We start from the raw sequence: 288,358 nt of genomic DNA, 5'->3' as shown, positions 1-288,358 counted from the left end.
TTTTTTTTGTTTTTTTTTTTTTTTTTTTTTTTAGTGAAGTCCCATTTGAAAGTCTTATTTTACTCTTACTAAATGCCAAATATTTTGGTGTCCCTCCCTTCCTATGAAGATATGTTGGACTAGAGAAAAGAGAAAAGTTGAGAGGGAGTAGTATCTTTATTCCTTTTTTGCCACAATTTTTCAAAATCTCATCTCATCCAAATCCCAGCATTTAATATAAAAATTATACTTTCTTCTTCTTCTCCTCTTCCTGTACTATCCAATAATATCAATAAGAATTTTCTGTTTGCAAGATTATATGATGATCAATTTTTTTTTATTAAAGCTTTTTATTTATAAAGCATATGCATGGGTAATTTTCCCGACATTGACCCTTGCAAAACCTTTTGTTCCAATTCTTCCCTACTTTTCCTCCCTCTCCCCTACTTGGCAGATAGTCCAATACATGTTAAATATGTTGAAATGCATGTTAAATCCAATATATGTATACATATTTATACAGTTATCTTGCTGCACAAGAAAAATCAGCTCAAAAAGGAAGAAAAAGAAAAACTGAGAAAAAAACAAGCAAAATGAAAGCAAGGGGAGGAGGTAAAGAGGGGAGGAGGTAAAGAGAAGAGAGGGAAAATTTTGGAACACAAGGTTTTGTTGGATGTTGAAAATTATCTATGCAAATATTTTGAAAATAAAAAGCTTTAATTTAAAAAAAAAGAATTTTCTGTTTTCCAGTCTCTGGTGGACAGTAGAATATGATGACATTCTTTGTTGTAGTCCTCAGAAGATGCCCAGATCACTATTCTCCTTTCATTCCAGAACCTGTGGTCTTCCTCTCCATCTAAATTCCCTTCACTTAGAATACCCTCTTCTCCAAATTCCTCAACCTCCATAGTTCCTATGACCTCTCTCCATTCCTAAAAATACTTTCCTCTCATCTTTCACTCAACTCAATCTTCCCTGCTTCATATACATAATCTGCATAAAGAATACTTCTCCTGATTTCCCCAGATATGAGAATTTTTTATGATGACTTTGCTAATAATGATCATATCTCACAACCCTGGTAGAATAATACATATTAGTCTAAGTAAAAATAAAAATCTATCTTGTTCTTTTATACACTTAAAGATAATTCAACTGTTCCATTTTCAGCAGAACATACTTAGATTTTAATCCCATTATGACAACAGATTTATGACAATTTATCCACACTTTCTTCTGGTTCTTCCTACTTGATTCTTTTTTTTTTTTAATTTAAAAAAAATTTCCTACTTGATTCTTAAATCTTTCTTTTTAAACACTTGTTCAAGGTTATGAATGGAATTTGTGGCCATATAATAGAGCTCAGCTTACCAGTACATTCTTTAATCTAATTCATGACTTTGGTATTATTAGTCCTCTTCTCTAATTAGCTAAACTGACCAGCTATTGATGTGTAGATAGAATGAATTGGTAGCAGGTGTTCCAAAAACTATTTCCTCATCAGAGAATTAGAATAGCTTTAATACTATCCAGTTCTTTCAGTTTCTCTATCTTCAGGTGACTGTTGTGATGGTTAAGAAAGATGTTCATAGCAATTAGACTTCTATAGCCAAAAGGCACTGCAGTGATTAAGAAAATGGCATCTTGAATTAAGGTCAGGTTAGGAAGGACTTTGAATATTAAGCTCATGATTTTATGTTTCATCATGGAATTGATAAAGAATCACTAGAATTTACAGGGCAGGGAGAAGGGGATGACATGGTCATATTTGCACATTAGGAAAATCAATTTTTCAGCTGAGTGGAAAATAGATTGGAATGGGAAGAAACTTATGGCTGGCAGAGCAACCAGCAGACTATCACAACTGTATAGACATGACATGATGAGGACGTGTGCTAGGGTGGTGGTAACTTCACAGGAAATGAAAGGGTATATTTGAGAGATATTGCAAAAATCAACAGATATAGAAAATTGGAAAAAAGTGAGGAGTTTAGGGTAATAGTCTGGGTGACTATGAGTATGGAGATGTTCTCAAAAAAGTGGGTAAGTTTGGAAGGGGAGGGTGCTTTGGGAAAAAGGAAATGAGTTTAATTTTGGATATGTTGAATTACTGCTGTTTGTCCTTCATTCTCAAAGAGGACCATGATATCAGAGAAGTGATGACATGACATGCAAGTGAATTGGATTTAAGTGAGGGAGGGCTGGGCAAGACCACCCGCTTCACTTTTCCCTCCAGAGCCATCTGGGTCTAGTGGCCAGATATAGATCAGGATGATCAGAGATGGCCCTGGATGCAGTGGGAGACCTTGGCCTTTTTAAGCTGAGGTCTTTAGCGGGTTGCAGTTTGTGTTGAATTAAGAAAGCTACTGGAAGACAGCAGAGATACCAAGACTAGTTAAGTAGAAACTTATATAATAAAAATGGTTAAGCAAAATTTACTTATGGAGCATAGTAGCTATATGCCAGTTAAACCATCTTGGCAGATGGACTAAACAAGGTTGAGGATAACTGACAGGTCTCAAACCTATTGGTGAGGTTGGGGGATATCTACCCCAAGCATGTGAAAACTTTTCCCCGTGGAATGGGCAGATGAAAACAAACTGTTCTAAGAGGCCCAAAGGCAGCTAAAGCAGGCTCTGTGGAACACATAGAGTTTAATTAGAGGATCCCAAGATCACCATCCACTGCATTACAGCCATTCACCAGTCATCTTGATTTTTTCTTGCCACTGTTGAAGTGTGAGAAATGCGGGTTGAGAGATCCCCTGGTGGGGTGTCCCAGGTTTTTTGCGAAAGAATCCACAATTCTGAATGCAGGTGAGGTTTATGGCAAAAAAAAAAAAAAAAAAAAAAAAAAAAGGTTTATTACACTGAGAATTAACTTTCCAGAGGGCTAGTTCCAAAGGAATTAGCAAAGGTGGGTTTTTAGCAAAGATGGATTTACACTGAGAAGAAATAACTTCTCAGTTGGCCAAATCCTTTTAGGAATTTTAGCAAAGGTTTGGGGTTCAGACTTTGGGTTTTGGGGTTTTTGTGGCCTGAAGCTAGGGAGCAATCTCCAGATGAATTTGAGGGACTAATTTTCAATTCAATAAAGAGTGGTGAGTATGCCCCAGACCAAGATCTCCAGTTGAATTGTAGGTGGAGATCCTATGGGAGTTTCCCCTATGAACAGATTTTAGGGTTTCTGTAACCCAGGTCTGCCCCCCCTCCAAAGATCAAGGGGGACACAGTTTACATCACCACTAGATTTTGATGACTCTGGAAGAGAGCCAGGCTGATGACTTTGTACAACTTTGCCTCACTTAAAGTCTAAGTCAAGACATTACTCTGATGATGTTGTTGGTCCTCTTCAAAAATGGACAAACAGCATTTCATTATATTCACTTACCAGTTTGTTCCACCAGTTAATGGGTACTCACTTTATTTCTTATGTTTTATTACCAGAAAAAGGATAATTATGAATATTTTAACATCGAATGGGATGGTTCTCTCTCTCTGATTTCTTTGGGGCATGTGCCCAGCAATGGAATTACTAGTATGGATGGTTTCATTTTTCCTGCATTATGACAACTTTTTTCCAGAATAATTGAACCACTATAGTTCCCTCAAAAGCATGTTAATAGATTTTTCTGAAAGGAAATTTTAATAGAAAAAAAGTAGAGACTATGAGGTCACTTAAGGCAATGGGGTCATTAGAGTGATTGTAAAAAGAGAAGGAAAAAAAGCTTCAATGAATTAGCCTCATGGATATACTTACTGTTAAAAGTTCAGGATATGAATGATATTGCAGAAAAGGAGACAGAGATGGAATGATCAAACAAACTGAATAATATCCAAAAGAGACAATGCCACAAAAATCTAGAGTAGAAAGCATCTGAGCAGAGAAGGCAGTCAATGGAGTCAAATGAAAGAGAATGGTTAATAAGATAAGGATTTAGAAAAAGCCATTGGATCTGGAAATTCAGAGATCACTAGTAATTTTTGAAGTGAGAAGTTTTAGTTGAATATTTAAATGGGAAGCCAGATTGTAAAAAGCAGTGAAAGAAAAGGGAATGAAAATGAGTCAAAGAAAAGAAATTTGAATTACTCTACAGTGGGATTCTGATCTCTAATATTCTCCGTGTGTATAGCCCTTATTTGATCCATTTACTTATTTACTCTTCTCACTGTTATGTTTGCATTGTGAGGTCCAAGTTTATGGGGGAAGGGGGAAGCACTGTTGATATTTTATTTTTATGTTATTTCATTAAATGCCTTTACTTTAAACTAAATGAATAATCTGCCTCACTAGTAAAAGTCAAAACAATAATAGGGACTCATGGGCTATGGTTCAGAGGGAATTCAGGCCTAAAAAGATATCTAGAATTTCAGATAGTTTTCCAGGGATTCACGAATGATGGTGTGGCTTACATATACTACATTATCAAGGATACACCCAGGCATCTTTCCAGATCAATAGCCTAGGATTCTGTGATTTTTTTTTTTTTATCTCAGAGTATTAGTGGTTGGACAAATTCAGGGAATTATCATCAACAATTTCTGTAATTCATTTGCAGATATTCAATACAATTTTCATTTGAGTCAGAAAGCAACTGCAAATATATACATATATACAGATACAAGATTCTCAGTTACATTTAGTGGAATTCTATCTTTAATGTCTTGTCAGGTTTCAGAAATCTGGTTACAATAGTCATCTGGCAAAAATATTAAAAGAGTTATGGTTTTGGCGGGGTAAACACTGAATTTTTCATCCTCCAGTCTCTCTCTCTCTCTCTCTCTCTCTCTCTCTCTCTCTCTATATATATATATATATATATATATATATATAGATAGATAGATATATAGATAGATAGATATAGATATAGTTATGTTTAAACAATGGTTCTTGTAATAAGTAGGGTGAGATATCCTAGAAAATGATTTGGAGGAAAATGGTATTATGTTGATCTTCTCCAGGCTATTAAAAAGGTTTTTATTATTAATATTTTTATTATTATTATTGAATTCTGTAAATGGCTTCATTCTGACTTCAAGTGTGAGGAATAACCAATTTGGCCATTTAACTCTGCAAATTTCAGGACCATTGTAGCTATTTCTTTGAAAAAGTTTTCCTTCCTTGTAATGACCACGTATTTAAAATCAGCTGGAGTCAGGAATTCAGGTTAAGGGAAAAATCTTCAATCTTTATTGAAGTGAAGAGATGAATAAGGATTGCGATAGCAATATGTGCAAGAAGGATTGCGATAGCAATATGGGCAGCTGCAACAGGAAGCCAGCTAACAGAGGGGGATCTGAGCTGAAAAGCCATCGCAATGGCAATGCGAGCAGTCTCCCCTTCCCCTTCCTTTTCCATTCCCCTGCCTCCACCCACCAAAATCGTCATTTCCTATACAATACATCAGGACTTGCACAAAGAAGGGGGTGGGGGGGAGGGAGGGCATACTTTCTCCAAGCTTATATATTAATAGAGTATGGTCCAATTACTATTTAGCCTCATGTGCTTGGAACCTCAGTGCATCAACTCAAGCCTCAGCCCATTACACTTCCTCATACTTTTGCTATTTGGAGCCTAAAGATTATAACTGTAAAAATGAACCATTTATACTAATTAACTGCCTCATTTGGATTTTGGTCCAAATTGATGAGTTTAGTATTATTTCAACTACTCCTTTACTAACTCCAACTTTCTGAAGCCCTCTCATCAAGTCAATGAGCTATTTGCAGTCTTCTCAGACATGTTGTTAGCCATCTAAAATTTCTAATGATCTGTCCTTTTTATGGCACTATATTCTCCTTGTTTACTTCCCAGCTTTTCTCCATCTCCTTTGCTGGACCATCTTTCTCCTCCAACTTGTCAGATGTCTGTTTCCTGAGGTTCTGTCCTCAGACTAAATTTACATTTTTACCTCCCCCAATTTTTCCCATGCTTCAGTTCAGCATCTCCTTTTGTATCCTGGCCATTCAATCTGGATATTCCAATAAGTCTTTAGATTCATCACATTCTAAACTAAATTTTTCTTTACTCTCAAGATCTATTTCTGTTTTCTGATGGCACCATCATCCTTCCAAAGAGACTTGAAACCTTGGCATTATCTTTGATTTCTTCCATTCTTTCCCTCCCCACCTTTTTCCCTCAGTTAGGTACTGCCCTTTTCTTATATGAATGTTTATGAATGAAAAAGCATTTATTGTCTCCCCAGTGTTTTTCTTTCTCTTAGGCTCCATCAAAACTTAGATAAGTAGAACCAACAAATCAACACCCTAAAGAAGTTCTCACTAGCAAGCTGGAAAAACTAGAAAGTTCATTAAGAAGTTTTGGGATTGTAAATGGAGATGATTTTTGAAACATCAATCATTCTCTGGCAATTTCCTTGTACAAGTTGGAAAAAGTCACATGTACTGTTCTTTCCCTAAAGAGGGAGAAACCATACCTGTCTTCAATAGGTTGGTTACTAGGGTGAAATAACATATATTCTGGAGAGAGCCTGACTATTGTTATCCTTCCAAAGTGGTAGCACCAAGCAATGGCAGTCAAGTAAACAAGTTTTAATTAAATACCCGCCAGACCCTGTTCTAATCAATAGGGATACAAAGAAAAGCAAAAATAGTCCCTACTTTCTTCTTCTTCTTCTTCTTCTTCTTCTTCTTCTTCTTCTTCTTCTTCTTCTTCTTCTTCTTCTTCTTCTTCTTCTTCTTCTTCTTCTTCTTCTTCTTCTTCTTCTTCTTCTTCTTCTTCTCCTTCTTCTTCTCCTTCCTTCTCCTTCTCCTTCTCCTTCTCCTTCCTTCTCCTTCTCCTTCTCCTCCTCCTTCTCCTCTCCTTCTCCTCCTCTCCTCCTTCTTCTTCTCCTCCTCCTCCTCCTCTTCCTCCTTTTTTCCTCCTTCTCTCCTCCTCCTCCTCTCTTCCTCCTCCTTCTCCTTCTCCTTCTCCTCTTCTCCTCCTCCTCCTTCCTCCTCCTCCTCCTTCTCCTCCTCCTTTTCCTCCTCCTCTTCTTCTCCTCTCCTCCTTCTCTCCTTCTCCTCTCCTTCTTCTCCTCCTCTCTTCCTCCTCCTCCTCTTCCTCCTCCTTCCTTCTCCTCTCCTTCTCCTCTCCTCCTTCTTCTTCTCCTTCTCCTTCTTCCTCCTCCTTTCTCCTCTTCCTCCTCCTCCTCTTCCTCCTCCTCTCTTCCTCCTCTCCTCCTTCTTCTTCTTCTCTTCTCCTTCTCCTCTCCTTCTCCTTCTCCTCCTTCTCCTCCTCTTCCTCCTCTTCCTCTTTCTCCTCCTCCTCCTCCTCCTCCTCTCCTCCTCCTCTCTTCCTCCTCCTCCTTCTCCTCCTCCTTTCCTCCTTCTCCTCCTTCTCTTCCTCTTCCTCCTCCTGCTCTTTCTCCTCCTCCTCCTCCTCCTCCTTCTTCTCCTTCTCCTTCTCCTTTTCCTCCTTCTCCTCCTTCTCCTCCTCTCCTCCTCCTTTCTCCTTCTCCTCCTTCTCTCCTTCTCCTTTTCCTCCTCCTCCTCCTTCTCTCCTTCTCCTCTTCTCCTCCTCCTCCTCCTTCTCCTCCTCCTTCTCCTCCTCCTCCTCCTCTTCTCCTCCTTCTCCTCCTTCTCCTTCTCTTTCTTTCCTCCTTTTCCTTCTCTTTCTCTCTTCCTCCTCCTCCTCCTCCTTCTTCTTCTTGTTCTTCTTCTTTTTCTTTTCTTCTTCGCTGAGGCAATTGGGGTTAAGTGACTTGCTCAGGGTCACATAGCTAGATGGTCCCCACTTTCAAATAGCTCACAGTCTAATGGGAGAAATATCAAAAAACAACTACATACAAAAATTATATAAAGCACAAGTTAGAAATAATCTCAGAAGGAAAGTATTAACATTAAGGCAGATCTAGAAACGCTTCCAGCAAAAGGTGGGATTTTATGAGAGATGAGACTTGAAATAAGTCAAATATAATTTACTCTCTCCCTAAACGTAACAATTGTTGGCTAACCTTTCTACTTTGGGGATTGTGATTTTATTATTATAAATTATAAGTTAGGAAATAGAAAGAAGAAAGAAGAGAATTCCATGCATGAGGACAATCAGTGAAAATGTATGAGTCAGGAGATGGAGTGTTGTGGGAGGAAAATAACAAACAGGTTCATGTCACTGCTTTGTATAATATGGTGAAGGAGAAAAATATCTAAAAAGCCTGGAAAGATAAGGAAGATATTAGATTGGAAAATAACTTTAAAGGCCCCAAAGTATAATTGTCAGGGGAACCACAAGACAATACTTATAAGCTAACCTGGACAAAACTCTGGATAAGATTTGAATCTTAGTCTCTGATTCCTTATTATTGCTGGGCATCCTTCATTCTTGAACAAGTTACTTAACCTTTAAGCCTAAGTTTCTTCTCAGGAAAAATTAAGTGGAACTAGATGATCTCTGAGGTTTTTTCCACTGATAATATTCTCTGAAGTCCCTTAAAGCAATCTCTCTAAAGAAAATAAAATTTTTGAATAGAAATATCTAAAATACACTGGCCAGGAAAAAGCAAAAAACAAAAAACCAAGCTTGACTGGATTTTTAAACATTTAATAGTACTCAGAGCATCTTTTGAAACAGCAGAATGTACCAAGAGGGGAATTGATTTCTTTTCCCCACCCTTTCCCTGCCCATCTCCCTAACAAAGTAAAGGAAACTAGTTCTTCTGGTACTATCCTATGACAGTAAAAAGTTGAATGAATAAGCTTCATAGGCTATGATAATCTTTAAGGATTTTGAAAATTGACAGAGTCTGGTTCATCAACATTAGGAAGTCATGTGGTTCTCATCATTCCATCACAATGACAGTTAGTTCAAGGAAATGGTATTGTGTGCTCTCCTCCCTTATTATAGAACAGGTTTTTGTACACAAGGCTATGACAGTCACTCTTAGAAAATCAGGGTCAGATTCAAGGAAGTCTTTTTTTTTTTTTTAACTTATTAAGAGATAATAAATAGAAAACCCAATTTCAAGTTATCTCTCTGTCATATGCTGGTTATGTGATGCTGATCAAGTTAGTTTTCCAGACAGATTTTAGACTATTCCAACACAGAGAAGGTACCAATCTTCTTTGGTAAAGAAAAGTAATCTGCATTATTAATGATAAGTCCTGTTTGTTCACTTGACTCTACCTGGGTTTCTGAATGGAAAAAAAAAAAAGCTTAGGAATTGGTAGGCTGTGCTTCTAATGAGTAGATTAAAACCTCTCATAGGTCATGGCCTTAGGTGATGGGCTTGATTTTCTGTTTTTTGTAAGCAGAGTTAGGGCAAAAGTGATATGATTTTTGGCTCTGGTCATATTACCTGAAGTTCAGACTTTTAACAACCCACTTGGACAATCCTCAAGGGTGGAAAGGTTAGCCAACAATTGTTACATTTAGAAAGAGAGTAAATTAGAACGTTTTGAGGATATTTTGTTGTTATGAACAAAATCTGTCTGTCTTTCATGTTCAAATACTTCTGATGGAGTCAATTATTTCTGGAACTTATAAGGAAATATGCTCTAAGTTCTAGCTTGGCATTCTAGTTTGGCTCTGTTACATGTTGACTTTGTGGTCTCAGAACCGGAAGGCATAAAGTTGCAGTGGTAAAAGGAATTTTCTTACCAGGATATCACCATGCTAATAAAAACTGTCTTAGCTGAACCTATTACTGAACATCCTGAAAAGGTAGTAGGGACAGAAGAAATGACGATAGAGAAAAGAGGCAGCCCAATAGAAGAGTATGATTGTGGATTTTGAAGTCGGAGAATCTGCATTAGATCTCAACTCCATTATACACTGACAGCATAACCTCAGGTAAATTGCTTAATTTTCTGGGGCTCAGTTTCCTCTTAGATAAAATGAGGGGGGTTGGATTAGATAGATGGATAAACCATTTATTAAGCCAGCTATGGGCCAGACATTGTAATAAATTCTGGGGAGAGAAATGTAAGCAATCTAGATAATCTCTGCTCTCAAGGAGTTTACATTCTAGTAAGAAAAGACAAGCATTCAGAGGATTTGGAAGGAGAGCACTAATGGGGGCACGGATGACAAATGAGGAAATGATTAAGTATGGACAATAAGTAGAGATGGCAGTGAACCGAACACGATTGGGACTTCTAAAAGGGAGAGGTCTGGGCTAGATTTGAGCAAACTAGTGGGAAGGCACAAGGGAAAGGTGCCTGAAGAGGGCAAAGCTGTTGGGGAAGTTGGGAGAATGAGTTGAGCTAGGAGTCAAGGACCAGAGCACTGTGATTCCGTGAAAGGTGTGTGTTTTGGGGAGGGGGAGTGAGACAAGACATTTTACAGGTGGATAGGGAATACTCTGTGAACTCTATTTACCTCCTGACTTCAGAGTTGGCAGAGAGAAAGAAACCTAAGGGAATGTGGCCAGCTGGAAAGACTCTGCAGAGTTGTGCTCTTGAGGAAGGTTCTTGAGTGCTTTCCAGATAGGATTATTAGGACATTTTCCATGGGAAACTCCTACTTGTTACAGCATATATGAAAGGAAGAACAGGCTTGAGTTAGTGGACCTTAGATATAAGTGTAAATGATTTTCTGAACCTGAATTTAAGCCTCTGGAGTCTCTTAACACATATCTAGAAGCTGCAACAGCCATGAAACATGATTACCACATATTAGAAAGGATCACAGATCAAAGTCTAGAAGAAACTTTGGTGGCTATCAAGTCCAAACTTTTCATTTTACAGAGAAGGAAACTGAGGCATAAAGAGATTGAGTGACAACAGTGTCATGTAGCTAGTAACTCTATGAGGTAGGATTTGAAACCAGATCTCCTGACTTCAAGTCCTAGTCACTACAGGAGACTTCTTGAAGCAATAAAACAAACAAAAAACCAAAAAATTATAATCTCTGCCATGAGTTGTTGTTGGTTAGTTGGTTGTTGTTATTTTTTTGCAATTGGAGTTAAATGGCTTGACCAGAGTCACATAGCTAGTAAATATCTAAGGTCTGATTTGAACTCAGATCTTCCTAATTCTAGGCCTATTCACTGAGCCACCTCACTGCCCTTTGCGTGATATATAGTATTTTTTAAAAATGTATATAAACTGATTGACTATTCTGAATATTGGTTTTATATATTTGATTATTTTTAGACATTGGTGTTTTTTAAAAATATAAACTCAAATCAATAATAAAAATATATACTTTAATGAGTAAGCACAGAGTAACGAATAGAGATTTTGTTTTAAAACAGAAGAACTAAATCTGAATATTGTCTCTGACATATACTGGCTGTGTATCCATTTAACTTCTCAGCAAACTGGGGGACTCTTTCATTTTTATAATAGCTTTTTATTTTTCAAAATACATGCAAAGAAAGTTTTCAACATTTACTCCTACAAAACCTTATGTTTCAAATATTTCTCTCTCCCTCCCTCCTCCCCTAAACAGCAAACAATCTGATATAGATTTAAACATGTGTAATTTTTTGAAACATATATATACATATGTACATAATTTATATCTATATCTATCTACCTAAAAGTTTGTGAGTTTTTTTTTTTTTTTTGCTTTGTTTTGTTTTTATTTGGTGAGGCAATTGGGACTAAGTGACTTGCCCAGGGTCAGCTAGTAAATATTAAGCATCTGAGGTCAAATTTGAATTTAAGTCCTCCTGATTTCAGGACTAGTGCTCTATCCACTAAGCCATCTAGCTACCCTCCCCCCTCCTCCTGGAAGCTCTTAATGACTTTAAATTGCTTATCAGGTGCTAGTCTACCTTGGCAAAGTCCATAAAATTGAGTAGAATCTATGGGGAATTCTCCAAACCAGTAAAATCCCAAGTTCTGCCCTATCCATGTTCCTGTTCTATTGATGCTCCCCCAAATCCCTACTGTACAGTTTTCTCAAAAAGAAATAAACTAATGTGGCTTGTTTGGTTTACATTCTACTTTCATCTGATATTGCAAAGCATCTGGTGGACCCAATAGGATTCCTAGATTATTTTAAGAATGCTTGACACAAGAGAGATGCAGATTGCCTTATCATAAAATACCTATTCTGTCTAGCATTCAGATATGGATAGTCAAGGAAAAAAATTCTGAATTTTACTAGATCCCAACCAGTAAGTTCTCACTTTATTGCTTTTTTTTTTTTTTTTTTTTTTTTAATCAGCACGTAGTACATATCTTATTCAGGTTATTTTTTATAACTACAAGAAAAAAATTGGTGAGGTGATGCTTATGGGGAGAAAAGTCATCAAAGGCTCAGGGGATGTCTCCAGTTTCTCAGGAACCTCCTGACCATTCCCCCCTTAGATGAAAACATTGGGTGATACTTCCACAAGTAACAGGAAGGACTCTGTCACAGCTTCGATGAAATCTTGAGCAGGTCTTTCCTCAACTTAAACACTCACCCACAGGCCCTAATCTTTTGGAAATGCAACAAAACCAGATTTGGTTTCGGATTTCCCTAGCAATGCACATTCTGCTCCTCCCCTTTTAAAATCATTGTTTCATAAAGTGGAGAAGAAAAGGGAATAAGAACTGAGAGGTATTTCTCATTTAAGCCTGATTTACTGAGAAACTCAAGTCAACATCATACAGATACTGAGCAGCCGGTTCAGCCAGTGCCTCAACATGAGGGAAGTCAGAGGAAGGAAAAAATATTGGCTAAGACTAAGCTATGCATTCATTTATAGAGGAGAGTCTGTCTTTCAGCTCTCCCAAGGTAGAGTGATATGATAGAAAGGAGACCTAGTATGAAGACCAAAGACATGACTCAGTTTTGTAAAAATAAAACCAGAAACAGCCTCTGCACTCATAAAACTTGTTACTATTGCTTGTCCTTTGTTCTTGAAGAGGACCATGACATCAGGAAAGTGATTCCATGACTTGCAAATTAATTGGATTTAAGTAAGGCAGGGTTGTGCAAAGTCACCAGTCTCACTTTCTCCTCCAGAGACATCTGGGTCTAGTGGCAAGATACAGATCAGGATGACTAGAGATGGCCCCAGTGAATCATAGATAGGATAATTAAGGAAAAGGTACTAGCACCTAGAAAGACTGGGAAAAAGCTGTTACTGGAGTTGACAGCTCCAGTCACTCAAAGGACTCTGAAAATTCTCAAAGGAATCTGAAAATTCTGAGTTAGAAGTTAGATTTACCCATCTCATTGTTTTTGATCAAACTATATTAATCAAAGTGTGCAAACTATATCTTTCTCTAAGAATAAATCACCAATGTGAAGCTTAGAGATTTCCTTATAGGTTATCTCTTGAGGTTGTTATTGGTCAGGTCTCCATGAATTAACACTGCCCTTAAGGGACCCCAGAATACTTGAATCTTGAGTGTGAAGAATGGAGGAGCCAATCTTAGTCATTTCCTTGGAATAGGCTCATAATTGGGGGTCCCTGTTTTTTTGTTTTGTTTTGTTTTTTACATTTTTAGTTATGAGTGTTCCTAAGTTGTTTACCACATAATTTGATTGATGGTTTATTACATTAACTACTGATGAAGTTATTTATTATATTTTTCCATTGGTGTTCTACCTTATCAGAGGGTCCACATGCTTATCAGTTATTTGAGAACACACACTTTGTTTACTACATGTCACAAAAGTGCTTAACTTATTATTGAAAAACAATTTATAGAAAAATGACTTACTCATAATAGGTCAGTCACAAAATGGATGCTTAAAACAAAATGGAATCCACTATTATAATTTGCTAAACTTATTCCTCTTATTTTAATAAGGTTCTTGAAACCTATTCTCACTGCAAGGAGATAGAACATTCATTCCAGGTGTAAGGGACATCCTGTGTAGTCACTTAGGTGGGAAATGGAATGCTGAATACCAGGAATAGTAAGTAGATCTGAGAGTCATTTTCCTGGAGTTGATCATTGAAATCATGGAGACTGAGGAGGTCATCAATGAGCAGGGAAATTCTTGTCAGACTTGTGCCTTAAAGCTATCACATTGATAACTGGGCTGAGTAGAAAGGAAAGAAGAAAGCCTTGGGATGGGGAGAGAGATATTAAGAGTAGATACGGATTTCCAGTCAGAAAGAACTGTATTCAGATCATACTTCAGACATAATAAACTATCTGGCTGTGGACAAGGCATTTCAGTTCTAAAAAATGGCAATTTCTATAGTCTGTAAACTGTCGATCATAATAATACCTTCTTCCCAAGGTTGTAATGATCAAATAAAATAATTTATTTAAAGGGCTTTGCAAATTTTATATCACATATAAATTATAGTATGTAAATATAATATATAAATTATATTATATAAATGTTATTGTTCAATTATTTTTCAGCTGTGTCTGACTCTTCATGATCCCAATTGTATTTTCTTGGTAGAGATACTGGAGTAATTTGCCATTTCCTTCTCCAGCTCATTTTACAGATGAGGAAACTAAGGCAATTAGGGTTAAGTGATTTGCCCAGGATCACACAGTTAATATATGTCCGAGATTAGATTTAAACTTTGAAAGAAGAGTCTAGTAGTCTATCTATTAGGTCCCCTCCCTGTCTATTGTATAAATGTGTGTTATCATTATTTTTATAGTTCAGGCAAGAGATGAGGAATACCTGAATGATGGAGGTTATATGAGGGGTGAGAACAGATTGAATGTTAAGGGAGAGATAGAGACATATGGGGAAGGTGTGAAAATGGAACCAATAAGACTTGACAATTAATTGGTTATGGATGGGTAAGGGAGAGAGAAGGCTACTAATATGGGTAATTGGACAACACAAATTAGCTAAGTTACAAAGAGGATTTAGGATGGGAAATCCTGTTTTAGGTATGTGGATTTTGAGATTCTAGCAGGACAAGACATTTAGTCTCCATGGGCTTTACTTTTCTCAAATGTGAAATGATTGAACTTGGACAAGGTTACTAAGCCTGGGATAGTTTTGTGGAGGGATGGCTGTGTTCTGTGTTGTATATGAGACGGGAAATGTGAGTCCTGAGAGAATACTGAGCATGATGCTACTATCTACCATAAGAGATTTAGTTCAGGTTGCTGCACTACCATGGAAAAAAGAGTTTCCAAAGAGTCAATCAGGAAAAGACTTCTGTGAATGTGGATTGAAAACCTTAAAGATAAGGATATATAGAGAAGCTGAGCCAATCATGTTCTGTGACTGCCAAGGTCTGCAAATCTAGAATCTGTTGAGAGTAGATTTCTTGAGTGAGAAGGGTTTGAACTAAAATCTTATCTTGCTTCCAGCGTGAATACCTTGTTTACTTTTGTGTATTAAAAAAATTCTAATCTATAGAATGTTTTTTACTTTTATTTTCTGTTTAGATAGATGGATTTACTCTCTATTTGCTATTTGTGATGGTCTTTTGTATCTGTTTGGTGGGAATAGGCTAAATTGGTTAAGATTAAAATAAAATCTATCTTTCCTGCTTAAGAGTCAGCAGGAAAGTGTTTTACCTTATGAACATAGATTTACACCAAGACTAGAGATATCTGATGCATGGTAAATAGACAAAATTCTCATGTTTTTGAGAGACTGAAGAAATCTCCCAGACTCTGTCCTTCTACTCGCCAGATTTTTGGCAGAATAGGCAAGGTACATTTCCACTCCCCAGAAAGAAAAAAAAAGACAACTTTTTTTGGTGATGGGTAGGCCAAATCAAATCCCAGCTCCTGTAAATCCATATTTAGACCCACATATCTATCTTATCCCAAAAGTCTTAGTTTAAGTTTTTAATGAGCATAAAACTACACTAAGACTTTTGGGACACTTGTGACCCCATCCAGAATCTTGTGGAGTAGACATTTTCCATACAGTTCTGACCTGGGCATTTATCTACCCCTTCTCATTCTGTGAAATTTCTATTTGTGTTTTTTTTGTAAGTTTTTTTTTCTTTCCCATAGTGGATCTAATATATAAATGGTTTTCTTCCTATTCTTTTACTCTATCTAGGCTACCCATGGGTTAGCTTGATTGATAATGTCATGAGGTTTAGCTAAGTAGCACAGTGGATACAATGCCAGGCCCAGAGTCAGAAAGACTTGAGTTCAAATATGGCCTCAGACACAAACTATATGGCCCTGATTAAGTTACTTAATTTCCTCATCTCTAAAATGAGCTAGATTAGAGCATCAACCCTGAAGTCAGGAAGAGCTGAGTTCAAATTTGACCTCAGACACTTAATACTTCCTTGTGTGTATGATCTTGGACAAGTCACTTAACCTCAATTGCCTCAGCAAAAATAAATAAATAAATAAATGATAATAATAAAATGAGCTGGAGAAGGAAATGGCAAACCATTTCAGTATCTTTGCCAAGAAAACCCCAAATGGGGTCAGCCATAATTGAAACTACTCAATAACAAAGCTCCATAAAGGCAAAGATCATTTAATTTTCATTTTTGCCCAGATCCAATATGTAGAATATATAGTTAATTGAGGGTCACCTAGATTAGTAAGAGGGCAGGTCTGGGGTTCAAACTAGCCCTAGAATTCCAGCTTTAATATTTTACCAGTTCTGCCTTGATCCAAGTCTGGCTAAGATTTCACTTTAGATTTTTTAACTACCAAAATTCTTGTCCCATTAACAACTTTGAGCAATGCTGTAAAGATGAATTAAAAGAACCTCTTACATTTTAAAATTTTGGTTAAAAAATTCATTCTAAAAGTATGGGGTCTTATTTCAGTGACAAAATGGTTTAGCACAGTGGGCTTTGAAGGCCCACTAGTTGATAGAATGTAGACATTATTTAACAAAGGATAGAACCATTTATTTTCCTTTGTCACTCCTTTAAGCTTTTCAGGCAAGGACCTTGGATTTATAAAGTGTAAGTCTGCAGTAGAAAACTCAATGATCCTTACCATAAATACATTTGCAGGTTCTGTGTCCAAGAGAAAACTTATGAATAATTCCATGGAATAATACTTTTATTGACAAGCTAACCTTTCAGTCAAAAGTCTTGAAGAAAAGAAAGCTTCCCTTCTCCAGAGAAAATGTTTCCTCCTTAAAATTCACTGGGCTAAAAAATAACAGTAAGATTCTGGGCAAGTCATTTAATCCTAATTGCCTTCCACTTCACCAAAAAACAAAGAAAGAAAGGAAAGAAAAAAAGAAAGAAAGAAAGGAAAGAAGAAAGGAAGAAAGCAAGAAAGGAGGGAGGGAAGGAAGGAAGGAAGGAAGGAAGGAAGGAAGGAAGGAAGGAAGGAAGGAAGGAAGGAAGGAAGGAAGGAAGGAAGGAAAGAAGAGGAAAAATGCTGGATCCAATATTTATTATTCATATGATAAGAAAATAATACAAGTCTTTTTCCACACAAAGGAAATATATGGTTGCGGAAGTCTGTTCTTTGGTTATTTAATTGGTTAGATTATATATCTTTTCCTATTTTCTCAGAAATTCTTCTAGCTACACTCTTAGAAAATACATTTAGTCTGTTATTATGAAAGAAGCTGTTAATAGAATGCCTTCTGCATCATATTTGATGATAAATGGTAATTAGAGGAGTGTAAGTATTCATGTTTCTCTTTCCTTCTGAAAATCTTTAATAATATCATCATCAAACTTTTATTAAAAACTTACTGGGTAGAAAATGGTGAGGAGATGATACTGAAGGTATAAAATTAAGTAAGAGAAACTCTTGTCTTTATGGAGTTAATAATCTAATAGAGAGATATAACATATACATAAAAAAGTACTATATAAGATAATACACAGACAAATGAATTAAACATGTATCATATTTATGTCTAATTCTAAAGCCCGCTAAATATTCTCATCATAACAACCCCATGAGGTTGGTGATAACAAGTATTATCATTGCAGTTTTCCAGATGAGAAAACTATGGATCTGAGAAATTAAATGACTTGATATTGATCACATAGCTAATGAGTGTGGAAGGGGTATTTGAGTTTAGGTATCAAGTGCTTTCCTCTATCTTCTAAGGAAGGCTACTTCTCAAAAAAAAAGAATCTTTCTTGCTCTTCTTACATTATCTCAGAAAAGTATGCAAATGAAGTTGAAGTGGAAAAGAATCACAGAATCTTAGAACAGGAAAAGAACTTCACAGACTACCTAGTCCAACACATATCTGAACAAGTATTCCCTTCTAAACACCCTCTAAAAGTGAGACTGCATTCCAATTAACAAAGTGCTCCCCACTCTTTAGGATCCAACACAAATATGACTTTTTAAATGAAGACTTTCTTTACTCACAACCATCTTTCTCTTTTTTGGTCCCTTACCGTAATTATTGTAAGGACCATGAATTTAAGCAGTTAATAGTAGTCCACCATGTACTATTCTATAATGATTTTGTGTGTTTAAATCCTGCTTACCTGCTTCAAGGTTCTGAACTTCTCTATGAAAGGTTTTATCTATGACATCCTGACAAGCATTTATTAAGCACCTATTATGTGTCTGGCACTGTGCTAAGTACTAGAGATACTCTCTACATATATTCCTGGAGAAGGAGATGACAAAGCATTCTACCATTCTAATATTATAATATTATATATATATATATATATTATATTATATATATATTATATATATATAATATGAACTGTATGGAAAATGTCTACTCAATAATATAAATAATATAATAAATTCTTTGTCAAGAAAACACCAAAAGAGGTCATGAAAAGCCAGATGTGATTAAAAAAAAACTTCTCTGAATTCTAATTTTTTTTTCCAAAAGACATTTTGTCAATTTTCAGTATCAAAACACTTGTATTTTTTTTTATAAATTTTATTTTAATTTAATAATAACTTCGCATTGACAGAATCCATGCCAGGATAATTTCTACACATTATCCCTTGCAATCACTTATGTTTCGTTTTTTCCCCTCCTTCCCTCCTCCCCCCCCCCCCCCCCAGGATGGCAAGCAGTCCTATATATGCTAAACATGTTGCAGTATATCCTAGATACAATACATATTTGCAGAACCGAACAGTTCTCCGCTGCACAGGGAGAATTGGATTCAGAAGGTAAAAATAACTCGGGAAGAAAATCAAAAATGCAAATAGTTCACATTCATTTCCCAGTATTCCTTCTTTGGGTGTAGCTGCTTCTGTCCATCATTTCTCCAATGAAACTCAGTTAAGTCTCTTTGTCAGAGAAATCCACTTCCATCAGAATACATCCTCATACAATATCGTTGTTGAAGTGTATAATGATCTCCTGGTTCTGCTCATCTCACTTAGCATCAGTCCATGTAGGTCTCTCCAAGCCTCTCTGTATTCATCCTGCTGGTCATTCCTTACAGAGCAATAATATTCCATAACATTCATATACCACAATTTACCCAGCCATTCTCCAATTGATGGGCATCCATTCATTTTCCAAAAACACTTGTATTATTGGTTCTTCTTTCTCCAGAATGGCTCCTAAAGAAATCATACCAAAGAATGAAACACACACACACACACACACACACACACACACACACACACACACACATGCACACACACATGTCTTCATATCCATATTAGCTTTAGAGGAAAACACAAAATATACAGAGAGAGAAAAGATAAAAAGGCTAGTATCACTGGATTGTAGAATAAAGGGATATAAGAAGTAAGAAGACTGGGAAAATAGGAAGGAGCCAGATTGCAAAAGACTTTCAAAGCCAAACAGATTTTTGAATATTTGATACTAGGATAATAGGGTACCTTTGGAGTCTGTTTCATCGAGCAAACAGTGGCTATAACTTTTATTTTTCCTTGTAAGTTTGAATAGCTATAAAATATTTGTAAAAAGTTTAGGATTATACAAAGTTTATAAATGAACTTGCAAATTTACATAGAAAATAAACATCAAGTAGCTTGCAAAAGTCCAAACCACAGCACTATGCAAGTTGTAGGCTTGGATTGGCTTTAAGATTATGGGGGAGGACAGGGTTGATTTTGTTTCTTAAGCCATCTTTCCTGTTTCCAGTATGTAACAACAGATGGAGTTTGTTTTTTTTTTTTTTTTTTTTTTGAGTAGGAAGGGAATGATATAGTTGAACCCATGAATGGATTTTGTATTTGTCTTAGTGCTGGTATTAGGTTCATAGTAGGTACTTACCCAATGACTCTGTATTGATTTGAATTCCATTACATTGTAAAGCATTTTTTTTTTTTTTTTGGAAAAAAAAAAAGTAGCAAAGTAGGAAGAGAAGGGAAATGATTCATTACTCCCTCCTTAGAATTCACAGAAGCACAACTAAGGAATTTTTTTTATCCAGGTCAAAACCATTTGGGTTGGAGGAAGCAGAACATGATGCAGAAAACAGTCCAACAAATTCAGGTCTTCCAAAGAAGAAATAAGAGAGGCTAGTAATCATCTTTGAGAGATTTTTGGGGAGAAGAAAGGAGGGGAATCTAAGGAGACCCTAGGTTGGTCCTATCACCAGCTCAGATAGAGAATGGAACACATCATCCTCTCTTCTCTTCTTCTTCCCTCATGCTCTTGCTGTTATTCTTCGCTCGTTTTGGTTCATAATGCCTTGGAAGTCACAAACAGATATAATGCTAAAGGAATTGTAAGACTACTCCTTCATATGTAATTCCTATCACTGATAACTCCATATGTATATTTTGAGCAAGTTGAAATCTTGTCAGGGTCTTCCCTGTAAAGGGTGGGAACTTTGGAGAAATAGACTTAAGACTCAGTATGATTGATTTAATTCTACAACAAGGTGCTAACTCAGTGGAATTGATAAGACAAGGGTTATCTAGTTTAGCATGTGCAGTCTTTAGTTTAGTATGACTGATTTAATCTTACAACAAATAATGGTTCCTAGTGATATAATGATCAGTTTATACTCAGTATTCTGTAATGATATAATTGTAATAGAGTATATAAACTGGGGACAAACTCATCCAGAGACAGACTTCAAGATAGAGACCCTCATGGTGGCTCTCCTGCTTCCTGCACAGGAACCAAGGCCCATTTTGGAGGGCCTCCAGAAAGCACGCTGGGCCCCAGGTGAAGGAGACAGACTGTGAAGGAGATAATAAAGACTTTGGACTTTATTCCTGACTATTCTTATGGTGATTATTCTGCTGAAACCAAGACTGGTCCGAGACCTCCAGAAAGCTAACCAGAACCTTATACTTCCCATTTCTGGTCTTCTTTGTATGTGGTTGGCAATAACCTTCCTTCTTATTAATTTGCTTTCTAGTATTAAGTTCTATGGGACAACATGCCAAACTCTCCCATCTTTTGAATGGAGAAAGGAATAAAAAACATTTGTGAGAAGACCTAGTGAAATGTTCAGTAAATGTTCAAAGTAAACCTTAATATCAAATGATACCATCATTTAATAGAGATGAAATAAAGTGAAAAAGTATTTTGCTGCTCAAATTCCTTCAGCTCCTCATTTTTAGCATTTTCTCCTATTTTGATACATACATACACAAACACATATGTATGTATGTATGTATGTATATATATATATATATTTTTTTTTTTTCCTTCCTCTCATTTGAGAGTGAATATTGAGTCAAAGTGATTTTTTGATTAGGATTCAATCCCAAGATTGCCCCAGTATGTGCAATACTGCCCTCTACTGAACAATTTACCTATTCAAAAGTTTATGATAATTACAAAAATAATAACTAATATTTTTTTAGTGCCTCCAGGTTTATAAAAGACTTTCTTCACAGTTACCTCATGAGGCAGGTAATGAGCATATTATTTTCATTTGCTAGAGGAGGAGACTGATGCTCTAAAGAGATGAAGTACTTGCCCAAGTGTCACATGGTAAATTTTTGGGCTTAATCGTCTCACTCTAAATTCAATGCTCTTTTCTTCTGTCATTTATTCAGCTCCTATTATGACAGAAATGAGATGCATACAAAGAGGTCCCTGCTTTCAAGGAGCAACCAAAATAGTTTGAATGTTTGGATTAACAAATGTGAATCAATCAGAAAACATAGTAAGATAAAAATCACAAGCTAATTATTATAGCTCAGAATTATAATTCAATTTATTTGATAAGCATTTATTACATATCTGAATTTATTAAACATATTGTATTCAGTACTATGAATACAAAGATTAAAAAACACAACAGTCCCTGCTTTTATTGAAGGTAAACAATATGTTCAAATATCTAGGTTAATTCAAACTATCTTTGTTTTTGGGTTGTTTGTCAATCGTGTCTAACACTTTATGACTTTATTTTGGATTTTCTTGGCAAAGATACTAGAAATGTTTGCTGACTCATTTTGTAGATCATGAAATGGAAACATACAGAATTAATTGACTTGCTAGTAACTGAATAAGGTTAGGAAGATTACTCTTCTTAACTTCAGGCCCTGCGGTCTGTCAACTGTGCTGTCCACAACATATATACCAAGTAAATATCAAGGAATTTTAGGGAGGATGGACACTCACAAGTGGGTGAATTGAGAAAAGACTACTTGAAAGATATAGCACTTGAGCTAGGATTTCAAAAGGTTTAAGTGAGAAGAAAAAATAATGAGATATTGAGAATCATATTTGTCATAGCAAGATGGAAAACGGAATATGATGTACAGGGAAGAATAAATAAGCTAATGTTGAGGGAATGGAGACTGCTTGACTAGTACCAAGCCTAGGAGAAGTTGGATCCAGATTGTGAAGGGCTTTAAATGGTAAACAGAAAAGTCTATATTTTATTCTTGGGTCTTTTGAGCTAGGATCTTATATGGCCAATCCAGGTAGTAGATATATGAAAAGAAGAGACTACTGGGGAAAGGGATAATTAGGGGAGGTTTCACGAAATGAGCTGAATTAAAATTAATCACAGAATTTTATGGTACTTTATTGATCATACGGACAGGAGGTGGCACAGTGGATAGAATGCTGGGTCTGGAGTCAGGAAGCCATGAGTTCAAATCTGGCTCCAGACATTTACTAGCTGTGGGACTCTGGGCAAATCACTTAATCCTGTTTGCCTCAATTTCCTCATGTGAGCCCGAGAAGGAAATAACAAAACACTCTAATATCTTTGCCAAGAAAACTCCAAGTGGGATCACAAAGACAGGACTAAAAAATGACTCGATTATAACAACTTCATATAATTTAACCTCCTTTTAAAGAGATTTAAAGTCACAAAATTAATGTTTAGAAAGCTTGATGATTTCCAAAAAAATCATACTAGTAAGTAAGAGAACTGGGAATTGAATCCAAGTCCTCTAACTACAAAACCATGTACCCTGTTTATGATGGTAAAAGAATTATGAGAGGATTTGTAGTATAGCTGAAAGAGTGCTTGAATTGAAAGAGAGTTCTGGTATCTAATCTTACCTTTGACATTTCCTAAATGTGTGAACACAGACAAATTATTTAATTTCCTATAAAATGGAGACAATACTACCTAAGACCTCAGAGGATTGTTTATAGTATCAAATGAGATAAATCATGTATGATACATTTTACAAACCTTGGAGTGATATAGAAGTATCAGTCATTTTAAATTTTGTTTTTTCACTAAATTCTAACTGCTTTGTATTGTTTTGGTGAATGCTGTCAAGAGATAACATGGGGATTCTTAAAAAAAAAAAAAAAAAAAAAAAAAAGATTCTTCTCCAAAGCACTCTAAAGTAATAAGGAAAGGACAGATTTCTTGTCAATGTGGAGAAATTTCTGTTTTATATTTGAGATTAGATGGAGCACCCTAATCTTTGCAACTCTCTCTTTTTTTTTTTTTTTAATATTCTAAAACAAAACAAGGGACAGCTAGGTGATATGGTGGATAGCATGCTGGGTCTAGAGTTAGGAAACCTTATCTTCCTGAGTTCAAATCTGGCCTCAGACACATACTATCAATGTGATCCTGAGCAAGTCATTTATCCTTCATTTACCTCAATTTCCTCATCTGTAAATGATGAATTGGAAAAGGAAATGGCAAAATACTCCATTATCTTTGCCAAGAAAACTCCAAAGGAGTCACAAAGAGTTAGACATGACTGAACAAATAAAATAAAAAATAGACAAGAGGGTCTCCAAGTGAGACCTGTCAAATAAGACGAAGTTGACTGCTTGGAAGCAAAGTTTGATTTACTTCATACAAGGTGATTGCTTCTTTCCAATCTGAAGCTTTTATAATAAGTAAAAGTCCATGGAAATAAATTCTGGCTCTTTATATTCTCAGGAAAAGTCTAAATGCTTTCCAGGTGCTCTTTAAAACTCTCTCCCACTTCAAAACTAAATGACACAACGAATATGGAAATATGTTTAGAAGAATTCCACATGTTTAATCTATATTGAATTGTTTGCTGTCTTGGGGAGAGGGTGGGGAGAGGCAGAGAAAAATTTGGAACACAAGATTTTGTAAGGATGAATGTTGAAACTATCTTTGCATGTATTTAAGAAAATGAAATACTATTAAAAATTTAAAAAAATTAAAAAGTAAACACACACACACACACACACACACACACACACACACACACACAGGTACCCAAAAATCTACATGACATTTAGCTAGGAATGACCTCATAAGTTACTGAGGCTTTCTTGAAAATGCTGCAGTAACAGAAACTGCAGTAAGAGAACCAGTGTTTTCATTGTTTTCTTTGTTTTTTTAGGTAGGAAAGAATTTGCTCTAGCTCACAAGAGCTTTCCAATCATGAATACTGGGTACTGGAATAGAACAGGGAGCAACCATAATACTTTTTGTTATAGATATCAATGGACCCTGAAGGTACAGGTGAAGAAAAAGAGGTGAAGAAAAAAAATGAGAATGAGATCCTGGAGAAAGATCTGAAATTGCTACAGAGATTCAAGTGATAATAGAAAGACAGTTGTAGAGGCAGCCAGGTGATACAGTGGATAAAGCACCAGTCCTGGAGTCAGGAGGACCTGAATTTAAATATTACTTCAGATACTAGACTGGTACTATTTGTGTGACCTTAGGCAAGTCACTTAACCCTGATTGCCTCACCAAAAGAAAAAAAAAAAGAAATATTGTAGAAATTAATGACTAAGGGGATAATCACATCATGCTTAGGAATCTTTTGGATTTTATGGGTAGACTTTTCCAGTCCCAGGATACAGAAATATCCTCTTCTTCCATGAGTTTGATAACGCAGTGCAGCAAACATATCTATGCTATTTCTCCCCAATGAGAAAAATAAAAAAGGAAATGGAGTTTTATTATGTATCTCTAAACACTGAGAGATATAATTTCATAAGATATTTGGTTATCTTTATCTTATAATGCTCATAATGGTCATAAGCATAAGGAGGATTGTGAAGATAATTTCATCTTGTCCACTGACATCTCAGCAAAGATATAGAGAAAATTCTATGAAGAATTTCGCAGGATCCTCTAAAACCAATTAAATATATATTTTGATCTTTGATGACTTCAATGTGATGGTAGGCAAAGAATGGGATCATAAAGAATGTGTAAGAAAACATAATTAAGGATTAAAATATCAAAGTCCAAAAGCTGACTGAAAAGCCTAGTGATTTTGATATCAGGAATATTTTAAATCTAATTTCTTTCAATGAATAAAAATCTATTTTCTCTCCCTCCCAACTTTATTCCCTCCCAAATAAAAAGCACAAAACAAAATAAAATATTTGTCATAAATGTGCATATTCAAGTAAAACAAATTCCCATATTAGCCACATGCAAAAATTATGTCTCAGTCTTCATCCTAAGTGCATCAAGATACTGGTAACATGCTTTATAACTAGCCCTTATAACTGTGATTGGTTATTGCATTGATCATGTTAACAAGGTTTTTAAGTTTGATTGTCCTTATAATGTTGTTTCTATTGTATAAATTGTTCTTCCATATTAAGAATACATTCTTTTTTTTAATAAGACAAAATAATATATCTTTAATGAAATAGAAGACTCCTAAGCTTTCCTGTTTTCCCCTCAATAGTATTTTATTTTTCCAGTTACATATTTTTAAGATTTATTTTGTTAAGATTTTAAGTCCCAAATTTTTTCTTCCTCCTTCCCTTATCTCCTCACTTCTCAAGACAACAATCAATCTTATATAGGTTATATGTGTACAATAATTTTAAACATTTTTCAATATTAGTCATGTTGTGAAAGAACAATTAAAGAAAAGAAAAAAAAACACAAGAAAAAACAAACAAACAAAATGAAAATGATGCTTTGGGCTGCATTTAGTCTCCACAGCTTTCTCTCTGCATGAGTGCGGCACTTTCCATCTCAAGTCTATTGAAATTGTCTTAGATCATTGTATTGCTGGGAAGAGCTAAGCCTATCATAGTTAATTGTCACATTTCTTGCTATTACTGGGTACAGTGTTCTCCTGGTTCTGCTCACTTCACTCAGCATTAGTTCATATGTTTTTCCAAGTTTTTCTGAAATCAGCCTGTTCAAAGAAATACATTCTTTAAGATCAAGAAGATGCTGTAGAAAACATGTAGAAAACTGAACAATGCCAGGAAAAGTGAAATAAATTAGATCTTGACAGAAAAAATGATAGATGGAATTAACTATCTATATATAATTAGACCACTAAGAAATAAAGACAAAAATCAATATCAAATTAGAAAAAAAGAAAATGATGAGAAGGTATTCCAGTGAAATGAAAACAATTTAAATGAATGAGAGACAGAGAGAGAGAGAGAGAGAGAGAGAGAGAGAGAGGAAAAGAGAGAGAGAAAGAGAGAAGAAAAGAGAGAGAAAGAGAGACAGATAGACAGACAGGGAGACAGGGAGGAAGAGAGAGAGGTGGGGAGGGAGAGAGAAAAACAGAGAGAGAGAGAGAAAAAAAAACAGAAACAGAGAGATAGAGGGAGGAAGGAGAGACAGAGACAGAAACAGATAGACAGACAGAGAGACACACAGAGAGAAAGACAGAGGTGGGGGGTAAAAGCAAAGAATTAGTCATGATAATCACCATTTCCTTCAAAAGGTGAACTGATTCAAGTAGTCACCATTAGAAGGTCAAAAGAATCCAGGAACCATTATAACCCACAAATACTTGCCAAATGAACTGACAAGGCAACCAAGGGTGAAATCCAATTTAGAATACCAGCTCATTTTTAAAGAACAAGAGAGTAAGGTAGAAGATTATGAGTAATATATTTTCATAAAATAATGAAAAGCAGCAGAAGAGAAAAAAAGCCTTGGCAAGGAGTTCAAAGAAGCCACATCATACTAAGAACTTTTATAGATGAACTTCAGGGGCAAAATGAACAGGAAACAGTACAAATTTGTTAGTGCTTCCTTTGTCATCAATAGGAATGCTTGAATTTCCAGCAATCAAATCACTCAGCTCCTATTTTTCTATGCATGAGCTATTTCTTTAGCATAGTGAAATAGTGTAGAGGATAGAACAACACTGAGTCTGGAGTTAGGAAGAGTTGTGTTCAAATTTGGCTGTCCTGGGCAAGCCACTTGTTCCTATTTGCCATAGTTTCCTTGACTCTAAAATGAGGTGGAGAAGAAAATGGCAAATCATTTTAGTTGATCTGCCATGGAAATCCCAAATGGAGTGCTGATGAAGAGTCAGACCCCATTGAAATGACTGAACAAAATTCTGGAATATAGAATGCTGAACTTGGACTCACAGGACTCGAGTTCAAATTCTTTCTCTTTGCAAATCACTTAACTTCTATTTTACAAATTAAGAAATTAAGACTAAGAGAGGTAATGTGGCCTGTGGTCAGACAGTTAGTTAACCTTAGATGCATTATTATATGGGAACATAATGTTATTTTAAAAAAATCATAGAGATCTACGTTTGTTGTATTTTTGATATATTATTGGTCATAACTGATTTTGATGTCATGTCCCTAGTTAAAAACAAAAGCTCCAATTATAATATTGTTCTGATTGAAAAATCTGATTTGGCATATGGGAATTTGATGGTGTTAATGAGTGCAGCATGACAAGGATTGCCTATAAATGAAAATTTTGCCAGATTAAAAAGGTGCCTTTATTTTCAAATCTCACTTATTATCTATGACTCCTGGAAAAGATGAAATAGTCCATCCATAGCTTTGCTTTATTTTTCCAATTTAGAGGCCAAAAATAAGCAACACACACACATAAAATATGAAATCCATAGCAAGATGATAAATTCTGAATGATGTATAGCAAATGGCAGTGGTCAGATGCCTTATACATCTAATTAGGTATAAAGTGAGAGGAAGCTATTTGCATAATCCTCTGGAGCTCATATGCTCTCAACATGGGGGCAGCAGACCGAGGCAAAGGGTACATCCAATATGAAGGGCCCTAAGGGTGGTGAGTCAACTGTACTCATAACAGGCTTCCCTGCTCAGATGGGGAGCTTTTGTTCTGAGTGGGACTGTTGGATTAGTAGCATCATTCAATATTCTCAAGAGATGTCTGCAGGAGATGTTCCTTTGACTTTCATAGCAAGGAGGAAAGATAAGCTTTGATTCATTATTTACAAATGTATAAAATTTGGCCAGAAAAAATTTACATGTGTGGCTGTTCAAAATAGCATCCTCTCACATCTTTTTTTCCCTCTGCAATGTCTTCAGAAATAACACAAACACCTAACAACAAACCTTTTGTTTGTTGTTGTTTTAAAGACTATTTTACCTTGACAAAGAAGATAACTGTAGTCATTCAGGAGGGTTCCATTCTTCTAGGAATCCAAGTCTGGTGTACATTTATTAAGTACTCAGCCCACACTAGACAAATGGCAGAAAATAAAATTAGCTTATCCCTGTCCGTGAAAATCACAAATTAAAACTGCTTAATAAAAAAAATCTCAAATACTTCTTAATATCAGGCTACTGTCTTAAGTACCTCAATCCATATTTCATATCCAGATTTTCTGAAATTGATATTTAATTGAGCAGCAACAATAGTGTTATTTTCCCCTACGGTGACTGCAGTTGCTATTTCCCATGCTTTGTGGTAAAAGGATAGTCAGAGTCTATGATTTATTTTTCCAATTTATTTTGCCCCTTTTATTCCTTCCTTAAAAAGAAAATTCACAAGAGTCTTTTCCCTTAGCTTGTCTCTGCCTCCAGATAACATATTTGTAGAGGGGAAAAGGAGCATAAATATCGAAGAAGAAACCCACAGGCTCACAAATTACTCTAGTAAAGAATTCTTTTTCTCACTACAGGTAGCAAGCTCTTAAATATATTCCCAGGAAACAGGCTTTCAGGACCCATGATTATCTCAGGGGAAGGCATTTTTCTTTTCCCTACTATCATTCACTATTAATGAGGCAGACTCTACTTAGGATCTGTTACCTACTAGTGATAAGTTAAACATGTCAATCCAACTTACTAATAGGAAGTATTATCTCAGTTCTTTCATGAAAATCTTGAAAAGTAAGATTTTCTTTTTTCCTCCTTCCTTCCTTCCTTTTTTCCTTCCTTCCTTCCTTCCTTCCTTCCTTCCTTCCTTCCTTCCTTCCTTCCTTCCTTCCTTCCTTCCTTCCTTCCTTCCTTCCCCTCTCTCTTTCTCTTTTTTCTTTCTTGATTAGGTCTGTGATTTGACTAGTGTAGGGACCTTCTAGTTCAAGAAATTTCAGAAATGCCTTCTTTTCAGTTTATAATCCCAGGGAGTTGTCTAGGAAACTAGGGAAAGGGAAAGGGACAAAGGAAGGAAAGGGAATAAGCATTTTATAGCAGCTATTGGGCAGCAAGGTGGTACAGTAGATAGAGCTACAGGCTAAAGTCAAGAAGACCTGAATTCAAATCTAGCCTCTGACTTTTACTAGCTATGTGACCCTGGGCAAGTCACTTAAACCTATCTGCTTCAGTTTCCTCATCTGTCAAATGAACTGGAGAAAGCAAGGACAAACCACTCCAACATTTTTGTTAAGAAAATCCCAGATGGGATCACAAAAAGTTGGATATTAATGAAATGACTAAACAACAAGAAGTTCTTTAGATACTGGACTGGGTTGGGGTGAAAGAAACAGATGAGGAGAGAGTCTATACTAGGTATTGTTAGAAGAATGCTGAGGAGTAAAATTAAGTAGACATTTTTTCTTCTATTTTTTAAGGATTAAAAAAAAAATCATATGCTATTACACCCGAGGCCCAGGCCTAGGTCAAAGCCCTGAACCACTGGTCTTACAGAATACAAATTTCTAGTATACAGATACACTTTTGTTTTTGTCTTTGTTTTTCCAGAACCTAGGATAGGGCCTATACATTGTTAAATATTTAATAAACATTTATTAAATTAAATTAGTCACCATGTTTGGCCACTCCTGCATGGTAAATACTTTTAGTTATAGATGGCTTGTGCCATTCTCGGGATTGAAAGCTGAGTGGGAAATTTCTCTGCATGACTGCTCAATATTGTCAGGATTTGCACCAATATATCTTTGTCTAGTGTATTGCAGAAACCAAGACATTTTTCTTTGTTTCTTTCCACAGGAAGAAAAGAATTAGAAAGCACAGAACAAAGCTTACCCTTAGAAATAGCTGAAAATCAGTCACTCAATAAGTATTTATCAAGTCCTACATGCCAGGCTCTGTGATAGGTGTCCAAGACCCTGAAGAACATAATAGTGAGGAGGAAATATCTTCCAGGCATGGGGGACAGCTAGTACACAGTCACAAAATTTGGAGATGGAGTACTATTTATGAAATATAGCAAGAGAATCATTTTGGCTAGACCATGGCATGAATTAGAGTGATATGCAGATAGGGGTCAGGTTAAGAAGTAATTTATTTCAGCAAAATTGTTAAGATGCTCAACTGTGAATGACTTAGCTATTCTTAGTAATATACAATGATCCAAGATTATTCCAAAGGACTTATGAAAAATATTATCCACTCAGAAAAACAACTGATGGAATCTGGATACAGATTGAAGCATACTATTTTTCACTTTTTTCCACATTTTTTTTTTCTGTGTGCTTTTTTGGTCTATGTTTCATAACATTTAATATGGAAATACTTTTTATATGATTGATATAGATTATATCAAATTGCTTACTGTCTTGGGAAGGAATGAAGAAAGAAAAAGAAGACAATTTGGAACACAATTTTTTTTCTTTTTTAAATAATAAGCTTTTTATTTTTAAAACATTTACAAAAATGTATAAAAATTCAGTTTTCAGCATTCACTTTTGCAAAACTCTTTCTTCCAAATTTTTCTCCCTCCCTTTCCCCTGTCCCCTTTCATAAATAGCAAGTAATCCAATATATGGTAAACATGTATAATTGTTCTATATATACTTCCATATTTATTGTGCTGCAGAAGAAAAATTAGATCAAAAAGGATTAAAAAAAGAAAGAAAACAAAAAGCAAGCAAACAACAAAAAAAGATGAAAATACTATGTTGAGATCCATATTCAGTCCCCAGAGTCCTCTTTCTGTATGCAGACTCCATTACAAGTATATTGGGATTGGTCTGAATCACCTCATTGTTGAAAAGATCAAGTTCATCACAGTTGATCATCACATAATCTGGTTACTATGTACAATGTTCTCTTAAGTAGAATCAAAAACTTAGTATCAGTTCAAATAAGTCTCTCTAGATCTTTCTGAAATCATCCTACCACCTCCATCAGAACTGATCATTGCATAATCTTCTTATTGCTGTGGAACATAAAATTTTAAAAAAAAAAAAGAATTAGTTTTACATGTAATTAGGAAAAAATAAATTATTATTATTATTATTTACAAAGTAGGCTATCTGACTTTAGTGACCCATTTCCTTTTTGTACTCTCTGCTCACTTGTAGTATTCTCTATTCCCTACTCCAGGTACCCTCACACCCTCCCTTGCCTTTCCCCACTGAAAATATTTCAAATCTTCCAGGGCCATTATTAGAAACATCTCTGTAGAAGTGGTATTTGATTGCTTAACCTATTCCTCTTGAGTTGCTCTTAAGTTATTTCCTCTCCTTATTTGGCAATGATTCTTCAAAAAAAATGAATTCTTTAACTGTTTTGTAGTTTTTCTATCCTGAGGGCACTAGAGTTTCTTTAGGTATTTTCAAGGAGAAAGCAGAAATATTCACTCATAAATCACTGAATTTTTTTTTTTTTCTTTTCCTTCTATGGAGGCTAGCTTTTCATGGCATGCTGGGATTATCCTGAAAAGAGTGGATCAAATATTGCAGTGGAACTGATTAGAGATAAACCAATATCTCAAAGTTTTCTTAGGTGTTGTGTTATTGATAGGAAATGGGTTCTTAATGACTTTCAAGCAGTTAAACACCTCTCTACTAGTCTGATTGCCTCTTCATGTAGATCAGGGGTATTTTGTGATAGATTGGAAAACAGATTGAAATAGTACCTCATCTCCCCCCTTTTAAGTTTTAAATAAAGCAGCTGGTTTTTTGGTTTGTTTTTGTTTTTGTCTTTTAAAAGTATTCATCAGAGCCACAGTGCCTAGAACCGGAAATGATTTCTGCTTCTTGCTCATACCTTATCTATATAACAAAAGAAGTAAGAAGACAAATGTGTACTGGAGCAGAGAGAGAGAGCATCTATCACATAAAGGAAGCCCAGAGTCATTGGGGACAATATATATATATATTTAATTTCAGAAAAAGGTAGTCCCTGTTTTGACTAAAGTCTGCCAGAAGTAGTTTGCAGACTTGACCTTTCAAACATTCACTCCTTTGATGTAGCCACATAAGGAAAAGAGACTTCCACACTAACCCAGAGATCAAGTGTAGGCCCCAAGGCCTTTGAAGAAATTTTCCTAACACATAAAACTTACAGGAGCTAAGGACCATTGCTTTCTATAGTCCCCAGACTCTGACCGCACCTCCTCTGCCTCCCACATACAAATATTCTTTTTTTTTTCCTGGTACAGGAAATGGGCACCAATCAAATTCTGCCCAAGGAAAATCACAGGATTTTTCTTAATAAAAAAAAAAATAAGCTTTCAAATGTCTGCATTATAAAGTGGGCTATGGCAAAACATGACTAACTTTGTATGATGTTTATGAAGAGAGCACTTTATAAATCATAAAAGACCATCTAAATGTGAGTTATCATTACTGTTCTTATTAGATACCTAATAATACTCTATCCACTCCATAAAACTACCCTATTAAGCATGTACTTCTTGAATTGAAATGTGTTCCTCAGTTTTCCATGATCTTATGTTCCATCTCTGTTCTCTTAAAAGAACCATTCCTTGATTCTGCCAGTAACTGTCAGATTTGAATTCAGGAAGATAAGTCTTTCTGATTCCAGACCTGGCATTCTACCCCCTCTGCCACCCAGCTGTCTAGATCCTTAGGTTGACATGTTTTCAAAACATACAAAAATTCTGTGGTGAACGTGATACACAGGGTAGCCAGATCTAGACACCCTCAAAAGAGTTCCATCAATGGTCAAAAGAAATGAAAGAGTAGACACTAGCCCTGTGTCTGGTATATCTAAGGGAGACAAACATTCCCTTAGCTATTAACTGAAATTATTCATCTATCACGTTAACCAATTATTACTAACAATGTAGAAAAACATTCCAATTATTTGCCAGACAATTGAATTCCCTGTGGTTTCTTTGCTTCAGCTCTTGGGAAAACCAATTTACTCATTTTTAGTGTCAACATCATGAATGCCCTGGGTGATTTGTATGGGAGAATTATCTGCCACCTTGAATACCTGTCTTTCCAAAGGCACAGGGGATGTCAAAAGGACAAATGAGATAATATATGTGAAAGTATCTTGAGCTCTCTGGAGGAGAGGTACCATCTGAATACATGAGATTATTGTGATACTATGATTAATCATGATATCTGCAATGACAGAATAACATGAAAGTTGGCAAGCTGTCTGAAAAGGGAAATTCTTGATCAGGAAAATAGCTCAGAAAAGGATTTGGAATCAGAACTAAGTGCTTTCTGGATGACTTTGGGCAAGCTGCTCACATATCTAGGCAGTAATTTCTCACTCAGTACATGAAGGATAGTGGTGGAGGGAAAGAGGTTAAAGGTGGGAATGGTATCCAAAGCCTTTCTTTTCTTGTAATTTTCAGTGATCCTATGGTACTGCTCTTACCAAACTGCCATACCTACAGTTTCTGTCTTCCCCCCTAGAGTATTTTCTTTGGAAACAATTTAGTGCTTTGCCCAAGTATATCACATTGCACAACAGATATGTTCATGGAAAAAAGAATGAAAAAAAAATCTATTTCTGTAAAGCAAATCATAGTTTCAATGCATGGAGGACTTTACTAAAGGAGTTCCCCCTTGGGAAAATGAAGAGCCTCTAGTACTTTGTCTCCTAGGGAATATTTCTATTTTTTCTGAATTCAAATTTTCCTTTGTTCCTCTGTCAATTTTCCTAAACAGAAGTCACTATGCTGTTGTTTGACTTTTTTTTCATTTGCAAATGGGAAGAATTCCTAGTAATTTCCTATTCCGTCTCCTACATGCTAGATTCAGTTACTAGCTAGTTCTCTCTACAAGAGTAAGGATCATTTTTTTCCTTTTTATTATTGCCTTTCCTCCTCCTCCCCTCCTCACTCCAGCTAGCACTATCTTCTGCATGTAGACTTCAAAAATATATCTGTTGAATCAAGGAAACTATCCCTGTGGACTCTTAAGTATCACCTGCCTCCAAAATCCCTAATATCTTGTAAATCTTCACCATGAGGATACCCAGTATGAAAAATAGTAGTTTGGGACATGTATGTAGATATGTATAAGTTTTATTTATATCATCTTATACATAAATATCAATGTTTATAATATATACATATTTATGTATAATATATAAATATTTCATAAATATAAATGTTTATGTATAATGTAAAGATATATACCCAAACTAGTATCTTTTATATTTGGGTACCTTCATGGTCTATATATCTATACATATACATGTGTATGTATAGGTACACATGTATGTGTATATATACATGCAAACACATATATATATATAGTATTCTGATGTAACTTATTTCCTTTATAATGTATATTTTATTCACTTAAAAACATGATTCTGACGTCACACAAAAATGCTAGATTAACAAAAGTACCTCTTTCATTATGTCCCTCCCCTTTTAAAAAACTTTTTACATTGTTTCATAAAAGCTCTACTAGTGTGGGGGAATTTTCTCTGCTAGTACGGTGAAGGAAATGCTTAGTTTATCTATATTTCAGAGTGGAAATAGAACAGAGATTCAGCCCTCAGTTTCTACAAAGTAAAGTTTCACTGCTGGCACAGTGGATACAGTGTCAGAGCTGGAGTCAGGAAGATGTGAATTCAAATGCAGCCTTAGAAACTTAGTAGCTACGTGACACTGAACAAGTCACTTAATCCTGTTTGCCTCGGTTTTGTCATCTGTAAAATTAGCTGAAGAAAAAAATGTCAAATCATTCTAATATCTTTGCAAAGAAAATCCCCAAAGAGGGTCACAAAGACTTAGACATAAGTGAAATGATGAACAACAAGAAAGTTTAGTTGGATGTGTTGATATGCAATCAATAGAGAGACAGTGTATGTATTGGACAAAATAGTATTGAGCTTGGAATCAAGAAAATTTGGTTTTGAATTCTGCATTGGACATTTAATAGGTATGTGACCGTGAATAAATTATTTAAATTTTGTAGGTTTATCTGTAAAACAGGGCGGGATCAGACTAGTCTAAATGGCCTCTAAAATCTTATCTATCTTTGAATTCATGCTTCTAAGATCAATATTAATCAGCTATTAAAACAGATTGCCTTGATACTATCTAAAAAGATTTAAGTTTAGCTTTTGGAAGTTAATAAAAACAACCAATAGGCATTTATTAAATTCTATATGCCAGATACTGTGATGAGCCCTAAAGATACAAAGAAAGGCAAAATTAGTTCTTACTCTCAAGGAGTTTACATTCTTCCCCCTCTCCCCTCTTTTGTTTTCATTTTTTATTTGAAAAAAAAAAGAGTAAGAAAAAAAGGAAAACAGAAAAGAAATACAAAATAAAAGAGAACATTCTTGGGTGCCCATCAGAACATCAGGGAGGATTCAAAATATATAACAACAAATTACTAAATCATAAAAGCGTATATAGTAGTAGAAGAAATTATATTCATGAATGACCATTTTTCTTTACTTCCTTGTAAATATATATAGATACATACACACACTCAAATTCACACCCATTTCACATACACACACACTTTCCTAAGAGAGTTTGCATTCTAATGAGGGAGAACATATGTAACTAACAGGCATATACAAGGAGTGTAGAATAGATTACCAAAAGAAGGGGCTCAAAGCAGATAAATTAATGTTAGCTCATATATCTAACAAATTAAAATCCTCAGACAAATTATTATAATCACTCAAATATAGACTCATGCTATTGCTCAGTTGTTTTCGTTGCATCTAACTCTTTATGACCCCATTTAGGCTTTTCTTGGCAAAGATACTAAAATGGTTAGCCATTTCCTTCTCCAGCTCATTTTACAGATGAGGAAATTATAATTGGTTTAGTTTATAGTTGGTTGTAAAATACAATACATATATAATCTTATTTAATCATTACAGTGATTTTCTAATGTAGCTTACCTGCTGATCAATAATGAAATCAGGCTTATAAGCGGCCACTGCACTACTAGCTTTGACAAAATGAGGATACCTTATTTTTGGGTAGGGTAGATAATTAAGACTGAATCAAGGGATTTGAGAGCAGGTGCCAATGTAGAGATAATTTGGTTAACTATAGTATTGAAATGTGGAAGGGAGAAAAGAGAAGTCAGAGTAAAAAAAGATCTGAGATAGTATTAAGAGATTGTTCATTTGTTTTTCAGTCATGTTGTAATGCTGGAGAAACTGAGGCAAGATAGAGATTAGAGAGTTTTTAATAGTTTATTTGAAAGGGACAGATTTACTGGGACCAAATGGATCAATGGTTTGGTCCCAGGGCTGAATGGGACTATTATCTCCAAGAATCCAGCAAACAATGTGAATTCTCAATGACATATATATGTATGTATGTAGCTCAGCTACAGGGGTAGATCGAGGCAGAGGCAGAGGCAGAGTGCTGAGAGCTGAACGAGGCTATCATTAATCCGGTTCTGACAGAGTTGGGGAAGGCATTCTGATAAGTGGGGAAGGGCTGGGGTCATGATGTCTAAGAATGAAGGTCTTTTTCCTTATCTGGATCATCATGATTAGGAGGGAGGGGTGGTGTGGCAGAACAATTAGGAAGTGAAGCAGAACAATTCAGGAAAACCAAGACAGAACAATTTAGGGAAACTGAGTCAGGACAATGCAAGAGAACTGTGGCACCACAATATCTGACTAATGACCTATTTGATGTTTTCTTGGCAAAGATATTGGAGAGGTTTGCCTTTGAGGGATTGAAAATAAGATTTAGGAGAAATAAGATATAAGAAGAGATGGAATCATAGAAGATCACAGAGGAGTGTGTGAGTTATTGATTAAGAAAGATAGAATATTTACAGATTACAATAAGATTCAGAGCATAACCTCACCAGTGAGTGGCTGAATCAGAGTGAAGGCTGGAGAAAGGAGGTTTGGGAATTTGAAAAAAGCACGAATCAAGGTGTTAAGTCCCTTGGTATAAGGGCAGGTGCTGGAGAGGGAAAAAAAGTAAATAAACCAAATACTAAACTGCAAGAGAAAGGAGAGGGAATGTTCTGAAGATTGGTGCATTAAACAACCATTAAAAGGTTCCTCCGAGGACTGATTTAAAGTTAGGAAGATCTGAGTTCAAATACTGTCTCAGTATTTATGGACAAATCACTTCACTTCTATTTCAGTCAGTTTTCTCAATTGTAAAGGGAGGAGAATAATAGTATTTACCTCCCAGGATTGTGTAAAGTACAATAAAACAACTGTTGTAAGGTAAAATGAAATGTTTGTAATTTATTTGTTCATTTGAAATATTTATAAAGCACTTTGCAAACTATAATGTGCCATATATATGTTAACTATTATTCTTGCTATTGCTGCTGCTTGCTGTGTTTTGTGAATAGTGGGGAATGGTGCACCTGATTCCCTTTTCTACTATCACCCATTGCTTCTGCCAGAAGTTTATCCACTTTTCCGATAAAGATTTCTGCTAGTAAACCCCGGGGAAATCTACCAATTAATTAATTAATACCAATTTATTAATTATCAGGCAACATATTAGGTAACAAAGATTCAAAGACATGCTTGTTGATTGGTAAATTCTACAAAACCCTGAATTCCCTCAGCTTTTTCTGGCAGATTTTTATAGTCCTAATCCCAGCAGTTCTTTCTTGACATTGTTTATCTGAATTCAAAGACTGAATGAAATTGTAGCTCTAACCTTTCACCTTTGGAGACTAGAGGTCATATTCTGCTTTTGTTTTCCTTAGCAACTACTTTGTCACCATGTCTGCCATTTGTCCAGGTTTTCTTTTCTATCCAGCTCTTGAACATTTAAGGGAACTTGGAAATTCCTGAAAAAAAGACTGCCTAAAATTTCCCTTATAATGTCAGCTTTCTCTTCTTTTCCCCTTATTGTTCAGATTGTGCAATTGGACAAGGCTATCTTTACATAAGCATATGTTATAGCAAAAATGTCTTAAGAATAGCTTTTAAGGAAACTTTAAAAAGCTAATTCTGTCTAAGACCCTCATTTTGCAGAGGATAAAACTGGGAATTGAAGAGAAAGAGAAAAAAAAAAAGAACCTGCTTTAAAAGTGCATAGGGATTTAGTACAAGATTTAGGGTTAGAACCCAGAACTCTTACATCCCAGTCCAAAGCCAAGGTGCTACTGAGTATGTCTTTATGCAGTCACCTCTTATTTTCAACATTCATCTGAATTATAATTGTATGTACATCTAGACACATATTTAAAGATTTGTTTTCTCTTCTCCCTTTTTATTGACACTTCTTGTCTCTATTCTTTCATTCTTTCATTTTATTTGCCAAAATGAAAATTGGATGAGATTGAATATTTCCATGGATGATATTTCAGGCTCCTCATCTTACTGAGGAAAGGATATATCAGGCTTTATCTGCATTTAGTTGCTGCAGGTTTTTTTTTTTTTTTTTTTTATTTCAGCTTCAAATCTCTCCTGTGTGTCTGTTCCTTTAATGAGATGGCTGTAAGCAATAGAGGTTATTAGTACTCAAAGCTCAGGAAATGTATTTCATTTCCTTTTGTGACGGATTTGCATTATCACAACAAGCAAGACTCCTAAGAGTCTTATTTTTATTCATTGTCACTAGCAGGACTGAGCAGTGAAATCCTAAACAAATAAAAATCTAATGCATTATGCAATCTTTAGTCCTGGTTTTGAAGAAGGAATTGTTTTTCAGATTTTAAAAAGTGCCCTCTCTTTTTATTGTTGTTTCTTTAACAAATACACTAGGGAGATCAAAACCCTAGCTTCCAGATCATCTACATCTTGAGCACATTTATCTGAGAATAATGAAATAGTCAGACTTTCCCCTTGTCTCCACTTTTCTACCTTCCCCTCTCCCATTTTCAAATAAGAGAAAGCAAAGAGATCTTATATGGACTTGAATGGTAAAGTGATATAAACCATAGATAATAAAGTTAAACCTCAAAGATAATGACATATAGGATTTATTTTAAAATATTGTTACTTATGGGTTTAAAAATGGGAGAAAGTGACTTTTCAAAGTAATAATAATAGTAATAAAATAGATCAATCTTACTACATCTTTACAATAGCAATTCTTGACATATTATTGGATGAATTCTAAGAATTGTTGATATATATATGTGCATATGTATATGTATATATATGTATGTATATGTATATATATATGTGTGTGTGTATGTATATGTATATATATGTGTGTATATGTATATGTATATATATATACTCAGAATAATTACCTTTCAGAAATATGTTCTTTTTGTTTTCTGAAAATAGTTCCCAATTGTTTATTTTATTTTAACTTGCAGTTATAAAGACAAGTATCTGTTCTTTTTCCTGATTGTTCAGACCTATGCAATATGACCTAGACATATATCAATGCAAAAATTTCTTAAGGATAGTCTCAAAGCTAAAAACTTCCTAAGGTTAAAGGATTTTAGCGTGCATGGCAGAAATACCTTGATTTAAAGCTAGGTTTAAAGATGGTGTAAAACAAATGTTCCTTAATAGCACACTATCTTAAATGGAGTAGAAAAACTTACTATTCATTGCATGGCTGTACCTGCTTTCTTCTTTCCATTTTTGAAAGCTTGTTGAAACTCCTCAAATATAGGTAAGTACCAGAAGTCTCATCATTATAGAAACTGCTTCAGCTTTGGTGCTCAAAACCTCCTTGATATAAATCAATACCACTCACTGGACCTAGGACTTCCATACGTCTTGAACTTCAAGCCAAGATATGTGTTAAGAGCAATAAATTGGTTATACACTCAGGAAAGGAGATAGGTAGGAAGCAACAAAGGCAGCTAGGACCCAAGTGCAAGTTGAGTCCATGTTTCATGTAAGAATAGTGGTAGAGTGAGAAGAAAAAGTGTAATACTTCCCTCTTCCCCTCCTGGGCAATTTAGTGCTAGAGAACATTAGAGAGAATTGGCACATGGGAGAATGAAGGCAAGAGAATAAGTTCAAAACCATTATATCTCTTCTTTTTCACTGATGCTACCTCCTGCCACAGTCACAGAGTTGGGAGAGGACCAAGGACTTAGTATTTGCCAAAACTCTTCACTGAGTCATTATATGACTGCTTTGGAATTCTCACATTTTGGGGAGTGAAGAAGACATTTATATGTCTATTCTTGCTATAGTTATAAAGACTTAATTGTAAGAGCTAATGGATGTCAATTGCCTAAATGTAACTGGGGCATTCATTAGGGTTGAATGTAACAGCAGCAACTTACAATGGGTGGAGGAATACATTGGAATGAGTGATTCTGCTGATAGCAGTAGAGAAAACATCCAAAACCCCTTGGAGTACCCCTAGAGCCTGAGGGGGAGACATAGCAAGCTTACTCTGGAAAAATGTGTCTAGAATTTTGCTTTACTAATATAATATATTATGTATCCTGATTGTATTAGTTTAAGAGGAAAAAAAAAAAAACTATACCATTCATTTATCACATATTTCCATTTTCCCAGGTTGCTTTCAGGGAACTCCAGCATTTTAAAGAGAGAGATAGCAGAATATATTGATGAGTTCTTATTCTCTTAAGCAAAAGAGATAATTTATGCAAAACAAAATCACAGATTCACGTTTCAGTGTTCGTTTCTGTCCCATTGATGTTATTTTTCTTTCTTCTTATTGCTGAATTAGGATATAAAACTTTTATTTTCAACAGTAAGTAAACATTGTATTTTTATGGTGAAACTTTGCCAATCCATCATTTTTATTTTTTCCACCCAGCAATAAATTTCCTGTCATACTCCCCTTTTTCATTTGTGTTTTCTTTGGTCTTGTCACATCCATCACCTCTGCAGTCATGATGTATGTATCTTGCACACTGATTCACTAGACTCCAGCTAATAAACAATAGATTGCTTTGTTTGGCACAGGTACAACATTTGTGAATTACTTAGTGAAGCCTAAAATGCTATCCAACTCTCTGCACACAGACCACTTTAAAAGCCAGTGTTTATTGTGCTCAGTTTATAAATGGGAAACTGAGGTACAAAGGTACCCATTGACTTCCTGAGCAAGAAGCAAATGTAAAATAGATTCAGAAATTGATACATGATATATAGATTTCTTCAATTCCCTTATTCCTTTATAAAGCCACCATCTTTTCCAGGATATATAACAATCAGTGTTATGTTAGGAAAATTAGGAAGAAAAACAGTAAGTACAACAACCAAGAAAAGTTCATTGACAATGACTAGTTCATGGAAATATACTTAGTTGATTGGGGTAAGGTATGGCTGATTTAGAAAGTTTCCTATTAAAAAGTCCTCCTTCCTTCATCTAAGGTTACCCATTTTTTACATAATCTAAAATCATGATATCAGGTTAGTCAATGTGCACTATCAAATATGTGACTTCATTAGTTCATAATTAATTATAACAATTTAAATGGGGAACTAGAAAACTCCTTATTCCCCACTCCCTTGTTTTAACCATTGCCATACCACTATTTAATCTTTAAAGTTCAAGCCAAGATTTTGTAATCCTTTATTCATCATTGTCATTGTCATGGACTCAATTCCTGGTTATTTTCCGCTTTTCTTCATAACTTGACACCTGATTCACAGTCTTCCTTTCTATTTCTTACTTCTCCCTTATTCTTAGAGACTTTAACATCCACATTTGTAGCAAACCTGATGGATAAAACTCACATTCTTGATCTCTTCAACTATAGACTTCCTCATTCTACATTTAATTCAACCATCACCTGGTGTGGTCATTCCATCATTTGAAATCACTCAAACTTTCACCTCCTGAATTCTATGACTTTCTCCTTTGTCCATAATTTATTGTATTTTAACTCAATCAATAAACATATAGTAAACCCTTATTATATGCCAGGCACTAAATTAAACATTAAGTAAACAAAGAAAAAGCAATGATAACTATAATAACAAATTCCCTCTTGCTCAATTATATTTGTATTACTTGTTATTTCCATCTTTTGGGCCATAGAGCTAATCTGAAGGCTTAATGCAGATCAAAATTTCTGCATGAATTGTAACTCTACACCTATTAACCTTTTAATGTCCTTATCCATTATTTTCTTCTTTCTTCTGGTCTCAGAAGAAGAAGGTACTCTTTTTCTTGCCAAATATAATCCTTCTACCTATGTTGTTGTTCTCATTTCCTCCTGTCATCCATGACTTCATCTCATTCACATTCTCTCTTGATTTCTCTTGTACTGGTTTCTTCTCCTTAGTCAACTAACTTGTTCAAATCTTTCCTCTTATAAAATACCTTCCCTAACCCTCAAGCTATTGTCATCTTTCTTTCCTTTTCTTCACAAATAAATTGCTAGAAAGACTTGTCTATGCTATCTTATCTATATGCTTCTGAACTTCTTGTTTTTTTTCTTTTTTCTATGTCTTATTTTTCCCAATTACACATTAGAACAATTAAAATTTTTAAAAAATATTTTTTAGTTTTGAATTCCAAATTCTATTCCTCCTTCCTGAGATAATAATTAATTCAATATAGTTTATAAATATGCAATCATGTAAAACATTTCCATGTTAGTCATTTTGTATGACAAAAAAAAAGTGAAAGAAAAAATAATAACATGTTTCAGTCTGTGTTCAGACAATATCAGTTCTGTGTGAATCCTTTGAGATTGTTTTAGTTCATTGTATTGCTGAGAATACCTTAGTCAACATTTCTGACTGTTACAATGTTCTCCTCGTTCTGCTCACTTCATTCAGCATCACTTCATGTAAGTCTTCCCAGATTTTTTGGAAATCTTCTTGCTTGTCATTTCTTATAACACAACTATATTCCATCACAATCATATACTACACCTTATTTAGCCATTACCCAATAGATGGGTATCCTGGAAATTTTCCATTTTTAGCCACTATAAAAAAGAGATGCTATAAATATTTTTGTACAAATAGGTCATTCCTATCACTTTCTTTCATGACTTTGGAATATAGATCTAGTAGTGGTATTGCTAGATCAAAGAGTATACACAGTTTTACAACCCGTTGAGCATAATTTCAAATTGTTCTCAGAATGATTGAATCAGTTTATAAGTCTACCAACAATGCATTAGTATCCTAGTTTTCCCACATCCCCTCATTTTCTTTTTTTGTCATATTAGTCAATCTTATAGGTATAAGGTAATATCCCAGAATCATTTTAATTTTTATTTCTCTAATCAATAGTGATGTAGAGCGCTACTTCATATAGCTATAGAGAGCTTTTATTTATTTATCTGAAAACTTCATATCTTTTGACTATTTATCAAATGGGGAATGAAGTGTATTTTTATAAATCTGATTCAGTTCTCTATTTATCAGAGATACTTGCTACAAAAATTTCCCAGAGTTTTCTGCTTTTCTTTTCATTGTGGTGGTATTAATGGCAAAATTTTTCAATTTTATATTATCAAAATTATATATTTTACATTTTGTAATGCTCTTTACATTTTCCTTGGTCTTAAATTATTTCCTTATTCATAGATCTGAGAAATGATCTGTTTCATGCTCTTCTAATTGTTTAATGTATTATCCTTTATATGTAAATCATGTATCCATTCTGACCTTATCTTCATATATGATGTAAGACTTTGGTCTGTATCTAGTTTCTGCCATACTGTTTTTTAGTTTTCTCAGCAATTTTTGTCAAATAATGATTTTTTTTTTTTTGTTCCAAAAGACTGGATCTTTAGGTTTATATGGTCAGTTACTATAATGTAATGTGTACCTAATCTATTCCACTGAGTCACCAATCTATTTCTTAGCCAGTACCAGATTTTAATTGTTTTGTTCCTGAATCCCTTATAATTTGACTTCTATTTACACCACTCTTCTGAGACTGTTCTTATTAATATCTCTAATAAGATAGCTAGTTTATACAGTGATTAGAGGGTTAATGAAGACCTGAATTCAAATCTAGTTTCAGGTACTTACTAGCTGTTTGTAAGACACTTAAATAGCTCTGTGCCTCAGTTTTCTCATTTGTAAATTGGGCAATAATAGTCTCTACCTCTCAAGATTGTTGTGAAGATAAAATGAGCTAAAATTTGTAAGATACTTTGAAAATCTTCACTATATAAATGCTAGCTATGATTATTAGTGATCTTATTGCTAAATATCTTGATTTGTCTTCATTTTCCTTAAGACTTCTGTAGCACCTGGCACCATGGACCATCTGCTCTTAGGTATCTTCTCGTCCCTTGGTTCTTGTGACACTTTTTAAAAATAATTTTTAATAATTCCTCTTTTAGCTATCTGACTACTCTACTTTTTCTCAAGTTGAATTCTCAAGTTCATATCATCCCTCAAATACAAGTGTTTCCAACTACAGATGTTCCTCATTCCTTTTTTTAAATCTTTTTATACTTTCTCCCTTGGTGATTTCATCTACTCCCATGGCTTCAATCATCACATCTGTGTATGTGATTACTAAATCAGTATCTTTATTATCAACCTTTTCTTAGAGCTATAGACATTATGTGCCAGACAATGGACTGAGCAATGAACATACAAAGAAAAATTAAAAACAGTTTTGCACTCAAGGAGCTTACATTCTAAGGGAGAAGAAAACATCTAAATTTGAGAATATGCTCCTAATTGTCTGCTGGCTGTTTCTATTCTTGAGGGCATACTAGCATGTCCTATTCAAACTTTTCAAAACTATACTAATCATATTGATCTCTAAAACCTTTTCTTCCTAACATTGCTATGCCACAGTTCTCTTTTATTCTGACTCAGTTTTCCTAAGTATCCTGACTCAGTTTCCCTAAATTGTCCTGCCTCAGTTTCCCTAATTGTTCTGTCTCAGTTTATAATTGTTCTGCTCAATCCTGCAAAACCACCCCTCCCTCTTAATCAGAATATTCGATAAGGATAAAAGATTTTATGTTTTAGAATATCAGGATGCCTCTCCCCATCCCAAGCTATCAGAATATCAGATACCATCTTATCAAGATGCCTCTCCCTGTCTCTGGGGTGCCTCCCCCCATTATGTTATCCCCATCTCCAGTGGCTCCCCCCACCCTGTCAGAGTCCTGTTCCTGCTCTCAGCACTCTTACTCTGCCCCTGCCTCAGTCTACCCCCTGAGTCTGAGCCACATGTATATATGTCATTGAGAACTCACATTGTTTGATGGATTCTTGGAGACCATAGTCTCATTCAGCCCTGGGACCAAACCATGGATCCATTTGGTCCCAGTAAATATCTCCCTGTCAAATAAATTATTAAATACTCTCTAATTTCTATCTTGCCTCAGTTTCTCCGGCATTACAACATCTCTATTTTTATTGAATGCATTATTACAAGAGACCAGTCATTAGGCTCCTAAGCAGCATCGAATCATAGAATCACAGAGCAAGAAGGAACCGTGGACGCCATTTTCATTATAATCTAAGTTCTCAGAGTAAAATTCAAAGAAGCAAAACCTACTAATTCTTGAAGCAACTGATTACACTTTTGGACATTTCTAATTGTTAGAAAGTTGTTACTTTGTTTTGTTTTTCTTTCATAGAATTAAGCTGAATTCTACCTCTTTGGAACTTATAGTTATTGATTCTAGGATCTGGGGAACAAACAAAGCAAATCTAAGTTCTTTACCACAGAAAGTGCTTATGAATAAATGAAGGTGCAAACGAATGAAGAAAGCAAATTTGTGACCCTTAAATCTTTTCTTCAGGCTAAACACCTTCGCTTTACTCAGGAGATGGTATGGTTGACATGCATGGCATAAACACCAGTTCTTTAAAACTACCTAACTGAAAAATTAAATAGTTCATACTTCTCTTAAATAAAAGATCCCAAAAGTCTTAGTATAGTTTAAAACTTTAATAGCTGAAAACTGCATAATACTTTTTTGGGGGAATATTCTATATATATGGGAGACAATTTTCACTTTATGTAAATTGTCATTCTGCAAATTCAATTTAGCATAAAGAATTCTGAAAAAAAAACCCACCATTATAAAAACAAACAATAATGTATGTTAACTGTATTATACAGCACTGCTCTCACTTGCTCTCCCTGCTCCTACCCCTTGAACATGCTCCAACCTCTCTCTCACAAAATAAAAACCTAAAAAAATACAACAAAGCAAACAAACAAAAAACCTCCAAGTGAAAACAGAAGAATGGATGTAGAGCTGCTGGTTAGGAGCTTGGCTTGAGATCTTTGGTGACAGAAAGGAGACTTTTGCCTGCACTTCAAGATCACCCACTCTTGTGTCTGTCTTCTGTTTATCCAGTTCTTACACCGGAGTCTGTCCCTGGTCTCCCCGACACCTATTGTCTACCCTCTCCACTGTGTCCATGTTTATGTAAAAATTACTTTACATAGAGGTCTGTGAAAGGGTTTATTTAAATAAAGTGAGAATTTCTGTAGTTCACATTTCTCCATAAAGATAAAATGAGAGATAGTCAGAATTTTGCTAAAGTAGTTAAGTTTTCCACTTTCTTTTTTTGAAATCAGACATTTGTCATTCACCAGGCTGTTTGACCTCTCCCCCAATTCTGGGATATCACCAAGAATAACTCAGCAATCATACCTATCAATTTTTTCAGTACCTAGCATGTAATTGGTCTAGACTGATGACCCCATCTATTTGAGAGTAGTGAGGCAATCTTCTCACACATCATCAATTTCAATCTTTTCCAGCATTTTTTTGTTCTATCTTTCCCAGTCTAAAGTTATTTCTCCTTAGTGGAGAAAATTGGAGTTGAGTGGTTCCAGCTTCTCACTATTAACATTATCTATCTTTCCAGCACAATAGTCCTATATGTATCCTCTTTGATTACCATTTTGCCTCCTAGCAAAACTTTAAAAAATTGAAAAAGGTGTTGTTGGCTTTACTATTTGGTTGCCACAATCAGGTTATTCTAGACTTTGCTATTTTGGTACTACTGTAACAGGACCAAACTACTCTTTTGTATTCACTTTCAGTTACCTATCCTACTTTCCATCTTCTGTACATCTTAAAAAAAGATGTGAGTTGGTTCCAAGTTCTTGCAGTCATGTTTACTGGTATATAGTAAGAATTTCATAAATGCTTGTTGACTGACTCATGGTGGACTTTATCTTGGAAATGTATTTGAGACTCAGTTCCCTCTTTTCATCATCAAATTAGTTGTAAATCCTATTAAATTTCTCACCTTGATTCCATTATCTCTTGCATCTGTCTTCTTTCTCTACTCCCATTGCATTTACCTTTCTTCAGGCCCTTGTGTTCTTTGACCTAGAGTAATATATTAACTGCCTAGGCAATTTTCCTACTTCCAGTCTATTTTCAATCCTATATTTTCATTCATTTACCATAAATTGCTAGACTAATCTTCCTAACCCACTCCCATTATCTCACTCTTCTAACTTAAAACATTTTTTAGTGGCTTCCCAATAGTTGAAGAGTCAATTTCTGATGCTAACATTCAGGGACTTCCATGATCTTAATCCAATTTATCTTGTAAGACTGATCTTAACCTATTCTCCTTGTAGCCTATGTTCTATTCAAACTCAACTCTTCTCTGTTCCCTCTAGAATAGACTCCTTTTTCTTAGTTTTTGAAATCTCTCCCTTCTTTCAAATCCCAATTTAAATATTAGCTCCTCCCCAATTATTTGCTGATACTCTTTGCTCCTCAAGTGAAAATTGTCTCTCCTGATTCATGGCCCATTCCTTTATAGATATTTAGATATCTCACCTCATTTGTATCAGTTACCCTTTCATATACTTGTACATCCAAAATACCTGTTTTTCCACCCTAATTAATATATTGCAAGTTCCTTAACTGAAAGAGTTTTGTCAAAGCTCTTTGTAATCTCAGATTTTAACCTTACTTGTATACTTAAAAAATGTTTCTTAAATGAATGACTAAATACATGGGATCCTGTGAAGTAGATGATGATGATAGTATTAACAACAACAACAATAATAAAAACATTTATATAGTGCCTCAAAGTTTGCAAAAGATTTACTTGTTTTTGAAGAGATTGTTATTTATTTCAAAAACAAGCATATCAAGTAAAAGTTACTCTTATTCCCATTTCAAAGATGAGGAAACTGATTTTAAGTGATATTTCCAAAGCCACACAGTTAGTGAGTGTCTGAGGCAGGTTACAGATAATGGATCTTCCTCATTCAAAGTCCAAACTACTATCCACAATTCTACCTGGCTGCTCCTAGATTTGCACTTTGGTTAATTGATTTGCCCATAATTACATGGTCAGTTAGAGGACAGAACTTTGATCCTAACCCAATTTCCTGACTCCAAATCTTGTGATCTTTCAACCATACCAGACTTCCATAGTGAATGTATGAGATTTATGTTTTGGCAGCTGTATGGTTCAGCTGATCCAAACTGGAAGTGAAACTATCAAAACTCATTTGTTTAATTTATTGTTTGGGACTTAAAGGTTTCAAGTACCATAATTGATAATTTTCCAAGGATAAGTTATTTTACAGAGCAGACTTTCACTTCCAGCACTGTCTTAGGGAATTAAATCTATGAATAAAGATCAAAATATATCTTTTTTGCCATCCAGAGAAAGTGACAAATACAAGATAAAGGAGAAAACTTTAGAAGCCAATGACTTTCCATAAAAAAAAAAAAGCAGTAATAATAATAGTAGAGTAAAGTAAATGTTAAGGGTAAAGACTAGCCATAATACACCTCTATCACAAAGGAACATAGATTTGAAGTGAGGAAAAACCCCATGGTTTTAATTTTTTCATTTTACAGACTGGGAACTGAGTTCAAGAAAGGATTTGACCCAGGACTTCTAACTCCAAATTGGCTCTCATTCCAAGATACCACTCTACCTAAGTTCTGTAGTCTGGAAAGATCACTGGGGAGAATTTGGAATAACAGTGTAGGCAAACAAGAGAATCAAAGCACTCTAGTTTTGTTTTTTTTGTTTTTTTTTTTGTTGTTTTTTTTTAATTTCTGGGTGAAAGGAGGAAAGCATTAACTTTCTTTTTTGGTTTATTTTCAGTTCCAAATTCTTCCCCTTTTTCTAGCCCTTCCACATTCATTGAGAAGACAAAAAATACAGTAGTCATTATACATATGAAATCATGCAAAACATTTCCACATTAATCATGTTGCAAAAAAGCAACAAAAATAAAGTTTAAAAAAATGAAGCATTAATGGCCTATCCAACTTACATGAACCTGAAAGCATGTTTAGGATTGGTCTAAAGCAGAGGCTGATAAACTATAGCTACTTGATTTTTATTTTATTTTATTTTTAATTTAATTTTATTTAATAATAACTTTATACTGACAGAATCCATGCCAGGGTAATTTTTTACAACATGATCCCTTGCACTCGCTTCTGTTTCGATTTTTCCCCTCCCTCCCTCCACCCCCTCCCCTAGATGGCAAGCAGTCCTATATATGTTAGATATGTTGCAGTATATCCTAAATACAATATATGTTTGCAGAACCAAACAGTTCTCTTGTTGCACAGGGAGAATTGGATTCAGAAGGTAAAAATAACTTGGGAAGAAAATAAAAAATGCAAATAGTTCATATTCGTTTCCCAGTATTCTTTCTTTGGGTGTAGCTGCTTCTGTCCATCATTTATCCATTGAAACTCAGTTAGGTCTCTTTGTCAAAGAGATGCATTTCCATCAGAATACATCTTCATACAATATCGTTGTCGAAGTATATAATGATCTCCTGGTTCTGCTCATTTCACTTAGCATCAGTTCATGTAGGTCTCACCAGTCCTCTCTGTATTCATCCTGCTGGTCATTTCTTACAGGACAATAATATTCCATAACATTCATATACCACAATTTACCCAGCCATTCTCCAATTGATGGGCATCCATTCATTTTCCAGTTTCTAGCCACTACAAACAGGGCTGCCACAAACATTTTGGCACATACAGGTTCCTTTCCCTTTTTTAGTATCTCTTTGGGGTATAAGCCCAGTAAGCTACTTGATTTTTAAACTTGCTTATGAGCTAAGAATTTTTTTTTTTACATTTTAAAATAGGTTTACTGTATTTTAAAAATGTAAAAAGCATTCTTAGCTTGCAGTTTTAACAAAAATGGGTAGTAGGTTGGATTTGGCTCTCTGGTCATAGTTTGCTTACTTTTAATCTAAGGGGAAATTGCATCCAGTAAGAAATAATAATTGTAGAATCTTATGACCTTTCCTTCTTTTTCCTTAATCAATGAATATTTATTAAACAATTATAATGTGCAAAGAACAATAGCAAGTACTATGGGAGATACAAAGATAAATAATAAAAGGTTACATTCATGTAGTAAATAAACATATATAAAAAATGGCTATCTATTAGACATTCAATGCTCAAATATTCAACTGTCTCAGTGATTTCATCAATGTAGATATTCTCCCCAGTGATGCAAGATCCAAGATATCTTTTCCTGCCCATTCTCTGTGTCTTTCCAAAATTTGCCACAGAAGATTCAACCCAACATCCTGGGATCCTTCCTTGTTTTTTTCCTGACATCAGGAAGATGCCCATGGAGTATTCACACTGTTTACATGTCATCCCTTCTTCTTGTCATGTGACAAGCAAATTTTCCCTTTAATATATTTTCCTAATTTCCTTCACTCCTGTTATCAAAGTTCTGTGTTATATACTTCAGCCTGATCACATACAGCATGCATGATTCCATTGTCCTCTGGTACTCATTTTTAATTTTTCAGAGACTATAGTGTTTGTGACTGAGTTATACAACACTATAGAGTATTAGTATTATAAAGATGAGCCTTTGCTCTAACTTGGAACACATACAAATATAGGCTTATATATACATACATATGTACAGCCCTATGTGCATCACTTTCTCTTTGTCTCTCATTCTGTCTCTCTCTGTCTCTCTTTCTCTCGCTTTCTTTGTCACTGTCTCTTTCTCTTTCCTCACATTGATAACAAGTTATAATCTTAGAAAGGAGATTTTAAGTCAAAATTATTTTTGTAGAGTCTATTTTTTTCTAGAAAAAAGACAATATTAGAAAAATAAACAGAATCCTGAATTTGAGACCTGATAGCCAATTAAAAAAAAAAAAAAGAGTTCTGTGCTTAGAGGCCATGCCTTATCTCAACTTTTTATCTCCTCTAACACCAAGAATGGTGCTTTACACAGGGCAAATTTAATGTCTAATGAATTGAATGGAATTTCTCTGTTTTGTTCTCTCCCCAGCCTTTGCTCAGAGACATCTAGCAAGAGGGAGGAATCAGCTACTTCCTGAGACAAACTATTTTGCTTTGAAGTGGTTCTATATTGTTAATTTCTGTTCTTGGCTGATCCTGACTCAGATCTAGTCCTTGGTAGTTTAGTCTCAATGTTGGAAAGCATGAGACACTCAGAAGTCACTCAACAGTTAACAAAAATATAATTACTTATTCATAGTAGGAGTAAGATATTCAATATAAAACAGGCTTAAGTTAAGATAAGGATGCCTATAGTTGGATTAACTTGAAAGGTCCCTAGCCTGAGCTGTTCATTGAGCTCCACCAGGCAAGGTGAAGACCTTCCTGGATCTCCTCATGGATGCTTTTTTACTCAGGTGACCAGGAAGCAATGTTTTTAGTCTCCTGAGCCAGCCAAATCTCAAGATTGATGTTAACATTGTTAAAGGAAAAATTAGACTTACTGCCATGGGGAACATTTGGGCCAATTAAGATGTCACCTTTACTTTACTTTACATCAAGGGAAATTCTCTCTAGAAAGAAATATTTGTTTAAATGTGGACATTTAAATTGACTTTGGGTAACTTCACCCTCTGTCTAATTTTGATACTGGGAATTAGATTATTTAATTTTGCAATTGACATATACATATCATAGTCAGAATCAACCAAGTAGTTATTAAGCATTTTTAAAATATACAAATAAAATACATTTATACATGTATATTTGGTGTAAATGTCCCTTTATAGATATTAAATGATTAGATGGTACTCATTTACCATATCACTGGGAGTATAAAATGAGGGGCACACAGTTGATAGGTGCTTAAACTGTTGGCCAAAGAGACTCCAGAATTTTTCAGAATCTGGAGCTGGTAAAATATAACAAGCCTATTCCTCAGGAGGGTACTTGGTACCAGAAAAGTGGGATAGTTAAAAAAAAGTACTGCTGGATAGATTTCTGCTTGATTCCATCAACTTGTTCTGGGTAGAGTTCAAGAAACAAAAATCTAGGAATCCCAAATTTAAAATTCTGATTAAATCATATTTCTCATCATATTCTCTCTCATACTTTATTCCAGTGATTTTACCGCCGTATAGATCTAAATCTTCATTAGAGTTTCTGAGGCAGAGAACCATTTGCCAGACATTTTGTATTGAATTCTGGAAATATGACCTACCTCCTTAAGCAGTGGCTCCCTGGATCTCCTTCATTGAGCTAGACTTCCATTGCTATAGTTCCCATTTCACCAGGTTCAATGTAAATTTCCTTTGCCACTTTGTTTTTTAAGCCCTTTCTCTGCTTGACCTCCTTTTTCAATGAAGTTGCTATTTTAAAGGTCACAGTCTAGGGTTTATTGCTTAAAGAACCAGGCAATTAATCATGAATTTAACTACATTCCCCTGAATTTTTAAGTCTCACAGTTTCATTCATTAATAAGTCACCTGTACGACACACTGATTTGTTCATTGCCCTCAATTTGTCTGTTGTCAAAAAATATATATGTGAAGCAAGCATTTCTCTAAGCTGAGACCAAATATCATATTCCTTTTTATTATAGCTCAGTTTATCACAGTTTATCATTTATTATAGCTTAGTTCCTCATAGAATCATAACTAAAGAACTAGAAGGGGGTTTAGAGACTAATTAATTCAACCTTTCCAATTTATAGTTGAGGAAAATGAGACCCATGGAGATTGTGACTTGTCCAATGTCAGATGGGGAATTTGTGGTAAATGTCAGATGGGGAATTTGAACCCAAGTTCTTTGATTCCCAAGTCATTAAACTTTCTCTGTCTCCCAATCCTAAAAGGAACCCTTTATTTTTGCTTATAATATTCTTTTCTTTTCTTTAAAGATCAGCTTAGGGGCTCTCTCTCCCATGAAACCTAATTAACAGGAGCTGAAAATGATTTCTTATTATTCAAATTTCTCATCATGTTTTATTTGGCTCTCTGTTGGCATTTATCACATTCTGCCTACTATCATACTTATTTGCATATATACAACTCCCACATATATATTCCTTGAAGGCAGGATCTGAATAGGGTTTGTTTGTTTTTTTGATTGCTTTTTTTTTTAATCCAAAGATTTAGTATTTGCTGGTATCATCGAATGCGAAGGCAACACATTCACTTGAGGAGCTGTGGAAATGGTTCATCTAAGAGCTATCATATCAACCATACAATTTTTGGTTGTGAGTAATTACAGCAGTCTCACTCAGCATGACATGGATATCTCCTGCTCCATTCTAGGAGCTATGTCTGCCAACACATGGACATAAAATGGTCCAGCTAGAAGGGATGTTAGAAAGCAGCAATTTCAATCTTCACACCTTCTAATGAAGAGACTGGGACCTTAGGAAGGGAAAATGACTAAATTACAACCAGGTCTAATGACAGAACTAAAACTATACCCAATGTCTTTAGATTCCTAGCCCTATTCTCTTTTCAATACATTAAAATATCTTTTCTCCCCTTATCTTCTCACTTATTTTAATTAATAACAACAATAATAAGAGCTACATATTAATATAGCAATTTAAGGCTTGGGTGTACTTTACAAATCTCATTTTATCTTCATAACAAACAAGTGAGGTAGGTGCTATTATCAACCCCATTTTACAGATAAGAAAACTGAGGCAGAAAATGGTTAAGGGACTTGCATAAGATCATTTTTATTACAAAAAATTAAAAAGTTTTTGCACAATCAAAATTATAAAGAAAACAGAAAACTGAGGGAAATTTTTATAGCAAATTATCACTGATAAAGGTCTCATTTCTCAAAAGATCAAACTTCTCTTCAAAGAGAACTGAGTCAAATCTGTCGGAATACAGGTCATCTTCCAATTGATAAATGGTGAAAGGATACAAACAGCCAGTTTTCAGACAAAGAGATCAAAGTTATGTATAGTTATATGAAAAAATGCTTTGAATCACTATTGATTAGAGAAATGCAAATTAAAACAACTCTGATATACCATTTCATAAATTATCAGATTGGCTAATATGGCAAAAAAATTAAAACAGTAAATGTTAGAAAGGATGTGGGAAAATTGAGATACTAATGCAATGTTGGTGAAGTTGTGAACTGATCTAATTATTATAGAAAACAATTAGTACCTATGTACAAAAGGACTATAAAACTATGCATATCCTTTGATCCAACAAAGGCACTGATAGGAATGTATCCCAAAGAAGTTTTTTTAAAAAGGGAAAAGGATCTTTTTGTACTAAAATATTTATATCAACTCTTTTTTGTAGCAACTAAGAATTGGAAATTGATGGGGTGCCCATCATTCCAGGAATCAAGTTGTGATACATAATTATAAAGGAATATTATTGCATTATAAGAAATGATTAGCAAGATAATTTCAGAAAAACCTGGAAGGACTGGTATGAACTGATACAAAGTAAAGTGAGAAAAACCAGAATATTGTATATAGTAACAGCAATACTATTTGATAAAGAATTGTGAATGACTTGGTTGTTCTCAGCAATACAATGATCTAAGACAATCCAAAGGACTCATGTTGGAAAAATGCCATTCAGCTCCAGAGAAAGATCTGATGCCTGAATATAATTACATAGTAATTTGCCTTTCCCTTGCTCTTCCCCTCCCCCTACTCCTCTTCCTTTTTTTCTTCTACAAAATAACTAACAGAAAAATGTTTTACAAGACTGCACATATATAACATATCAGATTGCTTACTGCCTTGGGAGGGAGGAAGAAAGGGATGGAGAAAGAAACTTTAGAACACTTTTTTTTTCTTTTTTAATGAATCTTAACTATATTGAATTGTTTGCCATTTGGGGGAGGGTGGGAGAAAAAATGGAAACACAAGGTTTTGCAAAGGTGAATGTTAAAAACTATCTTTGCATCTATTTGGAAAAAACAAAATACTATTAAAATAAATGAACATTAAAATTGTTTTTACATGTATTTGGGAAAAATAAAATAAGGGGCTTAGAATTTTTGTTTAAATGTCTTTGCCTAATGTTTCAGCTCTCACTCTTTTTTTAGGAAGAGAAACAAGAGATCCCTTCCTCCTCACCCTCAGTCCCCCAAAAGCCACAGTTTCTACAGTCCTCAGATTAGAATTTATTAAGGTTTTGTCTTGTCCTACAGGCATCAATATCAGCTGTACACCTGCTTCTTGAGTATATTATCATGGAGCTTCATATTGAAATATTTGTAAAACTCTTCTCCAAGCTCTCTTAGATGGTAAATATCAGAGATCAAAAGGGGAAAAATATGTGAATCATCATTGTTAATACAAAATACCATATTTTATCTTGTTTGTAACATCTGTGCTGTTAAAATTCATAATTTTTACTGGCTTTATGTTAAACTAATTCTGCTGTAGCTCAATTTCCTTACTTGGTAAACTGGGAAGATGAATCTTGGATATTTGGCAATGTTGTTCTAAGTTTTCATTCATGTAAAATAAGCAAAATCTCCCTAGCAGGCAACTCTTTACGTCATTTCTTTTGGGGATTTCTTAGGGCTCATAGTACTAATTCTGTTAGAAATGAGTTATCTCCAAATAAAACTCAATTAGCCATTTAAAATATTGAAAATATTTGAGAGATATTTGCTATATATAGTAGTATTTAATATAGTATATATATAAAACACAGCACTATAAATATAGTAGTACATAGTATATACTACATTTCATATGGTTTGTGAAATATAGGAAATACACGAGAGCTATTTACTATATGTGAGAACTCTTCATATTTATGGTCTGTCTCTTTCTCGTATATAGGCAAAATACAGGTGTAGGTCATATATAGAGTCAATCCCCTTTACATTTCAAATCTCTTTTCTGCCACTCAAAGAAGTCTGATTTTCTCTTCCTTTTTTCTATTTCCAGACCAATCAAAACTAGGTAGTTATAATAGAATTCTAGATTTTGGAGATTCCAAGTCAATCCTTTTATAGAGGAGAACACTGAAGCCCAAGGAGAATTATATGGATGATCAATAGCAGAGCCAGGATATGAATCCAGATCCTCTGATGTTACCTGCTAACTCCATTGGACACATACTAATTAGTAGATTTATCTCTCTCAAATCCTCCTCTCAGCATCCCTGTGAGGCAGATAAGGCAAATATTACTTCCAATTTACATCAAGATCAAGATCCTCATGTCTCAGCTCCCCTAGACACCAAGTGAGCAGCATCTTTTCTGTCTGGTTATTTGAATACAATCCCTAGAGTTCTCTTCTCTAGTACGAATACCCAGAATTTTTTCTTCTACTCATTCTGGTTTCTTCTACTGTTCTTTAAATGGTACTTTGCTTATCCCCAATCACATTCGCCTCTCTCAGCTTCAAAACCCTAAGTCTAGCTACACTATTAGGTTTCTTAATGGATGATCCACTTGTTACCAGTGTCTGTTTGTTTGTCTAGAACTATGAAGATGCTTCCTGTCCCCAGTGGTGAGAAGATTACATAGATGGTCTGCAGTATTTCTCACAGGCACTTCTGCCATATTGGTTATATGACTAAATTGCACAATGTCATCAGCCGCATCAACAATGTAGTGTTTTTTCATGCAAACAATAACAATTTTACCTTTTATTTATACCAGAGGTGGGCAAACTACTATCCACTAGCTATTTTTGTGTGGCTCTTGAGTTAGGAATGTTGTTGGTTTTTTTTGACATTTGTTGAAATATAGTTGAATATATATATAGTTGAAAACAGGGAAAGGGGATAGATTTCACCCTTAGGCCATAGTCTGATTTCTGGTTAACAAATGTGTGCTGTTCCTCCATGTTATGTTAATCTCTTCCCCTTAATACTATACCAAATCAAATGTATGTGCACATACACATCTATAAATACTGCCTCTCTAATAAAGACATATCCACGTAAATGGATATTAGCTTAACATGATTGTACTTTTTTTTATTTGTAGCCATTTTTAATAGTCAACAGATTATCCAAATCAGCGAGATTGTTGATTCAAAAAAGGAGTAGACAATAATGAAAAAGTACACTTCAGATCTCATAATCATTATAAAATGTAGGTAAGGTTTGGAGTAATAATATTTCAGTAAATTCCCTAAGTAAATCTTGAGTTTAAAAAATTTTAATAGTCTTTTATTTTTTCCAAATACATGCAGAGATAGTTTTCAACAGATTCTATTTTTCTTTAAGAAAGGCTTTCTTCAATCTGGCTGTAGTCTATAAGGAGCATTAGTTAAGTAATCCATTTTAGCTATTCTATGTCTGATTATACACAGAATTAGAACCAGTCATTTCATGTCAGAAGTATAGACCACACCAAGACATCCCAAGACAAGAAATCTAAAACAGGATTAAAATATAAAACAACTGAATTAGAAAAGTTCTTTCTTCTTTCCCTTTTCATTGCTTTCAGAATGTGCACTTCTACTTCTAATCAACAAGGAATGTTAATGTGAATGACAAAGTTAAGCACTCAGATTCTATTAGGTTCTAATAGCATCTACTTTCCTAAGTAAAAAATAAAAGACTATTAAAATTTTTTTTAACTCAAGATTTACTTAGGGAATTTACTGAAATATTATTACTCCAAACCTTACTTTCCTAACTCTCCTCTTGCTTTTTCCTCCTCTGAATAACTGTATTTCTTTCTGCTTTAATCCTTATTCCTTTGATTCTCATGATTTTTAAAAATGATATTTTGTTTTCCCTCAATTATATTCCCATGGTTTTAATTGCCATTTCTATTGATAATAGATATAGGTAATAGATAATAGAATAAGTATTCTACAATTCCCACATTTATATGTCCATCTCTAATCTCTCTTGAAATGTAATTTCATATTACCAGCTGCCTACTTGACATCTTTATCTGGATATCCCTTAGGCATTTCACAGTCAATATGTCCAAAATAAAACTCAAACTCTTGTGGGAAAGAGGACCCCAAAAGTTTGGGGTCATAGACCAATATCACAAGGTGTCAAAAAAATTTGCAGGCTTGACCCTATTTCCTAGTCAAGGGGCAAAGTTTATTGTAATTGTAACATTATTACAAGTGGACTAAATTCCAAGAGAATTCAGCAAAGAGACCGAAGAGACACTTTTATCCAGCTTTCTATCATTGACATGCTAATTCAATGGTCCATAGGTAGGACAGAGGAGTGGTTTCTAGAATTTGGGTCTCGTTGACCAGATTAATACTGACCAGATTATCAATCAGTAATGAATTGAGGAGTTGTCTATTCACTATTATCTCAGGAGTTTGATCTGTGGGATTATCCTGAAGCCAGAAGCTATTTGACTGAAGAGTGGTTTATTTGGAATCAGACAGATTATCAGAACAATAGCATTATTAGGTTGGTTAGGGGATGGGGGAACAAAGTCAGAGGATTTAGGAATTAGATTGCCAAAACAGAAGCCCCCTAAAATCACTGCTAAACTTCCTTAGAAGCTATACTCCTTCAAAACATCCCCAACATTTTCCCATTTCCACTGATGGCTCTCCATAGAACCTTCTTAAAGGCAAAAATTCTCATTTTTGTTTTTCTATATCTTTTGCTTTGCATGATACTTTGTACATAATAGGTTCTTAATATTTTTTGAATTTAATTCCTTTTCTTAAGCATTAGTCAAATACTTCCTAAATATCTGTCCTATTGTATAATTATACTAGGTACTAGAAGTTTGGATTTTGTTTTTTGTTTTTGTAGGTGGGGTATTAGGGAGGTAGGATAGGAGAGCCAGATCCAAAATTTTATTAGTTCACTCAGAAAAAAAAAAAAAAAACCTGCCTCAAAAGTAGAAAAAAGAAAAAATTAGCATAGCTCACATGTTAAGATTTTAAATCCTAACTATGTGCTAGTCACTGTGCTAAGAGGTTGTAATAAAAATGAAAGTAAAAAAGACAGTGTCTGGCTTCAAGAGCTTACATTCTTCCCAGTGCTTAGGGAGAGAGAATAGTTGGAAGATATCCTGAGAGGGGAAGAGAAAGATTTCAGAAAGTTGATATGTGGAAGGGCTACATTCTCCATATGGTAGCTGATCTGGGTCAATGTAAGACAAAACAGGTATATATAGTAATTCAATGAGATTAAAATGTAGAATGCTTGTCTAGAAGTTAATGTGGGAAAAGCTTGGAGTCAAATTATGAAGGCCTTAAATGCTGGGGGAAAAATATATATTTTAAACTAAATATGATAGGCACTCACTAAGTGCTTTTGAGCACAAGAATAATACTATAGAAAAGTGTAATTAGGATTGTTCATTAGTAGGATAATTTTGGTAGCTTTATGAAAGATGGGAAACTGGAGTGATTGTAGAAGGAAAGATCAAAGAGGCTATTACAACAATCTGGAAGAAGTGATTAGGGTTCCACCCAGAGAGAGCAGTCAAGTCAGAACACCTAAGGAGATTATATAACTGAAAAACATGGCAAAGCAGAGAGCAGAAAATAGCTTAGCAGAGGAGTCCAGCGTTGACTTCCTATACAAACAAATAAGTTATGTGAGGGATAATGAGACTGGAGAAGCAATTTCAGATGGTCCTGACACATGAGAGAATGATTGCCTTCCCCTCTGCCACCATCACCAGAAGACCTTAGGGAGTGTAAATTCATAGTAGGCAGGAAACTATAAAATAGGATAGAGGAACATAAAATTCTGGCTTTGCTTTCTATTTTTGCTTTTTCTCTTGAGACCCAGATGTCATTGGAAGGGAACAAGAAGGGCTGGGACTCTTGTTTTCTTCTGCTATGGTCTAGGATTCCAAAGGCCAGTAATTAAACCTGCTGTGGACAACCCATAGACAAAACTATAGTAAGAGAGGAATATGATGGCTGCAGCTGACAATTATTTTGACTATTTGGGCTAAGAAGAGACTAATTTCTAATGCTTGTTCTTCTGATAAAGCCCAGAATCCATTGATGTGAATCCCAGACAGACAGACACACACACACACACAAACACACACATCCCTTATTCCTGTCTTTGATGTATGGATGTGACTTCTTTGGGAATATTCTCTTTCCATCTCTGAGATCTGAGAAGGTAAATGGGATGTTCATGAAATTACACATAATATATAAATCTGTAAGTCCATGACTTATTTCCTCAACTCCCTTCCTTTAAAACCCCCCCCAAAAAACAACTATTTAATAAGCTAATTTATCATAGGATGTGAGTGCTTGAATCCTTCAGGAATTATGACCAGAGAAAGAAGAGACTGATTTTGGAGTGAGGGCTCTAGAGCAGGGATTCTTAACTTGTGGGCTAGAGACCATCATAGATAGATTTCAGGGGTACCATGAAGTTAGATGGGAAAAAAATTACATTTTATTTCAATATAATTGGCATCCTTTGTTTTAAAAGAAAACACATTACTCTAAGAAGGGATTTAGAGGTTTCACAAGGTTGTCAAAGGGGTCTATGACAAGAAAAAATTAAGAACTCTTGCTCTGGAGCTATGAATAGACTATAGATTCCAGATCTTTCCATTGTTAGTAATATTCCATTTTATCCCCTAGTATAATTCTAAAATTCCTACGCAAACACTTGAAACTGAAGACTCATCAGGTGATAACAATCTGGGTGCCAGCCATCTGAGTGATTTCTTGTGACCAGTAGCAATAATTCAACCTATTAGAAAGACTGTTTCATGTTAAGGTGAGTAAAAATGCAATAAAAGTAAACTGAGGCAAATTTTCCAGGAAACATATGTTACTTAAAAGTAACACATATAACTTAATAAAATGGGTCAAATTGCCCTCCCTCATTGGGTCAGTTACCACAATGGGACTGAAAAGACCATATTAATTGAGATTCCAAATGAAGGGAGGAGTGCCCCTCAGGTGTTAGAAAAGCCTTAAGACTAGTTGCAGCTGGAGGAAGTGACCTTCAGGTGTGATTGATAACACCTCTTTCTGGCAATTAAGGAATGCTAATTGCTTTATGAGACTCAATTGCCTTTGGTAATTTTGTCTAGAAAAACAGAACCAACACCAATCAGGATCTCCCACTGGCCCCCTTAATCTTTTCCAAATCATTTCTAAACTTTCATGAGGAAAAGCTGTCCCCTAGGACTCAGACCTAGCTAGCTCTTTGCTTATAGGTAAACAAAAGCTAGGGTCCAACTTTAAACTGGTTACAGAGCAAATATACCCCAAGGAGTTAGGAATTCTCACATTCCTGAACCGTCATGGTGTTAGTTTGGACTAGAAGATTAGTTTTAAGCTCCTTTTGAGCTACTATGAGAAATGGGGGTTGACAAAATGGGGATAGGATGTTACAGAGTAATAATAATTTTCCTCGTTTCTCATTTGACTCACTGAGAAATATAGTTCCTCAATGAATCACTAACTGATATGCCTATTATAAAATGGCATTCAATATACTCCCATCTCAAAATTGACTCATCAGGGTATCAAAAGACTTGAAGGTACTTTTAAATACTTCGTCAAGGGTTATTTTTTCCTTGCTTAATAATATTTTTTTCAATTATATGTAAAGATAGTTTTCAACATTTTTAAAATAAGATTTTGCTTCAAGTTTTTGCTCTATCCTTTCTTCTTATCTCCTCCAATAGATGACAATCTATTTTATATATGTGCAGTCATGTAAACATGTTGCCATATTAGTCATGTTGTGAAAGAAAAAACAGAACAAAAGAGGAAAGCCACAACAAACCAAAAAAATAGCAACAATAATAAGTGAAAATAGTGTGCTTCCATCTGCACTCTGATTCTATAGTTCTTTCTCTGGATGCGAAAAGCATTTTCACTCGGAGTCTTTTGGAAGGGTCTTTGATTATTGTATGGGTGAAAAAGACAATCATAGGTGTTGCTATTACTGTGCACAATGTTCTTCTAGTTCTGATCACTTTACTCAGCATCAGTTTATGTAAGTCTTTCCAGATTTTCCTGAAATCCACTTGCCTGGTCATCATTTCTTATAACACAATAGCATTCCATTACATTCATATACCACAACTTGTTTAGCCATTCCCTAATTGATGGGAATTCAATTTCTAATTCTTTGCCACAACATAAAAAAGCTGCTATAAATATTTTTGTACATGTAGGTCATTTCCCCCTTTTAGTAATCTCTTGGGGATACAGAACTAGTAGTGGTATTAATGCATCTAAAGGTATGCGGAGATTGGTTATCTTTTGGGTATAGTTCCAAATTGCTCTCCAGAATAGTCGAATCAGTTCACAACTCCACCAACAATGCATTAATGTCCAATTTCCCTCCCTTCTTGAGAATTTTTCACTTTTCTTTTTGTCATATTAGTCAATCTGAGAGGTGTGAGATGGTATCTCAGAGTTTTTTTAATTTACATCTCTCTAATCAATAGTGATTTAAAGCATTTTTTGATTTGACTATAAATAGCTGAAAACTGTTCATATTCTTTGACCATTTTTAAACTGAAGAATGACTTGTATTCTTATTAATTTGACTCAGTTCATTTGAAAAATGAAGCCTTTATCATAGACATTGGCTGTAAAAACATTTTCCATCTTTCTGCTTTCCTTCTAATCTTAGTTGCATTGGTTTTGTTTGTGCAAAACCATTTTAATTTAATGTAATCAAAATTATCCGTTTTCCATTTAATCATAATGTTCTCTATTTCTTCATAAATTCTTCCCTTCGAAAGGGACCTGTATGTGCCAAAATGTTTGTAGCAGCCCTGTTTGTAGTGCCTAGAAACTGGAAAATGAATGGATGCCCATCAATTGGAGAATGGCTGGGTAAATTGTGGAATATGAATGTTATGGAATATTATTGCTCTGTAAGGAATGACCAGCAGGATGAATACAGAGAGGCTTGGAGAGACCTATATGGACTGATGCTAAGTGAGATGAGCAGAACCAGGAGATCATTATATACTTCGACAACGATATTGTATGAGGATGTATTCTGATGGAAGTGGATTTCTCTGACAAAGAGACTTAACTGAGTTTCATTGGATAAATGATGGACAGAAACAGCTACACCCAAGGAAGGAATACTGGGAAATGAATTTGTGAACTATTTGATTTTTGATTTTCTTCCCGAGTTATTTTTACCTTCTGAATCCAATTCTCCCTGTGCAGCGGGAGAACTGTTCGGTTCTGCAAATATGTATTGTATCTAGGATATACTGCAACATATTTAACATATATAGGACTGCTTGCCATCTTGGGGGGGGGAGGAGGGAGGGAGAGGAAAAAACGAAACATAAGTGATTGCAAGGGATAATGCTATGTAAAAATTATCCTGGCATGGATTCTGTCAATACAAAGTTATTATTAAATAAAATTAAATTTAATAAATAAATAAATAAATAAATTCTTCCCTTCTCCATAGAACAGAGAGTAAAATATTCTTTCTTTCCTAATTTGCTTATGTGTTACCCTTCATGCATAAATCATGTACTTATTTGGGCCTTATCTTGGTATCTGGTGGGAGATGTTGTTCTATGTCTAAGTTTCTGCCATACTACTTTTCCAGTTTGCTGCTGCTGCTGCTTCTTCTTCTTCTTCTTCTTCTTCTTCTTCTTCTTCTTCTTCTTCTTCTTCTTCTTCTTCTTCTTCTTCTTCTTCTTCTTCTTTTTTCTTTCTTCTTTCTTCTTCTTCTTTTTTTGTGAGGGGGTCAAATAGTTAGTTCTCATCCCAGAAATTGAAATATTTGAGTTTATCAAACAGTAGATTACTATAGTCATTGACTACTATGTCTTCTGTACCTAATCTCTTTGACTGATCTATCATTCTATTTCTTAGACAGTACTAAATAATTTTGATGATTACTACTTTATAATGTAGTTTTAGATCTTATACAGCTCTGCATTTTAGATCTTGTACTTCCTCTGCATTTGTTCCCTAAATTGATATTCCCCTTGATATTCTCAATGTTTTGTCCTTCTAGATGAATTTATTATTTTTTCAAGTTTTATAAAATAATTTTGGTAGTTTGATTGTCATGTAACTGAATGAGTAAATTAATTTGAGTAGAATTGTCATTTTTATTATATTTAATTAACCTATCCATGAACAATTGATATTTTTCCATCTGTTTAGGCCTGACTTTATTTGTGTGAAAAGTGTTTTGTAATTTTGTTCATATAGTTATTGGTTTGCCTTGGTAAGTAAACTTCCACATATTTTATGTAGTCTACAGTTATTTTAAGTGAGATTTAAAAAAATCTCTTCTTGCTGAGTTTTGTTGGTAATATATAGAAATGCTGATAGTTTTTACATCCTGAATTTTTGCTAAAATTGTTAATTATTTCAAGAAGTTTTTTTAGTTGTTTTTCTAGGATTCTTTAAGTATACTATCATAGCATCTGCAAAGAATAAGTTTTGTTTCTTCAATGCCTGTTATAATTCCTTCAATTTCTTTTTTTCTTTTTATATTGCTATAGCTAACCTTTCTAGTATAATGTGAATAATAGTGGTGATAATGGCCATCTTTTTTTTCACTCCTGATCTTACTGGCAAGAATTCCAGATTATCCCCATTACATATAAAGTTTATTAATGGGTTAGATAGATTATATTTATCATTTTAAGGAAAGCTCTATTTATTTCTATGCTCTCATGTTCTTAATAGGAACAAGTGCTATATTTTGTCAAAGGCATCGATTGAGATAATTATATGACTCCTATTGGTTTTGATATTAATATGGTTAATTATGCTGGTTGTTTTCCTAATATTGAACCAATCCTGCATTCCAGATATAAATCTCACCTGTTTCTATTGTGGGATTTTGATAATAAACTGCTATCTTCTCTTTGTTAATATTTTGTTAAAATTTTTTGTGTCCATATTTATTTTTTTATTTTTATTTATTATTATTTTTTTTTTTGGAAAGTGATATTCTTTTTCTTTTCTTTTTTTTTCTTTTTTTTAATTTTTATTTAATAATTACTTTATATTGACACTCGTTTCTGTTCCGATTTTTTTTTCCCTCCCTCCCTCTACCCCCTCCCCTAGATGGCAAGCAGTCCTTTATATGTTGGATATGTTGCAGTATATCCTAGACACAATATATGTTTGCAGAACCGAACAGTTCTCTTGTTGCATAGGGAGAATTGGATTCAGAAGGTATAAATAACCCAGGAAGAAAAACAAAAATGCAGATAGTTCACATTTGTTTCCCAGTATTCTTTCTTTGGGTGTAGCTGCTTTTGTCCGTCATTTATCAATTGAAACTCAGGTCTCTTTGTCAAAGAAATCCACTTCCATCAAAATATGTCCTCATACAATATCATTGTCGAAGTGTATAATGATCTCCTGGTTCTGCTCATTTCACTTAGCATCAGTTCATGTAAGCCTCTCTGTATTCATCCTGCTGGTCATTTCTTACAGAACAATAATATTCCATAACATTCATATACCACAATTTACCCAGCCATTCTCCAATTGATGGGCATTCATTCATTTTCCAGTTTCTAGCCACTACAAACAGGGCTGCTACAAACATTTTGGCACATACAGGTCCCTTTCCCTTCTTTAGTATTTCTTTGGGATATAAGCCCAATAGAAACACTGCTGGATCAAAGGGTATGCACAATTTGATAATTTTTTGGGCATAATTCCAGATTGCTCTCCAGAATGGTTGGATTCGTTCACAACTCCACCAACAATGCATTAGTGTCCCAGTTTTCCCACATCCCCTCCAACATTCATCATTATTTTTTCCTGTCATCTTAGCCAATCTGACAGGTGTGTAGTGGTATCTCAGAGTTGTCTTAATTTGCATTTCTCTGATCAATAATGATTTGGAACACTCTTTCATGTGAGTGGTAATAGTTTCAATTTCATCCTCTGAAAATTGTCTGTTCATATCCTTTGACCATTTATCAATTGGAGAATGGCTTGATTTCTTATAAATTTGAGTCAGTTCTCTATATATTTTGGAAATGAGGCCTTTATCAGAACCTTTAACTGTGAAAATGTTTTCCCAGTTTGTTGCTTCCCTTCTAATCTTGTTTGCATTAGTTTTATTTGTACAAAGGCTTTTTAATTTGATGTAATCAAAATTTTCTATTTTGTGATCAGTAATGGTCTCTAGTTCATCTTTGGTCACAAATTTCTTTCTCCTCCACAAGTCTGAGAGATAAACTGTTCTATGTTCCTCTAATTTATTTATAATCTCGTTCTTTATGTCTAGGTCATAGACCCATTTTGATCTTATCTTGGTATATGGTGTTAAGTGTGGGTCCATGCCTATGTCCATATTTATTAAGAAGATTGGTTTGTAAATTTTCTGTTTTGGCTCTTCCTGGTTTAAATATCGCTAGCATATTTGTGCCATAAAAGGAATTTTGTAGAACTCTTCCTAGTTTTTCAAATAGTTATTGGAATTGTTCTCTAAATGTTTGGTAGAATTCACTTATAAATACAATTGGCCTAGAGATTTTTTTTAAAGAAGTTCATTGATAGCTCATTCAATTTCTTTTTCTAATATGGGGTTATTTAAGTATTTTATTTCCTCTTCTGTTAATCTGAGCAATTTATATTTTTGCAAATATTCATCCATTTTACTTGGATTGTCAGATTCATTGAAATTAAAATTAATTGAAATTAAAGCTGTATATACTGGACTTTAATTTTCTCTTCATTAGTGGTAAAATCACCTTTTTCATTTTAGATGTTGGTAATTTTGTTTTTTTTTCTTTTTTTTAATCAAATTAACTAAAGGTTTATCTATTTTTCCATGAAACTAGCTCTTAATTTTACTTATTAGTTCATAGTTTTATTACTTTCAATTTTATTGATCTCTCTTTTGATTTTCAGCATTTCTAATTTGGTATTTAGTTGGGTCTTTTTAATTTGTTCTTTTTCTAGAATTTTAAATTGAATGCCCAATTCATTGATCTGTTCTTTCTAAATTTTATTCATATAAGCATTTAAAGATAGAAAATATCCCCAAGCTATTACTTTTACTATATCCTGTTTTGTATGTTGCTTCATTATTATCATTCTCTTTGATGAAATTATTGATTGTCTCTATGATTTGTTTGACCCACTCATTCTTTAGGATTAGATTATTTAGTTTCCAATTAATTTTTAATTTTTCTTACTATGGCCCTTTATTACTTGTAACTTTTATTACATCATGATCTGAAAAGGATACGTTTGATATTTCTGCCTTTTTGCATTTGAGTTTTTAAATGCCCAAATACATGGTCGGTTTTTGTGTAGGTGACATGTACTCTAAGATGAGGTATATATTCCTTTCTATTCCCATTCAATTTTCTCCAGAGATTTATCATATCTAACTTTTCTAAAATTCTCTTTGCCTCCTTAACTTCCTTCTTCTTTATTTTGTGTTTAGGTTTATCTAGTTCTGAGAGGGGAAGAAGGAAGTCCCCAAGTTAATATCATTTTGTTTTGCTATCTGTTTCTTCCTGTAACTCACTTAAGCTCTCCTCCAAGAATTTTGATGTTATGCCACTTGGTACATATATGCTTAGTATTGATATTACTTTATTGTCTATGGCTCAGCTTCTTAAACTGTCATTTGGGATGCCATATGGGGTCTCATAACTGAATGTGAGAGTCATGAAATTATGGTCTATTTTCAGTAAATGTATATACTGATATATGTCAGTATATTTCTCAGGCAAAAAGTGATCATAAGTGAAAAATGTTTTAAAAGCCCTGGTCTCTGATAATTTTTTTTTTTTTATTAGCAAGACGAAGTTTTCTTTTATATCTTTTAAATTTTGATCTATATTTGCTTTTGCTTTATCTAAGATCAGAATTGTCACCTCTGTTTTGTTAGTTTTTTAACTTCAGTTGAAGCATAATATATTCTATTCCAGTTTTTTACCTTTACTATCTGTGTGTCCTTCTTCAAATGTTTCTTTTAAACAAGATGTTGTAGGATTCTGGCTTTTAAAACTCTACTATTTACTTCCATTTTTTTGGAGTGTTCATCCCATTCTCATTCACATTTATGATTACTAATTGTGTATTTTCCTCCATTTCTCTTTAATCTGTCCCTCTTCACCAGTGTTTTGTTTCTGACGACCATCTCCCTTGATCTACCCTCCCATTATATCCAGTTCTCTACTTTTCTTTTCCATTTCTCCTCCACTTGTCATATAGAATAAGATAGATTCTCTACCCAACTAAGTGTATATGTTATTCCATCTTTGAGCCAAATATTATGAGAATAAGGTTAAAACAATGCCTAAACGCTTCCTTTAGTCCCTGTCCTGTTACAGATCTTTTATGCCTCTTCATATGATATTATTTACTTTATTCCCTCTTTCCTCTTCTCCCAGTACAATCAATCCCTTTTTTCACAACTTAATTTTTTAATAATAACAATAAAAGTTAATTATATCTATATCTTCTAAGTATACTGGATCTTGTACTGGATCTTCTAGATATATTGGATCTTGTATTTAAAGATCAAATTTTCTGTTCAGTTCTGGTCTTTTCATCAGAAAAATTTGAAAGTTCCCTATTTCAATGAATTCCCCCTGAATAATTATGCTCAGTTTTGCTGGGTAATTGATTCTTGGTTATAATTCATGTTCTTTTGCCTTCTGGAATATCATATTCCAAGCCTTCTGATCCTTTAATATAGAAGCTTCTAATTTCTGTGCAATCCTGACTGTAGCTCCTTGATATTTGAATTGTTTCTTTCTGGCTACTTACAGTTTCTTTCACCTGATAGTTCTGGAATTTGGTTTACATTATTCCTTGGAGTTTTCATTTTAAGATTTCTTTCGGGAAGTGATTGGTAGATTCTTTGAATGACTATTTTGGGAGCTGTAGAATGTCAGACCAATTTTCCTTGCTAATCTTTTTTTTTTTTTTTTATCATAGTTTTCAGGTAGTCCCATAATTCTTAAATTAACTCTCCTAGATCTTTTTTTTCCCCAGGCCATGGTGTTTTTCCAATGAAGTATTTTACATTTTTCTTTATTTTTTCATTCTTCTTTATTTTAAAAAATAGATTAAGAAAAACAGAAAAAGAATGCAAAACAAAACAAAGAGAACATTGTCATGTGTCCAGTTAAACATCAGGGAGGGTTCAAAATATATAACAACAAATTACCATTTCAAGAAAGTATATATGTTAGTAGAAGAAATTGTATTCATGAGTGTCCATCTTTTCTTTATTTCCTTGTAAATTGTTCTTTTGTTCTCTGCTGTGCAACTTTTTTTTTTTTACTTTATTCTTTTCCCCCCCTTTCATCCCCAAGCAGGTTTTAGTTAAGAAAGGTTATAATTATGTGTGCATACATATTTATATACCTACACATACATACATCCCTCCCCACCCCCATTCCACTTGCACATGTATCTTTCCTATTCCTGCTGACTCTTTGCTTGAATTCTGCTCCTTAACTTATCTTGCTATTATTTAACCCCCTCCCCTCCCGCCCTCCATAGATCCCTTCCTTTTCTTCCCAAATGCTTTGCTTCCTGTTCACCCATCCCTCCCCTGCCCTTATTTCTTTATAGATTTTGGAGGGTGCTATACCCTTCATGGTATATATGCAATGTTGCTTATTCTACCCATTTCAGATATGAGTTGGTTTTCAGTACTATGAGCCCTCTAATGCCTCTGTGCCTTCCTCTATACCTCATTTGTATAACATAATTACTATTTTTACCTAAAACTTTGCCCCAATTTTTCTTTTGAGCTACCCTATTGATGATAACAATCTTAAACATATGGTATACATTTCCCATGTAAAAAAAAACTCCATACACAATCTGTCCATGTTAAGTTCCTTAAAATTGATCTTTAAATTTGCTATTGAATTCAGGTTTGGTTGATAGAAAGTTCTGAAAAATCTGCAAGTTTTTTGAATGCCATTTTTTTTTCATTCAATATTATGGATAATTTTGCTAGGTATGACATTTTGGGCTGTCACCCTAGTTTTTAATTGTCAGTAGATATGATTCCAGGTCTTTTATTATGGCTTGCTGATAAATCTTGTTCAATTCTAATTGTAGCTCCAGTATATATGAATTGTTTTTTTTTTTTTTTTCTTGTTTCTTGCAAAATTTTCTCTTTGATCTGGGAGTTTCAAAATTTGGCAATAATATTCTGATGTGTTTTCTATAAAGGATTTCTTTGAAGTGGTGGTTAGTGAATTTTTTCTGTTTCTACTTTCCCTTCATTTTCTATTACTCCAGGACAATTTTCTTGGATTACTTCTCTAATTAGTGTATCAAGGTTCTTTTTTTGGTCACAACTTTCAGGTACACCAATTATTCTTATATTTTGTCTTTTTGATCTCCAGATCTGTTGTTTTTTCTTATAAAATGTCTCAAATTCTGTTCTATTTTTTCATCCTTTATAATCTGTTTTGCTATTTTTTGGTAGCTCATTGCTTCACTGGCTTCCTCTTGCCCAATTCTAGTTTTCAAAGTTATTTTCATCTTTGAGATTCTGATTCTCCCTTTCTAGTCCATTAATTTTTTTTCATAATCTTGTTTTTCTTGGATGGTTTTTATTTTTACCTGAATTTCTCTCATTTGATTTTTATATTCTTTTTTGAGTTCTTCTACAAATTTTCTCTAGGCAGGGAGTCATTTCATCTTACTTTTTGGAGTAGAAACTTTTTTTTTAATTTCAGTGTCCTCTGAAGATGAATCCTGGTCTTCCCTGTTCCCATAGTAAGTTTTTATGGTTGGGTTCTTTCTTGTTTGTCAATCCATTTTTTTTTTTTTTTTAATAAGAGGTATTCGTGTAAGCACCTCTAATTGTGGGGTGGGGATGGTGCCTCTGGCTTCACTTCAGCTTTCTCCTCTGTCTTGGAACCCTAAGCCAAGAGTTCCTGGTTCTTGCATGTGCCCACAGCCAGCAGATTCCTGCCCCATTGTCTCTGCACTCACTTGGTGTGCTGGTTCCTTCTCACTTAGGCTGTCTCTGAAGCACAGCTGGGCCTAGCATTCCCAATCAGCTAAAGTTCATTTAGTCTTCCCTAACTTAGACTCCTGACTCTGCATATTGTCTAGGAGGTGAAAGTTTTTGTGTTTCTTGCTGAGGCTCCAGCCAAACCCAGCTAGCCCCAGGGCTCCCAATTGTTTTTTCTGCAGAGCTATCTTGGAGGTACTTGCACTTCACATGGGTTGATCCTTGGCCTGGGGTCTTCAGATTCTCTTGGGTTTCAGTCGTGTTGAATTTCATGACCTCATTTATGGTTTTCTTGGCAAAGATGCTGGAGTAGATTGCCATTTCCTTCTCTCTTTCACTTTACTGATGAAGAAACTGAGTCAAACAGGGTTAGGTGACTTGCCCAAGGTCACACATTTAGTAAGTGTCTGAGACTGGATTTGAATTCAGGTCTTCCTGACTCCAACATTTGGAGCTCTAACTACTGTTCAACTATCTGCCCATGTATATAGACTAAGTAATTAATCCTAAATTGAATTAAATAAGTTATCTATAGCAAAACATGTTCAGTTATTAAACCATGTATAAATGAAATTAATGTTAAATCTCCTAGACCGCTGTTTTTTAAATAGTCTCTAAACATGGAGAGAAATTTAAGGTAACTCTTGTATAATTTGCTTGCATTTCAGAATATGCTCTATATACAGGTTTATTTCAAAGACCTAATCTTACGCATGAATATGTAACAAATAGTAGGTACATGACAAACACAAGTACTCCTCAACTTAGTTTTTTAGGACATGAAAAGGACCATGACTTCAGGCTGAATAACTTTGATCTTACAGGCTTGAATCTCACTATAGTAATTAGATATGTTTCGGTATTAATCTGTTAGATGAAGTTTAATGCTGTGTTCATATTGTCTACTGATCACTTGCCACAATTATAAAAAATTTGCTAGAAAAGGATATAGTTACAGTAAGGGAAGGGGCTCCCCTGGCTTTATTGTCAAATTATCACAGACAGGCTCAGAATTATCCAGATGGGAAATCTTTCTGTGCAAGAGGAAAATATCACACTGGGAAAATCAAGTCAGGAGATTCTTACCTTAGCCTGTGCCAAAAGTTGCTCTTCCAACTTCCCTGAGACAGAAATTGCAAATGCAGTAATTAGTAAATATCACTCCCAAAGTGCTGTTGGCCTATGGGTCATTTGTTGACTGACATTTCCCAATGATCTTATCTGGAATCAAACTCAAAATAATATCAATTATAGCCTCATAAGATTTAACCTTAAACAGAAAATTTCACTAATCATAGCCTAGGGCTTTACTCAGTTATTAATATTGAATAAGTAGTGTATATTGTTCCCTTAATTAAGTCCCTTAGACTGGAGTTTATTAAGACTAGGTTAAATATATCTCATTTCAGGTATAACTCCATAATTTTAATGATCACAAATTATTCCATATATTGCTACTATAATAATACAAAAGGGATTTCATTTTCTCAGTACCCATATTTTAGAGTTTCACAAGGCAAAAATCCTATAGATTATAGATTTTTTCACTGTAACTAATATTCCTTTTCATTTCCTAGTATAATTCTGAACCTGCCTTACATGGATACTTGAAGATTCAGTAGGTAAAAGAATAATCTGGGTGTCTGCTAGCTGAGTGAGTTTTGGTGGCTAGTAAGCAATAATTCAACCTGTTAGAAAGACTTTCCCATACTGTGGGGGACAAAGGTAAATTGAGGCAAGTTTTCCAGGCAAGATAATAGGTTATTAACAATAATGAATATAAAATGGATTGAACTGCTCCTTTCTTCCCCCCTTCCCCCCGCGCCCCTCAGTGAGTCAGTGACCACAAGGGAACTTAAAAGACCATATTTATTGAGATCCCAAAGGGAGAGGGGGGGCTCAGAGAGCAGAAAAATCTTATGATTAGTTAGATGTAGCTGGAGAAAGGAGGAATCTTAAGGTGCACTTTTTTCCTGATAAACATGGAGTACAATTGCTTTATGAAACTCAGTTGCCTCTCGTAATCTTAGCTAGAAAAATAGATCTACCTCAATCAGAATCCCCATTGTAGCCTCCTTTTTGCCATTTCAGACTTTAGTATGTGAACCTCATTCTACTCCCTTGCCATTTCAGGCTTTATGCTAAGTCAGATGGAAAATTTGGAAGACTCAGGGTTTGTTTTTTTTTGGTTTTTTTTGGGAGGGGAGGTGGGGTGGGGCTGGAATAGGCAGAAAACTAAGTATTCCCTAGTAGTGATCTAATGATTGTATTAAAGTTTTGGTCATGACTACTATGGGGGTTTTAGTTATTTAACTTCTCTCTATTTAACAACCAAATCACAGAATTTAAAGCAGGAAAAGACATTAAGGATCATCTTATCAATCTCCTCATTTTACATGTGAAAATCTAGGTATTTACTTGATTGACATGATTCCTTTTCTCCACAACTCCTTCAAAATTACCATTGGTGATTAAATGATTTACAAGTGTTTCAATACTTTAAAATAGCTCCATTATTATCAGAACGATATTGGTGAAACATAAAAAGAAAGTCATGAATCCTGCCCATCTAGTAACTTTGTTCTAAAGAGAAAAAAAATGTAAAAGCACATATCTTTTAAAAAGGTATTCTAGATCTGGAAGTACCTTGAAGTTAGTGGAGTCCAATTCCCCAGAGAGATCTAGAAATGCTGAATCCCAGTTGTAAAGTTGACTAGCTATTTGATTTGGGGCAACTACTCAGCCTCAGTTTCCTCATCTGTAATATGAGAATAATAGTAACACTTATCTCCTACGTTTGTGAGATAACATATGAAAGCTGCTTTCAAAACCTCAGTAATGAGATATAAATATTAGCTGTTGTTATGATGGTCATTAAGTCAATTTGACAAAGTTCTGTAACTCCTTAGAAACAAAGCCAAGGAACCAAGAGTGAAAGACTCCTTCCTGTCTACCACACTGCATGCCCTCTGTATCCCACCATCCTGGCTGCTCAAAGAGTATTTTTTAAAAATCAAGTAGTTTTTTCTTTCTTGCAGAATTTATCACTCTTCTTAGCACAGTTTCTGCACCCTTGGATTAGCATAATTCTGTTATCTCACTGAACATGCGGCTGTTTAATAAGTGCCTAAAATAATAGCTTTCAGAGAGTAAGTGTTCAAAAATATTTGTTTGACTGATTATATGTAAAATAGTTCCTGTCTGCAGCCAAATGGGATAGACAGGATAAACTTATCATTGAGGAAAAGAATAATTCATCACAAATCGCATTGACAGTTTTGTAAAGATCATGGGAGTCACATCTTGCCTTCCTTGTCTGCTGACTGCACAATTAGCAAATTTTATGAGCTATATGAATCAAAACAAAGAGAGGTCAGGGAAAGAGATAATAGTCCTGGAAAAAATCACAGATGGGATGTTCTGAAGGTCACATTAATACAGTTCTTGTTTCAGGCTAAACTGTTGACTTTATGTGACCCTGGATGAGTCATTTAACCCTGTTGCCTCAGTTTCCTCATCTCTAAAATGAACTGAAGAAGGAAATGGCAAACCATTTCAGTGTCTTTGCCAAGAAAACTCTAAATGGAGTCACAGAAAATCAGCACAACTAAAAATGACTGATCAATAACAACATCGACTTTTTTTCCCTCAATTTCCTTCTTTTGTCAATGATTTACTATTTTTTTCAATCACTTAGGTATACAACTCTGTAGTTACCACTGATTTTTCCTCCTTTTCCTTCAATTAGCCAGAACTACTTTGAAATGCTGGTTATTTTTGCATGTGAGAAGTGATATGATCTAGTGGATAGCAAAGGGGAGTCTGATGATAAAAAGTTATATGTTCAAAATCTTGTTTTTTACTCTTGTGGGTTGTCAAATTATAAATATGATTAAGTCATTTAACCTTATTCAGCCTCAGTTTCTTCATCTTGTCAGTCTCAAATAAGGCATTTGATAAATCTTAAAAGCACCATATAAATGTCTGTTATGCTTCTGCTACTATTGCATCATTATTACCAGTTCCACCACCACCACTACTACTACTCCTAGCAATAATATTCACATGATTTGCCACTTCCCTAGTCCACCCACCACTATCTTACTCCATACCCCAAACTACCCTGCACATCAATGATACGTTACTTTTCCAAAGCACTGTTCTAACCCAGCCATTCTCCCACACAAGGATCTTTGTAAGGACACCAAAGCATTTGATGCTGGCAGGAATGCATAATAGACAGAAATATAAAATAAAAAAATAGTATGAAGTTGGAAGTCTACTCCACATGGTTCTTTGTGTCTTCCCCAAAAAGTTAATTTGTAAAGCAACAAAGGACATTTTGAGAGTTCAAGAGAAATGTCATCCCAACTCTGTAGAGTTCCTTTATAGCTTTTCTAAATGAAGTGTCTGATCTTTTTCAGTGAATAGACTATCAACAGGACTATGATGGATTGAAAGGAATAATCCAACTCCTCTCCAGCTAGACGACTGGGATTAGAGAGTTTAAGTTCAGCAAGGAAAAAAGTCATTAAAATGGCAGAAAATATTAACTTTTGAGGGATTTTGTGAGATTTTTACAAAAATATATTTTATGTGTTCTTGCCTTGAAAAAAAAAGGGGGTTGCAAAAACAATGAATATAGTAGTTTTATGTTTACAGATTAGGTAATATTTTGCTCCCCTAAAGTCTCCTTTCCATTCTGCTGCTGCTAGTTGAGTGCAGTTGAGCAATACTCTGAGATGTGGCTAAAAAGTTAAGCCCTCCCCTTTCAGAAGGGAGACTGATTGGCAGGTGAATTCCAGCAGATGGTAGCAGAGACCCAAAGAGCCTACAAAACAGAACATACTAAGAGAGAGCAGAAAACAATTAGCAGAGAAGTCTCACAAGGAAGGAGACTAGGAGAAAGGAGAGAAAATGCAAAGAAAACACCTGATCTGACCATCACTAGTACTTAGCTATAATGGTATCACAAATCCTTTGAGGAATATGGATGCCCTGGCAACAGGACTTCAGCACTTGGGTATCCCCCAATGCAAGTTCCAATGTATTTTAGTGATATGGTAACCTGTAGGAAAGTATACCTTGTGTATCTAAATAAAAGTTTCTTGTCACTGAGCTTGCTGTGCTGTTTAATTACATTTTTGCTTTGATGTAATGTGTTCTCTGGTTGGCTTGTAAAAGAATGACATTAATGGGCCCATGTTTGTGTGAGTGTGTGTGTGTGTGTATTGTGATGGATACCAATCCATAATCACAACATTCTTTGACTTTGTGGTACCATTCACAAGGGACCACTGGTGCTGTATACTATCCCTATTATTAGAAATATTTAAATAATACTTGAAAATTCACTAAGCACTTTACAAATATCTCATTTGATCCTCACATGACCCTATTAAGTAGGTGCTATTTTATCCCCTTTTTGTGATTGAAGAAACAGTCCAGGAGAGGTTAAGTGACTTACCCAGCCCTGTTTATTCTCCTAAAGCCATAGGAAAGCCACATTAAACTGTATGATCTGTCCATTTGTCCATCTCTCTCATAATGCCTGTAATCCAGGAAATGTTGCTTTTACTGGGAAAAACTGCCAGGGTCCTAGAAGTTTTATGTGTGAATGTAATGCCGGAGAAACTGAGGCAGAAGAGAGATTAGAGAGTTTTTAATATTTTATTAATGGGAGAGTAAGATTGACTGGACAGGACTCTTGTCTCAAATTATCCAGTCAGACAGAGATAAAGATATACTGGGACCAAGGAATCCATGTTGGTCCCAGGACTGGAGGAGACTGTCATCCCAAAGAATCCAGCATCCAGCATCCAGCTGCCAGCTGCCAGCCTCCAGCAATGAATGGAAGAACCCCAACTTCTTAAATACCTTTTCTCTAAACAAAGGAAGGGGTAAGAAGCGAGGGAAAACCTCTATCAGGATGGGAGAGGCCATAAATCCTAAAAACCCAGAAACAGGATGTCTGAATACAAAGAAGTAAAGATATCAATGAGATATCTTGGAATATTTTAGAGGGATATTGTAAATCCTTGAGGACAGAAAAGAGTCAGGAGGTCTATTCTCTTGTTTCTCTTGCTAATTTATAACCTGAGAGCAAATAATCCTCAGTTTTACTGGGTCAGAAGGGGGTTTACAACTAAAGAGATTGAGACAGAACAGTTAAGGAAACTGAGACAAGGGAAACTCGTACAGGGAAACTGAGTCAGGACAGTTAAAGAGAACTGTGGCATAACATGAATACAACTAAGCAAGTATCTGAAACAGTATTTGAACTCAGATCTTCTAATGTCTCAAGCATTCTATCCACTGTACCATCTAACTTGCTAACTCGCTTTAGTAAGATACAGCAGAACACTTTTGTTAAAATTCGAATCTGGCGAATCAAAGTCCTTTGCAATTTGGATCTACCTTCTCTTTTCTTCCTTGCTTCTAACTACTTCCCATAGTTGGAATTCTTTTATCTAGGACCATATTTTCATTGTTCCCCTCAATACTTCATGAATAATCAAACTTCCAGGATGTTACTTGTGTTGTCCCACTATCTGGGAGTAACCTTTCCTCTTCTTTATCTATTCAAATCTTATCTATTATGCAAGATCTAGCTGAAGGCCCATTTCTTTCATGCTAAAGTTCCATTTCTTCCAAGATACCTTTCCTGATTTTGCCAGACTATAATCACATGTACTTGTGGATTTAAAAAATATATATTTAACATGTGATTATTTTTTCATTCTTAAGAAGTTTATAAGATCTTTGAAGGCTTTTTTTGTGTTCACTTTATACATTTTTTAGTTATTCAATATTAAAAAATCATATTTATATCTCACTTCAAATTTTAAATTACTTAAAAATTTACAAATTTTATATTTTTGTGTAAAAAAAATTTTACATATTGTAAAATTCTTTCCCCATTACAATAATTGAGAGATAAATTTGCAAAGGATTTTATCTGATTGGAACTAACAATTCTGGAAAGTAATGAGACAAGAATAGAAATCCCCACTTGTCAGATGAGGAAACTGAGACTTGCCTAAAGATAGTGATGAACATCTCTAAAATTCAATACAGGTTTTCTGACTCCAAGTCCAATCATCTTTCCAGTTTACCATCCTTGATCTCAATATATATAATAATGTCTCCTTTATCTGAGAATTTTAACTTCTAGGTAGGAGGTTTCTAAATCATTTTTCTCATAGCACCTCACAGCTAATAAAGATTTAATAGCTATATGAAGAGGGAAAGGAAACTAGGAATATCTTTGTATACCTGACCTACTCATCATTTGATCCACACTCAGCCCTGCTTATCCTCCTTAAGGTATAGTTAAAGGCACATCAAACTGTATGATCTGTCCAACTATATCTCTCATAATGTCTGAAACCCAGAAAATGTTGCTCTTACTGGGAAAGGTGTCCAGTATCCCAGAAGGTTTTATGTATGAATATAAAATGGTTCTGCCATGAAGGAAGGAGTCATTCATGGGAATGACTTCTGAGGGGTAGGAGATTTAAAAGAAAGCAGGCTATTACACATAGGATTGATGGAGACAGGGAGAAGTAGGCCAGAAGCTATGGTAATTTGTGGAGATGGAAGGGGAGGGCTTGGAGGGCTACTGCCATGACATCTCTGACACTGTGAGTCAGAGAAGGATTCTAATGAGCCCAGAGCCAAAGGACATTAGTGCATCTCTAGCCCACCCCAGAGCCCATCACAATGCTTCTTTAAGCAGATGGCACTGAAAGTTAAATGTTTTTATTTGTTTATTTTTTGTTTTTTAACCACTGGCTAAGTTTAGAAGTAACTGTGTCCTCCTTCTGATATGCAGGGGGATTCTGAAAATGAAGGTTAGATTATATTATAATCTATATGGAGCCTACAAGGAGTTATACCCATTTCCAAATAGGAAAATTAAGAATGGTTTGGTTGCTTGATTATTTTTCATTTTTATTAATTTCCTATTAGATATTTGATCTTGTTCAGTCTGTACAAGAAAGTATGGTTTTCTTTTCATATTTTATGTAATTATTGTTGATTACAATGATATATTTCAAAATATATCACATATGAGGTAAGAAATGATTTCCAGAGCTGGACTGAACTTATACTATATATGGGAGACCTTAAAAATAAGGTGGCATTTCCTGTCTTCCAGAATTTCATGCCCAGCTAATTGCTTTTGCTCCATTCCTTTACTCCAGCCCTTCCTCACTCTCTCCCACCTTGCATATCCCATACCCGATCATTTTCAGGAACTATGATGGCCAGGCTTTTGTATAACATTCTTCCATAGTTAAATGATGGGCAGGCTTCTATATAACATTTCTCCATAGTTAAATGGGGGTAGGGAATGCAAAGTGGAGAGAGCAATGGATGTGCAGAGAACCTGGAATCAAATTATCCTTATCACTTACCCCCCAGCCCCATTACCTGCATGTCACTGGGCAAATGACTAAACCTCTCTGTGTCTCAAGTGTCCCCATCTACAAACTAGGGGGGTGTAATCAATGGCTTCTGATGTCCTTTCAATGATACTGTAATAATATTGATAAGAAAATAAAACTCTAAGAGATTAAGTAATATCTGTTGTCTTACAATAAACAAGAGTTGGGGTGGAGATTGAATCCAGGATTCAATCCTGGGGGGAGATTGAATCCCTCCCAATTTCAAATCTACCACTTGCTCTACTCCACATTCCCCCTGTTTAAATCACTAAATGAAAAGGTCAGAAAATAGGACTGAGTGTGCTGCTGAAGCTTCTTTTGCTAAAAACTGGTGAATCAATTGGTAAATTTTCTGTGTGAGCATTTATAACTCTGAATTCTGCAAATACAACCAATCAGGGCTTGTTGAACTGTTTTGTTGATTATCTAAACTTAATAAAGTAATAATAATGCAGATCAACTTTTAAATTTAGAGGAGGGATTTCAGAAACACCAGAGAGATTTACATAAACATTTAACATTTGTTAAATGAAGTGAGTAGAACCAAGAAAACATTGTATACAACAGCAACAAGATTATACAATAAACAATTCTAACGGACGTGGCTCTTTTAACAGTAAGGTGATTCAGACCAGTTCCAATGGACTGGTGATGGAGAGAGCCATCTGCTCCCAGAGAAAGGTCTGCAGGGGCTGAGTATGGATCATAACATAATATTTTCATTTTTTTGTTGTTGTTGTTTGCTTGTTTTTAGTTTTGTTTCTCATTTTTTCCCTTTTAGATCTGATTTTTCTTGTATATGATAATAGTGTGCCATATTAATGATGTGCTATTAGTGTAGAAATATGTATGGAAAATGGCACATGTTTAACATATATTGAATTACTTATTAAGGAAAGAGATGGGGATAAGGGAGGGAGAAAAAAATTTGGAACACAAGGTTTTGCAAGAGTAAATATTGAAAACTATGCATATATTTTGAAAATAAGAAGCTTTTAAAAAATAAATAATTTTTGGGGAGGGCACATTTCCCCACCCTAGAGAACAGATTTCCCCCCTAGACAGAGGCATTTACCAGCACATAGTTGAGAGAAACCAATTACATGTGCCAAGAAGTATAGCTAAGTTAAAAGGAATTGGGGGGATAGGTTCTTTAACCACTAGAATCAAGTGATAATCATGATACTAAAATTGTCCTGAGGAATGAAAAGGACCAGGCTGAGGGATTCAAAGTTCCCTTTTTATTTTTCCCTTTAAAGTGATTCCCACTCCTTAAATCCTTAGTGCTTTCAGATTGGCTATTGTAGTGAAATTACATGTGGGTGACTTTGTACTACTGGAGTACTAAAAGTAGTTACAGATCATTTAACAACGTCACTGATTGGTAGAGTTGTCAATCTCAGACAGTTCTGTGATAGATTTAATGGAGCCTTTATGTCCTTTATTGACTGGCAGTCACTGATCAATGATTCAGCCTATACTCTGAGTCATTTCTCCCCCATCTTCCCACCTCTCCCACCCCATTCTTTAGGAATGCTAGAAGACAGTGTACATGTCCCCCTCCTATTCTCTCCTGCTTCAATACAAGGAAAAGATTACAACTGAATCTCAAGAGGACTTGGATTCCTCCTTTTCATATAAAATGCGATTAAAAGACATGTGACTAATTAAAGGATTTAATATCCTCTAGGGTTGTAAAAATTCCTCAAACAGCAATGGACACTCAAGTCCCCAGACTGCTTCTTGGTATCTCCTTCACTATTTTATGAAAAAGTTTAGGGTAGTGGGGTAGAGATTGAGAAATGTAATTCATTCCTTGGATACTATCTCTTTCTTTTTGCCTGCAAATTGTAGGTATCCTCCCAAAATTATGCCCTTTATCTCTCAATTTGTCTCTTTTCTGTTTGAGAACTTTTTGCGTGTGTCATGGAAGTGATTCAGTTTCCTGGAGTAGTGCTAGTATACTGTCCAGTTTTCATAGACACACCACAATAAGGTCAGCACAATGGCTTTGTAGACCTTCAGTTTGGTAGTCAGTCTAATACATCTCCTCTCCCACGCTTTTCTTTTTTTTTTTTTTTTCCAAGTTATCAAAGCTTTATTTCCTTTAATAGTTTTTTTTTTAATTTTTTATTTAATAATTACATTATATTGACACTCGTTTCTGTTCCGATTTTTTTCCCCCTCCCTCCCTCCACCCCCTCCCCTAGATGGCAAGCAGTCCTTTATATGTTGGATATGTTGCAGTATAGCCTAGATACAATATATGTTTGCAGAACCGAACAGTTCTCTTGTTGCGTAGGGAGAATTGGATTCAGAAGGTATAAATAATCCAGGAAGAAAAACAAAAATGCAGATAGTTTACATTCGTTTCCCAGTGTTCTTTCTTTGGGTGTAGCTGCTTTTGTCCGTCATTTATCAATTGAAACTCAGGTCTCTTTGTCAAAGAAATCCACTTCCATCAAAATATGTCCTCATACAATATCGTTGTTGAAGTGTATAATGATCTCCTGGTTCTGCTCATTTCACTTAGCATCAGTTCATGTAAGTCTCGCCAGTCCTCTCTGTATTCATCCTGCTGGTCATTTCTTACAGAACAATAATATTCCATAACATTCATATACCACAATTTACCCAGCCATTCTCTAATTGATGGGCATCCATTCATTTTCCAGTTTCTAGCCACTACAAACAGGGCTGCTACAAACATTTTGGCACATACAGGTCCCTTTCCCTTCTTTAGTATTTCTTTTGGATATAAGCCCAATAGAAACACTGCTGGATCAAAGGGTATGCACAATTTGATAATTTTTTGGGCATAATTCCAGATTGCTCTCCAGAATGGTTGGATTCGTTCACAACTCCACCAACAATGCATTAGTGTCCCAGTTTTCCCGCATCCCCTCCAACATTCATCATTATTTTTTCCTGTCATCTTAGCCAATCTGACAGGTGTGTAGTGGTATCTCAGAGTTGTCTTAATTTGCATTTCTCTGATCAATAATGATTTGGAACACTCTTTCATATGAGTGGTAATAGTTTCAATCTCATCCTCTGAAAATTGTCTGTTCATATCCTTTGACCATTTATCAATTGGAGAATGGCTTGATTTCTTATAAATTTGAGTCAGTTCTCTATATATTTTGGAAATGAGGCCTTTATCAGAACCTTTAACTGTGAAAATGTTTTCCCAGTTTGTTGCTTCCCTTCTAATCTTGTTTGCATTAGTTTTATTTGTACAAAGGCTTTTTAATTTGATGTAATCGAAATTTTCTATTCTGTGATCAGTAATGGTCTCTAGTTCATCTTTGGTCACAAATTTCTTTCTCCTCCACAAGTCTGAGAGATAAACTATTCTATGTTCCTCTAATTTATTTATAGTCTCGTTCTTTATGCCTAGGTCATAGACCCATTTTGATCTTATCTTGGTATATGGTGTTAAGTGTGGGTCCATGCCTAATTTCTGCCATACTAATTTCCAATTATCCCAGCAGTTTTTATCAAATAATGAATTCTTTTCCCAGAAGTTAGGGGCTTTGGGTTTGTCAAACACTAGATTGCTATAGTTGACTATTCTGTCTTGTGAGCCTAGCCTTTTCCACTGATCCACTAATCTATTTCTTAGCCAATACCAAATGGTTTTGGTGACTGCTGCTTTATAATATAATTTTAGATCAGGTACAGCTAGGCCACCTTCATTTGATTTTTTTTTCATTAATTCCCTTGAGATTCTCGACTTTTTATTGTTCCATATGAATTTTGTTGTTATTTTTTCTAGATCAATAAAATATTTTCTTGGAAGTCTGATTGGTATAGCACTAAATAAATAGATTAGTTTAGGGAGTATTGTCATCTTTATTATGTTCGCTCGGCCGATCCAAGAGCACTTAATATTTTTCCAATTATTTAAGTCTGACTTTATTTGTGTGGAGACTTTTTAATAATTTTGCTCATATAATTCCTGACTTTCCTTTGGTAGATAGATTCCCAAATATTTTATGGTATCAACAGTTATTCTGAATGGAATTTCTCTTTGTATCTCTTGCTGTTGGGTTTTGTTGGTGATGTATAAAAATGCTGAGGATTTATGGGGATTTATTTTGTAGCCAGCTACTTTGCTAAAATTATGAATTATTTCCAATAGCTTTTTGGTAGAATCTCTGGGGTTCTCTAGGTATACCATCATATCATCTGCAAAGAGTGATAGTTTGGTTTCCTCATTGCCTACTCTAATTCCTTTTATATCTTTCTCGACTCTTATTGCCGAGGCTAGTGTTTCTAATACGATATTAAATAATAATGGTGATAGTGGGCAACCTTGCTTCACTCCAGATCTTACTGGGAAAGGTTCCAGTTTTTCCCCATTGCATATGATGCTTACTGATGGTTTTAAATATATGCTCCTGACTATTTTAAGGAAAAGTCCATTTATTCCTATGCTCTCAAGTGTTTTTATTAGGAATGGATGTTGGATTTTATCAAATGCTTTTTCTGCATCTATTGAGATGATCATGTGGTTTTTGTTTGTTTGGTTATTGATATAGTCAATTATGCTAATAGTTTTCCTAATATTGAACCAGCCCTGCATTCCTGGTATAAATCCTACTTGGTCATAGTGTATTATCCTGGTGACAATTTTCTGTAATCTTTTTGCTAATATTTTATTTAAGATTTTAGCATCAATATTCATTAGGGAGATTGGTCTATAATTTTCTTTCTCTGTTTTCAGCCTACCTGGTTTAGGTATCAGTACCATATCTGTGTCATAAAAGGAGTTTGGTAGGACTCCTTCAATCCCTATTTTTTCAAATAGTTTATATAACATTGGAGTTAATTGTTCTTTAAATGTTTGGTAGAATTCACATGTAAATCCATCTGGTCCTGGGGATTTTTTCTTAGGGAGTTGATTGATAGTTTGTTCTATTTCTTTTTCTGAGATGGGACTGTTTAGGATATTTACTTCTTCCTCTGTTAGTTTGGGCAAGCTGTATTTTTGGAGTTATTTTTCTATTTCATTTAAGTTGTCGAATTTATTGGCATAAAGTTGGGCAAAGTAACTCCTAATTATTGCTCTAATTTCCTCTTCGTTAGTGGTGAGTTCTCCCTTTTCATTTTTAAGACTAACAATTTGATTTTCCTCTTTCCTTTTTTTAATCAGATTTACTAAGGGTTTGTCTATTTTGTTGGTTTTTTCATAGAACCAACTCTTAGTTTTATTAATCAATTCAATAGTTTTTTTACTTTCAATTTTATTGATCTCACCTTTTACTTTTAGAATTTCAAGTTTAGTGTTTGACTGGGGGGTTTTTAATTTGTTCCTTTTCTAGCATTTTTAATTGCAAACCCAATTCATTGACCTTCTCTTTCTCTATTTTATACAAATAGGCCTCTAGAGATATGAAATTTCCCCTTATTACCGCTTTGGCTGCATCCCATACATTTTGGTATGATGTCTCATTATTATCGTTTTCTTGGGTGAAGTTATTAATTATGTCTATGATTTGCTGTTTCACCCAATCATTCTTTAGTATGAGATTATTTAGTTTCCAATTATTTTTTGGTCTACTTCCCCCTGCTTTTTTGTTGAATGTAATTTTCATTGCATCGTGGTCTGAAAAGGATGCATTTACTATTTCTGCCTTACTACATTTGAGTTTGAGGTTTTTATGTCCTAATATATGGTCAATTTTTGTATAGGTTCCATGAACTGCTGAAAAGAAAGTGTATTCCTTTCTGTCTCCATTACATTTTCTCCAGAGATCTATCATATCTAACTTTTCTAGTATTCTATTTACCTCTTTGACTTCTTTCTTATTTATTTTGTGGTTTGATTTATCTAATTCTGAGAGTGCAAGGTTAAGATCTCCCACTATTATAGTTTTACTGTCTATTTCTTCTTGCAGCTCTCTTAGTTTCTCTTTTAAGAATTTAGATGCTACCCCACTTGGTGCATATATGTTTAATATAGATAGTGCTTCATTATCCATGCTACCCTTTAGCAAGATATAGTGTCCTTCCTTATCTCTTTTAATTAGGTCAATTTTTGCTTTAGCTTGATCTGAGATCAGGATGGCTACCCCTGCTTTTTTGACTTCACCTGAAGCATAGTAGATTTTGCTCCAACCTTTTACCTTTAACCTGCATGTATCTCCCCACTTCAGGTGTGTTTCCTGTAAACAACATATTGTAGGATTCTGGCTTTTAATCCATTCTGCTAACCGCTTCCTCTTTATGGGGGAGTTTACCCCGTTCACGTTTATGGTTAGAATGACCAATTCTGTATTACTTGCCATCTTGTTAACCCCGGTTTATGCTTTCCTCCCTTCTTTCCCCTTTCCCCCCTTCCAAGTATTAAGCTTGTGAGCACCCCTTGCTTCTCACAGCCCTCCCTTTTTAGTGTCCCTCCCCCCGCCTTAGAGTTCCTCCCCTATCTTACCCCTTTCCCTCCCAGTTCCCGTATTCCCTTCCGCTTAGCTTATTCCTTCCCTTTCCACTTTTCCCTTCTCACTTTTCAATGAGATGGGAGAAGTTTCACCATAGATTGAATATGTCTTAAGATTTTTCACTTAAAGCCAATTCTGAAGGCAGTAAGATACCCACTATATTCATCCCCCTCCATTCTTTCTCTCAGATATAATAGGTTTCCTATGCCTCTTCATGAGATGTACTACCCCCACTTTACCCTTTTTCTGGTACAATGTCCTTTCCACATCAATTTCTAGAACAAGGTATACATGTATTCTTTATACATCTATATAGTCAAAATATAGTTCCCAAGATTAATCTTTACCTTTTTAGATTTCTCTTGAGTTCTATATTTGTAGATCAAACTTTTTGTTAAGTTCTGGTTTTTTCATCAGAAATAGATGAAATTTGCTTACTTCGTTGAATGTCCATCTTCTTCCCTGGAAAAAGATGCTCATTCTCGCTGGGTAAGTTATTTTTGGTTGCATACCAAGTTCCTTAGCCTTTCGGAATATCATATTCCAGGCCCTTCGATCTTTTAATGTGGATGCTGCCAGATCCTGGGTGATCCTTATTGTGGCTCCTTGATACTTGAATTGGGTTTTTCTAGCCGCTTGCAATATTTTTTCTTTCATCTGAGGGTTCTGGCATTTGGCCACTATATTCCTTGGTGTTTTGATTTTAGGATCCCTTTCAGTGGGTGATCGATGAATCCTTTCAATGTTTATTTTTTCCTCTGTTCCTATGACTTCTGGGCAGTTCTCTTTGATAATTTCCGGGAAGACAGTGTCCAGGCTCTTTTTTTCATCATGTTTTTCTGGGAGTCCAATGATTCTCAGATTGTCTCTCCTGGATCTGTTTTCCAGGTCTGTTGTCTTCCCCAGAAGGTATTTCACATTTTTCTCCATTGTTTGATTTTTTTGGATTTGCTTGACTGATTCTTCTTGTCTCCTCGAGTCATTCAATTCCACTCGTTCAATTCTGATTTTCAGTGAAGTATTCTCTTCACTCACTTTTTAAAAATCTTTTTCTAATTGTCCAATTGAGTTCTTTTGTTCTGTGGAATTTTTTTCCATTTCGCCAATTTTGTTTTTTAGAGAGCTGTTTTCTGTTTCCAGTTCACTAATCCTATTTTTCAAGGATTTTACTTCTTTATCCACTCTTTCTTTAACTGACTTCTCCAGGCTCTTTTCCCATTTTTCTTCTAGCTCCCTTGTGAGAGCCTTTTTAATCACTTCTATGAGGTTCATCTGTGCTGAGGAACAGACGATCTCCTCCTTTGGGGATTCACCTGGGGACTGCCTGTTTTTAGTCTCCTCAGGATTTAGAGTCTGCTCTCTATCTGTATAGAAGCTGTCAAGGGTTAAAGTCCTCTTCAGCTTCTTGCTCATTCTGTCTATTAATCAGAGACAAACTACCAAAGAAAAACAGAAAAAACTGGAGTCTTTCTTTGGGGGGGGGCTGGGTGTGTTATTGAGCTTCCTCTACAGACTGCAGGGGGCAGCAGTGAGGCACTAGCAGGACTGTGCTGCGCCTGCGCTCTGAGATCCCAAAGCGTGCTGAGTCACTGAGGGGGGGGAAGGAGGGGGCGGCCAGGTCCTGAGAGACTCCAGCTGTTTGGGGTTGTATTCTTCAGCCCCGGTGTTTTTAGCTTCTCTGCTGGGCTGTTGACTTGCTGCGGAGGAAAGTATCCAAACCTGTAGCGAAGCTCTCCCCGCAGAGACGGCTACGATCACTCTCCACCCCCTCTCCAGTCTGCTCCTGTGCCCTCACTGCCGCTGCCCGCCGCCTGCGCCCGATCTAAAACCGCCCCAGCCCTCCAGTAAAGACAGACCTTTCTTGGCGGATCTCAAGGATGGCTTCTCTTGGTAACTATTTGTGGGTTTTTTTCAGTCAAGCATTGATTCAGAGGCTTGTAATGAAATGGATAGTGAGAGAAAGCGTGGAGCTTATGCAGCTGTAAGCCTCCTCTCCGCCATCTTAACCGGAAGTCGCCTCTCCCACGCTTTTCTTTGGAGCCTCCCATACACTGAGCTAGCTGTGACAATGTATGTGTCAATCTCATTATCAGCACAGACATCCCTAGAAAATATGCTTCCAAGGTAAAAGAACTTATCCACAGCCTTCAAAACTTGACCATTTACTATAACTGATGGTTCCACATATGGATGGTGTGGTGCTGAGGGATGGAGGACCATTTGAATTATTTTAGGAAGATTCTGAAGATCACCTGAAAGCATAAAGTACCAGTTACTGAGGTCCTTTTTCAAACTAAACTGCCAAGCATTCCAGCTCTACTGCAGAGAGTACAGCTCTGATGGACAATGTTCAAATGACAAATGTGCACTTGCCCAAAAAATTATCCTTTTAGTTTTGTTCTTTTTACTCTGCATCATTTCATAGAAGTCTTCCTAGTTTCCTCTGAAACTATTCATTTCAACATTTCTTAAATACAATATTCTATAGGATTCATGTGCTATAATTGATTTATCCATTCATATCTTTAGTTTCACACAGGGCAAGTGCTCACAAGGTGGTCAGAAAAAGGACACTCTTAAAGTATCTTTTAAGAACTTTAGAATCAATAGTATGGCAGGGAAGACACTGGATCAGGACTGCCCAGCATGGTATGCCATCATCAGAGAAAGTGCTGTGCTCTGTGGACAAAGCAGAATTTCAGTTAGCCCAAAGGAAAAACAACAGACAAAATTAGAGTCCGAATGTTCATAGGGACTATTTGTGTGCGACCTGTAGCAGAGCATTCCAAGCTCAAATTGGTCTGATTAGCCACAGTCAGACACACTGCGACTCCATTCTAACGTCATTTTGGTCCTCTCTGAGAATGAAGGACAACCACCATATGTGTCATATAACCCTTTGGCAGTTTTGTATCAGTTTCTTAAAAAATTATTTTTTACATGCATTTTTACTTTGCTCTCTCAACACCTTAGAAAGAACACACTAATCAGCAAAAGAAAGAGAAAACTCATAATAATCATGCATAATCTAGGAAAACAAATTGCCAGATTTTGTGGTTGGGTTGTTTTCAGTCATGTCCAATTCTTCATGACCACTTTTGGGGTTTTCTTGGTAGAGATATTGGAGTGATTTGACATTTCTTTTTCTAGCTCATTTTATAGATGAGACACTGAGGCAAACGGGATTATGTAACTTGTCTAGGGTCACACTCTTAGTAAATGTCTGAGGATAGCTTAGTAAGTGTCTAAGGATATACTAAAATGCCTCTTTTCCTGCAGTCTCTCCCTCATTTGTCAGGGAGTCAGGGAGATGAATCTTCCTGACTCCAGGATGGGGACTCCATCTACTATATTATCTAGCTGTCCTAATTGCCACATTAACCATGCCTAAAAATCTCTTTCTCTTCCTCCTTCCTTCTCTGTGTGTATATGTCTCTGTCTTTCTCTTTTTCCCCTCCTTTCTCCCTCTCTCTTTCTCTCTTTTAAATTCATCACCTTTCTAACAAAAGGGAAGCACCCAATTCCCCAAAGGTACAAAAAAGGCCTCCAGTTGAGAAGAAACAATCCAGCTCAGTCCAGCCTATCAGGGCTCCTCCCTTCTTGACCCAAATCACTTTCTGAGAAGAATTGCAACCATTATACTCTTCTCCAACTCCTCTCTGTCCAAATTTGCTTTTGTTTGATTGATTCTTGATGTTTTATTGAGTCATTTACTTCCATTCATACAATTCTAATTTTTATTGAATTGTTTTCTTGGGTTAGTTTTTTTTGACCTCCTTTTGCATTTGGCCAATTATACTTTTAAAGCAGTTGTTTTATTCAGTGGATTTTTTTCCATTTCACCAAATTTATTTTTTAAGGAGTTGTTTTTTCCCCCATTTTGCCAAATTTATTTTTTAAGCAGTTTTGTTCAGTATATTTTGTTTCCCATTTTACCAAACTTATTTTTAAGTAGTTTTCTTCGGTCAAGCACAGATGCTTCCTTTTCCAAGTTGTTGACTTCTCCCCCACAAACTTTTATGAATCTCCTGCATATCTTTCATTCTCCTCCCACCATTTCTCTTCTATCTCTCTGTTAAAATTCTTTTTGAATTCTTTCAAAAGAGCTTTTGAGTTGGATATCAGTTCATATCCCCTGCTTTGAGGCTTCATATGTAAGCATTTTTTCATTACTGTCTTGGGTTTGTGTTCTGATCTTCCCTGTCTCCATATAGTAGCTTTCCATAATCAGATCTTTTTTTTTCTTTTTTGCTCTTTTTTAAAAGTTGAACTCTGCTCCTAGGGTATAGAGGAGATTGTCTAGTGCTTTCCCAGCAGGGGAAAGAGGTCTTTCACTGACTGTCTAGGGCTGGTGGTGCTGCAGACTTTCCCCACTGTGCTGGGTGAACCTGACCAAGTCCTGTCTATTTTGGTGGGATTTGGGAATTCACAATTTGGCTGTTGTAGTTGTGTTGGAGGTCTCACAGCAGATCTGCTGATTCACTGGCCTACTGAACCAGGACCAACACTTATATTTTGGCTAATAATCTCCTAACTTCCCTAACTGGGTCATCTTGTCCTGGGTCTTCCTGCACTGTACTGGGATCCATTCCCCCCTGCTCAATGAGACAGACCTTTCCTGAAGTCTTCCAAGCTGGAAAATTATTAGACTTCAAATGTTTGTAGGTTATGTCACTTCAAAATTTGTTCTGAGGCTTGATCTAGCATTGATTCTGAAGAAAGCTGGGGAGAGTTCTTGCAATGTCTACCCTCTGCTATCTTGGCTTTGCCCCTAATCTTCCTTGGGTGAGGGAAGGGCCTGGAGGTGGAAGTAGAAACTATGGTCCTGATCCCTCTACTGCGCAGGGTACTGGCTGCCACTTGGAACTTAGAATTGCTAGGAGTCCTGGGTCTATTGCTGCAGCCCCTTGAAATACTGTGAATGCCAAATTGGACAAGTTTCTAAGTAAAGAAGTGCTGAGATACCAGTGTAGTTTCAAATTGCATTCCAAAATGGTTTGATCAATTCACAGGTCTACTTTGAGAAGAATGCTAAAATTCCTATTTTCCTAGAGTCTCTCCCACATTTGTCACTTTCCAGTTCTGTTATCTTTGCCAATCTAATGGGTATAGAATGAAACTTAAAAGATGCTTGTATTTCTCTGTTCATTAGTGATTTATAGCATTTTTCATATGGTTGTTGAGAATTTGGATTTCTTCCTTTGAAAACTGAATAATTAAAACAGAGATTATTCAAATCCAAATTTGAAAACTGAAATATTCAACTAATGATAAAACATACCCCCAAAAGAGAGTTAATAGATTTGGCATGCAAATTGACACCTAATACTTTTTTTGGACAAGGACAACATGGGATTTTCTTTTATTTCAACATACAGATTTGTTAACAAGGATTTTTTTTCCCCTTTGTTTTTCAATGGGGACAATCCTGGGAGGGAGAAAAGTAGATTTTGAATAATTTTAAAAATTAAACCAATAACAAATAATTTTATTAATTACTGTGTTAGAGCATAGATCTAGTACTTAGAGAGTTACTTTTTTTCTACTTTTTCATTTTTACCTTTCATATTCTTGATCTTTTGTTTCTCCATATGAATTGGTTTGCTATTTTTTTTTTTTTTAGCTCTGTAAAATATTCCTCTGGTAGTCTGATTGATAAAACACTGAATAAATTAATTTAGATAGTATTGTAATTTTTATATTTATTGGCTCAACTTACCCACAAGCAATTAATGTTCCATGAATTATTTAAGTCCATCTTTATTTCCACAAGAAAGAATGCTTTATGGTTTAATTCAATATCATAACCAGGTACATTCTTGTAGCTACTATAGTTATTCTTAATGAAATATCTCTCATACAGGAATGCTCTAAGTGTATTTATTTTATATTCTGTAAACCTGCTGAATTTATTATTATTTATTGTTTAATTTCTGGTGGATTATTTAGAATAATGTATTTTTAAAAAAATAATTGAAGAAAATGTTAAATTTCAGCTAGAGATGAATAAAGAATAAAGATATAATTTTTCCCCCCATCCAAGTTGATGGTCCTGCTTATGGGATCTACAGACCCCAATTAACAATTGATGCTCTATTTTCTCTCCCTTGTTACTCTTCTTCGCTCTCATAACTTAAATTATCACCTCTTGTGAATGACTACCAAATCTATATCTCCAATACTAACTTCCCTGGGTCAAACTATTGTTTACTGAGTCTCTCTGCTTTAATATGCTCTGATTCTTAAACTTTTCTGTAACTGAACTCATCTTCCCTTTTGGAAAAAGAAATCAGGTATTAAATATTTATTATGTGCAAATCATTGTCCTAAACAGTGAGGTAAAAAATCAAGTGTAGCTCTAGAGCTTCTTGATATGGGACTCTCTCCTTATTGGTGGAAAGGAGAATCCTATTCTGTGTGAGGGATAGAGCAAAGTTGATGAGAGCAGGAGATCTCCAGCCTTTTTCATTCCTTCTTGAGATAGCCTTCCAGTTACTTCAGATCCTACAGTTGCTTCAGCATTTTTTGTCTGCCAAATTTCCAGAGAGGGAGAATTAAAGAGGTCACCCCACTTTAGGTTGCTGAAGAAAAAGGCACTGAGAAATAGCTGACAGGCAAGAAACTGGTCATCTCCAACATGTCCCTATTTTTAGCTTGCTGGATCAAAAGGTATGCACAGTTTGATAACTTTTTGAGCATAGGGGAACTTAATTCTTGATTGAGACAAACTACCTTACTCCCAGTGGGAGAGCTCCTTTACTCTATATTGTCTGGTGTATATTTTCCTATATATAAATTCTCCAATTTCTGTTTTGCATTTGATTTGGATAAATGAATTTTCTTGGCTAAATATGTTCATTGTGGAAGTGACATTTGGTGGAAAAGGAATCAAGCCTTGCATATAAAGTTCTTATTTTTTCCTTTCAATATTGGAAAATGATCAGAAATTAGATTGACCCAAATCACATTCCCTAGACTAATAATATTTAAAGGAGTAGAAAAATATAATTCTAGTCTAATTCTCTCTCTGAGGAGAGCAGAATAACTTCTAGCCCCAAACTTTCACTTTTCCTCCTGGCAGATTTAAGTCTTCCTTAGAAGAGGATATGGGAAGAAGAAGCTAGGCATATGTATATTCTGCCTCCCTTTGACTCCCACAATGACACTTCCATGCTACATGTGGGTAGACAGGCTGTAATACCACTGTATATAATATAAAGAAACAAGATAGTTCCTTTCCTCAGAGAGCTTACATTCTAGTAAAAGAATTCAATATAAATTGGAAAGTAAGAGTTGGAAAGCTAAACCATTATCAAAGTTACATAAGATTGAAACCTTTGAGATTCTCCCTTTACTCTCAAAGAGAATCAGAGAATTGGAAGGGACCTGAAAATCAATCACTTCAATATCCCAAACAAGGGATTATCCTGTCTTTGGTCTTTGATTAAACACCTGCAGTAAGAGGGAATTTATTTCTAAATCAGCTGACTTTACTTTTAGATAATTGTAGTTAGCCAGTTTTCCCTCACAGTACTTGTTCTCAAAGTGATCTGGGGTATTCACATTCAATGGAGTTTAGGGAGGATACAATATAATAACAGATAAGTACAACAGGGTGAAGAAGTAGACCATACTCATAGATAATCCTTTAGCCTACTATTTGATTCATTCCTTTTTTTTCCCTTTCCTTTCCTTTTCTTTCTTTTCATTTTCTTTTTCTTTTTTTTTAAGCTGAGGCAATTGGGGTTAAGTGACTTGCCCAGGGTCACAGCTAGGAAGTGTTAAATGTCTAAGGCCATATTTAAACTCAGGTCCTCCTGACTTCAGGGCTGGTGCTCTATCCACTGCACCACCTAGCTGCCCCTATCTGACTCATTCCTATCTTTAATCTTACCATCCTATTTTCTAGGAAGAAGGTACCAAACACAGAGTTTTCTATTGCATGGTGGCCAGCAAATCCTGATAGAAGCAGATTAAAATATAGTTGGAAAATAGTTAATACAATTAAATAAAACATAGATAATGATAATTTGTGATTTTCTAAGCCAACATGAGGTCCACAGGATCCTTATGTACCTGTTTCTATTTGAGTTTGATTCCACCACTCTAGAGAAGTCCTAGTGTACATTTGATTATTTTCTTATAAAATTGTAACTGCCTCCTCATCAATCTTTTGGCTAAAAGTCTACAATTCATCAAACATTATTTATTAAATAAATAAGAGAAATTTCCTTTGTCTTCATAGAATTCTCTTTATAAAATTTTTTTCATGTAGAATAGTTTTAAAATAGTTTTCATAAAAAATCTTCGCACCATTTTTCTCTGTTTTTATCATATTTTAGATCCAAGATATGATATTCCGACTTTACAGGGAAAAGAACCACATAGAATGACATTTGCAACCATAATCTCTATCTACATTCCTGAAATATTTCATTTGGCCCTTGAAGATACAGTAATTATATCTGTCAGCAGCTGCATGTCTCAATGGATAGGCCTGGAGAAGGGAATACCTAAGTTTAAATCTCTCTTCAGATATTTTAAAGCTATGTAACCCTCAACAAGGCACTTAACCTTTGTTTACTTTAATCCTTTGGAGAAGGAAATGGCAAACCATTCCAATATCTTTGCCAAGAAAACCCCATGGGCAAGAATGGCATGCTATGGTTAATGTGGTCACATAGAGTAGGACTTGACTGAACAATAGAATCCAGAGCTTCTGCAGGAAAGCTTAGAGAAACAAGTGTTACCTAAGTAAGCAGAAAATGTCTTCAGCACTTAGCTTAAGTGAGAATGGAATGGCTAATAACTTTATTCATCGCCCTCATTTGCTCAAGCTTCCTTCCAGCAGAGGCTGGATTGACCTGGGAAACAGAACCAATCTGTCAAGAGATAAAACTGAGCATTCCTTAAACAGAGCTTATCAGAAGTTCCTTGCAGTTTTCACATACTAGAAGTTCCTTGTGGTACTAGCATAGTGAAACCCAGAACTTTCCCTGCAATGCCAGATAATTGACTCACACTGATTCATTTCCACTCCCAGTTCTGAAAAACAACCCACCCCAGAGTGACTTGATAAGACCATGAGGCAATTCCTGCAATGTGATTTTTATTTTTATAATTTCTGCTGCATATGTCCACTCTGAACTCAGTTCTTACTGTGCTTCCAAGTTTACATGTCTGCCTTCTTAGGAGGAATAAACCCACAGATACATCCTGTTTTGTCTTTCTTAGACTGAATTCTGGAAAATAAGGTTGAGGTTTGTCACACTGAATAAATAAAAATAATAATTTATTAAATGCTTTTTCATTCATTCACCCATTAATTTATATAAGCCCCCCTTTTTTATTTTCAAGATCAGAATACTCTATTTTCCTTTCTGATGGAGCCTTTGCTCATTATCCTACTTTTTCTGTTGTAGGTACTCTAAGGCTAGAGAACCTCCTTTTAAAGAAAAAGGCTAAATTAGCATTTATCTAATTGGAAACTCTTCACAACATCTCTTTTTTATATATATTTAATTAATGTGCCTTTTTAGATCATATGAAAGACACTTTAAAATGGTGAGGAAATAATTATCAATCTGACTGAAATGTATAAATTAAGCAATAGATTTACAAATGATTATCAGCAAAAACCAATTCACTTGACATCCTAAGTTGCTCCTTAGCAGCGGAGGTCATAAAGAAAAGTTGCTGAGACAGATACTAGTTTCCATGTGTTTTTTATTCACTTTTTCCTTTCCCATTGCCATTTTGTCTCCTCTCCTCTCCTCTCCTCCCTCACTTCTTTGCCAGAAGCAGAGTATTTCAGGCCAAGCAGGAAATAATTCATTTGCCTCATACCACCTCAAAGCCACACTAATTCAAAACATGATTTTAAGTATCTCCTGAATAGCTGCACCTTTTGGAAAGGAACTATTGGTTGAATAGTTGAGGAGTTGGTTTGAATTGAGTTGAGGAGTGGGATTTTCTCACCATGCCATCCAGGGTGGGATTCTCTCATTCTCTGGGAAGTAACAATTTAAGAAAGAGAAGAACTTGGAAGGATTGGGAACACAAGTAATGCTGTGATTTAATTTTAAAATCCTGAGTCAGTCAATCAGCTAACATTTGCTGAGTACACAGAGGATAAAAGAAATCAGAAACATGCTCATTACCCTTGAGGGGCTTGAGATCTAGTTAATTGGGTTGTTTTCCTCAGCTTTCTGCAGGGTAGAGGACTTTGGCCCTCACCTTAGCAAGAATATAGCTTCAAATAGAGAAGCAGTAGGCTGTCGACATATTCTGCCTTGACATTTAAGCTTTTGGGGGGGAGTGCATTAAAAATCATACTAGCTGAACTTTTTTATTGTGTGCTCTGAGTCTCTTCAGATTTCCCATGAACTAGGATAAAAAATTGGGCATTGTGGTAGGGAATAAGAGGGCATCTTGTATGTGAGCTGTGAGGTTGCTCCCAGCAGTAACATTCCTGTCTGTATGGGCAGGGTTTTCCGTCTTTGAAAGCACTTACCAGGTGGAAGGAAGGAGGGGCTGACTCTTTATCTGCCCAGAATTTCGGCTGCTGCACCATAGGCTCATTAGGATTTTTCCCATGCTACATCACAAAAGATAGCTAGGGAAAACAAAAGTGAGATTCAGGAGCTGCATCTATTCCTTTGTCCTGGAGAAGCCAGACCCAGCAGAATCTCACAGGCTGGTGCATGCATAATTTGGGGCAGCTGATTAAGTGTATTGTGTTGTGGATTAAAGAAAGGAAGGGAGTTAGGGGGGAAAGTGGGGGTGGTGAAAGATACTAGGTGGGTCTAATTAGAACTCTGGGGCTGCCCCTTAATATTTACATAAAGTGGTATAATTATCTCCTGTTGTTGCTTAAGAGGGGGACAATAGGTGCTAAGAAAGCATCTCCCAAGAAAATAATCTTTTTGAAATTGAGAGGGGGAATATGGGCTTTAAAAAACAAAAGCTTTACTATGAGTGAGTCCCCCTCATGGATGCACTAGTAATAGCCAGCAATTTTAAAGGAGCTGGTTAGTTATATCAACCCTCCATATTCTCTCAGAAGTTTGGGAGGGGGGGAGGGAAAGGGAGGAGTGTCACAGATCCCTGCACTTTCTCTACTGCTCATCTCTTATCTGGGAGATTTGAAAAGGAATCTTAGATACTGGGGTGAGGGAAAGCCGGACAAAGGCTGGAGGAAGATAACGCCCCACTGCAAATCCTCTATTCACTTCCCAGGGAACCACAATGAGCTTTTTGGAGCAAGTAGAATGAGAATTCAGAGGGAAGCAAACTTGTAAATGAAAATAAGAGAAAGAATGAGGAAATCCCAGGCCCTGAGTGGGTGCCAGTTTGTAGGAGGTCACATGGGGAGAATGTCCTCACCACCTGAGATACAGGCAGCTGAGTTTCACTGAAGAATGAGAACCTTAGACTTGCTGGAGCCAAAAGCAGATTATAGTTCTGCTCTCCAGGAGTCTCTCTTTTCTAATCTATTCTCTACACAACTGCTAAATTGGTTTTTTAAAATAAAGTTTTTTATTTTCAAAATAGATGCATAGATAGTTAACATTCACCCTTGCAAAACCTTGTGTTTCAAAAATTTTTTTCTCCCTCTCTTCTCCTCCCCCTCCCTAGACAGCAAGTATTCCAATATATATTAAACATGTTTGATTCTTCTATACATATATCCACAATTATCATGCTGCACAAGAAAAATCAGATTAAAAAAAGAAAAGAAAATAGAAATAAAACAAAATACAAGTAAAAAACAATAACAATAAAAAGTGAAAACACTATGTTGTGATCCACACTCAATCCCCACACTGCCCTCTCTGAATTCAGATAGCTCTCTCCATCACTAGACATTGGAACTGGTTTGAATTATCTGGCTATTGAAAAGAGCCACATCCATCAGAATTGCTCTTGGTTCTACTCACTTCACTTATCATCAGTTCATGTAGGTCTCTCCAGGCCTTTCTGAAATCATCCTTCTTTTTGTTTCTTACAGAACAATAATATTCCATAACATCCATATATCATAACTTATTCATCCATTCTCCAACTGATGGGCTAAATTGATATTTCTAAAGCTCAAGTCTAATCACTCTATTGCTCAAGAGGCTTCAGTCATTCCCTTTTGCCTTTAGAATAAAATATCGACTTCTCTGGCATTTAAACACATTAATAATATAGGTTCAGGGTATATTTCTAGACTGATTTTTCATTATTCCTCATCATACACACTCTTATATTCTAGCTAAATTGCTGTATCACTCTCAGATATTTCTCTTGTTTTTGAAAAAGATGTCCCCAACATAGGGAATACTCGCTTTTCTTCCTCACCTCCACATCTTGTTTTTGAGATGTATTTGACTCTTCCTGCCCCCATTTGGTATTTTCTCAGCAGAAATTCTAAAATGGTTTTCTGTTTCTTTCTTCATTTAGCTCATTTCTTACAGATGAGAAAATGAGGCAAACAAGGTTAAATGACTTGCTCAGAGTCACATAGCTAGTAAATGTCAGGTCAGATTTGAACTCAGGAAGATGTGTCTTCCTGACTCTGTGCCACTCTATCCACTGGATGCTCAATATTTAATTCCTATTCCCTGACAATATCCAAGGATCAGGTCTCACCAAACTATTAGCATTCTCCTCAGAAATTTATTTGCATTTATTTTGAATTTACTCAAGTTAGAAATAGTAGAGTTCATGAATACTCTTTCTAGGGGGGAAAACAATCTTGTATAATGCTATACAATTCACTGTTCTGAATAAAAGATGGCCCTAAAATAGTGAATAAGAACAGGGCAGCTTCAAGACTTTTTGAGTCTTTTGAAGGCTAAGTGGCCTAGCTAAGACCATGAACATATCTTTTTGTCACGAAGGATGATACAGCTAGGATAGAAAGTGCTGGGGTTCTTTTTCTCATGGTTCTGAATGCAGCCTAGTAAAATGGTGATTTTTATTATGACTCTGAGTTGGTTACCTAGCATAGGAGGGGAAGTTCTAGGTTGGGAATTTCTAATCTGCACATACTTCAAGGAACTTCTGACAAGCCCAATTAAGGAATATTCAGTTTTATCTGAGAGTCAGATTCTTCTTCCTGAATTCTAATCCAGTTTCAGACGTAGCTAGCTGTAAGTTACTTAACTCTATTTGCCTCAGTTTCCTCATCTGTAAAACAAGTAGAGAAGGAAATGGCCAAGTATCTTTGCCAAGAAATCGCCAAAAAGAGTCACAAAAGGACAAACACAACTGAAAAACAACTAAAGATAAAAAAAAATCCTGTATATAGTTTGAGTTGTATATATTTGTTTCCAAACTGTCTCCCCCTTACAATCATAAACTCCAAAGGCAATTGTGGTTTTTTTTTGCCTCTTTTTATATCTGTAGTGCTTGGCACATAGTAGGTACTTAATAAATGTTTACTGCATTGAATTGAAATATCCTGATTCAGTATCCCTTCCTTGTTCACAGTGTCTTTTCCCTGGTGTGATAATCAGCAAACCTACTTCTGTAGAACTACCTGTGTTATTCAGTTCTAATTTGGGTCCTAAATTATTAGGGGACCCAATTTAGGACTTGCCTCTGATAAACTGTTTTTGGAGAAAATATAATGAGTTCTGTTTTAGACATGTTAAATTTGAGAATTTTTATAAATGAAACTGTAGGGAGGATAATGGGTAAATCTGAAATGGAAATAATTTACCAAACTATCTGTTGTAATCTGTTTTCAGTATTAATGAGACTGGATCGGTATACCCCATTTGGACTTTAACACCTCACCATACAACATGATTGGTAACATATCGCTCATGACTGAGCAAGATGAATTCAGAAAGAGATTAACTAAATTTAGGCAAATATGTAGATTTTGGTAATATGAATAAAATATATAGTACTAATATTACATTATTCAGGACAAGTACATAAGAACATCTTTTAACAACTCTTCACTGCATATATGGTGGATCATCTCTCATGGTACAATTATTAAGCTCAAGGAATATAATACTGTTTGGTTTTCGTGCTTTTTCTTGTTAGTGCAGTGATTTCTTGCTTAGATTTGTATGTTTCATAGGATTCATAGGAATCCACAGGCCTCCCCAGTTGTCCTTTTCTCATGCTGGGAATAAAAGGAATAGTTGTCTCCTCTTCCCTCTTCTCCCCTTTTATTGGGGCAAAAATTCTGCCCAATTCTTACCTTGAGCCATTTAATCATACAAGTCACAATCAGCGGACAGTACATTTTTATTTATACCAAGAATAAAACAACAATTGCTATTACAGGAGAATGAACACTGACTAAGGGCATTTAATTTAAATAAGAAGTTAGCTACTCTCTGTTGGTAGGAAGGAAGAGCAACATCTTTTCTTCCTTTTAATTCTGGCTCTTTCTTGAAGGAAAGACAGAAATCCCATAAGTTTATCAGTTACTCTTCCAATCCATTGAGAGACAGCAAAAAGGAAAGTTTCATGGACTCACTGAGTAGATTTGTTTCAAGAGCTGCAAACACTTAGCTCTTGGAAGTTTCTCTGGTTCACATTTTTTGACTCAATTGCTGCTGAGTCTTAATCATTAAATGGGTGCAGTCTCAGTCAAGCTGAGACCTGTTGAAAACCTTAGCTTAAAAGGGCCAAGGTTATCCATTGCATCCTGGGCCATCTCCAGTCATTTTGATCTATATCTGGCCAGGGGACCTAGATGGTTCTGGAGGGAAAAGTGAGGCAGGTGCCCTTGCCCAGCCCTCCCTCACTTAAATCCAATTCACTTGTATTTCATGGAATCACCTGCCTGATGTCACAGCCATCTTCCAGAACAAAAGACAAACAACAGCTTCTGGTTCACGCTCATAATTCCAATTTCTATGGTCTTGCAACTTTATTCTGGAAGAGTAACAGAGTAAGGGCCTCTGCTTGAGTACTCCTAAACCCAGTGCCTATTGCTCAGAACAGCTCCTGCCTTCGTTTAGCAAAATAGATTCTTTTCCTCCTCCTCTTTATTCTTCTAAATTTATTATTTTTATCATTACACAATTAACATATAATTTGTTATTAAATATAATGTTAACTAAAATATGAAATGTAATCAAATATGTATCGTTGTTAAACATGTACATATATACAATTCTATTATATTATTAATATTAACAAATGTGAACATTCCTATCAGCAAAGAACAAAAATGAGAATTGTATTTGAAACAATGAATTTCTATTATGTATAACGTTTTTTCTAAAATATGTATTAAATTTAAGATAATTGAGTCTCCATTTGAACTTGGTTCAGCTCTCTGATATTTTTTGTTTATTGATACTTTATCCTTTCTTTTCTCTCTCTCTGTCTCTCTCTCTCTCTCTCTCTCTTTTTTTTTTTTTTGGCATTATTATTACTGAGCTTAAACTTTCACAAATTTCTTCCCCAATTACTCCCACCTACATGCTTCCCCAAAGGAATCACTTGTAACAAATAGTCAAATATAAAAAAAAAAAAAATTCAAACATTTGCTCACACTTGGAAAATACCTCTACATCCCTTTTCAGTGTCTTCCTACAACTCCCATATCCAATGAAATGGTGTCTTGGATTTCTGAATAAAAGTTGGTCATCACAATCTCCTCATGTAATTATATATAGTGCATTACCTCCACTATGTATGAAAAGTTCCTTGAGGCTAGAAGCTGACTTTATCTCTGCTTTCTAATTTCATCACACTTCTTTTGCATATGGTAGGAACTTAATAATTATTTATTGGATGAGCCAATTCTTATTCACAGCTGGTTGTCAATTAACCCTGACTAAGGTGTTAACTGATTATTAGGGGATGGAGACCAGCTGTGGCCTTGGATTTTAGTTAGTTCAAATTCTGATGTGCTATTATGTTTCTAACACCCAAAATACTTCTGGATGCCTCCAGAACCAAAGCAAAATGAAATTAGAAAATATATTTAAAATGAATAAAAATATAAGATATAAATAATATTACATTTTAAATCTGTCAATATGTAGCCTGCAGGGGTCCTATGTATGGATTAATGCTACTCTTCCCCTTTTTCTATTTGGGTTTGACACTGAAACCTAAAAAAGTCCTTGGAAAAATCTAATTACCTCTCTTTTTCCTCATCTGTAAAATGAGAATATTAGAGAATTAGAGAATATTAAACTAAAAAGTGTTTAAGATTTTTTTCCAGTTCAAAATTAAGTATTAATACTTAAAATGATTCTTCTGGTTTTTGCTTCTTAAAAGGGAAAGAAGTACATGGGAAGTGAGGGAAAGAGAATAAAGAGCTTGCTCCTACAGCAGTATTTTTCTGGGCCCACTGTGGAGAAGGGCAGTGACCTCTGGCTGGCCATCACCCCTCAAATCTCAACCCTCCTTTTTTATGAGGGAATTAAATAAATGAAGACTGTCTACAATATAACTTTGGAAGGCTACAGTAGCCTTCCATTGTTGCATCTTCATCTATTTTCATATTCTTTACTTATCATACCCATATTCGGACTGACTTAGAGTAAAGCAAATGTGATTCTAAACTGATCTGTGGGTATCCTGGAATTGAGCGGAATCAGTTTAATTATCAAAGGGTTTGCTTTTTTTTTTTTTTTTTTTTTTTTCTTAAACACTCCCTTCCCCCATTTTTTCTGTTATGGTTTGGTCTTATCAAACTGTCAAGAAGAACCTCCTTTATTCTAGGCCTTTTGATAAGTATTGGAGATACAAAGTAAAATAACCAATTCTTGCCCTCAAGGAACTCACAGTCTCCCAGGAAGACACAACAGGCAAATAATTCTGAAATATGTACAAATATTATGCAGCCAGGAATATTGGAAGTAATCTTACAGGAAAAGCATTAGCATTAAAGGGGATTAAAAAAGACTTCTTCTGCAAGAAGATAGATATTTAAAATGAATAAAAATATAAGATATAAATAATATTACATTTAAAATCTGTCAATATGTAGCCTGCAGGGGTCCTATGTATGGATTAGTGCTACTCTTCCCCTTTTTCTATTTGGGTTTGACACTGAAACCTAAAAAAGTCCTTGGAAAAATCTAATTACCTCTCTTTTTCCTCATCTGTAAAATGAGAATATTAGAGAATTAGAGAATATTAAACTAAAAAGTGTTTAAGATTTTTTTCCAGTTCAAAATTAAGTATTAATACTTAAAATGATTCTTCTGGTTTTTGCTTCTTAAAAGGGAAAGAAGTACATGGGAAGTGAGGGAAAGAGAATAAAGAGCTTGCTCCTACAGCAGTATTTTTCTGGGCCCACTGTGGAGAAGGGCAGTGACCTCTGGCTAGCCATCACCCCTCAAATCTCAACCCTCCTTTTTTATGAGGGAATTAAATAAATGAAGACTGTCTACAATATAACTTTGGAAGGCTACAGTAGCCTTCCATTGTTGCATCTTCATCTATTTTCATATTCTTTACTTATCATACCCATATTCGGACTGACTTAGAGTAAAGCAAATGTGATTCTAAACTGATCTGTGGGTATCCTGGAATTGAGCGGAATCAGTTTAATTATCAAAGGGTTTGCTTTTTTTTTTTTTTTTTTTTTTTTAAACACTCCCTTCCCCCATTTTTTCTGTTATGGTTTGGTCTTGTCAAACTGTCAAGAAGAACCTCCTTTATTCTAGGCCTTTTGATAAGTATTGGAGATACAAAGTAAAATAACCAATTCTTGCCCTCAAGGAACTCACAGTCTCCCAGGAAGACACAACAGGCAAATAATTCTGAAATATGTACAAATATTATGCAGCCAGGAATATTGGAAGTAATCTTACAGGAAAAGCATTAGCATTAAAGGGGATTAAAAAAGACTTCTTGCAGAAGATAAAGTTTTAGTTGGGACCTAAAGGAAGCCAAGGAAGCTGGAGATGAAAAGGAAGAGAATTCTCGCTATGGTAAAGAGCCGAGTGAATATCCAGAGTTTGTAAATGAATTATCTTGTGTAAGAAATAGCAGGGAGTTTTTTGTTATGGAGTTAAATCATGGAGGAAACATGGTATTAACAAACTGAAAAGATAGGAGAGGCCTAGTTATGAAGGGATTTAATAGAAAAATAGCCTTTTAATAAAAAGAGGATTTTTATATTTTATTCCAAAGACATTGGAGTAGATTGATAGAAGTGAGAAGGAGAGTGTCACATGGTCAAAACTCTACTTTAGTAAGATTACTTTGGTAGCTAAGTGTATGATGAACTAGAGTTGGAAGATAATTGAGGGAAGGGGATGGACCAAAAAGCTAATGGAATAATTCAGGTGTGAGAAAATACACACACATGCACAAACATAAATATATATGTGTGTGTAAATATAGTTATCCCTTCCACATTGGGGGATTATGGGTGTGGTGTCTCCCATGTTTTCAAAAATCCACATAAAATTTTTTGACCCTCCCTTTGTTTTTTGAAAAATTTACAATAGTATTTTATTTTTCCAATTACATTCAGATAGTTTTCAAAATTCATTTTTATGAGATTTTGAATTCCAATTTTTTTCTCCTTCCTGCCTCTAATCCTACCCCACCAAGAGAGTAAGCAATCTGATATAGGTTATACATACACACACATTTTAAACATATTTCCATATTAGTCATATTATGAAAGAAAGATCAGAATAAAAGGGGGAGAAACCACAAGGAAAAAAAAAGTGAAAATAGTACACTTCGATCCACATTCAGTTAACATAGTTCTCTCTCTTGCTGAGCCAGCCATTTTCTATCCCAAGTCTATTGGAATTGTTTGACCCTCCCTTTATACCAGAGAAGAAGTCTGAATTATTATAGTACTAAAAGATACAATATGTTGGTATTATATATTACCGTACATATATTGCATATATTTCTGAGTTTCTAAACTTTTTCTGTCATCTGCTTTCCATTGCATGCCATCTGTAGCTTCTGCAAAACTCCTAAAAAATTCTCATTTAATTTCTTATAATCCTCCATGAGAAAAGTCACAATGTAGAAAGGATAACTGTATACATATAGAAATGCACACATGTGTACATATATGAACTGTTTCAACTTAAAGCTTTAGGGAGTTATGCAGAATTCTGAGAATTGGAATAACTAGCTCAGGGTCACTCAGCTAATGTGTGCCAGGGTCTAGAAAGAATTTCCTTATTATAAGATTGGCCTTCAAACTTCAAGGTAGCTACTCATCATTTCTTTCTTTTTTTCCTTCATTCTATCATTTCTAGAAAAGGGTAAGAAATAAAACTATCCAACTAACAAAAAGTCAACCCTTTGGTTTCACATTTTTGAGAAACCCTGCGGCGCCATTTTTCCTGAGGGAAATCAGGAGGCTGGAGCATTACAGGATTCTTATCTACAGAAAGAAGTCTAAATTGACAGAAACCAGGATATATAATGCAGAGTTAGGGAAGCTTAATCACAAGACTCTAATTAAAATTAGCTATTAGGAACACTTAGAAATTGGTTATGAAAAAGAAATAGTATGCATCTGAGAACTTATAGCTTGCTTTACTAATTGCTCAAAAGTATATCTTATTGTGAATAATTTACATTTTACATCTAAAAGGAAAGATTTTCCAACTTTCTGATTAAAGGAAGAAGAAAGATGCAGGCATTTAATAGAACTTAGAGAACTAAAAAGAGGCAGCTATTTTGGGTAGGTTGATTCCACAGAAAATAATGTGATATAGTACTGCAATATTCAGTAGATACTTAACAAATGCAGGGTGTCCTAAAATGCTTAATTTTTTAAAAAAGTCTCAGTCTCCCAAACCTCTGTTATTGAAAGCATAAGACTGCACTAAACTTTTTGGGATACCTAGAATTTTGCTAATAAATGTAACAAATTACATACTTCTGCTCTAGGAATTCCTTTGAAGTGCTATCCATGCCTGGAGCTCCTTCCCAGCTACTGACTTCCCTAACTCCTCCTCCTCCTCCTCCTCCTCCTCCTCCTCCTCCTCCTCCTCCTCCTCCTCCCTCCTCCTCCTCCTCCTCCTCCTCCTCCTCCTCCTCCTCCCCTCCTCCTCCTCCTCCTCCTCCTCCTCCTCCTCCTCCTCCTCTCCTCCTCCTCCTCCTCCTCCCCTCCTCCTCCTCCTCCTCCTCCTCCTCCTCCTCCTCCTCCTCCTCCTCCTCCTCCTCCTCTCTCCTCCTCCTCCTCCTCCTCCCCTCCTCCTCCTCCTCCTCCTCCTCCTCCTCCTCCTCCTCCTCCTCCTCCTCCTCCTCCTCCTCCTCCTCGCTTATTTTAAGTCCCAGCTAAAATCCCACTTTCTACAGGAAGCTTTCCCCCAAACCCTTTTTAATTCTAGTAACTTTTCTCTGTTAATCATTTCCTATTTATCCTATATATAGCTTACCTTTATACAATATTTGTTTGCAGGTTATCTCTCTCATTATATTATAAGCTTCTTATGGAAAGGGACTGTCTTTTGCTTCTTTTTATACTCTGCCTGGCATATAGTAGGTACTAAATACATGTTTATTGATTAATTGATTGATTCTAGATTCTCTATCAACACCATTGGTGTTCTTCTATCTCCTGAAATTACTCTGTATTTACTTTGAATAAACTTTGAATTTACTTGTATATGTTCATTTTATATCCCACTATCTAGTAGAATATGGAAGCATATTTTTAAGCCTTTTTAATAAAACTAAAAATGTCAAGAAATAATATTTTCCTCCAAAAAGCCTTTCCAAAAATCTTTGGAAAAATCTCGTGGAAAGGTGTATAGAAATTAAAAGATTTTTCCTATAGAAAAGGCATAAGAATGTTACTCAGTTCTCTCTTATTAGTCAGACTGCCCCCTGGAAGTGATTGGATCTAGGGCATTCTCTCAGCTATGAAGGAAGGATAAACATATTAATAGAAGAGAAGGGGAAATGTCCCTTTCTTTTACTCTGGAGTGAGAGAAGTAATAACTAGAGAGAATGGGTTGAAGATCTGGTTGCTTAACAATTCTGGAATGTTAACACAGACTCTATTTTAACATTTTCTTTTTCAACATTCCTATGAATGTTATCTGATAGTTTCTTATGAGTTACTAGTTAGAGAACACTGAAGACTGCCAGTTTGGACAAATCTCTCTTCAGACTAGACATTGCTCGAAATTAGTGTTAAGTTAAATAAAATTATCTCTGGTAAACTTGAGTCTAAAAATGAAGAACACAGTTTTAATATATTTGATAGTCCTTTGATTTTAGAAACTCTTTTCATGTTGAAATTGAATCTCTAATACCACATGTTGAATTGAATTTAATTGTATCTTGCAAGCTAGTTAAATCACTGTATTGTGTCTATTTTGCAGCTGAGAAGACTGAGGTCTATATAGGTTAAATGACTTGACCAAGATGCTAGAACTTGTAAATGGAAAATCCGATTCAAATTTAGATTCCATTAAAGTTTTCTTGTTGAATCAAATCAAATAAGAATTGGGCAGGCAGGAATTTCAGTACCATCCATCTATACTTAAGTTTTGATTACTGAAATTTGGATATCTAACTTAAATTTTTTTATTTTTTTAATTAAAAACGAGAATTTTGCTAATTTCTCAGTGTTTCTTGAGTGTGACTCTCTACTGCCACCGTGTGTCAACACATGTGTCTTTCAGGGACAATTACTAAAAGGTCACAGTCCCCATTAAGCCCTAGACTCAAAATTTTAGCATTTGAAGGGGCTTTAGAATCCAGCCCTTTCATTTTAGAGATGAGGAAACAGCAAACACTTTCTTTCTATCTCTGTCTTTCTGTTTCTGTCTGTCTCCCTTGGATCTGTGATTTCATTGGTTTAGCTACCAATTAAAAGAAATCAGTTCCTTCCCTACTCTCCTCTTTCCTCTCCCCCCCTTCCCCATTTCTATGTGTAAAGAATTACTTAGTGGGATTTAGGAATTAAGTAATTTATTCAGCGTCAAACTGATAGTCTCTCTCTGAGGTAGTTCATGAACCTGGGTCTTCTCAGCTCAGGACTGCTTTCCATCCATTGCACTTAGTACATTACTTCCCTGACAGATGCTGTCTTTAGAAAAGTTCTCCATCTCTTGGTGTGCATTAGCTTTCACTACATGTCTTCTCTATAGCCTGTGATGTTTGTGCCCTCAATCTCTTATTCCCTTGGTTTTTTCCATTCTTTGATATTTAGGTAACATCTCTTTAGAAAGGTCTAAGAAACTCCTTTGAGTAAAAAAGAAATAAACTAGATCTCTGAGTTAGTACCTTGACAAAGGGTGTTCTCTTCCAATGACTTAAGCCTTGGCCATTTTGTGACCTACTGTGATTGAGAAACCGTGTTTCTCTACAAGTTTAACCCATATATGTTCAACTGTGTAGCTACAAAGTACATTGCAATTAGCAGATAAATTTTGACTTTAGTGGATTTGTTTGGGCATTAAATTTTAATTTTTAAGAATTGGGTTTTTTTTCTTTTAAAAATTTTTAAAAATTCTTTTAAGAATTGGGTTTTGCATTTCACTTATGCTGACCATTTTCCCTCTGAAAGCATTGTAGGGTTTGAAAAGTATTTTACCATAAATTCAAGCATTGAAGGTCTGTTGTCAGAGGAATTGGATTTATTTTTCTTGGGCCCAGAGGATAGAACAAGAAACTATGAGTAGAAGTTGAAGAAGGACAGATAATCAATTTTATTTAAGTAAACTGGCTATTGGTTGATTAGAATTGCACAAAAGTAGAATGGACTATCTCTGCAGATAATCACTAGTGGCCTTCAAACAAAAACTAGATGATCACTTTTGGGGCATGTTTTAAAGGAAATTTCTGCTTATCTACTGATTAGATCAGATGATCTCTGATGCTTCATCCAGTTCTGAGATACCCTAATTCTTATAGAGATTTCCTACTAGTAGGATATGGTAAAAGGAACAACTTAATATTGCTTTTTCTCCTTCCCTCCCTCCTTTCTTCTCTTTCTTCTTCTTTCCCTTCTTCCTTACTCACATAAGGCTTGATTACCATGATTTTAACATGACCACATCTTTTTTTATCGATATGAAGTCCAAGTTGACTGTGACTTGAGGTATTTTTGAAAGTTTCATTTTTAATTTTCCTATTATTAATTTCACAGAGCATATCTCATCAAATATAAAAAAGCAGAGAAAAGATCCATTTCCATAAATCCTTTCATACATGTGCAATCAATAGCAATATCTTTGCTGGTTTCTTTAGCCAAGTACTAATAACTTTTATTTTCCCAGACACTGGAAACCCTCCCTGGAAGGTTCATCTTAAAAGATAATAAATAGAGATAAACTTCAGTTGTTATTTAGACTCTTTGCTGTCATTCTATTGTTTCAAAGTAAAGGATAGTGAGAGAAGAAAAAGGAAGTACATTTATGTAAGAAATCTCCCACGCATAACCACCTAGCTCACTCATGTGATCCAGAGTTCTATAAAAGCTATAACTGGGGTTGGCTGGGGCCAGACTAGATAGAGTTCTAGTGTGCTTCTAGTCTGAAAGACTCATCTTCCTAAGTTCAAATCCAGCTTCAGACACTTCTTAGCTGTGTGAACCTGAGCAAGTCTACCTTAGTTTCCTCATTTGTAAAATGGACAGAACTGAAAATGACTAAATAGAGTTGGATGTGTGGGATTTTGCTGCAGGGGCACTGAATTATGGAAGCTGCTGACAATATCTGAACTCCAGAAGAACAGATGCATCTGAGCTTAGCACCTGATTAGTAAGAATAATTAATATAGGAAGTTACCAAATGACATGTTTCCTTCCCAGGCACAGCAGGTAAGCTCTCCCCACCTCCCACCTTTCAGTGTTTACATCATCCCTCCTCTTAGAATCTCTGTCTCCTTCCTCCCCCTCCAGTCCCATTGAGTTTATCTTAGGAACTTGATTTAAAGGCAGATTTTCAGTCCTTTACAGCCAGGTGGGCACAGTGGTTAGAATGCCAGGCCTAAAGTCAGTAAGACTCATCTTCCTGAGTTCAAATCTAGCCACAGACACTTATTAGCTGTTATGACTCTGGGCAAATCACTTAACTTTATTTACCTCAGTTTCCACATCTGTAAAATGAGCTGGAGAAAGAAATGACAAAGGTACCTCTGCCAAGAAAATCTCAAATGGGATCTGAGTTAGACGTGACTAAATAACGATAACAAAATTCTAGCTCTTTATTCTAATTGCGAAAACTAAATAACTTAACTAAATAAATAAATAATTCCACTCAGAGTTCTGATCCTGAACTCCTGGGTTCTTTACCTTCTGTAGTGTGTGTGTGTGTGTGTGTGTGTGTGTCCCCTTATTCTTTCCCATGTCTCCCTCCCTCCACTCAATTGAAGCAGATACCCAAGGGGCTTGTTCTATGTGAATTTCCCTGGGAAAGACTGAGTACTTAAGCTTATCACTTAACCTTGTCTCTCAGTTTCTCATCAAAATGAAAATGATGATTGTTGTCTCCTAGTTACTTCCAGAGATAATGTTGCTTCTAAAAGCTTCTCAAGAGGCAGACACAAATTCACTTCCCGTTTCCTAAAGCTCACTGCTCCCTGCCTGAATATAGAATGATTCTCTAGATGCTATCTATTTTTCTTCTAAACCACATATAATAGGCCAGTTGCAAAACAGACTGCAGTGGGAATGTGTTTTACATTTTCCTGCACAAAGCTACTTGGAAGAGCCTGTTTAAATGAATAATTTAAATACTCTTCTAGAAAGAAATCCAAACCTTTTCTTTTTCTCTCTGTCTTTTTAACTTTTAAGTTAATATGTGTGTTTGATGAATTACATGAAGCCTTAGGTCAGGACAAGTCTGAACATCTTTTCTCATATTCCATTTCAGTTATGAAAAAATTAAAAACATGAAACCAGGACTGGTCATTTCTTCCCAGTCTAAGGGGAATTCATATGACACATAATTCCATTTTGTTAAGTTCTGTTCTCTTGTGTTTGATCACACAGATAAGCAGGGAATGCATACATTGCTGTAAAACTGTAAATTGGCACAACCTTTTTGGAAAACCAACATAATGATATATGACAAAAATGGCAAATGTGAAATATGTTCATACCCTTTGACTCAGTCATTTCATTCCCACGATGCTATCCTAAGATGTCATTTATTAAAAGGGAGAAAAAATTACATCTGCATAAAAACATGCATAGCAACTTGACTTATAACACAACATAACTTTGAAAAAATCTATGGTCAACAATTGATTAGCAGCTTAACAATTTGTCAAATATGAATGTCATGGAATATTAACACATTGTAAGAAATGAAAAAGTTCAAAAAATGTGGAAAGATTTATATTAAGTGATATGGAGTGAAGAAACAATTAGAACAACAAAATAAATACCATGACAATATTTAAAAATCTTCCTAAGGATATTCAAATGTATTTGTAGTTTCATGTATTTATGAATAAGTTTTATTGATGCAGTTAGTAAACCATCTTTTCTTTTCTATACTAGTTCATGTTCTCTCAGAAATTTCCTATATGGGATCCATCCAATTGTACTGGAGATATTTCTGGTGTTTTACTGACATAACCAGGATACCCTTGGACCTCTTTAATTAACTTTATTACCTCTCCATTTTTTTCTTTCTTTGTATAATTTGTATAATGCCTTTTACTCCTTTTATAATTCTTTGCTGATTATTTAAATGTTCATGCCTACATGTACCCTTCTGATTTAGCAAAGTCTTTCCAACTTGGTATTAACTATGAGAGCACTTTAAGAACTGAGGTTGATATCTGTGACATAATGGGGCATGGGACTGGACTTGAATGAGACTTTCTTTTTTATTCACCAAAAATCCTTGCCAAACGAACCAAGAACCTGTTCAGTCTAAAATTATATTTGTAAGCAGCTAAGTGGAATACAAATAGTGCTGGACTTTGAGTTAGGAAGACAGTTCAATTCTTGTCTCAGATACATACTTTACTGTGTGACTTTGGGCAAGTTAATATTTGGCAACCTCATCTGTAAAATGGAGATAATGATAAGGCTTAACCTTTATCAGTCTCATCTTTATACTAAGGACAAAATAACTCCTAGAAAATGAGATAATATTTATAAAATAAGCTATAAAATTTAAGTACTATATACATGGAATTGTTATTGTTATCACTATCACCAAATTCATCATCAGCATCAGCATCATGGACCAGAAAGCTGAATTGCTCTAAGGAAAGATTATCCAATAGCTTTACATGCTGCTTCATACCTTTGTCAAGTATGTGCAACTCTAATGCAGATTTGTGTTTCATATTATTGTTGAGTTATTTCAGTTGTGTGCAACTCTTTGTTACTTTTCTTGGGGTCTGGCAGAGATACTGGGATGATTTGCCTTTTTTGACTCCTTTTTTGTCTCCAACCCATTTTACAGTTGAAGAAACTGAGACAAATAGAATGAAATGACTTGCCCAGAATTAAAAAGCTAGTTTTAAGGTTTGAGGCCAGATTTGAACTCAGTAAGATGAGTCTTCCTGACTGCAGGTTTGACACTCTAGATACCTAATTCTGTATTTAATGTATATATGAGAAAATAGCTGGATTTTCTGCCTTAAATTTCTCTTGACTTTAGTCCATTCTCCACTCAACTACTAGAGTGAGGTTCCTAAAGTTCTGATCTGACCATATTACTTAATAAACTACAGTGACTCCCTATTATCTTCAAGATTCAGTATAAAACCCTTCATTTGGCTTTGAAAATCCTTCATAATCTGGCCTCTTTTACCTTTCTAGTCTTCTTACAATTTATTCACTTCTCCTTATTCTATGATCAATGACATCCTTGTTGTTCCTCATTCCATCTCCCAATTTTATCTCTGACTGTTTACTGGTTGTTTCTCATACTTGAAATGCTTTCCTGCTTCATTTTCTTCTTCTGATTTTCCTACTCCCCAAACTTTACTGCTAATACCTTTTCTTCTAAGATGACCTCCAACCTATCCTAAATAAAATTTTATTTCTGTAGTTGTTTCTATATTGTCTTCTCCATTAAAATGTGTTTCTTGAAGGCAGGAACTGTTTTTGCCTTTTTTTTAAATCTCCAAATATATGGTGACTTCTTGACTAATGATAAAGTTTGGGAGCATAGCCAGACCTAAGTACAAATGTAAGAAATCAATTTTAAAGGTATCATTACCTAACCAGACAAGGAAGATAGAATTCCCATAATCCTTCAAAGGGGAAAGATTCCAAAAGGAAGAATGTTTTAAAAGAAGAAGAATTTCAATGCTACTTTAAATGGTTAGATACATATGGATGTATAAACATGTATTACCCCCCACACTTGCTTTCTCATTGTTATTAAATTTTTTTAATAAAAATTGGATTTTGGATCCCTTAAGGATGTCCTCAATAAAAATTTGAGCCCTAAACCTTGAGGACAGAAAATGATTTTAGCTTTTTTTGTATCCCTAGAACTTAGCACATCTTACTTGACTTGACTTGAAAACACAAAAAATCAGTAGCTAGATTTTACAAGTGCTTGTTCTGTGTGATCCATGGAGGATCACATCTTTATTGTCACAAAACTGACAGAGTTATATCGAATATAATATCCATTCTGTTTATTGCATATTGGTTTTAATAAAGCAATTTATTCAGTAGAGCAAAACTTATCCTTAAATGCTCTACTCATTCAAGATATTTCTCATATGTATATAAAAATTATATAAGATGTGAAGGACAACTACAAAATAACTTTTGTTCAATGATCCCCTGAATATTGATATCACATGAAGTGTTAAAACAGGAGACATATGTTCCCCAAAAGGTTATCAAAGATGATCTGTATAGTGTCAATATTAAAGAAAGATTTTCTATTGATGTTCTAACTTTTAAATTCTATTATGTATATTATGCCAAATTCTGGAACTCTATAAAACCTTCTCAGTGAAAATTATAGTATTATGAAAGAAATTGTTTTAAGCATCCACACGTGAAAAACAGTGTGTATAAGAATGTATATTTCCTAGACTATGGCATATAACTAGCCAGGCAACCCATCTCTTATATGAATCTTAGAAAAGTGAAATGTACAATGAGCTGAGCCCATCATTGAGTAGGAAGAGAAGATGGGGCTCATTTGTTTCTGGAGAATTGTGTAGTGTAGCATTTTCAATGATCCTAAATTGTTCACTCTTTAAAAAAGCCCATCTTTTTGAGGTAACTGTGTCAATGATAATACTTTGTTTCAAATTCTTATCCACCATGATCCAGATTATATCCAACCTGATTCAGATTACAAATAATCCAAAGGACAATCAAAAGAGAAATGGTAGGTATAAGGAGGCTGTGACTAATATAATTTTATATTTAAGAAATAATATCATGGAATAAAAGATGAACTACTCATGTCATAAAAATATATATATATGCATATATATATATAAATACATATCTGTATATAAAATAGATGGCAGACAGATGGATTGCAAGATAGGTAGACAAAAAAATTACACAAGTGATGTCCCATGAGGATCATTTAAAACAAGGCTTCTTAAAACTTTTTCTATTTGTGACCCAACTGAGAAATTTTTATATGACTCTAGGTATATAAGTATATAAAATAGGTATTCAAATCAAACATTTACTGATAATAAATCATAACTGGGCAACACTCCCATTCAGTTACAGACCTCATATGGGGTCTTGTACCACAGTTTAAGAATCTGGGATTTTAAAGACCTTGGGTGAGTTAACCTAGATTAGAAGATATTTAGGTACATTTGAGGAAGGTCAAAGTGTTTGAAGGACTATCACTTAGAAGAGGAATTATATGTGCTTATTTTGGTCCCAAGGGGAAGAATCAGGAGCAAAGAACTAAAACTTCAGAGAGGCTGGTTTTGGCCTTGATCATGCCCTATTCAAATATTTCAAGAATCTGAGACTTTGTCAGTGTATACAATCTCTTCTCTCTCTCTATCATTAGGAAGCCTGCAAAAGTTACTGTGAATGAAATAAAATAAAAGTATTGATTAGCAGTCAGTCTAGTGTTATTCTTCTTTTAATCTGTCTAGTTGGTCCTTGGAAAACAAACATCCCAGGACAAAACCCAAGTCTTTGTGATTTAGTAGGCCCTATTTGAGTTCCCACTCTACTGGCATAATCTTCAAGAAGCCAGGGTCTGATTCTTCCTTTCATAATGAAGCAAGACTTTAGCTTAATGAAAGGGAATATAAACTATAACAATTATGTGCAAATGTTCATTGGGATTCAGGAGGCTATAAATTCTCAACATCTGAAGATTTGCAAGTGGAAGCCAGATGGCATTTTATCTGAACTGCTGTCCAAGGTTAGATTAGAACTCTTGAGTTCCCTTCCAAGTGGGAGACTCCAGTGACTATGAAATATTTTCTCAGCACTTACTACACCCAAGGTATCAGGCACTAAGAGAAATATAAAGAAACATAAGCCAACTGCCTCTCCTTCAAGGGGCCTACAATCTACTTAACAAGATTTTAAAATGTATACTCAAATATATAGAAAACTAACTACATATAGTCAGTATATAGATGTTAGATATGTGAGCTAGACAATGAGTATGATATAGTCTAAAGAATTATGGGTTAGAATTCAAGGCACTTTGGTAGGAGTGTTTACCACAGCTTCTGTGTTAGTTTAAGCAAATCTTTTTATCTTTCTGAGCCTCAATTCCCTCATCATAAAATAAAGGGGTTAGATGAAATAGATGACTTTTAGCATTGCTTGTAGCTTTCTGTTGGACTTGGAGTCTGGATGATTCAGTTCAAATCTGAACTCAGACTCTGTGATCCCGAGCAAATCACTTAACTACTGTCTTTCTCTTTCTTCAATGTACAAAACAGGAATATCAATAGCATTTACCTTCCAGTGTTGTTACAAGGATAAAATAAAATATTTACAAAGTGCTTTGAATATAAAAAGCATATATATGTTAATCATAATAATAATTATTATTAGGTTTTTTTTTTTAATATAATTTTCAGTCATGTCCAATTCTTTGTTGACCCTATTTGGGATTTTGTTAACAAAGATACAAGGGTGGTTTGCCATTTCTTTCTCCAGATCACTTTACAGATGAGGAAATTGAGACAAACAAAGACTTGCCCAGGGTCATACAACTAATAAATATCTGAGGCTAGATTTGAATGAATTCTATCCACTTCTCTACTTCAAGTCCCATTATTATTAATATTATTCTAAATTTTCTAGGAAGAGTTCCAGATCACTTCCATCTGGGATAGAGTTCAAGATTATTTCTGAGGAAGAGCACTATAAGGGGAAGGTTTCCCCAACAAGTATCTTGGAATATCTTAAACTGTTGCTTTTGTGTGTCTCTAACATCCAGAATGCTTGATTATGTATCCTCGCAACTTATTATAGTGCAATGCATGCACCTGATGAAAATGTTCACTGCCTAATTTATAACATTTTTTGTTCTAAAGTCTTTAATATTTAACAGTTTTGTCAAGAGAACTCCAAAAGGAACCTCAAAGAGTGACCATTACTAAAACAACTGAGCAACAATAACAACAGAAAGAGAAGAGTTCAACAAATAAGTGCTTTCATTATTTTTGTCCATTGGAATAAGTTCATATAAAAATGCAGGCAGGGCTGTTCCATTTTACAATTCTGCCATTCTGGTTTCTAATGCTCCCTAGATAATTCATATTAGCCATCTGGCTTTCACGTCATTCTCTCACTGATCTCATTTATTTTCCTCAACTGTTTTTCTTGATTGAGTGATGATAATGTTTGAAATCTCTCATCCTCTTCCTCTTCCACTCATTGTGTCCTATAAACAAGCTTGTCTGTTAAACTGATAATTTTCTTGATCATCACATCTCTTAACCCAGGAAGGATATTTAAATATTTGCTGTCTAAGAAAGTTTTTGGTTTCTTTTGACTTTCTTTTGATGGCTACATTTTTGAATCAGTTGAACTTTTCTAGAAAATGATAATAATGGCGATCAATTTTTTCACTTTGATTTCCATTTTTTGAAGTTGACAGCTTGTTTAAACACTTACTAAATTGAAGAATTTACTTTCTGCTCATCTTTGATATTTCTTCTAATCTGATATTTATTTTAACCTTTGCTCTGACAAGATGATTTGACAACACACACACACACACACACACACACACACACACACACACACACACCTGATTTTGAAATGATTTCTATAGCTATAACTTCTTGTTTCTTTTTAGCTAGAATCAATTTCATTTTTCATGAAGATATTTCAGGTATACCACTTTCAGGACTTTCAAACTCTTTTCTTGAAGAAACTATATAAAGTATATGGATATATCTTTTCTTTATAAAGTCAAGAAGCATTTGGTCTATTTTATTCCTTTATCACAAATCAATATATGGAAACTAATTCTCTCTCTCCATTTTTTGCATTCAAGTCATGGATATTTCTAATTTGACCTTTTGGCAGTATTTTGCCAAGTAATCCACTGTCCCTCCCTTGATGCTTTTTGTTCCCTTGGCCTCCATGACACCATGGTCTTATGGTTCTTCTACTTTTCTGCATGCTTCTTTCCTGTGTTTTTTGCTAATTTTTTTTCTTCTTATTTTTTCTTCTATTTCTTAAATGCATATACCACCTAAAACTTGGTCATTTTTTTCTTCTCTCCCTATATTCTTTTACTTGATGATCTTAATCACTCCCATCACATCAGTTATAAGCATATAATTCCTCTCTCCACCATTTTAACCCATATTCTAGCCACAACTCAAGTCCCAAATTTAGAACTGCCTGCTGAAATGTTCTAGTTGGTTGCTTTATTGTCATGTCAAATTTATTGTTCAGTCATTACAGACCCGGCCAACTCTTTGTGACTCCATTTGGGGTTTTCTTGGCAAGATTCTGGAATGATTTATCATTTCCTATTCCAGTTCATTTTGCAAATAAAGAAATTTAGACAAATAGGGTGAAGTGACTTGCCCAGGGTCACAAAGATATTAAGTATCTGAAGCTAGATTTGAACTCAGGAAGGTGAGCCTTCTTGACTTTGGGCTCAGAATTTAGATCTGTTGGGCTACCTTGCTGCCCCATCTCAAACTTTATGTGTTCAAAAATAGACTCCTTATCTCTCCCAAAGTTGATCCTTTGTGCTACTTCTCTACTTTTCTTGATACTAGCACTATATTCTCAGCTATCCAAACACAAAATCTTAGCGTTATAGTTGACTTTTTTCTCTACCTCATTTTCCACATTCATTCAGTTCTATACCCTATCTTTTCTTTGCAATTCTTTGACAGTCTCGCCTCCCAACCCCCCAAAACATACATTTCCAGGGACCATTGTAGTTGAGATTTTTATATCTTCTTGGCTTGTAATAGCCTTCTTCTTGGCCCTCTAACCTCCTGCCTGTGCTGACTAGGTAATATTCCTAATATACCAGTTTTTGATTGTCATTTTTTGTGCATGTTCATAATTATAACTGTTCCCTAAGTGTGTCTTCTTTCCTGTTGGTGACATCATAAACTGTGGTGCAGCAAACTCTATCTAAACGGAGAGGAGACTCTTTATCATTTATTTTGTTGTGTTGTCTAATTTAATATCTCTTGCTTTGAACTAATTTATTCTCTTTAGTAAAAGGAACTCATTGTTGGGGCTTGTGACATAAGGTTTTGAGTAGGCATTGACTCACAATATGTCTCAAACCCAGAATCTGGGTTTCAACACAAATACTGAAAGGTGAGGTAGCTAAATGTTCAATAAAATGATACTTCATGTTTTCTCAGATGACTGGCTGAAATCAACTTTTCTAACTCCTTTATTCACCTTTCTAGGGGGAACCTTTGAGTTATGCTTCCATTTAGTTGCAATTTCTAATTTCATTTATGATGAAAATATTATTGATTCCATTCATGGCTCAGTTCATAAAGGAATGTGCCAAAAGAGATCATTCAGACAAGTATCACACATTGAGAACACCAGCCTTTTCTACAATTCCATCAATATCACCACATAAATGGAAACTGACTGACTGGGAATGAGATGCATTTTATATTTACATCCATTTTATGAGTGTTTATAACAAAAATGTCTCTTAGTTGAAGAACAATATTCCAGTAATATAAATCTCTGAACTTTTTTAGATTAGTGCATCTATACTCATCCTTTTTTATAGTTTGGTGGGATTTGGTAGGGCAGCTTAATGACATCATGATGTATAGGCCTGGTATCAGGAAGACTCATCTTTGAGTTCAAATCTGGCCTCAGTCACTTACTAGGTGTGTGACCCTGGGAGAGTCACTTAACCTTATTTGTTTTCATTTCCTCATATGCAAAGTGAGTTGGAGAATGAAATGGCAAACTACTCCAGTATCTTTGCCAAGAAAACCCCAAATGGGGTGATGGAGAGTTGGACACAACTGAAAAGAATGAACAAAAGGACTTATTACAGCTTATTTTTTCTGTCAGAACCTTTGAGAATACATGAAGGTATCATATGTTAATACTTAATATAAATTATCTGAACAATAACAATTTCAATTTGCTGTGTTGGAAGAAATATGCAAGGGATGGCCTTTAAAAATAAGTTTATGATTATGCAATCATACACAAATCAAATAAGGTGAGTAGAAAATAGATTGGGTGAAAGGATTGGTGAGGAGAAAGAGGAAGTGATAAATATTTTCATTTTTACTGAATTTTAATGTATGAAGGAGAATTGATACACAAATTTTTTTTTATGTAGCAGTAAGTCTCAGGACTGAACAAAGTGCTAGGAATACAATGACAAAGTAAACAAGATATTTTATTCCATCAGAAAGCTTACATTCTATCAGGAAAAACAAGATGTACTCAAAAGTAAATCAAAATTAAGACAAAGTAAATATAAAGTAATTTTAAGGATTTCTGTAGCTGAGGGTGAAAAGAGGATCAGGAAAAGTCCTGTGTAAAGGATTTTTGAGGCAGAGATGAGTCCTTTCAGATATGAAGAATAGATTTTGCCAAGGATTAAAGATAAGAGGTATACTGTTGTGTTCAGACAATTTGGCTGGAACATAGAGTACATGAAAGTGAATAATGATTACATACTGAAAAGATAAGACAAAACCTTTTTTGGATGCCATGTAGATGACTTTATATTTTATCCTTGAGGCAATAGAGAATCACAAGAGGTTTTTGAACAGAATGGTAATACACTAAGATCTGTACTTTAGGAATATAAATTTGCAATGACATTAAGCATGGATTGGTATAGGGATAAAGTAGAAGCAGGGCAAACAGAAAACTGCTTCAATTGTCCACAGTGACAAGTTTTGAGGATTTGAATTAATATGGTAGCTCTGTGAATGGAGAGGTCACAAAAATGAAAGGTATTGTAGAGATAAAATTAATAAGACAGAAATTGGATATAGATTGAATGTAGACTGAATTTGGGGGGAGACAGAGAGGGAAAAACTCAAGGATGACTGCAAAGTTGCCAACCTTGATGAATGGAAAGATGGTGAAAGAAATGGAGAAGACAGGAAGGATGCATTTGGAGTGAAGGACGGGAGGGAGAGAGAGATAAAGTCTGATGATTTAGAAAAATGGTATGTTTGTGTGAAAACAAATAAAAGAGGGTCAGAATAAGAATGGAAAAAAGGGAAAAGGTACATTAGGAAGGTTTCTCTGTGGTCTAAACATCTAGTCTAGTGTAATTCACTAAACAAGTCTTGCATTTATTATCCAAAATTCATTGATAAGGAAATAGAGTTAGGTAAGTTGAGTCACATATTCATTCTGACTCCAAATTAAGTGTATTTCCCAGGGCATTAGGCTATTTAGTTGGGTTAGATGATAGAATTAAAACTATTTGAAGATTAATAGGCAGGGGCCATAACTCTTGACTTCTCTTCCAAGGCACAGCAAAATCTTTTCCCATTTTCTTTCTCTTCTTTCATGCCCTACTTCTCAAAGTTGTTTCTGTTTTTTTGAATAAGCAAAGAATAACATTCCAAATACAAATTGACACTTTCCCTGTGGCCAGTCCATACTCTGTATCCACCATCTGCTTATTATAGCGAACAGTTACAACATTTATTGGCTTGATGGAACTGCTAATGAGAAACAACCAGAAACAGCTGTCACTCCCTCCCTTCCTCCCCACCCCTCATAACATTATTGTCTGCTCCTCCCAGTTCTTCACTGGAGAAGCTTCATGAAAAAAGAACATGAAATTCTGGAGGAGGAAGGCATCATGTGTAAGAAAGGAGACTGTCAAGAATAAGATGATTGAAGAATTTCCCCCTTTCCTGCCTTCATTGCATTCACAAGCATGCAGTTTCTTTTCTTGAGTTGTTTTTTGAAATGTGCTTATCACGTCTTCATGAATTGTAAAAGTCTTCCGTTTTAGAAAACTTAATTTGGGAAAGCATCAAATTGAGTGATTCTTTTGATTCATCTCTAGGTTCACCTGATAAACCTCTAATGGCAAGATTAGAGATGATTTTAATTAAGACTCTTCTGGTTTATGTCAAGTCAATAAGTTACCAAGCTCTCATTAAGTGCCTACTATGTGCTGGGTACTGTGCTAAGTATTGGGGATACCAAAAAGTTAAAACAACTTCCCAAAACAGTTCTTGCTTTCAAGGAGCTTCTTGATCTAAAACAGAAAACTAGGCAGCATTTTTAAAAAAAATCATTGATTTTATCTATTTATTCCAACTTTGTATGGGGGATGTGATCAGAGTTGGGCTGTGGACACTGGTCCAGTATCAGTGCTGGTGGAAACTGACTTGTAAAGAAGCTCAGTTCCCTCCCTGAATGACATCCAGGGAAAACAGGGTAAAAAGGTAGATTGGCCAGTAGCTAAACTAAGGAACTCACACCTATTATTTTGTACTGTGGAGAGAGACTTTTTTTACTCTTATTGGCCCAAAGGCTTATTGCAGGCTGGCAGTTTAGACCATTTGCTGCAGATTATTGCTAGCCATCTGAATACTAGAAAGATAGTGAACATGATCCTCACAGTAGCCAATGCTTAGCTAATGCTTTAAGATTTAAAGAACATTTTTCCTATAATAATAATTCACAATATAAGCTTATAAATAATTCCTATATATAAAGAGAATAGTCCATTTCTTCAATGTGGGTATTCAGTGGATTAAAGAAAAAAATAAAAAAAACTATAAAAAGAGAGGGATGTTCTTCAAATCTAAGTTCAATAAATTCTTTCAAATTCTGGCCAAAGATTGACATGAGATATAAGAATTTTAGTTCACAGTCTTGTTCTCTACTTTCCAGGGGTCCTCAAACTACAGCCCGCTGGCCAGATAAGGCAGCTGAGGATGTTTATCCCCCTCATCCAGCGCTATGAAGTTTATTTAAAGGCCCACAAAACAAAGGTTTTGTTCTTACTATAATCCGGCCCTCCAACAGTCTGAGGGACAGTGAACTGGCCCCCTATTTAAAAAGTTTGAGGACCCCTGCGCCCCCTTTCCTAATCTTGGAAATCTTAGCAATGACTCAAAACATTGAACAGTGCAACAGAATCCATTCCTTTTTTTTTTTTTGAATAAAGGCAATGAGAGGCAGCCTCTCACAGAGAGACAGTTTCAAAGGCAGGAAGACCTCAGTTCAGCCTCTCTGACTTGTACCAATTGTGTGATCATAGGCAAGTCACTTAACCTGTTAGTTTCCCCAAGAAACTCTCCAAGCCTTAAAGTGCACAGCTGCATTCATAGAGAAAACTTCCTCACTCAGGAGTTGCCTATACCTGTGAAATCACCTCTCCCTGTGAAGAAAAAAAGTGAATAAAAAGAGGGAACATATTCTTCTGCCTTGGAAAACAACAGGCACCATGCTCTGCAGGTTTGGCTGTAGTGTGGCTTGAGATAATAAATACTTTGACTGATGAACCATGAGCATCAAAACATTCTCTTAGCTATGTGGGAAAGAATATTAAGATGCCTCTAAGATATTTGGAATGTGGTTAGTTATATACAGGACTTAACTTTAGTTTTCCCAATTGAAATATATTGACTGTTACCCATTATTTTTCCTTTCTTCCAAAACCTTTACCAAGAATGTAGCAAAGAAGGGGGCAGAGTTCTTGCTTTTATCCCCAGCAATTATGATTTTGCCTCATAAGAATGCAAACATGTTCTTTCATTTTCTAGCTTATTGTTTGGATAATTAAAAGTAATTGCAATTTAAAGGTATGTCAAGTCATGACTAAACCGCAGACCTGTGTCTTAGGGTATTACATCCTGCAGAGTTTTGCTCCCCAAAACATAGTTTAGATAATAATAAGACTAGTCAAGATGGGTCATATGCTACGAATACAAGTCACTAAAATCTTTCTAACTCTGACCTTAAATTGGATGCTGTTATCTGTCAAGTTTTTTTCATATATAATTAGCTCCTTCAGAGGAAGTCCATGTCAGATGTATGTTTTACTAAATTCTATGTTATAGTATATAGTATATAGTTATACACAGGGACAGTGTGTAGATTATCTGACTTGGAGACACAGATGAGTTCAAATCTGCCCTCAAAAACTTAGTAACTCTAGTACTCTGGGAAGTCACTTGTTATCTTGAGATCTTAAATTCCCCCTCTTCAAAATAGGGCTAATAATAATAATAGCACAGGGTATGGTGAGAACGAAATAAGATAATATATGTATGGTACTTCTAAAATTACCTATAAATGCTACCTATAATTATCATTGTTTTAGAGATTCTTGAAGTTGGGAGGAACTTTAAAGGACATTTAATTAAAACGGCTATCTTAAACACAGATCTCTGACAACACACGACTGTCCTTAACAATCATATGACAGTAAAGTAGAACAGATAAAATCCTGGGTGTTGAGATAGGAAGACTTGAATTCAAATCCAGATTTAGATGTTTATTGGGCAAATCACTTAACCTTTGTATGCTTCTGTGTAAAATGCAAACAGTAATGGCATCTACCTCTCCGGGGTTGTTGTGAGGATAAAATTAAGATAATTGTAATGTGCTTAGCATAGTACCAGGCACATACTGAGTATTATAGAAATGTTAGCTATGATCTTTAAGGGGCTTCTCCTTAAGGATTTAGCTGTAGGACTAAATATAATGCCTAGCCTCCACTGAAATTATTTTAAAATTTATTTTCTTGACATTTTGTAGGTACTTATTTGTATGTCTCATTTCTTGACCAACAAGCAGACTTTAAGTTCATTGAGTGCTGGGATTGTGGGTTTTTTTCTTTATTTGTTTGTTTTTATTTTAGTCTTTGAATCCAAAGCACTTAACACAGTACCTTATACATGAATTAAATTGAATTGAAACTTTAGGAATGGGACATAACTTCAGAGTTATTAGTAAATAGTAGTCAAGGATATGTTCATTTGCCAAACTTTCAACAAGCATTTAATTTTTTATACAAAATTAACATTTTTTCCTTTAATAATACAATTCTTTAAGTAAAACTTTACTTGAAGATTGTGCATACATAAGCCTGTGACAGCCTTTCATTAAGGGAGATTACTTAAAACATCTTTAGCCAATTCTGGGGCTGGATGATCAGCAGTGTGGACTCTTACATCACAAATTTCAGCAATACAGGATTTCAGATGCCTATGTCAAAATGGCCATCCCTGAGGATTTCTTGTCATTCCTTGCCCTCCAATGCCCGATCAAGTTCAGTTTGCTAGATCCACCCAACAAGCACTTATTTAACACCTATGGAATACAAATGCTACACAGCAAAAGGAATTCTAAGACAAAAATGAAAACAGTTGTCCCTGTCCTCAAGGAGCTTATATTTTACTTGGATATGCAATGTGTATATGGAAAAGTAAAAAAAAAAAAAAAAATGTACTCTAAGAGAATGATCACCAGGTGTGGAATCAGCAGGCTTGGTTTTGAATTCTGATTTTCTACATGGTGACTATATGACATTAGCCAAATCATTTATGCTTTCAAACCTAAAATTTGTCTATTTGTAAAAATGAGAGGTTAGTAATATATGATTTATAATCCTATTTATAAAGCATGATAGATGTGGGATTGGAGCTAGGTAGCCCACTGCTTTGGTGATTGTAATGGGTTGAGGCTCGAGTTGATGCACTGAGGTCCCAAGCACGTGAGACTAAATAGTAATTGGACCATACTCTATTAATATATATGCTTGGAGAAAGAATGGCCCTCGTCCACTCTTTGTGCAAGTCCTGATGTGTTATATAGGAAATGACGATTTTGGTGGGTGGAGGCAGTAGAGTGGAAAGGGAAGCAGAAAGAGAGACTGCTGGCTGATTTCTTGTCACAGCTGTTCACATTGCTATCGCTACAGCCCTTCATCTCCGATCCTCTTTTCACTTGCAATCCCCCTTCACCTCTGCTAGCTGGCTTCCTGTCACAGCTGCCCATATTGCTATCACAATTCCCCTTCACTTCAAAAAGAATAAAGATTCAAGACTTTTCCCTTAACCTGAATTCCTGACTCTGGATGATTTTAAATACGTGGTCATTACATTTGGCGCCCAAGCGTGGGAACCAAGGATGCTACTTTCACTGAAGAAGTCTCCAGTGACCAGGAACTTAGTTGAGTATAATAGACAAACAGGGAACTTATTTTCTTAAAGACTAAACTAGTAACCTTTTTTTGGCTGAAATGGGACAGATCCTAGCTAAAGATTCTCCATCCCCCACCCCAACCCCCCAATCCCACCCAGGAGTGGCGCTATAGAAAGCCTGCTTAAGCTGATAGAAGATCAAGGGCTACTTATAACTTGGGAACAGACAGCTAGACTTCTGAGTACATTAAAATGGACCTCCCCTTGGTTCTTAGAGGAAGAGCAAATCTCTCCAGATAACTGGGCACTGATTGGTCAACAGCTTTCTGCATATTACAAAGAAAACGGTCCTCCTTCAATTTCCATCGAGGCATTCTATTTATACAATATAATACAGTTGGCCTTAAGAAACCATATAAGTTATAGAAGAAAAGGAAAAGGCTCTAGCAATAGCCAAATGGGGAAGCCTGAGATAAAGGAGGAAGACAAAGAACAGATAAATGACCATATCCCCACAGGGCATGGAGACTTAAGTGAGGTTCAAGGATGGGGTGAATCTGAGGCAGCTTCAGCCCCACCTAAGGAGCAGGTAATTGACTCCCCTCCATCAACTCCATCCTCTGGGAAGGAGGAAGGAGGGGTAGTGGGGAGGGGGAGGGGGGAGCAGTGACAGCAGCAGCACCTCCCCCCCAGCATCCAGCCGCTCCTATGACTAGATTGCAAAAGGGACTAATTAAGGCCAAAGCAAAAGGGAGAGATGTAGCAGAATTTCAACACCACATTTTTCCTGTAATTCAACAGTTTAATTCTTCAGGTCAAAAAAGTAGACGATACACTTGTTTTGATATAGAAATCCTCAAAGACCTGAAAAAGGCTTGCACTTTTTATGGGGCCACATCAGCTTATGTTAAGATTTATTACAGAATTTGGTTTTGAAATCTTGACCCCAAATGACTGGAAATCTATAGCAAGTATATGCCTAGAATCTGGACAAAACTACTTGTGGCTTTCTGAATATACTGAGCTCTGTAGGATACAAGCCCAACAAAATAGGCAAGGTGAAGTTCATGCTGCAATCACCTGTGACCTACTAATAGATGCAGGTTCCTATGCAGCCGTTGCAGTACAGATTAATTATTCCATAGCCGCATATGAGCAAATTGCTGCTAATGCTATCAAAGTGTGGGCTTCTCTCCACAATAAAGATGACAAAGGTGGGACCTTCACAAAAATAACACAAGGGCCAAATGAACCCTTTGCTGACTTTGTGGGACGTTTGCAGACAGCTATCACGAGAATTAATGGTGAAAATGCAGTAACAGACATTTTGATAAGGCAACTTGCTAAGGAAAATGCTAATGAGGTTTGCAGAAGAATTATACTAGGACTGCGCAAGGATGCTCCTTTAGAGGAGCTCATAAGACGCTGTGCCACAGTGGGCACAAATGTCTTTTATAGCCAGGCTATGATGCAGACTTTCCAAGATCCAAACATGGGAAGACAGGGTCTCTTCTGGCAAGGGACTTCCAGAGAGACTCATAGATGCTTTCAGTGTGGAAAAGTTGGACATTTGAGTGCTCATTGTAGAAATGGAGATAGAATGAGAAGACAGAGTGAGAGAATAAAACCCAAAACCCCATGTCCAAAATGTAACCGAGGCTTTCACTGGGCCTCTGAATGTAGATTGACCCAGAGAAGATAGGTGGGCTTGATAGCAACTGGAGTTACACCCAGAGAGTCTTTAGAAATTCAGGACTCTGATATCATCTACCAACAGAAAAGCAATCAGGGTTACAGTTGGGGAGGTTACAAGCCTTATAACACAACAGGGCAGTGTCCAGTGTAAACAGCTCCACTATCTTTACATAATCGCCAGGTGATGTGGAGAGATCCAGAAAGTGGTAAGTAAAAGGGAATTAAATAGGTTAATTGCTTGGGGAAGAGGGTTTGCTTGTATTTTTACAGGTGATGCATATTTATTGCTACTGCATTCTGAGATGGTGGATATTTTGCCAGGATTTCATATCCATAAAGCTAGGAAGCCCTAGGGAAAGCATCCTGGAGAGTTAATAATTATTTACCATTTTATATTTTGACTTCAGGAAAGTCTCTCTATAACATAATCTGTGATAGGAAGAATTTTCTCGACTCTTACTTAAATAATAATTATATTTTAGAAGTAAAAGTAGCCAGAGAGAGGTTGTTGTTCTCCCAAAGTCTCAAAGTTAGGAAAAAGGCATAGAAATGCCTTGGAAGCCTTCCAGTGTCTCTTTCCCCAGATGACAGGTTGACCAATACATGTTAAATATGTTAAAGTATAAATTAAATACAATATATGTATACATGTCTTTATAGTTATTTTGCTGTACAAAAAAGAATCAGACTTTGAAATAGTGTGTGAAGGAAATAAAAAATGCAGGTGGACAAAAAATAGAGGGATTGGGAATTCTATGTACTGGTTCATAGTCATCTCCCAGAGTTCTTTCCATGGGTGTAGCTGGTTCAATTCATTCCTGTTAGTTCTATTGGAACTGATTTGCTTCATCTCATTGTTGAAGATGGCCACATCCATCAGAATTGATCATCATATAGTATTATTGTTGAAGTAAATAATGACCTCCTGATCCTTCTCATTTCACTCAGTGTCAGTTCATGTAAGTCTCTCCAGGCCTTTCTGAAATCATCCTGCTGGTCATTTCTTACAGAGCAATAATATTCCATAATATTCATATACCACAATTTATTCAGCCATTTTCTAATTGATGGGCATCCACTCAGTTTCCAGTTTCACAGTGTTTCTCTAAAGAAGAAATGTAATTGTCTAGAATAGAATAGGTATATCACATAATCCCTATTTACTTCTATTTTTTCCTCTCTGAGTTGGTTCATTCAATCAAGATGGGGAGGTTCTCAGGGAGGATAGGAGTGTTATAACCCATTTTCTAAGAACTCTAGGGGTATTTCTGATGAGGGAAATACATACTTACCTTTCTATACATCTTAACTCTTGAGGCTCTTTCCAATTTCTTTTCCAATTTAACAAATCAGCCAATTGAACTCCATTAATTCTTAATCAGAAACACACCTTTAACTTAAGGCAAAGCAAGAGTAATAACAATACAACTTTTCAAGTGTAAACTAGAAGCCCCTCTCTCATTGATACACAGTGTGTATATGAAAAAATAATAGTCACAAATTTATAGACTCATAACAGAGGCACAAGGGTAGGATACAAAGATGTTCAGGTACTCTGGACCATAGACGTTGGTGTCCACTATTTCCCTTAGGAACATTAGGTGAAATAATTTTTTGATGAGGGAGATTGCAATAAGAATTGGGCTATTCCTATTCTGGACTGCTGAGATATTCTCACATTTGTCACTCTCTCAGCAAAAACAGAAAACTTAATGATGGATCTGAAGTTTTCAAGGTTGGCTCCCTTGTCTGGGTTCTGAAAAGCTTCCACATTTCAAGGAGGCAGCAATGCAAGGAAAAGCAAAAAGGCAAGCTTCTATTCCTCTAATTCACTCTTCTCAGCAGCATATTGTAGTGTAAGCTCTTAGGGTTCTTTTCAGACCTGCTAAGAAATCTTTCCTTTTCAGATCTCATCCTAGAGTGCTATGCTCTGCTCCTTTCAGCTTGTTTATTCCTCATTGGTCTAAAACAGAATCTGTTCTGTGAGAAGACTTATTTCTATCTCATGGTGATAAACTACAACCCATGTTGCTGCCTTCTACATCAAAATGAAGCAATAGAGGTTTGTCTTATACTCACCAAACAACTTGTGGTATCAGAATTTCATGAATATTATTGTAAAAACCCTTTTCTTCTATCATATACAAATTAGTTATTTAGAACAGAACATTTTGGTCATTTTGATCTTAGCATGTGCCTTTTTTCTGTAGGACTATTTTCCCTCCCCCAGCCCCCGTGTTTCTCTTGCAACATAACCTTTTTCTTCCTCTTTACATCAATCCAATTATTTATATCTGGAAAAGGTATCTTCTATCACAAGGTTGAAATGTGAACCAGGGATGCAGGGGATTTAAGATTAGTAATTCACAGCTTTGATCATGGTTAGTTTGTTCAATGTTACAGGTGACTGAGTAAAACAAAAAGTTTAATTAAGAATAATTTATTTTTTTATTGCTGTGGGGATTGTTAGGTACTTCCCTTATGATAACTATGTGAGGTAACCAGTGAGAGGACTTTTTTGTTTGTTATTGTTTTTCTTTTTTCCTATGAGACAGTTGAGAATTAGAGAGTGTAGAAAACTGTCCACTCTCTGAATTTCAAGTTCAATTTACTTGCTACCATGTTACGGAATTAAATAGTGTGCAAACAGCCATGAAATTAAATATTGGCCCACTAGTGTAAAAGAACTCAAAACAGATCTAATAAGAACTGAATAGTGAGCTTAAAAGAAATAATAAATGACATGCTCTTCATCTGCTTCCTATTTCCTTTGTGGTGGATTTTTATGAGCATCTGTGTAGAGGAGTGAGGGTTAGGGAGGAAATGGTGCTGGTTGCAAATGCCTGAATTCTCTTAGGCTTGTGATCTGCCAGAAGAGGTGTGGACAGCTCAGAGAAAGTGCAAGAAAGAAAAGGAAAAAGACAAAATTCTGATGGTCAAAAGGAATTCTTGATGGCTGCTGGTTTAAAAAAAATAAAAATTCAGACCTGTTCATAATGTCCTTCGGGATGAAAGAATGTTTCAAAATAAAGAATACAATTGGATTGAGATTTTTCCAGGGCAAACATATTTGTTTTAGCCAAAAAAAAAAAAAATAATGTATTATCAATTCTACCAGATATGGGGCTATAAAGTTTGGATGAAGAAGTGTTCTCTTTGGCAGCTTTAGTGTCATAATTTAGGGTTTTAAAGAATTAGACCCCAAGATATTTTGCTTTACCACCAACCATCTTCCCAAGAAAGAAAATCCAAATACCACACATTATGGAATGTGGACTTCAGGCCTTGCATTTTTAGAAAATTTCAATCATATGTCAGAAAGTTGTCATAATGTGTTGAAATGGATTTGGGGCTGATAATGGAGTCTGCTAACAGAACTGGCACATTTTTCACTTCCCCACCCACACAGATCATTTATCCTTGGGCTTGCAAAGTGCTCGGATCACATTCATAGGGTTCACTGTGATTATTAAATCCTCATTAAAATTTCAAATGAAAAAAAGGTGTCCTCACAGATGTTCTCAAACACGATTCCCTTGAATATATTCCAGATGCATAGCATAGCACATTATGCTCTTGGATGCTCAGGATGTGAGAAGGTGATCCAAAAACTAAAATCCTCTGTCTTCTTTTTGGCATACTGTTTCCATCCTGATGCTTTCCCTGTAATATTTTTCAAGGGTAATTTATATTAATGGACTTTGAACTAGGTTAATAGGAAAGGAAAAGGTGGGTATGGAGAAAAGAGAAAGCATTCTGGTGTTTACTGACACGATCTGCAAAAGCAAATGGGGCCAGGTTTAATCCTGTGTAACTATTAGGCTTTGCTGAGGGGCAAAATTAGCTGAACTCACCCACATTCTCTAATCCCTTGTAGTGTGATCATATCTCTAGTCATCCTATCTACTTGTTATCCCTCCTATTGTTCTCATAGGCTGGAGGTTCGTTGGAGGCCCTCAGGACTGGGCTACATACTGGGCTATAAACAACACATTTTCTATCTTGGGAGAAAATGGTCCCATTACTAGGGAGCATTAAAATACATGTTATTGATAAAAATCACACATAACTCTTGGGCTCTTATCAGAATAGAAGTCTGATCATTGAGACAGTTTTAGTACCTTGCCCTATTTTTTTAGTTCAGTGTTTCTCAGCTACTTATTGGCTTCTTCCATTTTCCTTCCTTCCAGAAGACAATACTTATATAAATATGCAATATAAGCATTCATAATAAATTACACATTTTTATTGGAAACTAAGAATCATAATTAGAAAACAACTTAAAGAGCAAGAAAAATTATATGGAAATAACTATGAGCAAAAAAGCACAAGAAAGGGAATTTAGGGAAAGTTAAAAAAAATGCAAACCCTTTAAACTTCTCGGTTTCTTTTTTTTTCATTTTTTTAAAGGGGGATGCAATCAGAGTTTAAGTGATTTGCCCAGGATCACAGAGCTCATAAGCTTCACAGGCCTCATTTGAACTCATATCTTCCTAACTATAAGGCTGGTGCTCTAACTGCTGAACCACTTAGCTGCCCTAGACTTCTCAATTCTTTTAAATATGTTTATGTATGTGTTTGTGCATATGTGTATATATATATATATGATATATGATCATTATGTATATGTATACATACATATATATGATATATATATATGTATGTATACATATACATAATGATCTCAACAGACACTAAAAAAAAGACTATTTTCATATGTGAAGTAATATAGAAAAACATGATTATATATGAAATTACAAATACTTATTATGGACATCTTCCTTTTCCTATTAATTATATAATACATTTAAAATGTTTTTCAAAACTATTCTGCTTGTCTTTTTTTTGGGGGGGGAGGCTTCCTTAATTCTCTAATGTTTATTACAAATGCTCTTAATATTATTTTATTTCTTTTATTTTTCTTTATTTTTGGTATCTATATTGATAGAACTCCCTCCCTCTTGGCAGAAACTACTCCTCCCTCTTCCAAATTAAACAAAAGAAAAATCCTTGTAACAAATATATAGTCAAGCAAAATAAAATATAAAATTGTCCATGTCTGAAAATTTGTCTTATTCTGTACCTTGAATCCATTACTTTCTTTGTCAGGAAGTAGACATGTTTTGTTACTGTACTTTTGTGCATTAATCAGAGTTCCTAAGTCTTTCAAAGTTTGTTTTTTTACAGTGTTATTATATAAATTGTGCTTCTACTTTTGTTCACTCTCCTGTACATCATTTCATACAAGTTTTCCAGGTTTCTCTAAAGTAATCACTTTCATCAATCAATCAACTTTTATTAAGCGTCTACTTTGTGTCATTTCAGGGAAATCAGTTTGGCAGCTGAGTAAAAGTTGGGTTGGAGAGATCTGAATCAGAGAGGACAATCAGAAAGCTTTTGTAACAGTCATGGTGAAAAGTGATGAGGGTCTTTATTAGAGCTGTGATTATGAGGGAAAGAAGACATATACAAGAGAAATAATGAAAGTAGAAACAATGAAATTTGAAAACAGATTGGAAATATTTGGTGATTGCAAGTAAAGAGTCCAAGATGATTCTGAAGTTGTGAGTCTAATGTCTAGAAGGCTAGTGATACTCTTGGTTGTGATAGTAAAGTTTGGAAATGTAAAGAGTTTGAGGGAAAAGATAATGACATAGTGAGTTTGAGATGTTTATATAATAATCAAGTCAAGATGTCTAAGAAGTAATTGGTTTGTAATGCAGAACTAGATCTCAGGAGCTGGGATATAAAGATTTGGGAGTCATTAGATTAGAACTAGTTATATGTAGATCTGGGAATCATTTGTATAGATATAATAACAACTCATAGAAGTTGATGAGATTATTAAGACTGACCACATAGAACGAAAAGAATAAGGAGCCCAGAATAGAGGACTTAGTGATAAGACTTGAAGAACAGTTCATCAAAAGACACTGAGGAATGGTGTGATAGATAGGAGAATCAGGATGGAATATTGATATAGAAATTTAGAGATAAGAGAGTATTTAAAAGGAAATGGTGATTGACAATGTCAAAGACTCAGAAAAGTCCATTATATTTGTCAATTTAGAGATGTTTAGTGACTTTGAAAGACAAGATTACAAGCCAGAGTGCAAAAACATTAAAAGCAGGTGTGAAGAGAAATAGTGTTACATAGTATATACATCTTTCTCAGAGTGTTTAACTGAAAAGAGGAAGAAAGATATAGTTAGTAAGTATGCTATGGACAAAATGAGAATTAGTCTCCAACCAGTCAGAATTCCCTGATGTCAACCCCAAATGCTCCCATCCCAAATGGGGAAATAATTCTCAGGAGATCCCAGGCTAAGATCTGTCTGTAAATCAGGATACACAATCAGGATGGAACTGTGAGACATTGTGCCCAAGCAAAAGAAATTCATTGTCTGGTCAAGAAGAGGGAATCTTAAAATTCTTTCTTGGCATATGTGTGTAAGGTATGGGCTATCTCCTTGGAGGCCTCGGGGTTAGCCAGAGTCAGGATAAATTAAAGTCCTTGGTATTTGGGGGGAGAAGTGAAAGAGGCAGGCAAGCAGAGTCCTGGATTTGGGAGTCCTGAGTTGCCAACTTCTCTCCTTGTCCTGCCACCAAGTGCCTCTCTGGCCCCTCTCCTTCAGCCCTCCAATCCTTGCCTAAGATTATGTTAACATCAAACATTCAGCAAGCACCAATGGTGAGAAGAGCCATTTATCCAAACATGCTAAAAGAGTTATTGTCTCACATAGAATAGGTAATTAACCTTAAGTGCTCAGTTGTCTGATTCAAACACACCTTTTTCAGAATTTCAGCCCTCTGCATATGTACAGTTGCCCTTTCCACATCACAGGAGTAAGGAACATAGTGCCCCCAGAATCTGAAAAATTTGTGTAAATTTTTTTGGTCTTGTCTTTATACCTTTAATTCAAATATGGCATTGGATACTTATCAGCTGTCTAACCCTGAGCAAGTCACTTACCCCTGTTTGCCTCAGTTTTCTCATCTATAAAATGAGCTGGAGAAGGAAACGGCAAATCATTCTAGTAATTTTTGTCAAGAAAATCCTAAACAATAGCACTAAGAGTCATATCCAAGTCAAAGGACTCAACAACAACAAATAGATTTGGAGAATTCTCCCAAGTACCATTTCTGCTTCTCTCTGTGTGCCAGATCCATGACCACAAGACACCCATAAGTCTCTGCTTCAATTTGCTGATACTTTGGCAACATCCTGTCCACATCTGTCTAGCACTGAGTCCCTCTAGGGCCACTGTTGTAAAAGATCTGACAGAAAACAATCTTCATAATTCATCTTATGAATGAGGTTGACAACCTCATCAAATGCTGCCTTTGACAGGAACCACTCCCCCCCCACTTCCCTTTTAGATACCCCAAATTGGGCAGTGCTTACTCTTCCATTTAACCCAACATCATGTGTCTATTTCTTCAAGCCAACATCTCAGTCCACTTTATGACCTATGGGATAAACCCCACAAGCAATATTGATTGTGCCTGCACTTTTACAAATTATACTATTTTCCTTTTTCTCATGTGTTCTTGATGTCACTTGGGACACTAGGCAGGCCTTTACTACATGGATAAGCAAGATCTAAGTATAAACCCTGCTAGTTGCTTGGTGGGCTTATGACCACCAGTTCCACAATATCTGCTTTACACTCTCACCCCAATGATCATTTCTAGTAATCTCATCTTTACTCTCCCTCCTTTTAACCTTGAGCTGTTGTTTTATAAACCATTCCCAGGATCTCCCAATCACATCCCACTTTATTTTGGAAATGAATATTAAACCACATATGGGGAGGTGTCTATTGTAATTGTCTACTGTGATTGGCTTAGCTACTCTTATTGATACCATAAAGGTGACTCTGGCTCATGAGAGCTCTCTTAAGGAAGTCCAATTAACTGTGTGGTATATGTTCTGGAAGACCAAATCTATATGGAAGAGAACCTGAAAATATTGATTGAAGGCCACGATATGTTCAGTGTATATGGCAATCATATGGCCTTATACTTCTTGCTAGACAGTTAAGTGTGTGGACTTTTACTACTTTGTTTTCAGACATGTCAGACTCTCTCTGACCCCATCTGGGTTTTGTTTTGTTTTTTTTTGGCAGAGACTGGAGTGGCTTATAATTTTTTTCTCTAGGTCATTTTACAGATGAGGAAACTGAGGCAAACAGGATTAAATGACTACAATCATAGATCTACTAAATATCTGGGACCACATTTGAACTCAGCTCTTCTTGACCCAGATACTTGAGACAGTATCACCTAGCTGCCATGTTGCATACAGGTAGACAATATTCATAAGGTCCAAGAATTGGCCCAAAGTATGTTTTTCTGGGTGGAACAAATTGACAATCCAAATAAGCATGTTCAAAATTTTTTTCTCTGTCTTCTCCTCTTTCTCCTCCTCCTCCTTCTCCTTTTCCTCCTCTTCTTCCTCCTCCTCCTTCTTTCTTCTTCTTCTTCTTGTTCTTCTTCTTCTTCTTCTTTTTCTTCTTCTTCTTCCTCCTCTTCTTCCTCTTCTTCTTGTTCTTGTTCTTCTTCTTCCTCTCTTTCTTCTTCTTCTTCTTCTTCTTCATGGTTGGGGGCAACTGGCTAGTAGTCTACCAGAGATTATTTTTATTATTGTGTTCTTATTGCCACTGTTTCTCTTACAAGTCTTTCATACTGAAATCCTTAAGAGAGCAGGTACTATAGCTGATGTGATTGTGATTAGCCAGTTAAATAGTCATTAAAACCATAGAATAGATTGTAATCATTATGACTTTTAAAATAGATTGTTTGATGTTTTAGTTATGATCGGACTCTACTATGGAATCACAGGCTTAGTGGGCATGGTAGCCATAAACATGTAAGCAATGACAGTTTCCATTTTTCCACTGTCCTGACTTGGTCTAACTCTGTGTCAAGCAGTTAAGAAATCACAACTTCTTACTAGATAAAACTACTGCTTGATTATAGAGGCTATGAGGTACCTTTTTCCCTGGAGTCTCTAAATGCCAACTTAAACTCTTAATCAATTTCTGGTTCTAATAAAGAAAATCTCTCCACTCAAACCTCATTATCAATAAGTAACCCAGGGAAGTTCCCTATTGTATCTGGGTCTGATTAGGAGTGCCACCTTTCACATATGGCATGGATTACTTGTTCTCCACTGAGCCAATTTTTAAGATATAAAATATTTCTGCTTAGTTCCCTATGCTGATAGTATATTCTCAGTGAAATTTTTGCTGTTATACACATCTTCCTCCCTCCTATCCTTGGTGATATTGGGATCTAGTTTCCTTTTTATCTTTTTGGTGGGTTCTTAGTTGTTCCTTCATGTTGCCTGCTTTAGGGATCAAAATTGTGTAATGGAAGAACATATTATATTTTTTGTGTTCTTTGAGTGAGTAAAGAACTCCATATAGTATTGACTTTTCTTTGTCTTTGGGGTCAGGAAATAAGGTTAGAATTTCTTCAGATAAGTCACTGTAGAAATTTGCCCATGAGAAAATCTGATCCCAGGCTTTGTTGATTAGTACATACCAACTGTCATTTGAGAGGGTAAGGATCAGTAGTGGAAAACAAAAACAAAACAAAAACATTGATTAATTTTCCTATCCATCCCTGATCTCTGACCTATGAGCTGCCTAGTCATTTGACTTACTGGTCCACCAAGGTCAATAGAACAGATCACAATGCTCTTCCTTCCAGATCTCCTATATCTAGGAGCTCTCCATGACCCAATTATAATAAGATAAATCTTCAGATAATCACAGACCAAACTAGAATAGCATTGACTAGAATAAAGTGGGAGATGACATGGGGGTGACTTAGGGATCAATGAATTTTTTTTAAAATTCAGCCTGGAGTTGCATATCTGATTACACTAGTTGAATTAATTCCACTTCCTACACCTGAGAGAATGATGTCTGACTATGTGTCATACTAGGATTGTGGTATCTTTCCTTTTATGACCCTATAATGACCCTTTGTATTCTTCTATTGCATTCAGTACCTTCTAATAAAAGTGCTAATCTGCATTTATATAATAATTGAAAGTTTGGACAGCATTTTCCTCTAAACTGCTTAGTAAGTTAGATTGTCCAAGTATTAATATTTTCATGTTGTAGATAAGGAAAACAACTTGCCCTATGTTCCACAGCTACTAAGTATCTAAAGGACTTGAACCCAGGATTCTTAACTCTATGTTGTATGTTGCAACTTTTATTCCAATAGCTCCTTCTCTGCCACATAGTAGGCACTTAAATGTGCTTGTTGATGAATGAATGACTGAATGAATGCTGCTTGTTTTCTAATTTGTATTTTATTTATATCTGTGCATGTTTTATTCTCATTACTAGACTATAAATACCACATAGTTGGGACTATGGTTCTTTTTATCTTTGTAATATTCTCAGGATCTAGCACAATACTTAACAATTTTTTGTGGTTGTTTGTTTTTGTGTCTGTTTGTTACTGTTGTAACTCATGCATAGAATGCTATTCTGGCTGAAAACTTTTCTACTACAGTCTTACATCTTTCCCATTCTTATTTGCCCCCCCATATCCCTATATCTCCAACTACCATGGGAAAGATAACTTTCCTAAGACAATCAAACTAGTTTTTGCGAATACCTATATACAATTAATACTAAAAATAGGCTTCAGAGATGGTTAATTACTAGTGTGATACAATTATCTATTTTCTATTTCCTTGGTAGCAACTCCTAACAGAACCTGTACAAACACATTGTACACAGTAACATCACTATTGGTTTAAGAATAATTTTGACTGAATAAATTGTTTTGATTATTATAAAGACCCAAATTAACTATAAAGGTATAATGGGCTAAATTTAGCCTCATGTGCTTGGGACCTCAGTGCATCAACTCAAGCCTCGGCCCATTACATAAAGGACATATAAAGAATTATGCTATTTGCATCCAGAGAAAGAATTAATGAATAGAAGTATGAATAGAATGATTTTATACATATATATTATAGATACTTATACACATATATTACATATATATACATACACATGTGTATGTATATAATATATACTTATTTGTTTCTAATGATAGCCATCTCTAGGATAGGGAATGAGAGGGAGATGAGGGGGAAAAAAGAAAATTACATAATAATTTTGTTGTATATTTGAAAGAAATAGCAAATTTTGCAGTTTCATGGATTTGCAGTTACAAGTGCAATCATTTTTTTAATCATACAATGTTATGGAAATGTTTATTTTATTCCATAAATGAAAGACAAAACAAAACAAAAAGAACCTATAGAAGTGCACTGGAGAATCATGGGAAGTCAAGAGGAGAAATATAAATCAAAAGCTTATTTAGAGAAGTTAACAAATGGAAGAAAGAAGTTAGTGTAGAAGTTGCCATAAATGATCCCCAGCCTTGGGAAACTCAGAAAGGTCTTGAGCTTTATCTATTAGATGCCAACTGCTACAAATGGGCTATGGCAATGCCTTTGGCCTGATATTCTCCACAAATGCCATCCTGCTCCTTGTTCTTTCCATTTATTCTAATATCACCATTTCTGAAGCTAGTTACAGCTCTCCTTCCTCTCTATTGTTCTCCCTTATCTAACTATCAAAATCTACCTGTCTTCTCTTGTTTGTTTCTGTTTCCCTGCTAGGGCCTTCTGACTGGGGATAATGAAAAGAGGCCACATCTGTAATTTAATACCCCTCTCACAGTCCCTGTAGTGGCTGGGGTTAAAAAATAAGAGGTCATTGACAACTTCTCCCTGGAGGTCTAAGTTGGAAGGCTAGTTCTTAATCCAACCAGTAACGTTATCTTTTAGGTTTTACCTATTTCTACTATTATTAGCTTTCGAGGGCTGCCAAGGGACGGCATCACAGGGCATTCTTTGCTTTGATAGCTTATTTACAAGTCAAATAAAACAATTAGGGCTCACAATAACTCTTAGACACCAACCTAAGTGCAATTTCCCCTGAGAATTCTGAATAATCTTAGTAATATTCATGCTTCTAGTATGGCTCTTTGGAACATGTGTATAAGTGGCATTTCTAACTGTATCCAGCAGTCACTGGGATTAAGCCTCCTTGCTGTTCTCTTAAAATTTTGCATAAGTGGTGTCTGTTGCTACTTCTTGTGCAGGCTTATTAATTAATGCAAAAATTTGGTCGAATCCTTTGAGATATTCTTAAATTTCAGTCTTTCTGATATTTATTTTTTTTAAATAAGTATAATACTTATTAAATTCCTACTAGGCAGTGGCAGCTAAATGGCTTAGTGAATAGAGCACTATAACTGGTATCAGAAAGACTTGAATTTAAATATGGCTACAGAAACTCACTAGCTTGTGTGACCCTAGGCAAGTCATTTAATCTCTATTTGCCTTAATCCACTGGAGAAGGAAATGGCAAAACACTCCACTATTTTTTTCAAGAAAACCAGGTGGACAATATAGTCGAAGACATCATGAATTGGAGTAACTGAACAATAAAACAGACTAGTCTGTGTGCTAAGTACTTTACAAATACAATCTCATTTAATCCTTACAACAACCTTAAAGGTAGGTATTATTTTTATCCTCATTTTATAATCAAGAAAACAAAAAGTTAAGTCACTTGCCCATAATGATGCAGTAGGAAAAAAAATCTTGGAAGCCAGGCTAATTGAAGCTAAAGCCAAACATCAAATCTAGCTACAGCATTCTGAATAAATGATTATCTGTTTTTTCTTGAAGAGTTCAAAGGAAAGAGAATTCATCACCCATTTATTTTTTAGATTTTGTAGATCATTTCTCTTCATTTTGCCCTCAGGGACCAATCTGATTTAGCTAATTTCTCTTCACAACAATTTGTTCCTGTACTTGTAGTTCTCATATCTCCACTTAGTCTGCTTTTCTCCAACTATATCTTACTGACTACTTTTTATCAAGCCACTTCCCCTCCCCTGGGTGGAATGCTTAGTTTGACAATGCCCTTCTTAAAATGTAGTTTCCAGAATTGAACAAAATACTCCAGATGTGATGTGAGTGAGACAGAAGCTGATTACTTCTCTTGTTTTAGGGATGTAATAGAGAAGACTTAAGAGACATGATTGGTCTCTTCAAGCCCAGGCTAGATGAACACCTGCTGGTAATATTACAGAGGGAATTCTCCTTCAGATTTGGGACCCTCAGAAAGCTATCAGATAGGTCCCTATCCATTTCTAAGACTACGTGATTCCAATATTGCCATTTAGAAGGACAGTTTTTATTTTGAGAAGATTGTTTTCTTCTTTTTTATACCTCGTACATAATTTGGTTTACAAAAAAACATATAGCCATAAAGCCCTTTCCTTTCTTTCCTTTCCCCTGAATCCAAAGATTGCTTTGAATGCATGTTTTTAGTTCCTTTTCATGAATAAGCAAACAAAGAGACCTTCTGTGGTGTTATTTCACAGGTGACTTCTTGCATCTTTGAAATATGAAGAGAGGCAGTGCAAAGAAACCCAAGCAGAGGGAACTCAGGCTGTGATTTTAAACAAACAAAAACTGGAAAGTTGTAATAAGCAACAAATTTAAAATTAAGATCATATGCCTTCCCACATACTTCACAAACTACTATCTTATAGATAATGAGCTTAATGAGAAAAAGAGAGAATTGAGGGTACTGAATTATCCCAGAGAAGTTCAAAGTAGAAGGACATTTATTTTTTGCTAAGAGTGAGCCTTCTCAGCATCCAATTAGGAGGAATCTATGCTGCATACATAAGATAATCATCAGACATTATGCTTGAAAATTCACTATTCAGATATTCTACTTTATGGATTAAATCAGGTTTTACACTAATCTTTTCCCATAAGACTTGAGGATGGCATTTGATTTTTGTCCAATAATGATTTTTCAAATGAATTTCATTTGGAAACCTCTTTGTTACAAATCATATCACTGACATTACTGAATATTACTGTTATATCCTCTTTTCTATATAAGAATTACAGGATATTTGAGCAAGCTCCCATGTGTCGCCACTTTATTACATGGCCTGAATGATGGTCCACAAAATGTTTTGCAATTTAAAACTACTTATTCAAAAGAATATAGTTACCATAAGATTGTAGATCATTCCATAAATATGGAAGATAAATCAAAATTGAAATCTAATTACTGAGAGGAGAGGGCTGAAAGCTTTCTTCATGTATACAAGTAGAATGGGTTCTACTTGTATCCCACATATATATGAATTTTTACTAATCAAATCCAATGGAAAGATTTTCTATTGGTCCCGTTTTATAGACAGAGAAACAGGTGTATAGAAATAGTGATTTATTTGAATTTAAGTTCTATCTGGGTATTCTATACTGTCCTGACAGATGCTGCTTATTTGATTATCTGGTCTGCAAAGGGATTAAACACCCCCTACTGAAGTCCTGAGACCTTATTTTGGACTAAAATCAATGTCCATTGTTAGTTACCTTTCTTCTTTTCCAATATGGCTCCACTTCTTCTCACCTCTGTTCCAACTGCAATATTAATCTCTGCTTTAACCTCTGTAGGAAGAGGTGTTTGTTATCACTGAATAAATGTAGAAAATGCTCCATGAGAAAATGGTAATTACATTATATCTCACACTTGAATGAGTGATTAATGACTATTCTCAATAGAGAAGTTTCTTCACCTTTAGATTAAGATAGAACAGAGAAGTGAAAGAGCCCTAATACAGGTTAGAGAATAACTATTGAGAATGATCAGATGTCTTCAAATCAGGATTTGAAATCCAAGTAGAAGATACTTTTAAAATTTTTCCAAATGAAATAAAGTAATGTTATGCCACAGTTCTCTTTAACTGTCCTGACTCAGTTTCCCTGTCTCAGTTTCCTTAACTGTTCTGTCTCTGACCCAGTAAAACTAAGGATTATTCGCTCTCGGGTTATAAATTAGCAAGATAAGAGAGTAGATTCCTGACTGTTTTTGTGTCCTCAAGGATTTACAATATTCCTTTAGAATATTCCAAGATAACCCATGATATCTTTACTTCTTTGTCTCCGGATTTTTTAGGGTTTTATGGCTTCCCCAGACTGATAAAAATTTTTTCCTCCCTTTCTCTTCTTTGTCTCCAAAAAGGTATTTAAGAAGTTGGGGTTCCTCCATTCATGGCTGGAGAATGGCGTCTGGCAGCTGTATGCTGGACGCTGGATTCTTTGGGTCCTCCAGCCCTGGGACCAACATGGATTCCTTGGTCCCAGTATACTTATCTCTGTCTGACTGGATAATCTGAGACGAGAGTCCTGTCCAGTCAATCTTACTCTCCCATTAATAAAAATATTAAAATTCTCTAATCTCTCTCCTGCCTCGTTTCTCCGGCATTACAATTTGGAGGTCCCTCTGAGATAATAGAAACTGAGAACTGGATTAGAGATTAGAGACCTCTCCGTCTCCACCTAGGCCTGAGGGAGGCTCAGGACCTGGGTCTGTTCCTTGAGAAAAAAAAAAAAAGGAAGCGGTTCTTCAGCCCTAGTCTGGCCTACAGTGGACAACGAAATTGATTCGGCATGATTTGGCATTCGGGAATTTGGCATTCTGTCTGGGTACCTTTTGGGGTACCATCTGGTTCTGGTTCTGGTTATTCTGATTCTGGTCTGTTCTGTTGCTAGCAGCCTGTGGTCTCAGAATAAATACCGACGGGTTTAAAAATTCTGAGACGGGTATTTTCTGGGACGCTGGAAAATATCCTCTGGGTATATGTTATATGTTTGCTTAATGTTGTAACTGTGTAGTCTATGTGATATATGCATTGCAACTGTGCTTAGTAAATTGGAGCTCCACGTGTGTCTCTGTGTGTCTGTGTTAAAAGTTAGTAAGCTTGTAAGAGATAAGAATTCAGCCTCTGTGTTGCAGGCTTAGAAAATATCAAGAAGTTTGAAAAATCTTTCTCTGTCTCTGGCTGACTGCAGCAGCCTGTGAGAAGAAGGGAGAAAAGGGAGCGAAAGGAAGAAATTAAAAAAAAAAAAAAAAAGAAAATGAAAAAATAGATTGAAAGGGATTTGAAAGTTTGGAAAGTTAATATCCAGCAGTATGCTAACATTTAAAGGAAAGAAGTTTGAATAGAATAGCTAGGCATTCTCTGTGAAGGGAGAGAAAAGCACTAAATGGGCTTGGAAGTTCACAGAAGCCCCTTTGGATTCTGGAAGGGAAAAAGGAAACAAACTTTTCTCTGAGGGTGGGGAATCCTGGAAAAAGCCCCTAGTCTGTTTTTGCTGATTTAAAAGCTTTGTAAAGTTTTAAGAACAATGATTAAGGAAAATTTGCTTGTGATTTAAAAATTTTTTTTTAGGAAAAGCCTACTAGAGTAAAGAGCAATAAAATTCAAGCTTAGCCTGGCCTGGCTATATAAATAAAAAGCTCTGGAGATAAGATGCTAATAGCTGTTAGAAGAAATGTGGTGGAAAAGAAAAAAAAAAAACTTTTAAAAACAGCTGTATTAGTTTGATTCAGTTTGTTACCTTCTGAAATATATTGAGTTATTTGTTAACATAAGTTATACTTTAAATTCCAGTTCTGCTGGACAGTGTGGGTTTTGTGGAGGTTTGGGTTATTCACTATAGTGTGAAAGAGATATGGTCATAAATGTGATCCATACGTTGGTACGAATATTTCTAAAAGTTTAATTGCTATGTTAAAAAAAACCTTCTTGAATTCTTTTATGTGGAATTGGGTCTTTTGTATAAGTTTAAATTGATTGTATTGGGTCATCCTGAGGTTATTTAAAGGGCCTCTGAACATAATAGTTTTTTTTTCTTTGTCCTTTTGAAAATGTTTCTGTTGTGGACAATATGCAATTTGGGATATTTTTCTATGTATTGGGTATTTTAAAAGCAAAATGATTTGTATGTATAATGTTCACTCATGTAACATCTACCTAGATATGATAATTGTTCTAAGTTGTGAACTTACTGAGACAAAATTTCTTTCTGTTATGACTTATAAGGATATGATAAATAATTGTTTAAGATTTATCAGAAATTTGATTAATGACATCTGTTATTGGAGTTTTTGGGCTTAGAGTTAATTAGTTAATACTATTTGGGAGTTTTAAAGCTCCACCCTCTTGACAGTTACTGAGACAGGGAAACTGAGTCAGGACAGTTAAAGAGAACTGTGGCATAACAGTAAGACTTATAGTACAATTATGTACCCCATCTAGTGTCACTAGTTGGATCCTTCAAAACAACATTAATTGGGACAGCAAGGTGGTATAGCAGACATAGCACGACTCTGGAATCAAGAGGAACTGGGTTCAAATTTGACCTCAGATACTTTCTGGCTGTGTGACTTTGGGAGACTTGCTTAACTCTGTTTTTGTTCTATGAATGAAAATTTACCTTGTTATGCCACAGTTCTCTTTAACTGTCCTGACTCAGTTTCCCTGTACAAGTTTCCCTTGTCCCAGTTTCCTTAACTGTTCTGTCTCAATCTCTTATAAATTAGCAAGATAAAAGAGTAGATCTCCTGACTCTTTTATGGATTTACAATATCCCTTAAAATATTCCAAGATAATCCATGATATCTTTACTTTTTTGTCTCCCGAATTTTTTAGGGTTTTATGGCTTCCCCTCCCTGATAAAAATTTTCCCTCCCTTTCTCTTCTTTGTCTCCAAAAAAGGTATTTAAGAAGTTGGGGTTCCTCCATTCATTGCTGGAGAATGGCGGCTGGCAGCTGTATGCTGGACGCTGGATTCTTTGGGTCCTCCAGCCCTGGGACCAATATGGATTCCTTGGTCCCAGTATACTTATCTCCGTCTGACTGGATAATCTGAGACGAGAGTCAATCTTACTCTCCCATTAATAAAATATTAAAACTCTCTAATCTCTCTCCTGCCTGTTTCTCCAGCATTACAACCTGTCCTTCATATCTCCTCACTTCTAATGAAAAAGAATGAAAAAAACATGTTTGACAAATATGTAAAGTAAAACAAAATGAATTTCTTCATTGGCCATGTTATATGCAAATATACATATTTGAAGTGTAAATTTGAAGTCTCAATCTATATTTTGAGTGTATTACCTCTCACGAGATATGTAGCATACTTCATTATGATTCTTCTTGGAATTGTGATTGGTCATTGTATTGATGAGAGTTTTTAAATTTTTCAAAGCCTTGTTTTTCCTCACTTCATCTGCATCAGTTTATGCAAATTTCCCAGATAAATTAAAAAAAAAAAGATTTCTTTAAAACAGTCCCTTTCATAATTTCTTATAGGACAATATAATTTCATGATATTCATATACCATAATTTGCTTAGCCATTTGCCAATTAATGGGCACCTCCTTGGTTTCTAGTTCTTTGTCACCATTAAAAAAAAAAAAGAGTTGCTATAAATATTTGTGTACATATGGGTACTTTTCCTTTTTGATTTTCCGGGAGTTGAGATTTAGAAGCAGCATTGCTGAGTCAAAGAATATATAGAGTTTTGTAATTATGGAGACATGGTTTCAAATTACTAGTTTATAGCTCCTCTAACAGTATATCAGTGAATCTGTTTTTCCCACAGCTCCTCTAGCACTGGTCATTTTTTCTTTTTGGGTGGGAGGCAAATTTGCCAGTCCAATAAAGTGTCAGTAGAACTTCAAAATTCTTTTTAGTTGACATTTATCTAATCATTTGTAATTTAGTAGGTTTTTCTTATGATCTTAGTTTGAATTTCTTCTCCTGAAAACTTCCCATTTATATCCTTTGACTATTGACAAAGAAAAAACTCTTAATCTTATTAATTTGTGTTACCTCTTTATATGTTTTGGAAATAAGATTTTTATCAGAAAAATATGATGTGAATAATTTTTTTCTCTATTTTTTGTGTCCAATCTTCCACAATACTGATCCTTTCTGTGATGCCATAGGAAGACAAAAGGATAAGTATTGTTGCCCTTTTACTTTTTTAGTTGTATCCAACTCTTTGGACTCCATCATCTATCATCTATTATACTGGTCATACTCTTTCATCTTTTTATCTTATCACTGTCAAAATTTGGAAGCAGTTATATCGACAGTATTCTCTTTAACTGTCTGGGTGTCTTGTTTAAAAAGAAAAGGAAATATATCTATTTTTATTCTCATTGCTTTCCCCCCTAGATGTCCATTAAACTTGTTTAGTTCTGTACAGTCTTTTAGAATTTTTTTCCAGGAGTCATGCTCAGTGACATAGAATTTTTTATTTTTATTCTCACCCCCAACCTTTTAAAATAAGGACATCTTAATTAATTCTCCAATTTTGAGTATTTTTTTTAATTTTTTCACTTTTTTTTAGCATTATCAATTTATTAACAATGCTAGTAATTGCCAATAATTTTTTTTAATTTTTATTTAATAATTACTTTATATTGACAGAATCCATGCCAGGGTAATTTTTTTTTTTTTTACAACATTATCCTTTGCACTCGTTTCTGTTCCAATTTTTTTCCCCTCCCTCCCTTCACCCCCTCCCCTAGATGGCAAGCAGTCCTTTATATGTTGGATATGTTGCAGTATATCCTAGATACAATATATGTTTGCAGAACCGAACAGTTCTCTTGTTGCATAGGGAGAATTGGATTCAGAAGGTATAAATATCCCGGGAAGAAAAACAAAAATGCAGATAGTTCACATTCGTTTCCCAGTGTTCTTTCTTGGGTGTAGCTGCTTTTATCCGTCATTTATCAATTGAAACTCAGTTAGGTCTCTTTGTCAAAGAAATCCACTTCCATCAAAATATGTCCTCATACAATATCGTTGTCGAAGTGTATAATGATCTCCTGGTTCTGCTCATTTCACTTAGCATCAGTTCATGTAAGTCTCGCCAGTCCTCTCTGTATTCATCCTCCTGGTCATTTCTTACAGAACAATAATATTCCATAACATTCATATACCACAATTTACCCAGCCATTCTCCAATTGATGGGCATCCATTCATTTTCCAGTTTCTAGCCACTATAAATAGGGCTGCTACAAACATTTTGGCACATACAGGTCCCTTTCCCTTCTTTAGTATTTCTTTGGGATATAAGCCCAATAGAAACACTGCTGGATCAAAGGGTATGCACAATTTGATAATTTTTTGGGCATAATTCCAGATTGCTCTCCAGAATGGTTGGATTCGTTCACAACTCCACCAACAATGCATTAGTGTCCCAGTTTTCCCGCATCCCCTCCAACATTCATCATTATTTTTTTCTGTCATCTTAGCCAATCTGACAGGTGTGTAGTGGTATCTCAGAGTTGTCTTAATTTGCATTTCTCTGATCAATAATGATTTGGAACACTCTTTCATATGAGTGGTAATAGTTTCAATTTCATCCTCTGAAAATTGTCTGTTCATATCCTTTGACCATTTATCAATTGGAGAATGGCTTGATTTCTTATAAATTTGAGTCAGTTCTCTATATATTTTGGAAATGAGGCCTTTATCAGAACCTTTAACTGTGAAGATGTTTTCCCAGTTTGTTGCTTCCCTTCTAATCTTGTTTGCATTAGTTTTGTTTGTACAAAGGCTTTTTAATTTGATGTAATCAAAATTTTCTATTTTGTGATCAGTAATGGTCTCTAGTTCATCTTTGGTCACAAATTTCTTTCTCCTCCACAAGCCTGAGAGATAAACTATTCTATGTTCCTCTAATTTATTTATAATCTCGTTCTTTATGCCTAGGTCATGGACCCATTTTGATCTTATCTTGGTATATGGTGTTAAGTGTGGGTCCATGCCTAATTTTTGCCATACTAATTTCCAATTATCCCAGCAGTTTTTATTAAATAATGAATTCTTTTCCCAGAAGTTAGGGGCTTTGGGTTTGTCAAACACTAGATTGCTATAGTTGACTATTCTATCTTGTGAACTTAACTTTTCCACTGATCCACTAATCTATTTCTTAGCCAATACCAAATGGTTTTGATGACTGCTGCTTTATAATATAATTTTAGATCAGGTACAGCTAGGCCACCTTCATTTGATTTTTTTTCATTAATTCCCTTGAGATTCTCGACTTTTTATTGTTCCATATGAATTTTGTTGTTATTTTTTCTAGATCATTAAAATATTTTCTTGGAAGTCTGATTGATATAGCACTAAATAAATAGATTAGTTTAGGGAGTATTGTCATCTTTATTATGTTCGCTCGGCCGATCCAAGAGCACTTAATATTTTTCCAATTATTTAAGTCTGACTTTATTTGTGTGGAGATTTTTTTATAATTTTGCTCATATATTTCCTGACTTTCCTCTGGTAGTTAGATTCCCAAATATTTTATGGTATCAACAGTTATTCAGAATGGAATTTCTCTTTGTATCTCTTGCTGTTGGGTTTTGTTGGTGATGTATAAAAATGCTGAGGATTTATGGGGATTTATTTTGTAGTCAGCTACTTTGCTAAAATTATGAATTATTTCTAATAGCTTTTTAGTAGACTCTCTGGGGTTCTCTAGGTATACCATCATATCATCTGCAAAGAGTGGTAGTTTGGTTTCCTCATTGCCTACTCTAATTCCTTTAATATCTTTCTCGACTCTTATTGCCGAGGCTAGTGTTTCTAATACGATATTAAATAATAATGGTGATAGTGGGCAACCTTGCTTCACTCCAGATCTTACTAGGTTTTCCCCCCATTGCATATGATGCTTACTGATGGTTTTAAATATATGCTCCTGACTATTTTAAGGAAAAGTCCATTTATTCCTATGCTCTCAAGTGTTTTTATTAAGAATGGATGTTGGATTTTATCAAATGCTTTTTCTGCATCTATTGAGATGATCATATGGTTTTTGTTTGGTTGGTTATTGATATAGTCAATTATGCTAATAGTTTTCCTAATATTGAACCAACCCTGCATTCCTGGTATAAATCCTACTTGGTCATAGTGTATTATCCTGGGGATGATTTTCTGTAATCTTTTTGCTAATATTTTATTTAAGATTTTAGCGTCAATATTCATTAGGGAGATTGGTCTATAATTTTCTTTCTCAGTTTTCAGCCTACCTGGTTTAGGTATCAGTACCATGTCTGTGTCATAAAAGGAGTTTGGTAGGACTCCTTCAATCCCTATTTTTTCAAATAGTTTATTTAGCATTGGAGTTAATTGTTCTTTAAATGATTGGTAGAATTCACATGTAAATCCATCTGGTCCTGGGGATTTTTTCTTAGGGAGTTGATTGATAGTTTGTTCTATTTCTTTTTCTGAGATGGGACTGTTTAGGATATTTACTTCTTCCACTGTTAGTCTGGGCAAGCTATATTTTTGGAGGTATTTTTCTATTTCATTTAAGTTGTCGAATTTATTGGCATAAAGTTGGGCAAAGTAACTCCTAATTATTGCTCTAATTTCCTCTTCATTAGTGGCGAGTTCTCCCTTTTCATTTTTAAGACTAACAATTTGATTTTCCTCTTTCCTTTTTTTAATCAGATTTACTAAGGGTTTGTCTATTTTGTTGGTTTTTTCATAGAACCAACTCTTAGTTTTATTAATTAATTCAATGGTTTTTTTACTTTCAATTTTATTGATCTCTCCTTTTATTTTTAGAATTTCAAGTTTAGTGTTTGACTGGGGGTTTTTAATTTGTTCCTTTTCTAGCATTTTTAGTTGCAAACCCAATTCATTGACCTTCTCTTTCTCTATTTTATACAAATAGGCCTCTAGAGATATGAAATTTCCCCTTATTACCGCTTTGGCTGCATCCCATACATTTTGGTATGATGTCTCATTATTATCGTTTTCTTGGGTGAAGTTATTAATTATGTCTATGATTTGCTGTTTCACCCAATCATTCTTTAGTATGAGATTATTTAGTTTCCAATTATTTTTTGGTCTACTTCCCCCTGGTTTTTTGTTGAATGTAATTTTCATTGCATCGTGGTCTGAAAAGGATGCATTTACTATTTCTGGCTTACTGCATTTGAGTTTGAGGTTTTTATGTCCTAATATATGGTCAATTTTTGTATAGGTTCCATGAACTGCTGAAAAGAAAGTGTATTCCTTTCTGTCTCCATTACATTTTCTCCAGAGATCTATCATATCTAACTTTTCTAGTATTCTATTTACCTCTTTGACTTCTTTCTTATTTATTTTGTGGTTTGATTTATCTAATTCTGAGAGTGCAAGGTTAAGATCTCCCACTATTATAGTTTTACTGTCTATTTCTTCTTGCAGCTCTCTTAATTTCTCTTTTAAGAATTTAGATGCTACCCCACTTGGTGCATATATGTTTAATATAGATAGTGCTTCATTATCCATGCTACCCTTTAGCAAGATATAGTGCCCTTCCTTATCTCTTTTAATTAGATCAATTTTTGCTTTAGCTTGATCTGAGACCAGGATGGCTACCCCTGCTTTTTTGACTTCACCTGAAGCATAGTAGATTTTGCTCCAACCTTTTACCTTTAACCTGCATGTATCTCCCTGCTTCAGGTGTGTTTCCTGTAAACAACATATTGTAGGATTCTGGCTTTTAATCCATTCTGCTAACCGCTTCCTCTTTATGGGGGAGTTTACCCCGTTCACATTTATGGTTAGAATGACCAATTCTGTATTACTTGCCATCTTGTTAACCCCGGTTTATGCTTTTCTCCCTTCTTTCCCCTTTCCCCCCTTCCCAGTATTAAGCTTGTGAGCACCACTTGCTTCTCACAGCCCTCCCTTTTTAGTATCCCTCCCCCCGCCTTAGAGTTTCTCCCCCTATCTTAGCCCTTTCCCTCCCAGTTTCCGTATTCCCTTCCACTTAGCTTATTCCTTCCCTTTTCACTTTTCCCTTCTTACTTTTTAATGAGGTGGGAGAAGTTTCACCATAGATTGAATATGTCTTAAGATTTTTCACTTAAAGCCAATTCTGAAGGCAGTAAGATACCCACTATATTCATCCCCCTCCATTCTTTCTCTCAGATATAATAGGTTTCCTATGCCTCTTCATGAGATGTACTACCCCCACTTTACCCTTTTTCTGGTACAATGTCCTTTCCACATCAATTTCTAGAACAAGGTATACATGTATTCTTTATACATCTATATAGTCGAAATATAGTTCCCAAGATTAATCTTTACCTTTTTAGCTTTCTCTTGAGTTCTATATTTGTAGATCAAACTTTTTGTTAAGTTCTGGCTTTTTCATCAGAAATAGATGAAATTCGCTTACTTTGTTGAATGTCCATCTTCTTCCCTGGAAAAAGATGCTCATTCTCGCTGGGTAAGTTATTTTTGGTTGCATACCAAGTTCCTTAGCCTTTCGGAATATCATATTCCAGGCCCTTCGATCTTTTAATGTGGATGCTGCCAGATCCTGGGTGATCCTTATTGTGGCTCCTTGATACTTGAATTGGGTTTTTCTAGCCGCTTGCAATATTTTTTCCTTTGTCTGAGGGTTCTGGCATTTGGCCACTATATTCCTTGGTATTTTGATGTTAGGATCCCTTTCAGTGGGTGATCGATGAATCCTTTCAATGTTTATTTTTTCCTCTGTTCCTATGACTTCTGGGCAGTTCTCTTTGATAATTTCCTGGAAAATCGTGTCCAGGCTCTTTTTTTCATCATGTTTTTCTGGAAGTCCAATGATTCTCAGATTGTCTCTCCTGGATCTGTTTTCCAGGTCTGTTGTCTTCCCCAGAAGGTATTTCACATTCTTTTCTATTGTTTGATTTTTTTGGATTTGCTTGACTGATTCTTCTTGTCTCCTCGAGTCATTCAATTCCAATTGTTCAATTCTGATTTTCAGTGAAGTATTTTCTTCACTCACTTTTTAAAAATCTTTTTCTAATTGTCCCAATGAGTTCTTTTGTTCTGTGGAATTTTTTTCCATTTCACCAATTTTGTTTTCCAGTTCACCAATCCTATTTTTCAAGGATTTTACTTCTTTATCCACTCTCTCTTTAACTGACTTCTCCAGGCTCTTTTGCCAAGCCTTCCTCTCCTTTTCCCAAGCTTCCCTCTCCTTTTGCCAAGCCTCACTCTGCTTTTCCCATTTTTCTTCTAGCTCCCTTGTGAGAGCCTTTTTAATTACTTCTATGAGGTTCATCTGTGCTGAGGAACAGATGATCTCCTTTGGGGATTCACCTGGAGACTGCCTGTTTTTAGTCTCCTCAGGATTTAGAGTCTGCTCTCTATCTGTATAGAAGCTGTCAAGGGTTAAAGTCCTCTTCAGTTTCTTGCTCATTCTGTCTAATAATCAAAGACAAACTAGCAAAGAAAAACAGAAAAAACTGGAGTCTTTCTTTGGGGAAGGGGCTGGGTGTGTTACCGAGCTTCCTCTACAGACTGAGGGTGGCAGCAGTGAGGCACTAGCAGGACTGTGCTGCGCCTGCGCTCTGAGATCCCAGAGCGTGCTGAGTCACTGTGGGGGGGGGGGGAAGGGGAGACGGCCAGGTCTCGGGAGACTCCAGCTGTTTGGGGTTGTATTCTTCAGCCCCGGTGTTTTTAGCTTCTCTGCTGGGCTGCTGACTTGCTGCCGGAGCAAAGTATCCAGTCCTGTAGCGAAGCTCTCCCCATAGAGACGGCTGCGATCACTCCCCACCCCCTCTCCAGTCTGCTCCCGTGCTCTCGCTGCCGCTGCCCGCCGCCTGCGCCCAATCTAAAACCATCCCAGCCCTCCAGTAAAGACAGACCTTTCTTGGTGAATCTCAAGGATGGCTTCTCTTGGTAACTATTTGTGGGGTTTTTTTTTCAGTCAAGCATTAATTCAGAGGCTTGTAATGAAATGGATAGTGAGAGAAAGCGTGGAGCTTACACAGCTGTGTGCCTCCTCTCCGCCATCTTAACCGGAAACTCCACTTTTTTTTTTTAAAGTAGAGACTCAACTATCATATCTATGGGTTCTTTCAGTACTTGAGGATTTAAGTCATCTGGGACAGATCACTGGAATCCAAGGGCAATGAGATATTCCTGTATTATCTCCTTATTTATTTTGTCAGTTTTGTTCTGTTCTTTCCAGTCCAAGGATCATTCTTTTTGGTGGTTAAAACAGAAGCAAGATAAAAATCAAGAAGGTATGCCTTCTATTAGTCGTCACCTTATCTACCACAACTAGTAGTTCTATTTATTTCCTTTGATCCTCTTGTTCTTCATGTTGTTATTCAGACAAGGGTGGGGATGGTTGGGAATAGAGATGAATAGAGATTGGGAAGGGAAAGGGGAATTTCTTTTCAAATCTGTTAGCATTCCTCAATGTCTTCTGGTTATTTTGATCTTGAATACCACAGACAAAATTTTAAACCAATATGTCACACTTTTTCTTTATTCTTTGTTACCTATCTTTGTTTCTAACATTGTTAAACATCTAAATTGATTTTGGAGTTTCTCTATGTATTTATACTGATTTCATTAAACAACTTAATTTTTTTTTTCCAGATTGTTTCATTTTTGTCTTCAAGTATTGTGTTCTTCATAGCCCTTGGTCTGACTTCCCATGTAGAATTTTAGTTCGCGGATAAGAATAAAACTCTGAAAGGGAATGAGGTCAATGAATTGTAAATTATTGAACATAACTCCTTTCCCCTTCACTAATTCACTTTGTGAATTTCAGGCAATTGAAATAACATATATTGGTTATAACAAATTCATAATATTATATAGTAGAAAGAGTATTGAACTAGGAGTTAGAAGATACCTTAACTGCTGATTAATAGCTATATTGCCTTTGGTAAGTAAGTTTATCTCTCTTGGTTTGTTTCTTCCTCTTTAAAATGAGAGATTTGTTTTAGACCATCCCTGAAGTCATTCTAGTTTTAAAATGCTATGATTTGAATATATACAAAACTCTATTTAAATATGTCTTAGGGACTATGTTTTGAAATAATTTTAATTCTCTTTGAGAGTTGTGACAAAAGGAATCCCATTGCAATGAAGAGATTAATATTATACTATTAATGGAGTCACTGTTATTCTTTTTTTCCCTCTCAAGTCATTTTTGGATTATTCACATATTGAAGCAGGTTACTAAATTATTCTTTTTTTTTTGTACAATAATTCAATATTTTATTTCCCCCCAACATGTAAAAACATTTTTTAAGAATTATTTTCAAAACTTGAGTTTCACATTCTCTATCTACCTTTCACCCCCTCATTGAAAAGGCAAACAATTTGATATAGGTTATGCATGTTTAGTCATGAAAAACATTTCCATAATAGTCTTATTGTAAAAGAAAATATAGACCAAAAAAACAAAAATTATCAAGATAAGATGAAAGTTAAAAAAAAAAAAAGTATGGTATGCTTCAGAGGTAGCTAGGTGGTACATTGGATAGAGCATCAGCCCTGAAGTCAGGAGGACCTGAGTTCAAATCTCAGACACTTAACACTCTCTAGTTATGTGATACTGGGCAAGTCATTTAACCCCAATTGTTTCAAACAAATAAAGTATGCTTCCATCTGTTCTTTCTCTGGGGATGGATAGCAGTTTTCATTATGAGTTCTTCAGAGGTATTTTGGATCCTTGTATTGCTGAGAATGGCTAAGTTGTTCACAGCTGATCATTTTACACTATTGATGTTACTTTGTATATGGTACATATCACTTTGTACCAGCTCATGTAAGTCTTTCCAAGTTTTTCTGGGAGTATCCTGCTCATCATTTCTTTTTTTCCCCCTTGTGTATCATTTTTATTTATTTTTTGTTATTATAGCTTTTTATTTACAAAACATATGCATGGGTAATTTTTTAACACTGACCCTTGCAAAACCTTCTGTTCCAACTTTTCCCCTCCTTCTCCCCACATGACAGGTATTCCAATACATGATAAAATAAATGTTAAATCCAATATATGTATACATATCCATATAGTTATCTTGCTGCAGAAGAAAAATCTAGAAAGAAAAAAAAATCTGAGAAGGAAAAAAAAATGCAAGCAAACAACAACAGAAAGAGTGAAAATACTATGTCACAACATACTCAGTTCCCACAGTCCTCTCCCTGGGTGTAGATGGCTCTCTTCATTATTGAACAACTGGAACTGGTCTGAATCAATTCATTGTTGAAGAGAGCCATGTCCATCAGAATTGATCATTGTATAGTCTTGTTGTTACCATATACAATGATCTCCTGGTTCTGCTTATTTCACTTAGCATCAATTCATGTAAGTCCAGATCTCTCTGAAATCATCCTGTTGGTCATTTCTTACAGAACAATAATATTTCATAACATTCATTTACCACAATTTATTCAGCCATTCTCCAATTGATGGGCATCCACTCAGTTTCCAATTTCTAACCACTACGAAAAAGGCTGCCATGTGGATCCCTTTCCCTCCTTTAAAATCTCTTTGGGATATGAGGCCAGTAGTAACTCAGTTGGGTCAAAGGATATGCACAGTTTGATAACTTTTTGCTGCTCATCATTTCTTAAAGCACAATAATATTTCATTATACTCACATACCAAAATTTATTCAGTCATTCCTCAATTGATGGGCATCTCCTCAATTTCCAATTTTTTTTTTTTTGCCACCAGAAAAAAGCTGCTATAAATATTTTTGCACATATGGGTCCTTTTCCTTTTTGTTTTTTATCTTTTTGGGGAAATTGATCTAGCAGTGGTATTGCTAGATCAAAGGTTATGCATGGTTTTATAGCCCTTTGGGGATAGTTCCAAATTGTTCTACAGAATGGTTGAATCAGTTCACAACTTCACTAACAGTACAATAAATGTTTCATTTTCCCCACAATCCTTCCATCATCTGTCATTTCCCTTTTATGTCCTAATGCTTTGTAAACTTAAAGATCTATATGTAAGCTATTATTATTTCCTGTCCCTAACTCCAACTTATAAAAACTTAATTGACAAAAAATCGTGGGATAAAAAGTCAACCATTTAATTTTGACATAAAGATTTTAGTGATGGCATGATAGATTTTCAAACAAAAATCTTAGTTAATCAGCATTATAACATGTCTAATTTATAAAAAAGTAGTGGTTGAGACACTATTAATTAAATTACCATATTCAATTACTGGAAGCAACACTTTTTGGATCTAATCTTTAACATGCTCCTTGTCTGTAACCTTTCTCTTTTGGGAGACCCCTTCATTTCCAACTCTTAATTATGGGTTGAGAAGATAAAGAAGGGTGGGACTTAGACTGTAGGTGCCAATCATTTACACAATAGTACTGTTTTAGAATAGCTGAACTGGGGCAAATCCCTTTAAAGAACTTGTCTAGATGGCTATGTTTATGGAGCAGATGGTGGGTTAGCCATTTAACTCCAAGTAACCTTTTCTATGATGAATCATTTGGACTCAATTTTAAATGTTGATGAAAAGCACTTGAACAACAAAATTAAGGTTTGAGATTGAGCCAAAGAAAATGTCTATTTTTCCCCTCTAGAAACAACCATTTCAGGGTTCCTGAAACTGCTATTATCTTTCAGTTTGCATTCATAGTGTTGAATGTTGGTTTGTGTCTATAGTGAATGGCAGCAGAATGAGGAGCTCTCTACTAGGTATATATCTGAATAACTTGGAATGAAAATAGACACTCCAGACACAGAATAACAGAAGCTCAGAATTAGAAGATCGTCCAACTTTTATCTCTATTAGAATGTTGCTTTACAACATTCTATGCCTTGGACAGTGAGGTTTTGCAGTGGATAGAATGCTGGGCTTGGAGCCAAGAAATTTGAGTTCAAATATGAGCTCAGACACCTTCCATCTGTGGTATCCTGGGCAAGTCATTTAACCCTCTGTCTCAATTTCCTCATTTGTAAAATGAGCTAGAGAAGAAAATGGCAAGCCACTTGGTATCTTTGCCAAAAAAATTCCAAATGAGATCATGAAAAGTCAGCCAGGCCTAAAGTGATTTAACAACAAAAAAGAAGTGTGCTCATCCCAAGGAATGTATATATGTTAGTATCTATGCACACATGTGTGGATCTCTCCTTTCGCTCTCTGTCTCTCCCTCCCCATACAATACACACACATACACAAACAGTCTCTTTCTTCCTCTGTCTCTCTGTGTCTGCTTCTGTTTCTGTCTCTGTCTCTCTATCTTTGTCTCTGTCTCTTTCCTTCCCTCCTCTTCCTCCTTCTCTTCCTCTCCCTTCTTCCCTTTTTCTCTCTACCCCTTCTTTGTCTTTCTTTCTCTCTCCTCCCCCCACACAAACACATTCTCTCTGTCTCTATCTCCCCATACATATATACTGTTTTTGTCTTTCTGTCTCTGTCTTTCTCCTTACACACACACACACACACACACACACACACACACACACACACAGACACAGTCTCTGTCTCTCTCCCCATACGTATACACACACATACATACACCCTCTGTCTCTGTTTTTCTGTCTCTGTCTCTCTGTCTGTCTGTCTCTCTCTCTCTCTCTCTCTCTCTCTCTCCCTCTACCTCTGTCTGTCTTTGCCTTTTTACCTCTGTCTCTGTCTCTCAGTCTCTGTCTTTCTAAGACAATTGATTCTATCTTCATTACTGCTCTAATTATTAGGGAGCTAGGTGGTAAAGTAGATAGAACGCTGAACCTTGAGTTAGGTTTCAATCTGACTTTCAAATCTGATTTTAAATACTCACTATTATTTACTTTATAATTTATAATTTATTTAATTATTTACTTTACTAATAAAGGTATTTATTAATAGTTCTCCTAAATATTTACTGGCTTATTAGTTTAAATACTAGTGACTCTGGAGAAGTCATCTAACCTCTGTCTACTTTGATTTTCTCATTCATAAAAATGAAGATAATAATAATAATAACTACCTTGCAGGCTATTGTGGGAATAGAATGAGGTAGTATTTGTAAAACATTTTCTAAGCTTTAAAGAGCTATATGAAAGTTTTTGTTGATGTTGTTAATGAATATAAATCTGCCTCTTTGCAATTTCTTCTATTTGTTCCTTGTTTCTACTCTCTGGGGCCAAGAAGAGAGAGAGTTTAATCCCTCTTTAAAATAGCCCTTAAAATACTTGAAATCAGTTATTAGGCTCATTAATAAATCAATAAATATTTATTAAGGACCTTCTATGTTTTAGACAATTACAGTAAGCTTTAGGGAAGTAAAGGCAATGATGAAACCATCCCTTCCCTCAAAAAGTTAATATTCAGGCAGGGAAAAGAACATATATAGAGATAAGCATATATAAAATGTATAAACATATAGTCATATCACATATAACTACATTATAAATATATAATAAGTATATGCATATAATGAATATACATATTTAATATAAGCATATTCAAAATAATGATAATTTAGGGAGGAAGGGCAATACTAGCATGATTCTCTTCAAGCATCAGAAATATCAAGCATAACTCATGGGATCCATTATTCAATCGGAGATAATGCCAGTATGTGCCCTAGGCTTGGAAGTTGCTTTTGTTTCATATATGCATACATATATATTCCTATGTATGCAATGCATATATATATATATATATACACACACACAAATACACACATACACACACAAATATACACATATGTAAGTGCATACACATATATACACATATTCCTTGAGACAGGCTGATTTTTCCCACTTAGTGAAATAGGATATATTAAGGGGAAGACATATTGCATACATGATAATAAAATTGATATTTTATATAGCACTTTAAAATCTGCAGAGCACTTTCTTTATTACAACTCAGTACATAAGTATTTTTCCATTTTCAGGTGAAGATTGTGACATGGAGAGATTAAGTAATTTCTGTTGGGTAATAAGGAGAGATGGGAATCACCATCATATAATAGACGTTTTAATGGGAAAGAATATTTATTCATAGAGAAATGCACCATTTCTTAGAATATAAATACAAGTGTATTAAATGTATTAAAATCACAAAGGAAATTGAAGAAACTAAGATAAGACATTTAAGAGGCAGAACAGAATAGATAAAAGGATAATAACAAAGTATTCTTAAATTTCAGAAAGAAGATATGAAAGGGGATTAAAAAGAAAGAGAAAACTAAATTGTATAAGGGGAAGGGAATGTATGCAGGATGAAGAGAAAAGCTACAGCAAAATGGAAATAGACCATTTTATTTATAGAAACAGACAAACCCTATTTTACCCTTTCTTCTTATTTATAAAGGAATGCAATAGGAAATACTATGAGGAGAGAATAAAGGAAAGTACACATTTATCAATCATAACTATGAATGTGAATGGGATGAACACACCCATGTAATGGAAGGGAATGAATTAGAAAACAGAATCAACCATATGTAGTTTACAAGAAACAAACTTGAAACCTAAAAGTTCATATAAAGTTAAAATAAGGGGCTGGAACAAAATCTATTTGCTTTAGATGAACTAAAAAAAGTAGGTGTAACAAGCATGATTTTTAGATAAATCTACAGTAAATAAAAACAAAAAGAGATAAAAAGGGAAATTTTGTTATGTTTAAAGGTATTATAGATAATGAATAATAACTACCATTTATATTTTAACAAGATAAGAAAACTAAGTTGTTCATACCAAAAAGTGAAAAAAGGGATTTTATTGTAATCAAACAGTTGTTAATAAATGAAATTACCAGAAACTTTTGCTCAATCACACTCTAGCAAAAATGATAATTTAGAGAAAATAAATGCCTTTTACAAACTCATTTATAAAAAAATATAAAATACTCAGATTGATAAAATAAGAAATAAAAAAATTATTGAAACAATAAGTAGAGTACAATGTATAAAATAAATTCACACAAACCATCAGCATTCTTATGTAAAAGCAAACCCCACCTCCAAATCAGAAAACAAAAAACCCACAACAATAAGATGAAAGAGACATTTTAATCAAAAACAGCTACAGAAAATATAAAATATTTGGAAATACATTTACCAAGATATATATAAGAGCTATATTACACTCCCAGTCTTTTTACACATTATTCCCTTCTACAAACTTTATAATTTAACTATAGTAACCTCCTTATGATTCTATACACACAGTAAGTATTCTATCTCCTTGCTGTTTCCATATCTGGAATATATTCCCTCTTTATCACTCCTTCTCAGAATCCCTGGTTTCCTTCCAGATACAATTCAAATTCAAAATTCTATGTGACACCTATTTTGATCAGCTGAGTTTCCAGTAGACTTCCTTCCAAAGCCATTTTGTATAATGTATACATGGGGGAATCCTATTCACTCTGTTGTGTCTTTTTTGTCTCACATAAGCATGTGTGGATAGCTATTCCCTTTTTGAGGGAAATTGTTTACTGTATTTTGTCCTCAGAGTGAAATTCTAGGTTCTCAGAGAAAGACCACCATGTGGACACATTTAAAATTCTCAGATTACTAGGGTAACCCTATTGAAAGGAAATATACTTACTCAACTTACCATTTTAACTTTTGAACCCACTTTAATGTGCTTTTATTTACACAAACCAGACATTAACAATAACACTTTTTTTTTTTTTTTTGCCGAGGCAATTGGGGTTGAGTGACTTGCCCAGGACCACACATCTGGCAAATGTTAAATGTCTGAGGTTCAATTTGAATTCAGGTCCTCCTGACTTCAGGACTGGTGTTCTAACCATTGTGCCACCTAACTGCCCAACACTTTTCAATCTTAAACATTATTATTTAGCAATGGGGTAAAAGATATACTACACACAAAAAATACATAAATAAGGCATATATTATCATTTCCACCAAATTTGAGTCACATTCTCAGTATCTGTGATGGAGAATTACAGAAATCTAACAGGGAAGCAAATGAAGGAAAACATCTCATGTGCTTGAGATAATTCATTAGATCTGGGTTGTAGGCTAGTTAAACTTAATGACTTGGTCATTCTATAATATTTATACCATTCAAAATCTCTTCTCTGCTGATTAGTTGTCAGCTATTCCTCATCACTCTGCATATAAGTAAATCATATTCCCTTTTCAAAATCCTACACCTTAATTTATTATAAGTTCTTTCAGCTTATAAAGGTTAGAAAATTGTTATACTCAATTTTGTTATTATTTCCCTTTAATCCTGAGAATTTCAATCCTTATCAGACTGGCTATGTCTAGGCACTATGCACTAGCCAAGGCAGCTGTTCACTCCTTCCTTTCCCCCCATATTGCTGCAGTATCCTAGTGAAATCAAAACTCAAAGCTAAGCACTCAGGTTGCCTCTCTAGGCTAGGCAAAGTGGCCTCTCTAGCTTTTTACTCACTAATATTATGTATCATTCAATTAGATCTTATTTTATTTTATATGGCAAAGCAACTGCAAAATCTTTCACTTCCCTTTCTGAGTTTCTCTCTAAAATAAGATTAAGGACCAGGAAAGATAACAAAGATCAATAGATTTATCTTGAGTTCTAGGTGATAAAAAGGGCAAAAGCTGAATTCAAGGCTTTATTCAACCTATTAAGAGATGCAATCAAAGCCTTTTTATTAATTAATTGTTCTTGCTAATAGTTTCTTCTATAATTCTGACAAAACTGCATTTTGATACCCAGATGAGTCTTCTGCCTATTGTTCAGTTGTTTTTCAATTATGTCTGATTCTTGGTGATCCCATTTCGTTTTTCTTGGCAAAGATATTGGAGTGGTTTGTTATTTCCTTCTCCAGCTCATTTTACATAGGAGGATGTAATGGGCTGAGGCTTGAGTTGATGCACTGAGGTCCCAAGCACATGAGGCTAAATAGTAATTGGACCATACTCTATTAATATGTAAGCTTGGAGAAAGAATGGCCCCCACCCACTCTTTGTGCAAGTCCTGATGTGTTGTATAGGAAATGACGATTTTGGTGGGTGGAGGCAGGGGAGTGGAAAAGGAAAGGGAGTAGAGACTTTTGGGATTGCCATTGCGACAACCTTTCTGTTTGTTTCTCTTCTTCTTTTTGCTTTTGCTGAGGCAGTTGGGGTTAAGTGACTTGCCCATGGTCACACCACCAGGAATTGTTAAGTGTCTGAGGCTGGATTTGAACTCAGGTCCTCTTGACTTCAAGGCTGGTGCTCTATCCACTGAGCCATCTCCTCCCCCTTCCCTTGTGACGACCTTTTACTATTTAGCCTCATGTGCTTGGGACCTCAGTGCATCAACTCAAGCCTCAGCCCATTACAGGAGAAAGCTTAGGCAAACAGGGTTAAGTGACTTGCCCAGGATAACACAGTAGGTAAGTATCTGAGGCCAGAGTTGAATTCAGGAAGATGAATCTTCCTGATCCGAGACCTGGTACTCATCCACTGTGCTATCTAGCTACTCAAAGAGCATTCTACTACTGCCCATTATAATTAATAATAGCTAACATTTATATATTGTTTATTGTGTGTCTTGTACTGTGCTAAATGCATTGGTAATAATTCTCTCATTTGATCCTTGCAACAGCCTTGAGAGGTAGGTGCTATTATCATCCTTATTTCACAAATATGGAAACTAAGGCAGATAGTTATCAAGTGATGTTCCCAGGGTCACACAGATAATAAATGTCAGATTTTTAACTCAGCTCTTCCGGATTCTAGATCTTACATGCTATCTACTGTGCCACCAAACTGCCCCACTTTTCTCTGCCACTGTAGCTTTTCAATCTCAGCTTTCTCTACCCTCAGCAACATAAATCAGAATTTCCTGGTGTAAATCACTCACGCTTCACTCACCCAATTTCTCCCATGAAATTAATAGTCCTTATTTAACTATCCTTCAGTCAACAATCATATGACTTTTCTTTCTTTTTTTCTTTAGCTTCTGAAGTCTGAAAATAGTTATGTGCAAATGATTGAAGAAATTAATGCCCTATAGCAATCAGTTTTTAAATAGGCCCTCTGTTATATTTTGTGTCTTTGAATATATTTTTGATACTTAATTTTTTTCAGCTTTTAGTAAATAAGGTATTTTACTGCTCCTTTAAAACATTAAACTTTCCATTCACAAAAGGCATCACTCCACATCCTTTACAAGCTGACCCATATATTTATATTTATTTAATACTTTATTATGTATATTATATAGGATTACTGCTCAAATACTATTTGAAAATTGTGATATTTTTATACTTTTGTGGGTTTTCTTTTTTAGTAGTTTTTACTAAACTGAATTTCTATTCTTACTCCTTTCAGGTGTCAAACTTCATCTATGAAAGAGGCAATACTTTGCATTTGTTAGTAGATGATTTTACTCTTTTGCTTTATGAAAAAAAAATTGTTTCCAGTCTTTTAAGCATTCAACTGCTTTAATACTTCACAGTGATAGTATCTTACATTCCTGTGAATTTTTATATTTTATGAATCTACTTCTATAAATATAGGTTTTCCCCTCCCCACTATTCTACTGAAAGCTCATTGAGGAAAAAGAATATTTTATTTTAAAAAATTCCAAAATTCAGCACACTACATGATACATAATTAGCACTTAATAAAAATTAATTATTGATTTGTAGATGGATTGGTAGACAGCCTGTACAAATGCAAGGAAACAAAAGAGAGGTTATCATAAACAAGACAAATAGAGTGTTTTGGCTAGATTAAGGAATATGTGTGTGGAAGAAATGTGAAATTAATCTACACAGAAAGGGAGGAGCTAGATTGGAAATAATTTTAGATGCCAAACAGGACCCTGGATTATATCCTACAAGTAGTAAATAGCCATTGAAGGTTCTTGATCAGAGTAATGGTGTGGTCAAATTTGTGGCTTAGGTTTATTTGGCAGCTATGTGAAAGATATATTAGAGAATAGGAGAGAGTGGAATCATAGGAGACCATTTAGGAAGCTATTTAGCTCATCCTGGTAAAAAGGGATGAGGGATTGAAATAAGGAAGTTGTATGAATGGAGAGATGAGGATAGACATGATACAAGTGGTGGCAGTCAACTTAATAGGATTTGGTAATTGATAGAATGAAGTGCATGAAAGAGAGGGAAGATTCAAAGATGACTCTAAGGTTGTAAATCCAAGTAACTAAAAGGATGATGGTTCCCTTAATGGAAAAAGGGAAATTAAGAGTAATTATAGAGTTCTGTTTTGATCATGTTGATTTTGTGTCTTTGAAATATTCAGGTGGACATGTTCAGAAGATAGCTGGTGTTGAGAAACTGTAGATCAAGAGAAAAATTCAGGCAGGTAGAGCTATGGGAGTCAAATGCATAGAGATGGTAATTTAACCCATGGGAGTTATCAAAAAAGTGGAAGAAGTTACTTTGGGAGTTTGGAAGTCGTCTATCACAGTCTGAATATTCATTTTTCAGGACAGGTTGTAGAAAGGGTCCTTATTTAGGTACAGATTGGACTAGAGGTTTTCTGAGATTCTTTCTATAGAAAAGAGAAGCTGGAGATCCTGGAGACTTAGAATCATAGAGCTAGAAGGAACCTTCAAAATTATCTACTTCAACTTCATTATATTATCAATGAGGAAATGACATTTGGAGAGATTCCTTTGCAAAGTCCTACAACTAACAAGTATTGGAGCCAAAATTAGAATCTTGGTCTTCCAATACCCATTCCAGTAGTATGCCTTCCCTTATACCATATTGCCATTCATACTTGATCTATGGTATAGACTTCTGACCAGGGTAGGTTCTGAGCTTTCTTTCTGATTTCCCTCAAGCTCGCTTTCCAACAGGATCATCTGGATTCATTCAGCTCTGTCCTTTTAAGAGTTTTTAGGAAATGAACAGATGGAAAGGTTTAGAGGAGTAAATTAAAGTCTCTTTAACTCAGTTCAGAGCTCAGTGAGTTACTGTGGAATCAGAATTTTGCTAGGACCCAGGTTTCATTCAGATACTAACTAATCCCCTCTAAAATATTTTGGCCATAGTGTGTGTGTGTGTGTGTGTGTGTGTGTGTGTGTGTGTGTATACTTTGTGCTTTGGAAGTTGAGTATATATTAGGAACTCTAAGAACATTAGAGAGGAGTGATAATGCAGCAAGTTTTAAATTTAGTAAGCTATACTGTTAGGGCAAAGTTCTTTTTTCAATGAGGATAGTGCCCAACAGAGACAATCTGGAAACATAGTCCAACTGGTTAATCCATATTTACCATAGCAGGTATCCAGAGATCAGTGCTCTGGATTCACTGTGAGCCAATCTTTTTTTTTTGCAAGAAAAGACATGAATATGCTTGCTTATAAGAAGGTGTAAAGGGAGGGATAAGCACTAAGTATTGGAATTTTCCAAACACATTCTAAGCTTAGCCAGCCACATTGGAAGGCAACTGCTGTCTGCTGCTCTTTTTTAATGCACACTCATACCAACTTTTAGTATCAAGTAATGGATTTTTAAGTAGTGATAACAACTCCAGTCTGTGTTTGGAGCTGAAATTACATATGCTGGATTACAGGGTTTTTTTTTTTTTTCTTTTTTTTGGAACCACAGTCTGTCTTTTTGAGAAAAAAAATTCTGCATTTAAAGTGGATATTTTTACATTTAATTGGAAAAGAATCTTGAATCTTTCAGAATATATGAAAACAGCAAATAGATTTAAAAGTAGGATGTGGTAATAAGAGAACTTTCAGCCCACATATTTAATAGGAATCTATTAATAACAACATTATTATTGTTATAAAGTACATTCATATGTGCTTTAGGATTTGCAAAGATTTTATATGTATCCCTTTTGATTCTCACAATAACCCTTTTAGAGATGAAGGAAAAGTTAACTGACTTGTCCAGAGTCACATATTAAGTATTTGTGATGGGATTTCATCTTCTAGCTTCTTGCTTCCAAGTCCAGCACAAGGTGTCATCTTCAGAAAAAGTTTGCTATATCTACCTGTCTATCATCCATATCTCTGTATTGGTTCTAAACAGAGCAGTGAGGATGCTTTAAATGTGATGATTATAGAGTTCCATGGGGCTAGATACCCATGATATATCACAGGAAAAGGTTTTACCTCGCTGCCACATTTTATAAACAGAATAAGTCTGCCACCAGTTACAGTTCATATTCCAATCTTGTCAAAAGAAAATGAAATAATTAATGTAAGGCTTCCTCTACAACATTCAAATATCAGTCATTTTGATTCCAATCTATTCTGATTCCATTTCTTTAGTTCAGTAATTATTTGGGAATGGGGGATGTGAATCAGATAGAATGATAGTTATGGGGAAGCTTAGGTGGCGCAGTGGATAGAGCACCAGCCCTGAAGTCAGGAGAACCTGAGTTCAAATCTGACTTCAGACACTTACTTCTTGGCTGTGTGATCCTAGGAAAGTCACTTGATCCCAATTGTCTCAGGAAAAAAAAAAGAATGATAACTATAAACTTAGAGCTGGAAGGGTCCTTTGAAGTAATTTAACATCATCATTGTACTAATTAGGGAACTAAGGAGTCAATAGAGAAATGACTTATTTAAAGTTTAATGAAAAGAATGCTAGATTTGGAGTCAGAGAATTTGTGACAGTCACTTTCCCTCTGTGGGCCTTACTTCCCTCAGAACAATCCATATCCATAATCTGTTTTCTTCCTTTAAAATAAGTATTTGTTTATTTAAAACTTAAATGGAAAATAAGAAAAAAACAAAGTAGGGGAAAAAAAATATTGTCATGTGCCCAGCAGAACATGGAGAGAATTCAAAATATTTAAAAATAAATTTCCATTTCAAGAAAGCATACATATTAATAGAAGATATTGTATTCATAACTGTCTTAGCTTTTCATTTCTTCCTTGTAGGTTTCCTCTTGTTCTCAGCTGTGCACTTTTTATTTTATTCTTTTTTTCCCCCCTTTCCTGTTACAGTTAAACATAGATATATTTATGTACACACACACACACACACACACACACACATACACACACACACCCCTACATACTCATATGTATATACATATGACACATACATATACCTATGTATATGTGCCCATATATATATATATATATATATATATATATACACACATATATATACATATACACATATATGAAAGAATATTAATATGGCTGATATATAAAATAAATTTCTCTCTTGATTGAATCTTTTTCTTTTTACTAATAGCTTTTTATTTTCAAAATATATACAAAGATAGTTTTCAATATTCATCCTTGCAAAACCTTGTGTTCCAAATTTTCTCCCTTCCTTCCCCCTTCCTGTCTCCCCTAGACAGCAATTAATCCAATATTTGACAAACATGTACAATTCTTCTATACATATTTTCACATTTGTCATGCTGCACAAGAAAACTGACTCTTTTTAAGTTTGATTTTATCTGAGATCAATGACTACTAGCCCTACTTTTTTTTCTAATAAATTCTACTCCTGATCATTATTATTGTGTTTGTGCATATCTCTCATTTCTTATCCCTGCTAGTTCTTCTGCTTCTCTATGTTAACTTGCCTTGCTTTTATTTAACCTCCTAGCTGTCCGCTTATTGACCCCTGGACCATAGATTCTTTCCCTTATTTTCTCCCCCCACCCTTCCCTTTCTTTTTATCCCATTCCCAATAATCTATACACCTCACCCCATTCCTGTTAATGTACGCACCCTTCTAAATCCTACCTAATCCAATTCCCTCCCCCTTATTTCTTTACAGATTTTTGAAGAGTGTTATACCCTTTTTGCATGATGTGTTTTCAACAGCTCTTATATAATAAGCAACAAAGTAGTTTTCACAGTAGAGAAAGAATATATTAGACACTCAGTCCAGACTTAGATGCTATCATTAGAGATCCCTTGATTTGCTATAGGTCTAGTAAGACACATTGGCTAGTTGGGTATCCTTTTTTAGACTCATGTCTGACACATGATGATGCAGGACTTTGAACTGAGAGGTTGGGTGAGATTTAACATAACTGCTCCAGCCCTATATAGCTGCTATATAGCAGCAAGTGCCATTAGGCAAATGAAGGGCATTTATAGTAAAATGAACTGACCCTCATCACAAAAGGCATATTGCCTTGGGGGAAACCCTCCAAATTTAGTTCATGACAATTGTAGGTCAGGTCTGGTCCTAGGTTAGTCCTACTCTGGATGAAAGCAGAAGGAGGTATTGGTTTTAGGGCTCTATGGAAATTCTAAATTGTTCAAGTTCAGGTCTGGAGGATCTATCTAGTTTAATTTTTTTCCTTTAGTATTGGGGACTTAAGTAGTGCATTATAGACTGAAAGCCTTGAAAAGAACACATGGCACTAGCTTCCTATGTTCTTTCCCACTCTCCCGTCATCCTTTCTTTTCCCTCTCTTTGATTGGAATGTTGCTTGAGTCTGGTTTAGATGTGGGCAATCTGAAGTTTCCTTAAGCAGCCACATGTCAAGGTTTGTCTCTCATTTCTAAAATATTTGCTTCAATGGCCCATTTTCCATCCTGCTTCATATGTCACTTTATTGTTAAGTTTTTGTTCCTGGTCATGGAATCTTCCCCAAGTGTAAGATGAAAGATAAAAAGAGGCTTGATGAACCTTGATCTAACTTGAATCTAGTCCACATGGATGAAAAGTCCACTACAGGTTTAGGAATGGATGATTAGGAATCCGGAGTAGGAATACTCAGACAAGCTTGCATTTCTAAGACCATTCTAGAAACAAATTAGCCTTTAAAAAAAAAAAAAAAACTATTAGGGAAGGGTGGTTGTGAAGTTCATCTCACTGTTAATTCACAGCAAATGAAAATGAACCTGCATCAGAGTCTAACAAATTTCTCTCTTATTTGCTTTACTCTCTGGAACCCTGCACTTTTGATCCAAATACAATATAGGTTTGTGCTAATTTTAAAAAAAATTTACAAATGACTTTAATTCTCATAGTCTTCTCTAGATATACTATACCTCTCCTGGCTAATTGACCTTTCCCTTAATAAAGAAAAATTATTCTTATATAAAGATGTGCTTGAATCTATTAATTTATTCATTTACTCATACAACAAATATTGGGTATATTTTTTGTGCAAGACACTGTCAAACACTAATCTAGAAAAGCAAATGCAAATCTATACACTTAACTTGATTCTTTTATTTTACCTGTTTTTACTCAATCAATTGACTTTGCTAAGCATATACTATGTGCCTAGAAATGTGCTAGGAATAGTAGGGTGGAGATAGGTGGGAGATCACAAAAGACTGTTTCCAACTTCATGGAGCTTGCAACTTAGTTGAAGAGACAAAACATGCCCAGAAATTCTTATAGAGTTGTGAGACCCTGATTCAAATGCCTTTATCTGTATGAATATAATTTCCTATTAGAGACAGCTGAGGTCTGGGTCACACAAAGAGTTTGTTCTTTTTAATCACATCACTGTTAACAATAAATAAAAATTATTTAGCATTTATAAAAAGCATTGAATAGAGAGAAAAAAAAATTCATCTGGATAATGACTAGCCTGACATATAAAATAACCAAATTCAATGACAGGATCTCCTGTCAGTCATTATCAGCATTTACTGAGCATCCATTACCTGGGGAACACTGTGCTAAAGCATTTGGAGGTAGTCCTAAAATAAAAAGCAAATCTAGTTCCTGCCTCCAGGACCTTGTGACACCCATTAAGCAAGAGCAGCATTTAGTATCAGTCAAAGGGTGCTGCGATCAATCATTATTTCATTACCCTGTGTTGTATTATTCTGCATTTACTAAAGGGGCCCTGGGAAGCTAAATTGCAGGCTGACCACACTGATGAACAAGATGGTTCCAGAAGCAGATCATCAATTCATCTCTATTCACAGTTTAGCAAGCCAGGCTGCTTTCTTAGGTTTCAGACTTAGTTGCCAGGCCAAAAAAACAAAAAACAAAAAACAAACCCAACAGTCCAGGTCAATGTGTCATTCAATCTTCCCAAAGTAGAGGTTTTATAACTAATTATGGAAGAGGAAAGGATACTGGGGACAAAGAATTGCTCGTCTCCTTTGGGAATTGGGAATATTACAATGCTCCAGCTACCATATATAACATTATCCACTTGGATTTTGTATATGACATTTTCCTACCAATTCACAGGCCCTACTGTTGCTTTGGACTCTTGCTACATATCGGAACACAAAGATGTAGACTCCAGGAAAATCATTGAATGTGTTTTAATCCTTGGAGGATGAGAGAGACTGCTATGCCATTTAACAACCTTCTTTTTTCTGTGTGATGGGCAGACATTACCTAAACTATGTTCCATAAGAATGCTTCCTCTACTACTTAAAAAAAAAAAACAAAAAAACACCAGTGTGATGAAACCTACTTAGAGGGAATTCAGGTACAAAAAGGCACTGATTATAATGACAGTCACTACAATGTGCCAATTGCAATTACAGTATAAGCAAATCCTCCATTTGTTAAGAATCAGTTCCAAGTAAATCTGTTTCAGGAACAGACTGACTAGAGCAATGAAAAGATTTCTTAACTTTTTTCCTTTGGAAGAAAATCCCACTGTTCTGCCTCCTAAAAGATCTCACTTGTATATGTTACTGACATGACATCTCCCATACAATTTATGGAAGCAAGTTTAGCCCAGAACTTCTCTGGGCAACATTCAGAAAATGAAAGGGCTTATTATGAGTGAAGACAGTCAAACAGAGACAATATGAGCCAGGAAATCAGAGGCTGGTTGTCCCATCTCACTTCTACCAGTCTTGATGCCTGAATGAGTTGCCATTTAACCCTGGGTCCCGCTCTCTCCATTTGCAAAGAATAATGTTTAGTTTGTTCAAGGATTCTTGATTCTTGGTGTTCCAAAGACTTTTTCTTGCTACTATGCACAAAGACACACTTGATCTTGAATTGTACCCCAGGAGTTGCGAACTCTACAATCCTAACCCAAGAAGGCAGCTTGATTTGCAACCAAAGGTGCTTTTCAGAGTTTTCAGACTTAAGAAATCAAAGGCTGTGCAAGCTAGCAGGCAAAGTCCTGGTTCTGCTATTGAAGGCAACAGATTGTGACCCAGATCTCATAGGTTGTGAGAACAGTTCTCTGCCACCTGGTATTTAGTAGCACATTGAGACTGGAATGCAGACAACTTGCCCCCAAATCATTGGGTCTTCGCAGATCCTTCCCTGCACAACTGGAGATTAGTATTTCTTGTTGTCCTCATGTTTGCTTGTCAACAACAGTGGGGAAGAAGGGGACTATAAAATGCAATCTGTTTCTTAGCATTAAAAAATAAATGATTACGGCATGGGGAGAGGGGTGATTTTCTTTACTAAAAGCCTGGGGAGTATTCCCAAAGGTTTCTATTCACCCATTCTGAAATTTTTTTTTTAAAGTTTGCAGAATATTAAGAAATAGTTAAAGGGGAGCTCTAGGATACCTTTCATGCTGGGAAGGTGTCAGTGCTATGCCATTTGACGGGGTTCTGCCTGAGAAGGGTAAGGCTAGTACTTCCAGATGGCTCAATTAGGACCCAAGGGAACATTGGCAGTTTAAAGAAATTTTTAACCATAATAAGGAGAAAAAAACCTAAACCAAAAAACCCAACTCAGAAACACTGCAGACCGTGGCAGCATCTAGGATAGTAATTTTCCTACAAAACATTTAACTGACACCCAAGGTGTTTGGAGACTTAATGCTTAACAGGCTTCTGCCCTTAGCAATATGTTGGCCTAAGGCTGTCAGAACTCAAAATGTCAAAGTAATTGCTAGGCCAGCAACTACCTGGGCTGCAACTACTGGCTAGGAAACAGGAAGAGAATTTCTCCTTGTTGATAGAATTTATTTTTCTTCTTGGCTTTGTTCAGAATAGGCTCTGTGTTTTCATGTTGAGCGGGGATGAAGGCCACACACACACACACATTCACACAGCATAATATATTGCAAATCTATTTTAAAAAATTAAACAATAATGTTATACATTTAATACCTTCCTCTGAAAAGAATCCAGTTCTTGGCAAATGTACCTGAATGAATCATTTTAAAATCCCTGTGAAGGAGTATGACAGTGGCTTTCATCATTTTGCAATTATAGGAAATTGAAAGTTTCTAAAATGAGCCTTTCACTGGCTTCCAGTGTAACATTTTTGGGGCACTTCCCTATTAACATATGGCTTCTCCCAGACCAGCTACCTCTAAATCCAACTAGTCTAAGGGTCCATCTTAACTCAAAACCATAGCTCTTGAAATTTTCATTGATATGATATACTAGTTATGTAGAGTAAGATAAAAACTAAGAGTAACGTAATGATGGCTGGTGATGACTGGAGCAGGGAGTAGAGTGAACCAGGTTGGTTGGATCTTTCCTGAAATATTGATTCAGGAGAGACATTTATTTATCAGGACAGTGAGATCTTAGGTTGAATGCTTTGTTTATTTGTTTTGTTTTGTTTTGTTTTTTAGGGCATGGTATAAGAGACAAAGCTAGGCTTGGATTCAGCTTGGACATTCATATAGGTCAGAAGCAAGAAGGTCTCATATATATACATGTACAAAATATCTAAAGCAGCACTTTCCATTGTAGAAAAGAACTGAAAATAAAGTAGATACCCATCAGCTGAGAAATAATTGAACAAATTGTAATATATTAATATAATGAAATATAACAGTGCCATTAGAAATGAGAAGAATTCAAAGATACATGAGAAAACTTATGTAAAATATAGATGTGCAGGAGTATATATGTGTATATACATATATAAAACACATAGGTTACATATATATTAAAATGACTACACTTATGTAATTCAAAATAATGAAAAAAAGAAATGGAATGCTGGATAATTATAATGACCAAGAATGGCCCTTGGAAAAGTTTGAGAAAATGTATTTACTTTTCTTTACTGCAGAGATGAGTTTTCTCTCTCTCTCACTCTCCCCTCATAAATATGTATATATGTGTGTGTGTGTATTAATAAAACATTCTCTCTATAAATCTGGTGTGCACTATCCCATAAATAAACATGTCATTAGTAGAAATTAGGGACACATTGGGTAAGTGAATGGAAGGGCACATGCAGAGGAACAAAAACAGACAGTCGTGGAATATAGATAAATTAGTAACTCTTTCCTCCAATGAAGCAAGAATACAGGTATCTTGTAATAATACCAAACTCTTCCAGAGGGGCTTGTTCCTCACTAAGCTTGCATGGCATGAATTATACTAATGGAGAATGCTAAAGAGTTTGAGTATTTTGTCCCGTCCACCGGGACCTAGTAATTCGTGGGGTGTCGAGGAACGACAAGACCTGCAAGAGAAATGGGCGAGAAGGAGGAGGGAGACTACATTGTGGTGGAAAAAAGTCTCATTTATTGAAAAAAGGAGCCTAGTTATATATGGTTTGACTGCCTGCGTTTTCTGGGTGGGGGGTTGCAATGTAAAGAGAAGAATGTCAGAACACAGGTGTGGCTGACATCCTGGGGCATACTCATAGTTCCAGGGCGGATATGGCCGACTTCCTGGGGCACACTCGTCATCTTCTCTCAGGAATTTAGGAAGTATTGTTTGTTCACAATGTTTTAGCTAACCATATCAGAGTTTACGCACAGGTCGTCATGTTCTTCTTGGCTCTTTGTTTCCTGTCTCCAACAGTATTTTATATAGCCTTTGCTGGAGGTTGCTCCTTGCCAGTCTTCTGGAGTTGCTTTTGAAGGGGGTTCTCTTGGTCACTTTGCTCTAGATATGGCTTCACTGAACTCTTGTTGAAAAGTTTTACTCCTTTGAACTTCTGGCTTCAGTTAGAATTTTTTACATAAGGGTCACTCTTCTCTATTAAAAAAAGAATGGGCTCTACCGTCTTTCTTTTAGCTTAAAATCCAGAGGCTTGTGCTATAACTTATAAAAATGCAGAACTCTCATTCTCTCAATTATAAGACTAGGGGATAATACTCAAGCTGCTTTCCTCTGAGAATCTGTTAGTCCTTAAAGCTTTAATTTCATTGGCATTTCCCCTTCAAAAGGAGCTTCTTAAACTGTAGGAACAAAAGGTTTGTGGAACACAGAGAAACTAGCCACGGAAGTAGCTCTATTAGAGAGTGTAGCAAAGTAATTCCTTGGGCTTTGAATCTTTTTTATTAAACTCTTTTTTTTTTCCATCATGAAGATCAGTATCTGTTCCAAGACTATCTGACCTAGAGTTAAAAAGTTCTTTTGACTATGTGCTTAATGTGCAATTTCTAGGCTGCATTTATTTAATATAATTTTAGGGAGTTTCATTTTAAAAAAACTGACAAGGATTTTCTGAGTTGTTGGTAATTTTAAATTCTTTTAATAACTATTTGTTGTTCTTTAATACCTCCTCAATGACAATTGGCTATACATATTGTATATTTATGTTAATTCCTTACATATCTTGTATATTAGACTTTTAGCAGAAATCTTTAATGCAAATATTTTTTCTTCCAGTTGATAGCTTTACTTTTTATCTGAGATGCATTGATTTTGTTAGTGTAAAAACTTTAGATACAATCAAAATTATCTGTTTTATCTTTTGTAATCTAATTTTTTAAATTTAGTTAATATTTTTTCCCCTACCTATAATTGTGAAAGTTTATCTTCTAATTTTTAATGGACTTTTATAGCACATCCAGGTAGATGTTTCAAAATGGTGGTTTAAAGCTAATTTCTGCCAAACTTTCCAGTTTCTTGTCAAATATTAAATTCTCTCCTAAGCATTTTATGTTTTTGGACTTATGAAATAGTGAGCTATTGACTTTGGTCTTTTCTTATTCTTGTTTATCTTGTATTGCCCGTTTTTTAAAACTAGGACTAAAATTTTTAATGATTACATTTTCCTGATATAATTCAAAGCCTAGAAATAATATTCCTTTATCATTATTCCTTTTTCCCCCCAGTCAATAATTTAAACATTTGTTAAGTGCTTATTGTGTGCCAAGCAATTAATGATGGGGTTAAAAAGAAAGGCAAAAATCAAAAATAGTTCCTGTCCTCAAAGAGGTTACATAAGAATGAAAGAAATAGCATATGAACAAATAGAAATAAACAAAAAATAAATACAAACAAGATATACACAAAGTTGAAGGAGAATAAACTTAGAAGAAAAAGTTCTAGTGGCTAGGGTACTAAAAAGACCCAAAAGACCCAAAGATTACAGCAAACACCTATATGTCTGGCATAGGAGGATCAGTAGCAGCTGAACTTGGTGCTGCTCCTTTTGGGTTGGAAGTTTGGGGATGGAGCAGGGGATTTTGCTCCTTTTTTCTGTTAAAAAAAAAAAAAAAGTATCCCCATCAGTCTACGGGGAAGAGACATCTTACAACAGAAAACAATTAAGTACTTCAGCTTTTTAGGCAGTGATGCTGTGGAAGGCCTGCAAGCACTCTCACCTGTTCCCATTCAATGGAAAATTAATACACTGGTGTGGGTGGAACAATGTTCCTTAATCAGTGAAAAAATTCAGGCCTATTGATGCACACTCCTGAAATGCAATTTGGTGATATTTATCCAGATTTTTATTCCCAACAATAGAATCCAGGATCAAGATGCTCCTCCAAAAATAAAAGAGAGGGGAGCCACAGATAACCCTACAGAACTTCTAAATTTAACTTTATGTATTAAAATTTATTTTTGATTTTTGATGGAGATGCACTGGCTCCAGCAGACAGGTTTTATAACCCACTGAAAGGGCAAGCAATTATTGTGTGCCAAGCAATTAATGATGGGGTTAAAAAGAAAGGCAAAAATCAAAAATAGTTCCTGTCCTCAAAGAGGTTACATAAGAATGAAAGAAATAGCATATGAACAAATAGAAATAAACAAAAAATAAATACAAACAAGATATACACAAAGTTGAAGGAGAATAAACTTAGAAGAAAAAGTTCTAGTGGCTAGGGTACTAAAAAGACCCACTGCAGCAGATGAGTATTATTCAAATTGGGTTTTCAAGAAACCAGAGATGTCAGAAGGCAGAGGCAAGTGGGGAACCAGTCTAGTTATAGGGATAATCAATGAAACAAATATGGAGCCAGCAAATGGAATGCCATGTGTAAGGAAAAATAAATGAGCTGATTTCACTGGATAGTAGAGTTCATGAAAGGGTGTAAAGTATAAGATGACTGAAAATATTATGAATTTCATGGAGTCGCAAAAAGTTATGAAAAGGTTATAAAGAGCCTCAAATGTTAAATTGAGAACTTAAACTTGACTCTGCAAATGACAGAATCTCTGGGAGTGATGTGTTCAGATCTACTCTGTGTCTCTTGAATGGAAGATGAATAGGTGAATAGTGGGGAGAGGCTTTGAGCATTTGAACTTTTTCTCCCTCAAATAAAATTTAAAAAAATATTTCCATAAAGTATATACTCAGCATCTTAATTCATTTATTATCATGATTTTTGTTATATTAGAATGACCCAACCATGATCAATGAATATCTTTCCCATAATTTAAGTCACACGAGTCAAAACACTATTTTGGAATCAAATGGAGCATACAATTCTGTGTGCAGGTCAAACCAGATTAAAATGTAATTAGGTAAGCTTTAACAGGAAAAGATAGATAATATGTGGGTTTTTGAGTCAATATGAAACCTGCCAGGATCTTTGTGTATAGTTTAGCAGCTCCCATTTCTTTTTGGGTTTGATATCACTGACATAAGTTAATTTTAATTTTTTTATTTAAATATTTTGTGTATTTCTTGGTAGATATTTTATACACTTTGTAGTTATTTTGATTTGGATTTCACTTTGAACTATTTCTTCCACATTTTTGTGATCACTTATTACCAAGTGATACTAACAATTTTGTGGTTTAATTTTATAGTAGGCTATTTTCAATCAAAGCTATTAATTGTTCTTAATATCTTTGTTTTAATCTTTTTTCTTGCTTGATTCTCTAAAGCCAAGTAAACTGTTATGTCATTTGTAAAAAGGAATATTTTTGTCATCTTTGTCAAATAACAATCATTCTTCAAAAGCAAAAAATGTGAATATTTGTTGTGTCCTGCTTTCTAGAGCCCCCAAGTTGTAGTGACAAAATGGTACTGTTGCTTTCTAGAGCCTCGGGGTGATTAAAATATACCTTCCTAGTGGAGAAGTGATGAGGCAGGACTCCCGAGGATGGTGGAAAAATGGAGTCCATTTATTTTAAGGATTTTCCTGTTATGAGTTAAAATGTTGGAGTTCCTGTTCTTCTCAAGGCAAAGCCGGTTTAGAGGCTTGGAGCCCTCCGGATGTCTCCAAATCCAAAGGTTCTGTCCTTCAGCTTCTGCCTCTGGTTTCTTCTGCCTCCAACCAAGACAGAGATGGAAGGTCTCTCTTATCTCCTTCTGGGGAGCCCAGCCACCAACTTGCCGCGGAGAGAGGGCTTCTGGTGTAGCTCCACTGAAATCCGTCAAAGTGTTCTCTGCACCAGAGTCGTTCCTCTTGAGTCCAGCGTGATCAGCCAGCCAAGAGGAAAAAATGTATTCTGCCATAGATCCCTCATCGCTGGCCTTTTATCTGCCTCTTCTGAGAGAATGGGATTATGGGTTTTCTCCCATAGTGTTCTCTGGCCCAATGAGTTTTAAGGGAGGTGTGGACTCCCTTGAAGTTAGAAAGTGTACTTTGTGAAGCTAGCATACGTGTGGACTCCAATGAGTAAAGGTGTGAACACAAGCCTTGTATTGATTAGTTCTACTTAGTACCTTGTTTCAGGTTCTGGCCAAAATCTTCTTGTAAGATTAGATCAACTCTAATTAGTTAGCAGTTAGTAAGGATTCCAACATTTTCCCTTTTATATAATGTAACAAAAACAATACTGTGCATGTGGGAACCACATAAACAACTTGCTATTGTACATAATTTGCCACCTGGTATCACTCTGCTTCAATCTTCACACAAGTTGTCACCGCCCCTTGACTTCTCAGGAGGGCTGGGAGCTTTTAGGGGAGATAGGGAGATGGGGATCCGAACCAGACATTGTCAGCAGATTCCATCTGGGCTGAAGGATCTTATACCTTACCCAGAGTTTCCCCGCTGACTGTGACCCTCTCCATCTCATCCTTTCTTTTGTTTTAATTGAAGCAGGTACATACCAGTGGTTAAATCCATTGCCATGGGAGGAATCACAAAGGCAAGTTGTAATATCATACAAGATAGCAGCAGTGTAAACAATATGAATAAACAAAATACTACAAAGATTTCCTTGAGTCCCAGAAGGAAGATATTAAAAAATAACTATCAATTCACAATCACACATACACCTCCTTCAACAGCCAAGAAATAGTCCAAAAGCTATCTATTGTCCATCACTTCATGTGTCAAGGAATCCAATGATTCTTGCAGGTTTTAAAGTCCTGCATCAGTCTTATTGAGAATTATTTTTGATGTTCATGAGTACATAAAGGGTTAATTGCCAGGCTCTTTCAGTGCTGGGCACAATCAGCAATGGAACCATCCAATGCCTCTCAGGTCCTCTCCCTTGCCCAGAGGGTGCTTTCCCTTTCATCTCTTTCTAATGGACAAGGTGGATAGGGCTCACTGGCGCCCATTGGGTTCCTTCTCCATCTGTAGAGATGCAAGCAAACCTTCTCTCTCAAGCAGTTAACCTATCTTGGTCCCTTCCATTAACCACTTTCTGGATCTCTCCACATCTAAAGAAGTGGATCTACTAGCACTGAACACTGCCCTTTCAGTGGGTTATAAAACCTGTCTGCTGGAGCCAGTGCATCTCCATCAAAAATCAAAAATAAATTTTAATACATAAAGTTAAATTTAGAAGTTCTGTAGGGTTATCTGTGGCTCCCCTCTCTTTTATTTTTGGAGGAGCATCTTGATCCTGGATTCTATTGTTGGGAATAAAAATCTGGATAAATATCACCAAATTGCATTTCAGGAGTGTGCATCAATAGGCCTGAATTTTTTCACTGATTAAGGAACATTGTTCCACCCACACCAGTGTATTAATTTTCCATTGAATGGGAACAGGTGAGAGTGCTTGCAGGCCTTCCACAGCATCACTGCCTAAAAAGCTGAAGTACTTAATTGTTTTCTGTTGTAAGATGTCTCTTCCCCGTAGACTGATGGGGATACTTTTTTTTTTTTTTTAACAGAAAAAAGGAGCAAAATCCCCTGCTCCATCCCCAAACTTCCAACCCAAAAGGAGCAGCACCAAGTTCAGCTGCTACTGATCCTCCTATGCCAGACATATAGGTGTTTGCTGTAATCTTTGGCCAGTGAAATTAGTAAAATGCTTAAAAAAAAAAAAAAAAAAAGCTTCCTTAGCTCTGCCCCAAGTTCTGTATCTTCCACACCTACAGGCATCAACCCTTTGCTTGTTTTTCCCCTCATACTTCCTGGTTTGACCACCCAAATTAAAATCTTTCCTTGTTTTAATACTTACAGTATTCATTAAAATACATTTTACTCCATTGTATTCAGTTAGTTGTTCTCCCACTCACTTCCACATCTATGGCTCCAAATTCTCCTTCTTACAAAGCCACAGAGACATGTACTCCAGAGCATGTAAGAACTCAGTGATCTGCTTCTGAGTTACCAACAAACCTGCTTCTCTGTTAATCTAGCTAAGCATGCTTCTTACTTCCCTTGGGAAGGAGGCAAATTTCTTAGTACTTGCTTCATTTCAGTTGAGAAACAAAAGTGACTAAATTAGCCCTTACTGATTCTTCCCACTTGCCTATATCTATACTTACCCTTCTGGATTGCGGGGGACTTCTCCACTGAAATTCTGCTGATCAGCTGACTTGTATAAGACCTCATCTAGAGCCTCATAGCACCAGATGTTGTGCTTGGGCACCAGATATTGTGTCCTGCTTTCTAGACCCTTCAAGTTGGGGTGACAAAACATACCATTGCTTTCTAGAGCCCCCACGCCAATGTCATTAAAATATATCTTCCTAGTGGAGAAGTGATGAAGCAAGACTCCCGAGGATGGTGGAAAAACAGAGTCCGTTTATTTCAAGGACTTTCTCCTTTATATAATGTAACAAAAACAACACTGAGCACATGGGACCACATAAACCACTTGCTATTGTATGTAGTTTGCCACCTGGTATCACTCTTTCATCTGGTATCACTCTGCCTCAATTTCCACACAGGTTGTCACCGCCTCCTGACTTCTCAGGAAAGCTGAGAGCTCTTAGGAGGGATGGGGAACCGAACCAGATATTATCAGCAGGTTCCCTCTGGGCTGAAGGATCTTATACTTTACCCAGAGTTTCCCCACTGACTGTGACCCTCTACAAATATTAGTAGAATTTAGCTGCTTAACCCCTATAATTCAAGAGTATTCTGCAATATACGCTAAAACTATATGATAGTAGGTTGTTTTTATTCTCCCACTTTCAATTCTGAACTCTTTACCTGTAGTCTTATTCCCACTGCTTTTGACTTCCAAACAAAATAGGAATTCAAATGAGATTCTGAAACATTCTTTCAGATATATGAATAATCAATACTCTTATAAAAGTTTTTCTTTCCTTTAGGATTTGCAATTTAACAAAGATGTAATTTAGGAGCCAAATGAAGTTGTACTGATAGGAAGTTTAAGGCATAGATAAACCAGTAGAGCTTTATTATATTGGGGACAAGAAAACTTCCCTAATATACTTCAGTTTTATCACTATAGGCATTCCATTCTGCTTACCATAAAATTGGTCCTAGATCTGCATGTTCTAAAATGCCTTTGTCATGTAAATAAAGGTAATAGGGACTGGACTTTTAATTTGATAGGGAGGTCTTGAATGAGAAAATTTTCTCTACCAATCAAGTGTTGAATCTTTATAACTTATAGTCTTTGAGAGCTGTTTAGAATGCTGGTATCAAAATCAGAAAGAAATGGTGACTGCTAACCTATATATAAGTATACCTATGGACAACTTATTGGCTTCTTAAACTATGATTTATGACCCCATACTGGTCTTGTAACAATGTGGGGATCATGAAATTATGATTTATTATCAGTAAATGTTTTATTTGTATGCCTATTTTTATATACCTATATACCTGGGATCCACGTAAAATTTCTCAGGTAGAAAGGGGGTACAACTAGAAAAAGTTTAAGAATCCCTAACTTAGAAAATAACATGTAAATGTTAGGTTTATTGTACTTTTATTTATTTTGTTAAATATTTCCCAATTTATGTTTTAATCTGGTTTGGGCTATAATAATACGTGTTATGTACCATGTGTGGCCCATGGGAAGCATGTTCAATACTTCTGGCCTTGAGCACTGAGAAATTAAGTTAATCCTTTAGTGTTATATAAATAGTCAATACTAGAAATGGGATTCACACTAATATTCTCATTGACTGAATCTTTTTCTAGTTTTCTGCTTTAGGTATTTTTTAGAAACTGAATGAGGTAATACAGGTGATACTAGCTAAAATGAGAAGATAGGTGTATGACCCCTGCATATTCCAGTTTCAGCATTTTAAGGTAGAAAATAAATAGACCTTGTATAGGGTGAAGGTGAAGAAAGGATAGTGAAGAGGAGAGGCAACATTCCCTGATCTCGTAAGTGTCTGATTTTCATAGGACTTAAACTGCAGGACTATTGGCAATGCTTAGAGTTTTATTATTGTTGTTTTTGTTTTAAAAATTAAGCCCAATATCACTAAAATATTCTCCTGTGTCCTGTAATTTTTTTGGGAAGGACTCATTACATCTGTCCGTTTACATTGTATTTTAAGAAATTACAACTGAATAAATTGCTTGCCCTCTCTCAATTTCAATATCCCCATTTGTCAAATGAGGTAGAATGGCCATTGAGGTTCTTTTTCTAAATCTATCTATGATTCCATGAATCTTGATAAAGTTTCATGAAATTCATTATCAATTCTTTATTGCCTTAAAATATAATGCTCCTAATCATATACTATTTCATAGGATCATAGATTTAGAGCAAAAATGGACTTTAAACTTCATTTAACCCAATCTTCTCATTTTACAAATGAGAAGCTGAATCCCACAGAAATTAAGCAACTACTTAAGGGTCACACAAGTGATGTGGCAGTCAAGTACAAAGGCTATTTTAAAATCCAGATGAAAGAAATATTTCTACCTATTTATTGCAGATGTTTCTAGCCTCTTAATTTTATATGTATTTAGAACTCTAACTGTGGACTGGTAGTTAGAAAAGAGTGTCTTTGATTGCTTGAACATTATTATTTGAGAAAACCCTATCAAATCCTTTCCTTCTTTCCTCACCTTCCTCCCTAGTTTTGTTATTATTAGGAACCATTTTTTTCCCCTTTGGGCTGAATCCCACTTTGCTTTAAGGCATATTTTCAGGAGCTTTGTTGACTCCAGACAGTCTTAAATTGGATATATATGTAAATGCACTCAAAATAAGGAAAACTATCTGACTCATCCACACTCAAGATAAAACCTCCTCAAAAAGGAAGCTAAAAACAGTGCTTTAAAGAGTGAAGTAAGTCACCAAGGATATTTGATGTTTTGGAAGCACCAAACTTCAAAATGTGATAATTGAACTAGATTAAAAGGCATATCCCAAACACAAATGTAATTCTAGACTTGTAGCTAATATAGACTAAATATAGACTATATGTTTCCAAATTGTATTATTACATAAGGCAGAACTGCATTATGTCATTGGATTCATGTCATGAAGTTCTTTTATACTAGATAAAAAATTACCTTTGTTATACATATGCTTTATGTCTGAAAATTTAGTAAAAGGAATTATGCCATAAGAATGTTGTCCAAAAACTAGGAAGTCTTCATATACCCAAATAGCACTATTTCATCTTAACTTATCTCAACAATATGACTTAAAATGTGATCTTTTCTCATTTGGTCATTTCACATATTCCTGATTTAAGTTTCTGATTTTATGGATAGAAGATTGGAAACTATATAGATTTTCAGTTTCTTTTTCTTTCTTTCTTTCTCTTTCTTTCTTTTTTTGCTGGAAACATAAAAATAACTAGAATTAAGGAAAATTTAATTGGAGAGGGAAAATAATTTATAATAATAAATCATTGTTCCCAAAGTTTCTAAATACAAGTGTGATTGACCTTATTAAAAAAAAAAATCTGCTATGGCCTGGGAAATCTCCTAACAAATAGTGGACCTAATAGCCTCAGTAAGAGACCTGTCCTAAGGAGAGAAACTAGAAGCTAAACTCACTGGGAGCCCTTATCAGAGAAATGTGTTGGAGACAGGAAGTCGGCCATATCCATCCTGGAACTAGATAACGAGTATGCCCCAGGAGGTCAGCCACACCCGTGTTCTGACATTCTTCCCTTTACATTGTCCACCCCCCCACCCAGAAAACGCATGTAGTCAAACCGTATATAACTAGGCTCCTTCTTTCAATAAACGAGACCTTTTTCCACCGCAATGTAGTATCCCTCCCCTTTCTCGCCCGTTTCTCTTGCAGGTCTTGTCCTCCTCGACACCCCATGAATAACGAGGTCCTGCTGGACGGGACAGAAATATATGTAAGTGATTGAGGTTATACAGGCACCTGGGGAAGAGTTATTCACTGGCATGTTTAACATGGGCCCTGATATGACTTCTACTTGGTGTGTTGACCTGAAAATAAACCCATTGATTCTCTGAGCCTTGTGAACCATATACCTATGAGAAGAATTGGTGATGATATTCTACTTGGCATGAGACAATGGAATTTGAGTTATCCTAATGATTGCAAGGAGCCACAGAAATGAAAGAAGTCATCTCTTCATATCATATTGAAACTTCAGCAAAAGTTACATAGTTTATCAAAGATCTGGAAAATTAGCACCATTCTACTTTCTTTGCTTCTAAAAAGAAAGAAAATTTACCATGAATGAAAATATAGTACTTATAGACTAGCATACCTAAATAGAAATTTTAACAATGATTTATTAAAATTTAGGGGCAGACCCTGGGCAAGTCACTTAACCCCAATTGCCTGAACAAAAAAAAAAAAATTAAGGGCAGCTAAGAGGTATGGTGGATAGAGCACTGGTCTTAGAGTCAGCAGTACCTCAATTCTGGATTTAAACACTTAGTTAGCTATATGACCCTGGGCAAGTCATCTAATACTGATTGCCTATAATTTTTTTTTTAATTTGAATTCCAATTTAAATGCACAAATTTGTGATATATTTACATCTGTCTGCATTTCTTTATTACATTGAAATGAGAAAAGAAAAACATAACAAGAATCCTTACCTATTAAACTAAGGATTCTACTTTCCTCATTATATTTTTGGTAAATCTATTTCGATCTAAAATATAATCAGTGTTTATTGATTAAGTTTATTGCCAAGGATTGTGCCAAACACCGAAAGCAAGATAATTCTTGTCCTTAAAAAGTATATATTCTATAGGAGGATACAAAATGTTCATAGATAATTAAATACAGGATGTATAAATAGACATACAAAAGTAACAATACAAAAGCACAAAGAAACTAGGAATTGCAAGAAGTAGAGATAAGGAGAAAAAGCATTTTGGGAATGGTTGATAGCCTTTGAAATTACAGAGGTGGGGAATAGAATGTTCAATACAAGGGCAGCAAATAGGCAATTGCCTGAATTGTAGGCTACATGAGGGTAAGTTATAGGTTGGAGCCATATTGTGAAACATTTGAAATGCCACATAGCAGTTTTATTGTATCTATTCTAGAGGGAATAGGGAGCCACAAGAGGCTGCTGACAAGGGAATGACAGTCAGAGATGAATATCAATTTAACAACTAGGTAGAGTATGGATTAGAGAAGGAAATTTAGAGATGGGGGGACCAATTAAAAGAGACTATTAAAAAAGTCAGGGACGATGAGCACTTGAACAAGAATGATTGTGAAGTGAAAGAGAGGAGATGAATAATAGAAATATTGATAAAATTCACAGGTCTCTTAATGAGGTTTATTTGTCTTAGTCATAGGGAAATCAAATTCAGAAATAATTACAAAGCCCGTTATCTAGGAAAACATTCAATTCCCTGCCCCCCTAAGGGAAGGAATACTTCATAACCTCGTTCATCCTAGAAACTTTATGCAACTTTAATCTATATCCTATCCTATATTCTTGGATAATACATCAGGATATATTGATCTTGGATCTTGGAAAAGTGATCTTGGAAAAGTCATTTCACTGTGTGGACCTCCTTTTTCTTATCCTTAACTTTGTGCATTGAGCTAGATGATTTCAAAAGTTCCTTCCAGTTCTAAATCAATGCTCCAGTGGCGATCTATCCAATAATGAGATTTATTTGTCTTGATTGCTACTGCCCTGGGGAAGAGTCACATTCTCAGACTGAGGACATTGCTGACTGTCATCTTTGGCATCCTTGTCCCAATTATGAAATCAAAGTAGATAATGAAGAAAAATAATCTAAGTTAATTAGGCAAAATTTCTGCTTTGTCTGTTTTTATTTGAATCATCTAAGTTAATATAATAAAAAAAAAAGGATTTTTCTTTGCCTGAATTATTGATATTTTCTCTCCATTATTTCTTTTGCTTTTTACAAATCCCAAAGTTGCTAAACAATTTCATCTTTAAAAGTCAATCTTGAACTTGCTGGTATCATTTTAGAAAGAAATAAAATAGTTTATAATTGATTCTAAAAAGAGACTAAAGGGATAATTGTGAACTTCAAAAAATAAAGCAAATTCAGAGCAATATCAGATTTTATTTTGTTTTGAAAACTCCTTTGGAAAAAAGTATCAGTTATCTAAAGATTTTTTATAAAATAAGTTCACAGACCTCAGGTTAAGATTCCCTATTACAGAAGCATCATAATCATGTAGAAGGATAGAAGAACCATATTTTCTGCCATTATACATATCAGCAAACTATTCCTGAAATGCATTTTGTTATTGTAGATTAGTCAAAGGTCAAAAAACCATGATAAAACTGTCATTCATCCCTTCACTCTAATAATAGAAGTGTTTTAGCTGCATAATTATAAGGTGGATGAAGTCTCTTCAGTCCCAGACCGAAATTGCACTCTAATGGCACATAATTATCAACTTCTGCTAAACATACCTACAATAAGAAACAAGTTCTGGGTTTGATTCCACTAATGAACCTGTAAGCCATGACAAAGGGCAATCCTAGACAGCAGAAATAAATGCCCAGAGATAATACCACCTAGTTTCTTTAAGGTTGGCCCTTGCAAACCTTTTATTTCATATCATGCAGAAAAAAAGACTATGCCTCCTTAAAGCCCAGGCTCCCTGTATGGAATTATTCTTAAATACAGCAGGTGCTGACCTAGTAAAATGAGAAATTCTATTTCAGAGATAACAAACAGCCTGACAATTGTGTTTTTTCCTTTTAAAATACAGCTCAAGGGCTTTGTATTCATGTTTAGGACAAGAATATTTGAATGTCTCTGGTGATAATTTACACAGGGTTGCCCATTAAGTGAATGATATTAACTCATAAAACCTTTTTTTTTAGAGTTTATAGAAATTCATCAACTTAAAAAAATAAAACACTAATCAAAGGCTCAAGTCTCAAAAAAAAAAAAAGGTGGGGGGGGAGGGGGAAATTAGTCTTTGGATATTTTCCATGCTAATTTTTATTGCTAATTGTATGTAGTGAAGAAAATTAACTAATTAGCTGATGAATTCAGGGAAGTAGACACCATGCCTGGATAATTCAGCAGTATCACTTACACTTGTCTCCCCACCTCATTCACTGTCCAGATGGAAACAATATGTTGTGGATGTACTGAAAGGCTTGGGTTCAGGTTCTGATTTTTTCTTTCTGATTCTGTGACTCTGATTTGAACAAGTTTCCTAATTTTTTCAGCTTTACTTTCTCCATCTAAAAAATGGGGATTCATATTCATTCTTCAAAGGATTGTTGCAATGAAAATGCATTTTTATCTGGCCATTGGACTCAGATAGTGCTGGAGGAGAAAGTGAGAAAGATGACCTTGCTCAGCCCTCCCTTACTTAAATTCAATACACTTGCATGTCATGGCATCATTTCCCTCATGTCATGGCTCTCTTTGAGAATAAAGGACAAACAATAATTTTTAACATTTTTATTGTGAGCTATGTATTGTTATTACTAATAGTGATATAATTTGGATTCAATACTATTGATAGTGATCAAGTATGGGGTAATGGTGTGGCAAAAACCAAACCAAACCAAATATTTCTCTTTCTTCAAATGAGACCAAATGGCATGGTCTAGAATTAGATACCTTGGGCTTGAATCTCAGCTATGTCACTTATTACCTGTGTTACCTTGGGCAAGTAATTTATGTCTCAGTTTCCTCATCTGTAAAATTAGGAGGTTGGACTAGATGACCTCTAAGTTTCTTCTTAATTCTACATCTCTGATCTAGTGAAATCACATCTGGAGTCTGAAATACATATTTCTGAAGTGGCTCATTCACACATTTTTTGGTTTTCTATGGAAAATTGATCTGCAGATTTGATTAATATGCCTCTTTCTTTCACCTTGTAAACCTCTAGGTCAAGCACTGCTGGTGTGTCAAGTTCAGATTCATCTTGGCAATACAAGATTTTCACCAATAGGTCCCATTTTAAATTGATTTTTTTTTTCATTATTTAAAAAATGGACGTCAAGTATTTTAAAATGAAACAAAAACAGTGATCATCTGGACAATCTGCCGTCACTTTTTTTGCTCACATGGTAACATATTGTTTCAAAGCAGCTAGTAAAAATAATTTGATAAAACTCAAAGATCATTGACACTGGGATAAGACTCACTATTTGGCAAAAACTGCTGAGAAAACAGAAACTAGGAATAGACCAACATTTCATAAGCTCAAAATAAGGTCAAAATGGTCTGTTTGCCTGATTATCTATCTATCTATCTATCTGCCATCCATCTGCCTGTCTGTTTACCTATTCATCTATCCATTAAATTATGGGTGTGTGTGTATATATATATTTATATATATATATTTTTCAGTGATAAGCTTCTCACCAGGAAGAGCTTAGCCAATAAATACTAATTCTAGAAATAAATCCTAAGGTCTTTGTCATACACCTCAAACACTAAGTGTTGTTCTTTTGGTAGATTTCCTTGTCAGATGTCTTGTCTCCACCAGTACTCCCCCAAATAGAAATGGTAGATCTTCTCAAACTTTCCATACTTCAGGGAATATTCATATTTTCCTAATTGTCTGGTAATAGGAAGAAGTTTCCAGTATCTGTCCTTATACTTCATTCACCTTGATAATCTCCTTGTTTTCTTCATTAAGGCTACTGTTCTGGGAGCTATCTCAGGGTGGGTCTTCTGCACCTGGTTAATCTCTTTATGTTTGCATTTCTGGTTGCTGATGATTTTGTACTCAGACTTTTCTGCTAGCCTACTTAGGTATTTCTCAGAGTTCTGAATAGCTTCTTTAAAAGTCTTGGTGAAGGCCAGTTGATATCCATCCATTCATCTAGCAATGTTAAAACCCACATAATGTATGTAGAATTTCTCTCATCATGCTTGGTCATTTATTAGGGCATGAATCACCTCTGCTGAGGGTTAAGTATCATCCAAAAGGCAGAGATAGATTTCTCCAATCCTAGGCTGTGGAGCGAAACGGGAGATTAGGTCCCCTCAGCTGTGGTCTTTCCCCAACCCAATCTTGTCCTTTCTGGAGGACTCCAATCATGGCTGCTATTTCTGAACTTGCCAATTGCCACAGAACCAGTTGATTGGAAGTGATTCTGGGGACATGATTTAGCCAAAAAAGGGTAGTGTCATAAGTAAATTAAGAGAAGAGAAATATCTGTCAGATCTATGCATAGAAGAATATAGTTCATGATCAAACAATAGACAGAGTGGATCATGGAATGTAAAATGGATAATTTTGATTATACTGAAAAGGTTTTACAGAAACAAAACCAAAAGCAACCAAAATTAGAAGAAAAGCAGGAAACTGGGAGAAAGGAGATTATAGGGAATTCTTCTCTAATAAAAGTCTCATTTTATAAACATTTAGAGAAGTGAGCCAAATTTATGAAAAATAAGTATCATTCCCCAATGGTCAAAGGATATAAACAGGGAGTTTTCATAAGAAACCATAGCTATCAATAATCATATGAAAAAATACTTTAAGTCACTAAAAATAGTGAAATATAAGTTTAAACAACTCTGAGGTACCACCTCACAGTTATTAGATTGACTGAGATAATAGAAAAGGAAAATGACAAATACAGGGGGTATGAGAAGATAGATACACTAATGCACTGCATTAGTACATTAAGTCAAAGTGTGAACTAGTCCAACAATTATGAAGAACAATTTGGAACTATGTCCATAAGGTTATAAAACTACATTACTCATTGGTTCAGCAAAACCTGTTCTATATCTATACCCTAAGAAGAACAAAGAAAGAGGAAAAGAACTTATATGGCCAAAAATATTGGTAGTAGCTCTTTTTTGGTGGCAAAGAATTGGAAACTGAGGGAATGCCTGTCAGATGGGGAAATGGACAAACAAGATATAATATATGATTGTGATGGAATACTATTGTATCATAAGAAATCATGAAGAGAATGATTTCTGAAAAATCTAGAAAAACTTACATGAATTGATGCAAAATGAAATTAGCAGAGCAAGAACATTGTATACAGTAAGAGCAACATTGTAATGATTATAAATTGTGAAAGACTTACTATATATAATACATATCATATTTCTTGCCTTTTAAATGAATGGGGGAGTGATAAAGGAAGTGAGAGAATTTGGCACTTAAAATAAAAATTAAATTACAAAAAAAATCTTAGTCTTTTAACTGTTTTTTCAGTTTTTTGCAGGACTAAATTTGCTATGGGAATTTCTCCCCTAGAATAGGAGATCTTAACCTGGGATCTGTAAACTTGATTTTAAAAAATAATATTGATAATATGTTTCAACCTTATCAGCTTCTGTTGTAATCTTGTGTAATATGTGTTTAAAAATGTTATTATGAAAGAGTCTCTATTTACTTCACTAAACTTCCATGACACACAAAATAGGTCAAAATACCTGACCTAGAATAACAACAAAAACAAGTTAAGACTTACCTTGTGGGTAGGAAATGAGATTTATTTATCTTCCCTCCCCCACCTCAAAGTTACAGAGATCATTCTAGGCAGGAGGTTAAAGAATGTGTGTGTGTGTAGGGGGGGAATTGCAGCAGTCTAATGCAGAGTTTCCAATTAATGATATGAATACACTGGAGGTTAAAAAGGAGAGAACTGTGCAAAATTATGGCCTAAATTATTGTGTATCTTTATTTTTTATAGCTTTTTATTTACAAGATATATGCATAGGTAATTTTTCAGCATTGACAATTGCAAATCCTTTTGTTCCAACTTTTCCCCTCCTTCCCCCCAACCCTTCCCCCAGATGGCAGGTTGACCAATACATGTTAAATATGTTAAAGTAATTATTGCGTATCTTAAAGGAAAATTTCTACATGAATGCATTCACTTTTTCCCCAATGAAAATAAAGTCAATTTAATAAAACTAACATGTTGAGAATTTGTTGTAGCTACTGGAGAATTGCAGAAAGGGATCAATCAGGAAGGATCAGTTTCAAGGATATGAATTCAGGTATGGAGACAAGTCATTATCTCCCTTCCCTTCCTATTTCCTTATCTTGGAATCCCTGGCCTCCATCCTTTCTTTTCTTTTTTTTTTTTTTTTTTTTTTAATTTTTTATTTAATAATTACTTTATATTGACACTCGTTTCTGTTCCGATTTTTTTTTCCCTTCCCTCCCTCCACCCCCTCCCCTAGATGGCAAGCAGTCCTTTATATGTTGGATATGTTGCAGTATATCCTAGATACAATATATGTTTGCAGAACCGAACAGTTCTCTTGTTGCATAGGGAGAATTGGATTCAGAAGGTATAAATAACCCGGGAAGAAAAACAAAAATGCAGATAGTTCACATTCGTTTCCCAGTGTTCTTTCTGTGGGTGTAGCTGCTTTTGTCCGTCATTTATCAATTGAAACTCGGGTCTCTTTGTCAAAGAAATCCACTTCCATCAAAATATGTCCTCATACAATATCGTTGTCGAAGTGTATAATGATCTCCTGGTTCTGCTCATTTCCTTTCTTAAACTGAAAGTACATTCCAATGATAATCATATACCTCCCACTAGCCCTTAGATGATGTGGCTGAGTCTAGAGATCTTTGATAATCTTTCTCTCTCCTACTCAGAGGCTCCCCTTCTATCAGAGATAGATATCAAGGACAGAAGAGAGTGTCAAGGGTCAGATTTTTATGATCCTGTAGAGGGACAGGGTGCCAAGCTGAAATTTTCCCCACACCCTTGACTTCAGATATCTAGTACATCCCTGTGGGGAAGTTCAAAGTGTAGGGGAGAGATCATTTGCCCCTCTTACGTTTTCTCCCTGGAGAAACACCATGTTGGTGGGGAGGGAGGGAGTGATAGATTTGCAGTCAGAGGTTTAAAAAATAAAAGTTTTGAGGTTCACAACTTTGTGCAAGTAATTAACTACCCTACTCCTGTTTCCTCAACTGTAAAATGTCGAACTTGGATGTCAAAAGCTCATTTCTTTTCTTTTCTTGTGGTCCTATGCCAGATGCAGCATTATATTCCTAACATATTTTTAGGATTCACTTTATTGTAAAATTATAATTGTTCTTAATTTTATTTGAAAACACAATTATTTATTGGCATAATGTTACAAGAATGTGTGGGGAGCAACTTCTTATTGTTTAAAAAGTAATTTCTGCACAAAGTCAGAGGAAATCACTTACCTCAGGATTACTATGTGGGTCAGAAACCATTTAATAAAAAAAGACTTGGAGAGATCTCTAGAAAAAAAGCAAAGTTTAATATACCCTTTCGCAAAAATTGAGCGTCCCACCCATCGAGCAGACAATCGAAGGGAGGAAGCACTGTAGGGGGCAGGGTCAACGTTTTAATTTCTAACGCAAATTCCCCCTCCCACCACTGACCCTCATCCTTATTGGCTGAGGATCTTACATTCTAAATTTGGGAAATAGGGAGGATAACAAGAAGGGGACTTAAGTATGCCCTTAGGGGGATAACAGGGAGCAGACTTTAAGTATGCCCTTGACTTATATTTAAAGTCCTCCAGGCTTACTCAAACTTTGAAATAGATGAAGCCTTACTCAATTTTCACAACTGTCTTGAAAGATCTCACCTTATCTCGTTTATTACCAACAGATTTTCAGCCTTTTCAAACCTAGAGGGAAAATCAGTAGACAAATGAACCCTTGCACTCAATACAGGTAGCTGAATATAGTAGGCTTTTTTTAAAGTATACACACACACACACACACACATATACACACACACACACATATAAATATATATATAAAATAGGCCCTGCCTTTCATCATACTCTTTGGTATGGAAGAATGAAAATCTGTAGGGAATGTTCTTGCTCTGCTCATGATCATGGAGGATCACTGCAACACAGGCAAAGGACTAAGTCCTTTGGAGAATCCTTATAATTCTAAAGTTTTGGTCAGAAGAACTACTTTTCTAAAGAATAAATATTCAGGATTATTCTTACTCCCTCTCTGACTTGGTACAATAGCTTTTATCTAGAACTTTAAGGTTCACAAAGCACTTTATATTATCTTGGCAATAATCCTAAGAAATAGGTGCTATTGCCTTCTTTGATTTTACATATAGGAAAACTTGAGGTTTAGAGGGATTAAGGTACTTTCCCAGAGTCACACAGCTAGCATTTGTGTAAGGCAATATTTGAGCTTAAGTCTTAAGTGCTCCATCTTCGATGTCCTCCAGCTTTCTTAAGTGTGCAGTAGTCACAAGAGCTTTGATGAAAATATGACATTACCAGAAAAAAAAAAAAAAAAAAAAAAAAAAGGGAGGGAGGAGGGCATCACCTTGCATTGTACCAGGTGCTAACAATCAACCAATCAGTAAGATTTACTATGAGCTTCTTATGTTTCAGATATTAAGCTAAATGCTGACAATACAAAGATAGAGATGAAAGATCTTGATGGTGAAGGAGAAGGATGAACAGCAGAAACATATGTGCATATTTATGCAATACAAATTCAGAGTGATTAGTAAGGGGCAATGAGGAAAAGTGTAAAGTATTGGTCTTAGAATTAAGAACATTTGGATTCCAAATCAATTTCACATTGATAGTCCTGTGACCCTGGACAAGTCACAATCTTTTTGCATCTCATTTCTCTTATCTGAAAAACAAAGGGGTTGGGGCTAAATCAATTATCTTATTTTTTGGGGGGGGATACTTTTATTTTAAGCAGATATTTTTCTTTTGTAGTTGTGAATGGGGAGGGACAGAGTGGTAGTTCAGGATAGGACTTGTGCTGAAGGTAGAATTTAAGATAAGTCATAAAGGCTTTCTAAGAGAAAGAGGGGTAGAGGGAGTACATTCCAGGCAACAAGGATGGCCAAGGCAAAGGCTCTCAAATAGAGTGCCATGATATAATAAAGGAAGAGAAAATAGGAATCATGAAGGGTAGTAATGTATAAGGCTGGAAAAATGAAAAATATGTGATTTAGGGCCAAATGACTCTTTTCAAAAATTTATTGAGATGGGATCACATTTTCCTCTTTAGATTATATTAGATTGTGAAAGCTTTTATATGACAGAGAAGTTTATACTTTATTCCAAAGAAAACACGGAAGTTTATCAAGTAGAAGAATGACATTGTCAGATCCATGCTTTTGGAAAATTTCTGATAGCAATGTAGAGAATGGATCAGAAGTAGGATAAAGAAATTTTTAGGATGTTTTTACCTTCAAATTAATTATGCCTAGAACCTGAGATTTCATCTAGGCGGGAAGTCCCAACCCTAATTCAGAGCACATGATCTTAGAAAGTTGCCTAAGGCTTTAGCTTTTTGGCAACAACCTTTTCATTGTGTTTATACCACAAGTCATTCATGTGACTTCATAGGACCCCTGTGCCAGCAGCAGAATAATTTTATTTCTTACTAGTCTTGGAGAATTCTCTTTTGTACCACTCCTTTCTCCCTGCATTCCAGATTCAACACAATCAGAACACCTATAAATAAGTCTGCTTCCAATTGCTAACATTTCAGCAGTGCTCTGTCCTCCTCTGACTGGACTTGAGTTCTTCTAAGCCATTGTCTGCAAAAGATCTCTGCAAGAGATCCCATATGATCTGCTTATCTATTTTGCTGAAGTCAACTGCTTGGGCTGCCAACTTCAATGATTGCTGGACTTGCTACCACATGCTGTGAATTTGATGGGAACCATTTTCATCTGACTCCCCTCCCAAGTTCCCTACATTGGATGGTACTTACTATTTATTATTTCTGGAGCTATTTTGATCAATTTCTAGTCCATCTCATATCACCTCTTCTAGGAGTCAACATTTCAGCCCACTGCGTGGACTATCAGGTAAGCCCCCTACTACTGATACTGATACTGACTACCTGTATCTCTGTAAATTATAGCACTTTTTTTTCCTTTTGGTGTGTTACCCTCTTAATGTTACTTAGGGCACTAAATAGGCCCTTATTATATGGATAAGCAAGACTTGACTATAGGCTTCTTCAGTGCTTAGTGGGAGTGTGATCCACTAGTCTCTCGGTATCTATTTTACACTTACACTCTGATTTCTGTTTGTGATAAACTCACCTGTACTGTCACCATCTTTAATCTGAAGTTGTCATTTTATAATCTTTCTCAGGGTCTCCAGTTATCCACCACTCTTCTCTGGGAAGACATTAGTTTGCAAGTTTTTAAGGCGATTAGGAGTGGGAAAATTCATCAAATTGATGAGGGAATTCCCTTCATCAAATATCCCTCATAGTAAACTCACCAAGTTAATCTAGGCCCTCTCTTGATCTACCCAAGTTAAGTAGCAAGAAAACAATAAAATACCTGACAAGACAATATGTGATCCAGGGCCAAATGACTGTTTTCAAAAATTTATTGAGATGGGATTACATGTTCTCTTTCCCTTATTTTTTAGCTTTTTATCCTAAATTAAGGACATACTGATTCCTTATTCATCCTTTCTCCAGTACTTCCTCAGATTTATGTAAGTAAATGTATTGAAATTTGCAGAGCTAGAAGTAAGTTTTGGGGTAATGAATCATTGAAATGATCGACTTTATCAGGTAAAGTTGATTGTGTATCACATAGGACAAAGGTGAGGGACAGCTAGTTGGATAGAACAACAATCCTAGAACCAGGAGGACCTGAGTTCAAATCCAGCCTCAGACACTTAACAATTACTAGATATGTGACCCTAGGCTAGTCACTTAATCCCTTGTAAAAAAGAGAAAAAAGATTATATGATTATATAGGTCAAAAGTCTATCTTGGAATGGATCATCAGCTGAAATGCCCATTCAAATCAATTCAAAATCAAATCAAAATTGTACTTTGTAAAAACTATTATTTTGAAAATGCTGCTTTGTTTTTAGCTGACATGAATCCATAGGGAATAAATTGTAAAGATTAAGTGAGGAATTGGTCATTTAACTGCCTCAGAAAAAGGTCACATACTCATTCATAATCCCATATCCCTTGGTTGTTTGATCTGGGCAAGACCTCTGAAGCTCTTAAAAGTTCTATGATTTTCTACTTCATATGGGTACTCAGGGAGCAAGATAAGTAAAAGAGGGGAAGAAATATTTAATACTTACAAGGAAACAGACTCGAAAGGAAATTTTTAGTTCAGTATCAACATGTGTATCTATTAAAATGACTTCCATAATTTGAAAATGAAATTGTTAGCCAAAACTCCAGTGATGTAGACACAAAAGAATTCTTACAAATATAATGAGATTATACTATAAATTAGTATCTTCCAGAAGAACCCAATTTGGTCTTAATATATGGTCATATAAAACTCCTATTTCTAAAATTAGCAGGAAAATAAAGGAGAAAAGCAAAGAGGAAAAGGAGAGGAGAGGAGAGGTAAGGGAAGAGAAAGAAAATAGGAAAAAGGCATAGAGAGAAAAGGGATTAACAGGGAGGGAGATGGAAGCTATCATTTGGAATCCTGACTCTTTTATCTAGTATATTAGCTATTGTTTCCATTTTTGTATCATCTGCAAATTGAAAGGTAGGTCATCTATGACTTTATCCAAGTCATATATTAAAATGTTAAGCAAAACTGGCCAAGCATAGATCTTTAGGGCACTATTATGCAAACTTCTCTCCAAAACAATATAAAACCATTAATGACTATTCCAAATCTACCTATTGTACTAGTGACTATAACATATTTTTCTAGAATAAGAATTTGTCATATACTTTGCTGAAAGTACATGTTTGACTAAACCTTATCTAATTATTCCTCTTTTATTGGATAAGTAATACTATTTAAATTAAAACACTAATAGTTTTTATTCTGGATCTATTTGCCTTTTGATCAAATCATATTGGTTCTTTGTCATCATTGCTTCTGTTTACTAGATATTAAAAGTTTCTGAAATTCCATTTTATGATCTAGGTGGAGATGAAATGTAAGGATGCTTGTCCAGTCAAAAGTAAGACAAATTCTAGCTAATCTAATGTGCATGAGAATAGAAAAGATAACCTTGCTAGTTAAGGGTTGGTGAAACATCTTAAACTTTACACTAGGTACATTTCAGAAGGAAAGATGTTTAAATGAATTCTACTAATAAAGAAAACTTGATTTTTTTCAGTCCAATAAAAAAGGGCTAAAATCCTTTAAACTTTATAAGGAACAACATTTGAAAAGAAATGAGAGATTAAGACAGAAAGCACTATTTCTGTACTAATTTGGATGTGACTGATGTGCTGTGTTAAATTAAAAAAAAAACTGACATGAGTAAACCAAATAATAGGAAATAAATCTTTAATTACTAAAATGTGCTTTAAGATGATTAGAGACAAATTTTCTGTATTAAAGTATTTTTAAAAGAAAACAAAATTTGCAAAATTGATTTCCTATGATGAGTATTTGTACAAAGCTAAGTTGTGAACTATTATAATATCTAGTTATTTTGAAAATTTTGTGTATTGAATTATTCTGAATATGTGTATGTATTCTGTCTAAAAGTATTTTACAAATACATCTAAATTGAAAGTTTTAAACAAAAAACTTAATTAGTCTTCCAGATTTTTTTTAATCTAACATGTTCTTTTACCATCTCCTTACCTATTTACAAAAAAAATCTCTTTTTTTATCTTGAATATAAACTCCATATTACATATAGTCATTCTACTATTTCTAGTGAAAATATCTTTTTCTTTGATAGAGAACACCAGAGCAAATAAATAATTTCTTATTCCTATTGTTTTTCTATCATAATATTGTCATGATTCCCCAGAAGGTAGTATCTAGAGAGAAACCTTAGAAATCATGAAGTCAAATTCTTCATTTTATATGAAGAAATGAGGGAAGTTTCTTTAGATTCTATATATAGAAAGCAGTAGAGTTGGAATTTGAACCCATGTTTTCTAGTTCCAGATTCAATATATTTCCTATTAAAAATGGGTACCACCACCCACTTTTAGCCCTTAAATTAGCACTTGGAATCTCTGGAAACTGACCCCTGATGGGGTTAACACGATGGTTTGGGACATTTCCCAAATAAAAAACATTTTGATTCAATTCAATTCAATCCAATACAAATAAAAAAAAAAGTCAAATAGTCACAGCATACTAGGAACTTAGATACTGCTAAGCCTTTCCTTGTTACTTATCCAGAGAAATTTCATTCTATACCATAGAGAGAGCTTATATTGTTGAGTCTATGTTATGGCAGAGCCTATCCAAGAAAGAAAGAACAGTTTCCCAACGCCTGAAAATTAAAGCACTTTATCTGTTCAACCAGTGACAAATTAGATTAATTATAGAACATTTTCTTGAACAAAATGAGAAATATTAGCTAGAGTTGGGGAGCAGGATGGAATGAATTATATATTTTAGCACCAAAGGTTTTTTTTGTTTGTTTGTTTGTCATGATCTTATTTGAAATTTCATGACAACAAATTTAAATGATGTCACATTTGGAGATTTAAAACCTGTCTTTTATGTCCTTTTGTATTTCAAAATACAAGTATTTGAGGTAAATATAGAGCCACCTGCCAAGTTATTTGTGTTTCAAAGCACTAACTTTTTCTTTAAAAAAGAAAAGTATTTGTTGGAAGTATAGGGAGAGAGTTCTCTCTTGGATAATCTTCCCAGCCTCCTGTTCCTTTCACTGTTACAGCTGCTGGCCCAGCAGGTTTCCATATTTTAGGATTTCAATGACCAGCAGGCCAAGTTGGCTCTCTGGCATGTTTGGCTCCCAGTCTTATCTCAAAATGAGAAAGGGAATTGAAATACTGGACTGAGCACTAAAAATATAAGAACAAAGTACTGTTGAAAGCCTCTCTTTTACTAGTTCTAAAATGCAGGCGATTTATAAGCTAAAGAAAAATATAGGTACTTTCTGAGGAATAACAGTTATAGTTAACATTTACATGGGACTTTAAAGCTTAAAAAGTGCTTTACAAAAAAAAAAATCTTTTATTTTCACAACATGTTTGGAAGGTAGGTGCTATTATTACCACCATTGTAAAGGGAGAAAACTTATAGGCAGAAGTTAAGTGACCTGCTCAGAGTCACAGAGCTAGCAAATGTCCAAAGATGGATATGAACTTAAATCTTTCTGATGGTCAGATCCAGTGATCTAACCACTTTACCACCTAACTGTTTACTTTGACGATAAAACAGGAGGTTTCCCAAAGACTATATTCACAGTTAAAATGAAATGAAATTTTGTGAGAGTTACATAAATAATTGGAAAGTCAGAACTTATCTTCATCTGTAATCCATTCATTCATTCATTCACCCATCCATTGATACATTTTTAAAAATTTATTTCCTTGAAGAAAAGGTAGCAGGATTGTTGAGAAAGATGATGTGTTTAAGATCAAATTCTCCTATTTACTACTTGTGTGACCCTAGAGGTAGATCACTTAATCTCAATGCATTGACTCTCCTCCTTGGTTAACCTATTAAGTTATCTGAGGCTGGATTTGAAGTCAGGTCATCAAAACTCCACTATTGGTGCTCTATCCAATTATCAGCCCCAACAAAAGCATTTTTTAAAGTCTATAGTCCCAACATGAAAAACCTCAGCTTCTAGTCCAACTCTTTCAATTTCCATAGGAGAAAATTGAAACCCAGAGAAGAAAGTCTAGAATCATATGGATTAAAACAAAAAAGCTAGGATTGAAACACATGTAGAATACAAATTAAATATTCTTTGCACAGCAACAAAATTGCCTCTCCCTGAGATAAATACATATAATGTGTAAATTGTAAAGCACTGAACAATTCACGAAGTAATCATCTTTATTACCTTTTTTATTGGTATATTCATTTGGATAATTTAACAAAAACCCACTTCCCTGTGTAGACCAAGCCTGAAGTTGTGTGTAGAAAAGAATCTACATCAACGGGAAATTCCATTTGCCCCCACTCAATTGCAATTTTCCTTTCCTTTCCAAACCATTTGAAGCTGCAGTATAACCTGTGACAATGTATCTAATAGATTTCTTTATTAAGGTAGCTCCTTCAAAGCTGGGTGATGGAGGTGGGGAGAAGATGGAGAATCAGTTGTTTTTTTTTTTTTTTTTTTTCCCTGATGGAAGGTACTATTTTCCCAGAACTCTGCACATTCTGATTTTGTGGAAGAAATAGTTGCTTTTTCTATTTAATATTGGTGTCATTGTCAATATAGGGTTTTTGTTTGTTTGTTTTTGTTTTGTTTTTGGTTTCTACTATCTGGGGATGGGCTTAGGCCTTGATACCTTGCCAGAAGATATTTGCAGTCAGAGATTCCTATTTTATACCTGTGTTCCTCTGAGTCAGCTTGTCAAAGACTAGCATCTGATCCAGAAGAGTGACCCACTTGCTAGACTTCAAGATGGCTACACACTTAAACCTCTTTTTGGGAGATGATGAATTCTAACTCTCCTTATTCTACTTGATTGCAATGTGTTCCTTCTCCTAGCCCCTTCAAAGATGAGAATCAGAAAAATTCTGGATAGTGTATCTGCAGGTATTATCCATAGGACCTAGAGACTGGGAATGCTCAGAAAAAGCTATATACCAGCAAGAAGTAGCTTGGACTTCCTCCACCTTCTCTGTTACTAAGAGTCCAAAATTATAGCGCTACCCTAGCTCCAATGAGCCATGATTTTATTCACCAATAATTTCCAAACCTTCACTTGTTCTTTAATGCTTTAATTTTTCTTTAATTAAGAACATATTGCAATGAAGCATGTATCAGCATCCATATTGACAAAAGCAGTTGAATCAAATGATTCAGATTCCATTTTCTCTAAAACCTACATAAAGTCAAAATAGCAACAACATTAGAAAGAAATGAAGACACATCCTAAATATACTTTCTAGAATATTGTCCATTCTATATTGTGAACTGATCACTCAATTAACTAATCAAAAAGCAATTATTAAATACATATCATGTGATGGACATACTGCAAGGTCCTAAGAACATAAAAAGACATAAAATAAAACCGTTCTTATTCTCAAGATGTTTATAATCAATTGATATAGACAACATGTACATTAACTTAGCAACAGCAATAATACACTGAAGGTTTGCAAAATACTTTACAAATATTATTTTGCATGACCCTCACAACTACTTTGGGTAGCAAGTATTATTATTATAAAATAATAATCACATCAGCCAGAATTTTATAATATATGTAGAATAAATATCAAATAAATACAAGATAGGGAGATGGGGAATACTTGGGGATATCAAAAAAGGCTTTCTGTAGAAATAAGGCTTGATCTCAATCTTGGAAGTATTCTAATAGACTGAGCAGAAAAAGCCAGTACAAAAGCATAAATGTTGGAGATCTTGTGGGAAAGGAATGTAGGAAAAAAAACAATTTATTGGGATGTTAGCATGTAGAGTAGAGAGGGGATAATATGTAAAAAAAAAAAAACAAACAAACAAAAAACATTATTCACCCAGAAGCTGTCTGCCATACATAATTTCATAATTTCAGAGTAGCAATTTTTACCAGGTTAGGGTCAAAGACTCTGAATTTTGTGTAAGGGGGCTAGGATAGAAGTAAATATGAGAAACAAGAAAGTAAAGGAACCTTTATAATATATGAGTTTTCAAAGTAAAGAAGGTAAATAGGAAGAGAATAAGAAACACCTAGCTTTTCTTGATGATTTTAGTCAATAGGGACATAGTAATTCCTTCTTAGGGAATTGATAGTGTGATGCCCAATTCAATTCAGTAATCTGAATTACTGACATAGAGAAGGTCCCACAGGTTTTGGGAAATGGCAAAGTGTATTGATTTTTAATTTTTAATGAAGAGGCTAAATCTAAACATTCTTATAGAGCTTCATTTTCATTCTTGGGGAAATTCTAGGAAAAAATGAAGCAGAAATGACAAAGAGGCAGAATTGTTTATCAAGAATTGATCATGCCAATGTAACTATATTTCCTTTTTAGATAAGATTAGTTGACTGGTTTATCAGGGGAATGTAGTAATATGATTTACTATGTCAGCAAAACATATGGCAAATTGTTATGATTATGAGGGCTAAATTATGAGGGCTAAATGACAGAATTTAATTAGATGAACTAGTTAAATGGTCAAGCCATTAACAGTTAGATGTCTATTTAAAAGATGTCGGTGGAGTGTGCTGTGAGGATTTCTGATTGGTTCTGTCCTGTTAACAGTTCTATTAATAATTTGGATAATTGTAAAGATGAAATCTTATCAAATTTGTAAAAGACACAATGCTAACAGGGATAGCTAATAAACTGAATTATAGAATTATGTGAAGACTGAATTATCCCCCTGGATACCTTAGAATCAGCCAGAGTCAGGATAAGCAAAAGTCCTAGTTTTTATTCTTGGTCTAAGGGGTAGAAGTAAATCGGATGGACACAGAATCTCCACGACCTTTCCTCTTTGTCTCCTGCCCAAAAGTGACTCTGGCTAGTCTTACTTCACCCCCCTAGTCCCTCTTACAATTCTTTGTATACACCAATTATTGAGCCATCACAGAATAGTGCGAAGGGCCATTTTCCAAGGATATGCTTATGGAGTATTGTCCAATCAGTAATTAGCCTTAAATGCTTGGTTGTCCGACCTCAGTGCATCAACTCAAGAGTTTCAGACCTTTATAGAATTAGGACTAAGAAAGATGTTGACAAGCTAGGACAGTGAATTAAATAAAATGAAATTTAATAGGAATAAAGATAAAATCTTATACTTGAACTAAAAAAAAAAAAAAAACCCAACCTGATTTCTCAAGTTCAAGAAAGGGATGGTATAGCTGTATATGCATTGAGCTGAATAGGATTTGTGGGTTATAAAGGTAGCTTGGAATAGTAGATGAGGTTTTGGATTTGGAATCATATTAAAATCATAACTCTACTCATGGGTACCCAAGTAATATTGGGCAAGTGACTTGACCTCTTAGGGTCTCAGTTTCCTAATCTACAAAATGAAGGAATTTGACTTGATAATCTCTAAGATGCGTTTTATTTTATAAATTTAGGGGATCTTAAAGGAGATTATAAGCCTAGAGAATGGTGAGCAGAAAATGATATAGAAGCTTAAAAAAAAAAAAAAAACAAAAAAAAAAAAACCCTAAACTATTGTCAACTTGGGCTAAATTCAGAAGAATATTTCATCTATCTCTAGGGATGTTATAATCTTTGATGTTCTCATACTTGGAGAGTATCTATTGTGAAATAATCAGGATAGAAAGGAGTCTTGATATGAACTCAAGACTCCTAAGAATTAGTTGAAGGAAGTGGGGACAATGAGTCTAGAGGGAAAAAAAAGACACACATTATGATAATACAGTAAATATCTTCTAGTAAAGAGCTATTATCACATGGAAGAGGGATTCAACTTGTTCTGTTTAGTCCTGGATGGCAGAACTGAGAGCAATGGTAGAAAGTTGCAGGGACAAATTCAGGCTAGACTTAAGAGAAGTTCTTGAACAATAACTTAATGAATGACCAAAAAAAAAAAAATACTCTTTATTAAGGGCTCACTAGGTCCCAAGAATTATATTAAGTCCTTGGAGAACAAATATAAAGCAAATTCCTGCTCTTAAAGAGAGCATTTCACTGGGGGAGGGAAATACAGATAAGTAAATGGTAAATAGGAAAGAATACTTTGAACTTGGTGGCTACTGGCACAATGAGTGTGGCCATAAGGATGACACACTCTGGAAATCATCATCTGGGAATACAATGTTGGGTTAATGGTTCCAGAACTGGAAGTAGTAAGGAGAAAAAGAAGGAAGGAAGGGTATGCCTAATTAACTGAGGTATTTGGTAGAGAAGTGGTGAGAGAAAAGATAGTAAAGTATGGTTGAATGATTCCTGAATTAGAATTTAGGGAAACAGCCACCAGTCAAAAAAGGTTGTGGAAGCTGGCTGGAGTCATCCCACAGAGGAACCTACCATATAAGTAAAGGGAATTCTCATCACTAGAGGTCTTCAAGCATGGTGGAGATGGGGTTTTTGTTTAGGTACATCTTACACTTATAGCTCAGAGATTCAGTCGAGTTTGTTATTAAATGTTTTACTGACTGCTAAAAAATCATTATAGATAGAATTGAACAATAATAGATCTTAACTAACAGAGACAACAAGCACAGACACTATTGACTCTAAATTCTTCCTATTACACGAGTTCAGAAAGAAAAAAATTTTTGGAAACCCTAGAGTAATCCACAGCATCTTTTTACAAGAACCATCATCTCTTCTCTAAATAGATAAACAACTCATAACATGAGAAGTATTGCCCAGTTCATGATAAGGAAAAGAGAAAGAGGGATAAGAAAGATAAATATTCTTCAGGGAGGTAAAGAGGTAAATTTTGATTTGAAATGGAAATGGATTTGAAATTAGTGGATCTTTAAACCCTGGATTTGCTATTAAACAGTTATAGTCTTTGCATCTCCTATTTCTTTTTAATGATGCCCTATATTTGGCTTTTCTAATTCTTTGAAGATATATACAAAAAAAGCCACAATTACCCCAGAAAATAAGGGCTCAGAGTAAGTAAATGATACTGTATATATGGATACGCACACATTTCAAGGAATGCGTGAACGAGGTAGAGGTACATGCCTTACTCTTGAATAACCTCAGAGGTCCTTTATTTTTCAAGGGAAGAACAGAGTTCAGAGATGGATTGACTAGACTTGATTTTAGATGTGTCACAGTAATGTATTCTCAAAATGAACTCCCATGCCTAAAGATAATGTTAGCATGTGATCAGTCCCACAAATATGATTCAACTCACTGTTGAAATTTTATGACATTGGTATACAATTTTACTCTTGGAATCATAACACCCTTTTAATATTAATGGTACTTTTGGGCACTGAGGGAAAATTAATAAAGGAAATATTGAACACAATAGTGAATTATTTGGGGAAATAGTAATGTTAGTGCCAAAATCTCAGTATCCTTTGTAGAAAGAAAAAGACAAGAGTGTTTATGTTAAAAAATGTCCTGAAAGTAGAAAAAATTTTCTAGAAGTTATCACAATTGATGATAAATAAGAATCAGTGTAAGGAGAAGTCAAATTTTATAGTTATATGTATAGAGGCAGTAATAGCATCAATAGGTAAGAGATACATAAAATTGATAGAGATATGACCTGCAAACATGTAGGTCACATACTGCCCTTACCAATATCTTTTAATTTTATATTTTATAATTTAATTTTTTAATTTAATATTTTTTTTCTTCCAAGTACATGTAAAATATTTAGCATTAAAATTTTTTTGAGTCCTATATTCTCTCCCCACTATGAGAAGGCTAACAATTTGACTTAGGTTATATATGTGTAGTCATTCAAAACAGAAATGTCATGTTGTAAAAGTAAACACAGAAAGAAAAAAAAAAGAAAAATAAGGAAAGTAAAGAAAAAATGTCTTTGATCTTCATTCAGGCTCTACCAGCTCTTTCTCTGAAATTGTCTTGGAATATTATATGAGAATAACTAAGTTATTCAGAATAGACCACAATACAATTTTGATTTCTATGCATAAGTTTCTTCTGGTTCTGCTCATTTCACTTTGCATCATATTCATGTAAGTTTTTCTAGGTTTGTTTTTTCAATCATTTATCCAGTTAATAGACAGTCCCACAATTTCTAATTCTTTGCTACCTCTAAAAGAGCTGCTATGAACACTTTCGTACATATAGGTCCTTTTTCTTTTTGTTTCTTTTAATCTCTTTTGGAATCAGACCTGGTAGTGATATTGCAAGGTCAAAAGATTTGCATGGTTTTATAGACCTTTTGGACATAGTGCCAAATTTCTTTCTAGAATGGCTGAATTAGTTTACAACTTTACCAAGTGTTTTAATTTTCTCACATCCCTCCAACATTTATCATTTTCTTTCTTTTGTTTTATTAGCTAATCTGATAGGTGTGCAAGGGTAGCTCAAAGTTGTTTTGATTTGCATTTCTCTCATTAATAATGATTTAGAACTTTTTAATGTTATATATGAAAACTATGGATAGTTTTGATTATTTTGAAAATTATCTGTTTATGTGCTTTGACCAGTTATCAATTGAGGAATGGCACTTATTTCAATAAAACCAACTCATTTTACTATATATTTAGAAATGAGATCTTTATCAGAGAAACTTGCTGTAAAAAAATTTTTTTTTCATAGTTAGGATTCATAGTTAGAAAATACATACTATGTATTTTCCTCCATTCTATTTCTCTCTTGCTTATCCTATTCTCTTTTCACCCTGTCCATTCTCAAAAGTGCTTTACTTCTGACTTTTGCCTCCTTCAGTCTGTCCTCCCTTCTATCAAAGTTCCCCTCCCTCCTTCTCCTCTTCCCCTTCTATTTTCTGGTATGGTATATTTTCCCCTTTTTGTCAATTCCAATGAGAATAAGGTTCACATGCTTCTCCTTATCCCATCTTCACCTTCACTGTAAAATCTCCACCATCTTTCTTTTATATCAAATAACTCATCCCATTCAATCTCTCCTTTTCCCTTCTCCCAGTGCTTTCTTCTTTCTCATCCATTAATTACTTTTTTTAGGTAATCATTCCATCATATTAACTCACACCTATGCTTTCTATCTATGTATACTTCTTCTAACTACATTAATAATGATAAAGTTTTTAAGAGTTATACATATTATTTCACATGTAGGAATGTAAAAAAATTAGTCTTATTAATTTCCTTTTGATTTATTTTTCCTGCTTACCTTTTTATGCTTCTTTTAAGTCATATTTAAAAGTCATTTTTTATTCTATTCTGATTTTTTCATCAGGAATGCTTGAAAGTCCTCTATTTCATTGAATATTTATTTTCCCCCCTGAAGGAATATACTCAGTGTTGCTGGGTAGGTGATTTTTAATTGCAATCAGACCTCTTTTGCCCTTTGGAATATTGTATTTTTAGCCTTCTTATCCTTTAATGTAGAAACTACTAAATTTTGTTTTATCCTGACTGTGGCTCTGTGATATTTGAATTGTTCCTTTTTGACTGCTTGTAATATTTTCTCCTTGACTTTAGAATTATAGAATATTTCTGGGATTTTCATTTTGGGATCTCTTTCAGGGGGTGATTGATGGATTCTTTCAATTTCTATTTTACCTTCTGGTTCTAGAACATCAGGGCAATTTTCCTTGATAATTTCTTGAAAGATGATGTCTAAGCTCTTTTTAAATTGTGGTTCTCAGGTAGTCCACTATTTCTTAACTTTTCTATCTGGGAATCTATTTTCCAGGTCAGTTAATTTTTGAATGAAGTTTTTCACATTTTCTATGTTTTCATTCTTTTTGCTTTATTGTTTCTTGATATCTCATGGAGTCATCAACTTTTACTTGCTCAATTCTAGTTTTTAAGGATTTTCTTCAATGAACTTTTGTGCCTCTTTTCCCAATTGGCCAGTTCTGCTTTTCAAGGTATTCTTCTCTTCAATGAACTTTTGTGCCTCTTTTCCCAATTGGCCAGTTCTGCTTTTCAAGGTGGTATTCCCCTAAATGAACTTTTGTGCCTCTTTTATCATTTGGCCTATTTTCTTTTTAAAGGTGGTATTTTCTTCAGTATTTTGTGTGGGGGGGTGAGGGTGGGGGTGGGGGGGCTTTTTTTTTTTTTACCATGCTATTGATTTTTGTCTTGAATTACTTCTTTTGCCTTCCTAATTTTTCCTTTCCTCTTTTAGTTCATTAAAAAAATCATTTTTGAGCTTTTCCATGGCCTGATGACAATGCATATTTTCTTTTGAGACTTTGGGTGGTAGGGTCATGACTTTGTTGTCTTCTGAGTTTGTGTTTTCATCTTTCCTGTCCTTGTAGTAACTTTCTATAGTCAAGATTTTTCTGATGTTTATTAATTTTTCAGCCTCTTTGGATGTTGTCCCAAGCATCGTGTGTGTGTGTGTGTGTGTGTGTGTGTGTGTGTGTGTGTGTGTGTGTGTGTCTGTATAGCTACAAGCCATAGAAGTGTGATAATAATCTTCTTTGTCCTGAGATCCAGGATTGCTATCCAGATCTTGGTATAAGCAATGCAACAGATTCTTGCCCCTGGTGCCAAAAAAGAGACTACTATATTTTTCTTCTGACCAGTTGTCTGACCCCTTACCATCTATGGACTTAGAAGTTTGGAATTTGCCATTGCTGCCATTGATTTGGTAGTCTACTCTGGTTTGCTGGAATCAGGTCTCCACTGTGACTTCCATTGTACTGCACTCCACTCTGGTGCAACAGACCTTTCCTACTAATCCCCTACTTGTTTTGGCCTGGATCTTCTGACCAGTTGTCTGACCCCTTTACCATCTATGGACTTAGAAGTTTGGAATTTGCCATTGCTGCCATTGATTTAGTCTCCTCTAAGTCTACTCCTGGTTTGCTGGAATCAGGTCTACACTGTGACTTCCATTGTACTGCACTCTACTCTGGTGCAACAGACCTTTCCTACTAACCCCCCTACTTATTTTGTCCTGGAAAATTGTTTCACACTGTCTACTTGTGGGTTCTGTTGCTCTAGAATTCATTTTGAGACACTATTTAAAGGTATCTGACGAAGTCCAAGGAGAGTTTAGGGAAGTCCTTGTCTATTTTCTGCTATTTTGGCTCTTCCTCTCCCTAGATATGTTTTGTCCAGTATAGTAGCATTACACAAAGAATCCTAATACTTCTGTAAAAGAAAAAACCCTAGCAGCTGATGATAGTGTCAGCAGATGGCAGTAAATCAGTAGGGAAACAGTGAAACAGCAAAGAATAGTAACAACTGTACAGACCAGCAATAATGAGCAGCTTCAGAGATAGAAAGGAACAACAGCTACGAACTGAATAAAGCTGAAGTAAGTTACAATTGGCTGTTGCGAAATGGAGCATTAAAGATTTTTACAGCTAAGAAGATATCCCAGGATATGAATTGTCCATAGAATATTCCTTTTCTGTTAGGTGGCAAGAAGAATAATACATTTTGGAGTTAGAGGGATTTTTTCTATTTATTTACATGCTATTCTACTCTAAATAAAAATTTTACATTTTATTATTGCTATTCTATTCTAAATAAAAATTTTGTATTTTATTTATCACTCTTAATTTTGGGGTAGCTGTATGATCCTGAGCAAATCACTTAATCCTGTTTCTTCATCTATAAAATGAACTGGAGAAGGAAATGGCAAATCACTCTAGTATCTAGTGTACCTTGTGGAAAATACGTAGAAGACTGTGATGAGCATCATTCTTAAATAGAGGTACTGGAGCTTATGGCTCTTTTCCCCATCCAGAGTGTTCAATAAATGGAGTAGATCGTACTTATTAGATGTATACACCAGGTACATTCAGTTTTGTAGAATCGGAAGATTTCCAAATGATGCGTTTTCCTAGGGAAGTAAGGCATGATTGAAAAGTCCAAAGAAGTCTAAAAGCAGTGGAAATGGAGGGAAATGGGAAGCAGCATAAAGAAGCAATTTCTAGCAAAGATGTAATCCAATGTCTGACTTATAAGTACTGAAAGTATTGTGAAGATGAGTACTGGATGACCTCTTATAAGGGATATGTAGAAAAGATTTCTAAATAGGATAAATTGTTTGACTATATGACTTCTCAGGTCTCTCTCTATTCTATGTTTTTATGGTTATGGTTATTAAAATCTTGTTCTAATTTGTATTTGCATTTATAGCATAAAAAGGTGATTAGTGTTTAATCAATGTTTACATAATTTTATTTTTTTTCATTTTTTCTTTTTTATATATATTTTTAAAAGGCCATTTAAGGACCAGCTCACAAATTTAATCACATTTCTCTCTATAATTTAATCTAATTTCAGCTGAGTGGAGATGAGTATTACCTTGCATACTACATCAGGATGTTTCTTTGTGAGAGGTAATTCATCAGTATAAGGCATACTGAACTTTTTTTTAATCTTAATCTTTTTTGTTTTCATCTTTTTTTTTTTTTATCTTACTCTTTTGTTTTAATCTTAATCTTCATGCACCATGTTGGTCCTAGCCTCAAACTAGTATATTCTTTTTTTTCAAGATGACTCAATTTAAACTTTGTATAAAACTTCTGATTCATATACTGGAAACTGCTTATCAGCCACTGTTTAGGATTTTTTAGTAAATGATATACTTATAACCTCTTCCTTTCCCTGAAGGCTGATTGACACCTTCCTTATAGCCCTCACCCCCTGTTCATTTTTTCAAGCCATTTGGAAATGTGATTTCATCAATGTAGTAAACTTGTGGTATAGAAATTCCTTTTGCTAATGAAGATTAGCAGCTCTCTTTCAATTTAAAGTCTTAAAAAGTTGCTTAGATCACTAAGAAGTTATACGGTTTACCTATGGTCACATAGCCAGGATATGCTAGAAAAAAGACATAAATTCAAGGTTTTTCCCAAACTTATATTCCCTTTGATTCCCTTCCTATTAACAATCTATTAATGCAGGGATCTAAAAGAAATGTGAACATGATTTTTAAAAATTGCATGTACCTTTTTCTCGTCTAGAATTATAAATTTAGAACTTTAAGGAACTTTTTCACTTTATAGGCTAGAAAATTATTATCTAGAAAGATTGCTAATTATCCAGGTGGTAGAACTAGTACTCAAACCTTGATTCTCTAAATCTAACCTAGCCTGGATCACTGCCTTGTCATGGTAGAAGAACTTGTGTATGAAACTCTAAGCTATAACATTCAGAGTAAACTTAAGACGAACAGGTCATCGTGGAGAATGCTGACAAAAGATGAGGCACTGAGAAATGGCAAATCGCTCAGTGTCTTAACTAAGAACACCTCACAGACAACACTAGGTTCATGCTAGTATTCATGGGTCATGAAGAATCGGACACCACTGACTGACTTAACAACAACTTCAGAGTCCAAATATAGTCCCTTTTGCAAGATAGCATGCTGCAATGGCAGAGCAGCTTGCTGCCTTGAATTCTCTCTTTGGCACAAAGCTGAGAGAGGCATCTAGAAAGGAAAAAAAAAAGTATTCATTAATATCTTACTGTCTGGTACTTTTCAAGTGCTTTACAATTATGATCTCATTTTATCTTTACATCAACCTGAAGGTAAGTGCTATGATTATTCCCATTTTGCAATTGAGGAAACTGAGGTATATATAGATTAAATGATTTGCCAAGGCACATAATTATTAAGTGTTTAAGATCGGATTTGAATTTAAGTCATCTTGACTTCAGGGCCAGCACTCTGTGCACTCTTAATACCTAAGTGTCAAGGGATAGTAGAAAAAACATTAGATGTAAGAGTTAAGAGAAAGCTGGATTCAAACATCAGTCCTAAATTCCCAACCTGTGTGAAGAAGAGCACATCACTTAATCTTTTTTTGTCTCAGAGAGGTAATTTTGTTATATATCTTGTTAATATGGCTTGATGATAACAATTCTATGTGTTAGAATTTCCTTTCTTCACAGGAGAATAGGACAATAGTCTTTTTGTTAAAGGGGTCTTTTGTTAACAAGAATCTTTTATGAAGGTTTTTTTTTTTTTGTTAACAGTCTTCACAGGATTAATGTGAGAATAGCACTTTACAAACTTTAGTTGATTAAAAATGTGAGCTACTATTAAAGAGACAATAATATTGCACTCTAACAACAACTAACCTGAACCAGAGAAGAACTTCTTATACTTCATGAAGCATCCTCATAGCATGCAACTAATTCAGTAGCCTTCTAATTGGCCTCCTCACTATTCTTTGATCAAGACACTCCACTTGACTCTGAGCATTTTCCCTGACTGTCCTTCAACCCTGGAATACTTTTTCTTCTTCTCTCCAATTACTAATTTGACTTCTTTTAAGTTCCAATTAAAATTGTACCTTCTACATGAAACCTTCTCTATTTCGTCTTTATTCCTCTGTTTTTACTCTATTTTTTTATCCTGTATGCAGCTTGCCTCATATAGATATTTTTCATATTGTTTCTCTTATTATATTGTAAAATATATAGGGAAGAGAGGGACTTTTTTGCCTTTTTTTGTACTCCCACTGCTTAGTACAGAGCCTGTATGTAAGTAAGCACTTAATAAATAAGTGAATGAATGTTCTCTCTGCTGTGCACATCTCTGGACTCCAATCTATCCTCCACTCAACTTCCAAAGTAATTTTCCTAAAGCACAAGTCTGATATTATTCAATAAATTTTAATGATTCATTACCTCTAAGATAAAATATAACATTCTGTGTTTGACTTTAAATCTCTTCAAAACCTGAACTTTTTTTTTAACCTGTTTTCATACACTTTATTCTTATCCATGTATTTTACAGTCTAGCAACAATGATTTGTTGTTCCTCAGGCATGGCACTCCATCCTCTGTCTTCAGGCTTCTTCACTGGTGGTTTCCTAGGCTTCCCTGGTCCTCACATTCATTTCTTGGCTTTTTTCCTGCCTCAGCTAAAATCTCACCTTCTCTTAGAAATTTTTCCTGCCCTACTCCTCCCGTTACTAATCACTTCTCTTGATTATTACCTTCATTATACATTGAATATATCTAATATGTATATAGTTATTTACATGTTGACTATGACAAATGTTAGAATGATCCACGTACCAAAGTTTCTTAGTTCAGTTCAATTTTAGGACAAAATGAGGCAATAGCACCTCAGTGAGCAATTAACAGAAGGAGATTTATTTAACCCTAAGGCAATAAGGATATGTAACAAGAATATAATAGCTTTTAACTTTGCTAGATGAAGACTTCTTCATCTCCATATGAAACATTTTCATCAGAGTAGATCATGATGACATGTGTAGTTTTCAGAAATCCACCAAGTCAGATAGGTACTAATTTAACTTTTTTGAGGCAACCAGATACACAGCAGACAAAGTTCTGGATCTAGAGTCAGAAAGATTTGTGTTCAAATCCAGTTTTCTCCATTTATTAACTATATGACATTGGAAAATCCCTTAACCTCTCTTTGTCTCAGTTTCCTCAACTGTAAAATGGGGATAAAAATAGCATATATAGCTTAGAGTTGGTTTGAAGAACAAATGAGATAATATTTATAAAGCACACTGCAAACCTGAAAGTACTATGTAAATCTTGTTCTTGTTGTTCTTGTTCTTTCTCCTTCTGAAAGTGAACTGCTTGAGTGCTAGGACCATATGTCCCTCCTTTTCTTTATATCCCCAACATTTAGCACGTCTTACACATAGTTAATATTTAACAAATCCTCATGAACACTGACAAAATGAGATAGATTGAGAAGGATAAAGACTAAAGAGAGGCCAACATTATTGATTATTTTGGAAGTAGCAGTTTCAGTTGAATGATGATCTGGGAAGCCATATTATATTAATTGTCCAGCCCATAGGAGCCACATTAGTAAAGGAAGAAAATTAAATCGGAGCAAGAATTATTAATAGCCTGAGAAAATCCTAAAGGGTAAAAAAGATTAGTAACACAAAAGGAATAAAGAATTGATTTAGGAGTAATTAGTAAGGGAGAATTGGAATAATACGAGGTTATAGTCATATCAAGGAATGTTAGGATTTTAATTAAGGAGATAGAACACTTGTGGGTAATGGTAAGATTCACTGTTTGTCCATTTCTTTTTGTGGCTAAAATAGAATGAAGGAGTAGATTATAAGATTGTAGGAAGCTGAAGAATTAAGAGGAAAAGGCATTTAAAGGAGCATCATTATGGATGTTGAAGTCCCCTAGTATAAAGTCAGGAATTGGGGAGAAGGGAAATATGGTGAGCCAGGTGCTGAACTATTTGTAAGGGTCTGAAGTCTGGCATATAACAGCCACCATGACCTAGATTAGATGGAAGATTTTTATTGGAGTCAACTTCAAAGAAAGAGATTTTCATAATATAAGCAAACTGAGTCTTGAAATAGTAACAGAAAGCAAGGCACATCCTACTCTCCTCCAGGAATAGTGTTTGAAAGTGTGGTAGGCGGTAGGAGGAGTGGGAAATGAAGTCTTCTCCGGCCAGTCCTAGACAGGATAGCAAAAGATGTAGTGTCATTGGTGGTTATTGATACCTAATGTAGAATAAAAGAAAGAGGTCCATAATAAGGGGACCTTTGTTCACTGTGGATCAATAAGTCCAAAAAGTAGAGTGAAAGATGCAGGCAGGATTGGAGTGGAATGTAGATGAGGAAAGGTGGAAGATTATGAAAATAGGGAAATAGAAGGTAGGGGATAGTTCACTCATGTAGCCAGTAATAGAGGGAAAAGAGTAGGTAATAGTGGGAAATTATTAGACATGGGGTAATAGTGAGGGATAAATAAATAGTAATGCTTATAGTCTCAAAGGGGTCTTGTTGCTGGGCAAAGCTTTTAGTATGTGAGACATTAGACTTCACTTCTGATTTTCCTATAGCTAAAGGATAGCTAATGCTATGGCCTATCTCAGCTGGAAGAGAGTGCTGGGCACTCCCAGCCTGCTCTTCTGGTGTGGGTAGAATAAGAGGAAATAACAACTGATGGTTATAAAATGACAAATCAGTTCAATTTAACAAGAAAAATATCTGATAACAAAAGAAAGAGCACTAGACTGAGAACCTGGGGTCCTTGGTTTGAATAAGCCCTGTCACTGTTGTGACCCTTTGGGCACCTATAAAATGAAAGGATTACTTCAGATGGCTTCTTAAATTCCTTCCAGATCTTAAATCTGTGATCTTATGACTATTTAAATGCCTGCCATTTTTCTAGGCACAGTGCTGGAGATCTTAAACAAAACAAGAACAAAAAAAAATGCCTTTCCTTAAGGGGCTTACATTTTATGGTAAACTAGAAGGTAATGTTACTATTAGTAATCTTCTAGACCATTGTTGAGGGCCAAATGTTCTTCTATCTTTAACTTTTCTCATCAGTAAATAAATAATTAAATACCACATCAGGATCTCCTGGATAAGTGAGAAAAACCAAAGAAATAGTAAAATAAGTTAATATGAACAAAGAGATAGCATAACAGCAAGTATTCCAAAGAAGCAGCTTGTTGAAATCAAGTCTGAATGAGGTTTTCAATAAATATGTAAAAGTTTAGAATATGAATTCCTTAAAGTTTTCCTATAGACTCCCTTTCATAGTCTGATATCTTAAGAGCCCTTTTCAAAATAATGTTTTTAAATATATAAATTTATAAATATATAAATAAAATATAAAAAATGAAACCTTATATTAAAATAAGATAATTTATATAATATATATTTATAATTTTATATGCATTATATATACACATATGTATAATATGTACATATACATAAGGTATATATATCATATAGATTTGTGTATGTATGTGTGTGTGTGTGTGTGTGTATATACATATATATATATGTATATACACACACACACACATCTATATGATAAACCAGTAATCTAGATATAGCAAGGCTTATAGCAACTGGGTCTCCACATAGTAGCAATTGTTCTTTAGCTCATGCTGAGGCCACCTACAAAGAAGATTGCAAAATACTTGATCTCTACTATTGAATCAAACATTTTCCCATTGACAAGTGGGACAATGAATGGTTTCCCAAGTACAAAGATTCATTACCTTCTGCTGACTTGGGAGAGGTTATAGCTAGCATCTCACTCAGAACTTTATTTTGTTCTATCTTGTGTTTTATCTCCTTCTTGGTAAAAATCTCCCTAGTTTTTGACTAATATTCCAGGATGCAGATTAGATGAGAACAGTATAAAAAAAGTAAACATCAAATCATGACTCTTTCATTTAGTAACTGAGCAATGTTTATTAAATCATGTCACCTTTCTGGGTCACAGGTTTCTAATCAGTAAAACAGAGAGGGGTGGAGGGATAGACTAGATCTCTGAGATCCTTCCCAGATCCCCAAATCTATAATCCTGTATTCTGCCATGTCTCCTGGATCTATTATATTTGGACAGCTACAGCTTTTTACTCCAGGGATTTCTTATTGATTAGTATCCTGAGTCTTTATAATGAAGAACAGTAGATAACTCCTTTCTCACCCTTTAACCTAGTATGGGATTGTCAAAAGAAAAGGGGCCATGCAAATCCAAAACTTTTAAAATTGCATAAATTGTTTTTTAGAAATTAACTTTCACATGTAAATTCTAAGTTTTTATATAGAAAAAATTATTGACCTTCTTTGGATTTGTAGCATAATTTTTAAAATATATATATATATATATACATATATATGTGTATCACCCATGACACGTTAAATCATTTTTAAACATTTTTTTTAAAGTTTTGAGTTTCGAATTCTATCCTTCTTTCCCTTCCTCTTTTTATCTCCCTTCTCTTAGATGGTAAGCAATCAGAGATAGGTTATACATGTGTTATCATGTAAAACATGTCCATACTAGTCATTTGTGTTTCCTAATAAAGAAAAATTTGACCATTATCATGCCTTACAATTTTGTTGGCTTTTTTCAGGAGAAAAAATTGGTATTTACTCTTTGTTATTTGGGGGAAAAATAGTTTTCATTTTTGTACTCCATAACATCAACTTCTGCCCATTGTAATAATGTCCCCTCACCATAATCACAATAGGAAAGTCATTATTTGATCGTGGGGCCTTATCTACACAGAAAGAAAAAAACACACCATTTCTCAAAAGTCCCAAACTTTTGTCTCATTGGGAAAATTGCCATTGGTGTCTTAGAGAAAGTGAATAATTAATATGTGTTCCTCATAAGAAAGCTTATTAACTAATCCAAATGGTTAATACAAGTTTTGTTTTTGTTTTTTTTTTTTTTAGATAAAAAAGAGAGACTGTCACGTCAAAGCCCAGACTTCTTTTTTCCACTGAAGCTCAGAACTACAGATTTACACTCTCAGCTGATGGTTGATGGTTTTCATTAAACAAAATGGAACGTAACTTGAAGAATGTTCTTGTCATAGCTATTGGCTTTTTATTTCTATTTACAGCTTATGGAGCTCTTCAGAATCTACAGGTAGGTGTATGTATTTAACTTGAATATCTTCAAATCTTCAAAGGGCATGCTCTTGGCATTTGCAGGTACTACTTAAGGATCAAAGTGATTTGCTAATGGCCATAGAGATAGTTTCAGATGAGACTTGAACTCATCTCAAAAGGAGAGTAATGTTCCATGAATAAAATTAAAAGGAACAGATTTCAATTAACTTGATGTTCATTTTTCTAAGACCTTCTAAATTTAAATGCTTGTTTTTATGTTATGTATAAAACTTTTTTTCCAATTACATTCTCACTGGGTCTTGATGACAAAATAAATCAATATTTTTTTTAATTTTAATTTTATTTTTATTTTCAGTTCCAAATCCTCCTCTTCCCTTCTCTACCTATTGAGAAGGCACAAAATGCAATACCCATATATTTATGAAGTCATGCAAAATATATTTCCTTATTAGACATATTATAGGGGAAAAACAAAAAGTGAAAAAAATATGTTTCAATCAGAACTCAGAGCTCATCACTTTTGTCTCTGGAGATGGCTAGCATTTTCATCATGAGTCCTCTGGAATTGTCATGGACCATCATATTGATTTAAGAGGCAGAGAAGTGGCCATTAGGTAGAATAATACAGAGAGCTGGTCCTGGAATAATGAATCCCTAACATCAAATCTGATCTCAGCTACTTCCTAGCTGTATAACCCTGGGCAAGTCACTTAATTCTGTTTGCCTTAGTTTCCTTATCAGTAAAATGAGCTGCAGTAGGAAATAAGAAATCACTCCAGTATCTTTTCTAAGAAAACCCCAAAAGAGTTGGACAAAAATGAATTATATTGATTAGAATAACAAAGTTTTTCACAATTATGATGATAATATTGCTGTTGCTGAAAACAATGTTCTCCTAGTTTTGTTTACTTTTCATCAGTTCATATCAGTTTTTTTCAAACTCAAATCCTCCATCATTTCTTATAGTACAATAGTATTTCGTCACCAATCATATCAAATAGCTTGATCATTCATTCCCCTCAGCCACGACAAAAAGGACTGCTATAAATTTTTTATGCATATGCATTCCTTTCCTTTTTTTTTCCCTTTGTTTCCTTTGGAATACAGTTCTATTGGTAGTTGGGGCTTAGTTCCAAATTGTTCTCCAGAATGGTTGATCTAGTTCATATCTCCCACTGCCCCCACAGGGCATTAGGATATCTATGAAATAAATCATATACCTTAGATAGGGATTTCAAAGAATTGGGATTAATGATTTGGAAAGTGTTTTTTCTTTCCTTCTTTTACAGTAGTTAAAACAAATCATTATGAATCATCCTGTGTTGTGAACCATTTGTTTTTTAGGTCAGATTCTGTTGTATGGATCCATAAAAAAACCATAAAATTTAAATGGTGCTTTCAGATTAGACCTTGGACAAACTTGTAGAGTACATGAAGTTCTGTCCCCATGCCCCTTTTTCATCCCTTGCGTGCCCTCCCACATTATTCCTTCTTTTTTCAGTCTTGATGTCTTATTAAAAGCTGCTTACTGGAAGAAAAAGTTACATCACTCATTTATATCTTAGTATGAAATGAAATGCCCTTCTGAAAGCATTTGCTTTTCTGTGAATTGTTTTTAAAGATTGTTCAATGCAATTTTTTAAATGTTAAAGGTATTTTAGATGCTTCTGTAGGAAAAAGATTTGAAAGTATTTTGAGCAGTGCCTCTTTGTGGTATTCCTGAAATGAAAACTTTTTAGCTGCTATATGGTCTAATTGCTATTTTTTTTTCAACAAAAATTTATTTTCTTTTTTTCTAATAGCTTTTTATTTTTTTCAAAACACATGCAAAGGTAGTTTTTAACATTTATCCTTGCAGAACCCCATGTTCCATATTTTTTCCCTCCCTCTTCACCCTTTCCCCCTCCCCTAGACAGCAAGTAATCCAGTATAAGTTAAATGTATGCAATTCTTCTGAATATTTTCCGCATTTATCATGCTATACAAGAAAAAGCAGATCAAAAAGAAAAAAAATGAGAGAAAAAACAAGCCAGCAAACAACAACAAAGTGAAAATAATATGATGTGATCCATATTTATAATCCTCTTTCTGGATGCAAATGGCTCTCTCCATCACAAGTCTATTGGCTGATGCTGAGTGAAACAAGCAGAACTAGGAATACATTGTACACAATAACAGCGAGAATGTGCCATGATCAACTATGAAAGTCTTTATTCTCCTCAATGGTTCAGTGATCTGAAGCAATTCTAATAGACTTTGGACACAAAATGCCATCTGCATCCAGAAAAAGATCTAAGGAGACTGAATATAAATCAACACATGCTATGTTCACTACTTTTTTAAAATCTCTCCAATGTTATTTTTCCTTTTGCTCTGATTTTTCTCTCTCAACATGATTCATAAAACAGTATGCATTAAAAATAAGTAAATTTACTACCATAAAAAAGGCTTTTGGAATTGTCCTGAATCGCCTCATTGTTGAAAAGAGCCGAGTCCATCAGAATTGATCATTGATCTAGTTGCTGTATACAATATTCTCTTGGTTCTACTCACTTCACATGGCATCAGTTCGTGTAAGTCTCTCCACACACCTCTCTATGCCTCTTTGAAATCATCCTGTTGATCATTTTTTATAAAACAATACTATTCCATAACATTCATATACTATAACTTATTTAGCCATTTTCCAACTGATGGGCATTCATTTAGTTTCCAGTTTCTTGCCACTATAAAAAAGGGCTGCCACAAACATTTTGCCTATGTGGGTCCTTTTTACCTTTTAATGATCTCTTTGGGATACAGACAGATTTGGGACAAGACTCGATTTGGAATCAGGAAGACCAGCATTCAAATCATGCCTTAGATACTTGCTAATTATGTAAACCTGGACAAGTCTTTTAACTTATTTTTTTTTATTTTATTTTAACCACTTTTGAGTTTGTCATCACCTATTTTCTACTTTGGTTTCAGGGCTACTGCCTCACTCAAATTTAAAGAATAAAACTAGATAATGTTTAAATATTTTAAAAAATCATTCTTTGATTTTCTTGAAATGCCTTTCTATTTAAGTTTTTGAAGTTACTGCCCTATTTAAGGCTGAAGAACATAAAAGCAGGTACTGATTTTATTTTTTTGTAATCACATCTGGTTATGTCTTCTATGTCTAGAAGAATAAGGTTATTGTTGTTTTAAATATTAGAGTCTACATAGGCTTATGTTCACAGGAAACAAAGTTTACTGAGATATGGTAATAGAATAGGGGAGATACATGTGTCCCTTATGAATATTTGAATAATAAAGCTTGCCCCCAAATAGGAGACAATAGCTGGTTTTGTGATCATGGGATAAGTCTAATGATGCTGCAAATTCAGCACCTCTCTGCAGAAGTTGAGCTTAGAGAGATACTGGGCTTCAGGAACTAGATGCTGCTAAAAGGAATGTTTGTAAATTTAGATTTAGAATCCAGGCATTCTGGATTTTAAATCCAGAGGAAAAGATTGCCTTAACTATGATCAGCCTTAAGGTTTTCACTGTCCATGCTGTGACCTTAGTTCTTTACTTGGCTATTTTTACTTAAGGCATAAGGCCAATCTATCCCACACAGGGTCTTTCTCAATTCCCCAGTAAGAAGTTATCTTCTTTCCATGAATCTTAAAAGAGACCCACTTCCATTGATCTTTGCTATATACTTAGCCATCTTATATATCTCTGGCGACATATATCTCTATTAGACTAGAAGATCATTAAAACAAGGAACTGTAACCTTTTTATCTGTGTAGCCCCAGGCTCAAAACAATCCCTTCCATATACTTTGATGCAGATTGTATCATTTATCACTCTCCATCATTCATTTTATGAGGCTATTATCCACATCTTCTTATAACTCTTCCATGCAACATCCACTTGACAGAGACCTCCCTCTGAGTCTCTTGACATTGTATAGGTATCAAGAGATTAATAATAATAATAATAGCTAATGCTTATATAACCCATAACTATGTACAAGGTACTGTGCTATGTTCTTCATAAATATCTCATTTCACCCTTACAGCATTGAGAGATAGAAATAATTGTCTTGATTTTACAATTGAGGAAACTGAGGCAAACAGAGGTTAAGTAAGTTGGCCAAGACTATAAAAATTAATAATAATAATTGCAATAAAGTAGCATTAATATAGCAACAATGAGCCCAAAGTGCTTTACAAATATATCATTTGATCCTTACCATAACATAGTAAAGTATGTGCTCTTATTATCCCCATTTTATAGCTGAGAAAATTGAGTCAAACTGAGGTTGGAGTCATCTATTAAGTAATATCGGACACCATATTTGAGCTCAGGTCTTCCATACTACAGGCCCAGCAACTCTATCAAACATAGGATCTAGTTGCATGAGGGCTAGCCCTTTCTGATCCCTTGATCTTGTTATGTAATGAACCTCTCTGCTTCTCAGGTTTTACAGTTCTTGGATGATATTTTTTATGAAGCTTTTGGAGGGTAATCAGTCCTTTCTTGTGAATATATTGGAGTCCTCTCCCACACATGTGCCTCTCTATTCATTGGCCTCTAAGTAACCCATGATTTTAATTATTCAGAATTTTTTGTCATATAATACAACCAAAGGAATGTTAAAGCTAGAGACTAGTCTTTGTATCCTTATTCTGCAAATGAATTCCCCTACTCATTTATCTTGGCCACATTTTCCTTATCTATGAAATAAGAAAAAAAAAGATGTTCTAAGTCACATTCAAAGGCCTTTCCAGCGCAAAGACCTAATTTAGAATTACAATCATTAACTGTGCTAAATAATACAATCAGATTATTTTCTTTTTCTTTCTTTCTCTCTTTCCTCCTTTTTTCTTTCTTTTTTCTCTCTTCTCCTTTCTTTCTTCCTTCCTTTCTCTCTTCCTTCCTTCCTTCCTTCCTTCCTTTCTTTTCTTTTCTTTTCTTTTCTTTTCTTTTCTTTTCTTTTCTTTCTCTTTCTCTTTCTCTTTTTCTCTCTCTTCTCTCTCTTTTCTCTTTCTCTTTCTCTCTTTCTCTCTTTTTTTCTCTCTCTCTTTCTCTCTTTTTCTCTTTCTCTCTTTCTTTCTCTCTTTTTCTCTTTCTCTCTTTCTTTCTCTCTCTTCTTTCTCTCTTTCCTCTCTTTCTCTCTCTCTTTTTTTCTCTCTTTCTTTCTCCCTTCCTTCCTTCCTTCCTTCTTCCTTCCTTCCTTCCTTCCTTCCTTCTTTCTTTTCTTTTCTTTTCTTTTCTTTTATTTTATTTTCCTTTCTTTTCCTTTCCTTTCTCTTTCTCTTTCTCTCTTCTTTCTCTCTTTTTCTCTCTTTCTCTCTTTCTTTTCTTTTTTCTCTCTCTCTTTCTCTCTTTTTCTCTTTCTCTCTCTTCTTTCTCTCTTTTTCTCTTTCTCTCTTTCTCTCTTTTTTTCTTTCTCTCTTTCTCTTTCTCTCTCTCTTTCTCTTTCTCTCTCTTCTTTCTCTCTCTTTCTTTTCTTTTCTTTCTTTCTCTCTCTCTTTCTTTCTCTCTTTCTTTTTCCCTTCCTTCCTTTCTTCCTTCCTTTCTTTTCTTTTCTTTTTTCTTTCTTTTCTTTTCCTTTCCTTTCTCTTTCTCTTTCTCTCTTTCTCTTTTTCTCTCTCTCTTTCTCTCTTTTTTTCTTTCTCTCTTTCTTTCTTTCTCTCTCTTACTCTCTCTCTTTCTCTCTTTTTCTCTCTCTTCTTTCTCTTTCTTTCTTTCTTTCTTTCTTTCTTTCTTTCTTTCTTTCTTTCTTCCTTCCTTCCTTCCTTCCTTCCTTCCTTCCTTCCTTCCTTCCTTCCTTCCTTCCTTCCTTCCTTCCTTCCTTCCTTCCTTCCTTCCTTCCTTTCTTTCTTTCTTTCCTCCCTCTCTCCCCTTCTATATCTGTTTATCTGTCTCTCTCTTTCTGTGTCTCTGTCTGTCTATCTCTCCCTCTCTCTATTCTCCCTCTGCTTCTCTGTCTCTGTGTGTTTTTCCTTTATTTGTTTTGCCAGGGCTTAGCACAGTACATGGCACATTGCAAGCACTTAATAAATGCTTATTGACTGAACAACTTACCACACTAACTTAAATTATTAAGAGTATATGGAAAGAAAAAATGAGTAGAGGAACTCGATGGAGTTCTATATGCTCAGGGTCCCATACAACACAATCTGGAAAGAAGGTTCTACAACTGAATTTTTGAGTCTTACCTGATTGGATATATACATAGAGGGGAGGAGAAAGGACTTGCTCTACTTACAAATATTAATATTGGTTCAGTGTCAATGGGTTCCTTTACACAAAAAATAAACTTGGCATTTTAAGTTTTGTGTTTACTGATTTAAATCTCCCTTCTCACCCACTTGTAATCAGGATCAAAGGACAAAAGGTCACCTTTTGATTTGTAGGAAAGCTGTGAGTAGTGAAGAAATACCAATTTAGTGAAATGCTTCAAGGTTTTCTGTAGGGTACAATGGGATAAATTCAAAAACTTATCCATAAGAATAGAAAAACTGTCTCGGTCTGAATGAGTCTGGTTTCTACTCCCAGTTTATGATACAATAAATTAAGCCTGGCACATTTGCCCCCAAAAGAAACAATATGGCAGAGTGAGAGGAGTTTGGGAGTTAGCAAGGTTTGTGTTATAATGAAGGCTGTGACACTGTGTGACCCTGAGCAAATCCCTTCACTTCTAGCCTTAATGTATTTCTTGATTGGTAAAATGGAAATAATGCTATTTGTGCTATCCTCTTTGGTGGGTTGTCCTTAATAAAACTTAAAATGCCTATTCAATGTGATTTATCATTGATTTCTTCTTTCTGTTTCCAATATTCTATGGAAATGTTCCTTCTTATCCACAGTTTTAGACTTTGATTAATCAAACAAAGATTGTAAGCCTTATTTCCCTCCACGTATTTCTTCTGCATTGCTCTGAGAAGACTTGAACTGCTGTTTTCCTCTGTCTTCTTGATATTCTGAGGAATAGTTTTTTCTTGCCTATGGTTTTTACCAATCTATCAAACAACAGATGTTTATTAAGTACCTACTCTGCATAGGACACTATGGACTATATAAAGATGTATGAGCCCTCAAAGAATTTACAATGTAATTAGAGAGATAAGACTTAAAGATCTATGAAAAGATGCCTAAGGATAAGAGATACACTACATATAAGAGCCAAATTTGGAGTGGATCATTTCTTATAAAAGCAGGTTTAGCCAACTCAATAGCTTTCTTATAAGGAAAAAACTAAAAGAGCCCAGAAACTGCCTTAGACAGCACTTTATGTACATACAAGCAGAGACATGTGAGAGCCAAGGGCAGCAGTAGTCTAAAAAGATAAATCCCATTTGCAAAATTTTATAGGTTTAAGAAGAATTCAAAACATGGGTTAGAGCTGCATTTCAGAAAGCATTGAATAGTAGTTTATGGACATTGAATTTTGTCATCAAATAGGAAACAGACATAAAAGGGAGTCATGGTTTTAGGAATGGACCTCATTTATTCCAATCCCCTTATTTTATATGTGACAAAATCAGGTCCTATATAGGCATAGGTCACAATAATAAGTAGTAGGATTACGATTCAAATTATCTTTGGACTCTAAGTCAATGCTTTGCACTCTCCTAAAAGCTGCTTCTTCATTTTTTAAGATCATTAATCTGAAAATAGTGCCAAGAAATTGAAGTTGGGAGAAACTGGTAGCAAGAATAATAGCTTATTTCGGTAGTTTTGGTATACAATGATTAAAAAAAAGTCCTTAGTTAGGATTGTATCTATGGTACTGAAAAGTAAGAGAGCGCAATTAAAGAGATAATAGGGAGAGAAAATTGACAGCACTTAGTGACTAACTGAACATGGAAGGGAACAAAAGGAAGAAGACCCAGATGATTAATTGTCTAAGATAATGATGGAGAAATGAAATCAATTTTGGTGGGAAAAATGATGAGATCAGCCTTGAATAGGAGGAAATAAGGAGATATACTTAGGAGGAGTTATGAGTCACAGAATGGAATCAGTTATGAGAAGCTTAAACTCTCAGAGGAATTGTGTACAAAGAGTGAAGAATAAAAGGTCAAGGACAACATCATGGAAAAGTTCCCCAATAAAGTAGGCAGCTTGAATTATTAGATCAAATAAACAAAAGTTAGAAGAAAAAATTTGGAAGGTGCAAGAAAACCTAAAAATTGTGGTGTCCCAAAAACTAAAACCAGAAGACTGTTTCAAGAAACAAGAGTTCTATAGCAAAAAAGAGTATCCACACATATTAAGTACAAGTTATGGGTTCCCTGCATGATTTTTTAAAGCTCTTGGAAGGCCTGTGGTAGCAAGATTGTGGAGAAAGAATGACTTTTATAACTATTTGATTATATTTAGCACCTTCACTGTGGTCAATTCTCCCCTTTCTCCTGGCATATTAATTTTATGTAGAAGAGAGGTGGCTCAATGAATGGAAGGCTGAGCCAGGAATCAGGAAGTTCAAATACAGCCTCTTGACATTTACTAGCTGTGTACTTTTGGGCGAGTTGCTTAAACTCTATTTGCCCTAATCCCCTGGAGAAAAAAATGGCAAATCCTTCCAGTATCTTTGCCAAGAAAAATCCATGGATAATAATTGGCATACTATGGTCCATGGGATCATAAAGAATCAGACAGGACTGAATAAAACAATAATAATAAAACAATAATAAAAAACAAAAGTCTTATCTAAGCCCTGAAATTCTGTTGTTACTCCATATTATAGCACCCCTCAAAACAGTGTAGACTGAGAAGATATGAAGAGTGGGACACTTTTATTGAATAATCCTGTCATTGTTCTCACAAATTTCTTCCTCATATCACTTTCTCATCCATCACATAGCCAGTACCTGAGTATATGTGAGATTTGTCTGAACTTAAAAAGGTTTAGTAAAAGGTTTTACATCTTTTAGGGATGTTAGTTTGTATAAGGCTTTAAGCCTGGTTATTGAGATTTGAGGCCAGATCTTATTCCTCTTAGTATTCTCAATATCCTACATTTTAGAAAGCTCTCATTGTGGAGATGATGGTGCTTGTTAAGAGTATCATGAACCTTATAGTTGAGCTTTTCTTCAATCAAGGTCAATGAAATACCAGCATGAGTACATGAGTCAGTGAATGTTGACTTTTACTACAAATAAAATAACAGTATGAAATGGTTAACTGCTTTTATTTAATCAATCAGTTATGTTACTCTCAACAGGCATTTTTTATCAACTATGGATTAAGCAGTAGATTAAGCACCCTTGCCTCAAAAATCTTGCATTCTAGTAGGAAAACACACACACACATATGTAGGTAAAGAAAGCAGATTTACAGAAGATTTACAATTTAAAGCAGATTTAAGGTTACAAATTAACCTTAGTTGGGGAGGCACTAGTAAATTAGGGGATATGGACTGGGAAACAATTCAAACAGAAAAGAGATATTTGATTTGTTTTAAAGGAAAATGGGGATTCCAGGAGATAAAGGTGAGGAGGAAGAACATTCTGGGGATGGGGGAGAATCCTTGCAAAGGTCACAGAGATAGATCAATGAGAGAGGAAAGAGGAGAGATAAGAGAGAGAGAGAGAGAGAGAAAGAGATGGTCAGACAAAATGTTTAGACAATCACTTTGAATGAATGGAGGATGGATTGGAATAGAGAGAGATTTAAGGCAAGGCAAATAAGCAGACTATTGCAGTGATCTAATCAAATGGTGATAAGGACCTGAAATAGGGTGGTCATTGTGTGAATAGAAAGTAGGGGATAGATGTGAATGAGAGATATTTTGGAGGTAGAAACAAGATAATTTGGCAACTGATTGGATATATGAGATGAGTACAAGTAGTGAGTCAAATATGATAAAGAGGTCATGATATTGCATAAATGGAAGGATAATGGAATCACTAAGAGAAATAGGGAAGTTTAGGATGGACTTAAAGGATGAGTTTGAGATGCCTGCACAACAATCAACAGTTTCAAATGCTTCAGATAAGTCAAGAATAGTAAGGATAGAGAGAAGACCAGTAGATCTATTCACTAAATGATCACTTATTTTGAGAGAGAATAGTTTCATTTGAAAAATAAAGCTCAGCAGCTAGGCTATACAGCAGATTTAGAAGTCAGTGAGAGGAGAGAAAATGAAGGGAAGAGAAGGCCTGAGTTTTAAGCCAAGAGAAGATAAATGTAGAAATACTATAAGGAACAAGATTTAGAAGTATGATTGATCCTTTCTCTATGTTCAATAAATCATTGATTGGTCATTATTTAGCTTGGATTTATTTACTGTTTTCTCTACTTGCCATGTGCTAGTTCTATTCCTGCTCACTGATGATTTTGCTTTGGAAACTACAACCTGATTCTGGACAGTCTTGTTTCTCTTTAGAGGCATGAGAGCTCCTCTCTATCTGCTTTAATTCAAAAGTGTTAATTGAAGCTTGCCATGTCTATTTTCTCATTTAGAATCTGTGTAGAGAAAACTCTGATGTAACTGTCTGTTCTTTGGGTGGAATTTCAAAACATCTTGTCAGGCATAAATTTTTAATCTTGAAATTTGAGTCAAAAAAGAAGGAAAAACCAGATTGGATTTCGTTTTTTTTTTTTTTTTTTCTTGGTGCATATATACTTGTTTGCAGTCCTATGACTATATCCTACCATCAGGTTTTACTTTAGTGTGCAGCCAGAATATCCATTCCTTTCTCCCCTTCCTTCCCAAAGAAGATAATTAATTTCCAAATACTTTGTCAACCAAATGTAACATTACATGCTGTCTCCCATCTCTAAGGAAGAGAGAAAGGTATATTCTTCTACCTCTGTTTTTTTTTTTTTTTTGTAAATTAAGCCCAGTCATAGTAATTTTATAGCATTTGGTTCTTATTTTTGTTGTTCTTTACATTTATATTTTTGTAGATATTTTGTATATTTTTTCCTTGGTTCTGCTCAAATTACTTTGCATCAAGTCATATGTCGTCTTGCAGTTCTTTATTAACTTTTTGTTTTATTTTTTACAGAGGAATAATATTTCATTTCATTTATGTACCACAATTAATATAATTATATGGATTAGCATCTACTTTCTTTTAAGTTCTTTGCCACTACAAAAAAGTGGTGTTATAAAATTTTGGTGGGTATTTTTTTTTTAGACAACCATATGGAACTTGAGAAATGGCATTTGTCATACCCCTTACCTCCTGACAGAAAACTGAAGTGTTTAAAATACAGAAAGAGACACTTTCATTTTTGGTCATGTCCAAAGTGGGATTTTGTTTTGCTGAACTCTATTTAAAATCAAGTTTTTCTTTGCTCAGTTAGAGATGAGTGAGATGATGGGAGGGATAGATTCTATAAATACATGTAAAAACCAATAAATTTATTATTTATTCCAAAAAGAAAAAAAAACATTATTTTTATTTGATTTTTTAAAAAAAAATTTCAGGAAAAATCCTCAAATAACAGAACACTTTTCTTTTGCCCTCCTCTTGAATTTGTATAACTAGCTGTTTTTGTTTGCTTGTTTTTTTTGTTTGTTTTCACAGAGCAGCCTTAATAGGGCAGAAGGACTAGGGGTGGCTACACTTAGTGTTATCTATGCATCCGTGATTGTGTCTTCCATGTTCCTTCCTCCAATTCTCATTAAGAAATTTGGCTGCAAGTGGACCATCACAGCCTCCATGTGCTGCTATATCACTTTCTCTCTGGGAAACTTCTATGCCAGCTGGTATATCTCCTCTTCTAACTCCTTTGAAAAGCCCTGACCTTCAGCCAATTGCATTCTGCTGCTCACTAGGTATAGGGCAGATATATGGAGAGGTCAGCAATGGAGGATGTCAGAAAAGATCAGCTGTCTAAAAGCTTCCTCCTACTCTTAACAGCAACACACAGTATTCCAAGGCTTTTTATCATTTCAGCACCTTCATATTGTTTGAAATGCCTAGTAACCATCTACTGAACTTTTCAGTACTGGAATTCATTGGCACTTAATGCCTTCTCTCCACATGTACCTCAGCTAAAAAGTATGTTGCTTAATCATTTCTTTAAGTGCAATGATGAATGGCTTATCTAACTCAGTTGTGAAAACATTTTTAAAAGCACCTACTGTGTGCCAGGCTTAGTTCTAAGAGCTGGGGACAAGTAAGAAAATGAAAGAAAATGGTGGAAGACAACAATAAAAGGTAAAAGGGGGAAGACAGGAATAGCAGGAGGTACCTGAATAGGGGCATCTTGTTCTGTGGAGGTCAAACCAAGCTGAGCTGCAAAAATTCAGGATGAACCAGAAAGTCCATATTGTGCCTGCTTTAATATTAAGAGAAGCTTGAGAAGAAGTTTAATATTTCCTCTATCTTCCAGCCCTCCAATCAGACAGGAGAGGAGGTTGAAGAAATTGGGAAGGTGCTGAGTATTCAAGGCTGAGTTGACATGATGATGAGATTCCCAATAATCAGTTTATCCTGGGAAGGATATCATGGAAGTTAATACAAGGCAGACCTGAGCTACTTAATTTCTGTCAAAGAAACAAAAAACATTTACATTGACTAATTGATTCTCTTTTTGTAGGTTCACCTTGATCCCCACTGCCATAATCCTAGGTCTAGGAGGAGCCCCACTGTGGTCTTCAGAGTCTACTTACCTTACATTGAGTGGAAATATCTATGCAAAGAAAACAGGAAAACGTGGGAAAGATATTGTCAATCAGTATTTTGGCATCTTCTATCTCATATTTCAGTCCTCTGGTGTATGGGGGAATTTGATTTCATCTCTGGTGTTTCGACAGGAATCTGTCAAAGGTAAATGGACTATGCTGAAATCTGCTCTAAGAGTAGCTGCAACTTCTGTAGAGATGAGCAAGGGAAACATGTTGATTTCATTTTTTAAAAAAATTATTTTATAATTTTAAATGAGGAAATGTCTGTTTTCTCTCTCTTTCCCATTCCATTCCTTCAAATGAAGAAATAACAAAAAGAAAAGTAAAACTCTTGTAACAAATTTACATAGTAAAGCAATGCATATTCTCTCATTGACCATGACTAAACATGCATGGTTTAATCTCAGGTTTGAATCCATCCCCTCTCTATAAGGAGGTGTATAACATGCTTCATCTTCAATCTATATAAGCCTAGTACTGACTTTGATGGATGATTTAGGGACTTTGGGGCCATAGTTCCAATGGCTTTTCAGAATATCTGGAACAATTCAAAGAATCATTAACCATACCTTAGTATGTCTGTTTTTCTGCAGTCCCTCCAACATTTGTCATTTTCTACTTGTGTCATTTTTGCCAATTTGTTGGATATAAAGTAGAAACTCAGAAGTTTTCATTTATCTGATTATTATTGATTTGAGAGTACTTTTAAATTATGCTTGTTGATAGTAGATTTCTTCTTTAAAAAAAAGTACTTGCCCATATCCCTTGAGTATCAGAAAATTGTTAATTGAGTCTGAGGATATTTCTTTTGTTTTTGTTTGTTTTGCAAAACAATTGATATTAAGTGACATGCCAGGGTCACATAGATAGTAAGTACTTTGATTAAGGCTAAAGTTGAATTTAGATTCCCCTGACACTTGGATCAGTGCTCAATCCACTGAACCATTTAGATACTTCTGAAGATATTTTTAAAATTTACTTTTCAATCTATTGTTGAGAGAGCACAATAAAATATAAATTAAATTTGAAAGATTATTTTTTTTTACCTTTCCACAAAATACAAAATACAAAAATAGCTTGACTTTTTTTTCCCCACCTCCATACACAAATGGAATCATTCTGGTTCTCTACTAGATTTAAGGGACACATAGTCATTCTCTTCAAATCAACTATATTTTATTGGATGTATTGAGTACTGGGGACTAGAAACTGCCAATTATCTTAATAATTTGTACAACTGAGTCATTCCATGTCAAAGTTTCTCCTTGCATTCATTCTATTATTGAACTGATCTGTAACTGCCTCTGGGCACACTTAGATATAAAACTGGGTGTATTACAGTTTTTATATCAATTCATCTTTAGTATCTATGCTGAAAATCCAAAACATTCAAACAAAGATAAAAGGAAGGAAATTATTTTTAGTAATCTTATTTTATTTATTTTAGTAATAATTTATATTTATATAATGCTTTACCATTTTAAAATACTTTTCACATAACCTAAAAGAGAGACAGCAGGGCAACTTGTTCTGTTCCTAATCTTTATCAACACTCTAACCTTTCCAAAGGAAAAACTATTTAATGGACAAGTTTCCAATGCTTTACTATTCAATTCAATAACTCTAATATCTATTCTCTATGATTGTTAATAATACTATCACTCTCAATCAGACTCATAACCTCAGTACCATTCATGACTTCTCACTCTCATTCATCCTAATATCAAAATCTTGTCAGTAAATCAACAAGTTTATATTTATGAACTATTTATATGTCAGACACTGTGCTAAGCATTGTAAATATCAAAAATGATAAAAAAAATATATATAGTCCTCCTTTCAAGGATGCTAATGGGAGAGACAACACACAAATATCTGTGTATGTAAGAGATAGTGTAAATGGAAGGGAACCTCCAATGAGAAGGCACTGAGGAGAAAGAAGGAATGGTACAACCCTTCCACAGAAGATGAGATTTAAGTGGAGTTTTGAAAGAAGCCAGGGAAATTAAAAAGAAGATATGGAAAGGGGAGAATTCTAGGGTATTGAGGGGGGAATTTCCAATGCAAATGTACAGTTGGGAGATGGAGTGTCATATTTGAGGAATAGCAGGTGGACCAGTGTAGCTGAATTGTAGAATACATGAAGAAGAGTAACATAGAAAAAAGCTAGAAATGTCATGTAATTATTATTTTCCCCACCTAATGAATAAGGAGATGAAATCTCAGAGAGTTTAAGGGACTTGCTCACAGACTTCCAATTAGCAAGTGACAGAGCTGAAATATGAACTCAAGCCTTCTCTGGCTTGGAGCCTGCGGCTCTTTCCAGAATGTCTACTATCAGTAGGGTTTGAAAGAATTTTAAATTTTCTGCATTTTAAGAAACAGTGACACATTTGTCACTTTACTTTGCTATGACCATATATAATATTGCCAAGTTGGAAGTGTTTTGGAGTAAAAACTCTTTTGTTTTTTCCCTTTGTACATTAATGAGAGTTCTTGGTCATCTGCCAAACAGAATTGGAAAGGAGGAAGCATAAGTTTGTCTTAATGTAATCAAAATATATTTCCTCACTACTGCCTTTCCTCCTTTCATCACCCATAGAAAGCATAGAAGTCAATTTGAAGTTTTCCAGCATATCATTTCATAATCCTGGACCATTAGAAATGGTGACACTTTACAATAATAGCTAAAAGAGAGACTATCCAGAATGATTTTTTTCCTTCTTCTTCTTAATTAATCAGGCAGAAGGTTTCTTCATTTTATGGTGACCTGTCTTAGCACTTTTTATGTAGGTAATAAAATACTTTATATCATTTTGTCTGTAGCAATCACAATAGTAAAACCCAAAGTTAAAGTTCATAGTCTGGATAACATCATTGTGATATTTGCATTTCTTACTGTTAGAAAGGAACTTCTATTTCTAATCAACATTCAAACAGATAAGCATAATTTTCTAAATGATTAAAGAATAGAAATCTGAAATAGATCTGAGAAGTATTATAGTTCCTTTTATTTTCTACATGAAGGAATTGAGGACTAGAGAAGTGAATCATTCAGTAACTTTTGTTGTCATTGTTGTTATTATTTTATCCTTTATTCTTGAAGGGGGCCATGATATCAGGGAAGTGATGCCATGACATGCGAGTGAATTGGAGGCTATGCAAGGTCATCTGTCTCACTTTTTCCTCCAGAGCCATCTGGGTCCAATTGGCCAGTTATAGATCAGGAATGGTCCTGGATCCATTGTGAAACCTTGACCTGTAATGCTAGAGAACTGAGGCAAGATAGAGATTAGAGAGTTTTAATATTTTATTTGGATTTCTGAGAGGGAGAAATTGGGCTGGGGGCATGCTGCCCCCAGGGCTGATGTCCAAAGCATCCAGCAACAAATATGAGTTCTCAATGACACATATACAAGCTCCAAGCTCAGGTACACAAAAGGGTGGATGGAGTCCATACTTTGGTGAGCAGGAATCTCAAGGAAGAGACCATAAATCTGGTTCTGACAGGTTGTGGGGAAGGACCATAAATTCTTACTAACTTAGGAGGAGTTAGGGGCATGCTGCCCCCAGGGCTGATGTCCAAAGCATCCAGCAACAAATGTGAGTTCTCAATGACACATATACAAGCTCCAAGCTCAGGTACACAAAAGGGTGGATGGAGTCCATACTTTGGTGAGCAGGAATCTCAAGGAAGGGACCATAAATCTGGTTCTGACAGGTTGTGGGGAAGGACCATAAATTCTTACTAACTTAGGAGGAGTTAGGAGCCAGGAAGTCTGAACTTCCCCGATCTTGAGTTTATACATTTACAATTTATAACCTTAGAGTAACTAGCCCTGAGTTATATCAGTTCTAATGAAGTGGAGGAGGGTTTGCAACTAAGGAGATTGAGGCAGAACAATTTAGGGAACTGAGGCAGGACCCTTAGGGAAACTGAGGCAGGATCATTTAGGGAAACAGTCAGGACAATAAAAGGGAACTATGGCACAACAGACTTTTTTTAGGCTAAAGTCTACGCAGGTCTCAGTTTTTATTTTATTTTTTAAATTTTAATAGCCTTTTATTTACAGGTTATATGCATGGGTAACTTTACAGCATTGACAATTGCCAAACCTCTTGTTCCAATTTTTCCCCTCCTCCCCCCTCCCCTCTCCCCCAGATGGCAGGGTGACCAGTAGATGTTAAATATATTAAAATATAAATTAGATACACAATAAGTATACATGACCAAACTGTTATTTTGCTGTACAAAAAGAATCGAAGTCTGAAATATTGTACAATTAGCCTGTGAAGGAAATCAAAAATGCAGGTGTGTAAAAATAGAGGGATTGGGAATTCAATGTAATGGTTTTTAGTCATCTCCCAGAGTTCTTTCACTGGGCGTAGCTGGTTCAGTTCATTAATGCTCCATTGGAACGGATTTGGTTCATCTCATTGTTGAAGATGGCCACGTCCATCAGAATTGATCATCATATAGTATTGTTGTTAAAGTATATAATGATCTCCTGGCCCTGCTCGTTTCACTCAGCATCAGTTCATGTAAGTCTCTCCAGGCCTCTCTGAAATCATCCTGCTGGTCATTTCTTACAGAACAATAATATTCCATAATATTCATATACCACAATTTATTCAGCCATTCTCCAATTGATGGTCATCCACTCAGTTTCCAGTTTCTGGCCACTACAAAGAGGGTTGGCAGGTCTCAGTTTGAGTGAAACTATACCCATTCAGTAATTAAGGCTAGGTGGCAACTGAAGCAAAGAATCTCCTCTTTCACCTAGTTAAAAAAAAAAAAATCTAAGTAAGTGAATAAATAAATATGGAAGGGGGAAAACTCTTAGAGTTTCTGGCCAAAGCAGAAATAATTTCTATTTACAATCAATTTGGGTCAATCAGGACCCAAACAATGATCAAATGGGTCTTGATCTGGGACCTCTTAGTGGCCAATCAATGCGAATGAGAGTGGTTGTTGCTGTTGTTTATCCTTCATTCTTTTTTTTTTTTTTTTTAATTTTTATTTAATAATTACTTTATATTGACAGAATCCATGCCAGGGTAATTTTTTTTATAACATTATCCCTTGCACTCGTTTCTGTTCCGATTTTTCCCCTCTCTCCCTCCACCCCCTCCCCTAGATGGCAAGCAGTTTTATATATGTTAGATATGTTGCAGTATATCCTAGATACAATATATGTTTGCAGAACCGAACAGTTCTCTTGTTGCACAGGGAGAATTGGATTCAGAAGGTAAAAATAACCCGGGAAGAAAAACAAAAATGCAGATAGTTCACATTCGTTTCCCAGTGTTCTTTCTTTGGATGTAGCTGCTTCTGTCCATCATTTATCAATTGAAACTCAGTTAGGTCTCTTTGTCAAAGAAATCCACTTCCATCAAAATATGTTCTCATACAATATCGTTGTCGAAGTGTATAATGATCTCCTGGTTCTGCTCATTTCACTTAGCATCAGTTCATGTAAGTCTCGCCAGTCCTCTCTGTATTCATCCTGCTGGTCATTTCTTACAGAACAATAATATTCCATAACATTCATATACCACAATTTACCCAGCCATTCTCCAATTGATGGTCATCCATTCATTTTCCAGTTTCTAGCCACTATAAATAGGGCTGCTACAAACATTTTGGCACATACAGGTCCCTTTCCCTTCTTTAGTATTTCTTTGGGATATAAGCCCAATAGAAACACTGCTGGATCAAAGAGTATGCATAATTTGATAACTTTTTGGGCATAATTCCAGATTGCTCTCCAGAATGGTTGGATTCGTTCACAACTCCACCAAAAATGCATCAGTGTCCCAGTTTTCCCGCATCCCCTCCAACATTCATTATTTTTTCCTGTCATCTTAGCCAATCTAACAGGTGTGTAGTGGTATCTCAGAGTTGTCTTAATTTGCATTTTTCTGATCAATAATGATTTGGAACACTCTTTCATATGAGTGGTAATAGTTTCAATTTCATCCTCTGAAAATTGTCTGTTCATATCCTTTGACCATTTATCAATTGGAGAATGGCTTGATTTCTTATAAATTTGAGTCAGTTCTCTATATATTTTGGAAATGAGGCCTTTATCAGAACCTTTAACTGTGAAGATATTTTCCCAGTTTGTTGCTTCCCTTCTAATCTTGTTTGCATTAGTTTTATTTGTACAAAGGCTTTTTAATTTGATGTAATCAAAATTTTCTATTTTGTGATCAGTAATGGTCTATCTAGTTCATCTTTGGTCACAAATTTCTTTCTCCTCCACAAGACTGAGAGATAAACTATCCTATGTTCCTCTAATTTATTTATAATCTCGTTCTTTATGCCTAGGTCATGGATCCATTTTGATCTTATCTTGGTATATGGTGTTAAGTGTGGGTCCATGCCTAATTTCTGCCATACTAATTTCCAATTATCCCAGCAGTTTTTATCAAATAATGAATTCTTATCCCAGAAGTTAGGATCTTTGGGTTTGTCAAACACTAGATTGCTATAGTTGACTATTCTATCTTGTGAACCTAACCTTTTCCACTGATCCACTAATCTATTTCTTAGCCAATACCAAATGGTTTTGGTGACTGATGCTTTATAATATAATTTTAGATCAGGTACAGCTAGGCCACCTTCATTTGATTTTTTTTTCATTAATTCCCTTGAGATTCTCAACTTTTTATTGTTCCATATGAATTTTGTTGTTATTTTTTCTAGATCATTAAAATATTTTCTTGGAAGTCTGATTGGTATAGCACTAAATAAATAGATTAGTTTAGGAAGTATTGTCATCTTTATTATGTTCGCTCGGCCGATCCAAGAGCACTTAATATTTTTCCAATTATTTAAGTCTGACTTTATTTTTGTGGAGACTTTTTATAATTTCGCTCATATAATTCCTGACTTTCCTTTGGTAGATAGATTCCCAAATATTTTATGGTATCAACAGTTATTCTGAATGGAATTTCTCTTTGTATTTCTTGCTGTTGGGTTTTGTTAGTGATGTATAAAAATGCTGAGGATTTATGGGGGTTTATTTTGTAGCCAGCTACTTTGCTAAAATTATGAATTATTTCTAATAGCTTTTTAGTAGAGTCTCTGGGGTTCTCTAGGTATACCATCATATCATCTGCAAAGAGTGATAGTTTGGTTTCCTCATTGCCTACTCTAATTCCTTTAATATCTTTCTCGACTCTTATTGCCGAGGCTAGTGTTTCTAATACAATATTAAATAATAATGGTGATAGTGGGCAACCTTGCTTCACTCCAAGCCCAATGACTAGTAAAGACTTATATGATTTGAGAAAAACATAGTATTCAGTAAAAATATTATGATAGACATTCTAGACATCTGGGACATAAAATTCTGTTTAAAGTGCCAAATTTTAGGAAGGCTATTAATCCGGAGAATGTGTTCAGAAGAGGACAAAAGAGAATGGAAAATTGGAAGGATAGCATTAACTATCTTCAACTTTTTGAGTGGTTGTCAATAGGAGAATTAGATTTGTTCTGATTAGAGAGGGAAGAATTGGGAAGAATGGATAGGAGATGACTAATATCAAATTTACACAATTAGAGGTATTCAAAGGCTTAGTAATAAAATGATGAGTATGTAGCGGGGCATTAATATGGGAAGGTTGTGAACCAACATTTTCAGGGTATGGGCCTTATTTAGCTGACCTTACTAGGATGTAGTGTAAAGGGAGCCCCCACCCCCCCAAAAAAAGCCTAATCCCTAGCCTTTTTGAATAAAAAAAAAAGCCAAAAGAATTATCTTAATAGGATAAAAAAATAGGAGTACAAATTGCCCCCTTATTTCTAGGACAATAGGATTCGAACCTATACCAAAGAACTCAAAACCCCTTCTGGCTTTTAAATTGTTATAGAAAAATTTTAGTTTGAATCACTTAATAAAATAAATTTTTGAACCTTTTGAAGGTGATTATAGATTTAAAGCCAGAAAAGATCCTACAAGGTTTCCCCCTCCCCGCTTTTTTTTTAGATGAAGAACTGGGCCCCAGAGAATTCAAATAAATTTCTTGACATTACAAAGATAGGAAATTCTATAGCCAGGATTCAACTCTGACTCTAAATCTAGTGCTTTTGACTATATTCTATTCCCAATTCTAGATTACCCAATAGACACATTAAATAGGTGCCTAGAAACCTCCAAGTCAAACAGAAAATAGAAATCATATATTTACTTTAGAATGTCTTGCTACATGGTACCATTAAAAAAAAAAATCGTTCACATGTGTTCCCATCCATCTTGACAAACTATGACCTTGGGCCCTTGTGTTCTAAGTCTTGAGACAGTAGAGAAGCTGTGCATGAAGGATAAACTCCAGAGGGTTTTGTGGGGAAGTTCTCTAAAAAAAAGCTAAGATGGTCTTCATTGATTGAGTCATATTTATATATGAAGCAATTCAAATGATGAGGGAATTTCTCAGTACCTGAGTTTCCAGTTGGTTAGCATAGTCTTTGAGGAACTAGGGTCATCTCCAAATCATAACAAAGCATCAGAGGAGAATTCCATTGATAACTAATGATTGTTCTTTAAATACAAATTATGTAAGATGATTTTAGAAATTTGGTGTGAAGGAGTCAAACAGGATCATAATCTATCACTGCTAGATTCCAGGGATTTATTCCTCTTTTATTATTTGAAACCAGCGGGACAGTACTTGATACTTAATGTGTTTTTTCCCTTATTTTACAGGAGAAATCACAAAAGAACAATTGACGTATTGTGGAGCAAATGATTGTTTTTCAGCCAACATAACTACAAACAGCACTAAGCGTCCAGCAGATGAGTTAATCTATACTCTGCTGAGCATCTATACTGGTATGTGCCTAAATTAAATGCCAATCAGTTAACAATGAAAAGTAAATTATGAGCATTTGAAATTCTCTTCCTTTTTCTTGTATTTACTTAGGAAAGTCCCCCTATCCCCAACATTATATAAATTTTTTCCTAGAAGAGATCTGATATGTTGTATGGGGCTGGTTTGCTTTGGTAGATCTTTCTCAAGTAAAGTTAGAGATATCAGAGTTACTTCTATCCCAGTATATTGTCAAAATTAAGTTTGATAATATTTTGACATCCTATTAAGCAATTTTGAAACTAAAAATCCTAATAATGTGATGGAACCAATGGAAAATAATTTTATGCAATAGTTGGAGATAAGACAATTCTCTCTCAATAGTGTTTATATAAAGAGAAACAGCTTATGTAATTGATTTAGAAAAGTAGACAGAAATCTTTGGGACAGAATTGTGTAAATGACTCAGAGATATGGACTAAAAGAAATCCTTTCATACCACAACTAGCAAAATGTATCTTTGTATTATAAAGATGAGAAATCAGTGAAATGATAGTAAGCATAATCTCTTGAGATTTCTAAATAGTCCTCAATAAGATTCCATTCTAATGGTTAGCATCATTGAATATTCAGATATTTGGAAGGAGAAGGAAGTAGAGGTAGGTAGTAAAAATAAATTTGATCATGAAAAACTCACTCACTGACTCAGCCATAAGAAACAAAGAATAGAGAATTGTTCCAAATGAAATAGTGCTTTAAAATGTGGATCCTTAGAGATCAATGCTGAGACTGGTAAAATTGAATTTCATGAATGTTGTAAAAGAATTCATAATCAGTGAAATCTAGTTTTTAGCTATCTGAAAACCTCCCTGCCTTGACATTTCCAAGTTGTAAAATGTAAAACCTATTTGGACAAATGAGAAGAAAGATATATACATAGATACATACATACATATATATTATATGCATGTATCTATTATATAATGTTTATATATTGTATATTATATGTATATATAATGTATATTTGTGTATATAATATATATATGTACATAATATATATATGCATGAATGAACCTCATTATCAGTGTGGCAGTGGTATACTGCCAAGGTAAGTGAATTCATCCACAACAGCTCCACTTATGGATTATGTGGTACAATGATGGAAGATCTGTATTTCCCTGATATTAATTGTTAGGCCAAAATTAGCATAATTGATCCATACTTTGTTGCATCTCAGTTTCAGAGGCTGCATTGAGTGCACAATTATCTGGAAACAAAAAAATTATGCACCAATATTCTTTCCACTTTAATTTTAACTCGTAGCCTTTTCAAGTTGAAGAATTTACCATCAGTTCAGTAGCTGTCTTTGATGCTATGTTTATCCTCATTGAAGAAATTTGACAACATGGCTGAAAACATTATGATAAAAAGCATGGGAGAAAGCACAAAATCTTGTTTCACTCCATTGGTGACTGGGAAAGTTTGAGAGCTTTGTCCATTGTCCAGAATGCAGAGAAGCATGCTATCATAAAACTGACGTACAAGACCGATGAACTTTTCTGGGTGACTAATTTCTGACACAATTTTCCATAAGTCTTCACAACTAACCATATTAAAGGCCTTGGTCAGACTTACAAATATTGTGTTCAGACCTGTTTTGCTCCTTGCATTTCTTCTAAGAGTTGTAGGGCAGCAAACACCATATCAACTGTTCCTCAGGATCTTCCGAAATCTTCCTGACTCTAAGGTAGATGACCTTCTTCCAGGTATAGGATCAGCCTTTTAAAAAGATCTTGTGTTTGAGAGGCTCTGAAGGGAAATGTGGGAGAGGAAAAGTGTTAGATTTACTACCAAATTGATGATCTATTAGAACCATTGTGCTGATCTCATTGTTGTATACCAGGCTACCAGCACCATGCCAGGAAACTAAATTGATTCTATTTGAATTGTCTTAAAAAGACTGAAAATCACCTGGCAGGATAAGATACCAGATACTGAAGTTATTTTTTGAGTTAAACTGCTAAACATTGAAATTCTACGGCAGAGAGCACAACTCTGTTGGATTGGCCACACTGTTCAAATAGCAAATATATACTTGCCAAAAAAGACTATTTTATGAAGAACTCACACAGGGCAAGCACTCACAAGGTGGTCAGAAAAAGTGATACAAAGGACACTTGTATACAAGGTCTCTCTCAAGAATTTTAGAATTGATGGCACAATGTGGGAGACCCTGGCACAGGACTGCCCACCATGGTATGCCCTCATCAGAGAAGGCATTTGACAACATCACTGAAAACATTGTGCTAAAAAGCATGGGAACAAGCACACAGCCTTGTTTCACTCCATTGGTGACTTGGAAAGCCATGAACGCTTTGTCCATTGTCCAGAATGCAGAGAAGCATGCCATCCTAAAATAGACACAATACTGATGAACTTTTCTGGGTGACTAGATTTTGACATAACTTTACATTAGCCCTCACAAATGACCATGTTAAAGGTCTTGATCAAACACAGTATTGTGTTCAGACCTCTGTTCTGCTCTTACTGGCTCTACGGTAGATGACCTTCTTCCAGGAGACCTTCCAAAAGGATCAGCCTTTTTAGAAGTACTTGTGCTTGGGGGATTTGCTCTATGAGAAAGGCAAAATTAAAATAGTTCAGAAGAAATGTGAGATGTGCAAAATTAGAGAAACCACCTCAAATGTTTATCGGGTCTATTTGTGGATGACCTGTGGAAGAGCAGTCTGAGCTCCTATTAGTCAGACACACTTAACACAGTGATATCGTTTTAGTCCTTTTTCAAGAATGGAGGATACCAATAATCATTTTATACATACACACACACACACACACACACACACACACACACACAGTGAAAAAAGTAAAAAGAGTGAATATGTTTCAATATGATTCAGTATAAAGTAAAGAAAAATAATCTGATCTATATTAGAGAGGGAAGAATCCAATTTCTCCCTCAAACATAAACTGCTTCTACAACTTCCCCAATGAGTTCACATCCAGCCTACAATTTGAAGACCTCTTGTAATAATAAAGAATTCATTGGAAATTGCCTGGCCCAGAGTTTGTTCAGGTAAGTCCCTTTGTGTTATTAGCTGCTTCATGTATCTCTAGGTAGTTCATTTTGCTATCGAACTCTAGAAAGAGTTCAATTGTTCCAAAATCATGGGTCCAATATTCTGTGACAGCCTAAAAGTTTGAATCACTTGTCACATAAGATTCCTTTTTGTCTTCATAGGGAGTGGTATTTTGGCAGTATTGCTGGTAGCTATATTTCTTGATCCAATTCCAAATGATTCAGAAGAAAATGAAGAAGAAAGAAACACATCTATTGCAAGTGGTTTTCTGTCAACTTTCCGGCATCTTAGAGATAAGAGGCAATGTCTCCTCATTCCTCTGACAATGTATAGTGGATTTCAGCAAGCATTCCTTGCTGGTGACTATACAAAGGTATGGGAAAAAATGAAAATCATTATTAGTATGTAAAAGTAATGGTGATATTGTGTTTGATATTTCTACCAATGATAGAAGGAGATTCTGCTGAGACAGGAAGAACACAAGGCTTATTGTGAATCCTTAAAGTGTTTCCCTCTAATAATTAATATAAAATGAGGAATCAAGCCAAGATATAGAAATTTACCAAGGGGATTTTACAGTGACATGGAGAATTTACAATGCACTGTCCAAAGTGGAAGAGGGATTTATTATAAATTGTTAGGGACATCACATGCTTTTGTTTATTTATATCCTTACTGCATCAAGATTTGAATTATTTTCAAGCCTTTCACTCATGAAAAGCACAATTTCCTTAAAGCTTTTGACCTAACCCTACAGGAAAAGGAGCCTACTAGACTATGATAGGCATTTGGATAGAAGACCCACAGATTTGATCTATCAGTATATGTAGCTTGATCAGACACCATACATAAATAATGAAATGCATCCAGAATTGAATAGGAAGAGGAAAAAAGCCTGGGTTTCTTTGGGGAAGTTAAGTTTTTAATGATCTTGAAGAAATTCTTGAGAAAAAGTTCCATTTCATTAATAACAATAGCTCCGATAATATACAATACCTTAAGGTTTGCAAAGCATTTTGCAAATATTTTCTCATTTGATCCCCATCTGTGAAGCAGGTACTGTTATTCTCCCATTTTACAGATGAGGAAAATGATACAGAAAAAGAGTTCAAGTTCAAAAGTTCAAGACTTAGGATCATACAAGTACTAAGTCTCTGAGACTGGATTTGAACTCAAGTCTTCCTGATTCCAGAGCCAGCTCCTTTACCATTTAGTTTGCAATATTCTTCTTATGGTGCCGTATGGCTATAAGTGATATAATACTATTACATATCTTCCTATCTCCCAACCTCTCTCCTGGAATTTTGGTCAATTATCATTTTATGTATTTATGAGAGAGCATATAAAGACTTGGCCTGTTGAGAGAAATAGGGAAGTAATAGTTGTACTCTATTTTGCCCTGGTCAATTCAATCCAATTAGCATTTATTAAGTACCTATTATGTGCTTGGTACTAGAGATATAAAAGTAAGAATGAAATTGCCCCTGTCCTAAAGAAGCTTGCACAATAATACTGTGAGAAAACACAACATGTATAGAAATAATCATATACAGAATAAATTCAAAGTACTTTTGTTAGATGGGGATGAAGAAAGCACTAGTAAGTGAGGATATCAAGAAAAAGTCTTCTCTGGGAAGGGGTCTCTGAATTATGCTTTCTGTGAAAGATGCTAGGAACTTTATAAAATTGAGGTAAGAGAGGCTTTATAAACATATGTAAAGGTATAGTGTTGGAAACTGAAATTTCATATAATTAAGAGTGCTAAATAAGCTGGTTTGGCAGAAATAAAGATCACATTCCCATGTAAGGAAAATTAATGTGTGATACATCTGGAAAGACAGATTAAAGACAGATTCTGACAACCTTTAAATAATAGAGGAATTTGCATTTATATTTAAAGGTAGTAAGGAATCACTAAAGCTTTTTGAGAAGGAGAATGATGTAATTAAAACTGAGAATATCATTTTGGCTGCCTTGTGGAGGATGGATTAGAGAGTATAGTAACCTAAGGTAGGGAGACCAATTAAGAGGCCATTATCATAGTACACAGACTAGGTTGGTGGGTTTATGACTGAAGAGAAGGAGATAGATGCAATAATTTTTTGTTTTTGTTTTTGTGTTTTTATGGAGTAGAATTAACAATACATGGAAATTGATTGGACAGGTGGAAAGAGGAAGAATGAAGAGTCAAGTTTAACTCTGAAATTATGGATTTGAATGATTAGAAAAATGGTGATACCCTTGAAAGAAATAGATAATTAGCAAAAGGTACTATTTGGTGGGGCAGAAGATAAGGATTTTTATTTTGAACATAACTTTAACAATAATACATTCAATAAATAATTTCAAGCACTTATTATATGCCAGACTCTATGCTAAGTGCTTTACAGAGAGAAGAAAGCCTCGTACAGGAATCCCATATTATTCTCATGCCAAGATGGAGTGGGGGAAGTGATGAAGGGAGAATAATTTAGCTTTGGAGAGTGAGAAGGAATAGTCACACAAATAAGAGAAACAGGAAGAAAAAATGTTAAGAGTGAGAAGAATGGGAAATAAGAAAAGCCTTTTGGACTTAGCCATTAGAAAATTATTGATAACTTTATAGAGAAGTTTGTTTATTGATGAGGTAAGATGTCATATTACAAGAGATAGAAGTATGTAGCAAATAAAGAAGTAAAGATAGTGAGTATAGACAGCTTTTTGTTAGGAATTTAGTAGTAAAAGAAGAAAAATATGGGAAAATAGCTTGGGTGAATGGCAGAAATTAGTGGAAAAAAATTGAAAATGGAGGAAATTTTTCTATGTATTTTTGACATTAGGGAAAGGATATAGGGGAAAGATGAAGGCTTTGGATTAGAAAGAGAGAGAATAAAGGGACAAGCTCATAAAAGATATGAGAAGGATTGGGATCCAAGGGCACAGGCAAGAGAGGTTGACTGCAGTAAAGTAGGTCACCTCTTTCACTGATAATGGAACAAAGAAGAGGTTGGGAGAAAATGTCAAGGGAATTTGAAGGGCAGAAGTGGAGGAAAGAGAGAACTACTGATGAATGGACTCTATTTTCTTAGTCAATATGAGGTAAGATTCTTTGCTAAGCTGTGTAGAGAGAAGAGAAGGGAATAGGTAACTTGAGAAAAAAAGACATTTGGAAGATATATGATGGGGAATTCAGTAGGCAGTCAATGAAGGAAATGGAAAGGTTTTGCTGTGAAGAAGTGGGCATTCCTACTAAGACTACATATGTTTAGTTCTAGGTAAACACATTTAGGAAATAACATTGATAGATTAGAAAGTGTTCAGAAAGAAACCATCATAGAGAAGAGCCTTGAGCTAATCTCTTAGGAGAGTCAGTGAGTTCATATGATATAGAGATTAATTGAAAGAATTCAGTATAGTTAAATTAGAGGGGCTGGATAGTTTATTCAAGTATACTTAAGCTTGTATCTTGGGAGAAAGATTTAGTTGTGTTTGCCCTCGAAGGGCAAAGCTACAATCAGTGAATTAAAGGAGCAGAGAGACAAATTTATGTTTCATGTAAGCATATGAGAGCTATCTGAAAGTATAATAGACTGTCTCAGGAGTTCTCTTTCTGAAGGTCATCAATTATCTTTCGGATTAAGTTTGGACTTTTAACTTGAATTATGTGATTTTGAGACCATCTATATGGTTTAGACAGTACAGATATTACTATTCCTACTATCTTATTTTCAGATTGGCTAAATGACTGGTCCACATAATGAATAAATGTACAAATAGGATGTATACCAAGGGATTTCCTGATTTCAAATCTGAACTTCTTTTCACTCATCCAAGAGGACTACTTTTCCTATAATGTTAATGTATGCCATTTAAAGATGAACTTAGTCATGGCTTAATAGGCTTTATTGCCTTGGTTAAAATGTAGTTTGGAGACTAAGGATAAAGTGAGTTGGAACATGTACCAAGGAGCTCAAGTAAAATATTTTACATTTACTCAAATAGAAGCATTTTTTGCCTCCCATTTGCTGTAAGATTTTTCTCACTATCTTTATCATTCCCTGGGAATTTGATACAGTTGACGAGATGAAACAATAAACAAAATGCTGAGCATGGAGAGAGAAAATTTGAGTTCAAATCTAGATTCAGACATTTCCTAAGTCATTTAATCTCTTCCTACCTAAGTTTCTTCAACTATAAAATGAAAATATTATAGTACCTTTCTAATAGAGCTGTTGGGAGAATCAAATGAGATAATATTTGTATGGTGTTTAGCATAGTGCCTGACATAATAGGCACTTAGCAAATCCTTATTCCTTTCCCTCCCTTCACCAGTATTCAGCCTGTAATAAACAGTTTCGTCCATCATCTTTTGCAGCATAATTCCAAAAAAAAAAAAAAAAAGTGGATTAATTTGTACAGGTAGGATTGGGTTGAATTTTGTCAATGAACTCTAAATTCAGTTTATTTCCATCCAAAAAGATGTCATGTGGAAAGATGAGCATTTACCTTTAAGGACATAAATGGTGAAGCAATATTTCAGGCTAAACTGAACATGCTCTCCATCAAATGGTTTAGAATTAGAGCATGGTTTAGAATTCCTCTTGAAAAAGCTTGATTCTCAAACTGTGAGGCAGACTCGGCCTTGGAACCAGGAAGAACTGGATTCAAATTCCACTTTTGACACAATCTGGCTGTATGATTCTGGGCAAAACCCATACCTTCCCAGATTCTCTCAGGTAACTCTCCAGGATTGTAAATTATGGAGAAAGAACTAAGCTGCGTTAGTCGAGTTTCTTTATAAGCATGAAATCACAGGTTCAATCTTTATCCATGGAAAAGAACACTCATGAGTGAAAACATTATTTTAACATTTGCCTCTTTTTTCTCTAGTCATATGTCACTTGTGCCCTGGGGATTCGCTATGTTGGCTTCGTGATGATTTGCTCTTCAGCCACCAATTCCATTAGCTCTTTGATATTTGGAAAAATCTCCCAATACACTGGCAGAATAGCTTTGTATGCACTAGGTTTGTAATAGCTCTTACTTATTTACTTTATCATCTATTTAACTTATTAATAAGTTGCTATCTTTTCTGAGATGATGCTTCTAATTTGTCAGTCAGCAGGGTGAGGAAAGAGTATACTAGAATTAGACTGGATCAAGCTTCTTTTTGGATTCCTTTCTATTCATGTAATTGGGAAGAAGTTACTTCTGCTCTTTTTTCTCTGGGCCTTAGTCTTCTCAACTGTAAAGTGGGGGCTAATAGTGTTAAACTCAGATACAAAACTACTAAACTGTACTTAGGACTCCTATAGAAGTGTATATTGACTTAGAAAACCACATAGTAACATTATTTATGTTCTATTGTATTTTTATTTATTTTTATAACTACTTCTCAATTATGTTTTAATATGACTTCCCAGCATTGGGGTATGTTTGACACCTTTGGACTAAATCACAGTGAAGGTCCTATCCAACCTTAAATTTTAGGAGGTTATGATTCAAGGATGTTGTTTAGAAAGCACTTTATATAGATATATTTATATGCACACATATATACCTATATTCACCTATATGTATTGCTTATTATATTATCATTATACCAACAAAACACGTACTTTTTCTTTTATATTAAATTATACTTTTTTTATAAAGTATTTTACATATACATATACATATACGTAAACATCAACTAACTCATTAGATCCTTACAGAAGCACTCAGAAGTATTCATACTCATTTTCACCCAATCCACTTCATGGTGAATAATAGACATTTGTCAGATGGTGGACCATGACTAGAAGAATAGCTGATAAACAAATTAACCCAAATCACACTAATGATATATGATTGTGGGATTATAATATGGAACGCCAATAAAATTAAGGAGAAATCTTGTAGTAAACTTAGGGGATGTCTAATAAGGAGAAACCTTAAAGACTATCTACCTAAATCTTTTTGTTTTATAGATGAAGAAACTGAAGCCTATAAGGTGAAATGATTTACTTATCTAAAGTCACAGAGATAGTTGTAGAACTAAAATTTCCCCAAAGGCAGTCTTCTTGCTCTAAATCTAGGCTTTTTTTCCCTCCCTTTTTCTGGCTTTCTAATATAGCAATATAGAAATTGGAAGATTGGCTTGGAAAAAGGCTTATTAAGATATCATTATTAAGATTATTACTAAGTCCAGTTACTGCTTCTACCATGTATACAAATTTCATTCCCAGCCTGCTGTCCTATAGCTTTATTCTTTACTCATATCCATCAAATTAGACATATTTTATTTAGTCCATTATTTTAATAGTCTTATTGCTTGAGAATCAAGAAGGAAGAGAATAGAGTTGAACATGAATAATAATAAGCATGGATTTTAAACCATGAAGTTGGAAACGTATCTCCAGTTCTGGATAGAAAAAATTGGAGGATAGAGAATTTCATCAGTAAGGAATATGGGCAGGTCCTTTCCTGTTCCAAAGATATATTTATTACATTTTAAAGAGAAACAAAAATTATTTTATGAGCAAGAAACCAGGATGGTGACATAAGATGGAAGTCACAATTGTCAGAAATGTTCTCAGTTGCCATTGTTAGAGTTAGCATGATAAAGTAGAAAGAACCCTCAATTTAGAAAGCTTTTCTGAATTCCTAATAATTAACATACTTTTGTTTTCCTCCTTCACATCTAATATTGGCAATTGTCCTACATATTGAAGTTGTAAAATATAGTGCTTCTTATGATCTTTATTGTTACCTCATATTAAGGTTCCCCTGTTGGAGTGTTTTTAGTTTAGTCTTTGGAACCAAAATATCTACCAATTAGACAAACCAATCAAAAAGCCTTCCCTGTGATGACCACATCGTCCAAAATCAGCCAGAGTCAGGAAGTCAGGATAAGGGGAAATCCTTGATCTTTATTCTGTGGGGAGGTGAAGGGGAATGGCAATACAAAGTGAGAGCAATCTCGACAGGAATCCAGCCAGCAGTGCCTCTGGCTCTCAGACTCCACCCACCAAATCCTCTACCCAATCTCCTATACAACACATCAAACTTGCACAGAGAGTGGGTAGGGCCATTCTTTCTCCAAGTATATATTAATAGAGTATTGTTCAATTGATAATTAGTCTCAAGTGTTCGGGACCTCAGTGCAATGACTCAAAAGCTTCAGCCCATTACACTTCCTTAGTGTTCCAGGGCCTATTTTAAGTGCTTAGAATATAAAAGAAAATATAACAGAAAGAAAAAAAAATCCATGGATGCCTAGAAACCAAAATTTAGGTTTGTATTGATTGGAAGTTATTTATCCCAGGAGCATCTGTTTTTTATCTTAGTATAAAAAGGGGACTCATAAAAGCCTAATAACCATGATCAAGTAAACATGGTCAAAGAAAACACTTAAAGGAAACAGTGTTCAAATTGAGGAAACCAAAAGATCAGAGAAAGAATTTCTTCTGTGTATCTAAATTCTGCCTTCTGTTCTTTTACTTATTTACAATAGTCATTTGTTTCCTTTTAAATTTTTCTTCTCTCTTCAACTCATAGGTACAGTAACACACCTCACCTGCATAATTTCCCTTTTGGTGTGGAGACCTCATCCCTCTCAGCAGATTCTCTTCTTCTTATTTGCTGCCCTCTGGGGACTAGGAGATGCTGTTTTTCAGACACAAAACAATGGTAAGCATCATTCTTCAACTTTTGCACCTTAATCCCATGAAGATGGTGGAAGCTTCTAGGAGGGAAAGAAAACCTGAAAAATCAAACAGTGCCTCCATCAGTGATCATTTAAGTGCCTACTATATGCCAGAAACTCTGTCAGGTCTTCATGTTACAAATACAAAGACTGAAATAATTCCTATTTTAGCTTAGGTTTTATGTGGGAAACAAGACATACATACATAAATAGATACAGAATAAGTACAAATGCAAGGTGGTTAAATGCAAAATATTTAGAAAGAGAGGGCACTAACAATTGAGATGGATCAAGAAAGACTTTATGTAGGAAGTGGTAGTTGAATAGTAGTTGATTAGAAGAGATTTAAGAAAATAAAAGATGAAATGCCACTTAAGGGGAACAATGAGAAAGTCAGTTTGCTTAGTTCACAGAATGTAAGAGGGATGGTAATGTTCAATGAAGCTAGAAAATACTTTGGGGTCAGAAAGACTTTTTTTTCTTTTAAATAACTTTTTATTGACAGAATCCATGCCAGGGTAATTTTTTACAGCATTATCCCTTGCACTCACTTCTGTTCCGATTTTTCCCCTCCCTCCCTCTACCCCCTCCCCCAGATGGCAAGCAGTCCTTTACATGTTGAATAGGTTACAGTATATCCTAGATACATGTGTGCAGAACCGAACAGTTTTCTTGTTGCACAGGGAGAATTGAATTCAGAAGGTATAAATAACCCGGGAAGAAAAACAAGCATGCAAATAGTTTACATTCATTTCCCAGTGTCCTTTCTTTGGGTGTAGCTGCTTCTGTCCATCCTTGGATCAATTGAAACTGAATTAGCTCTCTTTATTGAAGAGATCCACTTCCATCAGAATACATCCTCATACAGTATCATTGTTGAGGTATATAATGGTCTCCTGGTTCTGCTCATTTCACTTAGCATCAGTTCATGTAAGTCTCACCAGTCCTCTCTGTATTCATCCTGTTGGTCATTCCTTACAGAACAATAATATTTGTTCATATACCACAGTTTACTCAACCATTCTCCAATTGATGGGCATCCATTCATTTTCCAGCTTCTAGCCACTAAAAACGTTCATATACCACAGTTTACTCAACCATTCTCCAATTGATGGGCATCCATTCATTTTCCAGCTTTTAGCCACTAAAAACAGGGCTGCCACAAACATTTTGGCACATCAGAAAGACTTTAAAAGTCAGAGTTAATATAATAATTTAGAGATCCATAGAGAGCCACTGGAGATTATTAAATAGGGGAATGAAATTATCTGATCTGAAAGATTTGGCCACTGATTGGATATAAGGTGGGAGAAATAAGAATTCAAACATGATGTCAAAGATATAAACTTGGTTATTGGAAAGAATGGTGGTCTTTTTACAGAAATGGGAAGGTCTGAAAGAGAAATGATTTGGAGGAAGGAAAGGGAAGTTCTATTTTGAACTTTGAATTTGAGATGCTTCTGGATCATCTAATTTGAAATATCCAATAAGAAGTTGGTAAAGTGAGACTAAAGCTCAGGGAGACATTTTATCCATCAATGAGTTATTTTCATGGAAATGAGACTAAAGCTCAGGGAGACATAGGACTGGATATATTGATCACTCAGTTATTTTCATGGAAATGATAATTGAATTCAGATAACTGATAAGATTAAGAGAAAGTGTATAGAAAGAAAAGAATAATACCCAGGATAGAGTCTGAAGAATATCCACTATTAAAGGACATCAAGGATATGGTGAGCCAGCAAAGGAGACTGAGAAGGAACAAACATTGGAGCAGAGGAGACAGTATCCAGGAGGAGAGGGTGACAAACAAGGTCAAAAGAAGTAGAGATCCTTATCAAGAAGGATGAAGATCTGGAAAAGACTCTCTGATCTTGCAATTATGAGATCAAGGGCAACTTCAGAGAGAAGCTTCAATTGAGTGATACAATCAGAAGCCACATTACAAAGGGTTTAATAGTCAGTGAGAGGAGACGAAGGAGAGGCTGTTATTGTAGACAGCTTCTCAAAACATGGCTGAAAAAGAAAAGATATAGCAAAGTAACAAGGTTATTAGGGTCTGTTGCTATTGTTGTCGGTCAGTTGTGTCCAACTTTTAGTGCCTCCATGTAAGATAGCATGCTGGAAAGATAGCATTATCCTCCACTATCTCCCAAAGTCTGTCCCTTAGTGATTAAGGCAATTTTCTAATTCTATAAGTTTTAGAGAAAGTGCAGACTTGTATCCATGAATGGAATTTCTTCATCTATGACTTCACAATATCAATGAAATCACAGAAATTTAATAACATTAAAAGCGAAAGTAAATGCACATATAATTTAGACCAAAAAAAATTCACTCATACACACACACACACACACACACACACACACACACACACACACACACATACACATTCAATATATGAGGTCAGAGTATTTTGACCATCTTTTCATTGGATTATTTAGAATACAGGATTAATTTTGTGGTATAGAGGTCTCCACCATTAGACTTGCAAAAACAAAGTGATCAAAAGTAAAAGGAATATGAAGCTTGGTTATAAAGACAAAAATTATTTTGACTTTACATGGGATAGTCATTGTCACAGACTGGGAGTCATGTCTGATTCCTCACTGTCTCTCATTCCATTGACAGAAACAGTTGCTAAATCTTATTGATTCTAGCTCCACAATATTTCTTGATATTTGTTACTTTCTTTCACATAATTATTGATCTTGTTGAGGCCCTCTTCACCTTTTTCCTAGATGGCTGCAGTAGCATACAAATTAGTCGTCTTCTCCAAAGCATAAGCTTCCTCCATTAGTATCTTCCCACGCTTAGAATAATACTGATAATAAGAATAAGAAAAACTAGCTATTGTATTGCATCTATTATGTGCTGGGCATTATGCTAAGCACTTTGCAAATATTATCTCATTTGATCTTCACAACAACTCTAAGGCGCTATTATTGTCATCCCTATTTTACAGTTGAAGAAACTGAGGCAAGCAGAGGTTAAGTGACTTTTCCAAGTTTACATAGTGAGTTTCTGATGCTGGATTTGAACTTCAGTCTTCTTTACTCCAAACCCAGCATTCTATTTCACTGTACAACTCTTCACCTCCAACTCTTAGAATATGCTTTCTTTCAAAACTCAACTCAAACATGACTTCTTGACTCTCTCAGATGCTATACTTGCCATCCCCAATACTTATTATTAATTGTGTATGTATTTTGTATATATTTATGTTGGCATTTAGTCTCTACCAACATAAAATAAGCTTCTTGGGGACAAGAACTGCCTCATATTTATCTTTATCCCTAAGGTTTAGCACAATGCTTGGAATGTGGTAGATGCTCAAATAAATTCTTACTGATCAATTGGGCATTAATTGAGGACTCTAAATGAAAAGTTAACTGGCATTAATTTGAATAGAATAGAACTTTGATTTGGAAAACAGTAATATGCTTAAAAAAGAATCATCATTAACATTCTATCTATTATATTAATTCAGCTTCCATTTTGTCTTCACTCTAAATAATATCTTAATAACTAAATTTATATATATGTATATATATATACATGCATACATATATATATATATATAAATAAAATTTATTTTTGCTGAGGCAATTGGGATTAAGTGACTTGCTCAGAGTCACACAGCCAGGATGTTTTAAGTGTCTGAGATCACATTTGAACTCGAGTCCTCCTGACTTCAGAGTTGGTGCTCTATCCACTGTACCACCTACCTGCCCCAATTGAACTTTGTTTACATTGTTCATATCTCCCATGTTATAGTTGTAAGTTTATGTCCATTAAAAAGAACTTAGTAGAGTCAATATGCTATCAGAAATTACGTAAATTGCCATTGATTAGAGAAATGCAAATTAAAACAACACTGAGGTTCAACCACACCTCTCAGATTGGCTAAGAAGACAGGAAAAGATAATGATAAATATTGGAGAGGATGTGGGGAAAACTGGGACACTAATGTATTATTTGTAGAGTTGTGAAATGATCTAGCCATTCTGGAGAACAATCTGGACTCTGCCCAAAGGGCTATAAAACTGCACTCTTTGACCCAGAAGTGCCATTACTGTGTCTATAGCCCAAAGAAATCATAAAGGAGGGAAAAGGACCCATGTGTGCAAAACTGTGTGTAACAGTTATTTTTGTGGTGGCAAATAATTGGAAAATGAGTAGATGCCCATCAATTGGGGAATAGCTGAACAAGTTGTGGTTAATGGAATATTATTTTCTCTAAAGAATGATGAACAAGTTGATTTTAAAAAGGCCTGGAAAGATTTACATGAACTGATATTGAGTAAAACAAGCAGAACCAGGAATAATACATCATACACAATAATAGCAAGAATGTGCAATAATCAACTATGAAAGACTTGGTTCTTCTCAGAGGTTCAGTGATCTAAAGAAATTCCAATAGATTTTAGACAGAAAATGCCATCTGCATCAGAAAAAGAACTAAGGAGACTGAATGTAAATAAACACATGCTATGTTCATTTTTTCTGTTTTTTTTTTTAATCTCTCCCATGGTTTTTCCCTTTTGATTTGATTTTTCTCTCTCAACATGATTCATAAAGCAATATGTGTTAAAAATTAGTTAACTTAAAAAAAGAAAGTCTATAAATTTTCAGTAGTGAATGAATGTGAATCACTGTGCAGCCTAGAGGAAACAACTCAATTTTCTTCTTAATATATTAAAAACAAAGAAATAAAAATCAGAATCGTGAAATTGTTCAAGAATCATAATTCATGATAATAAAAGACATTAGAATACCTGAAAAAAAAAAGAATTGCACATAACTTTTGTCACCATTTCAAATTTCTAAAATCATCCCTCCTTTCCTCACTTTTTAATTAATTTTAATCTTTGGGTCAAATTTACAATTTTAATCTTTGAATAATATTTATAATTTTAAAGAAAATAAAGTATATATCATAATATCTATAATTGAATTTAGCAAATTCAATGCTATGTTAGATTTCCCTTTTCAATAATCGTCTCTCAATTAAAAGCTGAGTGATGAATCTCCAACAAGAAATAAAATGAGTAAAAATTGGGAAAGGTGATATCCCTTATAGTATAATTGTCACTTGATATTTCTCACAGGGCTCTGGGACTTCCTTTCCTTGGAACAGTAGGGATGTAAGAATTTTTATCTTTTTATTTACTCTGATCATTAATAAAAGATGGGCAAAATGCCATGTACACTATTATGGACTAATGATGTATTTTCTTTAAGATATAAAGATGCATTCTAAAAATATTCTTTCGCCCAATAATCTGTGAAAGGGGATTAGTCAGGACTGATGGACTCCAAAAATCTGGCTTCTCTTTCTACTATATTTAATATATGTTTTTCAGGACACATTCAAATCAATGAGATCCCAAATCCATTTGAGTGTCTGAGATATCAGAACAAGTCTTCAAAGTTTACCTTATGATGAAATTTTCTGTATGCACATAATTTAGGATAGGATTTGATACAGGTCTTGTCTATCCAGGAAAATGAGAGAGATAAATAGACTGGAAAGCTATACTATTTTAAATTTCCTTTATTCTGTTTGTCTCTTTTGCCACCACTACCACTCAGTGGAATTTCCTTTTTACAGAAACTTGACAGAATAGATTTGTTTCTTTCTGGGTGTTGATTGAACTGAGTCTGGTCTTTTATGAATCTGAGGAGAATCTACTTATTTATTCTACAATCCTGATTGAGTGCCTACTATCTATATGTAAGATATTTCTATTGGATAGTATTCATTATTTCATTTGTTACCAGCCTTACAAATCTCTTTTATACCACGCATACAATCAGCCACTTATAGACTTTCTGGCAGTGGGTAAATGTAATTCTTCATAGTTTGCCTTTTCTACATTTTCTTAGAAGCCAGTGTCAAGTTCAGAAAAAGATAAAAGGATTCTTTCCTATTAGAAGATTCTCTCTGGGCAAAACCATTGCCAAACAGATTTGCCTTTTCAACTTAGGAGAAGGAGGCAAAGGGCTCTTCCTCTGTTTTGTTTTTGTCATACATTTTCCAGCCAGCCACTCCAATCAATTCTATTTCATCAACTCTATACCCCATTCTCTTAACTAACTGGCATTTAAGGTGTACAATCACCACGTCACAGGACAGAATGGCCTTTTCTTACTTTATTTTACAATTTTCCCATCTTTCAGAAATATGTGTCTGAATTTAGAGATCCTACAATAATGGACACTCTGCTTCTTTTCTTTGCTGAGGTCCTTTTTAAAATTTATACTAAATTTTGAAATCTGTGAAATTCTGTGATCCTTTGATCACAGAACTTTGGAGATATAAGGAACTGGAGAAAGCAAGCACAACAGTTATCTGAGATATAGGGAAATTGAATTTTCATAGAGATCAAATGTGTTGCATTTAGACAATGCCTGGTACATATAGTAAAAGCTTATTGTTATTTGTTATTGACTGACTGATGTGGCTGATTTCAGTAGCTGTACATGGCAGAGTCTAGACTTTCATGTAGGTCCATAGACTCATAACCTCATCTTTTTGTATTATAGAATCTGTGCTTTGGTGGCCAGAACAAGAGAGTCAAGGAAGTGTCTTCTCTTGGCTTAATGGCATAACTTGTTCACACAACTTAAATTTTGGTTTAATTGAGAAAGCACCGAAGGAAACTAATCATTGACTTAAAAAATAGCAGCATTTTAGATTAAAAATCAAGTTTTGCATAACATTAGGTTGGGAAACAAACCAAATAATTATTGTATTTGATTTGAGCTCCTATAAATTATAAAGAAGGAAATGAAATTTAAAAATATAATCAAGGCAATATTAATCAAAGGCTCTCAACTCAATCAAAATTTCCCACTCTTTGCTTCTGTGTTTGGACTGAACTTTAAAGACTTCTGGAAAAAAAAATAAAAGAAAGAAATGAGAGGGTTTTTAAATGTTCCCAGGAGTATACTAATCCTAGTACTTTGCACCATTTGATTATTTTTAGATAATTCTCAAAAGATTTTGGCATTGAGATTGCACAGCTGCCAGATTCACAGCTGCTAAGTAGTCTGTTGGCAGGTGCCCTTAGGCAGAGAGAGGAAAAACAACCTTCTGTTCAGGAAGGTATGTCTTGAGAGTTTTGAAAGTGAGGGTTCATTTCCACTATATCATAAATATCAATGAAAGCAAAAGGATGAAAGTTCATTTATTGTATTTCATTACTTAGATGCCATATGTTCATTCAGAAGAAGCCAGTCAATAACTGAAAAGTTAAGGTCTTTTTCTTCATCCCTTTCAAGTTCGGAAAAAAAGTAGCTGTGTAATACAATGTATAGAGTGTTGGACTTTAACTGTGGAAGACCTGAGTTCAATCCTCCTTCAGATACTTAGTAGCTGTAACTTGGATGGATCACTTAAACTTTCTCAATTTCTGTTTCCTCCTCCCTAAAATAGGGATAATAATAGCGTTTCTTTCACAGGGTTGTTATGAAAATCAAGTGAAATCTCATACAAGATAAGTACTTTGCAAATTTTAAAAGGTACATGAAAAGAGTTGTGAGATAGGACTGCATTTCAGGCATGGGGGTAGCTAGGGCAATAGCACAGAGATGGTAAATGGTTTACTTCTACCATACATTGTGGCAGGAGTATGAAGCAAGAAAGATAGGGCTAGGATAGTAGAAACAATAATAGAACTTACTTCACAGGGTTTTGTGAGGATGAAAAGAAATCTTCTAAGATAATAATTTTGTAAATATTACCTGCCTCTCTCAGTCATTTTTATCAGTGTTGGAACTAAAAATGAGTTTCACAAAAGAAGTTTGTGTTTCTTTCTGGTTTCTAGCTTTCAGGTTCTCCCTTTTACAACTGATTCCCCTCAAATCATTGTAATCTTGTAGAGAGAACACATTTTTTTTCTTTTTATCCCTTGTCTTACCCCTTAAAAATAATCCAAGAACTTTATTTATGTTTTAGAGTTTTCCTAGAATAAGTCATGATATAAGGATGGAATAGGAATCTCATAAACAAAAAAGAAAGACTGATAAGACCTCTAAAATCCTCTAAAATTTTCTCCTTTGTTTTGATGGTCTCAGGAAACAGAAAAAATAAGTTATGTTCTTAGTGCTTCCTTTTTCATGAAACTGATTTCCCAGTTCTACTAGTTCTTAGTCAACCAACATCTTTCTATCTGGCTTAAATGGGAATTTAATTTCTTGCTTTCAAATAAAATGACTTGGGTTTGGCAAAGTAATAAGAACCTCAAGCTTTAATATTCACTCCCTTTTTTCCCAGAGAAGACTCTCTTTGTGGTTTCTCACAAGTAAGGAAAATATATTTATTCCCTTTATCTTAAATGAGCAGCTAGCACAGATAGCAATCTTCTAAGGGAGATGAGACAATGTCTTAGAATATGACTTTTTTTTTTTTTTTTGAAGGGCATCGATTAAAACTGCTAAGGGCCAGGATGCTGGATCATAAAGCATAGGAAAGATGCAAAGATAAGAGATTACGATCAGATATAGGAAATTAGAAGTTCTTAAATATGGAATTAGAACATGTGTGAGTGATTCTTGAATTAAATCTATATCTATGAATGTACTGCTAATTGTTATTACTGCTTCCTTTGTTTGTCCTTGCTTTTGATAGTTAGCCCAGGTAATAATGAGTTAATAATAGCAGGTTATTATTTTTCACTTCTGGAGAAATAAGAGTAAAATATAGAAAAATCAAATCGAATAGCAATTTGTTTTAGCTTTAGTACCAAAATGGAAGAGTTACTTAAAAAAGAAAGCCAACACATTTTGATGAGAATATTTGGGGAACACTGATGTGTGGGTTCCTAATCTCAGAAATAAAAAAAAATAGCATGGTTTCAGAATAAATTTATCATTTCTTTCTTTTTTCCTTGCAGCACTCTATGGAGTTCTATTTGTGAAAAACAAGGAGGCTGCTTTTGCCAATTACCGCCTTTGGGAGTCCCTTGGATTTGTCATTGCTTTTGGATACAGCACATATTTGTGTGTCAACATCAAGTTATATATTCTGCTCGGAGCACTGATTTTTTCAGTGGCATTCTATGGGAGTGTTGAGTACCTGCAATATAGGGATTTGCCTGAGACAATTTCTGATAAAATGGAGAACCAAATAGAAGAAACAGTTATACAAACAAAGATGTAAAAATGACAAAAGTGCTTGAGGAGAAACTATAAGACCACCTCATAATGGTTTTCTCTGTAGAAGCACCGAAGTATTAAATTGTTTTATCAGAACAATTTCAACATTGGTCACGATACTTCAATGTATGTGTGATCCCATGAATGTGAATATTCTCTCCTTCCATTGGTCCAGATCCATCCACTTCTTTTCTTCCTATGTAATTCTTGTCCATACTCTCTGTCCATATATAGCTCTTCCACTGGGAATCTGTGCAATCTTCTGGAATATCCATCCAGATCTTTTTATGTTGGGGGAAGTGAGGGTATAGTATTTGGGGTATTCACTAATATCCCTTCCTTTTGCTATTTGACTGGTTCCCTTCTTATTATATAATTCTTCAATTGTATTTCATATTCCACCTCTTACATTGCTGGAATCATGCTTCACCCCACTTTGGCCAGTCCCTATCAATTTTGATTTCCTATAGATTGTAATGTTAAGAGATTAAAAATTACACAGTTTTTCAGAAAGAAGTTTTATATAAAAGAATTGAGTCTTGATGCCAGGGAATAGCTCAACCTCATTGAAAGTGTTGCACAAACTTCCAAATGCAATATAATACTTTCTCTTTCTGCTGTTCTATTCTGGGTCCAACTTATATTTAACTGTAGTGCCATAGTTGAATATACCTGAGGATTAACTTAATGGAATAACCATATGATTTCTTGTCACAGATTAAACTATAGCTTTTTTTATCCTTTTGATTTTTTTTTTTACTGAATAGATGTTATAAGAATTTTTTTTTCATAATCATCTATCTAAATAAGGAGACTTTGTATTACTAGGGGGCTTAATAAAGTAGACCAATATCATCTTCAGATTGAAGTATGCTCTGTGTGTGTGTGTGTGTGTGTGTGTGTAGCAAGTTTAAGGTTCCCTGGACTGGCCACATTCTCCTTTGGGTCACCCATCTCTCACTCTGACTTTGGCATATATTCAATTTTATTCTCTTGATCTTTAAAAAGGTCCAGGTGTCTTTTTTAAAAAATATTTTCTTGATAATCAATAAATTATATCATCTTTTTTATTATTTTGACTCTATCCACAATTCATTAAATATTATTTATTTAATAAACTGGAGAAACCTATTTTCCCAGAAATGATTGCTTATGTATAAAATCCACTAATCTCTTGTATTCAAATACCAAAAGTACAAGTCATACAGTTGATTGACAATGTAAGCAATGATAACATAAGACATAAATAGTCATTTACAGTGTTTTTGCTATGAGATGCCACCCTAAGTCATTTCAAACTATAATTGCAACCATCTTCTCTTAACCTCTGAAAATAGTCCTGTATCACTCAATTTCTCTCAAATCAATTTCATGAAACAGGTAGATAGATAATAAATTAGGTAAGAACTTTGGACTGAATATCAAGAAGATCTGAGTGGAAAAATGACCTCAGACATTTTCTAATTTTGTGATTCCAAGGAAGTTACTTAACTTTTGCTTGCCTCATTTTCATTCAGAAAATAAAGTTAATAATTGCACCTTTCTCACAGGATTGTTCTGAGAATCAGGTGAGATAAACATATAGAATTTTACAGACCTCAAAATTGCTTGTAAAAGTGATAACAGCTTCTTAAAAGATACTGTTTCCTTTCTATACCTCTTCATGGTCAAGACTTTCAGAAAACAGTATACACATATTCTTCATTTATACTCAAGAAGAAAATTGACTTTTATATCCTCTCAGATCTAGACTCTATCCCACATTTCTGATGAAATAAATGATAAGTGCCTGTCTTTTGAACTTTGCATTCAAGAACATGGAATCACATAGCAAATAACTCTTTCTTACTTCCAGTATTAAATAATATAAACTGAAAGATAAAGGGACAGTTAGCTGGCACAATAGATAGGCTGGAGTCAGAAGGATTTAATTTCAAACTCAGCCTCAGACACTAACTATATGAACCTAATGAGTTGGAGTAGGAAATGGCAACCCCAAATGGGGTCACAAAGAGTTGTCTGTGACTGAACGTTAACATAGATAAACATTTAAAAAGAAAATTTTCATCTTCAGGATGGAGTGAGAACCCAGTTAGTTACAAGGATACTTAGCATTGCTCTTTTTCCCCACCTCTACCCTCCACACTCTCTGTGTTATCTTAGAGGATAAATGGGACAATTTTATATTTGTCTTTCTATCCTCAGCCACAGAGAAGAGGCTTAATCAATATATCCTGATTGGTTCATTTAAAGTAAAGAAAAAAAGATTTCAAGAGAACACTTAGCTGACCCTGAAGAATTCTACTTAACAGAGCCAAATAAATAATATTCTTCAGTACTGAAAGAACAGGCAAAAGTGGTTGCTGTACTGCTGGCTGTGATCTTGAAAAGATTTATATTTACAGAATTGAGGAAGATCAAATATTGTCCTTTTCAAGAAACAAAATAGAGTTTACAACAGTAGTCCAGGACATTGGACTTTGATTTCTAGTTAAATCTAAAATAGTATTTTTAAAGGGATATTAATAGAATACAAGTTTCTTAAGGATTTCATTCTTATATTTGTATTCCCAACATCTCACACCTATGCCTGGCACAGAGGAGATGCTTCATAAATGCTGTTGAATAAATAATCCAGAAAAGGAAACAGATAACAAAGAGCCAGTATGGTTTTATCAGGAATGAATTATACCACTCTAACCCCATCTCTCTCTTTTTTTTTTCCACAGGGTTATTACACTGGTTGCTCAGACTAATGGTATAAATAAAGTTTACATAGATTTTATACCACATTTGACAACGAGTCTCATACTATACTTATATATAAGTTGAAGAGATTCAAACCACATGAAAGTAGTCAATGGGATTTGGTATCTAGTGAAATAGAGTCAAAGAATATTGGCTCTTTTCAACAATGAGATGATTCAGGCCTGTTCCAATGATCTTGTGATAAAGAGAACCATCTACACCCAGTGAGAAGACTGTGGGAACTGAGGGTGGATCACAACATAGCATTTTCACTCTTTTTCTTGTTTGCTTGAATTTTTTCCTTTTTGATTTTATTTTTTCTTGTGCAGCAAGATAATTGAATAAATATATGCATATATTGGATTTAACATATTTTTTAAAAACATGTTTAATATATTGGATCACTTGCTACTTAGGGTAGGGAGTGGGGAAAAAAGGAGAAAATTAGAACACAAATTTTTGCAAGGGTTAATATTGAAAAATTATTTATTCATATGTTTAGAAAATTAAAAACTTTAATAAAAAAGAATAGTCCTTAATAGGCATAGATGGGACAATAGCTGGATAATACGAATTCTTTTGTGAAATACCCCAAGAATCTGTACTTGGTGCTAGAGAGAAATGTCAATATTTGCCAGGCTCTATTTTTAATCACTTTTGCCACTGTGACAACTAGAATGTTTATATCTTGAAAGCAATGGAAAGGAGACTGAAAAAATCAGTTCTGGATGCCAGCTTCTTGATCAATCTTCACTGTTTCTACACCATGTCATCTTCTCTTTTAGAATTATTTATCTCTAGGTTTGGGGTTATGATCATTTGGGAGATTGAAAGCCTGGAGAATGGAGCCTTTGAGATTTGATATTACATACCTTTCTGTGAAGTATAGGCTTGCACTAGGACCTTTGGGGAAAGAGCAGAAAGCTGGTATTTTTATCAATGATTTGCATCATGGCAATCAATGGTGGCATGTTTTTCATAGTTATAAATGGCAAAACAACTGAAGGAATATCAAGCACAATTAATATAAGTTTTGACAGATAAATATAAAATTTTGCTTGTGTTCAAGAAAATCAACTTTACAAGTATGGGTCGGGGGAGGTATGGCTCAACAGTTCATTTGGGAAAAAAAAAAAAAACCTTTTATTTTAAAATACAAGAGTACACTAGTACACTATAGCCTTAGAGCCAAATCCAGCCCTTTAGCTAAGAATGGTTTTTACATTTTTAACACAATAAAACTTTATATAAAAATATTTTTAAAAATTCTTAGTGCATAGACCACACAAAAATAGTCATCATGCTTTTGTCCCTGGAATTTAGTTTGCTAACCTTTGTTTTGGCAGTTAGAAAGGTGAATACAGATTAACAGTATAATCTCTTAGGTTTCATCAAGAGAAGCACATATCAAAGATCCATGTTCTGGTCAAAGCATTCCTCACTTAATGTGTCCTATTCTATACACCACATTTCAGGAAAGAAATTGATAATCTGCAGAGCACCCAGAGGGAGTAATCAGAATGATTCTGGGCAATTTTCACATCTTATTTCCTCCACTCCTGCTATCATCATTCAAGTCAGAAGTTGAACTGAAGTCCTCTGATGTCAAATCCATTGTTCTTACCACCATAATATTTTAGATGAGCTTTAATAATCTACTTCGAATATTCATCAATCCTATGAAATTATTCCATGCATGGTGTAGCAGCCATGCACAGGCTGCTTGTCCTCATTTTGGGCTTTGATTCACAACTGGCAACTGGCTCACAATTAACTGCCAAAGAAGAGTGAGCCCTTGAGTATTATGAGTTATTATAGATAGTAGGGGAAATTTTTAGAAGCCCGGCCAAATTCTTTAGCTAGAAGCAGGGTCATTCAATAGATTGTTTTTATTTCCTGGGTTTGGGGAAGTCCCATTAAAAAGTATTTGCCCCCAAATACTGTGTTTGAAATTTCTAAAAAAAAAGTGGAAAAGCATTCCATTTTATAATAGTGAAAAGACTTTAAAATTTCTCTTGTATATGCTGTGAGCCTTTATCCCAATTTCTATTTGCACTTATAAATTGAGTCCCTAAAGCAAGATTACAGCTCCTCCTCAGCTCCTCCTAAGGTTACTCATGAAGGCTATTCTTTTATGTTAACTTGAGCCCCTATTCCAATATGTTTTCACCCAATGTTAATTGCCTGATATTTTTAGTATCTTCTTTATATAATCAATATCACCAATTAGTATCCTCAGTATAATTAATATTAATTTTTACAAAGGAGAGATCAAGATTTTACAAAGGCAGATTACTGAGAAGATATAGCAAGAAGTACAACTATATCCCCCAAATCAGAGACATAATCTCTCTTGTGCCATCTCAATTTGTGGGGAGAAAGGGTTCAACATTAAAGCAATTTCTATATAGCATTCACCCCCACTGAGTTCTTTTCTGAATGTGACATAGTTGATGGATGAGCTGCTGTCATTCTCTTTTTACTACTTTCATTTCATTTTTATTCTAAGACAAATAAGTTACTCAGTATTTCATTCTTTACAAGAGACAGACATCTGTCATGGACTTTAGTTCTTGGAACTCTGGGATAGCTTACTCTCAAAGTTCACAAAGTCACAGCTTAGTGAATGACCATTCATCTAAGATTCAGAAAGAACAAATGCAAAGAGGAAAAGACCAGAACCCCATATTCACAATCATGTGGGGGTCTCGGTAAAGACATTAAGGTCAAAGATGTGTCTCTCTACCCAAAGGCTTCATTCAATCACAGCCAAGATGAAAAGAGGTAAAGTTACTCTTGTGGGAAACTTTTTTCTGTCTCTTAGTCCTGTTTCAGCAGCTAAGTTAAAAACCCCTCTTTTTAAAGGATAGCTTTTATTATATATATATATATATATACATATATATATATGCAAAGATAATTTTTAACATTCACTCTTGCAAAGTTTTGTATTCCAAATTTTCTCCCTCTATTCCTCCCACTCCCTCCCCAGAAGCAAATAATCCAATATATATTAAACATGTGCCATTCTTCTATATATATTTCCACTATTATCATGATGCACAAGAAAAATCAGATCAAAAAAGGAAAAAAAATGAGAAAAGAAAACAACAAAAAGGTGAAAATACTATGTTGTCATTTATATTCTGTCCCTACAGTCCTCTTTCTGGGCTCTATCACAACTCTGTTGAAACTGGCCCAAATCACTTTGCTGTTGAAAAGAGCCAGGTCCATCAGAATTGATCATTGCATAATCTTGTTGTTGCTGTATACAATGTTCTCCTGGTTCTACACACTTCACTTAACATCAGTTCATGTAAATGTCTTTGAAATCATCCTGCTGATTGTTTCTTATAGAAAAATAATATTCCATAACATTCATATACCATAACTTTATTCAGCCGTTCTCTAGCTAATGAACATCCACTCAGTTTCCAGTTCCTTCCTGCTACAAAAACATTTTTGCACATATGGGTTTCTTTTCCCTTTCTAATGATCTTTTTGGGATACAGATCTCCTAGTGGTACTGCTGGATCAAAGGGTATGCACAGCTTGATAGCCCTTAGGGCATAGTTTCAAGTTGCTCTCCAGAGTGGGTGGATAAGTTCACAACTCCACCAATAATGTATTACTGTTTCAGAAAAACTTCCCTCTTAACTATGGAGTAAAGAGATTGAAAATCATCAGAAATCATACCTGCACCTGCTCTGAGAAAGTGGTTGCCACTGATTAGGATCTAATTACAAATTTACACCAAAGTATAAATCATTCTCACCTTTTTTTGTAATTTTGATGGGGAAAGGCAAAAGAAAATGAATATTAGGCACCTGAAAGAAAGAAATAAAATATAAGAATTTTTTTAAAAGCAGGAAGAGGACAGAAGAGAGGAATGACAAGGATCACTGAGACAAATAATGTCTACTTCAGAATTTGCTTTAGGTTATTTTGGTTAAAAACTTCATAAATTGAATTTTTTTGAAAAAAAATATAGCATCAAAGGAGAACTGGCTTTGGCTATTAAAAATTCTTAATTCATATTTAAATTGTAATAAAATTTTCCAGGACCTGTAATCAGTACAATGACAAAATGCCTCCAAGATCTTATTGATGAAGTAGACTTATAAGTACAAGGAATTTTTTCTGTCAGCCTCAAGCACACTGCTTCACACATAGAACTTAGTAAACTTATTTAATTGAATATTACAGAAAGAACAGAAAGAACAAAGGGGCATATAATGAGCATATTAAGAAATGCTACATTGGGAAAGCAATGCTATTACCTTTTTGTTTAGTCATTTTCCACTTGTGTCCAACTCGTCATCATTCAATTGGGGGTTTTCTTGGTAAAGATAGTAGAGTAGTTCGACATTTCCTTCTCTGGTTCACTTTACAGATGAGGAAATTGAGATAAGCAGGGTTATGTGACTTGCCCAGGGTCACATAGCTAATAAGTGTCTGAAGTCAATTTGAACTTAGGAAGATGAGTTTTCCTTACTCATGCACCAGTTGGCTGCCCTTGTAACTTTTATTTTAAGAGGAGTCATATAACATGAGTATAAAAAACTGACAAAAGAGTCAGGATTCAAATCAAGATTGGTTTAGGATACATACCAATTGTTTGATCTAGATAAACCACTTAAACTCTTAATGTCCTCACAAAAATTTTCTACACCAAATGAAATCAAATTACTAGACCAAAATGAAAAGAAAAACAACTCAGAATTACAAGCATAGTCAGGCAAATATTCTGTTTACTTTCTTATTCCAATTCCAAAGCATATCGTGTGATATGGAACACAAAAAACTGGTGATAGGCCCACACTATGAAGCAGAGCAGGGAAATGAGTATTCTTTTCTCATGCATATGATGTCCTAATCAAATTTATCTTTAAGAGTTTTAAAATTCTGAGTTTCTGTTTTTAAAAAGTGAGATCCAAACAATAATGATGAGAGGAAATAAGTCACATGGGAATCATTTAAAACTCTGAAATAAAAATCATGATTAATTGGTAGAAGAGTATTTTTAAATCAAAGTAATTTAACAGAAGAGTAATTAAAAAAAATCATAACTGACCTAAGAGTGAATAAATTGAAAACTTTTCAAATGAATATTTTAACGACTCCAGGATCCACTAAACAACTTATTTTATCTGATGCAGCTTAAAGTTTAAATTCCTTTCACATATTAAGTTCTATTTTTTAATAATTTTAGTATAGATATGTAAATACAGCTCAATCTCAATTAGTGCAAATAATGAATTCCCTGAAGTGGTCACATTAATCAAATTTGCACTGTCTTTTTCTATTAGGCTGAAATAGATTATCACAGTTTACATAATTATAACTTCAAATAGTATGAATTTGAATACTTGCAGCCACTGCAGTGGATTCATTATTTGGTACTAACTGATACTAGCTGTACAAACTCTGGGAGCTCCATTAGGCAGAAAATCCATAATTAAAACATGCTAGGACCAGCCATGGGGATGAGGAGGCAACCTCCTAGATCAACCTTCCAGATTCATAATATGTGTCCTGCATATATTAAGTGCTCAATATTTGTTTGCAGAACTTGAGTTGATCTTCATTATTTTTGCTTCAATCAAACCTGTAAAGCTGAATGTAGACTTTCTTTTCTTTTCTTTTCTTTTTCGAGTTTCTGATATATATATTTTTAACTTTTTATTGATAGAACCCAAGTCAGGGTCATTTTTTACAGCATTATCCCTTGCACTCACTTCTGTTCCGATTTTTCCCCTCTCTCCCTCTATCCCCTCCCCCAGATGGCAAGCAGTCCTTTACATGTTAAATAGGTTACAGTATATCCTAGATACAATATATGTGGGCAGAACCGAACAGTTCTTTTGTTGCACAGGGAGAATTGGATTCAGAAGGTATAAATAACCCAAGAAGAAAAACAGAAATGCAAGCAGTTTATATTCATTTCCCAGTGTTCTTTCTTTGAGAGTAGCTACTTCTGTCCATCCTTGATCAATTGAAACTGAATTAGCTTTCTTTATCGAAGAGATCTACCTCCATCAGAATACATCCTCAAACAGTATCATTGTTGAGGTATATAATGATCTCCTGGTTCTGCTCATTTCACTTAGCATACATTCATGTAAGTCTCGCCAGTCCTCTTTGTATTCATCCTGCTGGTCATTTCTTACAGAACAATAATATTCCATAACATTCATATACCACAATTTACTCAACCATTCTCCAATTGATGGGCATCCATTCATTTTCCAGCTTATAGCCACTACAAACAGGGCTGCCACAAACATTTTGGCACAGAATGTAGACTTTCTGCAGAAAGGTCCTAGGGAGCTTTCTTAATTCAGAGATTAACTATATGCTTTTCTTCTGGGGCATCACAGCCATGATAGAAATTTTATGATTATCTTTTAATTTTGCATTCATTGCAAGTTTCCCTAGAAATAATTGAGAAAACTCTAAAAAAGGAATATCCTTTTCTAAAATAAGCTATTCTATTTTAGAAGAAAAAGAAATAGAAAGAACTAAATCATAAAAGAACAAAGAGGAAAAGAACTTTCACGAATTCTGGATGTCAAATGAGACTGAGGGTGGGTTCATGTTCAGATTTTGCAAGGCCAGAAATATGACTAGGAATAGACATATTCTGTTTCCAACCAAGGCTCATTGCCAGATCCTTAGGGGAACTGCTCAATACCAAGAATTGAGAGCTGTATCCCTGAAAAGGTCAAGGCAAAGATGTTACTACCACCCTTGCCTTATAACTGTCATCAGCTTTGTCCCAAAGCAGCAATCATGGCTGGATAAATCTATTTGCTGATTTAGCGTATAACTGTGGCTCTGCAATAATTTCTGGGGGGATTTATCTGGCTCTCTACTTTTACCAATATTTTGCCACTGTGTCCGTACTTTGCCCTCTTATCTCTTTAGAATTATTTACTTTTGGGTAGGAGGCAATGATGACTGGGGAGAAGGAGAACCTGGAGAATTGACACTATAACACTCTCTGGGAAATCATGCTTACAAAAGGATTAAGGATCCTTGAGAAGAATCAGCAAGCTGGCATCCAGAATTGGTTGCCTCTGTCCTTCTGCTGCTGTTTTTAAAAAGGATGTAAACCTACTGATTGCCATATGGACATGGGAAACAAGAAGCTGCTATTGCACTTGGATGAAGGTGGTGAAACTTCCATAAAGTAGTGGGAATGGACTATGAGCTCTGGTAACTACAAACTGCTGTGGCAACAGACTTTATAGAACAGGGATTGGAACAGCATAGAGTCAAATTCTATAGCAGAGAAATCTGACCACTACTGCAACTTCTGCAAGGCTGGTGAGTTGGCAGAAGACTATTGCTTGTCTTACTGGACTTGCCCTTGATATAGTCCAAAGTCCAGAGCTGAGGTCCTGGACATATCTCCCATTCTGTTATTCCTTTATTATTATTATTATTATTATTATTATTATCCATCAGTATGGAGTGGTTCAGAATACTTTTTCTACAAGGAAATAAACGGGCAAATTGGGCCATATTTGGGGACATGATTGGAGGTGGACTACTCCACATAAAAATACTCAACCTTTCCCCTTTCACTATTGTTTCATTCAATAAGTCCTGAGGCCAAAATGTGTTGAATAGCTGTGTATGTGTATTGAGATTAGAGAAGTTTTCACATGGGGAATGGGCATTCAAAAGTCACAAATTTCAGGTTTGCAAAATTTTGAGTGATATTTTATATTATATTTGTTCCTCTTCATCTACCCTTAACTTCAATTAATTTCTCCCAAATGCTTTTGCCATCATTACCTCTTTTATCTTGTCTCACATGATGGAGTGGTTCATTTCTTTGCTAAGGTAAAAGTCTTTTTATGCACAAGTGCTGTCATAACATTCCCTCTTCTCAAGCAGAATGCCTCTTCTATCCCCCTCATACTTTCAATTATCTTCAATCTCTCCTTATGTGTTGGCTGATTCCCTACTGCCTACAGATTTTTTAATGTCTCTCCCATCCTCTCCAAACTCTCACTTAAGCCATTTATGCCCACCCACTATCATCTCATATCTTCCCTTTTTTATATAAATTTCTGGAGAAGACAATCTACAATAAGTTTTTTTTTTGTTTGTTTCCTTTTATTTCCTTGTACATGTTAACCTATACAAAATTAAATTCATTCATTTTTTTCCCTGTAACTTCCTTCTCTTCCCATCTCTCATTACTTTTGAATTACCTTATTAACAGAGTCTTCCAAACTAGGATCAGCTTTGACTTCTCTCTCTTGTCTCACTCCACTCCCTATCTGGTCTATTGCCAAATCCTGTCAGTTTTTGTAGTATTCTTTTCCTTCTCAAACACTCTTACAACTGGTACAGATCCTCATCATCTCATTCCTGGACTACTATTAATAGCCTGATGACTAATGCCCTGCCTCATTTCTTTCCATTCTAGTTCATCTTCCACTCAGCTGTCAAAATGAGTTTCTTAAAGCACAGGTCTGATTATGTCACTACACTACTTAATAATTTTCAGTTTATTAAAGCTCTTTATCACCTCCAGGTCAAATATAACATTCTATTTAGCATTCTAATTCTTTCATAATTTGGCTATCTCTTACCATTCTAGTCTTCCTACGGCTTATACCACCACTCCTGTCTGCCACCTCTTCTAATCACTTGGCGAACCAGTAATAGTAGCCTTCTTATTCCTTGTATGTGCTATTCCATTTCCTAGTTCTGGTCACTATCACCAACTATCCACCATATGTGGAATTCTTTCTCTTCTTATTTCTGCCTTCTGGCTTTCCTAGCTTCAAACCCCAGCTAAAATATCACATATTATAGGAAGCCTTTCTTGATTCCCTGTAGTTCTAGTGCCTTATCTCCCTTCATTATACTAATTTGTTTTTCATGTAGTTTGTATATATCTCTTTGCCATTTCTTTTCCATTAGACTCTGAACTCCTTTTTTTTTTTAATTTTATAATAACTTTTTATTGACAGAACCCATGCCAGGGTAAATTTCTACAACATTATCCCTTACACTCACTTCTGTTCCGATTTTCCCCCTCCCTCCCTCCACACCCTCCCCTAGATGGCAAGCGGTCCTATATATGTTAAATATGTTGCAGTATATCCTAGATACAATATATGTTTGCAGAACTGAATAGTTCTCTTGTTGCACAGGAAGAATTGGATTCAGAAGGTAAAAATAACCCGGGAAGAAAAACAAAAATGCAGATAGTTCACATTCGTTTCCCAGTGTTCTTTCTTTGGGTGTAGCTGCTTCTGTCCATCATTAATCAATTGAAAGTGAGTTAGGACTCTTTGTCAAAGAAATCCACTTCTATCAGAATACATTTTCATACAGTATTGTTGTTGAAGTAGACTATGAACTCCTTGTAAACAGGGACAACACTTTATCTTTCTTTGTACTTAGCACAATACCATATGCATAATAGAAAATTTAAATGTTTATTGATTGGCTGAATATCTACTAGCTAAAATTAAAAATCAAGCAATATTGTGTTTCAGCTGCTTAGCACTGCTGATTAAAACTATTGGCCACGGAGATTAAAGAGTAGCATATTTATAAATTGTCTTCCAATTGTTATTCAGGATACAGCAATCCTTTTGGAAGAGAAACCACATATGTACCAGAAAGGAACTAAGATGTCTCCCGAGTTGGTGTGATACATGATGAGCAGCCAATCTAGGTAGTTGGGTAATGCACTCAAATCGAATCAAAATTTAGATATTTATTAGCTGCATGACTTTGAGCAAGGCACTTAAACACTGTATGCATCAGGTTTCCCATCTGTAAAATGAGGATAATAATAGCATTTACCTCTCAGGATTGTTTTGAGGCTCAAATAAAAATAAAGTCCTTAGCATATTGCTTGACACTTAGTAGGTACAATATAAATTCTAGCTATTATTATTCAAATCAATTATCACTTTCCTTTTCTGAATAATTAATACATCTACATGCTGCCTTTCCAGAGTTTTAAGGAAGTTTCAAAATAAATTTTTTTCCTGCCATTTTTTCTGTTGCCCCACATTGTTCATATTATATATATGTAAAGAGTCAAAACAAGAAATGTTGGCAGTGGGGAGTTGAGACTAAGTCTCATGCATTGTTGGTAGAGTTGTGAACGGATCCAACCATTCTGGAGAGCGATTTGGAACTATACTCAAAAAGTTATCAAATTGTGCATACCCTTTGAACCAGCAGGGTTTCTACTGGGCTTATATCTCAAAGAGATATTAAGGAAGGGAAAGGGAGCTGTATGTGCAAAAAATATTTGTGGCAGCAGCCCTTTTTATAGTGGCTACAAACTGGAAATTGAATGAATGCCCATCAATTGTCAAATGGCTGAATAAGTTGTGGTATATGAATGTTATGGAATATTATTGTGCTATAAGAAATGACCAACAGGATGAATACAGAGAGGCTTGGAGAGACTTACATGAACTGATGCTAAGTGAAATGAGCAAAACCAGAAGATCATTATATACTTCAATAACAATACTACATGATAATCAATTCTGATGGAGGTGACTCTCTTCAACAATGAAAGGATGATCCAAATCAGTTCCAATTGATCTGTTATGAACAGAGCCAACTACACCCAGAGAAAGAATTCTGGGAAATGAGTATGGATCACAACATAGCATTTCCACTCTTTTTAAAAGTTATTGTTTGCTTGCATTTTTGTTTTTTCTTCTCAGGTTATTTTTTACCTTCTTTCTAAATTTGATTTTTCTTGTGCAACAAGATAACCATATAAATATGTATACATATATTGTATTTAACATATACTATAACATATTTAACATGTATGAGACTACCTACCATCTAGGGGACGGAGTGGAGGGAAGGAGGGGAAAAGTTGAAACAGAAGTTTTTGCAAGGGTCAATGTTGAAAAATTACCCATGTATATGTTTTGTATATAAAAAGCTATGATAAAAAAAAGGAGGAAAAAAGAGACAAAGTCATCATTTTAAACTTTAAAAGCCTTAATCATTTAAGACCAGCTATTGCTGCCTCTGACATACAAATTACTTGACTACCAGTCTAAAGTAGTGAGATTTATCAAATTGGCATGTGGAAGGTAAACAATATGATCTCTATATAGAAAGATAATTAGTAGAGAATAGTGGAGAATAGACTAGTCTGGCCCACATAATAATTAAGATGAAGCATTTGGCTTATTCAATTGTCCCCTAATCATGCAAAAAGATTCATAAATTCTTTCATTAAACATTGTAACAATAGCTAGCATTTATACAGCACTTTCCACATATTAACTAGTTTTTTACTCACAATTTCCCTGGGAAATAGTATTGTTATCTTCATTTCACAGATGAAGAAACTGAGAAGTTAAATGACTTATTCAGGGTCACATAGTCAGGCACTGTCTGAGGCTGGGTTTGAACTCAGGTCTTCCTGGCTGAAGCAATTTACAGGCTGCACCACCCAGCTGCCACTATTCTTCCATTGCTTCCCTGTGTTATCTTTGACAGTTCTCCCATTGAAAAATTGAATCCCATTAGAATTTTCCTTAATTCTAGACTTGATAAAACACTTGAACACAACTCCAAATGAGTTAAAGTTTTATTCAATTTTCCAGGATTTTCCCAAAATGTCAGTGATTAGTTATAATATCTCCATCTGTTGCTAAAGAATCAACAATATGAGTCATGGAGAAAGTATGGCAAAATTGAAAGTAATCTCAATTAAGGGGTATGCTGAAGCCAGCTCTTACCAGCTTAAAAAAAGCCAATTGTTAAGTTTTCTGTGTGAATATTTATATTCTAGAAATTGGCAAACCCTAGAAATTAGGCCTTGATTTATTGTTTCATTGTTAATTGTCTAGATTTTAAAAAGCAACAGAGAAAATGCTAATAAATGCAGATTAAACTTAAAAGTGTGTCATCAGTACATTCCCTTCATCCCTAGACTACTGGTTGTCAAACATTTACCAGAAAACTACTGACTGAACTAAAAATCTGGCTTTAAGTAGTTCCTGTGTGAATCTGGGCAAGTACCTAGACCTCTCTAGGTCCCTATTCCTCACCTACAAAGTGAGAATTGGAATAGATAATATCTAGGATAGGTTGCTACTCAACATCTATGATCCTGTGGGCTAGAAGAATTTGCTTGTCATTTGATTGTATGACCTTGGTAAGTGCTTATATCTTTCTAGGTTTGTTTCCTCATTTTTCAAAGGTAGTTGGGCTGGGGTAGATGATTTCTAAGTTCCCTGTGGACTCCACATCAGTGGTTGTACATTCTGCCTAGTCTGCTGAATTAATTGCCCCAGTGGAATGTATTGTAAGAATTTAAGACCCCTAAGAGAGTATTCTGAAAAACTAAAGAATATAGACTAAAAGAATCCTCTTTTGCTTGTCTTTGTAAAATATATAAAAGAGAATCTGTGAAACGATACTGATTACTTTTAGAATTATGACTCCAAAATCAGGATCCAAACTAGGAAAGAACTAAAAGATTACTACAGGTAAAGTATCAAATAGCAGGGGGTAGGGTTCAGGAATAAAGGGAAGTTATATTAGAATAAGCTCATAGCAACTCTATTCAAGTCAGAAGTTTTATTAAGTAACTAAAGATTTTTTGTGTAGGGGGATGATAGGATCATTCATGTATCACAAAGATTATTTTTGCAGTGAGTTAATTGTAGAGGAAAGAGATTGAAATCAAGAAGACTAGGAAACATTGATTAGTACAGGGCAAGGGTCATAAGTATCTTAGCTGACATAAAAATGATAACTGTAAAAATGAAAATGCATAGGCTCGAATGATATTTTAAAGATAAATTTAGCAGACTTTGGAATTGGTTGAGGAAGTTGTTATTGCCCTTCATTTTTGAAGAGGACCTGGATGACATCACTAATTTGGAGTCAAGGTACAGTGTGTCTGACTGACCAATCACACTAATATAAGATCAGAAAACTTTACCACACATTGGGCACAAATAGCCCATATGAACATTTGGAGTGGAGATCTCTACAAATTTGTGTATTTAACATTTCTTTTGTGCTCCTGCAATTCTGCTTCACTCACAGAGTACAATGCCTTCTTTGATGTGGACACGCCATGCTGGGTGTCCTTTGCTAGTATCTCCCATGTCATACAATTAATTCCAAAGTTCTTCAGAGAGACTATGAGTGTCCTTATGCCACTTCTTCTGACTAGCATGTGAGTGCCTTCCTTATGTGAGGTCGCTATAGGAATAGTCTTTGTACATTGGCATTTGAGCAATGTGGCCAGTCCATTGGAGTTGTATTCTCTATAATAGAGTTTGAATGCTTGGTGGTTTAGTTTTATAGTACCTTGTCTTGCCAAGTGACCTTCAGAATCTTTCTAAGACAACTCAAATGAAAATAAAGATAGGAAAATGTTAAGTGGGGGAAAATGAGTTCTGTTTTGAATATGAAGTATAAGAGAGCCATTCAGATAATATCAACGAGACAACTAGAAAATTTATTGTGCTTTGGTGCTCTGAAAATTTCTGGTGCTCAGAGGAAAAGTCAGTTTCAGAGATACAAATTTGAAGACCATCTAAATATAGATGAAGACCAAGATCATGGGAGTGGATGTTATACCTAGAATATCTAGAAGGGAAGAAGTTCTGAGAGAACAATGGAAAATGCCAACACTTAGGTGAGGGAGGAGAAAGAAGATATAAACTAGTAAAATAGATTAAGAAAGCTCAATGATTAAAGCAGGAAGAAATTCAAGAGAGATCATTGCCTAGAAGCCAGTGTAAAAAAAGAACTACATGTATATAGATAGCTTCTTGAAGTTTATAAAACACTTTATTCCAATACCTAATCCTTAATACTTTCTTTTCCATTATAATATTAACTATGATTATCTAATTACATATTATATGGTGGTATATATAATGATTGCATTGCTATTATTATTATTATTATTATTAAATAGCTTTCCCCTAGAACAAAAGGTAGCAGTTTATTCTTGGCCACTTTGTCTCTCTTCCACCAAATGTTTGTCAAGGCATTAAAAGCCTATTACAGGCTAGGTTTATTATATAAAAGAGACATAGCAGAGTTTTATTATCTAAGCAAGCTCCAGAATAGAAATTGGAGAAGCAATGAAGATTGGGATACATAAAAGAGTTGTTGTTTGTCCTTCATTCTCAAAGAGGACCATGACATTAGGAAGAAGATGACATGAAGTGTAAGTGAGTTGGATTTACGTGAGGGAGGGCCGCTTCCCTTTTTCCTCCAGAACCATCCAAGATACAGATCAAGAGAACTAAAAATAACTGCGCGAAATAGGAGATCTTGTCCTTTTTAAGCTAAGGTCTTCAACAGTTCTTAGTTTGACTGAGGCTGTACCAGAATATTAATTAAGACTAGGTAGCAATTGAAGCAAATAAGCTCTTTCACCTAGTCCAAAAAAATTCTAAATAAATAAATGAATCTGGGAGGGGAAGATGCTCAAGGTTTCTGGCCAAAGCAAAAATGACTGATTTACCTTCAATCTGAGTCAGTCAGGTCCCAAACAAAAGTGTATGCAAGAGTAAATGGGCTTCCAGAAACAAGAAAAATCTCAGTCTTAAGCATCTACTGTGTGCCTTCAAGCACTGTTCATAAGTGTTGGGTATCAGGTATGGTTATGGTATCACCTCTGAAAGAATTCAGACTCAGACTCCAACACAAGCAAAGGTATTTTAATGTGATTTACACACTCAGGGGTCACTCTCCCTGAAGGAGTCAGCAGCCCAGCAAAGCAATTCAGGAATTTTTATGAAGTAAATGGCTCTGACTTAACCAGAAGATATGCAAATTTTGACATTATAGGAAGTTTGCTAACATGGGGATGTCTAAAGCCTTGATGAAACTGCCCATGGAGTTACTTAGAATGAATACAGAAAAGTCCATTTAGAGAAGTATTAATGTATAGTAATGATATTATGATTAGCCTGACTTCATTGTCAGTTCTCCAAAAGACAAAAAAGACCAGTGTGCAGGTGCCATGTTGGGGGAAAGATTTATTGAAGTTTATGATTCAATGTTCTAGTCTACATCCTGTTAGTGCTACTTTCTTATTGGCTGATTTCTATGGTATGTCTAGACTTGATGGATGATGGAATTATAGACCATGCAGACCTGCACCTGTCAGTTTGTGATTGAGGATTTCTGTGGATTTGGGGTTGGAGAGGGAGGAGGTTTGTCTTGGAGGTAACAATCAAAATCCCATCAGTAAGTGCTGGGGATGCAAACCCCTCCTTCTTCTCACCCCCAAAACACCGCAATGGTTTCTAGTTTCAAGATGCTCACAATCTAACTGAACTACAGATGGGGGAATCTCCCTCTAACCAGGAAGACCATCAATTTCTTTGCACCTGTTCTAGCCAGTACTCCAAAAAACTTAGAAGTTTTGACTTGCCTAGAGTCATACAGTCAGTCTTTGTTAGATGTAGGATTTTAATTAAGTCCTTCAAGCTCTGGCTCCTCTGAGACCTGCTCTTTATCCTATGCTGCTTCTCAAAACACTATGAGCCATAACCAAAAAGAACACTCCATGGTTTAAAGAAGTTTAAATTCTCCTGAGCATAATGGAGGCACATTGAGAGGAGGGAATAACATGCATAGAAAATTGTTCTTTTTGATCAGGAATTCTTTATCCTTTTTTGAGTAAGGGACACCTTTGGCAGTCAGAATCACGTCTTTAAATCTATAAAGTAAAAATATATAGAATTTTCAAGGAAACAATTATGCTAAAATACAGTTGTCCAAAGATTTTCTTTTTAAATAAAGGTTCATAGATCTTGGATTAAGAACCCTTTTATAAATATACCGTAATTACACAGAAAAGTAAGAAGCACTATGTTATCTGCCATTTATACACATTATCAGACTATTCCTGAAATACTTGTTGCTACTATAAATAGGTCAAGGGTAGAAGGGGTGCTTTATCAAGATCCATTTAGAAGAATTTTGTGGTGATAAATTGGTCATACTACCTCTTACCACTCTGCTAACTTGGATTTTCCCCCTCTCAGTTATCTTTTCCATGAAACATTTGGATTCCAGAATACATGGAGACTAATCAGGAGTCTCTAATGATGTCCATCTAGTAGGCTGAACTGGGAAGTCATCCTATAGAATATAAATGGGTGTGAACTAGGCCCCCACTCTTTTGCTACAGGACATTTATTATCAGAGGCTTCTGGCTTATCCCCACATACTCATGTGATTGTAGCTGTGACTAAAAAGATTATTTTCAAATCAAGAAAGGTGACCTATTTGCTACTTTGAGAGGAGTGACTTTACATGGATGCCCCTTGCTGATAGTGATTTCTTATTTCTCTTGCTTTTCATGATTGCAAAGTCTTCTTTCTCCTCATCTCTTCTAAGATAAAAGTCAGTGACATTCTGGATAGTCTGACCCCAGGTCAAGTTCAAATGCATGTGAGTCTGGGTAATATCTAGAAAAAGCTATCTACCTACAAGCAACTTCCTGAATCTTTCCTACTCCATGGCCATATATCTGTAGGTATAGTCCAAAAGATAGAGCTACATTACCTTAACTGGTCCAGTTTTTGTCCACCAATTTCCAACTTTTGCTTTTTCTTTAACTCTATGTAAAGAACATATTGAAATACAGCATGTACCAATATCCACAGTGCTGTAAGTTATTGAATCAAATAATTCTTTCAGATTGTATTTTCTATAGGACCTACATAGAGTCAATATCATAGGGGGAAAATGAAAAAAAAATCAAGTTATGTCCTAAATAAATCTAGGATAGCATTTCCCTGTCCGTCTAATATTGTCCAATCAACTAATCAAAAAACATTTATTAAGTAGAGACTATATGTAAAGATGCTAAGGATATAATGATATAACAATACTTCCTGCTTTCAAGGAGCATACATTCCATTAAAATAGAAAACATGTAAACAACAATAACAATATACTTTATTTATTTTTATTTATTTATTCTGCTGAGGCAATTGGAGTTAAGTGACTTGCCCGGGATCACACAGCAAGGAAGTGTTAAGTGTCTGAGACCAGATTGGAATTCAGGTACTCCTGACTTCAGGTCTGGTGCTCTATCCACTACATCAACTAGCTGGCCCAACAATACTCTTTAAATGTTTTGCCAAGTACTTTACAAATATTTCATTTGATCCTCACAGAGATTTTGAGAGGTAGATGCTATTATAATTCCCACTTTATAGATGAGGAAAATAAGACAGATGATAAATTAAATGACCTGCCCAGAATAACATAATTAGTAAGTATCTGAAGCTGGATTTGAATTCAGATCTTTTTAACTCTAGGTCCAGTACTCTGTTTGCTATATAATCTAGCAGAATAATACCAAATCAGAATGAATACCAAATACATACAAGAATTAGGGGGAAAGGGTAATAATAATTAGAGAGAATTATATATATATATGTATATAGTCTGACCTCAGTTTCTTTATGTATAAAAGGAGGGAATTGTACTTGATAATCTCAAAGATCTATTTGAACTTGTAAATTTAGGGGGTTATAAGAGTGCTTATAAACTTAGGGAATTTCAAGTTCAAATATGAATCAAAAGTGATATAGAAGAATAAAAAAATTGTCAGCTTGGGTTGAAGCAAGAGCAGCACTGTGTCCAACTCTGTGAATATGATAGTCTTTAATGGACACTGACACCTAGACAGTATCTGGAGAGCAACAGTCAGAGTGATGAGAGGTCCTGAGTTCGTCATTTAAGAATCAGTTGAAAAAATGAGGATAATTAGCTGGGGAAGAGAGAACTTAGGGGGAATTTTATTCCACTAATGCAGGAAGTTGCAAAGAGGAAAATTTGGGGTTGAAGTAAGGAAAAACTCTTTAATGAACAATTGAATGAATGACCAAAAGAACCAATTTATTAAGAACTTACTTCAAGGACTATTTTAAGTTAATGGAATACAAATATAGTTCCTGCTTTCAAGGAACTTGAGTTCTTTTGGGCAAAACAGCACAGCTACATAAGTGATATTCAGGAAAGAGCATTTTGATCTTGGAGGCCACATGGATGATATATGTAGCCATAGGAGTGACACACTTCATCAAGAAACACATTGTTGAGATTATATGATTCATAGTACCAAAACTGAAGAGTGGTAAAACGATAAGGAACATGGAGCAGCTAGGTAGTGCAGTGGATAAAGCACCAGCCCTGAAGTCAGGAGGACCTGAATTCAAATCTAGTCTCAGATGCTTAACATTTCTTAGCTGTGTGATCCTGGACAAGTCACTTAACCCCAATTGCCTCAGGAAAAAAAGAGATAAGGGAGCAGAAAGGTATGCGTGATTAAGCAAAGTAATTGGAATAGAAGTATCCAGAGAAGAGATAGTGCCTGAAATAGTGTTTTAGGAGACCATCACCAATCTAGGCAGATCATGGAGGCTTCCTGGAGTTATCCCAAACAAGAAAAGCCTGCCTTAGAAGATAAGGGAGTTCTTATTACTAAAGGTCTTCAAGCAACATATGTTTTAGAGGGGAATTTTATTCAGGCACAGATTAATTTTATAGTTCAGAGATGTTAATTAGCAAATATTTCGTTGACTGGAAGAATTAGAGAGTGCTGTACAAACCTTAGTTACCATGGACAGCGCCCTGTCCAAAGACACCACTGAACCCAAATTCTTGCTATTATGAAGGCTCATAAAGAATGTGGAAACCCTTTTGGTGAAAATCTTAGAGTTATTCTCTACCTCTTTCCAAAAGAAGCATTGTCTCCCTGATAGTTATGTAAATAACTCATACATGGAGAGTTTTGCCTAGTCCCTGATTAATAAAAGGAAAAGAATATAGTCTGAGGTAAGAAAGATAAAGACTGTATGATATAGTAGAAAGAATTTGAGATCAGTGAATCAATCCTGGCTCTATTACTTAACACCCAAGTAATCTTTAGTGAGTGTGTAACATTTCGGGTTTTAGTCTGTTATCAGTAAAATAAAGATGTCTAGCTAAAGTTCTCCTTTTGCTCCAAATCTCATATCCTAAGAGGCCACAGAACTAATAATTTGCATAGTTACAACGGAGTCAGTCTTTGCCCCTCCTGTTTCTTTTTAGTTGGTATCTTACATTTGGACTTTCCAGCCACAATTCCTCAAGAAGTAAGAATCCAAAATGTTTAAATGGCATTTTATATGATGCTGATTGCTCACATACTTCAGAGAACACACAAATCATTCCTTTCCCCTCTACAATCTCAGAAGTCATTTGTTTCCCAAATGGAAAACAGAGTTTGTCTTGACTATACTTGATTTAAAATATATCAAAGTAAAATATTCTAAAAGTGAATCATCATAGTTAAAGGTAATGATAATGTGACTAGTTCCACAAATATGATCCAAGTTGCTGATCATTTTGATCTTTAAAAATTGATTGTATGGATATTAAATCTTTACAGTATTGGTATGAAGTGGAAATGGAAATACCACTAATGACTTTTTTTAGAGTAGGATCATATATTTTGATAATGATGATAGTCATCAAGCACATCTTAAGTTACATTTAATACCCATAGTTTCCTAATTTTGAAATACCATACCTCATTTTAAAATAAAATTTTATTCCACTCGTGACTTTTAATATTAGAGGTGTTTATGAGCACTAGAGACAAATTAATAAAAGAAACATTGAAAGTAGTAGTGAATGATTTGGAGAGGTATTAAATACCCATTAAATATTATAAAGAGACAGACATCCACTTTTTTAGTCTTTAAGCTCCTTTAATCAGTGGCTTGGTCTAGTGTGACCAGGAATATAAATTGGCAAAAATATTTAGAAACCAGCTTCTAAATACCACATTAAAAAAGAAATAGAAATAAAATTCAAGACTCTCTTACATAGGGAAGGATTCATTGACTATGCCATCTAACACAAGTAAGAAAAAAAATTGACTGGCTACAAGCTAATTGGAGAAAAGATTTCACTGTGGCAAGTTGTAATGATACTTTTCAGAAAAATATGTCTCATCTCTCTGGAGGGGAAAATCATTAAAGCTCCCAAGAGGATATATCCCAAGGATATTACAGCAATGTCAGGTGTTCAAAATGAAGAAACAGAGGAGATCACAGAACAATTTTAAAAGACCAATTTTGGATCTGGTGTATGATCTGGAAAAAACAAAGCCCTCAATACTATACAATATTGAATGCTTGAAAAGTCTAGAGAAGTGACTTGACACTACTAAAAATTTGCAGCCAACTTATGCTAAATTCCCAAACACATCAGGTTCAAGGTAGGCATCTATCCTTCTGACAAAGCTTTGGAAGCTAATAGTCAAGGGAACTTGAAGAAAGACAATGTGAAGTTGCCCCCAGGTAAGCACTGATATGACAGGAAGAAGGTAGTTAGATGTTATTACAAAAGTACTTTATTATATTTGGTTTGGTGAAACAGATTACACACAATGGACTATGAATTCATGATCAGTTGAGCAAAAATGCTAATTTTTCATAGAGAGAGCCCAATAAAATGAAATCCAGAATATTGTCATTTTTATGAGCTATAAAAAATTGCAAAACTTTATCTTTGACTGTTCAGAGCTGTAGATGAAAACACAAGGAAAATCTGCTGAAAAACAAATAAAACAAAGGGCAGGACTGCTACTATGATAAGGACAAAGAATTCTGGAACAAGGGTTCTTAACAGTCTGAAGCTGAAACATTTTCAGAGTTCAGCCAAAGAGGCAAAGTTGTCTTCTGTTATAGCCATGTCCTAGACTGACAATTGCATGCTGGGACATTCTTAAGAAATGAACGTGTGTTTTGTTGGACAAAAGCTATTGTTCAGTGACCTGATTTTGGATAGTAAGGTCAAAGACAGAAATTACTTCTGACTCTGAATAACCTAAGCATGCTTATTAATAACTATTCAGTCAATCTGGTCATTTGGGTTGCTTCATGTTAACAGGGACTTTCTCCTCTCTTTTTTAAATGGAATCTGTGAAAAGGAGGAAAAAAAATGTCCTTTTAAAATAAAAAATGAAATAAAATTTAATTAATCAAAAGAAATCCAAAAAACTATCCATGTAATATATATACCTATACTCATGGTGTCTTATACAGAAGTGATTGTGGGAATTAAAGATATTTTAATCTGTTAACCTGGACAGCAGACTTCATGACTATTATATTTACTATATAAAAAGGCAATTACCAAAGACACCTTTATAGCCTAGACAGATTCAGGACACCTTGGAGTGAGTGAAAAGGACTATCCATATGTGGGCTACATTGATATAAGCTTGATATCTTGACTCTGATATGCCAAGAAACAGTCTAGTGAACAATTTCTGATGTGACAGAATAAAACCTTCCCAACTTATTCAACAGAGTCACACAATGAGTCAGGCAATGTTGTAGAACCCAATACCTTGATTCTGTGGCTATCCACACCTTTTATGAGAAAACTTCCAAGAAACTAGAAGCAGGTGGTCGCAGAGAACATCAAAAGAGCATTAGATTCTCCAAGTCCACTAAATCCAATACATCCCTTGGTTGAGAGATCAGGCTAAAGAGATACAGACTATTGGTGAGCTAAGTTCAGAAAATTTCTGGTAGAAACAAATGATAAAATGATATCCAAAGTCACTGTCAAGTCTTCTGTCAAAGCAATAGAGTTATGCTCAGAAATCAATTTTGGTAAGTAGGGGCTACACAATAAAGCAGACCAAAGGAAAGCCATTCCAAATCAAGTGGATGAAAGACTAGGCAATTTGCCATTCTTAAAAATGTCATTTAAAGAATGACCAAGACCCCATAAAGATAATAAATCAAAATAACCTATAAACTCTTGGAAGTCTGTCAGGCTCCTTGGTGAGCAAGAGTAAAAGTCAGCAATTATATGAACTAGATGGAATTCCCAAAGCACTTTCTTTAAGACCGATAATAGCTCACATGAGAAGGGTGTGAGTTGTCCAGTGAGTCTTCTCCTGATTAACATAAGGTCAGACATGGGGGAAAAGCTGAAAATAAGGTTAGCAACTTTCATCCAGGAAACAAAAGGGATTTATAAGGCATAGCAATAATGATAATCAGCTTCACCATTCACAATACCAGGATTAGGGACTATATGTTAGCATGTCTGTAGATATTCATGGTCATTCTAAACCATCTATAAGTCCAGGAGTTCATAGTACGAGCGACAACCTTAATGATAAACTAAAATATAAAAGTGTTACATCTTTTTGCCATGCAAATGACAAATTGTACCCCAGTTTATTTTCCTTTTTATTAGAAAGATCATCTTGACAGCTGAATGGAGAATGAGTTAAAGAGGGAAGGGACTCATGGCAGGAAAACCAACAAGAAAGCTAGTGTGATACTCTAAGCATTAAGTAATAAGGGGATTCATTAATGTGATAGCAGTGTCAAGAGCAGAAAAGGGAATGTTATGAAGGGGGGGGGCGGACAAAAACTCTTTGGAGATTCCCTGACTATTACTAGTGATCATAGTTTCTCAACAGAAAAGTCAGTCTAATTTGTAAAAGCAATCACAAAACCTACAACTTGAACAATTTTTGGTAAGAACAAATGGTTTTCAGATAAAGTGGCTTGAGAAAGCAGTATGGCAGTAGAGCAAATGACAATGAATTTGAAGTAAGGAAAAAACCTGGGTTTGAATTTCTAAGGTCTTTGTTATTGGTATGTCCTCAGGAACTACCTTGATGTACTGGGCCCCAGTTCTTCTCATTTATAAAAATCAGACAAAAATATTGGATCAGAGATTTAGAATAGAAGGGACTTCAGATATCACCTAATTCATCTCTCTCATAAATAAGAAAATGAATATTAAGAGAGAATACGTGTGTGACCCCCAAGGTCACAGAGGTATTAAGTGGGAAAGTCACAATTCAAATCCAGGCTCTCTAAGGTCAAATGCAATCCTTTGTTCAGAACACTCTGCTGGATGAGCTCTACTTCTCTAGCTCTGTCACTCTATGATTCTATGATCCTTTCAGTGACTAATTAAGATAATCATTACCTTGCCTTAATCATTGAATGGGTGTAGTCTCAGTCAGACTGAATCCTATTGAAAACCTTAGTTTAAAAAGGCCAAGGTCTCCCATTTTATCCAAGGCCATCTCCAGTTGTCTTAATCTACATAGAAGATGTACATACATACATACATACATATATACATACATACTTACATACAATCTACATCTGGCCACTGGACCCAGATGGCTTTGGAGAGGAAAGTGAGGCTGGTGACCATTCACAGCACTCCCTCACTTAAATCCAATTCACTTGCATGTCATGGTATCACTTTCCTGATATCATGGTCCTCTTCGAGAACAAAAGACAAACAGCAGCAACAACAATAACAAAAACAATTGAGACAGCAGAAACTGGTAGGATGCTTATCCCCATTTTTGTGTATGAATCATGACTGGATAATGATTCCTTTGTGAATTTTACATAACCAGTAGCTGCTTATTGTGAAAAAGGCTTGAAGGCTTACAGGTAAGTATGCAGAATTTTCAGAATTTTGGCCAAATTTCTCAATTTTAATCAAGGCCATGCAGCAAAAATTCTGTAAGGGACTTTGGAAATCCCTCTCACCATAAAAAGTATATGCACCTCAAAAGTCCTCAGCTTAAGATCTCTAATACATTTAATAATTTTTTTTTCCAATTACATGTAATGATAGTTTTCAACATTTACTTTTTAAAAGATTTTGAGTTCCAACTTTTTTCCTACCTCCCTTCTCCCCTCTCCAAGACAACAAGCAATTTGATTATACATGTTTTACATATATATTCATATAAGATCCCTAAAACAGTGAAAAAAACCTTTCATTTAATACTAAGAAACAAGACTAGCCCAGAGAGAATGATGTAAGATATGACTAAATTTACCTCAAATTATAAATTATTAACACATACAGAAAGAGAGAGAGAAAGAGAGAGAGAAAAGAAAGAGGAGGGAAAGAGGGAAGGAGAGAGGGGAAGGAGGGAGGGAAGGAAGAAAGAAAAAGGGAGAGACAGACAGAGACACATAAAGAGAAACAGAAAAAGAGAAAGAGAAAGAGACACAGAGATAAACAGAAACAGAGAGAGAAACAGAGATTTTTTTTTTTTACAATCTCTTTTTTCCCTCAGATTGGCCAGCAATCTGTTATACATATGTCACACACACAGAGAAACAACGAGGCAGAGACAGACAGACAGAGAGAGCTACAGAAAAAGACAAAGAGACACAAAGAGAGTTTAATAAGGAGAGTGTCTGAAAGGAGGAAAAATTTAATAAGGAAATTATGTGAAAGGAGGAAGAAAGACAGCACCATGGAGAGGCAGCAATGTCAATGTCTGGAGTGCCTGATCACACCTTATGTTTACTTTGGAAGTTTTCCTTATAATAGTATTGGCTAGAAGACTCACAGGAAAGTTTTTGAAAAACAAGGTATAAAAAGAACTAGAATGTTCTTTTCAAATTCGATTAGTGATTATGGTCCCAGAATCTTCCATCAGCACAGTAGGATTGACTAACAGAAAAATTTACTAATATCATTCAGTAGAATAAGTTTCTTGATTGTAAGATGCTGGATGAGGGCAGCAATCCTATAAGAACAAGGATGCAAATGCTGTTTTCTTATTTTGCTTCAAATATATATATATATATATCAAATAATAGAGTCATTTATTAGGGATAAAGCCTATGACTTCTTGCATAGGGATATTCTGAGAAATAAAATACCCTCTACTAAAGAAGGTTAGTACTTCCTCTGAAAGGGATAGTGAGGTGGAACCATGGACAGAGCGTTGCTCTTACATCAAGAAGTCTCATCTTCCTGAGTTCAAATCTGGCCTGAGACATTTATTAGCTACATGACTTTGGGCAAATCCCTAATTCCTCAATTATAAAATAAGCTGGAGAAGGAAGTGACAAACCAATCCAGTATCTTTGCCAAAAAACTCCAAAATAGGATCATGGAATGTTGGACACAATTGAAATAATTGAACAACAACACTTTGTCTGAAATTTTGTCTTAGAGAATTGCTTAATGGCTAATGGACTGAGACATTAAGTGATTTGCCCAAGGTGACAACAGTCAGTACAGGTCTTCTTGGCTCTGAGAAAGACTCTCTCGATTAATGTGGCCCAAACTGTAAAGCAGTGTGTTTAGATGCAAATGATTCCCTCCTGAAAATGGACTCCTTGCCAAATACATTTTCAAGAGTTTAAAAATTCTGAGCTTTCATTTCTTAAAAAGAGAAGCTCTAATGGTAATGATGGGAAGGAAATTGGCCATTAGGGAATCATTTAAAACTCTGAAATAGAAATCATGACTAATTGATGGAGGAGTACTTTTAAAACAAATAGAGCTAACAACAGCAGAGTAATAATGAAAATCATAATTGACCAAAAATGAGATAAATTGTAAACTTTTCCAAAACACATATCAAATTTCTATAAGACAGTCCACAAACTGCAGTTATATGACCACTTGTAGGTAATGGTGAGCATCCTCTCAGGTAGTAGTTGCCCATGATTGACATTGCTTACCATGAATCTGTGTAGGTGTTGGTAGAGTTTTAATTTGTCTTCAATATCTATCTCAGGCAAAAATGCAAAATGGATCCTATTCCCTCTGCAAAATATTATATTGTCACGTTGCCCTGGAAGTTCACTGACTGAAGTCACTTCACTGACTGAGGTCATTTGCATGTTTTCCTTCTAATGCATGGCACCTAGCACTAAAGTACTAATGCACTAAAAAAAAAACTACTTAAAAAAAAAAAAAACAAACTTTGCATTAGCTGCATCTTTCCTCAGAAGCACTAGAGGCACTGAATTAAAATGAAATATTTAAGCACAGCAGAGAAAAACAAGTGAGGAAAGGAAAGGAATAGGAAAGAACAAGCTGTATGAGAGAGAGAGAGAAACAGAGACAGAAACAGACAGTTATGGTAGATGTATGAGTGTGGATGTGAAGGATAGTTGGCAATTGGCAATTCATACCTATTACCCTAGGCCCTTATTTTCATGAACTTCATTTTCTGACCACAGAAGGACAAACTCATTCTTTGCTTTTGGAAACAGGCATTTAGCTGCCTACCATGTTCAGCTGCTAGTATGGAGTAAAAAAGAAAGAGAATATTTGAGCTGACAAAGAAAAAACAGTTCCCTCATGTAGTGTTGACACTGGAATGTATTTTTCTATGCAAAGTATCAGCCTGGTACTCAGGGACTAAACACGGTGCATCTGGGATCCAGATGACCACTTTGGCTGCCAAAAGATCTCAGCTCCTTGCCAGTCTAGATATTTGGGAGCACTTAGCAGACATAGCTGTGTTGGGCTTTCAGTTCCCAACAGTAGTAGCTCTCTCTTTCCACAGAAAGAAATATGGGCCAGCTGTGATAAGAACTATCCTTGGGTTCCCCCCCACCCCCCGGACTGTTACTGAGGAGGGTTAGTGGGATATTATGCTTGCTCTGTTGCTATTCAGTGCAGATTATTGACACATTCCCACTGGCCCATGGCAACTGACCAGAGATTTCAATTTTCCCTCTCCCTATTTCTTGGATTTTTTTCACCTAATTGTTTGATAGTCCTTGCCCTCCCAGTGTCTTATAGATTGGACTGTTCCTTTGGGGGAAAAAAAAAGGGTAAAGGTCATTTTGTGATTTGGGTAAATAGAGTATTTCCTTAGCTTGGAAGGTAATTATTTTAGAGCACAAATTCTTAAGCTGTAGTCCATGAATTTATTTTTTTAAACAATATTTTGATAACTATTTCAATACAAATTTATTTCCTTTGTAATCTTATCTATTTTTATTTTATACATTTAAAGACTTCTGAAAAGAGCTCCAGACTGCCAAAAGAATTCATTAAATAGAAATAATTAAAAACCTCTATTTTAGAGGTTCTCCCTGATCTTCAATTGCCTAAAAATCCTCTTTTATAATACTCAACTTGGTGCCTAGAGAAAGCAGTATCTGTATTTTAATTTCTAATTAGTAAAGTGGCTTTTACTGGATTTTTTATGTTCCACAAGTGTGTCATTGTATTTTAACCTCCAACCTGAGTCATTAGACTAGCCTAGTTTAGGCCTGCCATAGGATATTAGTCTTGTGCTTTCTGCATTTGCAACTTTGAGTGAAATGCACCATTTCCTCATAAAGTCAAATGTTCCTATAAATGTTTAGGACTCAAGCACATGAGTTGTTAATCATGCATTATGAATCACAGGAATAACCGGCTCTCCAACCCATTGTGGCATTGTTAGTCTGTTACTCACGTCTAGTCCTTCATGATGCTAGGATGGTTTGTTATATTACAGGTTACTGATGAGAAAAACTGAAGCAAACAGGATTAAATTATTTGAGGATCACATAGCCAATAAGTTTCTAAGGTCAGATTTAAACTGAGATCATCCTCACTCCAGGGTCTACACTCTATTTACTGTGCACCTGCTCTTTCAAAAACACATACTCAGTTGAATTCTTCATCTGAAGCCATAGTGTCTCCTCTATTCTTTCCCTCCTCCCTCCCAAGAGCTAAATTCAAGCATAGATCCAGGAATAAATAAACTATTATATTTATCTTCAACAATATAAAAATGGCAGACCAAGAATATTACCTTAGAAGGATTCTTAGTATATACTCATCCTAGCCCAATGGCCCTACCCATCACTCAATTCCTACATTGAACTGTGTGAATTAAGAAAATAAGAACTAGAGAGTCATGAGTGCTATCATTTTACTTTTATACGGGAAATAACATTCTTCATAAGT

General features: G+C 35.0%; 1 protein-coding gene across 7 annotated transcripts; it reads left to right on the top strand.

The window, feature by feature from the left end:
* Nucleotides 1-61,111: 61,111 nt before the first annotated feature.
* On the top strand, nt 61,112-258,897 carry LOC127562420 (protein unc-93 homolog A-like). Of its 7 annotated transcripts, XM_051998106.1 has the most exons (13): nt 61,112-61,198; nt 190,583-190,644; nt 194,078-194,456; nt 195,034-195,102; nt 209,378-209,433; nt 216,271-216,466; nt 227,973-228,154; nt 228,991-229,220; nt 237,790-237,915; nt 241,152-241,363; nt 245,860-245,995; nt 248,509-248,640; nt 257,563-258,897. In XM_051998106.1, the coding sequence occupies exons 6-13, from the start codon at nt 216,380-216,382 to the stop codon at nt 257,826-257,828; spliced, it is 1,371 nt and encodes a 456-aa protein (XP_051854066.1). In that variant the 5' UTR covers nt 61,112-61,198; nt 190,583-190,644; nt 194,078-194,456; nt 195,034-195,102; nt 209,378-209,433; nt 216,271-216,379; the 3' UTR covers nt 257,829-258,897. The 7 variants fall into 7 exon arrangements, with proteins under 7 accessions (XP_051854066.1, XP_051854065.1, XP_051854070.1 ...); XM_051998105.1 differs by lacking the exon at nt 195,034-195,102; XM_051998110.1 differs by lacking the exons at nt 195,034-195,102; nt 209,378-209,433 and having other exon boundaries at nt 227,978-228,154.
* Nucleotides 258,898-288,358: the final 29,461 nt, after the last annotated feature.

The sequence above is a fragment of the Antechinus flavipes genome, chromosome 4 (assembly GCF_016432865.1).
Source record: "Antechinus flavipes isolate AdamAnt ecotype Samford, QLD, Australia chromosome 4, AdamAnt_v2, whole genome shotgun sequence".
Taxonomy (NCBI): Eukaryota; Metazoa; Chordata; class Mammalia; order Dasyuromorphia; family Dasyuridae; genus Antechinus; species Antechinus flavipes.
The sequence above is the reverse complement of the archived record's forward strand: the minus strand, read 5'-3'. Positions and strand labels throughout refer to the sequence as shown.

Coding starts and splice junctions, on each gene's coding strand:
- LOC127562420 (XM_051998104.1), top strand. CDS start 216,380: ATGGAACGTAACTTGAAGAATGTTCTTGTCATAGCTATTGGCTTTTTA. Junction 229,221..237,789: donor TCGACAGGAATCTGTCAAAG/GTAAATGGACTA, acceptor CTTATTTTACAG/GAGAAATCACAAAAGAACAA. Junction 241,364..245,859: donor TTGCTGGTGACTATACAAAG/GTATGGGAAAAA, acceptor TTTTTTCTCTAG/TCATATGTCACTTGTGCCCT.